This window comes from Indicator indicator, chromosome 18 (genome assembly GCF_027791375.1).
Source record: "Indicator indicator isolate 239-I01 chromosome 18, UM_Iind_1.1, whole genome shotgun sequence".
NCBI lineage: Eukaryota > Metazoa > Chordata > Aves > Piciformes > Indicatoridae > Indicator > Indicator indicator.
The window spans coordinates 11,317,623-11,537,500 of record NC_072027.1 but is presented as its reverse complement, the minus strand read 5'-3'; the positions used below and the strand labels follow the sequence as shown (position 1 = coordinate 11,537,500).

Sequence of the window (219,878 nt, the reverse complement as noted above, 5' to 3'; positions counted from 1 at the left end):
GAGAGATAACAGCGAGAGCCGCCGTCACCTCTGCAGCCGCGGTACAGATCCAAACCGCCGCCACCCCTCAGGACACAAGACCGGCTTTTCCAGCCAAAGCTATACTCGCTCCCTGGGTCCTCGGAAGCAGCTTTTGAACTGGAGCCACCGCTCGCCTTCTTGATTACGGGAGCCACCGCTCACCTCCCGCTGCGGCCAGCCCCCACCGCCGCGGGACAATCCGACCCTGGTCTGCTTCCGACTGTCCCTCCCCCTTCCTCAGCTCCATGCCATTCTGCTCGCCGCTGGTGCTGCGGGGAACAGAAAGGAAAGAGACAGGCACCGCATTCTTAAGCTTTCCCCCCGAAGTAAATGGCTACAAAATCACCGCTGCCGCGTGGAAGGGCAGACGGGATTCTACGCCACCTCTATGCACCAGGGTGTCCCCTCGGAACCCACAAAACACCCACACAATCGCGCCAGCACAAAGCCCCGAGCCCAGCCACCAAAACCAACAACGCCCAGATACCCATTTCAACTTTTCCACCTCTGCACCTCTCCAATCCAACTTGCAGAGTTCCGCAGGAACCATCATTCTGCTACCAAAAAAATCTGTGCTGGTTTGAGGCCATCCAGAACATCTCTTGCCCTGAAAGGGACAAAAGAATGACACACACAAACGGATTGGAGAGTGATGGAAAGTTTAAATGGAAAAAAAAAAAGCAATTGGTGAAACTACAGAAAAACTACACAGCATAGTGGCAAAGAACATCCTAAAGCATACAGAGTTCCTTACATAGTACCCAGAGGTTTCCCAATCCTTCCCTCCTCCCACCTGAGGGTCTGCCCAAAACCCCCAGGGCTCTTCCTTCCCCCCCTCCCACTACTAGGCAAGTCTCAGGCTGGCCAGGTCTGAGACTGCGCCCCCCTCTGCATTCTCCTCCTGGCATTAGGCCTAGTCAGGCCTAAGAGGCCTGAGATACCCCCCCGGCATTACCCGATAAGAGAGGACATCTCCCATGGGAGCAGAGAGGGAAGAAAGAGGAAGAGAATGACTCTGCAGATGGCTTTATAGGGCGCAGGATTTATGGGTAGAAATACGCCGTTTCCTGTGTCCAGCCCTATTGCGCGGGCACCCGGGACACCAGAGGTGTATCTCATGCAGCAGTGGCAGTGGGCACCCAGCCCAAACTGCCACAGGGTTTAGGGTTAGGGTTAGGATTAGGGTTAGGTTTAGCTTCGCACCAAACTCCTTCACACCCAACCCCTTCACACCAAACTCCCATCACACCAAACTCCTTCACACCTAAGCACTTCACACCAAACACCCTTCACACCATACTCTCTTCATGTGGTAGCCCCCAAGGATTTTGTTTGGGCTGGTGTGAAGGGAGTTTGGGGTGAAGCTAACCCTAACACTAATCCTAACCCTAACCCAAACCCCTAACCCTAACCGTAACCTCTAAACCCTAACCCTAAACTTAATCCTAACCCCTAACCCACCTAACCCTAATCCTAACCCCTAAAATCTAACCTTAACCCCTAACCCCCTAATCCTCAACCCTAATCCCTAACCCTGACTCCTAATCCTAACCCTAACCCCAAAACCAACCCTAACCCCTAAACCTAACCATAACCCTAACCCCAAACCCTAACCCCACCCTATCCCCTAACCCCTAAAACTAACCCTTACCCACCCCTAACCCTAACACCTAACCCTACCCCCTAAATCTAACCCTAAACCTAACCCCTAACCCTACCTTAACCCTAACGCTAAACACTAACCCCCTAACCCTACCCTAACCCAAACCCCAACCCCCTAACACTAACTCTACACCTAATCCCTAACACTAACCCCTAACTCTAACCCCTAACCCTAACCATAGCCTCTAACCCTAAACCTAACCCTAACCACTAACCCTAACCCGAACCCCTAACCATAGCCTCTAACCTTAAACCTAACCCTAACCACTAACCCTAACCTAACCCTACCCCTAACCCGAACCCCTAACCCTAACCCTACCCCCCTAACCGTAACACTAACACTAACCCTAACCCCAACTCTTAACCCAAACCCTAACCCACCTAACCCTAACCACAATGAAACCCTAACCCTTATCTCTCACCCCTAACCCAAACACTAACCCTAACCCTTACCCTATCCATAACCATAACCCTAACCCCCTAACCATAACCCTAACCCCTAACCCCCAAGCCTACCCTAACCCTAACACCTAACCCCAACCCTAACTCTAACCCTAACGCTAACCCCTAACCCTAACCTAACCCTACCCCCAACCATAAAACTAACACTAACCCTAAACCCAACCCTACCCTACCCCAATCCCAAACCCACTAACGCTAACCCCTAAACCTAACCCTAACCCCTAACCGTAATGAAACCCTAACCCTCACCCTAACCCCTAACCCCAACCCCTAAACCTAACCCCTAACCCTAACAAAACCCTAACTCTCACCCTAATCCCTAACCCTAACGGAACCCTAACCCTCACCCTATCAATAACCATAACCCTAACCCAAACCCAACCCTAACCAGAACTCCTAACCCTAACCCAAACCAAACCCTAACCCTAAGCCTAACCCTAACCCCCTAACACTGACCCCAACTAACCCTAACCCTACCCTAACCCTAACACCTAACCCCAACCCTAACCCAAACCCTAACCCCCTAACCCAAACCCCTAACCCTAAACCTAACCCTAAACCTAACCCTAACCACTAACCCTAATCCTAACGAAACACTAACCCTAACCCTAAACCTAACCCCTAACCCCTACCCTAACACTAATCCTAACCCTTACCCTATCCATAACCATAACCTTAACCCCCTAAACCTAACCCCTAACTCTAACCCCAACCCCTAAACCTGACCCTAAACCCTAGCCCCTAACCATAACCCTAACCCTACCCTAACCCCCTAAGCCTAACCCTAACCACCTAATCCTAACGCAACCCTAACCCCCTAACCCTAAACCCTAACCCTAAATCCTAACCCCCTAAACCTAACCTTAACTGCTAACCCTAACCCCTAAAACCTTAACCCTAACCCACCCTAACCATAACCCTAACCCTAACCTAACCCCAACCGAACCCTAACCCCGGATGGAAAAAAGTTGCTTTACAAGCCGCACAGAGACAAAGAAAACCCTTGGGGCCTATCACATGAAGGGAACCTCCTAGCACCAAATTTCTTTTTCCATTTGCTCTCTTTTGAGGAGACAGTCTAAATGGAGCTTGCAATTCTGGGCTAGCTCTTCCCTGTCACCAGTTACAGCCATGTCTAAGCATGTGGAAGAAAGGTGCTTTACAAGCCGCACAGAGACAAAGAAAATCATTGGGGCCTATAACCCAGAGTTGGAAGGAACCTCTGGAGATCATCTAGGACCAATGCCTCTGCCAAACCAGGGCACCCACAGTGGGTTGCCCAGGATCTCAATAGCCAGGTGGGGCTGGAATCTCTCCAGAGAAGGAGACTCCACCAACTCTCTGGGCAGCCTGCTCCAGGACTCTGTCACCAAATTAAAGCTTCCACCCAGCCAGCAGGTGACGAGGGCTGCTTGAGACTTGACTAACAACTTGCCTTCCAGCTACTCCTTTATCCCACCTGCTAGGTGGAGCAGAAGAGATGGCTTTGGCATGCCTTGAAGCAAATGAATAACCAGCATGGACCCTAGTTGTGTCTTCAAAGTTTAATACAATTTGATGCAAGGCTGAGCTGCATCAAGAGAGCTAAAAATATCTGCTCCTGTTAGCTGAATTGTTCCCTAATTTAGATGCAAGTCAACATCTGTTTTTATTAGGAGCTCACAGGAATAATTTATCTAAATGAAATTGCAACACCAAATGAGCACAATGCAGCTGGGCCTGCTGCCTTTGCTCTCCTGAATCCCTACACAGCTTTCAAAGCCAGAGAAGGAAATGCCAAGCACACCCTGAATTCTCCTGCTGTCACCTGCTGAACATGTTGAACTTCATCACAAGATCAGAGCCTGCCTGTCCAGGCAGAGGAGGAAGGACAAGCAGCTCCTGGCCCTCTGTAACCCTTGGTAGCTGGATATGCACTACATCAGGCATGCCCTGACTGGTGAAACCCACCACAAAAGGCAGGGTGTAGAATTGTTTTAGTTGGAAAAGCCCTCCAAGATCATCCAGTCCAACCATCAACCCAATACCACTGTGCCCATCAAATCATGGCCCCAGGTGCCATTTCCACAGGTTTCTTGCATACCTCCAGGGACAGTGACTCCACCACCTCCCAGGACAGCCTGTTTCAATGCTTGACAACTATTGTAGCAAAGAAATCGTTCCTCATATCCAACCTAAACTTCCCTTGGCACAATTTCAGGCCGTTTCCTCACCTGATACTAGGGAGAAGAGATCAACCTCCACCTCACTGCAACCTCCTGTCAGGGATTTGCAGAGGCATCTTCCCAAAGCCAGCACAATAGTTCACACAGTTCAAACAACCAGTACCCAAAGAGATGTAAAAAGCCCAGGTGAAAGGCTTGGAGAGAAGGGTTTTCCCACACAGAAAGTTTTACAGAAGCAATCACCTCACCTCTCCCTTTCCCAAGGAAATATTTGTGTGCCAGCAGTGTCACAGCACCTTTGTGTGGGTTAGGTGGCAGGCCTGAGGTTCTATCTGAGTGGCTCCCTACAGCACAAGCCATCCATGGGGCAGATCAGGGGTGACTTAAATCCCAGCACCATGTTCAGCTTTGCCACAGACATTCCTGCCATACCCTTTGTAGGAAGCACTGCTGGGGTGAAGGTGGGTCCCCCTCATCATTTCATGGAGGGGAGGTTTGGAGAGATGTCCCCTGGATTAAAGGGGGGGGAGGGGTGCACTGTGAAATGAGCACAAACACTTCATACCTTGGCACACTGGGTAGCTTGTACTCTACTTCCCAAGCCAGCACCATCAGCCACTCTGTGGCACAGAACAGAATCTTCCTTCTTTCATCTCCAGCTTCTCTCCTCACTCTTCCTATCCCTCCTCCAGCTTCACCGCTGAAGTCACTCCACTGCTTTCTGCTTCATACTCAAGTGACTGCTCAGCCAGGAACAGATGTGCAGCTGCTGGAGAGAACAAAGCACACACAGAGGTTGCAGGGGAGATTGTTTATTCAGTCAGAAACATCCCCAGCAGCACCCTGGGGAAGGCAGCAACAACTAAAATCACTTTTCCTCTGCAGGGGGGGTGGAGGCAGCCGAGGCAGCGCTAGCACCGTGGGGACCGAGCAGCTTCCTCTGCAGGTTCCTTGGCACAAAGTCCCTTCTTCAAATGGCATCACACCTGTCATGTGGCTTTCCTGCACTATCGATCACAGACTGCAGTCTGTCTTTTTGAGACAGCATGTCCAGGTCACCTGCCTGCCACCAGATCCATCACCCTGGCTGACATCACCTCTCCAGAGGCACGAGCAGCTCGCCCAGCAGTGGTGGTGCCACAGCTGCTGGTGAGAGTGCAGAGAGGGAATATGTCTCAGGAGGGTGCTGAGTTCTTTAATCTTGTGAGCATGCACCCTCCTACCTGCCCTTTGGAGGAAACCAGCTGTGACCACAGGCTCCATCTGTCCCATGACTATGCTGCCCAAGCAGCTTTTATGGAATGCTCATGGAAAAAAAAAAAAAAACTAACTTGAAGTGTCCTTTCCTGCTGCTAGGTCTGGTGTGTCACCCACACACAATGTTAACATAACAGAGCTGCTCTCAAAGGTCCCTGGGGCTGGTGACATTGGTCTGCACTATGCAGGTGCCCACCAAGCTCAGGCTTACCTCTGGGTCTGAAGTTCTCCTCAAACCTCAGCACATCCATAAGTCAAAGGCTCTGCTATCAGGGAGTATTTAAATCTCTCTGCTCTCAGGCAAGAACTGAAGCATCACTCACATTTTCCATACCTGCTGATATCCTGGGGGAAGAACAACTTTGCATTCACCTTCCATTGAAGCCTGACCTCACTTTGCATGCTTTTCATGGCAAGTTAAGTTGGGGCAGGTTTAGGAGTTTTGCCTAACCAAGACCTGTAAAAGTTCAGTCCCTCAGCCCCAAAGCACCCCAGAACCTCAACTCGACTCATTTGCTGCACTGCTCAGAGCAGCCTGAAAGCTGTTGCCAACCCCAGGGTGGGTGACAGAGCCCCTGAACACCCCAGGCGTCAATGGAATGCCCAGCAGCCATGCACACATACCCCTCCATCCCAAACACCAGCACCCAGTAGGTGCACACCCCAAACCTCTACAGCTGAAGGTTGTCATCTCCAGCAGGCTCTTGACCTGCTCCAGGAGGGTTCAGGGGACAGGCTGCAGCTTTCTGCTGAAGGACAGGAAGCGAACAAGCATCATTTATCTGCTTCAGGTACTGGCACAGGGGCTTCTCCTCACCTGTCCCAAAGCACAAGAGTGACTTGGGTATCATTTAATTAAATTAATCCATCTGAAACATTCACCTTGCACCAATTACACAAACCAACCAATAAAGCCTCCTGCAAGCAAGGCAGTTTTGCTGTTCCAGGTCAGAATGATGTTGGGTTGAGTGACTCCAACAGGTACACCAGGGACGTGTGAAGGGATTTTAATTGCCTGGAGCTCCACTCCTGTCATACTGTAGAACAGGGAGGGAGAAGCCTTCCCAGTTACCTCACTGGTCTGGATGAGTGGGGTGTTGGAGCTTGAAATGCTTCTCCAGAAGGGACTTAAAATAGTAATCAACTTCCCTGAGTCAAGGAGAGAGCTGCTTTTCCCTCCCTTGGCTTTCTGCATGCACTCCAAGTCAGAAAGTAGGTCAGGGAGATGGGAGAAACCGTGGGAGGAAAAGAACTTTAGTGTTCTGGGGATAATTCATGCAGCCACTTTGTGCTGTGAGGCAGCACGTGGCTGGGGGCTCCTGAACACCAAGGCTCCTCCAGCAGCAGGCACTGGCTGCCCATGTCTTGGCTGATGTGCACCAAAGACAGCAGCTGTCACCCAGAAATATCCCCTGAGCTGCACCCACCCTCCATGCACCACCACTCTGGTTCTGCCCTCAGTGTCCAGTTTCTGATAAGGTGGGTCAAGGCTGTGTCCATCAGAAAGCAATCACTGCCAGGAGAACTGCAATACCAAGCATCACCACCTGCTCATGCTCCTGTGGGATCCATCAGCCCTCTGCAGGATCAGGCTTCTGAGGGCAGGTGATGGGGAGGAGCAGAGGTGCAAATGTGCTTTGTAGAATCATGGCATCATTTAGGTTAGATCTTTCAGATCATCGCATCCAACCCTTCAGCCAGCACTGCCAGGTCACCACTAAACCATGGCCCTCAGCACCACATCTCCACAGCTTTGAAACCCCTTCAAGGATGGGGACTCCATACTGCCCTAGGCAGCCTGGGCTAAGCCTTGACAGCCCTTCTGGGGATTAAAAAAAAAAAAAAAAAAAAAATGTTCCTCATGTCCAACCTAAATCTCCCCTGGCACAATTTCAGGTCTGCTCATCATCCATGTGGTCATTCACACCAGTGCATGGATCCAGGGTTTCATCTCTCAGCTGAAGTTGCCAGGGGCAAGCAGAAGACACCTCAAAGCCTTTTGCTTTCTGAAAATGAGTTTTGAACCATGTCACCAAGGATCAATTCTAGAGAGATGTGTTTTAGTTTATGGGGATAATCCTGATAGACTTGGAAATGCTTTCACTAAATAATGGGTGCCTGCAGACAAACATCTCCTAGAGCTGACCATGTGTGAGCATCCTGGACATACCAATCAGAGAATAGTTTTGGCTGGAAAAGCCCTCCAAGATCATCAACTCCAACCACCAACCCAACACTACCATGACCATCTAGGATCATAGAATTGGTTTGGTCTCTTCTTGTTCTGCTCCTCTCTCACCAATCATCTGGGAACACCCACCCTGCACACAGCAGGCACTGGGATTTACCCACCCCAGCACCAGCAACCCAGGGGTGATGAGCCAGGCTTTCCTAGCTGGCAGAATGCTCTCCCAGTCCTCTCTGGAGTATCTCCCCTTCTTGAGAGCAGGTCTCTGCTTCCCATGGCTGAAACCCAGAGGCTCAGCTCCTCCAAGCTGAAATACACCTGACACCTTTGGAAAGCAACAAAATGAAGATGCTAATTATGGAGAGGGATGCTGCCAGGATTATTAGGGATGTGTTGAGCCAATTAGAAGCTGATATTCATGCAGAGAAGAATTTAGCATATCCTTGGGATTTCTGTCACCTCTTCAAAGCCAGGCATTGCACTGCTCTTTGTGTCCCCATGCTCCCAACTGTGGCAGGCATGGCACAGTGAATCCCCACACTGCAAATTTATTGCTGCCTCCCAAAGGCACTTTTTTTGGCACAGTAATGCCCTGAACTGCTGCTCTTCATTCCCTCCAGCATATGGTGAGGACTGGGCTGTGGCTCTGCAAGGTCTACAGATGGGTCCTTCAGCTCAGGTCATCACCCCCTCACTGCTGGCTGACTGCACCAGATTGGGGCTTAATTACTGGCAGTCTTCTCTGGAACTGATTCATTAAAGCAAAGGAAACAAAAGCTGAGCAAAGTGTGGCAGCTCCTCAGCTGCACAATAACCCCAGATGGTACCAGTCACACTCCTGCTAAAGAACAGAGGATTTAAAACGTGCAGATGGTGGGATTGTTACTTCAGAACCAGAAACAACCAAGAGAGATTTCCCTCACCAGTTCTCCCAGAGCTGACCAGGTGGGCTCTGGATGTGGAAGGGCAAGGGATCATACAATTGTTAGGGTTGGAAGGGACCTCAAGGATCATCTAGCTCCAACCCCCCTGCCATGGGCAGGGACACCTCACACTAGAGCAGGTTGCCCAGAGCCACATCCAGCCTGGTCTTAAAAACCTCCAGGAATGGATGAGGCTTCTACCACCTCCCTGAGCAACATGTTCCAATGCCTCACCACCCTCATGGTGAAGAATTTCTTCCTAACATCCAATCTGAATCTACCCATTGCTAATTTTGCTCCATTCCTCCTAGTCCTATCACTACCTGACACCCTAAAAAGTCCCTCCCCAGCTTTCTTGTAGACCCCCTTGAGATACTGGAAGGCCACAAGAAGGTCTCCTCAGAGCTTCTCTTCTCCAGACTGAACAGCCCCAACTCTCAGTCTGTCTTCATAGTACCACACAGGGACTCCTTTCCTGCCTTCAGGCTGTAAAGCATTTTGAATTTTTACAGGCATTTGTAGACATTCTCAAACATTAATTTCCAGTTCATTCCTGAAACAAGCATGTGGCAGCTGTCACAAATGTGGCTTCACATGAACAATCAGTCTGCACACAGAACCAAGAAACTGAAGGTAAGTCCATGTGTAACACCATCAAGCTCACATCAGTCACATCAATGCCTATGCTTCTGCTATGATGTCCTGAATGATTTGCAATAAAGCTGAAAACTTAGGAAGTTTTGTTCTTCACAACGCCTACAGTGGGTTTAGTATGCTGATATTCATAGAGTCATAGAGTGGGTTGGGTTGGAAGAGACCCTAAAGATCATCTATTTCCAACCACCCCTGAAACTGGGAGGGACACCTTCCACTAGACCAGGTTGGTCAAGGCCTTCAGGTACCCTGAATATTGAATGCAGACATCTTACTAGGTGGCAAAAAGCCTGCTCCAAACTATGCTGGAGAAAGAGGCACTAGGAGAGTGACGAGAGACACATCCAGGCAGCAGAAGTTTATTAGGTCCAGAGAACCTGGCACTCTTGGATCTCCCCAGGAACCTGGCTGGCACCTGTTGAAGCACAAACAAATGGACCACTCCAGGAATGCTTTCCCAAGGCTGTGAAGCTTTCAGAGACAGGAGCTCAGCTCTGAAGCTCAGAATGCTTGTAAGGTTGGTGATGTGTCAGAGACATCCTACATGACATCACCTCCACCTGCAACCCAGTGCCTGGGAGCTGAGTGCTGATGTGATGCCAGCACTACAAGGAGGCACAAAAATTTGCTTCCCCAAGACCCAAGCAAAGCTTGAAACGCTTCAACCAGAAATGTCAGAGTCATGAAGAACACCAGAAGAAAAGGAGGTTGTCCTGAGGTAATTGTAGGCTTTTAATGAAAGGAGTCACGCTAGACTCCAAGCCATGTCACATCACACAGCTCTGTAAACAATCCTGACAGGCTGCTGCTGAATCCATGGGACTCAGGCTCACTCATTCTGAGGCTTTTAGCACACAGCTGGGGATGAACATTTGGTGCAGCACCTTTGGAGCAAAACAAGGCACGGATGGACTGCAGCGAGTGCGGCACTGACCTTGCAGGACATCACTGACCTTCACTGAGGTCACTTAACCTCTCCATAACTAAGTCCCTGTTCCCCACAGGACCAGAACTGGTGGTCAGCAGGAGCTTTCCACTAACTAGAGGTGGCAGGAGGACCAGCCCTACCAGTACAGGCACAGAGAGCAGCAGCAGAAGCTCATGGCTCTAGGTACAGAGGCAGCAAGAAGGGATCTTCATCCTTGCCTAGAGTATATTTAGGGGGCTTCACACAGAGGGAATTGGGATATTCTGTGATATTTGTTTGGTTTCTCCATGCCTGGGTTTCTTCACTCAACTAAACCCTGGGTGATAAGAAACCGTGCTGAAGGCGCAAATGTGTTCCTGGGTAGGAGCAGCCAACCTGACCCTGTGCACAGAGAAGCCTCTGGAGCAGATGGACAGATGAAATAATCACACCTGACAAGGAGACCAAGGAGGTGTCAGTCCCATGGAAAAAAAAAAAAATGCACTTTGAAAAACACATTGAAAACTTAAACCTGGAAACCCACAGGCACACTCAAACCCCACCCTGATTGTGTTGTGTTTGTTTTCCTTCCCTCTCCTGCTCTTCCCATTTTCCTGCACTCTGTCCTCCCAGTTCCTAATGAGATGCTGTCCAGAAATTAGTTATAAATGCTGAATATACAACCTTAGGGCTGCACCCAAATCTGTATTTTTCAATCAGGTGCCCCTCTGCCTTGGCAGGCCAAATAGAAAAACAAAACAGTTATTCCTCCAGCTTCCACTGCACATTCTTGCTTCTGTTAACGATTTGCCTGCATTAATTCAGCAGCAAGTTCTCAGAGCTCTGCCCTGAAGCTCTGGTGGTGGTTTCCATCTCTTTCCAACAACATACATCAACATTTCATAAAAGCTATAAAATATGTTGCAGCCTAGTTTTATCTTCTCTCTTTGAGCATGCAAATAATTTGATCCAAACACTCAATAACCAGCAAGAATAGGAAAATTTACTGCCTGGTGTTGGCAGAGGGAATGGCAGAAGGGGCATGGGGAGAGGGAAGGTGCTGCTGTGCTTGGGTCTGAGGCACTTTGCAGGAGCAGTGCTGCTGCTGCAGAAGCATCACTCCTCAGACTTTTATCACCATGCACCTATAATCTTTTCCATTTCTGAGAAAGAAACCTCTAAGATCCCTTCAACCCTAAGCCATTCTACAAGCTCCTTGCTCACCACCATGTTGCCATCCCCAGATCCTTTCCCTCAGCATCCCCCTCCCCTCTTTCATTCTCTCTGCAAGTTCAAAACTCATCCTAAACCACACATCTTGCTCAAGGAATTCTAGCAGCAACCCACACATGGAGAAGATGAAACTGAGGCTGCTGGTGGTGTGCAGTGCCAGAGCCAGCAGCCTTGGATTCTGCCCAGTGCCCTGGGGAAAGCCAGCTGAGTGGTTTGCTCACCTGAGTGAGCCTTTGAGCAGGACGCTCACCCAACCATGCACCAACCTCTGCAGCCCTACTTCGGAGCCATTGAGGTAAGCAAGGCACCCAAAAGTTTGGGGATGTGCAGAGCTCCCCAAGAGAGGGCTCAGCTGCACCCACCATGTCCGCCTGCAGTCTGACCAGTACAAGAGCTGAGCACTGTTTTCCAAAGCCAGCAGCAAGGCTGGGGAATTTGGCAGCCACAGGCAAAGCCAGAGTGTGCAGGGCTGGGGATGTTCTTCACTCAGCCTTCCTGCCTGTAACAGCAAGGATCAATTAGGGACTAATAACTGACTTGGCACTGCAAAAAGACTTTAAGAAGGAGTGGTACTGACTGCAGCCCAGTGTTAGAAGAGTGATTTGATTGGCAGAGCCTTCATCCAACAGATCTGAGTTCCATGGTAGTCAGAGGGCTGTTAGCATATATCCTCAGGGAATGACAGCAGCCACCCTATCCAGGTCTGCCCACAAGGAAGGTCATGCACCCCTGCAGAGCCCTTCACCAGCCAGCACGGTGCAGTGAGTTTCCTGGGAACTCCCCAGCCCAGCACTTTCTTGGGCTACACTCCATGGCATGTGCCCATGGGCAGCTTGTGGGTAACCAGAGAGACCAGGTTCAGCTACATCTTCACAGAATCACAGAATGCCAGGTTAGAAGGGACCCTAAGGATCATCTGGCCCAACCTTTCTAGCTAACAGGAAAATTAAAATGAGCTGGCCCAGCACCCTCTCAAGCTGAGTCTTAAAACTGTCCAGTGTAGGGTACTCCACCACTTCCCTTGGGACATGATTCCAAAGTCCAGCTGTTCTTATGGGAAAACATTTTCTCTTGGAACCCAGTAAGAATCCCCCCAGGAGTAACTTCACACAGAGCTATCCAGGAGTTAATTAACTTCTCGATGCTGGTGACCCCTGAGGGCCAGGCGAGGAAGCAATACACAGACAAGGAGGAGGCAGCTAGCAGGGCAGAGGACCAGGAGCAGATCCAGGCGTTCCATGGGCTTGCCTTTTCCAGAATTCCTTCCACTGCCTTTAATTAATCTCTCCCCAGACTCACCAGCTTGAGGAGATTAAAGCAGGAGAGCTCAGGCCAGAGAACTGGTGCACCACGAAGCTTTCCCTGTAAGCCTTTGCAGCTCCCTAATTGAATTCGCGCAGCACGGCCGTGCGCTGAGCCACGCTGACCTACTTTGGAGCCAATTTGTATGGACTCCATCCATGCTTTAAGTCACTCTATAAACAGGATCTCTTTTTTGCCTTTGTTAGACAAATGTAACCTTTATTGGCAGAATCTGAAATCCCTCTTGTGCTGCAAAGCATCCCTTCTGCAGAAACGCTGCACAGGGCTCGCTCTCTGGGAGCTCTCCTGTTGTTTCCATGTAGTCTTCAGCAGCCATGGTTACTGTGGACACAGCAGCTGGGGCTTAATTGCAGCTGAGTCCAGTGGACAGGCTTTGAGTGCTGCAGGATGGAGAGCTGCTGTGCTGCCCAGCGTCAGCTTCTCACTACAACTGGGGACCAGCAGGACCTACATTCTAGCCCTGCATGATGCCATGGGTGTCAGTGGCACAAGGAATGACAGCTGAGGGGCTCCCCTGCACCACCTTCTCACTTCAGTTCCAGTCATGACCTCCCCAAACCACATGCCTAACCAGCCTGAAACCCTATACCACCAGAGCTGGGAGAGCTTTTATAGAGATACTTAGTATTTGCTATTCAATCCCAAATGCCAGAATTCTGGCACCTGAGCCTCAGGGTTCCTTTTCCTAATGAAGGCTGCAGCTTCTGTAGCTGAAGGAACAGACAACCCTCCTTCCTCCCTTGTTAAATGCATCCTTTCCAAACCATCCACGCAGTGCACATACAGGAACAACCCAGTTTTGATAGCTTGAGACACAGGATTTAATGTTGTGACCAGGGAACGCTGCAAGTCCTCATGACCATGGGGAGGGGCATTATGAAGCTGCAGGAAGGACACAGCCACCCTGGGTAGGCAGAAGCAGGTGTAACAGGGCAGGAAGCAACAACCAGAGCCAGGAGAAAACATCCCAGTATTTTTCCATACAAGAATGACACCATGAGCTTAAACTGCCTGCAGAAATCTATTGTTTGGAGTCAATTACCCACACAAAGCTATTTACCCAGCACATCCAGAAGGACACAGAAAGAAACACACATTCTGGGGCAAACAAACAAGCAAGCAAACTCTTCAAGACCAAACCTTCCCTTTGAATGGGGTTTTCCCCACTTCCACGTTTCTGTTACCTTTCTAATTGCACTGTGTTTGGTTTCAGGCCCAGAGCTCTCTACCAGCACTTCCCATCCAGTCATTTCTCTGGTCTCTCTGCAGAAGGAGAGGTCAGAGACCAGGTCCTACCTTTCTTCTTCGAGTGTCTACAAGCAGTGGTGTGAGCAGAGGCACAATACAGGAAAAAGGATCTGAAGAGCTGGTCAGAGGCTGCTACAGCTAGGACAGCACCATCCTGCAGAGCTAAGCTGGGTGCTTGCAATCCACATCAGGACCCTTCAACAACACCCCCACTGCCAGCATCACCAGTAGAAACCAGGAGCTGCCTTTTATACTTAAACTGAAGAACCTGCCTAGAGCAGCTGGAGCTCATTTACAGATAACTAACCAATTAAAGTCACTTACATGTGGACCTTCCCCTCTCCTTCCTACCCCCCAACTCCCATTTTAGCAGGTGAGCTTTGTTATGGCATTTAAACAGTAGTGGTCTGCTGGCTCTTTAATCTGCTGCCTTAATTAAATCAAAGCAAATCATGGGGCTGTTACCAAATAAATAAAGTATCAAGAGAGGGGATCGTTCTGAGGACCCCAAGAACCACACTGCCTGTCAACAACTCGCAGAGCAGAGAAGCAACATCCTCAGCTCCTGGAAGGCTGAACAGATACACGACTCACTAGATACAGCCTTGTGTTTGGATGCTGCTCTGAGATGTGTGTGTGTCCTTCCAGAACAGCTAAGCCAGGAGAGAAAGCAGGGTCCTGCCACCCAGTCCTCACTGGGCTTCATTTCTTGCTCCACTTCACAAGCAGCAGTGGAGGAATGATAAGGATTTGCAAAACAAACAGAGCTGCACAGGGCTGCTGTTCAGGAGCTCCCAGCATAAAAATCCATTTCAGGGCCAGTGTGCCCCCTCAGCAAGATAAAGCCCTCCTGAGCACACTGCAGAAACAGCATAAACAACCCCAAAAACTTGTTATTTTCTTGGCACTTGGAGCACAGACCTGAGCACCCAGCCAGCCACAGCATTGCAGCTGAAGGAGGATGGGAATGGATGTTCCAGCCGGGCTGGGAGAGTTGGGGTTGTTCATCCCATCCTGGAGAAGAGAAAGCTCCAGGGAGCCTTAGAGCAGCCTTCCAGTACCTTAAAGGGGCTGCAGGAGAGCTGGGGAGGGACTTTTGATAAGGGCTTGTAGTGACAGGACAAGGAGCAACAGTTTTGAACTGCAAGAGGGAAGCTTTAAACTGGAGATTAGGAAGAAATTCTTTCCAGTCAGGGTGGTGAGATACTGGAACAGGTTGCCCAGGGAAGTTTTGAATGCCCCCTCCCTGGAGGTGTTCAAGGCCAGGCTGGATGCAGCCTTGAGCAACCTGGTCTGGTGGAAAGTGTTCCTGCCCATGGCAAATGATCTTTAAGGGCCTTTCCAACCCAAACCATTCTGTGATTCTATGTTGCCTTCCACAAAGGATAAAACCAAGCTGGTTCCATCACCAGCCTTTCCCAGTGGGTTGTCACAAAGGGATCCCACTTCCACCCTTCTCCTTTGCCCCCCTGTGAAGGAAAATCATCCCCATTGGGCTGAGCACGCTGACACTGGCATCACCTCCAGGCTGGGCTGAGGGTCCTGTGGGGTGTGGTGGGTACTGGACCTGTCACACTCTGCTCAGCTGCAGGGAGGAGCAGGGCTGGGCATGGGGCTGGGCACAAGGCAGGATGGAGAGCCCATCTCACTGCTCAGGCACAGGATGCCGTGGTGCTGGCCTTCGTTTCACTCAAAATGAAAAGCACTGTGTCAGAAGCAGAGACAATTTGGCATTTTTCAAAGGGGGGTTGGTCTTCACAGCAGGACAACTCCCCATGGGCAGTGGGAACCCATCAGCAGCACTTCCAGAGGGAGCAGATCTGTCTCTGGTAGGGATTCAGCAGCAGCAGTGTGTTTTGCTGTTTCCTTGAGCACTTTCCCTGGGGAGCACAGGCAGTGTCACATCTACATATGCTTTAGAAACATTTACCAGTAATATTGCTCACTATTTCCCCAACACTTTTCATGGCTGAGCAGAAGCACTGTTCTCTTTCATGAGCAAGGCAGAACAGCCTCTGTGCATCTAAAACTCTGCTGCTGGCCTTCTGCTGCCCTCTTCCTCCTCTGAGCCTGTGCAAGCCATGGCACAGCTTGCTTGCAGCCCCACCAAGCCAGCAAAAAAACCCACAACAAGTGGAACAGCACTTGCCAGCCACACAGCCTGGGGCTAAACCACTTTGTCATGGCCTGAGGTTGGCCACAGAATGGCTTAGGTTGGAAGGCACCTCAGAGATCATCTACTCCAACCTCTCCAGCATGGGCAGGGATGCTTCTCAACTAGACTCAATTGCCCAAGACCTCTTCCAGCCTGGCCCTGAACATCCCCAGGGAGGATGCATCCACAACTTCCCTGGATAGTCTTTTCCAGTGTCCCACCACCTTCATACTGAAGAACTTCCTCCTAATATCCAGTCTAAACCTGCTGTCCCTCAGCTTAAAACCATTCCCCCCTGTCCTATTGCTAGACATCCTTACGAAGAAGCAGAAGCAATCCTGCTCAGTGCTGTGACTTCTCAGCTCAGTCTTTGCTCAGTGAAACACTTTCTGCAGTTCAGGGCAGGTTTGCACAGCCAGGGGCTGCTTCTAGCAGTGACAACATGATGGGGAGAGCTCCTGCCAAGGGCTGGGCTGCAGAAAGGCTCTGACTTAGACTTGCTCCTCTGCAGACCAAGGGCATTGCCACAGCTTGTGCCACACCTTGGGGTGCAGGAAGTCAGAGGTGGCACCTGCAAGGGGGAGCAACCAGGAGAGGTGACCTTCAACTGCCCAGCTGAACTCTCTCCAGTAGCTCCCTGTCTCTCTTGAACTGGGGAGCCCAGAACTGGACCCACTACTCCAGATGGTGGACATCCTAGAACCCAAGCCACCTCCACCTCCATGTTCTTACACCTCATTCAGCAGAGAGAAGAACAAAGCAGTTTGCCTTGAAAAACTTCAACTCCCTATTTTATTTCCAGCACAATGAAGCCCCAAAGGAGGAAGCAGCAATTTTGTTAACATGAAATTACCCATTTTGCTCCAAGTCTTTACAATTCTTTATAGAGCCCCTTGCTCTGCCTCTGCCCTGACAACTCCAGCTCTCCCTCTCTATTTCTAATGGGTCTCAACTAATTAAATTAATTTCCCAGAATAATAACCTCCCAGGGACACACAGCTAGATAATCCTTAACTTGTCATGGAGTTAGCTTCCTGGAGGGTTGGGGAGCAATTACAACTCATTAGTCACCTGTCCTGTGAGAAGACAATGGGGTTTGGGACTGATTGTTTCTCCTGGAGCACCAGGAGAGGAAGCAAGAGCTGTGGGTGTCCCTGTTAGCACAAATTTATGGGGAGAGAGCATCAAGTGAGATGGTTCACATGCAGGGTACTGCATTCACCCCGGCAAAGCCTCCCTCCCTGGCAGGAGCAGATAGGACAACATGCCTGTGAAGCAGCCACCAGCAACCCTTTGGGGCAGGAAGGATGGGGAGATGCCTCCAGACCAGCATGAGAGGCAGGTACACCCTAACCCAGAGGGCTGGGGGATCCCACAGCTCCAGATCCATGTGCATGCCATGGATCAGCTGCTGCTAAGCCTCCTGCTGCAGGAATAGCTGCTAAAACCAGAGGGCTGACTGTCACCAGCACAGCAGGGGAGCATCCTGGTGTGTAATGGCTACCCAGGAGTTTGCAGGAGCAGAGACCAGTGAGTGTCCTTGGGAAACTCCACAAAAGCTCTGGGGGAGACTGTGAAGACCAAAGCTGCTGCCACAGCTACCACCCCAGGAGCAGAGCATTGCTGGAGGGTCCTGCTGCTGGCTGGCTTGGGGTAACCATGGAATCACAGAGTCTTTTTTTGACTGGAAGAGACCTTTCAGATCCCTGGGACCAACTCTCCACCCAACACTCCCAAGGCCACCACTAAACCATGGCCCTCAGCATCACAGCTCCATGGCTTTGAAACCCCTCCAGGGATGGGAACTTCACCACTGTCTTGGGCAGCCTGAGCCAGGGCCTTGACACCCCTTTGGGGAAAGAAATTGTTCCTCATGTCCAGCCTAAATCTCCCCAGTAAGTCTCAGCATTAACACTGCTCTCAGGCAGCAGTGTCCCCCTATGTGTATCCCACATCTGTACCAACACCAGCACAATGTGTACCATACAGAATTCTCTAGAATCAATACCAAGTAAGCTGTTCCAGCTCCCTCTGTATCTCTGGAGCTTTGCTTTCCACAGAGCTGGGTGCAATGATTCAAATAAAATCCAAACTGGGCAGCAGTTGATCTTCTCTGGGCTCACACACAGTGACGAGAGAAGCAGAGGACAGACTTCTCCCCTGAGGGAAAGAGGATGGCTGTGTTTCCTCAGGCAGAGGTTCCAAATATTGATCCAGATGCCTGGGCAGGTGAGCACCCACCCAAGAAACTTCAAACTGTAGGAGAGATATGACCTGGGTTCTCCAAACCATGGCACTGCTTTTGCTCCAGCGTTATTGCAAGTTGTGTTCCTTGTGCCAGGTGTTGAATGAAACCTTTTGTAAAGCCCTTCCTGAGAGCACCAGCAGCAGTTCACAGAATCTCTGAATGGGAGGGGTTGGATGGGACCTCTGGAGATCACCCAGTCCAAACCCCTTGCAAAAGCAGGGGCACCTAAAGAAGGTCACACAGGAACACATCTAGGTGGGTTTGGAATGTCTGCAGAGATGGAGATGCCACCATGCCTCTGGGCTGCCTGGTCCAGTCAGACTTTGGGCTACAAGGAGCTTCCTGCTCCTGGCCAGCTTGGGCAGCTAGTGGGAAGCAAACCTGCTCCCCTGGGTTCACAGGCAGGTTCCAGCTGGAAAATACACCCAGAAAAACATCTGCCCAGGGTAGAGCAGGAGGCAGGTGCCACCAGTGACTTTTGCAGAGCTCAAAGTCCATTTGCAATAAAGTCCTTGTTTGGCTTTACCCAGATCAATGATTTTCCCTCTCTGATGTCCAGCTATCTTCACAATTTACATCTGCAGGCACGGTGGGAACCTTTCATGTTGGGGTTCTGAGCTGCGTGTTGCATATGTTACAGAGCAATAAATGTGACATTTCAAATGCCAACAAATGGCCACAAAATTGGCCCCTGGTGAATAGCAGCCCAGCAGCATTTACATCTAATTATTTTGCCTGGGAATTTAATTTGCTAGACATAAAAGTTCCTCTGGATGAAAGAGCCCTGGATAATGATCTGTGAGCAAAGCAGAGCCATGGCTGCTGCAACAGGCACTGAGACACAGTCCTCTTCCCAAGCCACAGAGCAAACTCCCTGCAGCCAGCAGCAGTTCTGCTGCAGGTCAGGTAATGCTGTGTGGTGAGCAGCAAGGGCTGTGGGTGTGTAAATCAGCAGCCACCTCACTAATCACTGCTTCCAGCCTGTCACAGGAGCCCAGCATGGTGGGGATGGAAAGGACCTCTGGAGATCACCCAGTCCAACTCCCCTGCTAAAGCAGGAGCACCCACAGCAGCTTGCCCAGGATCACAATGGCCAAGGGCCTTGGAATCTCTCTAGAGAAGGAGACTCCACAACCTCTATGGACAGCCTGCTGCAGGGCTGCCTTACACTAAAGAATTTTCTCCTCCTGTCCAGATGGAACCTCCTGGGTTGCAGTTCTTTCCCCTTGCCCCTTGTCCTGTCCCTGGGCACCATTTCCATCCCAAGGAACACAAAATCACAGAATACCTTTGCAGTTTGGAGAAGATGAAGGTCAAAATGCACTGCAGAAATACTGCAGGGGGAGAGGGTTGTCAGCACATGGACATGAAGCTGCACCAGGACAGGAGAAAGCTCATCACGGAAGGGAGATTCAGCAAAAAACAGGGTACAGCTCCTTGGTCCACTTCTGACACTAAAACACTGCCCTGAGGCCAGACTGGAGTGAGAATGTCCCAGATTCTAGGGCTAAAGAGATCATTTATAGCCCAGACATGTTCTGGAGGCTGTGACATAGACATGTAGATCCTGCACCACACTGTTGGGGTGTTCAGCCTGGAGGTTTAGGGGAGACATTCTGGCTCTATGCCACTCCCTGAAAAGAGGTAGGAGCCAGGTGGGCGCTGGTCTCTTCTGTCAAGGAACAAGTGATAGGATGAGAGGAAATGGACTCAAGCTGACCAAGGGGAGGTTTAGGTTGGACATGGGGAACAATTTCTTCCCCAAAAGGGTTGTCCAGGCCTGGCCCAGGCTGCCCAGGGCAGTGGTGGAGTCCTCATCCCTGGAGGGGTTTCAAAGCCATGGAGACTGATGCTGAGGGCCATGGTTAGTGGTGAGCTGGCAGTGCTGGGTGAAGGGTTGGACTTGATGATCTGAAAGCGGTGCCCAGTGGACTACGGAACCCCAGCCTATCCCTTCCAGCCTGGAACCCAGCTCCACTGAATAACAAACCAGGATGTTCTGGGCACCTGGGCTGCTCAGGATGATGTGCTGTGGATGGCTGTGAGCCCTGACTGCATTTAAAGCAGGTGGCATTTGAGAAATTCCCTGTCGTTGTCATCTTGTAATCTTATCTTCACCTCAGATAAAGTTCTTACCTAACTTTAACATTTAGTGGCTTCATCTAGGGAGACATTTCCCATTCCTTATCCTGCACATTTTCCTCTTATTTTCCCTTTTTTCCCCAGATTCACAGTTAAATTTTGCTCGTGTCACTGCTGAAATAGATTAGCTCTTCTAGTCAGTGGGGAAAAGTAATCCATGGAAATCCACAGAGCATGATGTGAGCTGCCTGATAACCACACTTCAGCTCAGCCCCTCCAGCAGGGAGGTTGGTTGGTTGTTCTGCTTGGATGCATGTTCATTACCCTGGAGCCCAGGACAAGCCAGAAGCAGCTGGGGACTGGCAGGCAGAGATATTTTAGCTAAGCAACAGAACCAAGTCGCTGGACATCTCCGAGATGCCTTTCATCTCCTAGGAGACCTGGGGATTGGGCAAGCTGCCTGCCCTCCATAGGTTTTTTTCTGCTTTTTTAAATTCACCCTGGGTGTTGCTTGCTGGGTTTGGACTTTTATGGGCTATTTGGTTCTTTATTTACCTGCTCCCTGCTTCAATGTCTCCCTTAATCACCCACACAAGGCAGTTGGAGTCTCAGTGGGCAGATAGAGCAAGGATGCCATGTAGCCAAGCAGCAGCTGCTTCTGCTTGCTCTGGTCCCAAATCATTCCAAACTCCTCAGCTGACAATGCAGTTCAGGTCATTCCACACAAAAGAAAAACCTGCTGGGAGCTAGAGTGTGAGTCTGTATGGAGTATGGTGTCCTGCACAGCTCCTGGGCTGGACTTTGCACAGATAAGGAACTTCAAAGGATTTGCTCAGAACTTAGAAAGGAGCTCAGGCTCCAGTTATTCTCAATCTCTCCTGAACTGGAGAGCCCAAAACTGGACCAGGTACTCCAGCTGTGATGTGCCCAGATGGCTACAAGATTCATATTGAAATGGGCTGGAAATTGTTCTAGAAGATTGTACTTTGCTTCTGTCCACTATGATGAAGTTCTAAGTGACACAACTCCATGTAACACCCAGCCAAGCCCTTAGCACTGCAGGTAGATGAATGCTGCTTAAAATCTGTTCACAGCTATTTGACCAAACAGAAAACCTCAGTTTGCTTTACTGCCATCTGACCTCTGATGTAGATTTTTTAAATTTGTTTTAATTTGTTTTTTAATTATTTCCATGTGAATTATGTTTTCTTTCCAACACTTTCAAGCCCAGCTCTCATGCTTCTGCAACATCCTTCCATTCCTGGAGCAGAAATACTCTGAGGTGGTATTTGGAGTGGCCACATGCCACAAATAATTTACAGTGAAGGTGAACTGGCTGTGAACAACTCACCTGAGATGAAATCTCATGAAATGTTCACAGGAAAGAATTAGGCAGAGCAATCAAATTCCATTAGTGGGTAATTTAAAAAGCAAGAAAAGGGGTTAAAATTACTTGAATAAATGGTTCACTGAGTAATTTGCATAAGATCTAATTGCCTCAGTGATCTCTTGCAGTATTACTGGGCACAATTCAGAGGATAATACATCAGAGATGAAAAGATGGTTGGATAGTGATTAAAATCTTCATCTATCTGCTTCCATCATGCTTTGTGTATATCCAAGGGAGGGAAGGGATGAGGAGCTGGGACTGGGACTGTGGCTGGAGCCAGGCTGTGTGCCCAGGCAGGGCTCCTGGAGCCATGTACAAGACACAGAATTATGGAATAGTTTGGGTTGGTAGGGACCTTAAAGATCATCTAGTTCCAACTCTCCTGCAATGGGCAGGACACCTTAAATGAATAGGGACACCTCCCACTAGCCCAGGTTGCTCAAGACCTCATCCAACCTGGCCTTGAACACCTCAGGGAGGGGGCATCCATGACCTCCCTGGGCAATGTGTTCCAGCATCTCACCACTCTCACTCTAAAGAATTTCTTCCTAATCTTCAGTCTAAATCTATCCTCTTCCAACTCAAAGCCATTGCTCCTTACCCTGTCACTACAAGCCCTTGCAAAAAGTTGCTCCCCAGCTCTCCTGTAACCCCCTTTCAGGTACTGAAAGGCAGCTGTAAGGTCTCCCCAGAGACTTCTCTTCTCCAGGCTGAACAGCCCCAACTCTCCCAGCCTGTTCCCATGGGGGAGGTGCTGCAGCCCTCTGATCATCTTAGTGGCCTCCTCTGAACCCACTCCACAGTTCTATGTCCTTCTTGTGCTGGGGTCTCAGCAGAGCAGAGCAGAGGGGCAGAATCACCTCCCTCGTGCTGCTGGCCACAAACATGTATTTCATATTTTCATTCCAATTAGCTCATGTTTTGTTCAGTACCCAGCTCTTACTGAAACAGGGCTGTGTTCTGTCCTTCTTGGTGTGATCCATGTACATAGTGGGGACCATCTGTCATTTCCACTAAGGGGTGAAACTCTCAACCTGTGATTTGCAGGTTGTGGATCACTCGCAGCAAACTACGAAGTGCCATGTGGAATCTGGATCCTCATCTCTCCCTTGGCCTCATTTTGCAGCCCCATACATGATGCTGCACGTGGATCCATTGGCTCCAGGCTGCTGAGGCATCCATGGAACACGGCATGCAGCCCACCAGTTGCGTGGGATCTCCTTGGACAAGGCTGCAGACGTGGCTTGGCAGCAAACGGAACAGAAGAGCTCCGGATCTCATGGAACCGCAGAAGGGTTTGGCTTGGAAAAGACCTTTCAGATCATTGAGTCCAACCATTAACCCAGCACTGCCAGCTCTGCTGTCACTGAGGTTTCAGGTCAGACACTTCTGCTTCCATTTGTGACAGCTCAGGATGCTAAAAATAGCATTCTCCAGCAGCCAGGCTGGAGCCACACAGCCTCCCACCCCAGCAACCAGGTGCAGCCAGGCTCCCTGTCTGCAGTGTTGGCCAACAGGTCCTGAACTCCTAAAAGCTAATGGGCTGTTCAATGATTCTATGATGGATTCTTACAACCCCCTGCAGGTGGGGCTCCACTGCTGGTCTGAGTTCACCCCTAGAATGTATTTTATAGGCAGTTGAAAACTAATTAGAGGAGAAAATAGATTGATATGAGGCAACAGAAGGCTCTCATTATCGCAAGGAATACGAAGCTGGCGAGGCAAGCACCTTCTATCCTCCCACAGTTTGTGCCTCACCATCTACTTTGGATGTGCTCCTGGCTCTGAGCTGTGGACGGGGCACTGAGCAGGGCTAACAAGAGCAGCCTGTTTGCTCCAGAGGACTGGAGAAGAAATAATCTTGGGCCACAACAAAATCACCAGCAGCTGCTACTGCTGCAGAGGCTGAGCTGGCATCTCCCAACCTGCCCTCAGCCCTTGGGTGAAACTTCTGAATCCTTCTCCTTCCCATCCTCCCCCCAAGGACCTCCACAGGACAGGACCCCTCATCTTCTGCATGGGTTTGTTGACATCTGCATTTCAATATCTGAAGGGGACCTACAGGAAGGCTGGGGAGGGGCTGTTTAAATGGGCCTGCAGTGATAGGACAAGGGGCAATGGTTTGAAACTAGGGCAGGGGAGATTTAGGTTGGACCTCAGGAAGAAGCTCTTTACAATTTGGATGGTGAGACACTGGATCAGCTTGTCCAGAGAGGGGTTGGAGCCCTGTCCCTGGAGACATTCAAGATGAGACTTGATGTAGCCCTGGGCAGCCTGATCTAGTTGGAGGTGTCCCTGTAGAGTGCAGGGGGGTTGGACAAGATGACCTTTGAGGGTCCCTTCCAACCTGATGCAATCTGTGAATCTGTGTTTGCATGAGCACACCCAGTGCTTCTGTTTAACAATTTTATCTGTTCCACTTCAAGCAGCAGTATGGTGATAGCAAAGATTAATTTAGGTTAAAAATAAGAAATAAAAAAGAGTGGTGTTTCTGCTGAAAAGATCTCATCTTTCCTTGAGACATTCCAGCAGCTGTGCTTTGGGCCAGAGCATGGAAATAGCAGTCTCCATGAAACTAGTTATGAGCTATTAGTTATTAGCTAATGGGCTGAATTAGTCTCCATGAAAAATTACCCCCATTTGACTCTCTCAGAAGCCCTTGGCCACAGGAGCAGCTCAGAGGAGATAGAGATCTATTAATTAATACTTGTTATTATTTCCTCAGGCGGCGTTCTTTTTGCCTGAGCTCAGACAGTTGCCTTTTGAGCTCAGACAGTTGGCTTTCCAGTGTAATTATTCTCCATGGAACAGGCATCCATCCATGCCCAGGGCTCCCAGAGGCACCCCAGTCCCCAGGCAGGTTTTCTTATCTCACCCAGTTGCCAGTCTGGGCATTTTTAGGGCCAAATCCATCATTTTGCTCACAGCTCTGCTGCCCATCACCCATGGGCTCTGTGCTGCTCACATCCCCCCTCCTATGTGTTTTGCTGATTGGTTCACAGAATCACAGAATTGTTTTGGTTGGAAAAGACTTCTAAGATCATCAAACCCAACCATCAATCCAACACCACCATGGCCATTAAACCCTGTCCCCAGGTGCCATGTCCACACATTTCTTGAACACCTCCAGGGACCATGAGAGATTCAGTACTGGCTTTCTGTTTCTGCTTACATTTCATATTTATAGACCTGTAGTCCCATCACAGGCCCTCACCACAATGTCTCCACTCCCCTGATGCCACCCACAGCAGTTGCATTTCTCTGGTGCTTGGGTGGGGAACACAAAAATAATGAAATTTAATCTGGAGATTAGGAAGAAATTCTTTGCAGTGAGGGTGGTGAGACACTGGAACAGGTTGCCCAGGGAGATCATTCATGACCCTGCCCTGGAGGTGTTCAAGGCCAGGTTGGATGAGACCTTGAGCAGCCTGGGCTAGGGGAAGGTGTCCCTGCCCCTGGCTGGAAGGTTGGAACTGGATGATCCTTAAGGTCCTTTCCAACCCAAACCATTCTATGATTCTATCAAATGCCTTTTAAAGTCCCTGTGCCACCAGCTAAAGCTGCTGGAGAAGGGAGTGAATCCTCAGGCTGGGCAATAAAAAAGTATCTTTGGAACTTCACTGATATTCTGAAGGGAAAAAATATGACTATTAATACTAAGCCATGAGCTAAAGAGCTATGCTGTATTGAAAAGGCTGCTCTGTTTATTCTAGGGCTTTTTTTTAATTATAAAATCAATGAAGTGTTAATGATTTTAGGCCTTACTTCAGCTCACTGGGAGCTCCAAAGCAACTTTTTCTAGTCTGTGGTGTAAATTCCTGAGTTGCTGGGTTTGACCAATTTGTCAAGACAATTTCCATTAGTAACCATGAATATTTAATGAAAGGGAAAACTGGCATGAGCAACTTCACTTAAGCAACTAATGACTTACTGGAAAACAAGTCAGATCCATTAATGTGCTACTTCTTTAAGTATTTGCAGAGCAAAACAACCCAAACATTTGACTAAACCACTTCCTTCACTCTCCTTATTTATCCACAGATCTACCACTGCAGAGAGATGTCAACAAAGCAGCTCAAAAAACAAACACTTTTGGTTTAAACTAATCCCTGCTCTTGTTTACACGTGGCTTCCAGCAGGAGACATCAAAGTGTCTTCACCTCTTCCACTGCTAAATTAGCTAATTTGTTTGTTCAAGGACAAACGCAAAAGCCTCGTGGCTACAAAGCGTTTGTTGATGTGCACGGGAGGAGAGGAATCACTGCAAGGCACTGCAAACCCAGCCCCAAGGCCCAGGAGCTGTTCCAGAAGGTCCGAAACCACAATAGGCTACCGAGAGATCCCAGCAGACAGCACCAAGCTCTCTGCACTCCAACTACCCTTTGGTGTGAGATTTCCCTATGAAAACAACATCCAAACCAGCCCTTCTAAGTACACCCTGGGGAATCTTAGAGACAAACCCCAGCAGAAACAGAAACAGGCTCTGAAGCAAGAGAACAGTGGAGCCCTTTATACAAGGAGAGGAGCAGTGAGTGGTGTTGGGCTTTCTGCACAGGTTGCTGCTTGCTATCAACCATGAACTTAACCAAAACCACATCAAAGATGCTTTGACTTTCCCCCTTACTCTTCTCTCACCACTGGATTCTTCGCTGGACCCCACTGCCAGCCTCAGTGCTGCAGGGAATTCCACTTTCCTTGGAATCATAGAATTGTCTTGGCTGGAAAATCCCTCTAAGATCATCCAGTCCAACCATCAACCTAACACCACCATGCCCATTAAACCATGTCCCAAACTGCCATATCTACACATTTCTTGAACACCTCCAGGGATGGTAACTCCACCACCTCTCTTGGGTAGCCTGTTCCAACGCCTGACCACTCTTACAACAAATAAATTGTTCCTCATGTCCAACCTAAGCCTCCCCTAGCACAATTTCAGACCATTTCCTCTCCTTCTATCACCTGATACTAGCAAGAAGAGATCATCCCCCACCCAGCTCCACCCTCCTTTCAGGGAGTTGCAGAAAGCAATGTAGAGAGCAATTCCCTTCCCCACAGCCTCTTCTGCCCTCACCTCCAAGGAAGCAGAAGAGCTGGGATGCAGATATCTGGTTCTGCAGGACCTGCTGATGCTCTGCCTCTCCTCAGAGAGGTCCGGGGCTTTGGTTTTAGGAGTTTTCAGTCTCAGATTGCAGTGCATGCTCCAAGAGAGCCAAGCCCATCCGTGCACATGGCAGCTGTGAGAAGTCACAATCCTGATGAGCACAAAGACATCCATCCCAGAAGGAAGTTGGTGCTTCTCCAGCAGCAGCTCTCTTCCCAGCTGACCTCCCTTTGACACAAATCTCTTCTGACAGGTGCTCACCATTCCTAACATGAAAAGCTGCTTCCTTTAGTCATTCTCCCCACAAAACACCCTGGCTCTCTTCATTACATCCTTACTTTCCCAGAGGCTCTACCCATGCATGTAGGCAATAACCCAAGCTCAGGAGCAAGGGACCATGTAATAGAGCAAGAACAGTACAGTTGGGTGGGAAATGAGCCACCCCAGAGCCCACAGGAGCTGGGGACACTGGTGAAGACTGGTGGGAACCTGAAATTGTGCCAGGGAGGTTTAGGTTGGAGATTAGGAACAATTTCTTTTCTTCAAGAGTGGTCAGGCATTGGAACAGGCTGCCCAGGGGAGGTGGCGGAGTCCCCATCCCTGGAGGTGTTCAAGAAATGTGTAGCCATGGCACCTGGGGACATGGTTTAGTGGCCATGGTGGTGTTGGATTGATGGGTGAACTCGATGACCTCAGAGGTCTTTTCCAACCCAAACAATTCCATGATTTTATAGGAACCACAGGGTTCCTGCTCCTACTGTCTTTGCTCCTGACAACTGTGGGGAAGAGCCCAGTGCAAGCACATGGGGACTGGGAATCCCTTGGTTTTGTGAGCCTCTGTGCCTACACTGAATATATCACACCCACCTCTGGGCATGGTCTCCTACATCACTACCCTAACTCAGTGCACATCTTATGCTGACCTCTGGGTGTCTCTGGACAATCTATTCCAATGCCTGACATGCCAGAAAAGTTATCAGAATCCCAGAGTCTCCATTCTCCCTTCAAAACACAGCAGCAGCAAACAACCCCACTCTCGTTGCTCTCCCTCTCAATCAAAGGATCAGCAAAAGCAGTCCAGATGCAGCTATCTGCATGGTGCCTTTACCTTGTCCTCTCCAGCAGCACCTCCACACCTCTCTGCTGCAAAGTGTAAAATTAATCCAGTGCATTTTACAGCCCCATGTGCTGAATCTGTACATCCTTGGCTCCACCAGAGGTGGAGGACTTGGTATAAGCCAAGCCACCTGCCCCACCACTCTCTGACAACACTCAAGGGCAGTGGCTGCAGCAGGAAGCTGGAGGTGCTCTGAGTGTTATTGACAAGAAAGGCTCCAATCAATCCCTTTGGTTTCAGAAGGAAGAGAGAGCTGTGATCAGCCAGGGCTGGCTGGAGGTGGAACATTCTTGTTTGTTTAAAGTAGTGCCTGACTGGACTGGAAATCTTATGAAATCATCTCTGCTGAGCATTTTTCTGTGCAGTAATTGAAGAACATCAAAAGCCTGTTAGCCAGCCCAATTTTCTGTGAATTTGATATGGATTTCCTCATGGCAGAGTTTGTTTGAAGTCTGCAACAAGACACCTTGATGTGCTCTTTCACCCCAAAGCAGCCTGCTGCCATATTTCAAGGTAGATTAACAACAAAATGCAAAAATAAAAAAAAAAATAAAAATCAAGCCAGTGAGCAAAACAAACCCAAAGCAAGTAAGAAAAACCTGGCAGCTACCAAAGAGCGTCCCCTTGGCAGGCATAAAGCAAAGAGAAGAGGGCTCATTGTCCATGTGCTGCCTCTGCTCTGCCCAAGCCATTGACAGACTCTGGTGAGTAACAGTTAAGGATGAAAGTCATCAGGAAACAGAGAAGAGAGCATTTGAAATGGCTGTGTTGGAACTGAAACGCTGCCTCTGGAGCCAAACCTCAGCTGGGACTGGCGCCGGTGCCAGCAGCCAGGGACAAAGTAAAGAGCAAAGGACGAGAGGACCACTGAAATATCAAAGCTATAAACTTTGATGGTGTTCCTGAAGAACTCCTGAAGGACAGCAGAGCAGGCTGCCTGCTTTCCAGCCTTTTGAGAGGAGCTTTGCAGCAAATGCTCTTTTTTTTTTTGTGGGGGAGGAGGGTAGATTGTTAAAACCTTTCCACTTCCAAGCACTTCTCCTGCCACACCTCAGCCCTGCTCATCAGCTCTGCACCACCCCTGGCAAAATCAGGGGGGTTGGACACAGAAAGCATTCCTCTGACAGGTGCAGAAGGTGGAAGTGAAGAACTCTTTTTCCTGTGCTATTGCACCAAGACCTGTGCCAATGTCACCTACAGATTCAGGGACAATCCAGAACATAACACCAGTGCTGCACTGGGCACTGCTGAGGCCACACCTTGAATCCTGGGTCCAGTTTTGGGCCCCTCACTCCAAGAGGGACATTGAGGGCCTGGAGCAGGTTCAGAGCTGGGCAACTGATGAAGGGTCTGGAGAACAGGGCTGGTGAGCAGCAGCTGAGGGAAACTGGGGTTGTTTGGTGTGGAGAAGAGAAGGCTAAGGGGAGACCTCATTGCTCTCTACAACTCCCTCAAAGGAGGTTGGAACCAGGTGGGGGTTGGTCTCTTCTATCAAGTGATAGAAGGAGAGGAAATGTCCTGAAATTGTGCCAGGGGAGGTTTATGTTGGAGATTAGGAACAATTTCTTTGCTGCAAGAGTGGTCAGGCATTGGAACAGGCTGCCCAGGGAGGTGGAGTCAACATCCATGGAGTTGTTCAAGAACCTTTGGACATGGCACTTGGGGACATGGAATAATGGCCATGGTGGTGTTGGGTTGAAGGTTAGACTGGATGATCTTAGAGGGCTTTTCCAACCCAAACCATTCTATGATTTTCTCCCTTGTCACCCAACATGGAAAGGGTTAATATCTACATAGGCTGCACTGAGATCAGCTCAAACACTTCATCCTCTGAAGGCACAGCCTGGATGAAGGAAACACAGACACCCACATATTTACAGAGAGAAAACTCACAACTGCTGCTGCTGCCAATGCAGCTCCAGAGTCTTAATGTTGTTCTCCTGTCACTGCCAAATTAATTGGAGGATTGGTGGGGAGGTAGTGAGGGAAGAATCAAAAGCAGATTCCCTGGAGCACAGAATCAACTCCTCTGGTTGGTGATCACAGGTCACCAATATGATCAACCTCTTGAGAGCAACGTGGGCAGTTTGGGATTGTCTTGGGGTGGGTGACCTGCCTGGCAGCCTGTATGTCCTCTGGGTAAGGAGGGCTTGCTGTCAGACCTGGCTTCTCCAAAGAGCAATTTCTAGTCCTCCTCATAAAACCTCTCCCTAGAAGTCAATAAAGCAAAAAAAACCCTTCTCACAAGTCAATGCTGATCACTTTGGCGAGGCCAGAAAACCCCTCAGAAAAGGCAGACTCCCTGACTTTCACCAGGGTTTGCTGGGGAAGGTTCTGCTGAGCAATCAGAATAAAAGAATCCTTCAGCCAAACCACCTCAGAATGACACTCCTCATCAAGCACTTTTTGGTGCTTCCAGCAAGATGCCACCATTCATGTCTCCACTGCCTGCCCTGCTCCTCATGTGGAGGAAGACCTGCCACCACAAGGAGAAGAACTTCGTGGACTCCAGGTGTTGAGTAGATGTTAGGTGATGGTAACATCCTTAATGGGAGGTGTTTGGTTATTTTTACCAAAGAGCAGGAGATTCACAACATCAAATTCCTCTTTTCTTGAGGTTTTGTGTTGTGATGGTGGCACAGGGACAATGGAGGAAGGGGACACTGTCAGACCAATGCTCTACCAGCCCCCATAATCCCCAAACCCAACCTCTGGGCACAAACCCAGACTCCCAGTGTTTTAGTCTGATCACCTGAAGTTCAATCAACATTGTGTGGAACTATTAATGGACTGAACTTCAAATAAATTCAAACCTTTCTGTATTGACTCATGGCTGGGAATTAGGGACCTGATTTTGTTCTTCAGCCTGGAAAGAAATCAGCTCATCCCAGGGTGAAAGAGAGGGAAGGGTAAACATCATTTCCATGTCTTTGCCCTGGGCAGTGAGAGGTAACAGAACAGCTAAGGGAGGCAGGCAGCACCTCCTCATCATTATCCTCACCCTCACCACTCTGCCTGTGATGTTGGGGAGAACCAGGCAGCCCAAGCCCCCTGTTCCCCAGAAACCTCCTCATCCCAGTGAGCCCCAGAGACACCTCACAAAGCCACCCCAACCCCTGGCCCTGCAGATCAATGTCCACTTCTAACAGCAGCTCTTCACTCTCACAGTGTTTCACCAAGGGACATCAGGCAACCCGAGTGAACTTCAGCTTTGCTCCTCTGAGGATTCAGAATGAGCCTATTTTAGCAGTGCTAGAAATAAAGACACTTCACAGCTCTCCCAAGACCACTTCCTGGCACATCAGAGGACCTTATGCAGGGCCACCAGCCCTCATCAACTGCACTGTCCAATTCCTTCATTAACCCAGGTGTGTTTAAATCCTGGGTCTAACTGGGAGGACACAACTCTGTACCACAAAGCAAGGTCTTCATTAATTAACCTCTTTGCAGAGTATTTTTTTTTAATGTCAGTTCTTGCTTCCTTCATAGCAAGATGGGGATAAGAGAGATGGGGAAAAGGAAAAAAATCAGCATCCTCAGAACTGCACTCAGGTGGAGGAGGACTGAGATGTCTAAGGAGGAGAAGGAAGGAAGGAAGGAAGGAAGGAAAAGGATCAGTGGGAAGCTGGACTAATAATTTTAGAATTCAGTGCCTAAGTCTGCCCAAAGGTTTTTCAGTTATTTATCTAACTCCACCATCATGTTTTCCTCCAACTCCATTCTCCCTAGAATCAACAGAAATAGCTATGTCCTTCCAACTTTTCAGACAGTTCCCTGCACTTCTCTGAGTCACAGCCAAACTCCTGCTTGGAGCAGTTATTTTGGGTATAATTTGATTACCAGGGAGTGACAGAATTAACAAATCACTTCTTTTCTGGTCAGAGAGTTTATTGCTGTTTCTCTCCCATCTCATTCTGAATGTCAAGTTTGCAGTACATTCTTTTTCTGGAGCAATCCTTCACAGTGATGATATAAGCAGGGGGCTTGGACAACAGCATCCCAGCACAGGGACTTTATTTGGAAGTGCAAAAAGCCCTAAGAACTAATCAAATATTCTGGATTCCCCAAGGCAATGTGTGTGCAAGATAAAGGGTCACCCCTGAGTGTATTCTAAACACAACCCCTGCATCAGGCTGCTCCCAGTTCCCTTCCCTCACCCCACCCACTTTGCAACACAAAATAGGAAAACACAGAATTAGCTCTGAGCTTGGGAGGTTCACCCAGCAATGGAGGAGCTGAAGAGCTGCTCTGCCCTCAGCCAGCACAGGCCAGAGGATTCCCTGGCACTGAGCACATCACAGCTGCACCAGGGGTCACAGAATCCCAGCATGGTGGGATTGAAAGGGAGCTCTGGAGATCATCCGGACATTCCCCTGCTCAAACAGGAGCACCCACAGCAGCTTGCCCAGGATCACAGTGACCAGGGGGGTTTGGAATCTCTCCAGAAAAGGAGACTCCACAACCTCTCTGGGCAGCCTGCTCCAGGGCTCCAGCACCCTCACACCAAACAAATTTCCCCTCCTGTTTCCACGTCCCCTCCTGGGTTCCAGTTTGTGCCTGTTGCTCCTTGTCCTGTCCCTGGGCACCACTGACAAGATTCTGGGTCCATCCTCTTGCCCTCCACAGGTCCTTTAGCACTTGCATTGAGCAGATCCCCTCTCAGGCTGCTCTTTTCCAGGCTCAACAGCCCCAGGGCTCTCAGCCTTTCCTCCAGCCCCCTCAACATCTCTGTAGCCTCTACTGGACTCTCTCCAGTAGTTTCCTGTCTCTCTTGAAGTGAGGAGCCCAGAATTGGACCTGGTACTGCAGCTGTGGCCTCCATAGAGCAGAATAAAGGGGAAGGAGAACCTCCCTTGACCTGCTGGCCACACTCTTCTTCATACAGCCCAGGAGACCACTGGCTTCCTTGGCCATGAGGGCACATTGCTGGCTCCTGGTGAGCTGCTCGAGGATGTGCCCATCCCACGGTGAGCTGAGCAGGTGGGAAGCAGGTTAGAACAAATGCTGTGAGGAGAAGAGGGAGACACAAATGAGCCTGGTGGGATGCAGAGCAGGACTGTGATCACAATGCCACCAGAAAACAGCTGCTGGATCTTCTAAGGCTATTTCAGCACAGCCACAACGAGCTCCAAGCACACATCAACATTGGAAGGGTGTGCTCTGACTGCAGGGCAGGCAGGAGAAGTGCTGGGATTCACTGCACATCCACAGCCACTCCAGTTTCATGTGCAGGAGTAAAGCTTTTACTGCCATCCATTTGCACAACAAACTTCTTCACCAGTTACGCACCAGGGCCACACTAATCACCTGCCTGCAGTCAGCAGAGCTTGGGGGGCAGGGGAGGGGTCCTGTCAGATCTCATAACCCAGGCAGGGCTGGATCAGGTGTTTGGCTGAAGCCTCCTCAGGATACAGCCTGCTGCTAAAATAGAGCAATTGGCTGCAGTTCCTTCTCCTAAACGTGCAGAACAGCAGCTAGCTCTCAGCTGAGGCTGCCTCTGGTGCTGCCCACTCCTTGTCTTCTCGGATCCCACCAAAAGGCTTTTGGGTTTTCCTCATTATTTTGCCATTGGGATGCTTATTTTTGCTGTCTGCCAGAATTCCAGTTCCCTGCTGGTTTCATCCTTCCCACTCCTGTCCTGAGATGCTTTCTCATTCAGAAGCAGCCACATTTCAAGAGTTCCTTCTCTGCTTTTTACGTAAGTTGGAGAGAGAACAAATACAAACCCTCTGAGGTAAAGTGCCTCCACTGGAACTCCAGGTTATTGTGCATAGCCACAAAAGCGACAACCAAAGAGGGTTTCGTGGGCCAGCCAGAGCACCCAGCAGCATCTTTTCCCTCTTGTCCCTCTCTTTCCCCACTGCCTGACCTGCAGCAGCACACCTGGGGTTCAAAAGTTGTTCAAAAACACAGCCAGTGTTCAAGGATGCCCCACCAGAGAGTCACTAAACCAGCACTCTGCCCACCACTCCTCCTGGCTTCGCTCATGGACCTTGAGAGCATCAGTCCCATAAAAATCACTGCCTCACAGGGCATGGTCCCTCCAGCCCCACTGCAGTGGCCAGGCTGGGCCAGTTCAACCCTGTGGTACCTCAGATGCAGCTCTGTCCATCTGTCTGTCCATGGGAAGACAGGGAATGGGGCTTCAGGTGGAGCCATGGGCAACCTGAGGTTCATCTTAGCCAGCCCTCCTCTCCAGAGTGGTGCTGAGCCCTCCCTTAGCAGCTGACTGGGATGCAGGGACATGGCCAGGGCTCCAACCTGCCTGTGAGTTTCCTGTTTCATTTGTAGACAGAAGAGGGAAGCCAAAAGAAAGAAGAACCAAACCTGACAAGACTTTGTCCTACTGATTTATTTTGGTGTGCTGAGAGAAACTGGCCAGCACCTGGCTACTTGCCCACGTCCCCAGCACGACGTCCACACGAGGTACACCACGTATCTACCACAAGAACAGGCTCCCCAAAGCCCAGTGCCTCCTTCTCCCCTCACTCTGAAACCCCCCTGAAGCAGCTCTTTCTTTCCTTATGATTCCCTTTCTGCCACAGCAGCAGGCCAGGATGCTCTGTGCAAATGGATTTTTTGTTAATGAAATTAACCACCAGAGAGAGGCTGTCAGGATGAGGGGACATCCTGAGCTCCTCCCCACCCCCAGCCTGGTAGATCATGAGCAGCACCCAGAACAAGAGTTGTGAGGCTTTAATAAAAACCTCAGCTGCTTTTTGCATTCCCAGGCTCTGATCCAATGAGGTTCAGACCAGTAGCTCATTAGAATTAATTAGAAGTGCTGAACTCTTTCATGATGAATTCATTTCATGCTTGCACATGCCTAAAAACAGCCTGGCTGGAATGACCTCAAGCCATCAAACAAGAAAACAAAAAATCTGATTTTTTTTTTCTGGAAACATATGGAATGAGATTATTTTTATCACTGACTATCACTTGTGGTGAACTCAGATATCTTAAAATTCAACATGGAACAGCTCTGAAGGGGATGCAGACAGCAGCAATGAACCCTTCAGCTTTACAGTTCTGGAGGAGTTTGGTTTATTTCCTAATAGCCAGAGCACAAAACAGAGAAAAGCACAAAACACCTTTTAGTTTTGATATTTGGGTTTTAAAGCTTTCCCCCCTGATTTAAACAGCTTCTCTCTAAGTACCTTTTTGGGGGGGAGAAGAGGGATAACAATTTTATTTCTTTTTTTTTTTTTTTTTTTTACTCCTCATGGAAATAAATCAAAGCAGAGAAGCAAAATAGATTTGTTCTGGAGTTTCTGAAATGGACTTGAACAAATGGGCTGTAAAACCTTCACAGCATGCTGCAGAATCAGCATCTGGAGGTGGAATTTGCTTTTCCAATGCTGACCACCTGTGAAGATCAGCCCAGCAGCAGCCAAAGCAGTTATCTTTGTTTTCAGGGCAGGTCATTTGTCACCAGACCACAGAAGAAGAAAAAACAGGCACTAAGATCTGGGCAAAAAAAGTCACCTTTTTAGTTCATCTCAAAGCTCCTTTGCCTGGTCCCAAACGTTCAGCCAAAGGCCCACCTTACACAAAGCCTTGGCTGCAGACCATTGGTGTTCTTCCTTGGACCCAGGAGGGTTCACATATTTTAAACACCTTCTAAAGCAGCAGCACCAGGATTTAGAGATGTGGCCCCTACAGCTCAGCTGCATGGAAAGAAACCAAGGTGAGGGCAGGAACCTCAGACATCTGCACTGGCATTGCTGACAGCGAAGAGCGAGATCAAAAGCTGTTGGTCCATTGCTCAAACACACTCCTGGAGGGGTCCACCCCTTGATGGGCTCAGCATCACTTCCCTGTGGAGACTGTGGCTTCACTGAGGGCACAGCTCCCCAGGAAGACTCATTGGAGTGGAGAAGGTTCAGAGATGAAGATCTGACACCATTGCCATCCTCCCACAGGAGGTCCAAGGCAGCCCTGTGTCTTCCCCACTGCTGGGAGAAGTCCAGAAGCTGCTCTCTGAGCTCACAAAAAGGCTCAGCCATTACCAGACACAGCCTGCAGCAGGCTGGAGGAGAATATGGCCAGAGAAGAAAGTCCTGGAGAAGGAGAGGAGGGCAGAGAACCAGAGAGGGTCTCTGAGGCACTGTTAAATGAGGACAACTAAGTGTGACAGTAAGACTTTTGCTGCTTCAGGGTTTGCCCACAGCAGGAGATCTCCTGGGTTTGCTTGTGATGGTAAATTCCTTCTCCAAAGGCAGAACTATCATCAAAAGCCTCCAAACTCCATCTTGCAGGAGATATCACACAGCTCCAGTCTGAACATTGCCTAAGACATAAATGGGATTTCACTTCTGAGACAGAGCTTCCCACAGCCACCTATCTCACTGCCCTTTACCTTCCCCAGAGCTCAACAGACAAGCACAAAGGGTTAGATGCTCCTTGTCTTTAAGAGATGCCAGGATTTGCACACAGGATGAGCTGCAGGAGCTCTCCCTGGCCAGGGACACACCAGCATGTCCTCTGCTCTGGACATGATTTGGCAGCAGGTACCAACCACCTTCCTCTGCCCCATCAGAAGTGTGGCACCATGCCAAGACAGCTTCTGTGACACCAGCCCTGGAGCAAGGTCAGGGTGCTCAGCACCCACTCAGCTCTGCTCTCCCCCACGACCTTTTCTCCCCAGCAGGAGGTTCCCCTTCTCCTAGGGCTGCTGTGCACTGGCAGCATGTGCAGTGATGTTTAACACCCAGAGCAGCTTCTGCACAGACCACAGAATTCAACCAGCCCAAATCAGAGCCCTGCAAGTGGCTCAGAGAAGCTGGGTGCACCCTGGAGACCTGGCCCCAGGTTTATTAGGCTTTCAGAGTCTTCTCAAAAGCCCAGCCTCCTCACCTCTGAGTTCATGTCAGTCTCCTTGGAAATTTGCCTAATTTGCAGTGAAATCCATGAGAAGTTCCACAAAAAAAAAATATTTAACAGGGCACAACTCCCCTCCTGGATGGATCTGCTCTGGATCTGGTCCAGAACAGCCCACTTTAATTGCAAGGTTGTACCTCACTCCAGATCTCTTTCCAGGCAGCCTTAACAAGCACACTGCTGGCAGTCAGAATTCACCTTCGCCCCACAGCCATGGGCCAAGGAGCTGAAGGCAGCCAAGGAGCAGGGTAGACCTCAGCTGCAAAAACTGCAGGAGCCAGGGCACCTCAGCTACCTGCTGCAGCAGAGGAGGAGCAGAGGACTTCTCTACACAAGAGTTGGTCTCTCATCTCTGGAAGAGGCAAGAGCTGCTCTCAGGCAGCTTGATTCTCTGCCACGGTGCTGACAATGCACAGGCCGTGGCCAAGGGTAAGAAAGAGACCTGCAAAATCTGTGACAAGAGAAACAGCAGTGATGGGTTTCAGCTGAAGGTCTATATCCAACCAGAACATATGGTATGGAGGTGTAGGAACAGGACCATGCTATTCTTCGAGGATGGCTGCTGTCTAAAGCCTTCTGCTCACACACAGAAAAGGAAGCAAACAGCTCTGGTGAGGATGACATATCCACTGGGGTCTTCCTCCACCACAGAGGAGTCCACCTCCCTCTGCAGCCATCTGGAGAGCCTCAGCATCAAACCCCAGAAGCAGCAGCAGGATGGGAGATGTCATGGGATGGGGACCTGCTCCCTACCCCAGCATGGAGACTGTCCTATGTGGAAGAACCTGGGACTCTTGCTGCTAATGCTTCCCATGCCAGACTATTTGAAATACAGCCTGAAAAGACAAACCAGTGTTCAGAAATGGTTTAACAGATGTGGAGAAGGGATTTAACAGGACAAAGGTCCTCAGAGTTACAGAAAAAACATTTTCTGGAGTGCACAATCCTGCAGGTGAACATCGTGTGGTGGTAAAACCTCCTGAGGAGCAGGACATCCTGTGCCTCAGGTGGAGCTGAGATTCACTCTCTTCCCCAGACAGCAGGTGAGGTTCTTCAGAGGAGGTGACACACACACCACAAAGGACCAGCAGAACAGAGGATAAGTGGCATGGAGCAAAGCTAATGATTTCTGCAAACCCTAAATCTTCACCCAAACAAAAGAAATCCCAAACCAAACACAAGCACGGCTGGGGCTCTGCATGGGCATCTGCAAACCATAGGGACTGAAAGCTACTGCTGCAGGGATAAACATGGTCATCATCATACCAAACACGGCCATCACTCCAAACATGGGTATCACACCAAAGCCTGGCTCTTGGCACACTCATGGGTCCCTCTTTCATTACACCTGCACCACTGAGACGTTCACCAAAGGCTGCGTTTTCAGAAGAGAGTTCATTTCCCTTTTTCCCATTGAAAGCGACGTGTCCCTCCTCCCCTTCTGAAAAACAAAAGATTAATTAAAGCAGCACTGATTTTCCATCCCCTGTGTTAGCTCCTGCTTGATCTGAAAGCTTAATAAACTCTTTCTGGCACGCAGTGAAGGAGCAGCAGCTAAATTCAGATGAAGGTTTGCAAGCGGTGTCCTTCTTAATTAGAATCAAAATGCTTACGTGGGAAAACTTTGGAGCCAGCACTGGGGAAGAGTCTGTTGGAATAAAGGAGGCTGGCCTCAGTGCAAGGCCATCAACCCACTTGTCCAGCAGTGTTTCTGCATCAGGGTGGACATGCCATCACTACACACAGCCTTTCAACAACATGATGTCCTGCATCGACTATTTTCTTTGCTACAAGCGTGGTCAGACATTGGAACAGGCTGCCCAGGGAGGTGGTGGAGTCACCATGCCTGGAGGTGTTCAAGAAACATGTGGCCATGGCACTCAGGGACATGGTTTAGTGGACATGGTGGTTTGAGGTTGATGGTTGGACTCAATGATCTTAGAGGGCTTTTCCAACCCAGACAGTTCTATGGTTCTGCTTTAACCAGCTGCCTCCTAAGATGAGGCATCTCTTTCCCTCTGAGATTCCCTGGTTTCACCTCACATTCCCTGCATTTCACCTTTTCTACCAAGGGCCAACAACAGCAGATCTGAAAGAACATGGTACAAAGTGCTGGGATCTCTCACCTCAGGCTCCTTCATGTTCTCCTCCTGCTGTCCCCATCACCACCAAAGCCCTCAGGGGGCTTTTTGATGGTGTTATGACTAATCACTGCAGTTAGTCAGTATGGATTGGTTCCAGAATAAAAAAGAATCTAAAGATTTCTACCTCATCATAATGCTCAGATTCAGCTGTTATCCAGGTTGTTACCTGAAAACCACCAATGCAGGAAGAAATCCCTCTCAGGAAAGCCTCAGAAACCCAACACAAACCTCAATGTGTGCATGGAAAAAATAAAACATTAAAAAAAAAAAAAAAACAGAAAAATTCCAGTTTGGGATATATTTATCACTCATTTTCAGTGGGAAAACGAAATGCCAATTTTTGAATCTAGAGCTGAGCCCAAGATGAGTTTTGAAAATGAGCACAAAAGCAGCAGGAACAGAGAGAAGCTGAAGCTTCATTTTCAATTTGAAGGCACTTGAGGGACCAATCTTCCTGCGATCTGCAGCAGCTTTGGGCGTGTTATTTTGTTATTAGCCCAGGAACTTCTTTTCTGGTTTTAATGCATGAGATTGTTCAGCAAATTACAGCATTCTGAGCTGCCAGCCTGAGCTGCTGGGATGCTGAGCCCTGCCAGGCTCATCCCAAGCTTCTCTCCTGCACCACAGCCCTGTTCTGCAGCTGCTCTGAGGGGCAGGAGGAATGTGTCCAGCTACCCAGGGGTGGGTGCAAGTGCCCCACAGCCCTCAGGCCACAGACCCCCCCCCCCACAATAGGCTCTGCTCAGGCAGTGAGCCATGATGGATGCCCTGGAACCTTGAATCCTGCTGGGAGTAGCTGGAGAAGAACTAGGGGTGCCCTGGGAGGTGAGTGATGCCTGCAGAAAGGCAGCTCCTGGGGCTGAAGACGTGTCCCTGCTCTACCAGCCTTGTGTCCCTTCTGGATTGTTCCATTTCCCTTCTTCACGAGTCCCTTCACTTCTCCACCTTCAAGATAGGGTCTCTAGTCTTGCTTTCCACCCTGCCCTCAGAGTCATGAGAGCTTCTGAAACCTTGTAAAGAATGCTAGATGGACAACAGAACGTGGCCTCAACTTGCAACAGGCGAGGTTTGGGTTGGACATTAGGAACAACTCCTTTCCTGGAAGGAGGGTGGTACCAGGTAGGGGTTGATCTCTTCTCCATAGTATCCAGGTGATAGAACAAGAGGAAATGGCCTGAAATTGTGCCAGGGGAGGTTTAGGTTGGACATGAGGAACAATGTCCTTGCTGCAAGAGTGGTCAGACATTGGAACAGGCTGCCTGGGGAGGTGGTGGACTCACCTGGAGGTGTTCAAGAAACCTGTGGAGATGGCACTTGGGGACATTGTTTAATGGCCATGGTGGTGCTGGGTTGATGGCTGGGCTCAACGACCTCAGAGGGCTTTTCCAACCTTACTGATTCAATGATTCTATTCTATGATCTCACCTTTTTTATTCTTGCTGCATATTTAAAGGTTTTTAGCTCCCTTAAAATAAATCTTTTCCAACTGGCAGGACAGAGGGCTACTGTTTCCATAACAACCACCCTCAAAAGACTTTCTTTTGGTAAATACAGCAGAATTAACTGCTTAGTTTAAATGTTTAATCATATCAAATGTTAGACAAGTATGAAAGAGAAAAAAAAAAAATAAAAGGTAAACTTTAGTTCACCTTGCCTCCCTGCCAGCTCACTGACCAAAGCACAGCTCCCTGCAAACAACCCAAAAGACAGGGAAAGAGGTACCCATGGGAGCTCATTCATTATGCAGCTGGGGAAGCTGAGAGGCACCACTGGAAAAGAACCAGGACTGAAAACTGCTGATGCATCTCCCAGCCCTGCAATTTCCACAGGGTTAGGAAAAGTCACATCGGATAAGATCCTGGGAGTGCTGAGGCAACAGCCTGGGTAACAAATGCAGGAAGACATCCTGCATTCTGAGTGAGGTGTGGAGAAACCCAGGCTGAGTGCTGCTGGCAGCCAACCTCACACCATGGTATGATGTCCCTCAGTTGGCTAAGAAAGGAGAGAGGCAGCCCAAGGGGCTTCACACACACCACAGTCCTTCCAGTGGCTGTGAGAAACACAGGGGTGCTCCTCACAGACACATGGAACAGCCTGGGGGAGGATGGCTGAAGGAGTGAGGACATCTTGCTTGACGTTCACAGGAGATGAAACCTGTACCATGCAGCAGGCTGGTGAAGCTTGGACAGACATCAGCTCTCTACAGCTCCCTGGAAAGAGGCTGGAATGAGGCAGGAGTTGGTCTCTTCTTCCAAGTAACCAGCAACAGAACAAGACAAAATGGCCTCAAGTTGCACCAGGGGACGCTTAGGTTGGAGATTAGCAACAATTTCTTTGCTGCAAGAGTGGGGTCAGGCTTCCCAGGGGAGGTGGTGGAGTCACCATCCCTGAGGGTGTTCAATAAGCCTGTGGACATGGCACTTGGGGACATGGTTTAATGGCCCTGGTGGTGCTGGGTTGATGGCTGAACTCAATGATCTTAGAGGGCTTTTCCAACCCAAACAATTTCACAATTCTATGAAATGTGTGGAGCAGATAATTTTCCATATGTAAATGCATTTTTACGAGCTTTTAATAAAATTCACTTCAGTGCCATGCTGATTTTGCTGCTGCAAAAAAAGCCTTTGGCTTTCACCTCAGAACAGGTGAAAATGCATCTCTCCTTCACAGAGTGCTGCATGATGACCTGAGAAGAGAGAATACTACCATTCATCTACTTTTTTAACCTCTCAGAATAATAAATCTGAAGTTCTGACCTGCAGCCTCAACTAAAAACCGTCTTTGATGCTCGTGATAAAGAAAACATCTCACAGAGGCCGTTTCTGTCTCAGCACCACTTACACAACCTGAGAGGCAATTCAGGTTGTGCCAGAACCACTCTGAACATCATCCTGGGCCACTCAACCTGAGTGGAGCCAGATGATTTTAATCTCTGCAGAGATGCCTCTTCTGCTGCATTATCATGGAGTGAAGGGAGCAGAGGAAAAAAAAAAATGAAATTAAGAGGCAGGTGCCTCCCCAACAAAATGCATTGAAGCAATTAGGGCCTCTGAAGTTAAAAGCTACAGAAATATTGTTGTGGCAAACACTGATAAACTATAAAAGAAGATCAAAGGCTGCTGCTCATCATGCTGGAAGAAGCCAAAAGGAAGAGCAAAACCTGCTGTAAGAGTAGGTTCCTCCATGCTATGTTTGGAGGACATCGCTCACCTCTAACCAACTTGCTTTGGGAGGGGGTTAAAGCCTGGTGGGCAGGACCTGACCTCACCCAGTGCTTGCTTCATGAAACTCAGCTCACATAGCTGAAGGCATTTCTTTTCCTAGAAGTTCCCACTGAGAAACATCTCACCAGGAGGTCTGTCTTTGATGCCAACAGGTCCCCATGATGCTTGGAGGCAGCTCTACCAAGGGCAGGCACCAAAGGCCACAGCAGAGATTTTGGCATCCAGGAAATGGGCTCCTGAGAAGGAGGAGACCTTGGGCATCTTCCAGCCATGTCCCCTCAGAGGGATCTCAGCAGCTAATTAAGCTATCAGTGCTTCAGCACTGGAATGAGCTCATGCATCTCTGTGCAGCATGGCCATATGTTGTTTAGACAGCCCATTACTGTTGCTGCAGTCAGGGCCAAAAACCTGAAATTAAAAGATATCCCTCTGGAAACAAGCAATTTGCTTCCCTTGAAAACATGGACAGGTTGTCTCAAGGCCAGCAAGTTTCAGGAACTTTCCACTCCCTGAGAAAAGCAGCTCTCCTGCTGACCATCTCCCAAGGGGCTCAGCACCGTGCCCGTCCCTGCTTCCCACGTGAGCAATGCTCAGCACCCAGGCAGAAAACAGATGTTTGACCTCACACAGCTTAGACCACTGCAGCAGACACTGGTCCCACTCTGATGACAGCATGTGCATCTGTAGGGCATCAAACAACTCCCACAACATCTGCTGACTGAGGTTTTCCTTCCTCCACCCTGACTCCATCAGAGGTGCTCCCAAATCACTATGCATCAGAAGCCTTATTCCTGCCTGGCTTTTCCATAGCCTTGTGTGATCACCTCATATCCGCATTCCAGACATGGATCTTCTATCCTCCACATACCTTTTACCAAAGATCACTCCTGCACCACCCACAGCATGATCCACCCCATCACCCACCACCACCAAGGCAGTTCCTTCAAACTTGACACCTCCAAGCTCTGGCATCAGCATAAGTTACTCTGTACCATGGGTAGGGACTGGGATGCTTTTCCTTTTCTCCTTGAAATCTTTCCTGCCTGTGTAGTGTGCTGACAGACCACATCTTCAGAAGGAGTTCATCTATGCCTTGGCCACACATCCCAACCAGGGTCGTTGAGCCAAGTGCCAGCCCCATCTGCAGGCAGTGATGGGACAGAGCCAGCTTCCAGTGCAGCAAGGAAGATGTCACAACTGACCAAGGCATAGCTTGAGTTGGTCACACAAGACTTTCCCACAGCAACAGCAACCCCCTGGGCTTTCTGCCATATCCTGTGACATGGCTTGTCTGTTGGTATTGGCACTAGAAGGAATCATTTCTGCAGCTGGGTTGGATGGGCACAGACAGGGGATGATGAAGGTGGGCATTGTAATGGCTTCTCACATGAGCTTGTACCAAATTTTGCAAGGAATGATGGATGTCCCTAGGAATGGGCTGCAGTAAACCAAAGAAAGAAGGTAGGTACCCTGGGAAGTGTCAGAAGAGAGCAGCTCGAGCAGCTCTACAAGTCAGCTGGTGCCATTTACCCTGAGCTTTCTGCATCAGGAAACTTCCAGTTTCCAAGATGAGGAAGAATTGGGCTGTGAGGAGATCTGCCTAGAGGGCTTTTTCTGTGACTCACTCACTCCACTTTCTGACAAGCTCACCAAAGGCTGGCAGATGTCACATCTGAAGAATTCAAAACAATGTTGAAAAAGGCTCCAAGCTGGGGGGAGTGGAAGCATGAGCCAGGCAGCAGTTCTGCAATGCCAGCACCTCAGCACCACAGTGGTTCACTAAAACCACTCACAGAGGACTTGAGAAGCTAAAATGTTCTCCTGGCATTGCAGTTCATGTTCTCATTCTCTCCCAGAGACTCAGAGAGAAAGAGGCAATGCACATCATGGAGGAAAACCCTGCAGCACAAACCAGTGGTTCTTCAGAGAGCCCACAGAAGATGGGTCATGCTAAGCAGCTCCTGCGTGGTGTTGGTAACCAAATTAAACCCCACTTTGTCATGATCTGGTCTACACTGGGACTGTTGGCCCATGGGAGAGTCTGGGAATCTGGCTAAATGTCCATCTAGGTTCTGGTGCTCAGGTGCTTCCAAGACTTTGCTTTGGGAAAATGTTTCCCGAGGAACTTATTGACAATTAAAGAGCTTCCAGAGAATTTGTGGAGGCTCTAAGCCTGGAAGCATTCAGAGGCAGGTTTTTGATGGGGCCTTGAACAACCTGGTCTGGTAAGTGTCCTTGCCCACAGCAGTGGGCTTAGAACTAGATGATTTTTAAAGTCCATTCTGACCCAAACCAAGCCATGATTCTATGATTTATGAAATCCCAGGACAGAGATGTGGTAGAGGCCCCACCCCTGGAGACATTCAGGGTCAAACTTGATGGGGCCCTGAGCAACCTGATCAAGTTGGAGGTGTCCCTGTTGACTGCAGGAGGGTTGGACAAGATGACCTTTGAGGGTCCCTTCCAACCTGATGCAGTCTGTGAAAATGAAGACAGATTTAATGTCACACTGTGCAGCCACTTGCAGTGTTTGCTGCTCAACAAGTGTGAGCCTTCACAACCTTCCTTTGGGCTGTTTGCAAGCTTTAGCATTCACTAAGTTCAAGGGATTTCTGTCAAAGTCCATTCCAAATTCCTTGCCTTTATGTCCTGCATGCTGCAGCCCCTGAGAGAGGCTCCTTGTTGGGGTTGAAAAATCATTAGCTGCTCTTGTCCATGGCTGCAGTCTTCAGCAGCAGGAACACAGCCACCAGCTGCTTCTCAATGATTCCTGGTCATGTTTAAGGTGTAAACAGGGCTATGCTTGAATTAAACTCCAAATTATGATTCCATTATTACGGCAGGGAAATCATGCAGATGATATCACACTGCATTAAGCAGCTCAGGTCACACTGATGGCAAGAGCTTCTGTCACAGGGGTCAGGGAACACTTGGATACAGAAGAAAACGATCTGGAGAGAAGAGATTGTGCCTATGGATGTGGGAAACCACAGACTCCTGATATCATGCTATGCCTTTGTTATTTGTTCTTCTTTCTGGGAGGATTTTGCAAGCTGCTGTTGCTTGCCTGGTGAGTCTGGATGCAGAGTTAACCTTCTCATTAGTTCAACATCTCCTTGGGGAAGGCTCCAATCCCCCAGTAATGACCTGCTGCATGCTTCCTAATACACTTGATGGGGTTTGCCTTAAGAAAGGCTCAGGGCTAAAATGAGCTCAAGGAGTATATTCCTTAGCAATCCTCCTCTGCTTTACTAGCACAGACTTAATGAAATTTTTAGTGAGCTCAGACTTAACCCTCTCACTGCCAGCAATGGGCATGTTGGCTGTGATATCCTCAGTGGTGAACAGCTGAATACTGCACACTACAAACACCAGTACATGATGTTTTTAGAATCACAGAATTGTTCCAATTGGAAAAGACCTCTGAGATCATCTAGTCCAACCATTAATCCATCACCACCATGGCCATTAAACCATACCCCCAAATGCCACATCCACACATTTCCTGAACACCTCCAGGGATGACTGCCACCTCCCTGGGCTGCCTGTTCCAATGCCTGGCCACTTTTGCAGGAAAGGCATTGCTCCTAACCTCCAACCTAAACCTCCCCAGCACAATTCCAGGCCATTTCCTCTTGTTCTATCATCTGATGCTAGGGAGAAGAGACCAACCCCCACCTCACTGCAACTTCACAGAATGGTAGGGGTTGGAAGGGACATCTGAAAACATCCCTGCCAGAGGACAATCCTCTAAAGCAGATCACATAGGATCCTTTCAGAGAGTTGTAGAGAGCAGTGAAGGTGCCCCTCAGCCTCCTCTTCTCCACACTGAACAACCCCAGTTCCTTCAGCTGCTCCTCACCAGCCCTGCTCTCTCTTAAGTACTCTAAGCCATTAGGATTTCCTAAGTCACAAACATGCCATCAGGTGAAAACTGTTTGATAACACATCTCAGATACCCTCAGAGTACAGTTTCCAGATCTCATTTTCCAACAAATGAAGACAACACAAGGCAGTGAGGTTTGGAGATCACACATCTCAAATTGTAATGGGAAATGAGGCCATTCTTCCAGGGATCACCAAGGTGACTCTCAGGAAAACTTCAAAACACACTATTCAGAAAACAGCCTCCAGCACACATCTTTTGTATCTGATTTTCATTGCTCTTCATTATAAAAATCACCTTGACTGGAAACAGAGGACCAGGCTTGAGCCTTGGGACTCAACATCAAGAAAGAGATGCACCAAGCATTGCTTAACACATATTTAAGTGTCTGTCAAAACCAAGTGAAGACAAAATATGTTGACCAAAGATAGAGAAACCAACCATCGTTTTGATCTAAGCTGAAAAGTTATGAGAGAGCTTTAATCTTGTTCTCTGGGAAAAATCTGTTCATATTACTGTAGAGGGGATAAAGGATGGAATTTTGCTATGTGAAGTGGGAATCTCTCTAGTTTGTGACTGTGATCCCACAAGCAAAGGTGCTGTTCCAGGTGAGGAATCAGTACAAAATGATGCTTTGGCAGAGGGGTTGGACTTGATGATCTCCAGAGGTCCTTTCTAATCCCTATCATTCCCTGGATGGGAGATCTATGAAGGGGTCAGGAAAATACCTGTCAGGGAGAGGGCCACAAAACTGGTAAGGGGACTGGAACACTTCTCCTATCAGGATAGGCTGAGGGAGCTGATGTTATTCAACCTGGAGATGAGAAGGCTCTGGGGAAGCCTGAGAGCAGCCTTTCAGTACCTGAGGGGGGCTACAGGAAGGCTGCAGAGGGACTGTTTACAAAGGCCTGCAGTGATAGGACAAGGGGCAATGGTTTGAAATTAGAGGAGATTAAGATTGGGTGTTAGGGACAAGTTCTTTATCATGAAGGTGGTGGAACACTGGAACAGGTTGTCCAGAGAGGTAGTTGAGGCACCATCCCACCAGGTATTCAAGGTTAGCCTCATCAAGGCTCTAAGCAACTTGATCTAATGGAGGGTGTCCCTGCTGACTGCAGGGGGGTTGGAACTAGATGACTTTTGGAAGGTGCCTTCCAACACAAACCCTTGTATGATTCCATGATTTATCAAACAGACTGAGCCAAGACTTCACAGCCCTTTCCCTCAGCACACACAAGGGCTGCTGTCTCTGGCTGATGCACACAGCCACTCCCTCATCTGAGCTCAAGTGGCTCACATCCAAGTTGAAGAGCTGTGTTTAACCTGCAGGTTGTTTACCCCTGTCACAGACAGTAGGATAAAAGACAGTTACATCCAGAAGGAAAGGAGAAGATGACAGGGGTAGTTCAGGTGATGCCCAACTCTGTCACCCAGCACTGGGAATAGAAGACAGATGGATCAGTGACAGGTCTCTACACCACGGGAGCAAAGGGTTTTTCCAGTCTGACTACCAAAGACACACTGGGGGTTGCTGCATGCTGTAGAATATACAAGAGAGGGGGGAAAGTGGAGGTTACACAACTGGCCTCAAGCACACAAGAAACTACTTCAGTTTTGCAATCTCATGTAGATCAATCTGAGCTCCAAGATGCAGTAAGAAAATGACACTTGCCAACAGCAGCACCTAAGAAAATGAAAAGCTCTCCCTCTCCATCCTTTTAGGAGGATATAAGAATTGGTTTTCTTCAATTAATTGCACTGTGCTGTGCTTATATTTACAGCCCATCTGGGAGGAAAAATGTTGAGAAGAAGGAAGGTGTCTTTGACCTTCACCTTCTGAGAAGGATGGAGATGGCACAGCTGTCTATTCCCTGTCCATCCAAATTCCCATGGCATTGCACTGCTCATTTAGGAAACTTGACAAATATGGTTGAGTCAAAGCCTCTCAGTTATTCTGGAAGAGTCAGGCTCTTGGTGAGATGGAAGGTGATTGAAATTCTATGGCTCCACTTCTTAAGCTATTGCAAACAAAAAGCTGTCCACTGCAGAGCACTGGGAAGAGTGCAGGAAACACCAGAGTCCTGTGGCTGCTACTGTGATTTATTGTGCATCTTTAACCCTTCATATTAACACAGGAGATGGTTCCACAGTCACAGCTCACTCAAGCACACACACTCAAGGCCACCCTACCCCTCCACCAGCACCACCCTCACCCCATTTCACTTCCACTTGCTGTTCTGCCAAACCAAAACTTCGGGAGCTCCGGGCATTCAGCCCTCCAGATGTCATCAGAGTTGCCAAGCTGCCTTGGTGACCTCTCCCAGGCAGTCTGGTTTCAGGTATTTCACAGCCTACACAGCTCCCCTCCAGAAGGAAAAGCCAGTCAGAGGAAGGTCTCAGTTCTCCATACTCGACAAAAAGTTTCAAACCACACAATTCCTAGGGGGTAGTTCTGAGTCAGGAGCAACACCCATCTCTGCTCTACTCAGTGGCCCCTTTGCCACCCCGAAAGCTCCATTCCCTGCCCTCTCCAAGCCATACACCATTAATAGCCAACAGCCAAAGCTTTAAAACTTTGGGGTTTGTGTTTCCTATGAACTTTTTTCTGCTCTCACAGCCAGGACTGTAAACCTCAGGATGAAAACACCCCAAGTGCTCATCAACTTCCTTTCAATTTCCTTTCAGTCCAAGCCTTGCCTTGTCTTGTTCTTGAGGACAGTCAGGGAGCTTAAGCTGCTGCAGCTGGAAGCAAGTGAAATTTGATTACATTTCCAGCTGCAGAATGGATTTCTGTTCCTCCAACTAATTTCAGTTAGGAAATCAATAGTCATAATGTAGTAATACAAAAACCCAACAGTATTTTATAACACCAAGTCCAAAAGAGACCATGTTAGGGCATCAGCCTCAGACCTGAGAAAGCTGTGGTCAAATCTGAGCTCTCCCACAGTCCTTCATAAGCCTGTGCAAGTCACTTCACCTCTCTATGCCTCAGTTTTCCATCCACAGGATGGAGATAAGAGGTCCACCCTCCTTGGGCATGTTGTGGGAGCCTGCAGGAGGAGTTCTGTGTGAAGTATTTACAGCCACCCACTCAGCTATCACAGTGCATTAGAGGTTGGAAGGGACCTCCAGAGATCATCGAGTCTGCTATGGCAGAACAAAATTATCCTTCAGCAAGCAGAGGAGGCAGCAAGACATTTTGTCAGGTTTCCAGCCTATTTGAAGTTCACAGATTTAAAACATGTGGCATTTGTTCTCCTTAAATGAACATGGAGACTTGATCCTGCCTCTGATCATGGCTCTCACATTGAGTCATTTCACAACTTGCTCCTGAAGGCAAAGAGCAGCTCCGGTGGCGGGGCCCTCACTTTGTAATGGAAGATGTTTTGCAAGCTCCTCACACAGAGGCATCCAGACTTCACACTGGAAACAACTCAAGCTCCATCTCTCACACTCTTCCTTCAGGGCTGATGGGTAAGAGACAGACTTGTCATTGTCTTCCCTCAAGCTAGGCAGTCAATCAGCTCCCAAGGAGCTGGCCAAGTAGCCATGCAGCTGGGAAAGCATTGATGCTGTCAGAGGTAGCAGCTGACAGCTTTTAACTACCCTCTGCCAGTTTCATCTAGCACCAAAACCTCTTACCCAGTGCCTGGGAAAGCCTTGGTGTGCTGCTCAGAGTTCTTCAGGACAAGATCTCCTTCAGTGTTCACCACCAAGACCCCTATGAGGAGACCAGGAGAAGCAATAGTCCTGCTGCAGCCTTTACAGGTACTTATTAATTAACTATATCTAGGGGCACATCCAAACTCATTTTTCAGTCTGTGCTGAGCCCAGTTTACCCACCCAACCTGCCTAGCTTTCCACCCTGTCCTAATTTCTGAGCCAGGACCAAAACTGCCCATTTTGTGCTTCCCATCTCCTAAACCTGGTGCTGCATCCTGTGCCAGCATGGTTGGAAACTACCCAGAAATTGCTCTGAGTGACTTGGCCTTCTCTGGCTTGGACTTCACTTTTGAGAAGACCATGTACAGGAGTAAAAGGACAAGATCCCTAAGTCAGGAATGAGAAATGTGGGGAATAGTGTTGGAGCTCCAAAGCCTTCAGTGTCACAACAGCTCCCAAACATTGCAGGAATTAGCTTGGAAAAAGGTTTGATCCCCACCAAAGTTCAGACAAGTATCAGTGGATGCCATGGAGGGTGACTTGGTGCTGAAAAATTCAAACCTGCCCCAGTTTCACAACTACATCCTGTCAGGACAGATAACCCACACCACAGATTTCAATCATTTCCCTAGATTTAGAAGGAGCTTCTTGTCCTCTCCATGACACCAGCCAGCAGACAAAGCCATTAGAGATGCAGTGAGGTCAGAGAGGACACTGATCAAAAGAGACAAATCAACGAGCTGCGTGTTAGAGCTAAGATAAGCTTTTTAACATATCCTTCAGGAGCAAATTTGCTAAGGGTTATGCTGAAGAAATCCTCCCCAACTCCGTAGCTCCTGCAGCCCACTTCAGCAACGTGCTCCTGAAGATGCTCACCTGGCAGTGCACACACCTCCTGCCTGCAGCTTCCTTGTTCCCCACACAGCCTCTCACTGTTTGTGCAACTAAAACCCAAACCTGACCTTGAAAAACTGCAGGCAAAAGGGAAATGTTGCATAAGCACTGACAGCTACAATTAAACAAATATCACAGAGGTAGGAGCACAACAGGCACCAGGAGAGGAAGGTAAGGTCTGCTACCAGGGTGGGCTGAAGGCAGCACTCACTGCCCAGGTGGGGTCAGCTGTTGACTGCAGGGATTTGCAACTACAAACAGCAATGATGTTAACAGTGAGGGGATTAAAAACCTGTTTACTTTGTTGCTGGGCTGCCCAGACCTCATTCAGCCAAACAAGGCAATGTTCAAACACCAGGAACCAAACTTAGGCCAACAGGGTAATTAAAATGGCAGGGCTGCAAGGAGAGCATTTGTTTAGATGCGATAGGATCACAGAATTGTTTCAGTTTGAAAAGACCTCTAAGCTTATCCAGTCCAACCATCAGCCTAAGAAATCCATGTCCCCAGGTGCCATGGCCACACATTTCTCAAACACCTCCAAGGATGGGGAGTCCATCCGTCCCTGGGCAGCCTGTTCCAATGCCTGACCACTCTTACAGGAAAGAAATTGTTCCTAATCTTCAACCTAAGCCTCCCCTGGCACAATTTCAGGCCATTTCCTCTCCTTCTATCACCTGATACTAGGGAGAAGAAACCACCCCATCTGGCTCCAACCTCCTTAAATGGAGTTGTAGAGAGCAATGAGGTCTCCCCTCGGCCTCCTCTTCTCCAGACTAAAGAACCCCAGTTCCCTCAGCTGCTCCTCACCAGACCTGTATTCCCTCACCAGCTTCATTGCCATTCTCTGTACACCCTCTAACCCCTCAACATCCTTATTGGGGAGAGGGCCCCAAACCTGAACCCAGTACTCAAGGTGTGGCCTCAGCAGTTCCCAGCACAGGGGGACAATCCCTGCCCTCAGTGCTGCTGCAAGGGCTGAGCACTGCTGTGAGTTGTCACCCATAGCTGCACAGGGACAGCAACGTGAGCACCAGCGTGTTTAGGATGCTTCTGGGGAGGGGGAGGAGCTGTTTTTGGAAGTCAGCAGTTTTCCTGGAGATGGCAAGATCCTGTTTACTACCACCCTGCTTCAGAGAGCTCGCCACACTGCTCTGACTCACACATAATGATGGGGCCCTGGGAACACCAACGTTGGTGACAGCCAGCTGGGTTTATTTATGAGCAGTTCAGTCTCTGCATGCAACCTGAAATGAGCTCCTCACTGCAAGGAGGCAGCCAGCTCCTAGGGACAGCAGAGGAAAATGTGCTTACCACCCGGGTGGTGGTCCTTACCACCTCATCTGGCACTTGTTATACCCCTGCCACCAGAAAACCAGCAGGCACACCACAGCCCCATGGCCTCTCATGAGAATGTCTTTTGGTACTACATTTGCAGACACATGGAGCTCAGTTGTAATGGAGGAGGAGGAGGAGGAAGCTCTCTGCAGGGGAGGCTGCTCTGCTGGGCTGGCATCACACAGCATCACTCCCTACCGAGTCCCATGGTGAATCGCAGCAGGGATGGGTGAGGGGAGAGAGGAGGGGAAAGCAATGGCACAAAAAGCTGCTGCTGCTGAACAGCCTCTGCTTCAAGCACTGTGCTGCAAGCAGGGCTGGCCTCTGCAAGTGCTTCACCTTCTGACCTGTCCCTTAGCAGAGTTTACTAATAAAGGAAATGAGGTTTTTTTGCTTGCAAACACTCACACAGTTTGAGGGTTGGCTTGTTTGGGGGAAATTGAAGTGCATTAAAAGTTCTGCTCTGTGAAGAGAAGCAGCCCTGGGTGCCCAGCCTCACCCATCCACATCCAGATGCCTTCTGACCACAGCTGTGATGCAGTTTATACAACTGCAGTAACTCCTGAAAATGAAACCCCTGTGGGGTTTAGGTGACCCAGACATTGTATCTTGGGAGTCATCTCCAGAAGAAGCATTTACAAGGTAGGAGATCAAGCCACCCAGAGTAAACAGCTCTGTTTCCAGGCATGAAGCACTCCATGGCCTGAGATCCTGAGACCATAACCAGGCATGGTGCCATCCAGGAGGGACCAGGGACCATGGGCCAGGACACAGGACATCCCTCAGACCAACACTGCTCCAGCTCCTTGTGCTGTTCTCTGTAGAATGGCTCTTTTCATCCCTGGTGACACTGTGGCTTTCTGCTACACACATCCCAGCCATAACTCTGTCACTTCAGCCAGCTCTGACCTGCTTTGTGGACAAGGCTTGATGACAATCAACCTTCCTGTCCTACCACCTGAGAGCTTCCACCTGCATTCCAGTATCTTGGGGATGATCATAGAGAGGAGCAGCAAACACGCTGTGAGGTTGAACATCACTTCCTGCAGCTGCTTTGTCTGAAGGCAGAGTCCTGTCTCGATATTTCAGAGTGACTCAAAGTGTCCAGACACATTCACAAACCCAGACAAATTCATGCAAAATGAAAGAGCAGCAAACTGCAGCTCTTCAAGTGGAGAGAGGCATTTTCTGAACGCTCTGAAGAGCAGCATGTATTTACGGCAGGTGAAATAACAGACTCCAGCCAAAGCTGCTTTATGCCTCTGCTTCGTGGAGGGTGGCATAAATATTCATGAAGCATCCCATGACCTGTACAATGTGCCATGAACATCAGCAGAACTAATTGTGTCAGTAATTAAAGGTGTGTTTTATTGCACCTACATCAGAGAACCTTCAGAGCCACTGATCATGCTGTGATAGGACCCTGCTGCCCGCAGAGGATGCCACAGCCAGACTACAAAAAGCCTCACAGGTTTTGATATTCATCATCATCACTGCACATTAAAGCTGCCAGGCCCAGTGCTATTAAAATTAGTAAAGCTCTACAGGATACTCTTGAAATTTCCATGCTGCCACCCTCATTTGAACATCACCCAAATTGGATATTGCATTTCAGAACATAAACCAGACTTGAAATCCTTCAAGCACATGATAGGTATTCAGGTTCTCTGTCCAGACAGAACAGCCAGCCATGGGGAGAATTATTTTTATACCTACTCAGAGGTGTCATTTACTTCAAGCCATGCAACAGGATGAGACATAAACCTTATATATGAGGAGCTACCTTAATGATATTAGTGTTTAAATTCCCAAGGAAAAGAAATGTTTCCAAGAAAAATGCTAACAGGAGCTCGTGACCCACCAGCAGCTCAAACCTAAAGATATTTTACAAGTAAAACCACTCGAAAAATAGTATTTAGACACTCACTTTCTTTCACTCTAGAATAAAAACCTCAAAAGTGTCCCTGGGTCAGGACACCAAGGAGAACAAAACCACAAGTGTAAGCCTCACTTAATGCATGCAGCAATGATTCCAGGTGTGACTGACTCAGCTTCACCTGCTGCAAACCAACCAGCAGCATCCAGAGAGCCCAGGGAGCCCAAGTCACTTCAGAACTATCTCAGGTCACCCAACCAAACTGAGCAGCCCTTTCTGGAATGGAGCAACTGATTGAAGTGGCCACCAGCAGCTCAAGAGCTCGGTGTCAGGACTCTGATGTATTGAAACAAGAGCTCAGCCCACAAGAGGACAATCAGGAGAGAGCAAGAGAGCACAACCAGCTTTAGACAGAAAGAAATAAAAGGGAACATCTGGAGCAGAAGCAACATAAAGAAACTCAGATAAGTACCAGGCCAAGCCACTCTTTCACTGCTTGTTTGAATTCTGCAGGTGCTTTTGTACCACAACTGGACTGGGTCATGCTCAGCAGTGGAAGGTAGACAGGCTCAGACCCTAAATGGGGCATTTACATTAAAAATGCAAATTTAAATGATTTCCAGTTGTTGGCACCCAAGAGAAGTGGTGTGAGAAAACCTCTATCTGTATCAGGTTCTGAAGGCATGAAACACACATCTAGAGCAGTGACCAATATCAAAGGAACTGGGGTTGGCTGCCAAGGAGGAAAAGAGCCCAGTTTCACTGGGAAATTGTTAACTTGCAGGCTACTTAAGTGAAATGAAGAGACCCCCCCCGATTTTCTCCATCTGAACATCTGATATTTTGCCTCACAGCACACATTCTGGAAGGCTGCTGGTGTAGATGGCAGTCAGAGACAAGGCTCTTCTGCAAGCCTTGCAGAAGACCCAAACAGAACAAAGCTCACATGAAAACCATTTGGAGATCATGGCTTGTACTAGACAAGCCTCCTGGGATCCTCCATGGCACCCAGATGCTCCACAGCAGTCACAGCCTCCTGGCACCCATGTGCCAGCCTGGCTAAGGGAAAACATTAACAGAAAGTTTACACCAAACCCATTTCCCACTGGGAAGTGTCACTGGATTAAAACCACTTTTAAATTACCAACTGGCAACATGTCACTAAATGCTGTCACAAATGTCAAAACAAGGCATTTTGGTATTAATTTTCAATTTCCATGTTTGTTGTTGTTTTTAATACAACACAGATCCAGCACAGAAAAAGATTGATTCATCTTAGATGTTCAAAATGGCTCTTCAATTGTGCATGGAAATCTAAAGCCAAAACACCAGGTTCATGGCCCTGTTTCAGACCCTTTTTGGAAGCATGAATGAATGAGAATGAACCAGAAACAGGACTTTGAGTAACACCTTCACCCTTCCCTGCTCAGTGCCATCTGGGGCCAAGCAGCAAATCACCCTGCATGATCTACTCTGGGTGACCCTTCTTTATAGAATCACAGAATTGTCTGTATTGGAAAAGCCCTCTAAGATCATCCAATCCAACCATCAACCTAACACCATCATGGCCACTAAACCATGTCCCCAAACTGCCATGGCCACACATTTCATGAACACTTCCAGGAATGGTAACTCCACCACCTCCCTGGGCAGCCTGACCACTCTTGCAGCAAAGAAATTGTTCCTAATCCCCAATTTAAACCTCCCTGGCACAATTTCAGGCAGGAGTCTTGGACTAGGTGATTTTCAGATGTCCCTTCCAACCCCACCGTGCTGGGATTCTGGGATATGCAATTGCCACAACCTGCCCCAAGCAGAAAATTCTCACCTCATGCAGAGCCCCAGGGTGCCTACAGACCCCCTATAGATCATCACATAGCAAGTGACACCTGGAGCAGGGATTATCCCCATCTTAGAAACAGAGATGGACCTGGTTAGGTTTTGGACAGCCATAAAATGGAATGGAAACAAATACCCCAAACCTATATTGCCACCAGCTCTCCCCATCCTGCTCCCTGAGCTGTGCAGGTGATGGTTTTGGTCAGAGAGCCCATGGAGATGTGAATAAAGCTCATTATATGATGAAGATCAACTGCTGCTTCAGGTAGAGCTCAGCATTTAGAAACTCAAATAAAATAAGAAAAAAATCCAAGTCTTCCTTGGAGAACTACCTCAAGGATTGCATTCCTCTGGCCTGCCCTGAATTAAAGGCTTTTTTTTTTTTTTTTTTTTTTTACCAAGGGACTGGTGGCACAAATTAAAAGATCATTTGAAGTATAAACTTTTCTTCCACACCACAAAAGCCAGGCAGAAAGAAATCCAATTCTGTTCCTTCCCAGTAATTGCAGCAGAGCTCAATATGAACCTGGTCGGTGGCACTCAATCAGCTGGTGATGGCAGGTAGCACCCAGCAGAGCAGGTCATCATTACTTGGGGACATTTTCCTGCAGGAAACAAAGGTGCATTTAGCTTGTGTCCCTCTCTGACACCTGGTGGCTGCCAGGATTCTGAAGGATCACCTGGCCCAAAGCACAGCCCTGCTGCACAAAGCCTCTTCTCAGAGGGGAGCTGAGCCCCCTGCTCATTAGCAAGGAAGTTTAGGGAAGGGAAATGGAAACCCAGAGAGAAGAAATGCTGTTTAATTCATGACCTTCTGGGTCCTCCCTCAGAGATGTTAGAAAGCAGAATAATCAATCAATCATGGAATCACACAATCATTTGGGCTGGAAAAGACCTTTGGGATCATTGAGTACAGTCATTAACCCAGCACTGCCAGGACATTACTAAACCATGGCCCTCAGGCACCACATCTCCAAGGCTCTGAAAACCCTCCAAGGATAGAGACTCCACCACTGCCCTGGGCAAGGCCTTGGAAATCCTTTTGGGGAAGAAATTGTTCCTCCTGTCCAACCCAAACCTCTCCTGGGGCAACTTGAGGCCATTTCCTCTCATCCTATCACTTGTTCCCTCTCTCACTCCAGCCTCTTTTCAGGGAGTTGTAGAGAGCCAGAAGGTCACCTCAGAACCCCCTTTTCTCCAGACTGAACATCCCCACTTCCCTCAGCTGTTCCTCACAAGACCCTTCACTCTGAGGCCACAATGTTAGCAGAGCACGTTTCCTGGTGCAGGATATGCCGTGGTGAGGAGCAGAGCTGCTGGATGGGATCACAGCACCATAGCCCCAATGGCAAAACACAACCAAGCTGGCCCTCAGCACGTCACAGAAGCACAGCTCCTGTTCTCCTGGGGTGCTGGAGCAAATTGCACTCTGATCAGAAATCGCAGCAGCAAAGGGCTAACAAGAAATGTGCATGTTTTATTTTTACCCACAGGAAGGAGCCCACTTGCTGAGGAAGCAGCTGCATCATCCTCCTCACCGTGGCACAAAGCACCAGCAGCTCCCAGTGCGTCAGCACCACACGGAACCCGCGGAACTGACACTGCAGGAGAGGTTTGCTGCTGGTCTCAGGCTGTGGGGAGGATGGTGGGGATAAGAATAAGATGGTTTGTCCTGGCTTGCTCTTAAGGTGCCACTCCCCGAGCTCAGAGCCTTGCTTCCCAGAGATAGTTGCAGGGTTGGGATTTGCTGGTTTGCAGCCGGATGTTCAGCAACAGTGCTGGGAGGCAGCAGAGGGTAAAGCTGGGCTTGGCCTTTTTCAAATCCTCCCTTTATTCACCTTGAGTTTATCTATGGCTCCAGCACAACCCAAATCCCAAGCAGCACAGCAGCAGTGGCATCTGGGTGACATCTGAGGAAGACATCTCACAGCACCTAGCACAGCCCACGGCTGGCAACGGCCCCGCACAGCAGGAGCTGCGGCAGCATCACCAGGGACCAGTTCTTGATTTCTCAAGTGAGGAGAATCATGCACAAGTGCTCTCCATCACCTTCAAATCAAGGCTGAGCCTAGCCTCTGAGCAGTGAATGCCACCAGGGTTCAGCCTCCTGTCATTAAGCCAGAAGTGCTGCTCCTTCCCTTCAGCGTGGTGGGAAGAGGAAGTTCTCCAACCCCATTTGTCTGAAGGACAAAGCACTGAGCAGACACTGCCATGCTCAGAGCACTGGCATGGGGGTGACTGATCACCTCACAGCCAGCTGAAGTGGGGCAAGTCTGTGGTGGGGCCTCTGAGCCTTGGCTCCCTATGCCATGGCTAGAAAAGAGGATGGAGGGAGCAGCAACAAACACATCTGACCCCCAGCTGAGGGCATCACATCCACCCTGTTCCCAACAGTATCATTTTGGTTGGAAAAGCCCTCTAAAATCATCCAGTCCAACCATCAACATAATGCCACCATAGCCATGAAACCATGTCCCTAAGTTCCATGTCCTCATACTTCTTGAGCACCTCCAGGGAGGGTGACTACACCACCTCCCTGACCACCTCCCTGTCCAATGCCTGGACACTCTTGCAGGAAACAAATTGTTCCTCATGTCCAACCTAAACAGCCCCTGGCACAATTTCAGGCCATTTCCTCTTCTTCTATCACCTGATACTAGGGAGAAGAGACCAACCCCCACCTCACTGCAACTTCCTTTCAGGAAGCTGTAGAGCCTCCTCTTCTCCAGGCTGACTAACCCCAGTGCCCTCAGTTGCTCCTCATCAGACCTGTCCTCCAGACCCTTCACCAGGGTCTGCCCATCATCCCCCTCCAAGATGAGGCCATCCCATCCACCTGAGATGAGCTGCAGCTTAGGTGCCCATGCCAGGCAAAATGTTATCTGAATCTATAACCTGGAGATGGCAAAGCAGTAGAAGCTGCATCCAGGGCTGCAGTCAAGGTGGGTTTTGCTCCTGAGTCTCATGTAAATCCTTTATTGATTTTTTTTTCCCTCCTCCAGATGGTGCAATTCAGAAAAATTGTTTTTAAATTATGCCTTGCAGAAACACAGAGCAGTGCAGCTAACAACAGGCATATTTCAGGCGAATGCTGACCTCCTTCTCTTCCCATCCAGCTGGAGCATCCAGAGAACTGCCAGCCCTTGGTGTAAATCACCTGCAGCACATGAACCCGAGCAGAAAACACTCTAATTGGAAGTGCAGCACTGCAGCCTCTACCCACTTGCTCCTCTGTGTTTCAGAGGACCTAGAGATGGCTACAGAAAACAGCTCAGATTAATTGCACTCTTCAGTAAAACTCTGCTCCTTCCTTTTAAGGCCAAATAACAAAACACACTCAGGAAAAGTTCATTTGACTGATGAGCCCAACTTCTGCCTGCTCTAAAATGGTCAGAGAAGCTCCAGCAAAGCCTGGGGCAAAGCAGCTAGGAGCCACCAGCCAGCTCCTGAGGGTGCCCATCAGGGAGAGGCACCCAGCAGGACCTGTGGGGCTCAGCTCCAGCATCCTCCCACCCAGAGGGTCCCTGGTACCTAACAGGGATTTCAAAGAGCTGTTCTGACTTTTGTTACCAGAAGTTGACTTAACACCAAGAGGTGGAAAAGCTGGGAAGGCCCCACAGAGCCACTGGTGCGTGGTGGGTGGTCTCTGGCAGGACTGGAAATTGGAAAAGAAAATAAAAAGAACCATGTCAGCATTTCCATGTTGTGGGAGACTGCAGAAACTTTTCTGCCCCTCCCACTAGAAGTGATGGAATGATCCCAGCTCCTCCAGTAGAGCCTGGAATTCAATTTTCCCCAGCAAAACAAAGTGCAGACGTTCAAACTGCTCTCCCCAGCCATCTGCTGCCCACTTATGATTGACACCAGCTCAACCATTGTAACCAGCATTGCTACCAACAGCCACTGCAGCACACTTGGCTCCCTGGGGACACTGAAGTAGGTCACAGCAGGTTCTGTGCTCAGTTTGATGCTAACTTTGTGTGTGTACCAGGGAGAAAGCTCCAGTTTTTGGCCAGCTGAATTTTTTCCCAACTGCATCACTCCCATCAGAAGTGCTGACATTCAGCCTGGCCAGAAAATGGGGACTCAAGCCTCTGTTATCTTTAAAGATGAAGCTTTCCCAGAAGATAAATGCCACCAGAGACAGAAAACCTGAGCATCCCAGTGAGCCTGAGAAGGTTACAAGCACACAGTGCCTGCTGGGCACAGAGAGGGAAACACTAAACACAGGGTTCAGGTGTATAAAGGACACCTCATCTTCATCAAAGTAGCTCCCATGTTTCAAGAGCCATCATCTGAGGTCACTGAGGAGTCCATCTCCAGGCAGGCTCACACTCCCATCACCAGCATAGAATCACAGCATCATAGAATGATAGGGGCTGGAAGGGACCTCTAGAGATCATCAAGTCCAACCTCTCTGCCAGAGCAGGATCACATCCAGGCAGGTTTTGAAAGCCTCCAGGGAAGGTGACTCCACAAACTCTCTGGGCAAACTGCTCCAGGGCTCCACCCCCACAGTAAAGCAGTTGCTCCTGTTAAGGTAGAACTTCCAGTGCTCCAGCTGGTACCCACTGTTCCTTGGCCTTTCACTGGGCACCACTAGAAAGAGATTGGCACCTTCTTCTTTACACACCCCCCCCCCCCCCTCAGACATTTGCACATGCTGGGGTGTTGCATCTAGATGATCTTCAAGGTCCCTTCCAACCTAAACTGAGGGAGCAAAATCAGTTTTATCCCTGCAGCTCCTTAACACAACACCTCCATGGCACCACACTGCTCCCCTGGGGAAGCAAAGCTTCAGCTGCACACTCACCTTCTGCTTCCTCTCCTGTAAGGACAGGCAGGAGCTAATGGGCCAGCTGCAGAAAAATTAAGACTTCACTTTTTTGGCTGTTTTCCCAGGACTTTAACCAGGTGCTGCAAAGTAGGACGCTGTACAGCATGGAATTTCCCAGAGATTTGCACCTTCTAGTAGAAGGCTAAACACTGGAAGGGACCAATGGATGCTATGGGTGAAAATGGGCTTGGGGTCATCCTAAAATATGAGCTGCAATTTCATAGCATCACAGAATGGTTTGGGTGGGAAGAGACCTTTCAAGGTCATCCAGTCCAACCACTGCAACTAGAGCAGGTTGCTCAGAGTCCCAAACAACCTAACCTGCAATGGTTCCAGGGGCAGGCCATCTCCCACCTCTCTGGGCAACCTGGGCCAGGGTCTCACCACCTTCATCATAATAAATGTCTTCTTTATATCCAGTCTGAACCTCCTTCTTTTAGTTCAGATCATCACCTCTTGCTCTGTTACCAAAAAAAAAAAGCCCTGCCAAAAAGTCTGTCCCCATCTTTCTGCTCAGCCCCTTGAAGTCCTGAAAAGCCACCAGAAGGTCTCAGTGCAGCTTTCTCTTCTCCAGGCTGAAAACCTTCAGGCTTCCACCCTTGGAAGACCACAACAACCTGTGGTCTCCCCTGGCCCCACTCCAACAGGTCCATGCTGAGGACTCCAGAGGTGGCCTCAGCACTCCAAGTAGGGTCTTTGGACAGGGCTGGAGAGCCAAGAGCTGCTCTCAGCTACCTCAGCACTTGCAGCTGGTGGTCACAGCCCTAAATAAACCCCATCAGATCTTCCCAACCCCCTTCTTAGGCTGTTCTTGACATGTATGTCTATGACCCTGCTTCCTTTATTTTTATAAATTAAGAGAAACTGGGAGGGGGAGAGCAAACAAAGACAAAAATCCTCCATTAGGTCAGTATCTAAAGAATAACTTCAATCAAATCCACACTACTGTTTTTAAGCAGCAATTATCAGTCATTTGCTGCTGTGCTTTTGAGTATAACCAAGGAACTCTTAAGTGGTTTGACCTCGGCTCATGTTGTAGGAAGAAATATTCATTTTTGGACACTTCTCTGCCTGGTAGAAGAGTTTTAGCCATGCTGGGTTGTTATTAATGACTGCCCTGCTTTCCTCCATGGGTCCTCTCAGTGAAGGGCAACTTGGGGGTCTCTGCTGCAGAGGAAGGCAGCTGCAGCTTCACTCTTGACAAGGAGGGGAATTTATGGGCTTGCAAATTCAGATGGATTATCTTTACTTGTTAACAAGATTTATTCCAAGTATTTTGTTTTATTTATAGTGCACTGACTCACACAACAGCTTTTATCTGACCAGCTTTAAATATTTAAAAACTCCTTTCAAAAGCATTGAGGCAAAAACTAAACAGGGAGAAAGAGAGGGGAGAAGAAGTTTGTTTGGAAGCCTCACACAAAAAGTTGTGCTTTATTTTAAGCTCAGTTTCTCTCCTCTCCAGAGGAACACTGCCCTGGATAATCCACGTCAGCACATGCTGGGGGCATGCACAGACTTTTGATAAGCTCAGTCAAGACTTGATTCAGAACAGCTCTATGTTGCTCCTCTGATGAAAGGGCTTCAGAAGCTTGAGCCCAACTCACCCCCAGCATAGGGAGCTGGCAGCTGTCCTCCCAGGTGGGTGGCAACCATCAATTCCCATGGGCTAGAACAACTGGCTTGTACCAGGGTCAGAGCTGTAACTCTGCTTGTTTCTCCTGCTCCTTTCCCCTTCCACCAAAACAGAGCAGGGCTCCAGCCCTCTGACCCCCAAGGCATGTTGCCTTCATTACCAGGGTCCCTGCAGGCTCTGGTGAAGCCCCCCCAGGACTGGCCTGCAGAGACCACTCACAAGATAACCCCAGAGTTCAGCCACCCCCTTCACTATGAAATACCTAAAAGCAGAGATCCTACCTGAGGCAGCAGCAATGGCCAGGAGCAGGTGAGAAGGATGGGCAAGCAGAGCCCCAGCACCCTCCTGCCAGGACAGGATCAAACCCAGAGAAGGGCACAGAGCATCTGCTTCCTGCCAGCCTGAAAAAACTTCCTGCATCAGTTGAGAGGATTAAACAGAACCAGTGGGTGGGTGCAGAGAGCTGCTTTCAGGTGCTTTTATCACACCCATCAGCACCAGCCTGAGCTGATGAACCCACCCAGCATCATCACTTCCCCAGGGAGCCCCAGGGCTGTACCGGGGCAGGGAGAACAGCACAAAATCCTCTCCCTTCAGCCTCTGCCCAAGCAGATCAATGGGGAACCCCTCAACCAACTCTGACAAACAGCTGCCCCTTCTGGATCCAGCTGCAGGAGCTACAACCACACAAACAGGTGTAACTCCTGTGTAAATGAGACTCATTCCCAGCTGATAGACTCCTGGTGCATAAATATTTGCAGAAGCTCTTCATCTTCTTTCTCAGAGCTGCATCTCTCTCCCCAAACACTCAGCAGGTTGATTCATACTAACCATGAAGAAAATGCTGCAGGCTGAGAAATTCAACCCAAAGTGTAATGGGGTGAGGTGCTCTCAGCCAAGCATCACACCCAGCAATGCCTCCCCTTGGACACTTGGGCTCTGCCCAGCTGAGAAGGGGAAGTTTCACAGGAGATTCCATATCACAGCCCCATTTGGCCCAAAGAAATCAGCAGTGGTGTCATTGAATCATTTCTTTGTGTCAGGGCTGGGGCTTACAGCAAATGTAAGACTTCAAAGATGCAGCCACACTGCTGGGTATTTGGCTGGCAATTGGATTTCTGGAGGGGTGCAATTTTTAGGGGTAAAACCTGGGGAATATTCAGACTTTCCCCTCCCAGTTTGGCTGATACTCTGCTTACCTAAGGGTGCATTGGAGATGTTACTGAGAAGCTTCACCAGCGCCATCCCATGTGTGTTAGCAGTACTTGGAGTGTCTGAGACTGGAGCAGGGCTGCACACCAAACCCTGTCTGACCAAAATCCCTTTTCTGTTAGCAAAGGGCTAGAAAAGAAGAATTAGCATTGAGTCTGATGATGAAAACTGGTTTTCCACATCCCCATAAATGCTTTTTCCTCCCCTTGTGTCCTACAAGGGTAGCAGGGAGTTGTTAGTTGCCTGGTATAGAGTAATACAAGGCTAGCATTATTTTTAATCCTGAAGGAGCTCAGTGCCCTGTGACCATCCAGAAGGGATGTTCTTGGTGACAGCCAAAGCAGCCCCAGGGCAGGACACGGCTGCCTGCCAGAGACCAGATCTCCAGCACTCCAGTCCTGGGGCTGTCCTGCTGATCAATCCCTAGGGACAGCACGGGAAGCCCAAATCAACACCCAACCTTACATAAAGGCAACCCAGGAAGAGTGTTTGTTCAGCCCTTACAGAGAAATAACAAGGTGAAAAGCCCCTTCTCTGTAAAAGCACATTTTGTTCAAAGCCCTGGTTTTGTGAGGCAGTGCCACAATAGAACTGAGTCATCTCATGGCTTTATACCACCATTTGATCTAATTTTCCTAATATTCCCCCATCTGTTCCATCCCTGCAGGACAAATTCCCACCCTGGCAGTGAAGGACAGGAAGCAGTGTGATAGGGACAGGTTGTTAGAATTTAAAGTTCAGCTTGTTATGTAAAAGCAGCAGCCACAGCAGATGGAACAGCCAGGAGAGAGATGCAGCTGTTCGATGGCTGAGCTCAGAGAGGAATGGGCAACAGCTCTGCAACTGTGGTGAGGAATCCCCCAGGAAGGGGCAGGGGACACCCAGGAAGCTCAGCTACCTGCATGCATGGGGGTTCTGATGTGGCTCTGGTTCTGTCCCATCCCTGGAGAAAACCAGCAGCAGGATTGCTCCAGAGGTGGATTTGCAGTGAGGAAGTGAAGTGCTGCTTCACTGCTGACTTGCTGGTTGGGTGCTGAGCAGGGATAGGTGCTGGGTGGCCATTGTCTCTGCAGGGACATGTCCCCAGCCAGCCTAGTGCTGGCACATCAGGGAGGGCTGCAGCCTGGCAACAGCTCAGGAACAGGCTTCCATCAGGAGCTGAGGAGCCTGTCTGCACTCAAGGCAAGTCTGCTTGACTATCAGAATGGGCTGAAAAATGCTCTGGCCATAACCTGAAAGCACCAACAGATAGAACCTGGAGACCATGAGCCCTGCAGGCTGTGGATGGAGAGGTCTGAAAAGGAAGGGAAACCTTAGAGCAGCACTGGCCCCGATGCAGGAGCATCAGGGTGAGCAGGATGCTCTCCTCATCTCGGGATGCTTCAAAACACACATGTCTCTGTGTGGAATCACCTCCAGCCCAACCTGGCCTTGCAGCAGCAGCTCATCCAGGAAGGTGCCCAGCCCACAGTACTGGGACACTCTGCTCCCTTGGCTGTGGACATTGCAAAGCCCAAAACTGGGGACAAGGAAAATGCATTTTTCAGGACTTGGAAAATTAAATCTTCAGCTTTATTTGTGCTTTAAACAAAAAATATCATAGACTGCTTTGGGTTGGAAAAGACCTTAAAGATTGTCTAGTTTCAAGCCCCTGCCATGGATAGGGACACCTCCTACTAAATTAGGTTGCTCCTCAATCCCCAGGTCCCTCCTCATCCCCTGACATTGGTACCACCACAGCCAGGAGCTGCCCAGGGTGGGTGGGTAGGCAGTGTGGCTCTGTACCAGGGGTAGCAACTGAGATCCATTCACTCTGTTCATGCCCTGCAGCAATATTTACTCCTGTATCCCTGTGAATCCATGTGGTTCTCAACTTGTCATGGAGCTCATCCAGCACCATCCTTCCAGCTTCCTGGGCTCCCTGGAAACCCATCAGCAGAACCAGGATGTGGAGGTTAAGTGTCCCTGCCTCTGGAGCAGGGTTTGCCCTTTCTATTTGCTTTAATTTTTGAAGCAATTTCTCTCTGTTGCTGGGTGCCAGTCACCTTGGGATGTCTGTTAAATCTCCCCATGGCCCAAGGGAGGACTCCAAGGCAGCAGCAGGGTTTGCTGCAGCAGCAGGCAGCTCCACGTGTCCCACACTCACCCCAACGGCCATGGATCACCTTCTGCCTCAGGAGGTTAAAAGCTTTTTCCATTAGCAACATTTGGTGAAAAGATAAAGCAGTGTGAGAAAACAAAGCCCTGTCATCTACCTCTGCAAATAATTCAGGGCTAATAATGAGAAGGAATCAATCAAGGCAGAGCAATTGGATGGCAAGGTCCTCCTGAGCCGTGGCAATGGGAGAAGCATAAAAATCCCTGGCACCTTAATGGCCTCACAAGGAACTGAGGCTGCCACAGGGAGCCCAGGCTGCTGCTCTGGCTGAGGACTGGCTGGGCTGTAAAACAGCTGAGAATTGAAGCACAGGCCACTGAAAAATGAGCGTGAGAGGATTCTGCAGAGAAAGCAGCACCGAGAAGAAGGTTTGTGCAGAGAGCCCCAGGCTAGGTGGCAGGGCTGTCACCTCTGATGTGTGGGGGACCAGCTGCCAGGCTCTGAACTGGGCAAGGGGATTTGGGCAGAACCTGAGCAAGGGCTGACAGAGAAGCTGAGAAGTGCTTGTGGGGAAGGAGCCTGAAATCGGGAGCAGCTTCTCTGCACCCAGTGGGTGTCAAGGGGCTGCCACAGTCAGTTGTCCTTCAGCCCCAGCTGCAAACCCCAGTGAGGGCATGGGTCAGGGATGGTCAGTTCACCTGCCAGAGCAAAGAGGAGTGACACTGAGCCCTTCCATGCCCCAAAATTTAGCCTTTGCAGCTTTACAGATGCTCTTGAGCATGTCCTTCCCAACCAAGGAACTAGCACTCCAGCAGGGAGGAGGAGAAGATGGGGAGACTCTGCAGCGTCCTGGCCCCCCAGGAGCACCCATTTGGCTCCCATTTGCTGCTCTCCTGCACTGAAAGCCCAACCCATGTTCCAATCCAGCTTCAGATCCATAAATACTTTCCCAAAGCTTTCCTTGCGCAGCAGCAGCATGGGTACAGAGGCACCCATGGGAGGAAAGCAATTCCTCAACCTCCTCATGCAGCGCACCCAGGGTCATGGCAGTGGCACACGGGGCTGATCTGCAGGGAGAGCCAAGAGCTCCACACCTGGACACATGCCTGTGCTTCTGGTGCCTGCAGAAAGCAGAACCACTTCCTGAATTTGGGACCAATTTAGATTGCCCACGATGATGCCTGGCAGTTAAAACCTGAAAATATCAGTGGCAATGCTCAAACGTCCTGTTCTCCTCCCTGACAGACAGTGTCAGTGACCTGAGATTACAGTGGTGGCCCTTCAAACGTCAGAAGCAGTTAACAGCACTCTCTGTTTACAAGGCAGCTGGTTTGTCAGCGTGCTGCTCCAAACCTCACCCTGCCTCCTGCCGGCAGCATCCCCTTCCACCAGCCTGCCCTGGGAGCACATGGAATTGTTTTCTCTTTGAAAGGATCCCATCGTGGGTATCCTTTATGGCCTCTGAAAATAGCTTTGTTCTGTTTGTTTGTCGTTTGGGTTTGTGGGGTTTTTTTTTTTCAGGACAATACCATCCACCAGGTATTCAGTACTTCAAAGCCTTGATTTCTGAAAAGTGCAGAAGGTCAGTGCCAGTCTGCCAAGCCAGTTTGTCTGGGCACTTTGTTTCTCCAGCTGATGCCACTAAAGTGTGATGGCATCAGATGGATTTAGTGCTCTCAGTTTAATTGGCATCTTCTCTGTGCCTGGCTCTTGATGGTTGGGTTAGGCTCCTGGCCAAACCAGGTTTCCAGCCAGTAGCTAAGGGGAGCCACTTATTAACTGGAAGAGCAACCCAAAATAAATCATAGAATCACATAGATTGGAAAAGACCTTTAGGATCATCCACGCCAAGACATCCAAGCTTCAGTCAGATTCAGCAACAAGATTTTGACTGCACGAACAGCCACAAGGTAAGATAAATACTTGGAAGCATGGCCGCAGGTGACCAGCCTCCCCCTCACCAGGGTGTCCTAGCCTGAGTGGGAGATGCACTGGGCACCCCTGGCCCCATGCTTCTGGGTACAGGAGGGTCTGACCCAAACCTGGCTACTCTGGGGTCTTCTGTGACCATCTGTGCAGTCTAGAACCAAGAGCTCACCCAGGAGAACACCCCTCGTGCTGTAGATCAACAGCTGCCACGTCCTGCATGAGCAGAGCAGAGGATGCAGCAGCATGTTGGGAGCTTCTCCATAGAAGGGCAACAAAGCTGGTGAAGGGTCTGGAGAACAGGGCTGGTGAGGATCAGGTTGTTTAGACTGGAGGAGAAAAGGCTGAGGGGAGACCTCACTGCTCTCTACAATTCCCTCAAAGGAGGTTGGAACCAGGTGGGGGTTGGTCTCTTCTCCCTAGTATCAGGTGATAGAATGAAACAGCCTGAAATTGTGCCAGGGGAGGCTTACATTGGAGATTAGGAACAATTTCTTTGCTGCAGGAGTGGTCAGGCATTGGAACAGACTGCCCAGGGAGGTGGTGGAGTCATTGTCCCTGAAGGTGTTCAAGAGACTTGTGGACATGGCACTTGGGGACATAGTTTAATGGCCATGGTGGTGTTGGGTTGATGGTTGGACTCCATGATCCTGGAGGGCTTTTCCAACCAAAACAATTCCGTGATGCTATGATCTCTGTCCCTAAGCCCAGGGACTGTGTGATGCAAGAATTCCCACCTCTGTACCCCAAGGATGCCCACTAGCTGTGTCCCCACTGGGTGCAGATATCAAAGGAAGCTGTGGGTGCTACCCCAGGCTCCTCTCCCCAAGGGCAAGCAGCTTCAGCTGCAGAGGTAACCAGAGAGCCTTTTTCCCCAAGGCCTCATTAGTGCTCCAAGAAGGCAGCTGATTAATATTAAAGCAGATAAGTGCTCTAAATCTTGCCACTCTTACTAAAATGTTTGTCCCATTAGTGAGACAAACATGAAACAGAATCCACAGAACAAGAAATAAACACAGCAGAAGTGAAGGCAGGCCTGGAGCTGGGAACAGAGGTTTTAAAAGATGGGTTTAGGTCGTGCAGAGCTCTCCTGAATTTAATGAAATTGTGTTCCCAGAAATTGTGTTCTGTCCTGTGTTAAGACAGAAACAGGCATTGGCTCTGGGGAGGGCAGATTTCCAGATACCAGCCACAGAGTCCCAGCATCCTTTTGGTTGAAAGAGATCTTGAAGATCATGGAGTCCATCCCCTTTAGTGGGCATGTTTAGAGACCAGCTTTACTGGGACACCTCAACACAATTCACAGAATGATAGAGGGTGATAGTTTTAGGCTGTACTTTGAGAATTTTCCACAGACCTTGAACAGAAAGTAGTAGAATGTAAATAGATTGCCATTGGGTGTAAAAGGGAAAATAATGATAAATTCTAAATAATCCCATTGGACAGACTACTAACAAAGTTGGTTTGTATAGACTAACTTGCTCTCTTTTCAGCTTCCTCACTGGCAGATGCTAACTGCTGGCTTCTGCTGGCTTTGCTGGCCTTGAATGTATTCTTGTTGTGGTTAAGTAACTAACAGCAACTCTCTGCTCTTTCTCTTGTCCCATGTACAGGGGGGAGGGAAGGGAGCTGGGAAAGCTATTAGTAGCCCCCTGGTTTGTTCAGGGAGGTTCTTGTGCTGTCTATACATTGTACATATATGTAAGTATTGTATATGTGTCCATATTCATTGCATTCCATCTTTAGATTCTACTTTTGCTTGTAAATGCAACTTCATTTGCTTTTTAACTGAGCTGGTCTGGCAATTTTACATTGAGGGGAATTTTTAACCCACCACATAGAGTCATTAAGGGTGGAAAAGACCTTTGAGATCATCAAGTCCAACATTCTAAGAGAATGAAATACTGGTTGATTTCTAGATGTAATTTTGCTGCCACTAACCAAGTGTGCATTAACTGGTTTTGCAAAACAATCAGAAAAATGGTATTTCCTTTTTGTTCAGCACCCTGGTGTTCAGAAGAGAGAACAAACCACGCCAAATGCAAGTCATTTCTGAAGGAGATGAGATGGGTGAATTGCCCACTGGGACAGACCTAGATGTCTGACATCCAGCACAGCCCCATACCCCTGGTCACTCACTTCACAGTGTCTTGAGGGTCTCCACCCACCCTGCCAACAAGAGCTCCTCAGACCTCCCTGTGACCAGTGACTGCTCCCAGGGAGATGCAAGGACACCTTTTAGCAGCCAGGTGACTTAAGCTCCAGCACAGGACACAGCTCTTCAAAGTAAAGCTCCTGTGGGCTTGCAGCTGGAGCAGGGCCACTACCCAGCCCAGCAGGGCTGTTCTCCACCAGCCCAGGGCAGAGTCAAGCCTCAGGGGATGAGCCAAGATGGTCCTGCTCAAAGGCCAGGCAATTCCACCACCCTGACCACAGGCCCTGGCCTTACCAAAAGCACCCTGCTCCCAGGAGAAGTCCTAACCATTCTCTTTCCAGCACCCAGCAGTAAGCAGGTGGGCAGCTCAGGCTCAGAAGAAGATTTTATTGGACTTTCATTATTCACAGGCTGCTTCTGCTTTGCAAGTGGAGGAGAACCCAAACACCTCCTATCCTATTTCAAAGATCCAGAGTGGGATAAAGGAAATACTGGTTCTGAAATGTGCACAGCAGCTCAGACAGAAGTAATTTGACCATTTCCTCAGGCACACAAAGCAGCAGCTCAATAAAAACAAACACACTAATGAATGTATTTGGTCTTGGCCACCCCATCTCATACACATTTATTCATACATTCATAGAATGGTTTGGGTTGGATTTGACTTTGAACGTCATCCAATTCCAACTCCCCTGGCATTGTCAGGGACACCTTCCACTAGACCAGGTTGCTCAAGATTCCTGAGCAAGATTTACTGTTCAAGATTTACTGTTCAAGGTTCCAAGCCCACATGCACAAGAAGCCCTTAACAACTGACCTTCTCCTTCTCTGGAGAGATTCCAAACCCACCTGGACATTGTGATCCTGAGCAACCTGCTGTGTGTGCCCCTGCTTTAGCAGGGGGGTTGGACTGGGTGATCTCCAAAGGTCCCTTCTAACCCCACTAATGATGGGATTCTGGGATCCTGAGAGGAGGTAAAAAAAAAGAGTCATAGAATGGCCCTGGTTGGAAAGGGCCTTAGAGATTGTCTACTCCAATCCACCTGCTAAGGGCAGGGACACCTCTCAACTAGACTCAGCTGCTCAAGTCCTCATCCAGCCTGGCACTGAACACCTCCGGGGAGGGAGCATCCACAACCTCTTTGGGCAACCTACTACAGAGTCTCGCCATCCTTGTACTGACAAAGACAAATCACTTCACCAAGACAATTTCTTTTCACAGCACTGCAAACCAAAGAAAGGGACAAGATCTTTTCTATGCCTGAAAGCCAGTTCATCCCCCAGGCCTGCTCCTTGCAGAAGGCAATGAGCTGGCTAGCTGAGCCCATCAGTGGGGATGGGACATGCCACTGTTTGCAGGATGAGGCACTAATTGACAGAAGTGAAGATTCTGAGGTCTGCCTGGGGAATTTAATAGTGGTGTTTATTGAACCAATGATGTTCCCAGCATGACAACTCCTTTTTCTTCCCTTTTTTTCCTCACAGCTCTGCAGACTCCTCAGTAAAACGGTGTGGAGGAAGAAAAGGGGAGTGAGAAGGGACTCCATTAAATGAATAAAATACTAAAGGGCAGGTACAAGTCATTACCCAGTAGCTTTTCAGCAAGGAGCAACTAAATCAAAGCCTAATCAATATATTCCATTCAACTAAAGTTCAAGCACTTAAATCTCAGCCCTGGGAGATCGGGCTTAAAGCAGCTAAATTTACACTGCTTAGCGTGCGGTGATGCACTTGAGATGCAGAACAAACACTGCCTGCCATTAAACCCTGCACCTCCTCAGTGCAGCTTAAAAGCTTCTGATGGCCAAGCCATGGAACAGTTTGCTCTGCTCCTGCCACACGTGTCCACACAGCCCTCAGCACTGTGACACCCCTGAGCGCTCCCAGAAGATTCCCAGGTCAGCAACCTCCACCAAGGGTCACTTTGTCACTGCAAGCAGCACACTGAAGCCACAGAGGGGTGACAGAAGAATGAGGGGGACACATGAAATGGCAACCTGAGGACCCTTCTGCACCACAGACTCGTTGAGTAGCCTAGGTGTGTATCTGGAGTGTCTGCCAGGAGCCAGAATGGGCTGCCAGCCCTGTCACATCTGTACCACAACACACATCTGGGACAGGACAGAGAATCTGTCACGTCTGTACCACAACACACATCTGGGACAGGACAGAGAATCTATCACATCTGTACCAAGTACTGCAAGTTCCATAAGGGAGGGTAAGGGGTGCACAGGGCCTGTCTGAATGTGAGACAACCAAGCTGCTGAAGGGTCTGGAGAACAGGGCTGGGGAAGAGCAGCTAAAGGAACTGAGGTTGTTCAGTCTGGTGAAGAAAAGGGGAGATCTCACTGCTCTCTATAACTCCCTCAAAGGAGGCTGGAATGAGGTGGGAGTTGGTCTCTTGCCCCTAGTATCAGGTGATAGAATGAGAGAAAATGGCCTGAAATTGTGCCAGGGGAGGCTTACACTGGAGATTAGGAACAATTTCTGTGCTGCAGGAGTGGTCAGACATTGGAACAGGCTGCCCAGGGAGGTGGTGAAGTCACCAGCCCTGGGAGGTGTTCAAGAAATGTGTGGATATGGCACTTGGGGATGTGGTTTAGTGGCCATGGTGGTGTTGGGCTGATGGTTGGACTCAATGATCCTGGAGGGCTTTTCCAACCCAAATGATTCTATGATTCTGTGATTCTATAATGAGACATTGGGAAGAAGTAGCGTTTCAGTGCCTGGGGGAAAGCAGGAATGAAAATGAATTAAGAAGCTGATATAGTCATAAATGCTGTGGTTTAAAATCTGTTTGAATGAAACTATTACCATAATCAAACTAAAGCCATTTCTGTTCTGCTTATTCTCAGCATACAAAAGAAAAGGTCAAACATTTTTTCAACAATTTAAAGATGCAAAGAAACCAGGCTTAAAACAATTTCATTTTGAGCCCAGGTGATCTGATTTGAAAATTAATTTAAAAAAAAATTAAAAAATAGACTATCATTTGGGGAAGAAATTCAAGCAATAAATGACTTACCTTCTTCACCCCTTGTCTTAAAAGGGATTGCGCAAAAGCTTCCAACATGCAGCTGAGCAAACCTGCTCCTGAAACACACATTCTGCCTTTGTGGGTGAAGTCTGTCCTGAGAAACAGGAGCACAACACACATTTTTCTGTCAGTAACCAGTAAAGTCTGTGTTGGAAAGTTAGTGTTTGACACCTGATAACGAGATAGAGGAACAGCAGTGTGAGGAGAGGCTTGTAACAACCACCTCCTGTGGTCAGCAATGCCAAGGTCCTGCTTGGACTCTGCTTCAGGCAAGACCTGAAGGCTGAAAGAGCAGCACCGTGGAGAGAGCTCCTGAGTGACACAACCCTGTCCACAGAATCTTGAAAGCCAAGAGCAAACCCCCCAGATGCAGCCCTCAGGACACCATCCCATCATGCTAGGCAGAGACAGTGATAGTAGAGAGGAGAGGACCCCCCAAATCCTGTCCTCCAACACACAGAACCCAGCCACACCAAAGCCCACAGTGGGCCACAACCATCCATTAATTATTTCTGTGGACAAACAGGTGGAGTTCAACTGAAGGAGATGAGGAACATGAAAAGTTCCCCCCACCCATTCACAGGATGGACATCACCAGTGAAGATCTACCACTGAGCTCAGCTGCTCTGGCTGGGATTTATTTACTCATTTTACAGTTTCACCATTGCAGGGGACACCAAAAAAAGGGGAAATATTGACCTGGGGCTGATTTCCATAGCCTGCAGCTGGCACCACTGCACTACAGTTGCAGGAAGAAGTCTATTAATGAGACCCAACCACTCCATTATTGACTGGTTAAGTACAGCAGATCTGGTCTAATTGTTTTCATGATGGGAGCTTAATTAAAGTGTCTTTAGTATAAAAAGTCTCACAATATCCTTGTTCAGATAGCGTCAGGGAGAGGCTCCAAAGCCTGCTTGGCTTTCAAAACTAAATTAAAAGTTACACCCAATGCAATGCTCTTCAAAAGAGGAGATCCTTGCAGCACCCATCTCCAGCACAGGAGCACCTCACATGCAGCTCCCCACACCAGGACACATCTTCTCATCCTGCACCCACTGTGCTGCAAGGCTGTGGCTCCCTTGGGCTGCCTGGAATGAGGAAGTGCAGAGGAATAATCATAGAATTGTTTGGGTTGGAAAAGCCCTCTAGGATCATCCAGTCCAACCATCAACCCAACCCCACCAGGGCCATCAAACCATGTCCCCAGGTGCAATGTCCACAGGTTTCTTGAACACCTCCAGGGCTGGTGACTCCACCAGCTCCCCTGGGCAGCCTGTTCCAGTGCCTGCCCACCATGCCTGGAGGTGCTCAAGGGATGTGTGAACATGGCACTCTGGGGACATGGTTTAATGGACATGGTGGTGGTGGGACCTATCAGAGGTCTGTTCCAGCCAAAATAATTCTGTTGTTCTATGGTACCACTGCACTGGAGACAAATGCTGCCCATGTTCTGCCAGGCAGTGCCATGGCAGCCCTGGGGCACAGCAGATCAAACACCAGAGAAAGAAAACTGTTTGAGAACAAGTCTGCTCCATACCGATGCTGGCAAGCAGGAGGGAGCTGGTAATTTTTAAACTGCTGTCCAAGCATCTGCTGGTGGACACGAGAGCAAAGGCAGGCTGTGGCTCTGCCCGCTGTGCAGGAACAGCAGGCAGCCTGCTACCACTGCTGAGCAGCACACAGAAAATTAATTCCCAGCAATTATTTGTGTTCTGGTCAGAGAGCCCAACCTTGTGTCTGAACCAGCCAGAGGAAAGCTATGGGACAGCTACAGCTTCTGCTTCAAACGCATCCAGGACAGACTAGGGAAATTATTACTCAGACCCCTCTCATTCAAAAGGCAACAGAAAACCCATTTTCAGGGACCAGCACAGGAGCACTGCTACACCCAGACTCACCAGCACTCACCAGCCTGGTGAGGTCTCTCTCTTGGACTAGATGTCCCTCAGAGGTCCCTTCCAAGTCCTCTGTGACTCTGTGATTCTCTGGCCAGACTCCTCACTCAGGGACACAGTGTCCACATAGGAGAGTAGGGTTTCACAGCCGTGTTTATTTTCTGCATGCTAAGCCAAGCTTCCTCCTCCAAGTAGATCTGGGCACTTTTTGGACACTGACCTGGGAAATTGAAGGATATTATTATTATTATTATTATTATTATTATTATTATTATTATTATTATTAAACAAAAAGGGTAGAATCACTTCTCAATATTTTGAAGGTACTCCCAGCCTCTGAGGGCAGGAGTGAGGATTGAGGAGCAGCTGTGGACAGCCCAGCTGAGAACACTCCACATCCTCAGCATCTACTTAAGGCCATGCAAATGCTCCAAGGCACCACTGGGGTGGGGGCAATGGCTGCACTTTCACTGTGGCCCAGGTAACATTTTCAAACAGCTGGATTTTTTTTTCCAGGTACAAAAGTTAAAAGCCCATCACTGCGTGTAAAACAGCCACCACCAGCAGTTACATCTGGGTATGCTCAAGGCTACAATTTTGTCCATTCCAGTTAAATATAAAAGCAGTTCCTGGAGAATTCTTTTCTCTTAACCTCTCTTTAAAAGTAAGTCATAAAATATTTTTTTTTAATCATTAGGAAATGTGATCCTTTCACACAAGATAAACCACAGTGAAGCATTAAGGTTTTACAACCTGACTGAATTTCTCCAAGAGGTCACCTCTCTGAAATGTCAGGAATTAGCTTCTGGCACGTGGCAGTTCTCCCCCAGTAAATAATCCCTGCAGACAAGTCTGATGAGGAAAGAAAACCAGAGGGAAGAGTTCCAGCAGCAAACATCACCATTGCTGTAATAAAAGCAAAGGAGTTGGAAGAGTTCTCAGCATAGCAAAGGAGCAGGCAGAAATGTTGCCAAATTAACAGAGCACTGCGGGGTAGGCTTTGCTTTTAGGATTGGTTTTTAAGCAGTTCTGCTGCTTTGCCATCCACAGGGCTGGGAAAAGCCTGCCACAGGCATTTGGCTCTACCTCAGGAGAAAGGCACCTGCACACATCCCTGCTGCCCAGACCCCCTCACCCAGCATGTGGTACCAACCATTTCACCTGGATCAGCAATGGTGCGGCCAGCAGGAGTAGGGCAGGGATTGTCCCCAAGTACTGGGCATTGGTGAGGCTGCAACTCAAATCCTGGGTTCAGTTTTGGGCCACTCACTCCAAAAAGGACTTTGAGGGGCTGGAGCAGGTCCAGAGAAGAGCAACAAAGCTGGTGAAAGGTCTAGAGAACAAGGCTGGTGAGGAGCAGCTGAAGGAATTAGGGGAGACCTCACTTCTCTCTGCAACTTCCTGAAAGGAGGTTGGAGTGAGGTAGGAATTGGTCTCTTCTCCCTAGTATCAGGCAATAGAACAAGTGGAAATAGCCTGAAATTGTGCCAAGGGAGGCTTAGGTTGGAAATTAGGAACAATTTCTGTCCTGCAATGTTGGAACAGGCTGCCCAGGGAGGTGGTGGAGTCTCTATCCCTGGGGGAGTTCAAGAAATGTGCAGGCATGGCACCTGGGGACATGATCTAATGGCCATGGTAGTGTTGGGCTGACAGTTGGACTGGATGATCCTGGAGGGCTTTTCCAACCCAAATCATTCTATGATTTACAGTGGTGCTACTGGGTAACAAAGCCTTGAAGTACCTGGTCCCAGAGGAACCAGGTGGACAATGACTGGGGTGAGAAAAGCTGGGGCAGCTGAGCTACCAGCCCAACACACAGCCCTGAGCTTTAGTTCATTTCCATCCTCATCCCAATTGCTATTCCCAGGCTCATTCCCTGGGCAAACACAGAGGTTTACAGAGCAGTCCTGTCCCATCACATGTTTATTTTTGTGTTGAGTGGACCCAGTGACAAGGACAAAACTATCTATTAGGAAACAAATGACAGTTATTTAGTGTCTCCAAAAAATGGCTGGCTTTTAGAATCATTTTGCCTTTTAATATTTAATGACCCAGATCAAGAACAGAATGCTACCAAACGAGAAGCCAGCTGGCAGGCAGCCCAGGTTACAGACTTCTCCAGGATAAAGAAGCACCTTCTGGAACAGCTGCACTGGGGGGATCTGTGAAATGAGAACTTCATGAAGTTTGGGTTGTGGAACTCTAACAAACACATCACAATAACATGAAGCACCTCCCTGCATCACAGAGCAAAAGAAAAAGGCACTGCCAGCACTACTGCTTGGCTTCCTTGAGGTCCAGGCCAACCTCACCACCACCTTGGTTACAGAGCACAAGCCTAGAATTAGGAGTCACATTAAACCTAAGCTGCAGGTGAGAAGTCATCTCTAAATGCACAATAGAGAATTTAGGGACTAAAATTTTGGGGATTAAAGCATTTGGATTAAAGATTAAAAGTTTGTAAATTCTTATTTCATCCCAAATGAGTGCTTGCTCCCAGTTCTCATCTCAGGAAGGGAGGTGGTTATTGCCACACAAAGTCCTCTGGTACTTGTGCCCTGGAACTGTTTATACAGCACATCCAAGTGCAGTACTGCCAGCATCTCCTGCAGGCTCAGCAGCTGCAAATCAAAACTCCAGGTGGTATCAACAGCCCTGACCTGACAACTGTGCTCTCAGCCCAGCATATTTATTATGATTGGGAGATGGTAGCATCTCATTTTCAGTATTTCAGAAACTCTGGCTGACAGAAGATCTGTGATTGCTTTCAGCACCCTACAAGGCCACCTCCCAAGTCTCTGGTTTCTGGAAGTCTCTCCTCATTTGGGAAGTGAAGCAGCCAGCTTCCCTTGGCAGGCAGGGATGCTGCAAGCCCAGTGGTATGATGCTGTGCTTCCTGCCAGAGGACTTATATCTGATCTGTAGAGCACTGCGGATGAAAACCACCACAGGAACACCAAGGGACCATATAACGAAACAAGATCCTCCAGTGTCTCACCACCCTCACTATAAAGAATTTCCTCAAAGCAAAAAAGCTGGAGAGGTACAGTGCAGCCTCTGGGATGTGACATTTGCCTGTCCTGCAGAAGCTGCTGAAGGGTGTGAGAGCAGGAGGTCACTCTGGATGGCAGCGTGGGTCCAGCACGCTCTTCTGCTCAGGGGCAGCCTGCAGCAAGGGTAGAGCTTGTCACTGCCTGCTCACGCTCAGGGTCACTTCATTGTCCTAAGGCTATACAGAGTCACTTCAAGGTTGGAAGAAACAGATTGTTGCTTCACAACCACCACTGAGAAGGGAGGATGTGAACAGTGTGCAGGGTGCCTGTAGGGCAAAAGTCTTGCGTAAGAAATGTACCACAAGAACAGGACTTCAGGGGATGAACAGTTCTGGAGCTTACCTCCTGTGGCTGCAAGTGAGGCACAGAGGCTACAAGGACCTTACTCTCCATTGTACAAAGAAATCAACATCCACCTGAACAACAAGCTCTAAATTGTAAAGAACAAGGAGTTTATTGAGCTCAGAGTGACCCTGACCTCCGTGTTCAGAGGTATGCCAGCCTGAAGCAGCATTGACCACCAGCCTGACATTAAACACAATTCACAGCTTTAGGAAAGGTGAGAAAATTGCATTTGGAGGCTAACTTGGGCTAGGCAAGGTGATTAGTACCTGAAGGTGGCCTACAAGAAAAATAGGAAGAGACTTTTTACAAGGGCTTGTAGTGACAGGATGAGTGGCAATGGCTTTGAGCTGGAAGAGGGAAGATTTAGACTGGAGATGAGGAAAAAATTCTTTAGAGTGAGGGTCATGAGACACTGGAACAGGTTGCCCAGGGAAGTTGTGGATGCCCAGGGAGGTTGTGGATGTTCAAGGCCAGGTTGGATCAAGCCTTGAGCAACCTGGTCTAGTGGAAGGTGTCCCTGCCCATGGCAGGGGGCTGGAACTAGATGATCTTTGAGGTCCCTTCTGGCTAAAACCATTCTATGAATCTATGATTATGCTGTGCAGTGATGGGTGCTCCACAACCCTGATCTAAAAGAAATCTTGGGTTCTAAGCTGAAGAGGCCAGCAGCTCCACAACAGGCAGTTCTGTAACCCTGCTCTACTGCTTTTTCCTACTGCAGAATAAAAGTTGATTTTAAAAGTGCAGGGTTTCCCAGCCCTAGCATACAGAGAAATTGGAGGGTTCTCCAGGACCTGGCAGCAGTGGCACAATCACATTATGGATGTGAGTGAGGCTCTGCAAGGCCCAATGGTGTGAAACAAAGAGCCAGTTACATCAATCTTTCCCTAAGCAGCAGGCTCTATTACCCCAGTATTTAAACAGAAATAGACTCAATTTCCTCCACAGCACAGGAAAAGAAATAACATTACAAGGCTACAAGCAGCTGTAATGGCTGGGAGCATCTAATAGCCACAAAAGAGCACTGCCAGCATCCCTGCAAGGCTCTGCTCCCTGGGGATGCCCCAGCTAAGAGCAGCAGAGCTCAGAGCTCAGCCTGGCTGGCACTGCAGCCCTGCAGCTCCTCAACCTCAGCCTTCTGCCCAGCACCAGGGGCAGAGGAGCACCAGCCCTGTCTGAAGGGCTCCCAGCAGCCTGAGGGCCCCAGCCCTGCCCTGTGCTCTCCTTGCCCAGATTCTGGTGCCCTTCATCACCTGTGCTGCTCAGCATGGGCACAGGGCCAGCACTGCAATCCCTTCAAGTAATCACAGGGGACATTGGCTCCAGCATCCCCAGCTGCCTGTGCTGGGCTACAGGACACACCAAAGACTTCCAAAATTTTTGATTGCCTGCAGATGTGGCTACCGTTGTGCTGCTGACCCACAGGCGACCCCAGACATTGCAGCTCCCACCACACAACTGCCAGCCATGCCACAAAGGGCAGCCCTGTGCCTGAAGAGAGAGTACTGAGACAGGCATGGGCTGGCAGTCTGCTCTGATACATCCCTGGAGCTCCCAAGGCACTGCCCCTCAGCCTGTGCTCAGGAACCAGCACCACAGAGGGTGCTGGGGCTGAGGGCAGAGAGCAGGGTTGCCTGCTGAGAAGATGGGAAGCAGCTGGGGTGCCAGGGCAGCAGGACCGGTAGGCAGTGAGCCCTGCCCGTGGAGCTGGGGGCACAGGAAGCATCCCCAACTCCCAGAGCCCATCCCACACCACGGGCAGCTCCTGGCAAGGAGGGAATGCCACCTCGTGGTGCTGCCTGCCAGCGCAGGGCACCAGCACGGGTGGGCACAGCCGGGCTGGGTAAAGCCAGAGAGGGCAGCAGGTGGGGCACAGCCCCGGGAAGCTCTGCCTGTCCCCCAGCTGAGGCAGAGCACAGGCAATGCTCCCCAGCACAGCCCCTGACCTGCTCTGTGCCAACCTGCTGAAGGAGGGGACAGACATGAACCCCTCATCACTCTAGAAATGCAGAAGCAGAGGGGACCCCCAAAGCCTGGCCACTTCCCTGCAGCAGGAGCAAATCCCACCCCTCAGCCTGCTTAGGGCTCATCTGTTGTCACCCCCTCCCGGGCTGTGGCAAGGAGCTTCCCACATACCAGACTACACCTGGAGAAGCACCATCCCAGCTGCTGCCACTCCAAAACTGTGCTCTCATGGCAAAGCAGCAGTTCCCCAGGTGACATGTCCCCTGCTTTTCTTTCAAAACAAGCAGTCCCAGGGAGTTCCTGCAGGAAAGTTCTTTCCAGGTTGACTTGTTTTAAAGACATTCTCCTCTGTCACACTAAGAGGACCCCAGACAAATCAGAGACAGCAACAAAGCCTCTCAGCTCTCCAGAGTTTTGGAATGAGGTTTTGCTACCCTGGCTGCTGGTCATGAGTGATTCCTGAAGATGCTGTGATGCCTGAGGTTGTGGAGTCTCCTTCTCTGGAGACTTTCAAGACCCATCTGGATGCATTCCTGTGTGACCTGCCCTAGGTGATCCTGCTTTGGCAGGGGGGTTAGGCTTGATGATCTCTGGAATTCCCTTCCAACCCCTAGCATTCCATGATTCCGTGCTTGACAAATGCAGAACTGCCAGTGTGTCACCAGCAGACAGCAGTTTGGAGGCACCAAGACCTCTACCCAGAAACCCCTCAGCACCCCAGCAGAGGGAGGCTCGAGCAGTGAGAGGGTTAATCCCTCATTTCATGCCTCCACTCTCTGCTTGCAAAAACCTGACAATTAAAATTAGCCCAAGAGTTCCTGTGCTCTCTCATTCAAGCCTGCAGAGGTATTGATTGTTTTCCCCAAACAACAACAAGCAGAATTGATTGCATTGATCACTACATTGAGCCCAGGGAATGGAGACCCCTGCCTGCCTTTCCTAACTGGGACCTGTGCCATCAGTTACCAAAAGCAGCAGCTCCTAAGCACTGTTTCTGAGGAGTTCTTTGAGGGGATGGAAGGTCTGGAGAAGCAGCAATGTGTTTAACAACAGAGAGAAACCACTGCAGGTTACAGGGAGTGATTTGTGTAAAAAGGAAACATTTCCAGGCACTGAAGGGCTGGTTTCACATGCAAGATCAAATGGAGCCCAGAGAAATCAAAATGACAGCTTCAAAGACTTGCACAAAGTAATAATATTTAAATTCAAAAATATTCTGATTCTTTCTTTATTTGACTGCAAGGGAGTGAGGCAGTGACACCACAAAAATCAGCTAAACCTCTTCAGACTCCTCCACTTTGCTGCTGGTTTGGACAGGTGGCTGCTGAGACTAGAAGTAAATAAGAGAAGCAGCCCAAATCCCCTGCCCAGCTCGCTGGCTGTGCTCAGGATCAATACACACACCACCCCCCAGACACACTGCTGCCAGGTACAAATCAATTGGTCACACTCCACCTTTGATTTATCATTGAGGGCTCACTTTAAATAACACCTGAAGTCACCTAAAGGCCACCACCCAGCACAAACTGCTCTGCTTCTGCAGGCTGGGCTCCTGGGCATGGGGCAGAGCTTCCCTGGACACTGCCTAAACCAGCCTGGTTTTCCTGCAGCCTCAGAGACACCACAGCTCTGCCTGGCTCCAACCACACCAGCCAGGCACATCATAAAATCATAGAAGCACAAAACTGTCTTGGCTGGAAAGACCCTCTAAAATCATTGAGTCCAACCATCAACCCAGCACTACCACGACCATTAAACCATGACCCAGGTGACATGTCCACAGGTTTCTTGAACACCTCCAGGGGTGATGACTCCACCACCTCCCTGGGCAGTCTGTTCCAACGTCTGATCACTCTTGCAGCAAAGAAATTGTTCCTTATCTCCAACATAAACCTCCCCAGCATGATTTCAGGCCATTTCCTCTCCTTCTATCACCTGATAATAAGGAGAAGAGACCAAGCCCCACCAGGCTCCAAGCTCCTTTCAGGGAGCTATAGAGAGCCAGATCATCTCCCCTCAGCCTCCTCTTCTTCAGACAGATGAGACAGAAAGTAATGTCCCCACTTCCAGTAGGATCTTTCCTTGTCCACCTCACAGCAATGCAAAAGGTGACCTTGACCCTTGCAGACCACCACCCACCCAACACATCCCTCCAGATGATGCTCTACCAGCACCTATCCTCCCACACTGCCCACAGAGGGAACATTTGCTCCAGAAACACACTGCAAAGGCTGAATACTTCTCAGCACATCTCTGAACTGACACACAAGAACATATCCAGACATGTCCAGAGGAAGCCACAAAGACGGTCCAAGGGCTGGAACTCCTCTGCTCTGGTCCCGCTCTGGACTCGATCTCCAGAGGTCCCTTCCAACCCTTAACATCCTGTGATCCTGTGACAGGCTGAGAAGGCTGGGGTTGTTCAGCCTGGAGAAGAAAAGGCTCCTGGGAGACCTTATAATGGCCTTCCCAGTATTTGAAGGAGATAAAAGAGAGCTGGGGAGGGACATTTTACAAAGGCTTGAGATGACATTTTGATGGCTTCAAAATGAAACAAGCTGGATTTGGACTGGCCGTCAGGAAGAGGTGTTGTGAGGCACCAGAGTTGTGAGTTGCCCAGAGACTTTGTGGAGGATCTAAGCCTGGAAGTGTTCCAAGCCAGGTTGGACAGGGTCTTGAGCAACCTGGTCTAGTAGGAAGTGTCTCTGCCTATGGTAAGGGATTGGAACTAGATGATCTTTAAGGTCCCTTCCAACCCAACCCATTCTATGACTCTCTGCACCCCAACACCTGAGGTAGCAGCTCCAGTCAAGGCAAGGCGTGGGATTGATGTGAGCCAGGAGGTGCCTTGGCACAAACATGCCCTTGAAGAACCCCGACTGCTTTGGCTTTGGTCTCCTCTGAGAGCATGTCTGGTTGTGCCTTCCCACCCTATTTTGCAACATAACAACATTCCAAGGTTCAGCTTGCAGAGTGGCAGCGGAAAGGAGAGGAGCAGGAGCCCTCAAGTCAGCTTTAACTGTGGCTTTTCTGAGTAACTATGGCAATTATTGTTTCAATCATATCAAGCTCCTGGTTAAAAGCCTGTGATGCACTTTGCTGCCACATACAAATGAGGATTATTTTAACCTTTCTGCTCCCTGCTGCTGGCTGTCATAATTAGCCTCCCGGCTCACCTCCAACTGCCCTTCTCCCAACAGATGGAGGCGCACGACAGAAGACAATTCCCATTTGCATTTCCACTCTGCTGCAAACTTCTCACAATGAACAGCACCAACTCTGCTTCTCCTCTCACTTCGAATTGCCAAGCACTCCAGAAAATCAGCAGAAGGTGGCTCTGCCTTTTCCAAGCCTGCTCAGAGTTTCCAAAGCAGCCCTTCAGAGCACATCCCAGCTTAGCCATAGTGTGGCAGTCTAAACTGCAGTTAGCAAACTGGCCTGCCCAAGCCTGCCTCAGACAGAGCTCAGGACTTCTGCAGCAGCCAGAGAGGAAAATAGGTTTGCTTTTCTGCCCTTTTTTGATTTCCTCCCCCACAACCCCATTTATGTAAAAAAAAAAAAAAAAAAAAAAAAAAAGAATCTCTGGAGATGCCTAACAGAGAGGAGAAGCTAAGAGACTCCAGACAAAGCATCTTTGCCTGCATTTGCTGTTCAAAGTCCTGGCACTTTAGCTTGTGAAGATATTTTGTGGTGTTTTTCCTTCATAAAAAGAACTTCAGACACATGACAGTTTGGGTCTCAGTACAGAGCATGACACTACAGAGCTCATTATGTACCAAACCAGGGAGGGGGGAAACAACAACAAAAAAACCCCCAACCAGGCAGTCAATGAAAACAAACCCATGCCACCACACCTTTCAGAAATTCACATCTCATCAGTCATTTCCTCATGAGATGGACACTGGGCATGCGAGGCTGACCCCACAGAGACCAGGTGCAGTAGCCTGATGACTTCAGCAAGCACAATGCCATCCTTACCAGGCTTTCAGCAAACAGGAAAAACTTGTTATTTCTTGGTAGAAGTGCAACACATCATCATCCACTCCTACCCTAACTCATAAAACCAAGCCAGGTTTTGGGGATCTGACAGTTTTTAATACCAGGTTATTCAGCACAAGACTTTCTCTGCCTCCCAGCACCTGGCAGCAGAGGGAGGGAGCCAGGCTGGACACCACAGGAGCACACTGGGCAGGCTCTGCCATGGGACACAGCCCCATGTTCAGCCCAGTTCTCTCTGCATCAGCTGCCTGGGTGTGTCCCCCACAAACTGAGACGCTTTGAGTTCTTTCTGATCCTGTTTTTGCCAGAGCCAGACCCCCAATACCAGGAGAACTGGCAGCTGGCTGAAAACAACAACAACAACAAAAAAAAAATCTTGCTGGTGTTTGGAATTAGTTGCACCAAGGCTGAATGTAGCCTAAAGTTAACATTTGTTTAAACATGTTGTCCTGCTGAGAACCTTCAGGAACCCAGAGGGGTTGTGCAAGGAAAACCTCTGCACCATACAGATGCTCACTTCTGTTCCTAATGTTTAAAGACAAGCACATCAGAGGCTGCTCTACCCTCCACCTTGGTGCTCACAAAACCCAGCCACAGACAGAGGACAAAAGCACCACATCAGCTTGCAATGAAGATTAGAATTCATCCCTCTTTCAGAGGAAAACACCAACAAAAAAGCACAGTTTTGATGCAGACCTTGAAGCTTGGGTCTGAAAGACAGCAGGGCTCAGAAGGAAAATGCAGCAGGATGCTGTTTTGCTGGGAGAAGATGAAACAGAAACACTGCCACCTGAAATTAGCACAGCCTCTGCCACTGCAAACCATTTCCATTTTAATGTCTACTGAGAAGTTTGATGATTGTTGCACTATAACACCAAAAGCTGTGCTGCACCCAGCAGTAGCGCAGAGGTCAGGACCCTGCAAGGACAGAAAACCAGAATTCATTTCTACTGACTTGACCTTTCCTTCAAGCTGATCTGAGCCTCCATGGCAGAGCCCCTGGAGGGCACACCCTTGTGTGGTGCCCCTGCACAGCCCATCATGGCTCACTGACCTGCACATAGCCCCTGAGGGACCAGAGCCTGTGGCAGAAACAGGATTTGATGGCTTTGTTCACTACATCAGAATCCCTCTCACGTGTTTCAATCACATCACACTCTGCAAGCAGCAATGAGGCTGTTTCTGGACAAGAAGAGCCATAGAATTGTTTGGGTTGGCAAAACCTTCTAAGATCATTGAGTCCAACCATCAAGCCAACACCACCATGGCCATTAAACCATGTCCCCAGGTGCCATGGCCACACATTTCTTGAACACCTCCAGGAACCCATGGAGGTGGTGAAGTCACCACCCCTGGAGGTGTTCAAGAAATGGTGGCTAATGGCACCTGGGGACATGGTTTAATGGCCATGGTGGTGTTTAGTCAATGGTTGGACTCAATGGTCCTAGAGAGCTTTTCTGACCAAAACAATTCTATGATTCTAAGATATTTTTTCCACTGAGGGTGGTGGGACCCTGACCTAGGTTTCCCTGAGAGGTGGAAGGTGCCCCATCTCTGGAACCATTCCAGATCATGTTGTGTGGGGCTCTGAGCAACCTGCTCTAGTTGCAGATGTCCCTGATGACTGCAAGGGGGGTTGAACTAACTTTAGATGTCCCTTCCACCCCCACACCAGTCTGCAAGGTCAGTGCTGGCTGCTCTGGCCAGGTTACACCTCAGGCCATGCCTGGCTGTGCAGGCTGGGCTCAGAAAGGATGGAGCAGGAGCCTTTGGCTGACACTGAATAAGAGCAGTAACGTGGTTAAGAGTAACCCTTGCCCCAACAGCAGCCTCAGCTTTAGGAAAGCCCAAACCTCTTTTCCATGTGAAACAAGCCAGTGTTTATTGGGTTAATCAAGCCAGTGCATTGCCAAGAACACAGTGAGTGCATCTAAAGGGGGGAGCAAACCCAACCATCCTTGCCCTGAGCATGGCCCTCAGAAGCCACCCCTAACGCTGGTGTGTGGACAAGCCCCACAGTACCCAGACCTCTGAGCTCCAGACTGAGAGAACACAGCCCCTCACTGTGCCACTGTGGGAGGAACAGAAACAGCTGGCACAGCCAGCAGCAGCAAGAGTGGCTGAGAACCATGATAATTACCCAAACCCAATAAATATTGATTTTATAAATGCATCTTTGCCTCTAGTTTTATCATAAACAAGAAACTACCAGGGCAGGGGGAGGGGGGAAGAAATCCACCTGACCACAAGTTCTGATTTGTGAGGGCTCATCTCCCACCCAGTGAATACTCCAAGGACTTACTTTGTTTGTTTGTATCACAGATCCTGAGTGGATAAATGAAGCCAATAAAGTATCTCCTAGAGATTTTTGTGCTTGGGCTTTGGGGTTTTTTTGGGGTTTTTTTTGTTGTTGCTCGTGTTTAAAAAAGAGCAACACCAAAACCAACCTGAATGCAGTACCCACTGAATGCTTCAATAGGAGACATCTCTAACCATTTAAGCAGTGCAGAGAAATCTCACAACCTATCACAGGGAAACAGAAACTCAGCCATAAATTACTCAGTCCAGGCTTGCAGCCTCAGCATGAGGCACTCCTGAGCAGCCTCTTCCCTCAGTCTCAGAGGCAACATGCAGATGAAGACTCGTGAATATTAAATGCAATAAGTTAATGCTTTGGGGGAAAAAAAACATAAAATTTGCCATCTGCCTCCACCTCTGGAAGCCCCTCCACATTCTGTGCCACCAGAGGCAGCCTGCAAAGATCCCACATTGTTGCTTCACCTCAGCTAATTAGAGTTTACCTCCTGCAGATTACAACATGGGATTAATATTAGGCAACAAAAGTTCTGCTCAGCACCAGCCTGATTCTGAAAAGTGCTGAGTGTGGGACAGGGGAATTTTAGTTCAGCACTTCCTCATAAGTAGGCTGAAAACTTAATAACTTCTGTTTGTAATAATGAATTGTTGTGCATTTTTATAGCTCCAGGTTTGGGAAAGGTTTTCAATTTCTTCTCCTAAATCAGACCCCAAAGGGGTGACTGTGTCCACAAGAGCAGGTGCCAGAGTCTGTGTAGTCTCCAGGAGATGCCTGTGACACTGCAGGGCCAGCACAGAGTTAACTGCAGAAGACAGAGTCAGTTAAAAATCATCAGCAAGTTCAGACCTAGGGGAGGCACCTGTCGTACAGACAGACTTTACACCCACAGGTTACCAATGTGACCCAACAGCACCAATTTTTGCTGCTTTTAGTGATGTTACTCAAGTGCCCAGTGTGGCAGGACCTGGCTGTGCCAGGCACCGAGGTGCTGACTGAGGGACAGCGCCAGCAGATTCCAGCTGAGACTTTCGTTGCAGGTCCTTCACTTCTGAATGCTGATACTTCCCCAGGAGGTCTCTGGTGACAGGAGATCTCTGCAGCTAGCTGGGTCTGGGTGATCCAAAGGGAGACTGGTGCATGCAGCAGACAAGGGGACAGCTGCAGTGTTCACATCTGGGTGCCTTTCCCCTCTTTTAAACACTTGTCCTGACGTCCAGGCTGCTCAAAAGTTGAATAACTCCACGTTTTCAACAAGACATCCCGATGATGCCTGTAGCCTGCAACAGGCAGCTGGTCAGGCAGCACAGATCTGGCAGGGCTGCAGCCCACTTTCATTGCAAGCTGGACACCTCAGAGCCCTGTAGGACTCTCTGAACCTGTTTGCCAGCATTGAAAACTTGCTGCCATGGCACAGCGAGCACGGGGCACAGCCTGACCCCTGACACTGGGAGCAGTCACCTCCAGCAGCTATGGCCTGAAAGAGATCATGAAAGCAGACCTGTTAGTGGGTATCAGACACCAAAGGCAGGAACACACCTGAAAGTGGGAAATTCAGGTCTTTTGACTAGTTATTGCTCCTGACATGTCCCTTTGGCCCTGATATGCCCCTCTGCCAATATCCCATTCTCTACAGAAAGATAATTAAGAAACAAAGCTCCTCTGTATTTGGGGACAATTTGTGGATCCTTCTACAAAATAAGAATTTCATAAATTCATAGAGAGGTTTGGGTTGGAAGAGACCTCAAAGATCAACCACTTCCAATCTCATGCCATGGGCAGGAACACCTTCCACTAGAGCACATGGCTCAAGGCCTCATCCAACCTGACCTTGAACCTCCAGGGAGGGAGCATCCACAACCTCCCTGGGCAACTTGCTCTGGCATCTCCCCACCCTCACTGGAAAGATGCCTTCCTAATATCCAGTCTGAATCTACCCTCCTCCAGCTTCAAGAGGTTAATGTGACTGAGCTTGTAACACACCACTTTCAGCTTTTCTCCTCCTGCAAGGGTCTGCACAGCTCCACCCATCCATCTTCTCAGCTCTGAAGCCCGTTGGGAGCCACGCTTCATTTCTTCAAGCATTTCTCCTCACTCTCCTCCTCTCATCCCTCATCACCAACACAAACAGCTTCTTTCAAGCTGTCCCCTTGTGCCTGCAACTCCCTTCCAGGGTGCCAGACAGCCTCTTTCAAATCCCATCTTAAAATTCAGTGCTTCCACAGAGCCCAGAAATGATTCCATATGTCCACCTGGAAGCACAGAGCACAGCGTAGGTGTCAGGTTGAGCACTGCATCATTCCCACACAGTGATCAGTGCTTTACATGGCACCATGGAAGAGGGGTTAACTGAGACGTGGGGAGCTGGTGCCAGATGTGCTCCATGTTGGTGCCTGCTGATGAATTTGATGGTGCAAATTAACTGACATCTCAGAAGAATAACTGTCCTGAGGTCGTTCACCTTTAGATGAGTGTTCCCAACTGGACAGAAAAGTCCAAAATCATTCCACAAATGTCATTGGTTTAAGACCTTCATGGTTTACTTTTAGTTCCCAAGCATCAAGGAGAACAGAACTTTGCTGAGTTCTTCCAGGATTAACAAATGTCACTGGAGCAATGCCTTGCAGGAGCTGTTCTCCAAAGGTTGCTCCTCCAGTGAAGGTGGCCAGAGGAAGGCACTCAGTTACCTGACAGAGGTCCTTTTCCACATCTGTCTCCTCAAAGGCCAAGACTAAGTTTTTGGTGACTCAGGTAGGTGTCTGCTGGAGTTGGGATGAATCTTGGCTTCTGTCTTAAAGCTGTCTTTATGAAAATGAAGTTTAGTTCAAAACTGCTAAAGGCCAAAATCCCTCCTCTATTTCTTAGGGCTGTTTTCAGGTCCTTGTGCAAGGCAGCCATCAAGCTGTTGCTGCAGAAGGACCTGCACTCAACATGGGTCGGTCTCAGAGCTGCAAAACTGTCATGCTTTGTGTTTACCCTGCACACAAGGCTCTGTCTGTGGAATCAAATTATGGTCAGAGTAATTGGGATTCTGACCAACAAAGACTAACCCCTGAGAAAACAAGTGGAAGGCACAGCCTCATTCCAGCTGATATTGAGACTGGAGCCTGGGGCAGTCTCAGCCACAGAGCAGCTGTGTTTAGCCTCTTCAGGCTGGAGAAACCTAAGCTACTCCTACTCCCCTGCGACATGGAGACAACAGGTGGACCAAAGCCAAGATACAGAAACATCACTGATCTCCAGGGGAGGAATGAAGTAGGAGACATGAGCATCTGGAAGGAGGAGAGCTGTCCCCAGAGCGCCAACTGCAGAGCAGCCTTGAGAGACTTTCTCCCTAGAGGAAAGTGTAACAAAGTGATGCTTTTAAGCCGAGTTTAGTTAAGTGTCAGACACAGACATGGATGAGGACTAGGTGGGAACATTCAGAGGTCTGACCAGGACTGTGAGATTCAAAAGCTTCAGTGGGGGGAAAAAAAAAGTAGTTTCCATTTTCTCTTACCTGCACATATTGGTTGCAGGCAGCCTTCATTTCCACCTCTTTTTTATGCCCACCACCAAGCCTCTCTTTCTTTTCCCGGTACACAAAGGCCCAGTCACTCACTCCCTCAGTCTGGATGACTCTCCTCATGAGCTCTTTCTGGTCCATTGGTGCACGGATGATTTTCAGGTTGTTGGTGTAGATGATGATCTTGCCAAAATCTAGAATTGGGGAAAGCTGCAGAAGGATCTCATCAGTTCCTTGCCTCTATAAATACACTCTACAAACACTGATCATCCCTAGGCTTCCAGAAGAACATCTCTTCTACCTGGTCATCTGCTCATCTGCAGCTCAAGCCATCTCACCACCACTACCCAGAGCACTGAGCAGAATGGGATGGAGAAACAGCCCTACCATGAGATCAGACCAAGACTTTGAGTCAAAGCTTAGGAACCTCATTGTCATGGCCTGCATAGGGAAAGCTTTCTGGGGTGTAAATTCTCACTCCCACCCATGTGCAAGAAAAGGCATAATTCTAAGAGCAGTGGTGCTGGCATATGTGGAAAAGCACCCTCTGCTGTAGGGACTCACCTACAGTTCTTTGAAGGTTGAGTAGTTGGAAGATGGGAAGTTAGAGAGGGATTTTCATGGCTTTGTCCATCAGTTCCCCATGCTGGTGACCTGTGCAGCCTGTGCTGGGTTTTTTCAAGAAGACCGTCCCTTGCAATTTATTGATGCTGCCAAAAGGCTCAGATGATAAAGACTCCTCATGCTCTAATCTAAACTGTCCCTAGCACTGAGGAGCCAGCCCATGTAACCATCTCTGGGCACACCTGCATTTGTGTTCCTTTCTAACAACTTTAAAGCCAAGTTTAACATGGTCAAACATCTCTGAGAACAGCATTTTGCTCCCCTGGTCCCTCTTTCCCTTGGCAGCAGGTATCACATGGCAGTCACCACAACCTATTGTCTTACACACTCTGCATAATTCACTCCCTTTAAGTATCTGTGTCAAGAAGTGATGCAAGAGGAGACTTTCTCCTAGGGAAATACCCTGCCAGAGCTACAGCAACTGAGGGGAGGTGGCTGATGGCTCTCCTGGGAATTGGGCACCTGATTTTCCATGGGGAGACTCACAGAGGGGAAGGCAGGGGAGAACAGGTCCTTACTCTCTGCAGAAGGCTTTAAAAGTCTCATGTTTGTGGCAGGGTTGTGGTGTCTCCAAACACTAAATGTGAGTTGATACAGCACAGTGCTGGTACTGGACAGGTAATTACTCAAGATATTTATGGTTGGGGGGAAGCAGGGAACAGATGAGTCTTACCCAAGAGCACAGAACAAATTAACAGTGTGGACAAAATCCCATCAGTGCTGTCTGCAGCAGAGGTTCAGCATGGTTTGATGTTTTCAGTTGCAATGGATGTCCAGAGATGTAGAGCTCGACTGTCAGCATCCTGCACAGCTTTGATTGGCACCAAGAATTCATAGATTTCAATGCACTCAAATCAAGGCCATAAAGAGCATTTTATATTTCAAAGAACTTCAGCCTCTCTGAGCACCAGAGGGACCTTCCTTATCTACCAAAGGCCACAATGGATGACATCACAACTTGACATGGCAATGGTTGGTGTAGTTGAGTGACCTCACATCTCCCTGGAGATACTCTCTGCTCTTGACCTTTCTGCCAGAAGCTGGGACACCACCACCAAGCAGAGCTGTGGGACTGAGGTAGGGGCTGGACAAGAGGCAACTAACACAAACTGCTTATCATCCAGTCTTAACTGGGCTGGAAGGAGCTGTATCCCAGGGAAGGCCTCAGAATCAAGTCAGCAAAGCAGCTGGCCTCACACCGTCTTCCTTTCTATCATCTTTGAGCAGACTCATCTTGAGTTTCACAAGTCTGCTGGCTCTATCATGTCACATAGGATCATGGAGTCTTAGAATACTCCACTTAGAGCTTGGGTATCAGTGTTATCAACAGAGCCCTGGTGTCATCACTGTTATGAGCTGTTCAGTTGGTTGATAAAACTTACCTGCAGTAAAAGAGACATAAATCTAATCTGGCAGGTGTGGTGGTTTGAAACTGTCTTTTTAATTTTTCCTTGCAAAGTTCAGAACAGAGAAAGTGAAAGAATGTAAATAAGTCACTATTGGGTGTAAGAAAGCAAAATAACGATTGTTCTAAACACTTCCATTGGATAGATAGAAATGTTTAATAACTATTACCCAAAACAAAGTAGGCATTCTGCACATTCTGCGTTCTGCAGTGGGGGCAGTTGCTGGGCTGTCTGGCTGCTGTTTCTTCTTCTCTTCTGGCTGAAGATAACACACTGACCTTGGCAGCTAAGTTAACAACTTTCTGCTTAACTAACTCTGCTTCTCTGTCCAGGGGGGTCTGGGAGGGGAACCTCCTGGGAGAGGGAGGCCCCTTTGGGAGGGTCCCCTTGGGGGGAAGCAAAGGGAGATCGATTGTGCTCTTTCCTGTTGATTGTATATATTTGTGAATGTTGTGAATTTTGTATATTTGTACATATTCATTGCATTTCATTGTAGATTTTAGACTTTGCTTGTAAATACAGCTTTTCATTTGCTTCCAGACTGGGCTAGCCTGGTTATTGTCGGTGGGGGGGGAATTTCAGCTCACACCGACACAGCAGGGTAAGAAATAAGCAGAACTTGAGTTGATCAATTTATCAGCTATCACACATGCACTGGCTTTTTATTGGCATTAAAGAGACATTTCTATCAATGACATTGATTGTATATTAACAAACCAAGCTGAGTGTGGCCACAGAGGGATTCTGACCTGCCAGAGGATGAGGATGCCCCACTCCAAGGCTCACTGGTACACTGCTGGTGGCACAAACCTTTCTGCTAGCTGAAGTCATGCAACTTTAGTGTTTAGCTAGAACTAACAAAATATCCACCCTCCATTAGGCTGCTTTAGATGGGATAGGATTATCTATAGTCATAATATAGATGATATATATAATGTGTGTAGATAATGATGTAGATAGGAAGCCTTGTCTACAAGACTATCTTAGTCTACAAGATCTGCAGATGCAAATGAACTAGTGAGAATCATCTTAGAATGGATGGAAAGGATCCTTGAAGAGCATCCAGTCCAGTGCCTCTGGCAAAGCAGGATCACCTAGGGCAGGTCACACAGGAGTGCATCCAGGTGGGTTTGGAGTCTCCCCAGAGAAGGAGGCTCCACAGCCTCTCTGGGCAGCCTGCTCCAGGGCTCCAGCACCCTCACAGTAAAGAAATTTCTCATGTGTCCTCTGCCCCTCATCCTACAACTGGGCACTAACAAAAAGAGTCTAGCACCTTCTTCTTGACACCCACCCCTCAGATATTTATAGACATTAATAAGATCCCCTCTCAGCCTTCTCTTCTCAGGACTAAACAGCCATGAAGAAGAGGAAGCTCAGCAAGCAGGTGCTCTCCACTTGCTGACCACACTGCTGCAGGACCTGCCAGAGTCAGAGCACAGAACTGGTGGGATGCAGGCTGAAGAGTTACAACCACCCTCTTAAAATCCTGGGCTGACAAAACTGGGCTTGATCTCCACTGTGAGACTCCTGTTACTACACTAGTACAAAAATTCTTTGGCCTGAAGTTGGCTTCCAGCTGGTTTGAGAGCCCCAGGCTGGAGGTTACTCACCCTGCAGTGACTGCCCCCTGCCTGGCAGTCACCGAGGAGAGGGGAGCTGCTGGCCAGGCTGTACTTCTTATCCTCCTTGAAGATGCTGATGCGCTGGGCAGTCATCTTGGCTGGTGGGTAGAACCTGCTGCTCTCTGCCATCTCCCCAGCCCCGCAGACACGCTCCCCTGGCTCGAAGCTGTGGCGGAGGAAGCGCCGAGTGCGTTCCTTGGCCGGGGGCTCCAGCTCCTGCCCGTCCTCGAAGACCTGCTTCAGCACCCGGCCACTGTAGGAGGAGGAGATTTTGAATCTCACTTTGCGGGGCCGCCCCTCCTGCCGCTGATTGAGTTTCTTCTGATGCTCATCCATTATTAGGATTTCAAGCTGCAAGTCCTGGAGATCAGCTCCAAGAGCTCCTGCGTCCAAAAGAACTCTCCCCAGCCTCCCCCAGCCACACAATGCATAATTCAAGGTGTCTAAGTAGTTCCTCTCATCTTACAGCAACTGTGACACCACCGTGTTAAATATTGATAAGTCTTCACAAAGAAAAGGTCCTGCTTGTGAAACTCGAGGCAGGGGGACAAGCTGGAGGAGAGGGGGACAAGGGGATGTGTGGACAGGCTGGAGGAGAGGGGGACAAGGGGATGTGTGGACAGGCTGGAGGAGAGGGGGACAAGGGGATGTGTGGACTGGCTGGAGGAGAGGGGGACAAGGGGATGTGTGGACTGGCTGGAGGAGAGGGGGACAAGGGGATGTGTGGACTGGCTGGAGGAGAGGGGGACAAGGGGATGTGTGGACTGGCTGGAGGAGAGGGGGACAAGGGGATGTGTGGACTGGCTGGAGGAGAGGGGGACAAGGGGATGTGTGGACTGGCTGGAGGAGAGGGGGACAAGGGGATGTGTGGACTGGCTGGAGGAGAGGGGGACAAGGGGATGTGTGGACTGGCTGGCTCAGCACAAGAGGAAAGGAAAGGACTTAATTTGGGGAGAGTAGAATTACATAGGAAAAACTCTGCCCATGTTCTGAAACCACATACATGTTTCTCCTCTCTGCAGTGACAAGAGTTAGCTCAACTACACCATCCCAGCAGCTCTTCAATTATCTGACAAGGTGAGAAGTTAAAAGGACAAGTTCACAGAAAAGTAATCCTGCTTCACAAACAACAAATGTGAATAATTCCTCTTCCATTTCACGTTGAAACCCTGCCAGCACAAAGCTCCTTTTCATTTTTATCCAAATGTCTTCCTCTACAGGTTGAAGGAGATCTAATTAAGATTTTCTTTTGAGCTTCCAATCCCCATTTGTAATTCTTGCTGCCTTTCAGGTCCTTTTGACCATCTGGGGTTTGCTTTTTTAGTTTTAAGAGACAGTCACTTACTGAGAGCCATGAAACCCAAGCCTCTGCTCATCTGCAGCTCTTCACATGTGCCCAAGAGGCTCCATGTAATAAAAATGTACATTTCATGTATTTTATAATTAATATTTCCTGGCAGTGGTATCTTCAAACACCACCACAACTTATGTACAAACTGTATTCACAGGTTCAATTATTCGGTTGTGGGTTTTACACTCCACACAAAGACAGTTGAATGATTTAAGCACAGATCTAACCTTTCCAATACAGCAATTCATATTGGAAATACAGGGGCTGTGATCTGTGGGTTTCCCACAAATGGAATTCCATGGCAAATCAGCCAGGGACTCAGGACTTGTTCCTCTGTCTGGTGTCTTCCCAGATGCTGTGGCTATGATTCAAGCAGTCCTTGGCTCAGAGAGGGTCAGGGGGGTCTCTCTCTTGCCATGCCCAGTCACTGGGCTGTAGCCTCTTCTGGGATTCAATTCCCTTGGAGCTTTTCCCCTTTCTGGCTTGGTCCAGGTGCAAGGCCTGGGTGAAGCTGTGGGTCTGCTACAGCAGATCCTCAGCTGCCATTCGGGCAGCATTTGGCTCCAGTTGCTTGCTGGGTGAGAACAAGGCAAGTCGCCTGACTTCTCAGCTGTCCTGAGGCAATTAGTGCCCTTTGGTAACACAGAACCCTGATAACTGGACCTATAGGATGGGGCGTATCCAACCATGGCCAGGGGCACACACAGTTCACAGCTGTGTCACAAGGTTAATTACACATGGTACATGTTTATCTGGACCCAGGAAGTGTCCAGGTTTGCACATTCAGGGGTGCTTACAAGGTTAATCGCATGCACTAGACGTTTACCTTACCATCTGGACCCCAGGAAGTGTCCAGGTTAGCACATTTGCAGGTGCTCAGCCACTGTCTGGGCTAGGGCATGTCTGGGGGTTTGACCCTTCAGCACACTCCAAAAGCACAGCTCTCCTGCTTTGGTCATTTTCTGTTCTGGGAGGCAAAGCAGAGGTTTGCAGAGGTGTAGAGCAGAAGTGCACAGGGCACCAGGCTTCCCTGAGCAAGAACAAACACAAGCATTTAGCAGGTCTCTGCTTTGCACAGCAGCAGCTCTGCAAGGTGCTGGTCATAGCCAGCCCAGCTCTGCATTCAAGGGGCTTCAGTTCCTGAACACACACAAACCTCCATCCGTCCCATCAGCAGCGAGTAGCGATCCTGCTACCTCCACATGACAGCCTGTCAAAGACAAGGGGTGATGGGGACAAGTTACTGCTGGGGGGATTCCCATTGGACTCCAAAAGAAAATGTTTCCCCATGAGAACAGTTGGACCTTAGAATCATCTTCCAAAGGAAATGGTGGAGTCCCCTACATTGGACAGTTTTAAGGCTCAGCTTTGCAGGGTGCTGGGCCAGCACATTTCAACTCTGCTATTACCTAGAAAGGTTGGACCAGATGATCCTTGGGGTCCCTTCCAACCTAGCATTCTCCAGTCCTTCACAGTTATCCCCAAGCCAGTACCATTCAGGTTTGTTCATGGTGTCCATCCCTGCTGCACACACCTGGAGCTTCTCCTTCCTGGGGAGAGCCAAAAAAAAAAAAAAAAAAAAAAAAAAAAAAAAAAAAAAAAAAAAAAAAAAAAAGTCTGTTTGGCAAAGGCATCACCAAGGTAACTGCTCTCTGGGGTTTAAACCTCTCCCAGTACTGACCTGTATCCAGCACATGCAACAGGAGCTCCAACCTCTCTGCTTCCAAGTTCCAGTATTTCAATTGATTTCCACCATTAAGTGCAGTGAAGATTCAGCTGTGCTGGCTGTCTCCATCCTGCCAAGGTCATCTTCTTTCAGTTCAAAGCCTGAACTTTTCATGTTCTCAATAGATTAATTTATTATGCTTATTAAAAGTTTGTTCCTGAAATCATAGTCATAGAATCACAGAATGGCTTGGGTAGCAAGAGATCTAGAAGATCATTGAGTTCCATCCCTCCTGCCATGGGCAGGGACAGCTTCCACTAGCCCACGTTGCTCAAGGCCTCATCCAGCCTGGTCCTGAACACCTCCAGGGAGGGGGCATCCATAACTTCCCTGGGTAACCTGCTCCAGCATCTCACCACCCTCACTGTAAAGAATTTCTTTCTAACATCCAGTCTAAGGCTTCTTTCTACTATCTACATACCAAGATGACATCTAAGGAGATACACACATAGCACAGACTTCCCAACCCAACAGCCCTCCTGTGCCCAAAGCAGTTGCTCTTGCAACTTCCTTGTGCTGCTGGATGCCTTAGCACAGGCAGAAGGTGGCTGCTCCACCAAGAGAGCATGCATGGACATGCCTGGGTAAGCCCAGCCACAGAGACGCCCTTTGCATTCCCCAAACAGCACCACAGTGCCAATGCCAGGCTCCTGGCCTATCTCCAGCAGCAGGATCTCACTTTATAAAAACACTCTGATTTGCATGAACAGAGCTCAGCTCTTGCTGCCTTTACCCAAGGAGCCTGATCCACCCCTTTGTGTGAGTCAGGCCTCGGTGTCACTGCTTCTGCAGAGGCACAGCAGCAGTCTTGTTTGACACAAATCACACTCTGTAAGATACCTTAATTGGAGTTCTTTTTCTTTTGATTAAGGGAACAATGAAACAGGAAACAAAGTTCAAAGAAGCAATGAGAGAACAGGGCACAAGCACAGCTGCCACCATCTGTGCTTGAGAGGAGCAACCTCTTATCCTTACAGTTACTTAGAGCTGCTGCCAAAGCACATCTACCCCAGCCCTGCAATTTCCACCTTAAAGCAACCACTTCCTCTATAGCTATCAGTTGGAGTTGATGTTTGGGTGCACAGCTCACGGCTGCCATCAGGGTGAAGTTCAAAGTGTTCCTACAGCCACATGTTTTCCCTGTGAGAACCCCAGATCAGCACTCAGAGGCTGCTGACCAGGCTCACTGGAGAGGGGTTCCTCACTAGGCTATGTACTTCATATTCCTGTACAGAGAAACCTTGCAAAGACAAGATTTCTGAGCAGCCCTTCTGCACTCCTCAGTGCTTCTGAACAACTCAGACCAACCTCTTCATATTAAACATCCCAACAGGGACTGTCCAGGATGTGCTTGATGAAGGCATCTCCAAAGCAGTACCAGTTTCACTCCAGTTGAGGAGCATCACTGTGCTGGGGACTGGGAGATGGAAGGGCTGTGAGGCTCTCCAGCCCTGACAGCACAGGACAGCAGCATCCACACTGCTCTGGTGTCAGTGTGGGGATGTTTCCCACTGCTAATAACCCAACAATAATCATGTTGCATACAACAGTGAAATCGTTTGCTTTCATGATCTCAGCTATCACTGCACTGTACTTTACTCCAGCTGTATTTCAATGCACCTGTCCCTCAAGCATGGGGCCTCTCTTCACCCTCCTCCCTGTGTCAGGAGCCATGCAGAGATTGCTGGAGCAAGGTGGAGGAGGTACAGAGCAGACAGCCCTTGCCCTAAGGAGTGCAACACGTTGGGTTAGGTCCAGTGCAACAAAGCAGGGTATGTACAAAGAAGGGCAGAAGGAAGAGCTGTAGTGAGCTGCACTCCAAGGCTTTGAAGACATGTTTCCACCTGCAGGTTTTGCTGGAAAATGTTTTGTTGTGCTTTGCTTCCTTATAACAAGCACTCCAGTCCTCCTCCTCATGGAAGTAGTGTGGGCAGGGAACCAGGATGGGGAAGAGTTACAGCTTCAGCAATGTTCAAATGCCTTAGTCCTGCCCCACTGCTCACAGTATTCTGAGCACATCTCAGAGGCAGGTCTGTGGGTGGCTGCTGGAGAAGAGATAAGAAAGGTGTCTGAGCCAGTATTAGAGGCCACAGAGAAGGGCTGAAGGTCATGAATAAGAAGGCAGGTCAGATATGAAGGAAGCAAAAGAGCAAGGGAGAAGATTGAAAGCAAAGGCACCAGTGTTAAACTTGCCTCAGTGTGGGAATAGCAAGCAGAAAGGTTCAGAGCAGAAGGTCAAGAAGATAATTTTAGATGATCATTTAAAAAGAGTTGGAGCAAGCTCTGTTCCTGCTGAACAGGCCAACCAGGAGCAAAAGATTGCACATGGAGTCAAACAGAGCTGCTGGCCTAAGGAAGAAGTCCTCTTTTGGAGATGTGTTAGGAAATGCTCACCAGCAGTTAGACACCTCTTAGACATCTCTGGATGCACAGAGAGAAGGGAAGGAGTCACAAGGCACAAGACTTAATGGTGGAGAAGATAGTGGCATCACTATGGCCAGTGTGGGAGCTCTCAGTCCTCCACATGGTGCTCAGTGTAATGCTCATTCTCTGACTTATGGTCACCAGAGCGGAAGTGACCTCCAGAGGTATCTAACCCAGCCTCCTGCTCAGAGCAGTCCATTCAGCCTCTGCTGCTACAGATTTTCCTAGCAGTGAACTTGTTTAACATCATTAAGCAGCAAACAGGCACAAAAGAACAGCACAGAGGAACTGCAATGGGTGGAACCAGTGCAGGCAGCACTGAAATCAGTTACCCCAACAGCGCGAGCTCAAAGTCACAGCCAGCCATGGACACAAGTGCAAGCTCTGGTGTTCAGAGCAGCAGGCACTATGCCTTGTCTCCCTTCAGTGATGGGAAGCAGCCTGGCCTGCTCTGAGCATTATTGAAGCCCACAGACACCTCTACCCTCCACCAGAGGTGGACATAAAAAATCCCTGCAGCACTGGGAAGGCAGCTTCTTCCTGCTGTGAACACAGGAGCAAGCATGGGTCCAGCTGAAACTCTGTGGAGGTGAAGCAAGAGTTTCACAGCCAAGGGACCCCTGCTGCTCCTGCATTTGTAGAATGGTTTGGATAGGAAGGGACCATCCAGTTCCAACCCTCATGCCATGGGCAGGAACACCTTCCACAAGACCAGGCTGCTCAAGACCTCATCCAACCTGGCCATGAGGGGGCATCCACAACCTCCCTGGGCAACCTGTTCCAGTGTCTCACCACCCTCACTGTTGTTTGGCAGGTGTAGTCCCAGTGCCCTCCTCCCTTCTGGGATGGGGCTGCCCAGGGGTCACCTGCCTCCCCCTCCCTCCCAAGGAGTTCCTTGGTTCACTAGTGAGCATGGACAGTCACTGGCAACCACACGCTGGTCATTCACCATCAGCACTTGCTGAGCACCCTCAACTGTGAGGTTCCTTAAGTATCTCTCATCCTGCATCCCAACTTTTCCTTACCAAGAAGGCTAAGATCTGCTGCCAGCACATCCCAGCACAGGCTGAGGAGCTGGGACAGAGCAGGAATGAAGCTGTTGGGATCAGAGCAACACCCAGGAGACCTAGTGCAGAGCAGACAAGGGAAGCCTGGTCTGAAAGGGACTTAGCTCATGGCTGGATTCTCTGATATCTGTTAGGATGCAAACCTTCTCTCCTATGGAGCACATTTAACATCTCCTGTGGGGAGTCCTCAGCATCTAATTAGATGTGAAATGAGCTGTGAAGTCCTGTTGCATCATCTCCTGTCACAAAGGGTCTAACAGAGTTTCCCTCGTGTTCAGGCTGTTTCCAGACTCAGAGGATGTCTGTAGTTCTGGATGTTTTTCCTCTCCCCTGAGCAGGATTCACAAGATATGATTGCTCAGGCAGAGCTCCACACACCCTTTCATGTACACCATGAGCTCCCAAGCCTCTGCTGTTCTAGGAAACCAAGCTGAGAAGGTTTCATTCCCCCAGCTGTCTCCTGCACAAGGCAGGGCCCGCTGTGCATTCCTGGAGGCTGAGGTCAGTGGGAGTGGAGGACGCCCAGCACTGCTCCCTGATGAAAGCAGCTCACCCAGCACCCACCTCAGCCCTGGAGACTCTTACATGGGCAGGGAAGAGTCCTAAGTAAGCACAAAAATCTTCAAGTCACAAAGAAACAAAAACCAGGAAAAAAGGGCTTCAAAGAGGGAAATTCCCAAGGGTTGAGTTTTACCTATGGAGGCAAATCTCCCCCAGCTCCTCCCAAGAGCAGCAGCACAGCCTGGACCTGGAGTTCAGAAGAACACCTGTGCCCTGGCTACAGAACAGCAACAGCAGCCAAGGCATGAGGGTGGCACTGCCCAGCAAGCACCTCCAGAAACACACAGTGGTTCCAGCTCCAAACAGGAGCCAAATAAGGACAACAGACAGCTCCCAGACAAACACCACCTCCCATCAGAGGGGAGCACATGAGGACACTGCTCTGTGCTACTGCTGAGAGCCCTGCAAACATGGAACATCCATGATTGCAGGGCTCTGAGCCACCTGCTCTAGTTACAGATGTCCCTGCTGACTGCAGGAGGGCTGGACTAGACAAGCTTTAAAGGTTCTTTCCAACCCAAAGCAGTCTGTGATTCTATGGCAACTGGTCTGCCAGCACAGAGTAACCCTACCACAAGAGTTCCAGCACCACTGTGCCTTTCCATGACACTCTTCTTTGCTAGGCTTCACACACAGCCTGGATCCTGCTCTCCAGACATCCTTTCACCATCTTCTGTTGGAGAAGCAAACTCAAGCTTCCAGCTCACAAAGCACCATATGATCAAAAAAAAAAGGCAGCAGCAAACAGCTGAGCCAGTCACTCTCTAACACCACAAAACAAAAAGACACACACTTACCCCCTCCACACCTAAAGGTGGAGCAGCAGGATTTATAAGATGGTTGGTTTGGCCAGATGAGCTATGGGCACTCACTGCTGACCAGGAGCAGCTGGAAACCCTCAGAAGTGATGCCTCCTTGCAGCAGGGTTGGTATTTGCTTCTCTGTTAATTAGCTAACTCTGATTAGCTGATGTTTTCTCTGGTCAGATGTGGGTAAAAAACAGCTGAGAAGCCTCAAAGCAGCTTTCAAAGGCCTGTGAGGTGGTGCTCAGATCTACTGCTATTTGGGAACTCATTTCTTGTCTTAATGAAAGTGACATCCCTGCAGTGCCCATGCTGGGCAGAGCCCAGTGGAGCAGGGTTTGGTGCTCTGTGGCTCTTCACTGTACTGCAGAAAGGAGAGAAAGCCAGGCAGAGGCTGGCAGCAGTGACATCTCTGACCAGCTTTAGTGCTGGGGCACTATCTGCTGGAGGGGCCACAGTGCCACAGGAGTAAGATCCAAACTGGGGTTACTTGAGCAGGGGCTGCCCAGTGCCCTTCCCCTCTCCCTGAGGAATCTCTATGGCTATGCAGCAGCCTGAGAATGACTCTTGTCATCTCCAGCCTTCAGGGGGTCTCTCCTCAGAGGAGTGACAACGTCACCCTGTCACCTGCCAACAACACCCATTCTGGACCTGGTACAAGAGCTCAGACATTGGAGGTGCTAACTCAGAGGTGTCAAGGGTCTCAGAGGTAACTCAGAGGTTCTGGGTCTGGCTCAAAGTGTCACAAGCCTGGTGTCAGTTCTGATCCTCTCCAGCCCCTTCTTGGGCTGCCACCACAGCCCTCAGTGCAAGACCAGGTGGCAGGAGCAGGAGGAGAAGGAGATCTGGGTGACCTCGGGTGCAGTGTCTATGGTGTCCATCCACTCACTGCTGCACAGCCCAGCTCCACCACCAGCTGCTGCTAATGACACTTCCACAAACACCCAACAATCTGTCTGAAGGAAAAACAGTGAATACATTTCATTTAAAAATACTTCTCTATTTCTGGCCAGGCACTACCCTGCTCCAGCTACTTCAGAGCTGGCTGAAGCCTCCACGTTACCCAACAGCAAGACTGCACAAGGCTGCTCTGGGCAAAACCCATCGTGCAGGTCTCCAGAAGATCAGTAAGCAGCTCTCTGAACCTCTCTCCTCATACCAGTGTCAATGGCTTCCCAATGCCTGACTTCTATCCAGCAGCTGATGTGTACCTTGCAAAGGGAAAGAGGTGAAAGAAAGACTCAACAGCTGCTGCTGGATTTGTCCCTGCTGTCCTTACTTCTGAAGGCTGAGAAGCAGGGTGTTGGTCACTCACTATCTGCCCAACCAGGACATAGCAGAAGGGTCCAGGCATTGGTTTGAGAGGTTTTTCAAGAGTCTTTAGCTGTGCTGGCTGCAGGTCCCCAAGGTCCACAATCTTGCAGATCCACACTGCCCTAATTACGTCCTGCAAGCAAACAGGGCGCAGCTCCTGAATGTGATGCTTCCCCTCTCTGGAGCAGCTCTGGAACATGGGCACAGAATCCACTGCTGGGTGGACAGCTGAGTAGCCTGGCAGTGCCCATATCATCCTTTGGGGGTCCAGAGGCACAGGCAGGTCCTGCCATTGGCCCCTCTTCAACAGGAACCCAGGTGCTGGGTCTGTGGGTGGGGAGGAGGACAAGCTGTTAGCTTCTGATCTATGATTTGTAGCAGCTTGCAAGAGGCACCCCCTCTCCCTGCCCTCCAGCAGCTAAAAACAGCCCAAAAGGTGCCTGCTGCCTGGAGGAGGAGAAGGAGGCGTGTGGCATCCACTGGTGAGATGCAGAGCAGCAGAGGTTGTTCATAGCCCTGGGAAGTGCTGCTGTGCCCATGCCCTGTCCTGGCACACAGCCCCTGCCTGCAGCAGCCATGCCCTGTCCACTGAACTGCAGCTGGGTGCCCCTGTTCTGCTGGCAGGGGGCACAGGGTCCCTGATGGCCACAGGGTTGGCTGGCTGGGCCCTGGCTGTGTACTCACATGAAGGAGAGGGCAAGGAACATGGGCCAGAGCATACGAGGAGATGGAAAGAGCCACTCCATCACCACTGCCAACAGGGGCTTCTCAGGTACCCATGGTCAGGACCATCTTGCATTTTTGACCCGCTGGAGCCATCTCACACAGCTTCAAGCAGGTAGACAGTCCTGGAGGACCCAGGGTTCTAGAGGTTCACAGTCACACCAGAGTGAGTTCCCAGAAGGAGCGGAGCACAGATGCCCTGATATCTCCATAGCTTCAGCCAGGAGACTGAAGGTCTCCTTGGACCTCTGGGTCCATGAGAGTTGTCAATACAATGGGCCAAACCTGTTTGGTTTGACAGAGGAGGTGCTTAACAGTGACTTTGGCCTCATAGCCCAGCTGGTTGTTTGCAGCAGCAGGGGTTTCACGAGCATCTTGCCCCTGTTTCATTGTCTCTCAGTAAAGAAACTGTGAAACCAGTGGAGTTCGTCATTTCTTGTCCCAGTGCTCTGCTTCCTGGGCATGCTCTCCAGGCAGCCTCAGGAGGAGCAAGGAGTTTACATGTTCTGAGGACACATCCTGTGTGCCAGGCCATCAGAGCTGATTGCAAGGGTCATTCCATGGAGGCTCTCTTCCCCACTCCACCACTGATTTATTTATGACCTTGAAGAGTCACCCCACCTCTATTTTTTCCCCCTCTTTAAACAGAAGCAATTGCATCCAACTTCATGGAGCTCCTTGTGATCTGCAGGGGCAGCTGCAAAGCTGCTTTGTGTGCTAGAGGCTCATAACCACCAGAACAGGCACCAGCCAACAACACAAAACCAAGTGAAATTCAAAGCTGGTGAAAGGTGATACTTCTGTCACCGATGTCTTCATGTGTTGGAAACTCACAGCCACAAGCTGGTGGCCAAAGTGCACACACTCAGGTGAACACTCAAATCTGTCCATTTTTCTCCAGGAGAAACCAGGGTTTGGAGCGAGGTGGTGGGAGAGACTGAGACTCTCACAAGACACCTGCTGTGACAGCCTGGAGAAAACAAACCTCATGCTTCTCACCATGGCACATCCCACCATGCCTCAGGAGAACACCTCGTGCTCTCAGGAGTGACAGGGATGGTTTCTGATCACACATTGTGCCTTCTCCCTGTGGAAGGATGTGGCTGAGTTCCTGCAAGGAATGCTGAGCCTGTCCCCAGTGCTGACCCTGTCTAGGTGGTCAGCAGTGCTCCCTGGGCAGTTCAGATCCTGTGTGACAAGAGGGACAAAGTCTAGTTGCTGTTTGGTATCAACCTGAGCTCTTTCCTGAGTCGATGCTGGAGGTGGGGGAAGCTGAAGGAGGCAGCTCCCTGAGGAGACACATGGATGCAGCCACCAGCACCAAGGTGAGGATGGGCACATCAGGGCAGAACAACTGTTCCTGCTCTTAGTGAAATTTTCCAGCTTCATGAGAAACCACTTTAATGAAATGACTCTCATAGCACAGGGGTTTCATCCCCACCAGTACAAGGCACCCCTCCACTGGTAAGCCAAGGAGAGCTCCTGCAGAGCAACAGGACCAATACAGCAACAGGCAACACTCAGCCATGCCCAGGCAGGAACCTCCTACTGCCTGAGGAGCTGCGTCCTCCAAAGACAGCAGCCTGCTGCATCCAGCCTGGCCCTAATTACAGCAGCAGCAAACAGAGACATCCCAAATGAGAGGGGAGGACCAGCAGCTCTCCAGCTCTGCATTTCTTTTTAACCCCAATTACGAGGCATGGTGCAGGGGCAGGCAGTGGCAGGCAATAAAAGTTCAGTTGGATGGCCTGAGTGTGGAGAACCAGGAAAGCCTCACATCCCACCCTAAAGCAGACATTGATACAGGATCATAGAATTGTTTTGGATGGAAAAGACCTCTAAGATCATTGACTCCAGCCATCAACCCAAAACCACCTTGGCTACTAAAGTATGTCCCCAGGTGCCGTGTCCACAGATTTCTTGAACACCTCCAGGGATGGGGACTCCACCACCTCCCCAGACAGCCTGTTCCAATGCCTGACCACCACCTTTGTGGCCTCATGTCCTGCTTTTCTCCATGTCACCTGAGGGTGATGCATAGTCACAGGGGTGTTCCACATGGATGAGCACTTGGGAAGTGCTTTGAAGGTTTAAGGTGTTACAGAAATGCTGAGTGTCAGCACCACCAGATTTATATTGCACAGAACCCAGAGCCTGCAATCAAAATCAGAGCTTGGCTGCACCAGCCAATTTAAGAACTCCTTAGTGGAAAGAGCCCCCCTGTCCCTGCTCTGGTGGCCCACAGCCTGCGTGGATCAGCTTCATGGGGAAGGTTGCCCAGAGATTTAGCACCTGGTGTTATTCTCAGCAGATGCCCAGCATGACAGGCTGCCCACAGCCATGTCACACCGAGACCCAGCCCCTCAGGCAGCCTGGAGAGTAACTGCTGCCTTGGCTGACTGGCCTGCAGGAACCCCAGATCTGCCCAGACTCCTCAGTGTGCTCAGTACCACCATGTTTTGCCTGGCTGGGTCCTTCTGAGGTGCCCCATGGGTGATCCAGCAGCATCCATGGGTTGGGTCCTCTCAAGGTGCTCCATGGGCGATCCAGCAGCAGCCATTGGAAATTCTCTTGGGAATTTGCAGGGAACTGTGCTGCAAAATGCATGAGCTGCTCCCCAGCAGTTTCAGTCCTGCTGTTATTTTGAGAGTACAACTAAAGCAAAGTGGCCTTGAAGTTCAGGAGAAGCTGAAGAAATCCCCACAACCCAGGTTCCTCGGGAGATCAGCGTTCCCTGGTGTGCACAAAACCAGGCAGTCAGCTTCACTTCCACTGCTTGGCCACTGCAAGACATTTCATCATTCTGTTTCCTTTCTAATCAGATGAAGATATAAGAGGAGTGTTAATCACAGAGCACAAATAGGGGAGAACATGCCCAAAGGAAAAGCAACCTTCCAGCCCTTTGTTTGCAGCCCAGGCTCTGTCATGCAGTGCGTTCACCAGAGCCAGCCGATGAGATGATGTTTGCAGCATCAGTCACTGATCAGAATGCATTTGGCCAGCCAAGCACAGACCAACACATGACAGACCACAAAGAAATCCCAAAGCCAAAGGGAACTTGAGATGAAACAGGGTGAGGTCATAGGTTTCTTGCAGTATCCTCAAGATAGAACCATAGAATTGTTTGGGTTGGAAAAGCCCTCGAAGATCATCGAGTCCAACCACCAACCCAACACCACCATGGCCATTAAACCATGTCCTCAGGTGCCATTAGTCATCATATAGAAAAAAACAGCCCTCAAAATAGGGAAAAAAAAAAAAAAGCCATCAAATAGGAAAAAAAAAAAAAAGATGATGATATTTGGACAGAATCATGGTCTGGAGAGAAGAACTTTTGAAACAACATATTAACCATTTCCACCCTGTGCTTTCAAAGGAATCCTGCTGAGAGAAGGGGTGTGTGTGAAGCCTGGTGGCATCACCTGTGTGAAGGCCAAGCCGAAATCATTCCCTCAGATTGAGTCTTCTCTGATGTTTGTGCTGCTTGTACGTTGGAAACAATGACTGAGGTATGACAGAGGCTATAAGGAAAACTGGCTGGGAGTTTCACTCCATCTCCTGCTCCCATTAGGCAGCACATGGGTATGTGTGAGTCAGGCAGAGCTCAAGGTAGGAATTCATCTGATCAAGTAAATGCATGTTAAAGACACCATAAGATGCCCCCTGGCCTCCAATGCCACCTTCAGAGCCTCAATGGGCTGAGAAGCTGCTGGTGTTGGGTTTCACTGCAGTACACAGAGCTGCTTCCCATGGGGAGTTGTAGTGGGAGCTGGATGTGCTTGGCACTCAGTTGTGGCCTTCTGACCCCATTGCCCCACCAACCTGGGAACAGTGGAGCTGCTGCAGCCTCTGGTGATGGCACTGGAAGCCACAATGAGAGCTAACAAACACAGGCCATTTGAGTTTTCCCTCTTGTCCCATGGAGCAGCTGAGTCCAGCATCTGTAGGGATGAGCAGCTGGAGCTGGAGCTGCCATTTGCAGTGCTGGGTGCAGAAAGCCAAGGCTGGGTCTGGCATGGAACCATCTGCCCGCCCCAGCAGCCACCGTGCCAGCTCCTCTTTGGCCCCTCGGGCATACAACGGGCACAGGTCTGGGCTTGAATCCCGACCTGGTGAGTGCTGAGTCTCAGCCAGCAGCGGGGAGCCGAACAGGCTGGGTGACTTCAGGCTGTGGGAGGAATAATCGTCTTGGGTTGCTTCAGAGAGCTGAGGCAGCCAAACCGGGCGAGGATGGCACCGCACAGCGCCGCGCCTCTGTGCCAGGGACCTCCCGAGTGCCCGCGTTTGGAGGGCTTTTTATAGAGCTGCTGTCAAAACGGGGAGAGAAGGAGCTAAACTGAGAGGCGGCTGAAACCCGGGGCGGTGCGGAGGTGTGCGAGGGCTGCGAGCAGCGAGGGCTGCTGCAGCTGGAGCTGAGCACGGACAGGGCCAGGCTGAGGCTTATCAGGGATCCATCTCCTGAGCTGGTGAATTCTGCAGCGGTGTCAGTCATGGGGAGCTTTAAAGACAACTCTGTGCAGGGCTGAGCTCACCCATCCTGCTGCAGCCAGGTGGCAGGGAGCCAGCTCACCCCACTGCAGCTGTGGGGACGGTGGCAGGGAGCCAGCTCACCCCACTGCAGCTGTGGGGACGGTGACAAGAGAGCCAGCTCACCCCACTGCAGCTGTGGGATTGGTGTGCCCAGGAGCAGGAGCGGGGCTCCTGACAGCATCCCCAGTGACACCCCTGGCGTGTACTGAGTCACGGGTGACTCACTGCCAGCCGGGCTGTGAGCGCAAAGTGTTCGCTTGCAAATGGGCTGGCGAGGCTCTGCCTGCCATGTAGGTGGGGGATGCATTACAAGTTCTGCTCCTCTCCTCCCTCCTCTCTCGGCGCAGGAGCTGCCGGAGCCCGGGCTGTGCTGTGGTTCTGGCGCGCACGGGAAGTCTCCTTAGCCTGCTCCAGTGGCTGTGGCATGTGGACGGCTTCGGCTCCGCTGGTGAAGGAGCTCTGCACTGAAGATGGATGATTTAGCTCTCCTCGACCTGTTGGAGTGTCCTGTGTGCTTTGAGAAGCTCGATGCCACCGCCAAGGTGCTACCTTGCCAGCACACTTTCTGCAAGCCCTGTTTGCAGAGGATCCTGAAGTCCCAGAAGGAGCTGAGGTGCCCCGAGTGCAGGACCCTCGTCCTCTGCAGCATCGAGCAGCTGCCCTCCAACCTGCTCCTCATTCGCCTCCTAGATGGAGTCAGGTGCGGACAAAACGTCACCAGATTTGGCTCAATCCAGAGGTCGGGAGTCCTGTCCTCCCCTGCCTCCATCAGGAGGGTCCCCAGGGGCTTGCAACTTCATCAGCACCGGCTAGCAACAAACCCCAGGATCCACATGGAAGGGGTAAGCAAGGTCCTCCTTCTTTACTCTGTCCATCAGCATAGAAAGCTTCCTTCTGGTGTGCCAAGAGCTGTGAAACTTTGCTGTCAGCAGTGCTGCAGAGATGTCTGGGGTGAGAGCCTTGTGTTTTGCTGCTGCTCCCTGTTACTGTTTGACTGGAGCAGCAGCTGCAGCAACTCACAGGCTGGGACAGAACCAGCCTGCCCTTCTGCACAGCAGGAGTGAGCTCCCAAGAGTCCCCAGGTGCCTCCTGATTTTTAGGGGGGACATTTCAGGCACTTTGGTTTTTGACAGCTAGCAATTAAATCAGTAACTGCAAAGCTGTAACTGTTATGGAAAGGTCTTTCCTGCACCTCAGCTTCCCCAGCCTCTGAAGGAGAAGAAGGGTCCCTGGCAAAGTACTTTGAGGTTCACTAATGGAAAATATTAAACTCAGCTTCCTTCCTAACTTTATCCAGGGGTGATTTAGTGAGCTAGTTTTAAGTTGTTTCTGCTGTTTTCTTTAACAGTACAAAAGTTTTTCTTAAATAACAAGGACATGATACTAGACCTGGTGAAGAGGTTTTGGGTACAGACTGACCTGTGGCTTCACCTTTTTCCCTTGCTCTGTTCCTGGATTTCCACTTCTCCCACCAGAACTTTCCTTCTGTTTAGTGTCTCTACAAACCTTCCCATAACATTCAAAGCTTGCCTCAAGTGGCTGCTCAGCCTCAGAGCACTGCTCAGAGCTGCAGAGCTCCAAGCTCACAGCAGACACAGGACAGGTTTTCTCACCCAGGTGCTATGGGATTGCATCCATGAGGGCATGGAGGACCCCCATGCCCTGTGTGCATGAGCTGGTGTCTGTATTCCAGGGAATCTCTGTGACACTGACAAGTCATACTGGATGGGTCACACATCAAACCCAACATCTCTCAGGAGCTCCTTTCTTAGTTTTCCCACTGGGATGTATGGCAGTATGGCCACGTGAAGTGGGTCCCTCTCCTAGGAGAAATTCCTGGCCCATGGCACGTCCAGCAGGCAAAGAGGCAGAGCCTGAGCAGTGGGCATGGAGGGAAAGCTGACTGAGACAAGAAGGTTGTAGGTTCTCCTGCTGGACTCCTTCAGCCCCAGATAAAAGCACAAATCTGTCTGCTTTGCTCCTCTCACCCCTTTCACATTTCTTTCACCAGTTCTTGGGACAGGCAGGAACTTATTATTGGTATTATGGTAGCATCCATCAGCTGGCAGCTCCCAAAAACATTTTAAGCCCAAACTGCTGGGAATGGGCAGGACCAGTGAACTTGGGCAAGAGGGCTGAGGCTGGAAACCACCTCTCCACAGAGCCCTGAGATAGCTTCTGACTTCCTTTGTTTCCTGACAGAGGGACATAAAGACACGTTCCACTGAAATGCTCTTAGACTTAATTGGTTAATTAATTCTAAAACACTTTGGAATCCTCAGCTGCAAGGTGAAAAAGAAAAGGTATTAGTCACGTTTGGGGTTTGGTGGTTTGAAATGCATGCGGATGGCAGCAGCCATCAGCTGCTCCAGTGGGATATTAATGTAAGTGGACCCTGCCCTGAACTGGTACCCAGTGAGACCAATATGTCACTTGTACAGCAGCAAGGACTCATTTGGAGGTGCCTGTGTGGTGCAAAGAGACAAGATAGCAGTAAGGGTGACTTGTCATCTCCCTGCCCCATCCAGAGCTTGAGTTTCAGGGTAGCCACCTGAAGTTATCTAAGTGCACAGAGGCCTCCAAGTGATTTGCATCACAGGGCAGATGCTTCTTGTCAAGAGTCACAGGGAGAACAGCAATTGTGCCATCTTGCCCCACCGTGGTGAGAACAGAACAGCTGTTGTGCCATCCTGCACCACCATAGTGAGAACAGCTATTGTGCCATCCTGCTCCACCACAGCCAATCCCACCATGGCTGCTTTCCTGGGTGCTCTTCAATGCAGGATCCATTTGCAGCTGCAGTGGAAGGTCGTGTGCTCCCCAAAGACAGCCTGCCCCAATCTGCATAGTCTGCTAATTACTGCTAATTCCATGCACCACTTGATGCTACAAAGCAAGGAAAATTACCGTGCACGGTGCTGCGCTGCAGCCAGCTCCACCATCAAAGGCAGGGTGCAGGATGGGGTTGTTTTTATCAAAGAGGCTGTTCTATAAATAAACTTCCTTTACTCCACTGAGCTCAGAAAATCACAACTTTGATCAAAGTTTCTCTTCTCAGCAGAGATGTTTCCTTGCCAGTTTTGCTCTTCGTCCCCCTGAGCATGCATGAAGGCAACAAAGTAAAACAAGCGGCCCTAGCACCCAGCAAGCCGAGATGTGGACATGGCACTTGGGGACACAGTTCACAGGCCATGGTGGTGTTGGGTTGATGGTTGGACTGGATGATCTTAGAGGTCTTTTCCAACCCAAACAATTCTTTGACTCTATCTCAAATCATTCCCAGGGGGAAGCATGAGCAGCCCCAGCAATGCTGCTGAGTGAGCACTGAGTGAGCACTCAGGTTTCACCCAGGGGTTCTGCAGAGCCAGCCCTAAAACCAGGGAATGTTCTGGTCACAGCCCATCCCAAACTGATGCCTCCCTGCAGGTGTTTAAATCACACACAGAATCTGCTGCCTGCATGCCAGCACGGGGTGGGCACGATCTAAGTTTGTGCACATGGGCACATATACGTATCTAGGCGTAACTGTGCCTAGGCTGTGCCCATGCCAGGACCAGACAGGCCTGGAGACACTACCGTGGGAGCAGCCACCTGGGCACAGAGGCCACTGGCACTGCCCGGTGGCGGCTCCCGAGGCGTCTGGCCATGTTTTAAGATCTTTAACATCTATGCAGAGAGGACAAGACTTTGGATTTCCAGGATCTCCACATAAGAAACTGTCTGGAATTTAAGAATAAAGGGATTTGCCAGGAGGTGAATGTGTAAGTGATCAAGGCTGGAGCCTTTGAACTCCCAGGAGCCGCCCCTGGCATGTGCCAGGTGTGGTCAGGGCTTGTGCTGAAGCGTCTCACCCGGCTCCAGCATGCGTATGCCACCACGGCCGAGGGAGGCTGCGTGCCAAGGTGTGCCCCAAACTGGAGCAGCAGACCTGGCTACACCCCACACGCTGCAAAAATCTGCCTAGGCCACCAAACAGCTATTTGGATGCTGAACTTTGTCATACAACAAACAGAGGGCAGTGAGCCAAAGGAGAAGAATTCCGGGCATGGTAGCCTGCCTCCAGCAAACCCGGACCACACGGATTTATCTGGGACTTGGGCTATTTTCTCCGTGCAGGAGCAGAGCTGTAGCAGCCCCCTCCAGCATTTCATGGAGATAGACAGATCACACCTCTATGGGGATAAAAATACCCTGCACTCCAACGTCGCCACCTTCACACGGCCGCCTAAATATAGAGCCTGCCTCTTGGTGTGTGCTGCTCCCCCAGAAACATCCCCAGCTCCATGCTGGATTTGACAGACAGCACTTGGATTGCTGGAGTTTTTAGAAACCTGATTCAAAGCAACCCCCATGTTTGCACCCAGTGGAGGCAAACAGGTTTCCTGACCCACTCATTGTGCAAACCACCCTCCCCAGCTAACCCAAAAACCCACCCCAGTAGTTCCCAGTGCAGTCCCAGCAATGACCTCATAATGTGTGTGGTATCACCCAGGGCTGGACAAGCACTGAGCAGACCTTCTACACCTGGAGACTCTGCATGGGCATGTTGGCTCTGCCTGAGGACGTGGCACCAAAGAGGAGGAATAGCCTCTTGCCCAGCAGCTGCTAGGGGTGGTGGCTGCTTGTGCCACAGGGTCCCTGAGCTAGAGATGGAGCTCCTTGATTTGGCTAGAAGTAAGTGAGTGGCCTCATGGCTTTCTGTAATCATAGAAATGTTTGGGTTGGAAGGAACTTTAAAGATCATCTAGTTCCAGCCCCCCGCCATGGACAGGGACACCATAAAGAAGGGGTTTGTCCCAATCCTCCTCCACAGCTACATCCCACCAGGGTTCATCCTGTTCTGAAAAACACTGAGTGTGACCTGCAGAATTGTCCCTGCAGTGCTGGCTTGCACCTCAAGCAGAATGTCACCATGGGCCTTTTCCTCCTTTGCATGGAGTTTCAGCACTTGCATCTACCACAGAGAGGGAGTGAGGTCACCTCAGTACAGATTTCCTGACACCACACATCCCAAAAGATCTGTGTGCACAACCAACAGATTCCAGAGCTCAGAGGCAGGAAGCTTGGCAGTGGCTGTAGCCATGAGGAAGAGCTGGTGGCCCACACCAGGACACCCAGCCTCCCATCCCTTTCTGTTGGGCAGTGGCCTGAGGTAGATCTCAGGATCACAGAGTGAGGGCTATGTCAGGTTCCCTACAGAAAGCTTACAGCAAAAATGCCTTTGTGATGGGATGAAGCCCCCAGTGGGGTGCACTGGTGGAGTCGGGTCAGGACGTGGGTCTGTGATGGGTGGCCTTGCAGAGGGCTGCAGTGGGTGCATGTTCCTCTCATGTTCAAGTCTGGGTTGCTGGCAAGTTCTCCTCTGCACTTCTGATGGGTGAGTGAGGCAGGGGACAACCAAAGGACCTCCATGGCCAACATCAGGATCCAGTTTCCCTGGTTTTACAAAATGAGGCAGCGAGCTGCAAGCAGAGTAGAGTTTGAATTTGTTTCCAAGGCAATGAGTCAGGCTCAGATGGCAAGTCAGGAATAGCACAGCAGGCTTCTCAGCACGCCTGCTCACCTGCTTAGTGTCGTGGTCAGCCAGGAGGCTGAAAGTCTGGGAGTCCTCCTCTTCTCAGAGAGTTTTCCTTTGGTGCCTGGCCACCATCCCTGCGCCCATGAAGTTGGTCATTGCCCTGAGTTTGCAATTTTCTCCTCCAGAGTGAAGGGAAAAGAGGAGAAACTTTCAGGTGCAGCTCTGGTGGTGTTCCAGGGCTAGAGCTAAAAGGTGTCCTGAGATAGGTGAGGCTGGACTTTGGCATGGAGAAGACCCATTCACTGCTGCCATCTACACCTTATGTTGCTGTCCTTCACCGTAGGAGAATGTGATGCTTGCACTCAAATAGGACTTTGTTCTGCTGCTCTTCAGGTGTTCAGAGTCTGTTCAGCATCAGCTCCCCTGGGTAGGGCTCAGGTCAAAGGAATCAAGAACCATGACCTGGAGTTTTAGGAAACTTCTCTAGGAGCCTACCCTGCTCTGGGGAACCTCATTTGTTTTGATGGAAGGAGAGGGGGCACGGTCCAGGATGCTGATTTGAGACAGATATGTGTTGTTGGCCCAATGTTTAAGAGGGTTTTCTTTGGGCCATGAACAAGCGATGAGCCCAGGATTTCTCCCTGACTTTGCAGGGAGGAAGGAGCCAGCCTTGTCTGTTGGGACCCCACACTGGCCTGTGTCTTTGTCACTGGGCTGCCCAGTCAGTTGGTCCTCCTCTAGGAAATGGAAATACAGGAATGGGAGAGCAGCTCTTTTGTCCAGCCCCAGGTCTGGGCAGGAGGAGGACACCCAAGGTCAAATCCACAGCATCCTCCCTATTCTTGTCCTGCAGCTGAAACAGGGCCTGGCTGGTGGCCATCACTTCATGAGGGTTATTGATTTCCCACCAAAGTGGCTACCAAGCAGAGTAGTGCAGAGCTGGTGAGGAGATGCACTGGCACCAGACAAGCACCCCCCTGAAACATGGGAACTGAACCCTGGCCTGTGAGCAACCATCAGGATCTGGCATCTTGGTGTGGTGGCAGGGACACAGCAGAGGTGACCAGTCCTGTCCCTTGTCCCCATCCCTGCCACCAGCACCATCCTTCATCCCCATCCATTGCCATCTCTTATCCTCTACCCTTGCCACCAGCACCATCCCAGTCTCTGCCACCAGTGCTGTCCCAGCTTGCAGAACACGCACCCCCATGCCCACTGGCAGTGGTGGCACCACTGCCCAGGCCTGTCAGAGCTGGGTGACAAGCAGTGCCAGCACTCCCTTTCCCAGCACAGGGAGGGCACTAGGCAGCATGGTGCTGAGGCAGGGCATCGTGACTGGGCACACCCAGGGCTGACACCGTTTGCTTTGCATGTGGCTCAAAGCAGGGACACAGTAGAGCCATTGCCCACAGCCACTGCCCACAGCAGGGACAGACATCTGTGAGGGTCCATGGGAGCAGTGACAGTGAAGAGTTTCTCCAGGACAGAAGCTGTTGTCTGGCCCCTGTGCAGGCTTGTCCCCATTTCCCTCTTACCCCAGCAGCACGGAGCAGGACGATAGCAAGCAGAGCTCAGAGGTGACGCAAGCCCTGGTGCGGTGGCACATCAAAGGGGTGGCAGCTGGCAGATGGTGTAAGTGGCATGGCCCCACCAGCAGATGTGCAGGTGTGGCAGCACAGAACCCAGCCCCACTGACAGGCTCTGGTACCTGCTCCTGCACACTCCTGGGCTGCTTCTCATCTTGGGCTGTGGATCACACCCACTGACACCAGCAGCTTCAGACAGAGTTCTCCAGACCCAGCTAAACGCCTACAATTTGCACCCCTGGCTTCCCTCTGTGAGATTCAGCTGGCTCACAGGGCAGTGTGCCCACCAGCTTTAGCTGTGACTAGCACTGGCCTTGTGTCCTGGTGACCCCAAGAGGGAGTCAGGTAGATCTGGTGAGCTCCAGCAGCAACGTGAGCAGGAGGGGATGGACTTTGCTGTCCCTGGTGCAGAGTCTGCTTGTGCTTGGAAGATGGGAGCAGTGCTCCTCAGGGGAGAAGCACTGCAGAAAGCACCCAGCTGTCTGAATGCTCAGAGCATGATTAGCTGAAGAGATGGAAGTGACAAATTCACTTCTGAGGGTTTTGTTCTCTGTGACAATGCTGAAGTTATCCGCAGGAAAACAGAACTGTGCTGGCAATTCATTTGCATTCAAATCACTCTTCTCATCCTCTGGATCCTGAAGAGCCCTGAAGCTGCTCCAGCTGAGCACTCAAGTGGATGAGCTCCTCCACCCATCCAGATATGGGCAGACTGTGGCAGGATGCTGAAGGCAGCTTGTAGAAGGGTGGCAGTCATCTTGGGTGGTGGCTGTTACTGTTGGCCTCTCACTGTGGAAAGCCGGCATGTCCTTTGGCCTCAGCATGTAGCTAATCATGGAATCACAGAATTGTTTGGGTTGGAAAAGCTCAGTCCAACCAACAACTCAACACCACCATGGTCATCAAACCATGTCCCCAAGTGCCACATCCATGAATTTCTTGAACACCTCCAGGGATGATGACTTCACCACCTCCCTGGGCAACCTACCCTGTGTAAATCAGCAGCAGAGTGGCCTCAGTCATGTTCTCAGATCTGTCCTGGAGTCACTGCCTGTCTCTCAGCCACACCCCTGGTACTGTCCCCACAGGTAGAGCAGGGACAGCATTGCCACCATCAACCCACCCTTCACCTGCTCTGTCTCCTTGGATCCTCCACTTCCCAGGACAGGAATTGTTACTGTACAATGTCTGGCACAGCAGCAGCCTCTGGCAGCATGGACCATTCCTGAGAGTGGGGACCATGAATGGGGACCAGCCCTGCCCTCACCAACCCCCGCTGAGGTCAGGACACCAGCCTCCATCAGACATTTCCCCTCTCCACTACACTCCCAACTTTGCTTCTCTCCCTTCTGGGCAATTTGTGATGGCTCTCCCTGGTGACCCCCACCCCAGCCAGCCTCACACACTTCTGCTCTTTCTTCTCTAAGTAGCAGTGCTGTGGGGGTGTGGCCTCAGATTAATCCTCTGGCGATAGTGAGGAAGTTCTAACGAGCCTGTCTGAGATAATTACAGTGCACACTTCTCCCAGGAGATGCTCTGAATTGCTTCCACACAAGCACAGATTTGTCATCTGCTGCTGTTGAGTACAGAGGGAGCCTCAGATATGTTGGGTGACTGTCCCAGCACAGCTGATGCCATATGCCTAAAATAGTAAGAAACCAGCATCTTTATCAATCTTTTTGGCCTCAGATCCACTAAGAATGGGGACAAGCTGTTGAGGTGCATCTGCCACAACCATCCAGTGCTGGTGGAGTGGCCAAGGAGAGGAAGGATCTTGCTTAGAGACCGCAGGCTGTGTTGCAGTGGTTGGAGAGAGTTTCTGCTTCCACACCCTGGAGTTTCCCTGCTGTGTTGTCTCACCCAGGCTCTCCCAACCACTCTAAAGCCCCACAGTGTGGAGCACCTCCAGTCTCCAGCTGCTCAGAGAGCCTGAAATCAGGATCCTGTCCTGCTCAGGCACAATAGAGGGGGAAAATATCTGGGAAAAAAAAATGAGGCATCATCAAAACAAAAGTTAGAACCACCCCGAAAATAGAGAGGAAAAGGCTTCTCTGGGAGAGGGTGTAGGCAGCAGCCAGAGCACTACAGACAGGATGAAAGAGTTCTCTCAGCACCAGAACCCACATGGGCCTGGTTTCAGCAACACTGCCCTTGGCCCAAAGGGCTCAGCAAAATATCCCCTTGTCTGCTTGACAGCCTGAGAAGTCATAGAATCACAGAATTGTTGGGGTTGGAAAAGATCTTTAAGATCATTCAGTCCAACCATCAACCCAACCCCACCATGGCCATCAAACCATGTCCCCAAGTGCCATGTCCACACATTTCTTAAGCAGCTCCAGGGATGGTGACTCCACCACCTCCCTGGGCAGCCTGTTCCAATGTCTGACTACTCTTGCAGCAAAGAATTTGTTCCTCATGTCCAACCTAGATATCCTTTGGCACAATTTCAGGCCATTTCCTCTTGTTCTATCACCTGATATAAGGAGAAGAGACCAACTCCCACCTCACTCCAACCTCCTTTCAGGGAGTTGTAGAGAGCAACGAGGTCTCTCCTCAACCTTCTCTTCTCCAGCTTAGCTGCTCCTCACCAGACCTGTTCTCCAGACTCTTAACCACCTTTGTTGCCCTCCTCTGGGCCTGCTCCAGCCCTCAATGTCTTTCCTGAAGTGGGGGTTGGAGGAGTGCCAGTGGGCAGTTTAATGTGTTATGTCGTTGTCCTCTTCTGCTCAGGGGTCTCACCTGGGAGAGCAGGAAGGACTCTGCTCTCTAATTAGGTGGAGCATTGGGTGGCATCATGAATTAAATCCTTTTCTGCTCACCAGTGACCTTCCTGCTCTGTAGCTGATGCCTCCCTGCTCCTGGGCAGCCAACACCCTACCCAGGTGTTCACCCTGAGTTGAGTTCTCCCAGGATTCTCACAGCATTTCCCCACTGAAGCCAAAGGCAGAGGCTGAACCCTGCAGTGTGCCAGGATCTGCAATAATTCAGCTGAGCATCTTCCTGCCACTGCCACCCCGCTGCAGAAAACACTGACTGGGATCAGCACAGAGCATCTGGGCAGGTAACTGGAGGAGAACCCAGCAGAGCACAGCACATCTGTCCTCATCCCATGTCCAGGACCACATCCTGCCCTGGGAAAGCTTCTCCTCTGCCCTCAGCCCCAAGCAGCCTCCCCCAGGCACACCCACTTCTATCACAGGGTTAATTAGCACCCCAGTTTCTGCCTCTGCAATTAACCTGCTTTTAACAGGGTAAAGTAGATGACTTGCAGAGGATCCTACACTTCCAAGAGTGGACAGAAACCAGCCAAGGCCTGAGACAGAAATCAGATGAGAGATGTGGCCACAGGTCCTGGGATTTGGCAGCAGAAGGAACCATAAATGATGGGATCAGCTGCCCAGGGAGGGTTCTGCTGCTTCCCAGCCTCCCTGGGGAATGGTTGCAGGGCAGTTTAGCTGCTTTTCTTTGTCCTTCCCACATCTTATGAACACATTAAGAAACAGTGACCCTGATGTACATCTTCCTAAAAACTCCAGCTTGGAGATGTATTTTGTGAAGCAGGATTGCTCCTTGTAGAGCAAAACCACACTGGTTGCTCCGTGTGGGTAGATAAAGGCTCTGCTTATGTCCTAAATAAAGCTGGGGAATCAATGGGGTATTTTTGGCTCAGTGTCTGAAGAGACAACAATTTTTTTTTTTTTTTTTAAGCACCAAAGACTTTGGAAAAATGGAAAAATGTCTTAAAAATTACTTGGGTTTTTTTTTTTAATGAAGCAGAGATCTTGAAAAACTCAATTTCAGGTTAATTTCAGCTGACCCCCAAACAAGATGCTCTGTACTGCTACAGTTCTCTCAATCCTTCTCCTCTCTCTTTCAGTCACATTGATTTTTGCCATTAACAGAGGATAAAACACTAGGGAAAAAAATATGTTGGCATTTCAAAGAGCATAGGGTTGGGAAAGTGTTGCTCATCCCATGCTGAGCCAGTCTAGAGTGTGTCCACTTCTCCCTGCTGTACCACCAGAAACCTGCATCCAGCCCAACGTCTCTCTACCACCACCTGTCCCTTGGAAGCACTTTGATGTGGGGGGGCTTTAATTGAGGCTTGTGGAGAACAGGAACAAGCCCTTGTCCATGCCTGGGGAGTCCTGTGCTCTCTGCTGCACCCAGGCTGGAGTCAGGAGCTGCAGAGCCCTCAGAACCTTTCCCTGGAGCACAGGGAGCTTTAGCAGGGAATAAAGTACAGATCAAAGGGCCATCATCATAATTCCTTGACATAACATCTGTGAAGTGGGGCAATGTTACCTTGTGAGTGCTCAAAAAGCCCTAAAAGACCAAAGTTCTGAGTGGTTTTTGGTTGGGAAAGCAATGCCTGAGACTTTCATTCACTTAGATCCAGTCTTGTAACCAACTTCAGGAAGTGAGCACAAGTGTCTGCTTGATAACATGTAGGGTGAGGTTAGGTCAGTGGCCCCTGCCAGCTCCAGGAGATAGCAATGGGGAAGTAAACCAGGCTCAGAGGAAAACAGAACAGGCTGTGAGACCTGAAAGGGCTGAAAGTGGGAGAAAAGGGTTAAAGAGGAGGTGAGGAAATGAAGGTTATGGCCAGGATTAGAGGAAGAAACAGCCCATTCATCCATCCATCCATTCATCCATCTATCCATTCATCCATCCATCCATTCATCCATCTATCTATTCATCCATCTATCCATTCATCCATCTATCCATTCATCCATCTATCCACCCATCCATCCATCCATCCATCCATCCATCCATCTATCCATCCATCCATCCATCCGTTCATCCATCCATTCATCCATCCATCCATCCATTCATCCACCCATCAGGGGTGAGTCTCTGCCAGCCCACTGTCACAACCTCACCTGTCACAGAACCATAGAACTGTTTTGATTGGAAGAGACCTCCAAGATCAGCAAGTCCACCCATCAACCTAAGACCACCATGGCCACTAAACCATGTGTCATGTCCACACATTTCTCAAATAACTCCAGGGATGGTGACTCCAGTGCCTCCCTGGACAGCCTGTTCCAATGCCTGACCACTCTTGCAGCAGAGAAATTGTTCCTAATATTCAACCCAAACCTCCCCTGGCACATTTTGGGTATTTGTCCATCCTGCCCTCCCTTCTCATCCCTTTTCTTGCTGAAGAAAGCCTGTTCCAGACTCTTTCCCCATGCTGGCTCACCCTGCCCAGGCAGTGGCAGGCATCCATCTCATTGCAGAGTTTCTCTTACTTTTCATACATTTCCATAACTTGTTTTTGGGCCTTTTATGTTCTGCTTCATTTTGCCATGCAACCAGGCTCTCATTGCCCTGTGCATTTCTGCTCCTCCTTCCTGAGTCCTGTTCTTCTGCTTGCTCCCAAGACCATCAAAGGTCTCTTTCTGTGCTCTTTGTCCTCATTTCACACCAGTGAGGCTGCCACTGAGCCTTGCCAAAGCAGGACTGGCCCTCCTGTAACCCTCTGTTCCCTCAGTCTGGTTCTCTGCACAAGGAGGTGTGAGCACCCACATGGATCTGCAGCAAAGGTCTCCGTGGTCCCAGCACTGCCATGGTCCCTGTTTCCCATATAAGATCTGATGGAGGCTGAAGCTGGCCCCAGCCCCACTTCCATCATTTCCTTTTTTCCCTCAGCCGTGTACTTTGAGCCTTACTAAGCCAAGTGCTTGTGTTTGCTGTTAGCACAAACAGACAAAATGAACTAATTAGGACTAAACACTGAACTAATTGCTCCCTGCTCAGACACTTTAAGGCAAACACAGCACATAACATTTTTCTCTTCTTGGGTCTCTTCCTGCCCAACATCCTTGTCTAGGAGTGATGGATGAGGTCCTCTTCCCAAAACCTAAGTCATCTGCATGGAAAATCTGATCTTCTCAGCCCTTCAGGACTCTCACATAGAGTTTCTCTCTTCCACCTTCCTGACCTCCCAAAGTGGCTGATGGGGGAACTCGGCAGAAATCCTTCCAGAGCCCTGGGCACTGGCATGGGTGGGTTGGGGAAATGGGTGCACCTCCTTTCATACAAAGGCAGGAAAAGCCTGAATGGGCCACTGGTACAAAAGAATCTTCTCCCATGAGGTCAGTAGGGGTTGGTGTCTATGGCTTGGAAAAACTCTACTGGGGATCTAACTCATAAGACTGCAGCACTTGGCAGCTGACAGACAAAAATCCACATTTTGTCCATAGGAGAGGCAGAACCAGCAGCCACAGATCCCACTGCCCCACCAGCAAGCTTCCCTCACACCTGAGCTCTCAAGTGTGGGACCATGCTCTGCTTGGTGGTCCACACATCTTGGCCAGTGGGCCAGAGCTGATGATGTGCTGGATTTGAAGCACTTGGTCATGGATGGAGCTCTTCTGCCAATCACAAATGTTCTTCCTGTAGCACAAAAAGAAGGTTGATTAAAATGAACCACAATGTAAGATATCATTGAACCTGGTACAAGTCAAAAGGAGAGGAGAAGAAGAGAGAAGACTTAGTTAGGAAGGGGCCTATAGTAATCGTCTAGTCCAATCTCCTAACCACTTCAGGGCTGACCAGAAGCTGAAGGAGCATTTTTGTTCCAGCTAAAGGTCCAACAGAAGGACAGAGGTCAACACTCAGTTGTGCATTTCATATACAACTGCATGTCACAAGTGGCAACAAACAGGTTGATTCTAGAATGCACAGATCTCTAGTCCAACAGACATGCTGAAGGTATCTCCATCTTGTCTTTAACACCAGTGTGTAAAGATGGAGCCTCTTAGTATTGCTGATTTCCAGTGTATGGTAGCTGCCAGGACAAGAACTGTTACCTGGAGGATAGAAAACACCAACATATCTCCGCTTCTCCCAGGAAAAGCATCTCCCAGGCTGCCCTCAAGTCTACTGGGTTCAAAGGACCAAGCCCAGGGACAGCTGTGGGCTTATTGAGGCATCTAAATGTTCTGCTGCCTTGGGTTTGAAATGGAGTTTTCTAGTGTAGCTGAGGGTTCTTTTCAGTGAACTTTGCAGTTTCATTTTGCTGAGAGTCAGGAGGGCAAAGTTCCCTCATTTCTGGTCCCACTGGGCCTCTTCTTTCTTGTGCTATGCTCCAATGCAAGAGCATGAAGAGCCTCTCTCCCTGTGACCCAGAGTATAGACAGGAATAAAGCATCAGTCACATGATGGTAAAGCAGGAGGCAGCCACGGGAGAGCAGTGACCTCCACTCACCTTGCTCTTGTTGTGTCCTCTGAGACATGAACAGCTGTCCACTGCAGGTGACAGCCACCAAGTCAGCTGGACAATGCCTGTGAGCTTGGACATTCTGGACTACAAATACCTGGGTTGACAAAAACAGACATTGCATTACAGGAGAACTTACAGCAGGCAGGAAGATCCCATGGGAAGACTAGTTTAAGGCATTAGTTGTTTCTTAATACTCTCAAACAAGTCCAACCTGCTTTTCATCTTGATAGAACTTTAGCATAAGTATTTTGGAGCTCATCTTCATTAGCAAAAGACATCAAGAGAGGATGTGGGCAGCTAATCCCAACAAACGCCTGCTTAAACCTTAGGCCTCCACTTTTCCCAGTAATTCCAAATGCTTTGGGGGAATTCTGTCCAGGTGAAGGATTGCTGCCATGGATGAACTACAAGGGCTGTTTCTGGTCCCACAGGTCCCACGAGCCAAGGCCCTGTACACCTACCGAGGACACAACCCTGGGGAGCTGAGGTTCAACAAGGGGGACATCATCGTCCTGCACCGGCAGCTGGACGAGAACTGGTACCTGGGGGAGGCCAATGGCATCAGCGGCGTCTTCCCAGCCAGCTCTGTGCAAGTCATCAAGCACCTCCCCCTGCCTCCACCCCTCGGCAGAGCACTCTACAGCCTTGACCTGAGAAACAGGGACAAGCTGGAGAGCAGGGACTCCCTCACCTTCCACAAGGTACCGCCACCAGACAGGGGCTGGGTGGTTTGCTTCTTTAGACTGTTGGGTATTCTGCAGCTCCCTTTTGGAAGTCAGTGAGGTTGCCAAGCCCCCCCACCCCCCGATGCTGCTGCCAGCAATTAACCCCCCCACACATCCAGAGGGATACGGATGCCCACAACAAGCAGTGCCTCACCTCAGCTTCTCCCCCATGCTGCTGTCACTGATGAGGAACAGGTGGTGCTAGTGGTGCTCCAAGTCAGGACCAAATCACCCCAAGGAGATCCCTAAAATCTGACATAGTGAAGGAAATTGCTTCCAAGTCTGGAGGTACATCTCTTATGCAACTGGCATATACCCAGCCCAGGAGAGGCACAAACCTGCAGAGCCACACCTGAACTTCCACCCCATGTCCCTTTGTTCCCTGAAGGCTGCAGCACTGGTACTCAGTCAGAGGACACGAACCTCTGAGCAGCTTCATGCACCTCCCAGCGAAGCCAGCTGGCCCTGTAGTGTCTGAAGGAGGTGAGGCACAGCAGAGCAGAAAGCCCTGCCCAGGGGCATCAGTGTCCTCACAGGGAAGTCATCTCTGTGTCCAGCTGGCAGCGCAGTTGCAGTGCTCTCCTGACTCTCTCCCATAGGAAGAGGGGAAGCAAAGGGCAGCTGTAGTCCAGGCTGGGGGTCACCAAGGACCTGGGGGAAAGAGAATTCAAAGGGCCAAGAGACAGCAGTGGTTTGTGAGGAAGAGGAGGAACAAGAAGAGAAACATGGATTCCAAGGAGCATCAGCCACACAGAGTAGGTGCTCTGAGCAGGCACAGAAGCCATCCCCTTCCACCACCAGGATCCATTAGCAGTAGGAGGCACTTGCCTTCACTGGGCTTTTCTCTTTCTAGTTCCTTTTGTCTCACTCATGGAGTGTTTGTGTTGGGAGGCTGCACTCAGCTCCTCTCCTGCAGCAAAGCTGGGCAGTTAGTGGGCATCTCAGACTAGCAGAGGCTTCTGCAGAGACAAGGGCATCCTCCTGTCCCCAGCTGTGACAGTGCCAGCTCTTACTCTACCAAATGGCACAGGTTGGAGCAGTCACTTCAGTGACTCCCTTCTGCAGGAAACCTGAGGCCATGCCAGAGCTGTGTCCTCCTCTAGCCAGGCACAGCACAGGGCGATTGGAGAGTGCCACCTCTCCACCAGCCACCCTAAGGAGATGATTTATCCTCCAGGAGCCCTGGCAGGCAGGAGAACCTCCCCATAGGGATGTTGGAGCCTTGAGTGGATGACACAGGAGCTACATTTGCCCAGCACTGCTTGGCTTCAGACTAAAGCTCTGAGCTCCCCTCAGCTGCTTTTCTGGGACTGCAGGTGGATGTCACAGTGGCCATCAGCCACCCCAGCCTGGCCACCGCCAGCCCAGCATCTCTCAGGCAGCATTACCAGTGCTTCCAGCATTCCTGGTGTTAGAAATAAACCTAATCCTGGTGATCCCCACAATTCCAGCAGCGCTGCTCTGCAGCTGCTCTGCGGGAGGGCACCACAAAAAACCCTGTTTGAAGTTCTGATACATTTTGCCAAATGTCTTCTCACTTAATGAAGTCATTTTAGCTTCAATAATTACTTATTTGAGTCTGGGGCTGGCAGAAATAAGTTACTTAGGGTCACCTGCAGCCACCAAGCAATGAGAAATTAATTCTGGAGCAGGTACAGCTGGATCTGCTCTGGGAGATGCAAGGCTTGGCTTGGGCTCTCAGGTTTGGCCCCAGTTCATAGTGGCTCCTGCTCTTTAGAGAAGAAAGAGGAATATTTCTGGTTTAGGCTAAAGCTGAATTCCATCTAGAAAGGGCAGCACTGGCAGTGTGTGTTTGTACACACAGTTTGGTCCTCAAAGCTCGTCCAAGAAGGGAGGAGAGGTCAATGTGAAACCAATCCTTGCTTGAAAGTGAGAAGTCTTGAGAGACCTCCACCTCCCTGCTGTCCTGGGCCAGTCTGGAGCTGGGCACACTGCCTCACAGGAGTGGGTGAGACTGCCAAAGTTCTGCAATTGGTTGGTGTCAGCAGTAACTCATGGTTAACGCCCCGGGCAGCCATGGTGGTGAGCAGCATGGCCACCACATGCCCTGTGCCATGAGCACTGTGATCAGCAGTTCCCAAGAAGCGCTGTTTGAACGCTGCCCACATGCAAACACAGGGCTGACTCTGCCCTCATTAGACCCTGGGGTTAACCAGCCAGGCTGTTTCTGGTGGGCAGGATCAAGCCGTGAATGTCTGGTCCTAGAGATATAATTGGGTTGTTCTAACTCTGCTCTGAAAGCCACCACCACAGAGGGTTTCTCCAAGCTCATGCCTTGAAGTCAGCTGCAGGGCTTTGACGTCCTGCTGCAAGACGCACCCAGGTGTGCCAGCATGGCGTGGAAAAGGAAAGAGAGCCCAAACCTCCCTTCTAATTTAGAGTTCAATTGATGATGACGCTGCCAGGGAGGTGGCCAGCTCCCCTCAAACCTCTGCAAGCCACAGGCTTTGACAAGAGGCGAAACTCTCTGTGAAGTCCTTGGGAGGAGCCCTCAACCACATGTGTCTAAGCAGCAAGGTTTGCAAACCCATCCGAGTTTTGCTGCGAGCTCCACAGCAGCTGAGTTGCACGCAGGGTCTGCCACCAGGAGCAAGTCAGGGGAACGGCTGAGCCAAAGTTCTCCAGGGTCACTTGTAACCTCATCTGGCCTGCTGCCAGTGGGGAAAGGGAGGGAAAAGGGAACCCACCTGCAGTACTGCATCCAGATCCGGTGACCCCAGCATAAGAGGGACACGGAACTGTTGGAGTGCGTCCAGAGGAGGCCATGAAGATGATTAGGGGGCTGGAGCACCTGTCCTACGGGGACAGGCTGAGAGAGTTGGGAATGTTCAGCCTAGAGAAAAGAAGGTTCCAGGGAGACCTTAGAGCAGCCTTAAAGTACCTGAAGGAAGTTACCTGAGAGTTGGGAAGGGACTATTTACAAGGGCTTGCAGTGATAGGATGAGGAAGGTTGGGTTGAAGCTTGAGGAAAGGAGATTTAGACTGGAGATTAGGAAGGAATTCTTCTCAGTGAGGGTGGTGAGACACTGGAACAGGTTGCCCAGGAAGGCTGTGGATGCCTCCTCCCTGGAGGTATTCAAAGCCAAGTTGGATGAGGCCTTGAGCAACCTGGTCCAGTGGAAGGTGTCCCTGCCCATGGCAGGGGCTTGGAACTGGATGATCTTTAAGGTTCCTTCCAACCCAAACCATTCTATAAATCTATGAAAACTGAGCAGTGAGGCACAGCTTCTGACACCTGCCTCCCCTTTGTCTCTTCCAGACGAACACCACTGCAAGGCAGCTCCTGCAGAGCAGCAAAGGCCACTGGTCCCCGCAGCTCAAGTCTGGGTCCCTGCGCACGGCGTCTCCCAAAGCCAAGGGCACAGACTCGCCGGCCTTCGCCAAGGTGCCTGACTCGCGGCGCAAGAGCCTGCGGCAGTTCTCCATCACCACTGCCCTCAACACCCTCAACCGCATGGTCCATGCGCCCAGCGAGCGGCAGGCCCTGGAGATCAGCTCCCCTGTGCTCATCAGCTCCAGCAACCCCACTGTGGCCACCCAGAGCAGCGAGAAGGCTGAGCTCCCTTACAGCACCCCGCTCCAGGTAAGAGGCTGAGGGCTGGGTGCCGTGGGAGGGAACCTTCCAGAGCTCCTGGGCACGAACCCTTACCGTGCAGGGCAGAGATCCCAGCAGCTAAGGCACCAACCTGCATGGACTGAAAACCTGTGGTGGCAGGGTCAGTGAGACATCATCCACATCATGCTGCCTGGGACTTTGCCCTCCTTTTGAACTGAAGGAAACAGAATCATAGATTGCCAGGTTGGAAGGGACCCCAAGGATCATCTGGTCCAACCTTTCCAGGTAACAAGAGAGTTGAGATGAGCTGGCCCAGCACCCTGTCATGCTGAGCCTTAAAACTGTCCAATATAGAAGAATCTACTGCTTCCCCTGAAGATGATTCCAATGTCCAACTGCTCTCACAGGGAGACAGTTCAACTTGCAAAATATTTTTCATTTTAGGTAGTGGCAAGGGAGGAGAATTCCCAGAGGAGCTCACTGAACCTCAGCCCATCCAGACACAAAGGTGTGTGCCTGGATTCACACTGCCAGCAAGCACCTGGTGTGCCACATAACTTGGACGTGTTTGGGTTGGAAGGGACCTTACAAATCATTCAGTTCCAACCCCCTTGCCATGGGTAGGGACAACTCCTACTAGAACAATTGCTCAAAGCCCCATCCAACTCACCTTGAACACTTAATAGTGTAGATCAAAACCAGACAGCTCTCAGCATTTGCAAAATTAAAGCTGGCCCTAGCCCTCAGTGATGTTCACCTGCAGAACATTGCTGATGGGCCTTCCTGAGCACCTTGCACAGAACCACACTGTGCCAGTACACCAGCACCTGCAGAGTCAGGCCCTGAATTGCAAGCAAATAAAATCCCAGTGGAAGCTGGGTTGTACTGGGCAAGGCTGCACTGCCAGGGATGGCTCTATCAGGCTTTTCATCCAACCCCCTGTCCCTTGCACTGTTCATTAACTGGTGTCCCAGTGTCTTTGGTAGGTCCCTAGCCCCCCTGCCGTGCTTATCCCCCATAGCAAGCCTTGGGCTTATTAAAACAACTGGATTAAGCCCCAAGTCTCTGTGCAGGAGATCACAGCTTTAGCCTTCTCTAAATACAACCTTTGCTGTACCTGCCAGGGGATACACAGGAGCCATGGAAACACAGGGCATAGGTGCTGCACCCTAATTCCCAAAGGCAGACTGCTTTCAGGACAGGCCTTCCAGCACCAGCTCAGCAAACTTAGGGCATATACAGAACAGCAAAGCAACCTCCTGCTGCTTCTACCCAGGGCTGTCAGCCCTTTTGAGAAGCAGTTGGGGTCTTTGCCCTGTGCCCACATCCATCCACATCCAGGTGGATGCTTCCTGCCAGGGAAGGGCAATTCTAGGAGTCCTCACCAACCTGCAATCTAAACCTGGAGACTGTGCTGAGAGCAGCTCAGTTTGGGGCTGAGATAACAAATGGAGACTGACCTTTTGGTCTCTATCCACTCTTTAGGAGGCAAAAGAATCTCATTCCTTCCTCACAGTGATGAAAGATCTGTGGATGTTCACAGGTGATCTGAAAAGGATTTTTTAGCCTGATACAACGTCCTTCATGCTGAAGGTTGCTCTAATGCTCTGTGAAGCACTAAGCCAGCCCTGGCAGCTCAGTGTCTGCAATAAAACCCAGCAGGCAGCTTGTACTTAGCAGGAGCCTACAAAGAGCCTTGGATGTTGGCTGCTGGTTTATGTGAGAGGAAATGAAGCCTTACAACAAAGCTATAATTCAGCTGCAGGGGTGTCATGTCTCACAGACCAAATATTGCACCCAAAACACCTCAGCATGAGCTGCTGTCCACAACAAAAGCACCAGAGCAGCTTTCTTCAAGTCCTGCCTTAGGACTGCTCTGTTCTGTGAAAGAGAAGTTTAGAAGTGGTTGTGTTTGCTGCCAGCCTGGAACAAGCATCAAGCTGGGGTCTTCTGCTATCAGCAGCACAGTGAAGAGCAGAGTGGGTTGCATCACATCCTGCATTGTCTCTGTGCATTACTGAGCCTGCAGAGGTTGAGTAGTCCAAATCTTTGTGGGTGGTCAGCAATACAGTGCAGCAGATGGAGCCAAGTCTGCAGCTCAACTCAGCCTTTCCGACTTCAGGCTGAAATCCTCACCAGGGTTCACCTGGGTGCTGAGCCTGGGCTCAACTCATGGCTCTGTGGGGTGAGGAGCAGCAGTGGCTGCCCCCAGCACTCCCAGCCAGCACAGTCTCTTGGGAGGAGCTCCTGAGGCCTGGTGGGCAAGATCAAACAATTCTTGAGAATGAAGTAAGTGAGAATGTAACCAGTTGAGTGGGAATTGTCTCAGGAGACCAAACCCAGGGTTGGATAACCTCAGCTGGCAGGCAAGGGTGAGGTGTAGGGGTAGGCTGGGCAAGGGGTAGAAGGTGATCCTGCCCAGCCCTGATGCTCTCCTCCACTGAGCAGAGGGATGGTGTGGGCCAGGAGTTGGAATCTGTCTACGATGGCAAGCAGCAGTCGATGTCTGAGCAGGGTTAGTAGTGAATCACTGGTAGAAGAGTTGTGCACAGCAACCTCCACCCTCTCTGGAGCCAGGGAACCTTCACAAACCATCCTATCCAGCTCTGAGAGGAGCTGTGACCCCTGAGCTCCACACCCAAACATCAGAGCTTTTCTCCTCCATGGAAGCAGCTGCCCCAGCAGCTGGGAGCACACCTTCCTTGCAGGTGCTTTTGTCCTTCCAGATAATGACCCAGTTTCATTTCCTGAGATATGGATGAAAGGCCCTGAAAGACCAGTTGGAAGGAAACGAGCTGTGCTGCAACCAACTTTGACACCAGCAAGGATTAGGGCCACAGGAGAGGGCTCTAACATTCAGGTGTCACTTGGGGTTGGGGAAAAGGGAGCAAGAGGGCTGCAGCGTGGTGCACACAGAGCAAAGCAGAGCTTCAAGGTGGCTGTAGGGCTTCCCAAAGCATGCTATGCCTGCCTGGCATTCCTAGGAGGAGCAGGTCAGACTCATTTCAGCCCATAAAAGGGAATACTGCAGCAGCTGGCACTCCTGCTCTTCCTTCCCCTTCCTGGTGCCAAGCTGGGCTCAGGCAGGAGCCAGAACCCATTTGCAAGCTGGTGGCACACCGTGCCTGTGCATGTGCTGGTTGTGCAACCAGGATAGCTGCCTCGCTGCACCCTCCTCCCCTCCTCCTACAGCTGCAGGAACCTCTTCCCAGTCCCATTCTTCCGGGCCTGGTAGTATCCAGGTCAGGAGACATCTGTCTAGGAGCTGCTGCTCATTAAACCAAACATTTGCCACCTAGCACACTTGGCTTGTCTGTGGAATAAATGGCCTGAAACTTGCAGGAAGCAAGTTCCAGCAGCACCAGGTGCCCCATGATGGAACAGGGACAATCCCCCTCCCCAGGAGGCATCTCATGAATGTTCTAACCAGGGAATGCCCATGTCGGCAGGTCTCTGCAAGAGGAGCTGGGCTAGGAGTGATGCTGGCAACAAGCTGGACAGGGAGATGGAGCAAGAGAGGGATTGAAAGAGAGGCAGGAAGTGAAACTCTTTGCACTCGCAGCAAAAGAACTGCTGTAGTCAGTTGCACAAAGCTTCATTCCATCTTTCTTCCTTCTGTTGAAAATGCAACACCAGCTTCAATGCCAGCTGTGAAAGGATCCCTGCTTCCCTGTAGAGGGGAACAGAGATGGAAAGCATTGGGATTTGCATCCTGGTGGGGACATCTCCACACAGGAAAACCAGCAAAAGGAATCATTTGCTCCACTGAAGGAAAAAGAAACATCAAATCCCCAAATGTCGAAGGTTTTGCTCATGAGAATTATTAAACCAGAATTATAATTTCTAATCAGCTCCACTTCCCTGAGAGCCTGGTCTGACCCTACCTGCACTAGAAAATGAGGAATGAAAAGGTGGGTTGAAGCTGACCTGCTGCTCCAGGTCCAGAGACAGAAGCTGCAGTTGCTGGGGTTTTTAATTAACTTCATTTACTGGAGAGCAGCAGAGCTGGTGAGTCATTTTTTTTCCCCTAGGTCCTTGCTAAGCCAGTGCCCCAGCACTGTGGTACAGACATGACCACAAGAAATTAGATGTGAAATGAAGAAGAGATTAAAGCCCTCACTTGCATCATTAAAGATCCTGTGGTCTTTGCTGGAGAGCAGGACTCCAGCCACAGCCCAGCCTGCTGCCTGCCTGCCTGAGGTTCCCCAGGGCTGCTGCTGCAGCCTCCTGGGCTTGCTGGGAAGCTTCTCACCGCCCAAAGTAGCTGGGCTCCAGCAGCAGCATGGAAGGGTGAAGTCCTTGCAACCTGCAGAGTATGCTGGAGATGGAGGTGCAGAGTTAATCAGCCTCAGAGGTCATTCTATTAACTTCTCCAGCTGCAGGGCAGGAGAGCAGGACAGCTTTTACTGGGGAAGTTGACACTTGTAGGAATCTCTTCTATTCTTTCTACTGGGTGGCCTTCACCCTTTGGACAAAAGGCTCAGGACCCAAATATAACTCTTGGATATCATGGCTGTGAGATTAAGCTCCTGTGCAATTGTCGTTCCAAGAGCCTCCTCACAAACCAGTTTACTTGTCCCAACAAGTTCCTTACTTACAGGATGAGATAATGACCACTGGTCCAACTGGACCATTCTCTGGAGAGCACCTTGGTATTGAAGGACCATGAGTCTTCCTCTCATTGCCTGTTTTTTTTTTTTTTTGTCTGTCAAATACTCCAAACTCTTCCCCAAATATCGGTTGGGTTGGGTTGGGTTGGGCTATTTTTACGGGTGGGTGAATCCTAGCAAATGCTTTTAGCTGCTCTTGCAGTGGCTAACAGAACCCAGTACTGTGACTGATGTGGATTTCTTTGCTGTTTCTCTCCCCACAGGTCAGTGCATCTTACTACCCCACACCAGGATCACTGGGGCACTCAGCAGCCATCGTTACCCTTCCCCACCTGCAGCACCACATGTCATCTTATATGTAAGTGAGGAAACCAAAAGACATCGAGGTGGGGAGGGGGGATGTGTGTCATTTCCTCTACCTTCTCCTGAGGCTTCTCCAGCCAAAGATTCTTTTGAGCTGGGAGGTAAAGGCAGACCAGAGCACAGCTTCCGAGAGCAGATCCACAGGAGAATGTCCTTGACTGGTCTTAGCAGGGGTCACAGAGACTTAGCACCACAGCTGAATGGAGCTGACCTTGCACCTTCTCCCTTACTCCAGTGTTTATAGACAGATAGATCTGCCTCTTTTTCAACAGTACATTTTAAAGTCTTTAAATATAAAAAACCTAATTGCTCCTTAATTGCCTCTAGTTATTTATCTCACAACACTGAGAGTCTCTGGTGTTTTGGAAGGTCTGATCCTTCCAAACTTTCCCAGAGTTACAGTTTGCAGATGATTCTGTGATGATTTGTTTTCCTCTAGCCAAGATTCCCCAGCCTGGCACTGTGGTAGCCACCTGACAACCCCAGAGCAGCAAAAGATGTCTGCAGGGCAATGGCAGCTCCACGGTGGTGAGACAAAGCTGGGGAAGCACTAGGACATGGAATCAGTAAATCTGGGCCAGGCTCTTGGTGTTGGCTGCTTCCATGCCTTACCACAGGTCATGCCAGACCATGGCACACATCAACTCTGAGCACTAGAGAAAGCCCAAGACCTTAAAATAAAGTGGAGAATGAGAATGGTGTGAGAGTTTTGGATCGGCTGCCTGCTTCACACAACTCCTTTTTCAGCCCTGCAACATCACACCAGGGTTTGCAGGTCCTGGCCTTCAGGGTGACTTCTGGATGAAGTGATTAACCACTGTAGAATTAGAACCCCCTAGCACAGAGCTCACCTGCTCTCTGCAAGGCACAGAAGGAGAAGTCACCTTATAAAGGCAGGTGTGTCAAGTCATAGTTCCACATGGTTGTTCTGAACAGCAGGACAGAGAAACCCTTCGAGAAGTTATGGAATAGTCCTTTACTGTCTACACAAATAGCCTGTGGTTTCTATTTTCTAAACAGTACCTGATAATTGCTATGTTGGTCTGTAGCTTGTTAATATTTGGGAGCAGATCCCATTCCCTTTGGAAAAAAAAAAAAAAAAAACAAACAACAATGCAGTTAAATTAGAAGTGCTAACCTGGAGACAATAATTACAGTTCTTACAAGAACAAATAGGAGAAAGTTTTGGCAAACATGCCATTTGCTCATATTTTGCTGCATGGTCACACATGATTCCCTATGAAGAAGAAGCTTCAGCACCTCAGCATAGTCCCAGAATCACAACAGAGAAGTGAAGAGGGGATCTCAAAGTAATTTCCAGTCTGGTTTCCTCACCAGCCCAGAGCTGAGCCATACACCTCCTCTCTGCCCACTTTGTTCTCAAAGGTCCTTGTGGCAGCAGCTGAAGCCTCATCATTAGTCTATGCAGGGAATCTGGTGGCAGAGAGGAGGAGAGGGAGGAAGATGGGGTTAGCACATGGGTTGCTGTATTAGCATTGCTCCTCCAATACCTCCTGGTGATGTCAGAGGCCAGCAGCTGCAGGGCCTCTGGCTCACCGTGTCCTTCAAAGGCAGAATGAAATCCTGCTGCTATCTCTTGGATGAAGCATCTGATTGCTCTTCTGCATGCTGTGCTGCCTGAGGACAGGGACACATCAAGCCCTCAACCAGCTCTGTCAATGAGGCACTCACCTTGGTAGGTAGAGAGCAGCAGCTTCCTCCTCCGCACCACTTGTCTTGTTGCCCTTGGCTGGCACTTCTGGGGCAGCCACCACTGACTGCTTTCTCTCCACTCCTCTTGGCTCTTCTTTTATTTGCATCCCCTCTGGCATAGAGTCACAGGCAGCCTCTCCCCACCCCACAGTAACAGCAGCACCCAGACGTTGGCTGATGGTGGAAGAGGCTGCAGGCGAGGAGCTCCCCCAGAGCCAGCAGCACCAGTTCCCAGCACAGCTGAGACAGGAGGTGCAGGACATGCCTCAGCTGCCTTCACTCACCTCTCTTTTCCCCAGGTGCGTGGCTCTGCACCCCTACCTGGCCCATGGCCCCGAGGAGCTGGAGCTGCAGAAGGGGGAAGGGGTCCGTGTCTTCGGGAAGGAGCAGGAGGGCTGGTTGCGGGGCATGTCCCTCGCCACCGGCAGAGTCGGCATCTTCCCCAGCAACTACGTCACTCCCCTCTTCAGGTCTGGCTGTTCTCACACCAAACAAAAGCATGTGGAGAGGGAACAGGGGGACTTGATGATCTTGGAGGTTTCTTCCGAGCAGGTTGATTCTGTGATTCTGTGACATGGGACAGTTGGGGTCTTCTTCCCACTGGGATTTCTGCAGTGCTAGCGAGGGCCATGAGTCCCTTGCCTGGGATGTAAAGGTCTCTTCCAACCCAAAAGGCTCTATGGCTGACAGCTGGCAGCTTCCACTCATTTTATTTCTCCAGATATTGATTCGCTGCATGCACCACCTGGGGGTCACATCTCCTCCAACAGCCCGGTGCCGCAGCAGGGAGAAGTCAGAGAGTGGAGGGGGCCTGCAGTGTTCCCCTTGGAGAGGGTACAGAGTCCAGATGAGTGAACAGCACAACATCAACCTTAGTCTGGGTGTTTTAAACCTGAGATGTCAACAGATGTCAGCAGCTTTTTTCCCAAGACTGTTGAATTCAGCCCCAGAGCCCTAGAGGTGACACAACCAGCACATTTTGATGAGTCTAGGACCAGGATGAGAGGCACCATGGTTGTGCTTGGACTCACCTTTATTTCTTTTGGATGACTTCAGTTGGGCTTTGTCCTGCCAGGAGGGAAACCACAAACTGAAGGCTCTTTGAGAGCAAGCATTTAAGCACTGGACACGATTGATCTAATGAAGCAAACAAGCATTAGAAAGAGCAATAATTAAAATACACAATTTAGGAGAGAGAAAAAAAAATTGCCTATGTCCTTGGTTGCCCTGCATATGCTCAGGAGTGAAGAGCAGCTTATAGTGTAGTGCTCTGCTTGCTCTGCTTCTGCAGAGGGGCAAAGTCAGAGCACTTCTCCCAGGACTGGGATATTGTTATTCCATGGCTAGAAACACATTATGATGAGAGCCCCAGGCCAAGGTGCCATCCAGCATGATCCTGTGCAGGGAAGGGGTAAGATGGGGTAGGAGGGAAGGTGTTTGGGAAAATTGCAAGGGGAGGGCTGGTGATGGGTGGTCCCTTTTGAAATGCCATGGGGTTACTGTCATGAATCTAACCCTGTTTGGAACAACTTCTCAGAAATCAGGTGAAGAGAAATGGAAGCTCTTGTTATAAAGGCATCAGAAACTTGGGGGTGACTGTAGCACCTGTAGCATTCCCCACCAGACCCTGCCCTGGCAGCTGTGCAGCTGCACTGAGCCATGGAGCTGCCTTTGGGGCAAACTCTTGCTTTCCTCACATGCTCAAGCCCAGCCTCACTGATTCTCTTTGCCCTTTCCCACAGGAAATCCAGTCTGTCTGACACAAAGGTGCCTTCCCTGTATGCCTCCTGGACGCTGTCCACCTCCTCACTCTCCTCCCAAGGCAGTATCTCAGAGAATGGCCCAAGGCAGAGCAGGCCCCTGAAGGCAGCACTGCTGCCTGTGCCCATCCCTTCGCCTGGCAGGAGCGCAGGCACAGGACAGGCATCGCTGCGGCGCAGCCGTGGCAGCACCAGGAAGAGTAAGTGCCTGGGGGCCCTGGGGAGGGAGAAGCCAGACTTGTCCCCCACCAAACCACACTGGCTCCCTGCAACCAGCACCAGAGCCCTAAAACTGAAGTGACCATAGCCAGGAGGGTGGAAGCTTTCCTGGGTGGTCCCCCTACAGGGCTGGGCTCCAACACAAGCAGAGACCAGCTGCACCCTGAGGCCCTCACAGCATCTCCTGTGACCCACAGGTGAGCTGGGGGGGCCACACCAGGTTTGCAGACATGGAGTGACCATGCTGTCACCCAGCTGCATGTCCCCTGTGAAACCACTTCCTGGTCTTTCCAAGGGGTCCTATGTCAGCCAGGCTGCAGTGCACAGGACAGGCAGCATTGCCATGCCAGGACAGGGGCTGCAGGTGAAGGAAAATGCCATCTCCTAGCTGAGTGAGGCAAAGCCTTCCCTGACTGCTGTGGATCAACACTTCAGGCTGGCAGGGGAGGAGGTGAAATGCCTTCGGGGATTAATTCCCTGCAAAAGTGGAATTGCAGAGCTGGGGGTGATGACAGCTGGCTCACCTGTACCAACCAGCACTGCCCCAAAGCCTGGCACATCTTGCTTCTGGGTAGCAGCTGATGGCCATGTCCTCAGCAAGAATGGGCACAGCACTCAACATGCACTGGTTAACCAAAAAAAAACTTTAAACAGAGTAAGAGAGGCCATTAGATGCAAAACTGCCCTCATGTAGCAAACAACACCAAACTCCAGCAAAGCAAACATGAACTGCACACAACCAAAAGGGGCTTGTGCCTTCGTCTTGGAGAACACAGACCAGAAAATCCAGCCCTAGAAATCCACAACACCCAGCACAGGGCACAACAGCTGCAGCTGAAACAGAAATGGGAAGAAATAATCCCAGTTATACACACACAGCCCTGCCCCCTAAATTAGCTTTTGTGGCTCTGGAGAAAGGTTTTGGAATTGTCACAGAGGGCTCCAATGCCATCCTCAGAAGTCATTAAAAAGAAAAAAAAAAAAAAAAAAAAAAAAAGGTTGATTTAGAGTCTTTTTAGGCACTAATAAGAAAAGAACCAGAGAACCAGAGGGTAAAAATTCAGTTGTGCCATTGGGGGAGTTCTGACGAACTTGCAACCTGAACACTTTGTGTATTTCTGGTACCTCAAAAAGAACAGAGTCATATCAGGAGAAGCAGGCAAGAGGATGATCAGAGACTAGAATAACTTCTATTTCAGGAGAAACAGAAATTTCAGCTTGGAAATATCTGAGATGCATAAAACAATGAATAGCCTACAGGGCAGAAAAGATACTTCACCAAATAAAGAGAAGCTGGAGTCACCCACTGAAATTGCAGAGTCAAAAGCCTTGATGTAGCAGAGAGTTAGGGGGGGGAAAGCTCCATATCTATCTTTCTTCTCCTCCTCCTCCTCCTCCACAAAGATCCAATCCATGTGTCTCACCTGCACAGCCTGGGGCTGCAGGAGACACTCCTGCCAAGGAGGAGAGGGAGCTCTTATGAACTCCCTTGCAAGGCTGGTGAGGAGTCCATCCCACCAGCTGTGCCCATCCATGGTCATTTGAGTAATTCCAGAGGGCTGACTCAGCACAGGAGCAGCCAGCTTTACTGGTTCCAGTTCATGGGGGCAGGCATGTGGTGGTCCCTGGGGAGCCCAGAGCATCCCTGAGAACGGGGCTATTAGGGGGGGCTGTGACCACTGCTCCCCTCTGGCCATGCCATGGGGATCCCTGCTGACTCTAGGGTGGCTCTCGCTCCACAGATGGGTCCCTGCAGAGGCCAGGGCAGACAGCGACCCCAGTGCTGGTGGCCGGCTCCCTGCGGCGTCCTGCCATGACTGCGCTGCGGCCTCAGCAGCTGCAGCTCTTCCACACCGTCCCTCCTGGAGTCGGCACGGCTGAGGCAGCAGCGAGGTCAAGCTTCTCCCAGGATGCTTCCCCAGCAGTGGGAGGCAGAGGAGGGGAGAGCAGAAGCCCCTCAGTGTGCAGCTCGGTGATCCTGGATGCCAAGGAGCCTCCAGCCAAGAGCGAGGCAGCCCCGAAGCCTCCAGCCTCTGCCCCTCCGTCCATCCTGGTGAAACCAGACACCTCCCGCAACAACGCCGAGAAGGTACGGCCGGGGGTCGCCTGCTGCTTCAGGGGTTTCCAGCCCCCCGGGGAGGTGTTCATGGCCGGCCGGGTAATGAGCAGCGCCAAATCCCTTCAGGGCTTCACTCCATTCTCAACAGGTTTTCTTCTTTCACTGGTACCCATGTTAAGGAGTCAGGTGTTTGTGTTGCTGATGCTGCTGCTTAGATGAAGCCCTTTGGAAAGGCAAGATGCTGGTTTAGGTGTTTCCATGCAAAGCGTGTTCAGTCGCGATCAAATCATGAGACTTTTCTGAGGTCTTGCACTGGGCAAGAGCCCCACTAAGGTCCCTGAGAGTCTGGGAGGGAAGGAGCAAATGCCACAGACATGGGTGTTAGCCCCAGTGTCAGGCTGGTCTGACAGAGTTCACCTCTCACTCCCACAGAGCTTTAGCTGAGCCACTTGGAACAGGAATCCCTGTCCCCTCTGTCAGCCAGAGGGAAATTTCACAAAGATAAAATCCTCCTGCAAACTGCCCTAGTGACAACTTTTTCTTCCTGTGGCACCCAGAGAGTAAGTTGCTCCACAAACCCGTGAAAGTCCAACCAGCCTCCAAGCTCCTAGGAGGAACGTCACCAGCTGGAGAGCAAACAGGGGGTTTCTGCAAAGGGCACAGCAGGACAAGCCAACCCCTCCTTGTGGCCACTGCCACCTGCTCTGCCCCCAGATTTTCTCCCCTTGATTTGGGTGGTGGCTCTCTAGACTACTCCCCCAAGTCTCTGCCCTAGCTGATGGCACTGCTGGACCACAACATGCCGGTCCCTGGTGTCTCTTTCCCCTGCCATCAAGCTGCACATTACACATGGACACCACATCACACACACATCCTCTGCCCCCAGGAATGAGTCAGCCCCCACTCAGCTCGCCCCTGCTTCTCCAGGGCAGATCACAGCTGGGAGGATGGGTGGCTGCTGTTCCCACCCTGACTCTGATCCCCTTCTCGTTGCAGCAAGTGAAGACGGTGAGGTTCCAGAACCACAGCCCCCCGCCACCCAAGCGGCACAGCCTGCAGCCCTCGCCCAGCCTGCCGCGGGGCAGGACAGAGCCGGTGGCCGTGCTGGAGGCCCTGCTGCCGGAGCCAGGCCCCGAGCTGGCCCTGCTCTATTCGCCCCGGCTCGGCTGCAGCCCCCTGCCCCAGCGGCGGGCACTGCACCCCAAGGTGCTGGCGCTGGAGCTCTCGGGGCCACTGACCTTCCCCGGCAAGAAGAGCTACAGCAGCATCTCTGCCAACTGAGGGGCCCTGCTCTGCTGGCCTCCTCAGCTCCTCTACTCCCTGCTGTGAGGGGCCAGCACCTCGGACCCCCACCAGCCTGCTGCCTCCACTGCTGCCCATCCCACGGCCAGGGGCAGCTGTTCCCCATGTCCCTACAAATCCATGCCACCAGCACCCACAGGACCTGCAAGCCTGAGGCTTGTGCAGAACTGGGAGAGCTTCTGAGGAAGCAGGATTGGGCAGAACAGCATCCAGCTCTGCAGAGAAGTGTCCTGGCCTGGCCCCAGCTGTGCTGAGCATGGCTAGAGGAGCCCCATGGCCCTAAGGAGACATGAAGCAGGTTTGTGGCATCCTCAGAACTGATGTTCTTTGGTGTCCTGCAAAGCTGCCTGTGAGGAGCAGCAGGAGGGGGAAGAAATCATTCAGGTATCAGATACAGCTGAGCTGGTTTTGATCTCCTCACTGCTGCAAGAAAGCCCCTAGAGATTAAAACCCAGGTGCATTACCTTGCTGCTTCTGCAGGGTAAAGAAACCATAAAGCAAACTCAGTAAGCTCCTGGCTGGTTCCTGTTGCCTTTTTTGGTTGTTTTTGTTTTTGTTTGCAGGGGCAGGGTGGGTGGTTTCACCCAGAATTTTTTGTTATTGTGTTAGGTTGGTTGCTTCCTTGCTTTTCTGTTTGGTTTTAGCCCAGAAGTTTTAACACGAAATACAGTTTAAAAGGTGACTTGGAGAGGAAAGATGCTGGAAAGGGACATGCCAGTGCCACAGGCACTTGGGCTCTGCAGGCTGACCTGCTTCTCCTCATTGCTTGCTTTCCTCTAAGTACCCACCAGCTACCTCCATGAGCTTGCTCCAGCTCCTTCCCACCACCCACCCCCTCAGACAGTGCTTTGTAAATATCCTGGGTTGGAGCTCAGGGGTCTGAGCCCACGTTAAGGCGCATGGGACATTCTCTGTGTGACAGAGCAGGACCTGGCACTGATCGTGCCACAGGCCACCCCCTGCCAGCACAGCACCAGCACCAGCCTGCAGCTGACCCCATTCCAAGAACCCTGCTGTGAATCCAGGGCAATGCAGGTCAGAGCTGTGCCCTGCTCTCTGGCAAACCCTGCATAATAGCTTCTGGTTTGCACGCTTGGTTTTTACTGCCGGTTTGGAGACCAGCAACTCCCATCCCAGCCACTAACACCAGATCTGCTAACAGCAGTGGCTGTGCTTCATCCAGGATGGCTGTGAAATCCCATCCTTAGCTAATTGCACACAAAAGCCATGAAATTAACTCCACTGGTCAACAGAAGCTCTCTGAGGCATGGGCACAGCCCCAGGGAAGGATGTTTTCTACTGGAACTAAGAAAAGGAATGAATAAAATCATTCCCTAGTTCTTTTACTCTCAGATGTTTTCTGTCCATGGAGCAGGAAGCTGGTGCCTGCCTGCAGAGATTTTCAGCAGCTGCAACAGCACAGAAGTTCCTCACATGCTGCCCATTGTTACCCCAGCCAGAGCCTGCTGACCAAGCATCCCAGGCCTTTCTAGACTGACCTCCCAAAGGCTGACGGTGGCACAGGTGGCTGGAGCTACATGAGGACTCATCATGCAGCTGGAAGTACTGGCAGAGAAGGAGCAGCAGGAAATGTGAATCCCAGAGGAGCACTTGGCAGGGATGTGCATGCAGGGAAGGAAGAGTTCCTGCCTCTCACTGCCCTCAAACCAGGGTCCTCATCTCATGCCCACGTAACAGAGCCCAGGTCTAACTTCAGTTTGATGAGCAGGGTTGACATGGCTGGCAGCAGCTGGGCTCTTCTCTGGTGAGAGGACAGAGTGATCTCAATCCTACTCTACAAAGAAGGGCAGCCACAATCTCCCCAGCTTCAGCAGAGCTCAGTGTCCCCAGAAAGCCATGAACAAGATGATGAGCTAAAGATCCTCCTTGTTATTGACAATCAACCCTATCCTGCAAGACTCTATGGAACAAAGCCACCCTCTCATCCCAGGATCAACAGCAATAAGGACTCACATGCCCACAGGGAAGCCTGCAAAATCCCTCATCCCACTACAGGACACCGAAGTCTTGAGAGAAATAACTCCCAAAGAACGAGAGATCTCTCCTGGACTTGGCACTTAACCTGCTGCGTTGTGCCAAGTGACAACATCAGGCTGGTGGGACAGAGGAAGCTCTGACACATCCACCGGCAGGCAGAGGAAGCACTGGCAGCTCTGGTACAAGAGCAGGCAGCTATTTTGGGGCAGATGTCTCAGTTTCTTGCACAGGATATTTCAGAGCTTTGATGCTATGGTGACAAGTGCCCTAAATATCTTCCAAATGTGTAGGGAGAGAGCTGCAAACAGGACCTCTTAAAGCAACAGCTCTAATCAGTGTCCTGCTCCCACAGGCACCCCTGCCCACTGGTTCCACACTGCAGCCACTGAGCAAAGCAGCTACATCCTCCACTCCTTCCTTGGTGCTCCTCACCTTCTCCAGTCCTCTCCTTGCAACACCTAGGAGGAGGCACCTGGACAGTGCTATTACACCAAGGAACAGCCCAGAGAAGAGGGAGCAGAGCTCTGAGGTTTTTCTTCCAAAAGCCCAGGATGGAGCAGAACCTGCTGGAGCTAGCATGGAGTTTTGACACAAGCCCTGAGCAAGGCAGTGCCCATCAAGTGATCCTTGTCTCCACAGAGAAGCTGACCATGGTGGGTCTGTCAGAGAGAAATTCTCTGACTGAACCAGACTAAGAACATCTGTTCTGGAACAGTGGCTCCAGCCACCTTTACTCCACAAGCAGAACCACCACACCACTGCCTTGGAGCGTGAGCAAACTCCATGTTTGTTGGTTCTGCTCTGGGCTGCTGGCCCAAAGCACCACTGCATCTTCCTTGAGGATCTGCTCCAAACCCCTGTCCCTCTCTGGCTGCTGTCATCCAATTTGTGTTTGTTTTAACTAGGTAGTGATGAAGAGGGAGGCATCACATGGATGTGGGCGAGCGCTTCAAGGGTTTCTGTTCTTTTCATAGATACATTTAACTTTCCTCCTGCCTTCCCACCTTCCAGGCTCCCTTCAGCCCATTTTCCCAGTGAAGAGTGGTTAGACCAGCAGCACTGGGGCCCTGCCTGCTCATTCCTGAGTTGGCCAGGAGGTCTCATGAGGGAAGGCCACCCCTTGCCCTTCAGGAACATCTCCCCTCTGCACTCTCAACAGCGTGGAGAAGGTGGTCCAAGCCCTGGCCCTGCTCATCCACCCAGTCTGCAGTCTCCTGTTTTACCACCAACCATCACCTGAGACACAGAGCACAAAGAAAGCAGCTTTAGGAAGGCAGGACACCACTGCAGGTATCTGCAGTCTCCTGAGCTTCTGGAATGAGGACATCCCTCCTGCTGGCCCAGCTGGTGGTGCTGGGGCTGATCCAGGCTCCCACCATCCAGAACATCGTGGCTGTCAGAAAAGGAGCTCTGGACAAGGGCACAAAGCAGCACAGAGGGACAGAGGGACCATCAGTGACCCTCTCTGAAGATCTTGAACTGGGCTGATTTTCTGTCTGCTCGTTTCTGCTGCCCAGTTAATGAGATAGAGCTGGATACACAGCACCCCTCAGCTCAGCTTTCATTGCTTGCTTGGCCTGGCAGAGACCTCCCTGTGCTCCACCAAGTGACTGCCCCCAGCCTCAGCTGCCCTTGTGTCTCCTGAAGAACGATGAGCAGAGGCAGCAGAGACAAGAAAACCAACATCAGCTGATGCTCTGCACATCCCTGATGCAGACACACACAGAGGAGCCTCCCAGGTTCCTTCCAACCTGTCATTCTGTGACTCTTTGCCCCACACAGGGTGTGGGGAAGGGATCCCAAAGCACTGCATGGGCTGGCACACAGGATTCCCAACAGCAGGCAGGCTGATGAAGACTGCACATGTAATAAAAGTACAAACCCCACCCATTTATACCAAAGCTCCACCCAAAATAAATCATAAGGGCAGCTGGGATCAGCCAGGGGTCGTTACCTTGATCCCTGTGGAACAGCCCAGGGGATTGTGCTGGCTCCTTCCTGCACAGAGCCCAGGGAAGAGCAGAGCCTTGCAGCCCCACTGCTCTAAACAAGCAACTGGAAGGGACCATTCCCACATGTATGTGCTCAGAGAGAGGAGGGTATCAAATCTTCCCTTCTTGGTGGTGGGTGGGAGGGGAAACTAAGCCCCATGCATTTAGTTTATTCTTCAGAGATTTGCACAAACTGGGTGATGCTCAATATTTTTTTCCATGATGTGAAAGTCTTTTTTTTTTTTTTTTTTAAAGGCTTTTCCAACTGAGCACTGCTGGGGAGAGGAGAGAAGGCAATAAACACAGATCTTAGTTTTCTGGTTTATATTAATCTTCAAGGTATTTATTTTGTATTTCTGTAGCCAAAACCCCCATGGTTTCAAAGTGTTCTCAGTCCTCAGAAGTTTACTCATCTAAGTTTCTAGCACTGATTTTTAGCTCTGTAGCTTGTAGGTTAATTAAATTAAATAGAGCTGAGCAGATCACAGCTCCTCACACCCTGCAGGGGCAGGATGCGGTTGCAGCATGTGTGCAGCACCAGCTCAGCTGGCCAGTGCTGGGGGTCACCAAGAGGAAATGTGGGTCCTGGTGATACTTTCAGCACCCAATACGTGTGGTTCTCCATCCCTGGGAAGCTCTGGTCTACCATTAAAACTTTTTTTGCATGAAAAAAACCCAGGAATGTTTATTTGCCCTTTATTTCGGGGTGCTCCTTCACTAGCTGGGAACAAACAGCAAGGAGGAGAAGAAAGAGGATTACCTGGGGTGGTGGTTGGGAATGAAGGCTCTGCTCTCCTGCTCTCCAGCCAGGCTCTGGCTCATGCTTCTGCTATTTTCAATGCTCTTTACCCCAGTAAGCACCTACAAGCACAGGATTGACAATGTCATGTCATCATAGGATGATGTGAGGCTACTCACTTCAAGAAGGACACTGAGCTGTTGGAGCAGGTCTAGAGAAGGGTAGAAAAGCTGGTGGTGAGGAGCACTTGAGGAACCTGGGGTTGTTTAATCTGGAGAAAAAGAGGCTGAGGGGAGACCTTCTGGCTCTGTACAACTCCCTGAAAGGAGGCTGGAGCCATTAGGGTGGGTGTTAGCATCTTCTCCCAAGGAAGAAGTCACAGGACAAGAGGAAATAGACTCAAGTTGCATCAGGGGAAGTTTAGGTTGGACATAAGGAACAACTTCTTCCCCAAAAGGCCTGGCCCAGGCCTCCCAGAGCAGTGATGGAGATCCCATCCCTGAAGGTGTTTCAAAGCCCTGGAGATGTGGTGCTGAAGGACATGGTTCAGTGGTGGGGTCCAACACTTGTTGGACTCAATCTTACAGGCCTTTTTCAACCAAAATGATTCCCTCCTCTAGTTCTGATTTATTTTTTTAATGTCCTTTTAAAGTGCAACAAAGTACAGCACTTTGCTCCCTTTAGGTGGCCAGAAGAAAATCCCAAAAGGCAGGGACAGGACCCTGGTCCTGCTTCCATCAGCCTGTACCAATGCCCTGCGGCACTTTCCCTGTGCTCTAAACTCTTCAGCTGCAGGAAGAGGAGGGCACTGCTGCTCTCCCAGCAACTGCAAATAGATCTGCACTCAACGTTCAGATCACAGGGGCCAGCTGAAGAGGGCAGCTTGGGCTCACCTCTCAGAGCCACCACTGGGTTGTGAAACTGCTGCGAGATGAGGAGCTGGCAGAAAGAGCAGGTTATGGCATGACACCCAGGTTTGACTTGCTGGGGTGCCTGGGCATCAGACCCAGGTTTAGCTGACTGGGGGCACTGGGCACGATACCCACCCAAGGGGAGGAGAAGCAGCAGAGACACTGCTGAGAGATCCTCACACGTTTTATTTTTGCAACCAAGGCATTCTGCATGGTGGGTGGTGAGGGAGAAGGGCTGGATGGGCAGAAGACTCATGACTCAGGCTCCCTCACTGGGAGGTTTAACTGGGACAGTCTCAGCTAAGCAGCAGCAGTGGTCCCATGGGCTCTGGTGGCAGCCCATGGCTTCAGCTCTTGGGCTACCCTCTCAGCAGCAGCCAGAAGTCCTGGCCCCTCTCCAGTGTCCCTGGGAAGGAGGAGGTCATGCCACACAAGTAGCATGATCAAGGACCAGCTTCTCCTCCTCATCCTGCATGTCCTGCTGAGGTCACTCCACTTCAACAGTGAACGCACAGGGCAGATCCAGACCTGATCTGGTGAATTTTCCTGCACTTTGGGGAGCTCATTTCAGCTGGTGACCTGGAACCTTCTGCCAGGGAAGACACATTCTGAGAGGTGCTGGACCTCCACAGCTTTCACTAAAAGGACAGGAGGATGCTTGGTGTGTGAAAGTCCTTGGCTGTGTCTCCCCGTGCCTTGGGAAGAGCTCCTTGGTGCCTGACTACACAGTGACATTTCCTGTACAGCCTCTGCTCCAGGCTGCACCATTCCACACAGCAGCTGCCCCACACAGCCCTGCTCCCACCCAGCACTTTAAGACCATGAGCATCTACTCAGAGCTGCTGCTCCATCATATAACACAAGCTGGGGGAACAAGGCAGTTCCTCAGGTGTACTGTGCTGGTTCTGCTTTGCAGCTGGGGCTGTGGGTAGGATCCACATATCTGAAGTGACCCTGTGGAGTAGCAGATCAAATTCCTGCTCTACCATTCTGCCTTACCTTACAGCAGTTCCCTCTCAAGGGTTTGCTTGCTTCTGTGTCTTCTAGCTACTGAGCTCCACACTCACCTCCACCACATCTACAGCAAGGCTCAAGTGCTTCCAGAGCAAATGATGACATTCAGAACAATCTCAGCAGCTCTCAGCTCTGCCACCACAAACTGCCTCTTGGGTGCCAAGAGCCATGCTGTGATCAGATCTCCAGTTCTTCTGGTAACAAACTACTCATGGCTTCACTGGAAGGGGCTTCAGAGGCCAATGCTGATTTCCCAGGGTGGAAGGGTTCTGTTGAGTGCTAGAGTCACTCTCACTGGGGTTCCCAGCCCCACTGCACAGCCTGGGAGACAGGAAAGGGTTACAGCTGCCACACACCAAGAACTGCCCAGCTTGAATGGTGACCCTCAAAAGTGGGGTAGAAATCTTTAAGAAGGCCATTCTGAACCAGTCTCAGCAGTTCCTGGGCAGCTCTCCCCAGCTCAGCACTGCTGTGCATCTCTAGCTCCTCACCACCACTTCTGCTGCTCCCCACTTCAGGCAAATCCTCCCAGCACAAGGTCCTGCTGGAGAGTAACATTTTCTGCTTTAAACCAAATCATGGATTCTGGATGCTCTGCTGGTGCCACAAGTCTGTCTGCACAGCCTGGAGGGCTTTAATAATTGAACCCCTGAGCAGGAAGAGCTGCCCCAGTCCCACTGCAGGCATTCCAGAGGAGCTCCAGCAACAAGCTCCCAAATCTCCACAGCTCCAGGGCTTCCACAGAGATTTGTTTTCTGTATATCAGATATTTGTAACATTGAGCATGGGGTTCCTAACTCGACTCCTCCTTTCCGACAGAGTAAGTCCTGTCCTCAGGGTCTATCCAAGGAACAATAGATGATGACAGAACCTCAGAGGGGTCAGTATGTTTTCTGTCCTGAGCTGCTTCCCCCACTGCTGCATGATGCAGCTGCTGTCACTTGGTGTTCCTCTGAACTCTTCCAAATCACTTTCATTCCCTTCTGTAAGAAATCATATCCATGTCTCAACATTTCAGAGACAAGTACCCACCTGTTCTCCTGAAGGGAGGACAACTGGAGGGCACAGAAAGCCAGGAACAAACCTGTGGTGCTACAGCAGGAAACTGGAAGAGCCAGGAAATAAAAGCAAGAGCCCTGTCTATGCCTGTCAACTTCTGCACTGCAAAGAACAGCTTAGTTAAAATTTAAAAAAAAAAAAAAAAAAAAAAAAAAGCCCACAAACACTTCTAAAGGCTCCCCTTGCAGATTTCTCTGACCAAAATCACAACATGAAGACTCCCAAGTAAGGCTACAGTTCTGTTAATGATGTGAGAAATCCAGCATGTATCCTGTGACTAGCTTCACTAGGAAGCCAAGCACAGGTCCAGCAGAGCAGTGACATCTCCTGGAAGCCAACAAACCAACCAGCACAGAAAACAAATCCAGCTTTTAACTCTGCCATGCTAATTCCCCCTCAGTTTGGCTACTTCACTTAACAGCTGAGGCTGTAACAAATCCCACCACTGTTTAACTTGCCTCTCATGGTATAAATGAGGGTTTTATTGTCATAATCTCTGCTTCTTGGAGCTAATAAAGGTGCTTTTGGAGAAGCAAATGAAGGAAACTTTTATGGTCAGCTGGCTTCTCCTGATCCATAGGTGCTCCTTGTGGAGCACTGGAGATGCAAACACATTTGCACTCCCTCTTACAGGACATTCACAACCAACTTCTCTACCCAGACCCCAGCTTCCTGAGGAGAGGAATTCCAAGTGTAGTCCTCCAGTTTGCTTTCAAAACCCCTGCCCACAGCTGAGAAGGGGTAACTGCTTCTGCTCAAGAAAAGCCAAAGGGCCAGAGGAAAATAATTTTATTATATCCATGTTGAAAAGAGTTGGGGTGAACTTACACGCAGAGTTGGGGTGGGGTGGGAAGCTTTCTTTTTTTTTTTAATAGAACAAATGCTCATCCTTTCTTGCTGCAGGTGCTTTCACAGTCACTCTCTGACCTTTCTTACAGCCAGGGACCAAGCCAGGCACCGAGCAGTTCAGTGGACCAGATAAACAATGGTGTCACCAATGTCCTTGGTCAGGCCATTCTCAGTGACACGGACGTGCTTCTCCTCCAGGTCAATGTGGAAGGTGGCCTGCTCCAGAATGGGAGTCTTCTCTGCTTCCTCTCTGCCAAGGACTGGGACACGGCGGGGCCCCAGCACAGGGTCATCAAACCTCATCAGCTTCACTTTGGAGAGGTCTGCAGGGAAAAGAGCAGCTGCTCAGGCCACAGGATCAGCATGCAAGCTACAGCAGCCAAGGACGTGATCAAACCACACTTCACACTTGGTGCTTCTCTATCTGCTCCAAGGAAACACTTTCTGGGAATTACAGTGGGGAGCTACCCATTGAACATCTGTCCAGTCACACAGGAACACACCAGCAGAGGTGAGGATAAACCACACAGAAATACCAGCTCTCAGTACCACGCTCCAAGTACCAAACTTTCCCCCTCTGGCTTTGGGACAGCTCTGAGTGACTGAATAGTCATGAGATCTTTTATTCAGGAGTTAATTTGGGAGCCTGGGAGGAAGGAGCAGGTGAAGGTTAATTTAAATACCACCCCCTATTAAAACACACACTAATAAAAGGCTGCTAAGCAGCCCACGAACAATCTCTAGGCAGCCTGGGATCATTCAGCCAAGCTTTCCTCCAAGCACCACTTTCGAGCCCTTGTGCACCAAGAGAACAGTGACACCTCCTGGAAAAGACAGTGAGGAACCCCTGTGTAAGCCAAACGGTCTTACTTCCAACTGCCCACCCAGCAGGAGGCCAGCAGATAGAGACACAGCTGCAGCGTGTGCAGTGCATCTCCCCCTGCCCGGGTTTGCTGCCTACTTGGTTAGACATTCCCGTGTGCACCAACATCAGCCTGCAACTGTCTTTGTTCCACAGATAAACATTAAACACAAGCTGCTGGAAGATGGAAAGGGTGAGGGGGAAGGGAAAAAAAAAAAAACAACAAACCACAAACAGCAAAACCCACTCTGCTGGCCCACAAGCTGTTGGATGAGGTCCAGTTTCCTTCTTACACCCAGCTCACAGCACTTCAAACTGGTTTGGTTCTTAACTCCTGCATTCTTCATCAGAAACACAGCTGGTGTTCCTTTAAGAAAGCTGTTTTCCTTCCTTACATGGGCCAGAAACCTCATGTCCAGCATGGAATTTTCTCATGCCTTACTGTGTTTTCCAGAGAAGTGGGTAAATGAGGAACGCTGCAACTATCAACACTGGTTATTGCCAAGAAGAATCATGGAGTTACAAGGAACCCACTCTGTAATAGTGCTACCTACAGAGAACCACCTGGGGACTACCAGGACACACCAACACAAACTGCCCACAGCACTTAGGGAACTAACTTCTCTGCTTGGAAGAAGTGAGGGGAAAGCACAAGGGGAAATATCATCTACAGTCATCTCTGGCTGAAGCTAGGTTTTGGGGTGCCAGTGACAGAGCAAGAGCCTAATGAGGAACCCTACAGCAGAGTGGCTTACCTGTGTGTTCCCTCTGCTCTTGTGCACTCCCACAAAATTTCTGGCTCCTTTCTAAGCACCTACTGCAGCAGCACAAACTTCAGCAGCTTTCTGTCCCTACTTGTCTCCTGGAAAGGTTCCTCAGCTCAGTCTGTGGCGGTGAGCTCTGTGCCAGCATCTTACCTTTGATTCCTCTGTCCATCTTCATCAGGCGCCTGATCACTGTCTCTCTGTTGTCTCCTTGCCTGATTTCAATTTTTGTAGAGAAGTGGCCATTGGATGGTTGAGGGTTCACCAAAAACACAGACACACTGGGCTGTGGGAAAGTCAGCACAAGGATTAAAGGAGAATCTGCATTTCTGACCCAAGCCTCAGAGGGAACATGAAACTCAACCTAATCGACATCTTCTACCAAAAAAAATTCTGGATGGAAGAACCTCACTTGGAAACCCAAAGGCAGAAGGCAAGCAAGCCCTCAACCCCTTACAACAGCACCAGAGCATGCACAACTTTTTAGGATGTATTTAGGGAAATCTGTGAGATGTTTCCTGCTAAGTGTTAGAGCTAGAAATACTCATATAGGATACCACTGCTGTAAAGCTTCACTCCTCTTACACATTCCTCACTAACTCCCCCATCACACAGCTGTAGAATACTTTCAAAAGATTTTATTTTGCTGCAACTGAACAGACTTTCTTCACCCATTATAAACTAACAGGCAGAGAAAGCATGAAGAAACACTTAAGGATTCAGCAAACAAAGCCTCACCTAGACACAGAGTTTTAAAGTGTAATAAGCAGCCCCAGGACTTCTAAGCAGCAGCAGTGAAGAGAGACTCAGCCACACTTGCATAGCCCCTCTCAATTCTCTTTTTGACCTGTTTGAGCCACCACACCATCTACCTTATATAAAATACCAGCAGTTGAGGCTGACAGAAATAAGGTTTTGTGAATGCTCAGCTCTCTGGTTTATAACAGTACTCAGGTCAAGTCACTGAATTGTACTGGCTGGAAGAGTCTCAAAGCTGAGGTACAATTCCAGCCACACTCAGTTGTGTACAGAGGAAAAGCAGGATTGCCTCAGGAAATGTTTCTTCTTCTGATGGGGTGATGGGTCAAAGAAAAAAATATCCAACCTCCATGTCTGATTAAGCTTTCAAATTGCATATTTGATCTGTTTTGTTGGGGGCTTTTGTTTGTTTGGGTGGGTTGGTTTGTTTTAAACAAAATTTCTAGAGTTTGAATTTCTGATTTTACCTCGGTTCTGAATGTGGAAAATGGTTTTCCAGGACAGCAGTCTTCTTTTATTTTATCTTCTGCTTCAGAAGCAAACTTCACTTCAATGTGATCCAGCTGGAAAACAGAAAGCAGCAGCAGGAGGGATAAACAAGATTTTTGTGGTTTTGGAGGGAACCACAGGAGTTCCCAGGCCTCCCAACCAACTGCTGGCATAATGAAGTGGGAAGAAAATGTGCACTGACTTAGAGCAACCAAAGCACACCTGAAATCACAGAATGTGCTTTGCAGGTGGCCTGTTACCTGCTCTCTGCTCAAGGTGGACTGGTGCCCATTAGTCAGCCTCCAAGGACAAAGATTCCCCAGCCTCTCAAGGGAGCCTGTTCAAGCCTACACCACTCCCCTCTCCTCATGAGCCATCTCAGCCTCACCAGCTGGAACTACCACAGCAACTCTCTCATTTCACTGCCAGCCCACTACCAAGAAAGAGACTTTGCCATCTTCAGCTCTCTCCCTGTAGGACACACTCTGGACTCTCCCCAGCCATTTTGATGGTCCTCTGCTCACCAGCCACCAGCCTCAAAGCCTTTTTAAATGGGAGGTGTGGAATAAAGGAGGATGAGAAGGGGCCAGCACACTGACATAGTGCCAGATTCAAGCTTGGAGAGCTGAGCATAGAGAGCTGACTTCAACTTGGTGTGCCAGATCATGTCCTAGACAGCTAACTCCTGAAGTAGGTCAGAAGGCAGCATGGCTCATTTGCAGTGACAGCACACTCACATGACATTGACATTCATCCTGACAATCCCACAGCAACCCCAGAGTCCTTGGGGCAGAGCTGATGGCCCCCAGCATCAACTTACTGAGAAATGGGGCAATTCTGCCCTGGCACAGACCCTGACAACTCCTGTTAAACTTCAGGAGATTTAATAGCCCAGTTCTCCAGATTCTCCATATGGAAGATCCACTCCAACTAACAGATCCCCTCCCTGATGGAGCTGGAAAAGAGAAGGCTCTGGGGAGACCTAACAGCAACCTTCTAGTACCTGAAGGAAGCCTCCAAGGCTGCAGAGGGACTATTTACAAAGGCCTGCAGTGATGGGAAGAGGGGCAATGGTTCGAAATTAAGAGAAGAGTAGGTTTGACTGGATGTTAGGAACAAGTTCTTTATCATGAGGGTGGTAGAACACTACAACAGGTTGCCTGGGGAGGTAGCTGAGGTCCTACGCCTGAAGATATTCAAGGTGAGGCTGGACAAGGCTCTGAGCAACCTGGTATAGTGATGAGTGCCCCTGCTGACTGCAGGGCAGTTGGACTAAATGACCTCTGGAGGTCACTTCCAACCCAAACCATTCTGTGACTGTGAAGAAGCCAGGCCTGCACTGACCTCCAGGGAATTGGTCAGGTAGACAATGTTCTCCATCAGCACCGCACGCTCATCGAACTCCAGCTCCAGATCTAGAACACGTGAGCCATTCTTCTCCAGATTTTCCTGTCAGAAAGGGGAAAAAAAAAAAAAAAAAACACAAAAAACACCAAAGAATTTAAACCCTCTAAAGACTGCAAGTAAAAAGATGCTTCAAAGTGGCAACTTCTCTCCATTAGTCATGAAGAGAGGAGGCTTTTAAACACAAGAGCACTCTGCTGGCACAACAGGCTCACAGAAGAGCAATCATTTTCTTCTAACAGGGCTTTTTCTACAGGGAGTTAGTGACACTGAGAGGAGGAGTATGAGCAATTAGACCCTGTTTTTAATAGGGAACCAGAAAGGTGTTTGACATTCCCAGTTATTTGTAATCCCTAGTTAATGTGCAGGTGGAGAATTCACAGAATCAGTCAGCATTTCAGTGGTGTTTCACAGCAGGAACTGCAGTCTGATGACCTAGTTTAACACCAAGGACAAGCACACCCCAACTGGACATGTTCACAGCAGCTGTAAAACAAGTTCTCTGCAGGGAAATAACTGCTTTATATATGAACATAAAACTCACTTAATTAGTCCAGAAAGCCAACAGCAACAAGCAACAAGAGACAAAGCATCAGAGGCAATATTGAAACCATGTGATTTTATTTTTTTTGTCTAAAACAGAACTTGCTCCTCAGGATGCAGTGGGTCCCCCCTTCCTGCTCTTGCACATTGAGCCAGCTGGCTCCTCTGAAGCTCTGCTTTGTCAGGCTCAGCATGGTTGTGGTTTCCTGGTTTCCTTGTCAGTTTAATGGAAAAAAATCCCTGCATTAGCACTGAATTGCTTCCCTTTGTAAATCACAGCTGCTTCTACATTTAAGCCCTGCTCTGACAAATATGAAGCACAGGCAGAAGTGCTCCTTCCATGCTAGAGTTGGGGAATAATTGGTTTGAGGCAAACACTGAGCTAGAGAGCCTGAGCTAAGGTAGTTCTACACATTTATGTGAAGCTGCTTACTGCTCTTTCAGAGTGAAAGGATCAACTCCTGGATAAGCCTCAACACCATGCTCCTCACTGCTGCTGGACTAAGGACATCAAAACCCAGGGATGCTCAGGCCTAGCACACTTGTAGGGTGAAGCCTTCCTGACCTTGTCCAATGTGTCAGCTGATCTAGCACATCACTGCAACTCTACAAACAGCAGCTCCACAGCAGCTGTGCGCTCTCTGTTCTTCCAAAGGCTTCTGAACTTCCCTCAAAAGGAGTAACCAGAATAACCCAGGAGAGAGGGCAGAAGAACACCCCCTGCTTATAAAAATCTGACAAAGCTTAAAAAGAGCAGCCATTGCTGCTCTCATTTTAAATCAAGCCTTAAGGAGAAAAAGTCACATTTGTGCACTCATTTTCTCCATTACTAACCCCTCTCAACTTCTACAGACCATGAGTAGAAATCAAAAGGTTTTAAATCCTACCTCTGCCTCCTCTTCTCCCCCCACCTTTTTTTTTTCTTATTTAATTTTTTTTTATTCTTTGCTTCTTGGACCTTCTATTGCTGTATTTTTTTTTATCTGCAAGGGCAGACACAAAAAAAGTTTCACATAAAAAAATGTAAGCCAAGATTTTCACAGGCTTGCCCAACTCTGGGAAAATAACAAGGAAATATCAGAAATATCAGTAATTAAAATGTGAGAATGATACAGAAAAACCTCAGTTCCATTCAGGGCTTACAACAGCTCCTTTTTTCCCCTCAGTCATACACAGTGCAATCAACGGTCTTCAGCCTTATTCTTAACTCTCAGATGTTATGTCATTGTTATGCCTCCAGAGCAGCACCTCACTGTCACCTCAGCATGAAGAACTGGAAGAGTCAAAGATGATGAGTTTCAAGTGCAGCAGGATCCAGGTGTATCTGAAGCACAGACCACACAGCTGCAAAATAAATCACCTAGCCTCAGCTACAACTTTACCTCACCTGGGCTAACTCACGGAGAGATGTTCTTATTTTATCTTCCTTCCAGGGATGTCAAAGAAGTTTATAAAACAAAGAGCTGAAGATGCCAAAAAAGCACAGGGCAGGACAGAGGCTGAAGTCAAATGTTAGTAAAAGAGCCAGGAACGAAGGAAACCACAACACCCACACATCAAGCTACAGATTATCGCTGCCTTTGTCTGAGCTGTTTCATGCACAAAGGCTTTCTCTGCAGGAGAGCTGTCCCTCTGACACTCACCTTGACCATGGCAACAAAAGGCATCACCTTCTTCATGTACTTCTTCAGCTCTGGCAAGGCATTAAGCTCATTGGCAATTACTTTATTATCTGGCAGCTGACCTCCACCGACCTGAACATTGATGGACACACATCAAAAACTGCAAGGATCATTAAAAAGCCCCTTGGCCCTTTAACATCTTACACCCTTTGTGCTATCCCAGAAACACCAGCAAGGTTTGTCACCACCACTGAGCCCACACACAAAGATATTCTCATCCCTTTGGAACATTTTAAAAGAAAAATTGTAAAGCTTTGACCAAAGCCTCAGATAACTACTGTATTTGGGCAGCTCAGGATTGTTCTGCATTGCCCTTCTTTATGGTGACTCTTGATTCATGTACTTGTATTTCCTAGCAAAAAGCATTTTAAATCTACATTTAAACCTTAACACCAGCACATTTTTAAGCACTGGTTCCCTGAATTGGTTGGGATTTACATTCAAACTTCAGACATTTGCAACAATCCTATTTAGCAGATCAGACCAAAGAGAAGATTTTCATGTTGATGCAGAAAAAAAGCTTACAGAATGATGAAGTTTAATCCCCCAACCCAAATTTCAGATGAGGACTATTGGTTTATCTCAGTACCACAAGCTGGAGCAGTCACCACTCTCTAATCCATCAGCTACAACACGGGTTTGCTCAAGGTGAGGATGGCTCCTCCAGGTGGTGAAAACCACTCTCAGTCTCCCCATGGCAGAAGCACCAATTCTGATCTCAGAAAAGCTAGGTTCTTCTACCTATGACTGATGCATTCCATCCCAATGTACTTCTTGTAGCATCACTGAATGATATGCAACTGTTGAAGGACCAGAACTCTGAGCCCACTTCAGAATAAGGCAGCATTCATCTGTCAGTCAACAATGTCTCCTCAGAAATACACTTGGGAAGAAGAGCATTCTAAAAGCTAACCACTTACAAATGTAAAAATAAACAGACAATGGGCCCCTTTTTGCTCACATTGTCAATAACCACCAAAGTCATACTGTCAAATCAATCACTAGATGATCTTTAAGGTCCCTTTCAACCTAAGCAGTTCTATGAACCTAAGAATTCCTTGGGACGTTTTCAATGAGCACCAAAATTTACCGCATACTCATAAAAACAAAGAAAATTTTCATTATCTTGCTTTATGTTTAAACAATCTGGTCACAAAATACACCTTCTATGCTTTTTACAGATAAAAGAAGATAGCAAAGAAAAAAAAAAAGAGCCCCAAAAAAGCAGGTGAGCAGCCCCAAGAGAGAGGAAAGGATGCCCACCTGATAGTGCTTGCGCAGAACTGATAAGGTGGTGTGCTGCCAAGGTGGGTAGCTCTTTGCCACGTAGATGGTGCAGTGAGAAGGCTTCTGCACAGGTTCTTTAGTATTTTTCTAAGGAAATAAAGACCAAAAAAAAAAAAATGAGGAAGGAGCCTGAGGTAACACAGGGTTCTCAAGTACACACACTTCCAAGGTGACCTAGAACACTTCACCTTTCCTTTCCCTGGTGCCGTGTAGTTCTTGAGCCGGAGACGCAGGTCATGAGCTGCTTCCATGAGGTACTGAGAAGAGCGGATCAGAACTTCATCCACAGGACCTGCTGCTGGCCATGAGGCTCTCATGATGGAATCAGGCTTTGAAGAAGGGAAGAAGTGATATGCACAGAGTTGAAAATGCAGCAGTATCTGGTGGGTTTTCAACCCAGTACAGCTCGAGTGGACACTGGAGTTCAGACAGTTTGAACCATGGGGAGCAGCCACCTCTAACCAGGCTGCAAAGCAATAAGGACACAGCCAAGAAACCCTGATTTGCACATGTGTGAAGGACTCTGTGTACAATGACACCTGCCACATAGCCACAGGACTGGGTGTTAGGGACTCTGTACACAGTGATACCTGCCACATAGCCACAGGTCTTCAGCTCCAAGCACAAGGCACTTAAAGAATCAAATTGTTTCATGCATGAGCATATGAATATTGCATTATTTGGGTTAATTTTAGATCTCTTGGTGAGCAGACAAGCAAAGTGGCTTGCATCAAAGCTGCAGATACCATCACAGCAACAAGCTAGCTCTGCAACTTCACAGCCCTGGGGAGAGGAAGCTGTTATGGCTCCTCATACTTTAAGACACGTTTCTTCTACTTGCATGTGAAAGCCATTCATAACCTGATAGGAGCCTTTCTAAAAACCAGCAAAAGCTCCAAACCAAGTGACAGAACTGAAGTGTTGATACCTTTCCCAGCAGGGCCCAGATGTGTTCACACAGGTGGGGACAGATGGGGGCCAGCAGCAGAGTCTGCACTTCGATGAAGTGAAACACCAGGTCCCTGTGCATCCCCTCTATTGCCAGCTCACGGTATTTGTCTTTGGCTGCCTGCAACACAGCCAGCACAGCACCATTAACACTCCAGCTGCCCTTGGCAGAAAAACACACACAATCCTTGCTCTGAAATGCCTTGAGAATGTCAGTTCCTTAGAACTCAGTAAGGGATTATTACCAGACCTGTATTCCCCTGAAGCAGCCAGTGTGGGTTGGCCATTTGATTCATGCATTAATAGGATACTTTAAAAAGTGTTTATTGGCACAGACATGAAAGGGAGAACTACCCACAGCTGTGTATCAGGTACTATCACCCCACACAGCTTGCACAAAGATACTAATAAGTCTTAAGAAAAAGGAACTGAATGTGATCTATCATTACACATGGCTCAGCCTAATTAATCATATTCCTGCATATCATAAAGAAGCCACATAAAGGAGTCTCCAATTCATTAAGTGAAGCAGCATGGTTCAGCAGACACTCTGGAGACACAGCTTATGGAGTATATCAAAAAGCACTCTGCTTCCAAACAGTTTTGTTGATCTATTAACTGGATTTCTTATGAAAAGTTCCTTTTTACAAAGGAGCTAAAGAAAGGAAATACTCTCTTTAATAGCAGCTTTTGTTAAGCAGCTTTTTGTTCATAGTAGTTATCAGGATCATTTGCAGCATCACAGGTGTCTTCCTTTGCAGAATGACACAAGCAGAACTTTGTAATTTCAGATTTATTCCATGAAAGCACTCGTTTCTTTACAAACTCTGGCCCAAATTCAGCTGTGTAATTAAGGATCAGAGACACCAGGATCAAAAGAAATCCACAAAGTAACAAATACCATGTGTTGGTTTCTTATACCTGAGAAGAGACCTCCTACCTGAAATTCAAAGAAGCCAGTTTTCAGAGCTTCCTTAAACATCATCTTCTCATAGTTCTGCTCTGTCTTCATTATGCCTGCACTCATTTCACTGGGGAGGGAAGGCAACACATCACTACTGCTCCATCTACCCCACAGAATGGCAACAGTGTGCAAAGCAACCCTACCCATAGCCCCAGTGAAGCACACCCCCATAACCTGCTCTGCAGTGGGGTTTGTTTTAAGGAATTCATTCATTTGTAGGATAAAAATAATTACAGAGATGCTCTTTGCCAGAAAAAAAATAATGGACCAAAGTGTATCAGCAGCCTGTACAGTACCTGGCAAAGACCCTGTCATTGAAGGTGTTGGCAGGACCACTTCTTAGGCTATCCCTGTTTGCAATCATCTCCTTTACCCACTCCACCCATGTGTAGAGACGAAGGATACCAGCATCTGCCATGGCTTCCACAAAGTTGGCATCTTCAACAGTGTCTCCAGCATCAGCCAGGGCTAAGCGCATGCCTGAAAGACACAGGGGCAGCTACCATGGCTGGAAGGAGCCAGCTGGCAGAGAGAGGTGCAGGAGCCTTGGCACTCAAACCTGCAGCTGACTGTGCATTACTGCATGCAAACTACATTGACAAGCTTCCTGCAGCTAGAGACAGAGGCCAGCACTCTACCCACTCTGCTCTCCAAACGGGGAGGCCAGACACCAAGAACCAGGAGAGCACCGCATGTCCAAAAGCATGCAAGATGTCCAGACAGCATGGACAGGCACGGCACATGTGGTGGTGTGATCTCTGAAGGGAGTGGGGAAAAATTTCAGGTTGCCCAAGGAGATTGTGGGTGCCCCCTCGCTAGAGGTGTTCAAGGCCAGGTTGGATGAGGCCTTGATCAACCTGGTCTGGGGGAAGGTGTTCCTGCCCATGGCAGGGGGGGTTGGAACTAGATGATCTTCATGGTCCCTTCCAACCCAAACCATTCTATCAATCCATGAGTAAGAACGAAACAGGACCTCTAGAAGATCCTGCCCCCATGAGCAGCTCCTGGCTGAAGCAAGAACAGTGGTGGGAAGTGGGAGATTTGTTGCAGTTGAACACTCCAAATCCAATGCTCCTCTGAGAGCAAGCCACTCACTGTAGTCATTCTGGCATTAACTGCAAGTCAGTTGCAGGCCAGGACACACTCACCATCTGCAGAAAATTTGTCCACAGCTTGAGTTAGGGTAAGAAAGTTGCCTGTAGATTTAGACATCTGAAAGAAATAAAAGAATGTGTTTTCTCCCACCTCCATTCTGTGGTTGGGGAAGCCAGAGAGATGCATGAAGGCTCTGGGCAGACATGGAAAAAGCTGTGCCATACATGAAGCCTCACTGTACCTTTTCAGAGTTGAGAAGGAGATGTCCATTTGCTCTCACAGCTACTGGCCACTTCTCTCTAAAGAGAAGATACAAAGCATTTGGCAAAGTAAGCACATTTTCTTTTTTACATAAAGAACAAACATTTTCTGTTCCAGTTTGGTATGAGCACCTTAAGTAGAGTCTTCAGAAAAATACCTACAGGGTGCCCTAAAAAAAAAAAAAAATAAGTAGTGTCTTTGAAGATGAAAAGACAGCAGTGTAAGGGCTGGGCATTATCACTGCTGCCAGGGAGCACTGCACCTGCAATTACATTGCATTTACCTCCCTCTATTCAGCCACATCCAGTTGAAAGGCCAGGGACTGGCACTTCCCCACAGCACTCAGGAGCTGGGAGAAAATCTGTGCAGTTAGATTGCAGTTTTGCTTTAAACAGTGTTTTAGATGTTGTAAGTACTAATCTTTAAGAGGCTCCAGGAAAGTAAAACAAAAAAAAACACACATGAAAAAAAAAGAACTATCACACAACACCACAGGAAATAATGGTTAAAAGCCTTCATTTTCAGTAACTTCTTGTGCAGACAACTGGACCAAAGCTGCACCATCCAAAAAAGCCAATAACAAATGGACCAGCACTCCAAATTCCCCAGCTTTACCAGCTGCACAGCAGCTTGGCTTCACCTCCAAACTCACCTTTGATCTGACCACATAGCCACATGGTTGTAGAGGTAGTAGGACAGATGATTTGGAACAAGATCTTTGCCAGAAACCCTGAGATCCACAGGATACCAGAACTCAAACTCCTCCTTTAGCTTGTTCAACTTTTCCTTTGGAATCTCTGTTTTAGGGAAGGGAGCTGCCTTGAAGAAGATGTAATCCCAAACTTCTTTGCTCATTTGCTGTGCCCTGTGCAGAATGAATCCCACATTGAGATGACAGCAAAAGCTCCTCTTACACCCCACAGCATTTTGTGTAAGACAGCTTGGAACTGTTGCCTCACAACATTCTTCATTGAATGTGCTCAACCAGAGCAAAGAGCACACAGATAGATCACCTAAGAGCAGAAGAGTGAGTCCAAAACCAGAACTGGGAACTGCTCAAGCCATGCCCTTCCCAGACTGCCCTTTGCTATTTCCCAAAGACGCATGAAGGCTCCCATAAAGAACAGGTAACTAACAGCTAAAGCATACTCTTCAGTGCTCCTGAAGCCATGATCATTTCTTCTCCAGGTGCCACCCCTATGCCCCCAGCATCACTCATGACCTTACACTGAACATCTGGTCCTTAGAATCTCACTGGAGCCCACCAGACACCACCTGAACACATCTCAAATTGAATCATTTCAAATCAAACTTTTTTTTTTGTTAACATCTCCTGAGGTGCTTTGGCCTGTATTGTGCAGGGAGGAAAAGCACTCTGGGTCCAAAGAACCTTCAGGACTAGTTCAAATGACACTGAATCCCACCGGGCTGCAATAAGGTCCTACAAGCACCAGTTCTGTTTGGGATCAGCTAGTTACTGCTCTATCTTTAAATAACTGTGGGGTGCTGTGACTCTGCTTCTAGGTTTGGTACCAAACTTCACTGTAACTGAATGGAGGCTGACAAGGATGCACCATAAATTCCCTCATACCTTTTACTAAGACTTACTCCGAAATAAAGTGGTTTTAACTCTGTAGGAAATGAGTTATCTACTCACCTAGGAGTACACTGTAATTGTATGTACTTAATAACACCAAATCTACCATGCTCAGCATGCTCACTTCAAAGTTTGTTTGCAGACATGACTCCTGTGGAGCCTCTCTCTAATTACAGAGGTTGGAACCAAACTGGACGCCTGGCCATGTCTCTCAGCATTATTCCTGTTTGGAGAATCTTTGCTTTGAAATTGTTTTTCAGATTAGTTACAACACTGAATAAGGCAAGTTCCAGTGTGTGAACTACTCCAGAAAATAGTTCAGTCATGCAAAATTACAGCATAAGACTGAAGGCAAGGCTGGAAGTGGTTTTCATTCAGTTCCAGACCAGCTGTACTGTCTCAGCTGTCTGATCTCTAGCACTGGAAGTTCACAACTCTCCAAGAGGTCACAGGACAGTCACTGGAGGTATTTTAGTACAAGTGCCTTCATCCTCTTACTTTGAAGGCTCCCACACAGGAGCTGTGGATAAAAGAGGGCTCAAATCTAAAGAAGTCCCCATTTTTTCACACTGTGACAAAAGCCAAATGCTGATCCTGCTCACTTTGTACACCAAAGCACACAATTTTTATAGGTGCAAAGCAGTCTCAATAAACAGAGACACTTCAGCAGCCCCTGAAACCAGTCACTCCAAACCACCTGGTAAGGACCATGTCATGGCAAGACAAACAAATATTCAAAAAGGAGATTTCCTCTGCAGACAGCTCTGCTTCTGGGGATGTTGACCCTCTCTCTCTGGCCACCATACTCCTTTCTCTTTCCTTATTTCCCTTCTGCAGATCTGCTCTAACTTACCTAGCAGCAGTTTAAGTTTTAACAAGGATGCTTTTTAAGACCAAAACCAAAGAATCAGCTTCCTTGGCAATTCTGTCAAGAACGATTTAGGAGATAAGCACAAGGAATAGATCAAGCAAACCTCATGAGCCACTCACCTGATGCCCAGAGGAGATTCTCCCTGGCCCCTCAGGTTCCCTCCCTGGAGCAGATGGGCCACAGTGTAATAGGCCATGTAGATAGTGGAGTCAGAGAGAGACTCTATCAGCCACTGCTCGTCCCAGGGCAGCCGGGTACCTGCAGGAGATGGCAGCCCGGTCAGACACAGCCAGCAGGACACTCAGGCACACACAAGCAGCTCATGGCTCTCAGAGGAATACAGATGGAGACACACACACATGCAAGTACTCATGCTCATGGCTTTCAAAATATCCTTTCTTAAAAAAAAAAAAATCCAGCTTCAGCATTTGAAACTGTTATCAAAGAGAAAAGCCCTGCTGCTTTTGTAGTCAGCTTCTTAACACGACTGCCAAACAAATCGCAGCTCATGGACTCAGAGAATACTTTGGGTTGGAAGGGACCTTAAAGATCATCCACTTCCAACCCCTTGCCATGGGCAAGGACACTTTCCACTAGACCAGGTTGCTCAAGGCCTCATCCAGCCTGGCTTTGAACACCTCCAGGGAGGGGGCATCCATAACCTCCCTGGGCAACCTGTTCCAGTGTCTCACCACCCTCACTGTCAAGAATTTCTTCCTAATCTCCACTCTAAATCTTCCCTCTTCCAGCTTCAATCCATTCGCTCTTATCCTGTCACTACAAGCCCTTGTAAAAAGCATGACAGTGCAACAGCTGTCCCATGTCAAAAGCTACACAAGATGAAGGCTTGTCAGAATTTAAAAACACCCAAGAAGTGGTGGAGTTCCTTCTCCTAAGGTCACTACCAAATCAATGGCCCAGGCAAAAGGCTATGGGGATAATACATGGAATCACTGCAGCAAGGCAAAAATAAACCCTCCTCTAGCCACATGTGTAAATGCCAGTGTGCCCTCCCTGGCATGCCGGGTCAGGATAGATGTTGGTTGCTCTTACCCACACCACCTAGAGTCCTAGAGAGCACCAAAGCCTTCCAAACAGTGACAGTCCCACCCTCATGAAGCACTGAGTAGGAGAAGCAGCAATTTGCCTACCTAAGCCATATGTCCTGGAGCATGCATGCTCTTGTAGCCAGCCTAAAGTAGCTTCAAAATTTCTCCTAGTCTCTTCACAAAACCTGTAAGAAATAAGTAATTACTCCTCTCAGCCCTCCTAGATCACCACCAGCAATCACTCCCCTTCACAACTGTTTTCATAACTTACGTCTCTAGATGTTTCAAGCATTCTGATGTCTCCTTCTTCCAGTTCACTTCACCATAATCTAAATACCTATAGGCAGGAGAAGTTTATTGGAACAAAGCAATCCATAGGTAGGACATCACTGGGCAGGAACTTCAGAACTACAGCTTTACTTCACCTACCACTGGTCACAAAGGGCCACCACACACTCATCAGCAGACCTTGACATAACTTGTTTCTCAGGTTCCATATAAATCATGGCTTCATCCTAAGGGATGAAATGGCAATAAAAGTTAAGACTGAACTACTTAGTCTTAAAAGTCCTCACATTTCACTACAAAGCATCCTCTCCACTCTGCTCTGTTCTACAGCATTTGCTGCATGGCTTTCATCACAGCACAGGCTCTCTGCCTCAGTATTCACCTCAGTAAAACAAGGGCAATGCTCAGCTAGGCACTCTTTAGGCATCAGTTCAGATGATTTTGTGAAGAATGTCTCTGTGCATGACACAAAGGAGGAGAGAAGCACAAAATATTACTCACTGACTACACCCCTGCTGATCAAAACAGCTACCTGCCCAACTGTATTGACAATGAAACCAAACCACCAAAATATCTCCTGGAGAAGGTGATAGAATGAGCAGGCAATTAGAGGTCTCTAATCAAGCTCTTCATCCCAGAACACAAGGTCCTTCTTTTAGCAGCACTTTACACTCTATATTGATCTAGGAGGTGCAGAACCAGGCCTGAGAAGTTTCCTCAGGGACACAACTACTCCTAAAAGAACAGAAAGGATCACTCAAGATCAGCTGTGTGCACACCAGCACATACCTTATCCACCATCATCTTCTGAATCACTTTCTTGACATCTTGAACCTTCTGTCCTTTGAATCCATCCACCAACATTACCTGTGAAAGAAGGGCCACAGGAGCTGAGTTTAATTAACAAGAAACGGTTGCAGTAGTTTTTTAGGTCAGCATAAAGGAGTAGCATTTACTGCAGTCATTAATATACAGAAAATAGGAATGGAAGGGGTGTTGTTTTTATTAAAAACAATCATCTTTACCCACATAGCAAACTGAACACAGATAGTCAGGAATAAAAAAAACTGCTGCCAGCTACAAGAAAACAGCTCAGAAATACACCAAGGAAATCCCTACACAAGTAAAGACAGGAGGGGGAAAAAAAAAAAAAAAGAAATAACAAAACAAAACCACCAAGTCCTACCCCAACACACCGCTCTTTTCACAGCGGCTGCCAAATCAATACTTAAAACTGAGCAGCACCCCAGAGGGTGATCATTTGCTAGGAAATAGAATTCTAAATCCCAGTTTGCAGTCCTAGATTCTTCCATTCTCTTTCTTCAGTTGTACATAACTCCTGCAACAGCAGACCCTGACTGCAGGGGAAGTCCAAAGGAAAAGTGGGCTGGGAAAACAAAGCAAAAATATTCCTCTTTCTTGCAGTCTGTTGTTTGCTTTCTGATTTTTCATTCTTTATCACTTTTTTTTTACCTCCTGATCAAATTCAGCAAGAAAACACTTATCCAAATCTGTTATTACTTACTCCCTCATAAAATCCTTTCAGGTACACTCTCTCCTTGGCCTCAGCAAGCTTCTCTCTGTCATTCTGGCTCTGGATTTTGAGCTCATCACAGATAAATGGTGCACACAGGTTACCATAATCTGGAATTTCAATGATGGGCACCTGAGAATTAACAAAACTGTGTCAGATATTCAGTCTGAATTATCATCAAACCTACATGAAGATTTGCTTCCTGCATTTCACAAGCTCTACTGAAGTGCTGCACTGCATGCAGCAGACACAGGTATCTTTAACTTGGTTTGCAGGCCCAGGTTAGCATGGGAGCCTGAAGCACAGATTATGCAGGGGAAGAGGTAGCTGTTACTAGTTACCTGGCCAAAAGCAACAGAAACAGTAGCAGAAGCAGGAGCCAGGGCTATGTCAAACTCCTGCTGTGCTGTGCAACTGTCTGTGAAGTTACACAGGACTTACAGTATTCTCCAAACCAGTAACTCCCACAGAAATCAAAACATCCCTTTATCTCTGAAGTACAGCATCAAATAACAAATCTTGGTTATTACAACTACAGCAAAACAAAAACTTGAATCTGAACTTTTCAGCTCTTGCAGCTGAGGAGGACTTCATAGGGACACCCTGACAGTTTCTGTGAGTTTCCTACCAGTGAACACAAAGCCTGTGTCCTACAGAGGGCTTCACTCACCGGTTCGAATGGAAGGACCATTTCATCCCTGATGCCATACTTCATCCTCAAAGCCTTTGAAAGTTAGAAGAAAACAAAATGCAACATGGATAAAGAAACAATTTTCTAGATTTACAGGGGCTGACCCATTCATAGGGTCTTTTTTGTACATAATAATCTATTATAGAGCAGACAAAGCCACTTCCTCACCTTTCTACCATCCCTCACACCTGATTTTAATCCCTGCCCATTCCCCAAGTGATTCTTTGTCTGCATGGAACCATTCCAGGTCAGGCTGGACCTGGAACCTGCAACCTGCTCTAGTTGCAGATGTCCCTGCTCACTGCAGAGAGTTTGGAACAGGTGAGCTTTAAGCATCCCTTCCAAAACAAACTATTCCATGATTTGACTTTTAAGAGGGGAAAACCAGTACTGCTCTGCCCTTAAAGAAGACAAACATTCAATAGCCAGGGCTGTTCAGATGCTCTTGAAGCTGCAACAGAACAGCTACTTTAAGTCTCACTTGAAATTCACAGAGGTCTCAGTCTCACCTCTCAAACTCACTTCCACAACAGGGATTTATTTCTATTTCACTGGTTCTCTCCTCTACTTTAGTATGCAGCAGAAGCCACAGGATTCTTGTCCAAAACTTTTCTCAAAGTCTGAGAACAAACATCTCTATCTGTCCCAGCCCACCTGGTTTTAACTTCATTGATTTCAAGTTGGACACAGCAAAACTCCAACGAAAGGGTTTCATTTTTCCCCTTGGACACTCCCCACACTATGGAAAGCAAACACAGCCAGAAGCAGTTCTGTTAACACTGACCTGTTTTTTTTTCAGATCCCTAAGGGCTGCAATGTCATCTGGAGAATCTGAGGGAACACTTGTCACCACTCCAGTTCCTCAAAGGATAAGATACAGCAGGTTAAAAAATTAGCCAACAGGAACTGAATGCACAGTGTGCATCAACCAGGCTTCTGTCAAGTTACCTTTGTCTTCCTTGATAGTGAGCATGGGGAGGGCATAGATCACCTTGTAGATGGTGAGGGGTGCTGAAAGTGCAGCACCAAGGATCTCCTGCACAAGGCAAAGGAACATCATTACACTCAGTAACATAAATAACTCTTTGTCAGCCTAGCTCAGTATAAACTCTCCTGGGTGACATTCTTCACATTTGCTGACATTTCAAACAACTGTTGTAACAAACAAAAACACTGGGGGAAAAAAGAATCAGTGTACGTTAGAGAAGGAAGAAGTAGGTAGGAAAATCAAGTGGGCACCACTTGAGACAGTACACGGACTACTGACTAGTAGAAAAGTTAAAGAACAGAAAATAAAAGAAAAAGCAAAATCACTGAAGTGTAGAGCTGGCAAAAAAAAAGATAGTAAACAGCAGAGTTTGCCTTAAAGTATCTGAAGGGAAGAATGAATGAGGTTAATGAGGAAGCTGATGCCAAAAGCCAGATTAAATAGAGGCAGAGGAAAAGCACATCAAGACCATTTATCCACTGACAGGAGGTAGCTGCAGTCATCTTCTACCTCTCTAACTTGCTTGAAATCACATCATGACCCCTATCAAAAAAAAAAAAAAAGTGTATTTCCTACTTCATCCTTCCAAGCAGGCTCAAGAAAGATGGCGACAAGCTGTAGTGAGTGGAGATGGAGTGATGGGAGCAGCCTGAAGATGCTCTGCATTAGGATGAACAAATGCCACTAGCTTTAGTCAAAGCACAGAAGTTAAGGATAGCAAATATGAAAACATTCCACCACCAAGCTAAGAATACTTCACTCAAAGATGTGCTGAGAGCATCAGCACTGGCAAAAAGTACTTTCACATAACCTTTTCTAGCTCTTACTTCTTTGTGCCCCTTTCCATTCCTCCTAGAGCAGTCATCACTCTCTCCAGCACACAGAAAACTCATGCTTAAAGCCATTCATGAAGTAACACTCAGGTAATAGCAGTGCATCTGTCCACAGGTAAGTGCCTCAGGTTCAACTCCCAGAAGCAGCTGCAGCTGAACTGCCAAGGAAGCTGCCTTCCTGTTTTACCACTTAACACTCCAAGGTTTGTAGTAGCTTGTGTAGTAGTTCTTGTATTTTCTTTATAAGCAGAATTCTACAATCACCTCTGCAACACTAAGCCTCACAGGAACAGCCAAGCTTGAGCAGCACACTACAAGATGCTCACCTCTCCCATCAGCTCCTTGACAACAGGCACAACTCCATTGTCTTTGGTGAAGCCCTGGTAGGACATGTTCCTGGCAGCTCTCTGGGTGCAGATGAAGATGTCCCCACTGACAGTCTCAAAGCCAATGTACTTCATGTCTGGGCGCACCCAGCAGTTGGTCTGTCCAAACATGGTTTCTGGTCTGAGTGTGGCAGCCACCAAGAAGATATTTTTTCCTCTCAGGCCACTAGTGGGGAGGGGGAAAAAAGTACTTTAGAAATCATCAGAACAAAGCCATTCAGGGTAATGCAAAACATGCTTTTAAGCTAACGTGAACTTTTAGGTAGCATTTCCTAAGGGATAAAAACATGCCACCTTCTTGGTAGGATTTTTATTTTCTTCCTCTAAGTTCCAGTGTGAGTCCCACAGAGACCAAGTCTTTGAAGTGACAGAAGTGAGAGGGTGAAATTCAATCCTGCATTAGGTAAACTGGACTGTCTACTTCAATGGTCACTTCTGGTCACAAGGCAGAACCTATCTGCCATTACAAATTCAAGACCTACCTTAATTTTGCAGGATAAGGATCCAAGACCTTCATTTTTATTAGTGTGTACTCCTGAGGCCCCACACCCTGCAATTCACAAATATGCACCAGTCAACCCATGACATTGACCTGAGCAGTAAAGAAATCAGCTCGTGTTTTACAGTAACCCAGCCCAAATACCATGCAAGGCTGGTAAATGATGCTTCCATTGACAAAAAGAGCAGCTCACTACAATGTAGACTGGAGAGAGAGGTCATCCTTTAGCCCTCTGTCCAAAAATGGACTCACCACAGCCTCTACCTCTGCAATACATCAACTACTGACAACTGACTTGCTCTGATTGAACAGAGAACAATACCAGATAGTGATGCTGCTGACAAGCTGCCAAATAACCACAGCAAACAGCTGCAATGGAAACCAATGTCCACAGCTCGACAGAAATCTTCCCAGTAGAGAAGTTCACTCCAGTTCCACCTGCACTGAGCACTTTGAATCACTCTGGACATGCAAAACCCATTTTGTCCCAAGATGCAAGTTATTTTCCCATTCAGCATTCAAGATAAGCAACACATTGTTACCTCTCCTGTTTGCCTGTCATGATCCATGCAAGGCTGGCCATCCTTTGGAGAGTAAATGGTGTATCTAGAAAAAGGTCCAATGTCAGTTAACAGCAAACACAAGAACACAGCCAAGAGGAAAACAAAGACCTTTATGGAAGAGAGCTCTTGATGGAACTTTGGGATTTTGTGCAAATCTGTTCCCATCTATGCCACCAGTCAGTTTGAAAAGATGTCAGCATGGGCTGTGTTTTGCTTTGAGCTGTTACCCATGGAAACACCAAACCAAGACCACAAGCTCACACTCTGTGCTAGCACAACATACACAACTTTATCATGTCTAGTGCAGTGAAAGGATTCTGCTTTAATGTGAGTTGTAAGCATGTTCTAGAGACACCTTCTAGACTCCCTCTTTGCTTATCCAGATTCACAGTGACTCAGAGCTGAGGCAGGCTTTACCTTTTCCCAAACTTGATCTTATTTCTCTCCTTTAAGGTAAGGAACTGCCATCGTACAAAGGAATCATAGTAAGGGTTAACATCTGTAGTGACAAAGGAACGCCTCCAGTCCACCTGGAAATGGGAGAGTCTCCAGTAAGTGAATACCATCAGAAATGCAAGGAACCTCACAGCAGGAAACCTGTATCTTAAAAATCAAAAGTAGATAATGCAAGTGCATTATTGTGTTTGAAGGGGCTACAGGAGAGCTGGAGAGGGGCTCTTTACAAAGGCATGGAGTGAAGCCTTCAAACTGGAAGAAGCTGGACTGAGAAATCAGGAAGGAATTCTTCCCCATGAGGATGGTGAGGCACTAGAACAGGTTGCCTGGAGAAGTTGTAGAGGATCCAAGCCTGGAAGGGTTCCAAGAACAGGTTGTATGGGACCTTGAGCAACCTGGTCTAGTGAAAGGTGTCCCTGCCCATGGCAGAGTGTTGGAACTAGATGATCTTTAAGGCCCCTTCCAATCCAAACCAGTATCTAATTCTAGGATCACACAAAGAGTGCATGCTTAAAAACATATCCACACAGTCTCTGTGCGCTTCCAAGTCTTCCAGAGCTGAGATGTCAGATTCAAGGCCTTGCCTGCTGACTGAGGATTTTTAGATGTTCTGTGGCAGTTTTAAACAGCCACTCAAGCTACATTTCAGCACTTACCTGTTTCATCTTTAGTTTAAAAAAAAAATCACTTGTCAGTAGGACAAGTACCTTTACTTAACAGCACACCATCAGTCTCCCTCAAGCTACTGACAATGCTGCCTACAGAACTGATCTGATACAGATCTGATACAGAAACAAGAGGTCACAATTCCTTCATTCAGTTTTTGTTTCCAGCTGAGATCACTGCACATGGTATAAGCACTGTATAAAGAAGCACTTAATGATCACCTAGACTATTAGAAGGTGAAATTAATATGTCCACAAACCAGAAATATTTCTGATGTTCTGCAGATAACCTTCTCAAAGCAGCAGCACATTCAGAAAAACACCACCACAAGCTGGCTGCCCATATAACTGAGTTTTAAATCTCAGACTCACCTTCAATCCCATGCTCTTCAGATCCTGGACAGCAAGGGGAGGGAAATAATCCAGCCAGTGCTCAGCTTCAGAAAAATTGACTACTTCTGCATCAGAAAGACCCAAAGACTTCATGATTCCCCACTGGTATTTGGAAGAGCCAGTCTTGGCAGCAGCCTTACTCTGAAAGGACAATTGTGATCAGAAAAACGTGCACACCCTTGTGACAGCTTCATGAGCTCAGGAGTATTTCTCTGCATTGATGGCATGATTTCCATTCCCAGATAAACAAGTGAATACAAATATTCTAGTGGCCTTTCTCTAGCTATGAAGATTAATTAAGAGAATTTCTGACCTACACCATTTCCACGTTACTTTTTTTGCAGTGATTATCCTCCAAATATCTTATGTCTGTACACAACAGTAACTTGCTACCTGCAAGAGCAGGAAGATCACACCTTCTGCTGATGCAGAGCAGACAGAATCCCAATCCAGTTCTTCCAGTGTGACAATGTCATGAGCACACATGCACAATGTACATAACACCTCTGAATTTTGGCTGGACTTGAGTCATTTGCTTACTTTGTGATAATCCCAAAATCTGTCCGGTTGAAACACCTGATAAGCCAAAACAACAATTTGGATGTTTTTACTTGTTAGCATAACCAGTCAGGAGAGGCCAGACACTGATTCACAAGAAAAGAATCAGAACAGAGGTGTGTGTGTACATACAGACATAAATATACATCATCCCCTACCTCTGAGAAAGCAGGGCTACTTCCTACAACCTGTTTGTGAATGCTTTGTGAAGGGAAAAAAAAAAAAAAAAACAAGAAAAAAAAAGAGTGAGTGTTACTCTGGGTGGTCTCATTTTTTTTCAGGAAACTCTTAACCAGTGCACCAGCTCACCACTAAGATGTCACACATTAAAATGCTATCTCTGGAACCACACAGTTGTCTTTTTCAAGCCCACCTTAGAAGGCACCCAGCTGCCTTGGGAAAAGCAAGCAAAATGTGTATCTCAGGGTTCTCCAAATGCAAAGCAAGAAGACCCCCTAAGGCATACCTTGAAGCTTTGAAAGCACAGCTACCAATCCAGAAAGTTTGTTTGAAGTTTACCTTTTTGCCTTTTGCTTTGTCTTTGATGATAATTTCTTCTTCCTTTTTCCCAGAATTTTCTTCCTCCTCTTCCTCCTCATCAGGAAATTCAGGTGGGCAGCCATATAACTCCATTTCTCTCTTCAGCTTATCTGCACAAGCCTAAAGAGAGTCATTGGCAGTCGTTAGTACTTCTCTATGGCCATCACTTCAGTCATGGCTCAGGAGTGCTTGCTACTGACAGCACTTTGCATTTCACCACCCTTTAAACTTCCCTGGACACTGCATTAACCCCTAGGAGATCTTGCACCCTCAGGAACCCTGACATAACAGGAAGAGGGTCGCAGAGAGGATTTTATTAAAAAAATACAAGAAAACTTGGGTTTAAAGCTCTTTGTTTCCTGGAAAGTGATAATAGATAGTTTAAGCACATCTTTATGACAAATTTGGGTTCCAAATCACATCAATTTGATGAAATTTTGATAAAGTGATGTTTGGAATAGTCAGCAACCATGGTCTAAATAGCATTAGGTATAAAAAAACAGTACAAAAAGTCCTCAGCATCTCCCAACATCTTACCTTTATAGGCATCCCAGTGCAGTGCAGCCCAAATGGAAACAAGCAGCTCTTCCCCTTTAGCCTCTGGTACCCAACTGCAAACTGTGTAAGGGGAAAAATGAAAGAGAAGAAACCAAAATGGCACCAGGCTCATTGCTGGCCCCCTCCACATAACATAAGTGCAGTTCCTTCTTTAACATGAAGCTACTGAGAGAGAGATGAAGGCAGCTAACAGCACCCAGGAAGGTAATGAACAGAAAATGTGGTGAAACTAGATTTTGTAATCAGCACTGCCACTGCCTGGTTATGAAAGCACAAGTGCTCCTCACTTCCAGGAGGCTGGTTTGGGCTGGAGAAGAATGGGGTCAAAGAAGGGATTCATTCTGTGGAATCCTGTCCACTAACACCTGTTAGCACACCAGAGCACAGTGTTCATCACCAAAAGAGACAAGAAGACTTCCTGTGAAGTTTGTGCTATTTGACAGCACCTCCTAAAAACATTGGCAGACCTGGAAGACTGAATAAACAGCTGTGTTCTAGACTCCTAGGAAAAGCAGTGAGTGATGTTTCTCTTCAACCAAAAATACTGCCACTGAAAAGAGGGGATAAAAGGAAAGTTTGCCTAAGTCAGTGATCTAGAAAGTCATTAAGAAGGTGTTCTGTTAGCTCAAAATGTAGCTGCTACATCAGGATTGGTTCCAGAATAGCATTTAAAGCTATTAGAAAGGAAAATTTTTACCTCACATTTGGATAACGAAAACGTGTGTCCCAGGTGAAGGCGGCCATTCATGTAGGGGTAAGGAAAGGTGACAAAGTACTTCCCTGTGCTGAGAAGAAATTAAGAATTAAACCAGGTAATCAGCTTTTAAAATGGCCATCAGAAGACACACAAGTGCAGGTTAACAGACAGGTTCAGCTATCATCAGCCCACAGTGACATTAAAGTAATACTTTCCCTGCCAGTAACAGGAGTCTCTGATTTTAAAGAGCTGATACTGTAACAGGTTTTAGCATCTTGAAAAAACACACAAAAGAAAACACCCACATAGGCCTGAGAACACAAAGAACCTCTGAAACATATAAACATCTTCCCAAAGGTAACAAATTCTAATCCTGCCTCTCTATACTAATTACTGCAAAAGCTTGAAGTCATTTATTTGACCTCACTGTTTTTTTCAGTGTAAACTGTTTCTCAGTTCACAGGGATCTCTCATTGCAGGCTGTTTTGAGTACATGTTATGTTCTCTTCAACATTTCAAGCAGCCAGAGATAAAATCTGTGAGGAAACAAAAGCAGCTACCTCTTTTGGTTCCGTCTATCTGCAGCATTGACCTCAAAGACTCGCTCATTGTCCCATTTCTGCTGGATCTCTTTTTCAATTTTCTTCAGGAAATCGACTTTTGCTGTCCCTTTACGTTCCTGTCAAACACAAAGGGAAAGCCTGGCTGAAGGGGCTAAGAAATGCAAAATGCGTTACAGACCACCCTCTCACTAGGAATGAGCACTCCTCTGGGCTCTGTAACACTGCAGCATCATCTCACAGCTGAGCATCATTGACGTGAACTCCTTGGGATCCAGCCTTCTGAAGCAAGATCTAAAATCCCTTTTCTTCAAGGGGAAGGGCTCTGCAGTAGCCAGCACAACGCATAAAGAAACTCATCTTCCCAGGGCCTAATTTGAGGTTGCTGAACTTAGGAGATGAGAATGGATATAAACTGTAAGTTTAAAAAAAAAAAAAAAAAAACACACCCCACAACCTGGAATTCTGATTTTATTCCAGACTCTTCACAAACCCATGCAATGTCTCCTCATCTTGCTAATATTAGGTGGGAATAGAACTTCCTATGCCAGAAGACCCTGGCATTCAAGTCTATTCTAATGGCAGTTCTCAGAGAGCTCTTTCAATTCCATCAGTGTTCAAACACCACCACTAAGTGTTCAGTATTCCTTCTCCTTCTTCTTTTAGCACACCACATATCATGAGATGATTTATAAGAGTGTGTGGTGATAAGACAATGGGTAACAGTTACAAACTGAAAGAGCATAGATTTGAATTAGATGTAAGGAAGAAATTGTTCACTGTAAGGGTGCTGAGACACTGGAACAGGCTATCCAGAGAAACTGTAGCTGCCTCATCCCTGGAACCATTCCAGGTCAGGTTGTTTGGGGCTTTGACACCCTGCTTTAGCTGCAGGTGTCCCTGCTGTCTGCAGGGGGTTGGACTAGATGGTTTTTAAGGCCCTTTCAACCCAAAACAGTCTGTGGTTCTATGAGTCTAACCATTAAAGGAACCACAGCTGATACAGATACCGCAGCCATAAACTTGACACACACATCCCAAGGGCTTGGGGCCTTTTCCTGCAAGATGAAGGCATTACAAAGTGTCCTGTGCCTGCCTCACAGGAGCAAACACAAGCCTGATGGCAAGAAAAACACCACAGCAAACTGCAAAATACCTTCAAAGGAAAAGCAAAGAAACTACAAAAGCTTAATGGCAGGTTGTAACTCACAGCAGGAAGTTTCATCGCTGGCCCTCATTCCCCACGCCATTGAATCACCCCCCTCTACGTGGCTCTGACAGCTGCCAGTCCCACGTCCCCTACACCGCCACCAGCCCCGCTGCGGAGCCGCGCGGGCTCGCACGGCCTCGCCGGTCCCGGAAGCCGACCGAAACACACCGCCCGGCACCAGCGGAAGGGCTCCGAAACACCGCGGGGCAGCTACACCCAGCCCAGCGTCCGCGCCACCCTGGGCGGCCCTGGGCACCATCCGCGCATCACAACGCCGAGAACCGGGACCGCCACGCTGGCGCGGAGGGAAGCGCAGGGAGCCCGGCCACGGCCCCGAGAAGGAAACCCGGCGGACAACCCGCAGAAATCCCACCATAGCCCCAGAGCAGGGCCCCATGAGCCGGGCCCAAAGGTCTCACAAACCACGGCTGCCAGTAGCCACGACCCTCCCGCACTCACTTACCGCCATGGCTGCCGGGACACCGAGCGCCACGCCTGCCGGGACACCGAGAGCCCGCCCACGCCGCGCGGCGCCGGGCCACACCCCCAGCGGGGCCGAGCCCTAACAAGCGGCAGGACCAAGCGGGCCGGGCCCTACCAAACCAAGGAGATAGCCCAGCAAGGGCGGGCGCTGCCGGCGCGGGTCTTTTGTATTGTGAAAGCTGCTGGTTCTTGCCGCCGCCCGCAGCAGCCGCGACGGAGACGGTGCACCTGTTAGTCCCCTGTAGCTCTGCCGCTCACCCGTACCTGGTGCTGTCCCGGTACGCAGCGCCAGCATGGATAGAGCCCCGCTCCCAGGGCTAGCCAAGCGCAATAACAGGGTCTCATGAGTCTCACCGGTCTGACAGCCGGGGCCTCAGGGGTCTCACCGGTCCGACAGTCAGGGATACCTGCGTTGTGGTCGATCCTGACAGAGCCCCGGAGCGGGGCATCGGCACCAACCCAGGTCTAGGAGGCTAGAGCACATCACTGCTGTCCGGGGTGTCACCGCAGAGTCCCGAGTCCGCGGCCCAGGGGCACGGCCAGAGAGCATCTCCCGCTGCGAAAACCCCGAAAAAAAAACGAAAAATAAATCAAATCCGCCCACGCCGCGGAGATCCCGCCGGACCTCTAGGGGGTGCCACCGCGGCGCACCGCTCTGCGCTGAGACACGCTGCCGCTTTAAACGCTCCCCCCACAGACGTCACGCCGAGGTTCATGCGTGTGTGCCACCTACCTTGTTGGGTCTCCTTTGACCTTCGGGATAGGCTCTTCGCAGCTCTTATTGGCTCGAGCTGTGTAAGTTCTGCTGTCTGATTGGTGAGCCCTGTCTTGTTCCCGCCTCAGCTGTGCCCAGCACGTTCCGTTGCGCACTGGTAGCTAGTTCCTGTAGTAGGCCTCGGCGCAGAGAAGGGCCCGGGACGAGCGGCGGGAGCGGGCCAGGCGGGCGGCCATGGCGGCGGCGGTGTAGAGCTGAGCCGGGCGGAGCAGTGGGGCCACCATGATTATAGAGAACGTGGACGCTCTCAAGTCGTGGCTGGCCAAGTTGCTGGAGCCGATGTGAGTGCGGACTGGGGCAGGGCCGGGGCCGACGCGGCCCGGTCGGTGGTGTGGCGGTGGGGTAGGTGTAGGGGCAGGCCGGGCCCCATTGAGAGGGGAGGTGGTTCGGCGACGAGGGGTGAGCGCGGACGGAGGTCCGGGTGGGCAACGCTTGGCACTGGCCCTCTCGGAACGGGGTTGCGTGTGCGGCCAGGACCCGGGCGAAGTGGCGAGGCACCCAGGCCTCTCTCCTTCGTCCCACCGCTGCGTTCCATCGAGCACAGGCAACTCAGCGTCATGAAACTGTGCGAGGTGACAGGGCTCGGCCCGGACCCGCTCCGGTGGCCGGCGATTCAGAACTCACGCTGGGTTTATGCGAGAAGCCGGTTTAAATGGCTTGGGCTGTGAGCTGTGATTTCCAGAGGGCCGGTGCGCCGGGCCCGGCCTTTTGTCCCGACAGTTGCGTATCGGCCTTGGGCAGAGCCGGAGAACGGGCAGGGCCCGGGGCTGTGGCGATGTCAGAGCTTTATTCCCGCTGCGTAACATCGGTTTGTGGCGCAGGAGCGTGAGCCAAGAAGCCAGAGTCGGAGAGTAGCCAAGCACGCAGGCAGGCACTGCTGGAGGGGCTTCCCCGGGCAGAGAGACTGGGAGCTGGTTTGTTTCTGGTGCTGTGAGTGTTGGGTGAGGATTGTTCCGGGGGGATTGTTGTTGGCAATGAAAGGCACTGTGTTCATGAAAGGCAGCTTAGCATGCTGAGTGAGCGCTTGTGGCATGGGCACAGAGAGGTGTTGGTGGAATTTCTTCTATAGAAAGGGGCTCCTGGAGGAACCTAATTTGTCAGTAACTGGTTAATCTAGTAGTTTCTATGGTGTAAAAATAAGACCTGTTTGAAGCTGATATTTTTACAGATACGTTTCTGTTTTCCTATTTTAAACAGGCTTTAGAAATATTTAGCTGTAGTCATGGAGTAACAGGCCTTTGAAAATTCTTCATGACTTTCCTTTTTTCCATTTTTTAAGATAAAGAGTCTCTGATGCTTGATCAAATCCTCCCGAAAGTCTCTCTGGACTCAGCGTAACTTTTGTGCTCACATCTCCATTGCCATTTACCATTGGCCTTCTCTCTTGCTGTCTAACATTCCCTGCACTGTAGAGACACAAATCAGAGTTGAGGGTTCATGGCAGGGAATCAGAAATCCCTGTGGTGTGAAATTCAGGAGTGAAAATACAAAGTGGTTAACCTGGAGAAGTGTGGTTAACTTCGTGTGCTCTTGTGCATAATGTAGTGCCTAAAAGAAACTAATGTATGGAGAGAGGGGTGGGAATGGCTATAAAGCGATGATTCATCTCCTTTATTTTAAACTTGTTTTATAGTGGGTTCAGTGTGGACACTGGCTCCAATTCCATTACATACAGTTTATTTCTTGTTGTAAGTGTGTGTCTGAGAGTTGTAAAATGCAGAAGTTTGTGGTCTCTTTGTTGTTAATTGCTGCACTTAATTTGGCTCTCAGTGCGTGGTGAAAACAGCCAGCAAACTAATTTGGAGTGGAGCTGCTAGACTGGTGCTCACTGAGGATTTTTATTTTCTCTAGACAGTTGTCATCTGCCTAGCTTTGTGTTTAGCCTTATTTTTGTGTTATAGGGGTTGGTTAATTTATGTTGAGGTCTGTATACTTTGCACTATTTCCTTCTGTTTCCGTAGTTAATGTCTTAGAAAATACACAATCCCCTCTCTGTTAATCTTAACAAAGTAAAAAAAAATCATCTTTGAAAGTTCAAACTGTTTGAGGTTCCTGCCTAGCACCTGATAGCCTGCATCTGCATCTTTAGAGGCAAGATGAGGGGCTGTTGCTTAATCATTTGACGCTGTTCATGTGGTTCATGATTGGAGTGTTTCTATGGTAGCTGTCTAATGGGATCTAAAGCAATACCCCTTGTAAAGCTCTATGGCAGAGTGGTGCTGCACAGCTGGCTGGCTGTGGCCTTCATGAGGCTAGATAAGGGCTTAGGTAGTGCAGATAATGAATGGATGTTGACAGTTGCACCCCCCTGGACATTTTAACAGTGATTAAGGATTGCTGTAAAGTTTGTGGGCATGGAAATAGTCCTTGGGGGGTGAAAACCACAGTGTGTTGGACACGATAAGCTCGACTCTGCTGCAGGTTTCTGTGTGTATTTAAAATGGGCTTTTTTTGGTCTTTCTGAACTGCTGTTCATGGTAACAGTGTTTTGAGGCTTTAAAATCCCTGTAATGCTTTAGTCATGGGCAGTGACTTCCTGGTGATTGCTCTCCTGTTCTTGTGGAGTCCTACTTGGTGGTTGCTGTGCATGGAGAAAGCTGAGACATAGTGGCAGCTGTTCAGCTGACCTAGAATTGGCTCTTTCTGTGCAATAGGAGGGTGGCTTTTCTTGAACCAAGCTCAGGAAGGAGCAAGGGAAGGCTTTTGGGGGGGATCGGGACACCAAGCAACTAAAATACCGTGATGGACCCTTTTGCTGGCTCAGCCACTGCAGCACTTCCAGGGCAGTGCTGGGTGTCAGCAGCATCCTGCATGCACAGCCAGGTTTGCTTTGGTGGCTCTTCCCTGGCAGTGATTGTCCATCACAGGATTTTGGCAAACTTCAGCAGAGTCAAGACTGGTTCTTTCTCTCCATAGATGTGATGCAGACCCCTCTGCCTTAGCCAACTATGTTGTGGCACTAGTCAAGAAAGACAAGCCAGAGAAAGAGCTGAAAGCTTTCTGTGCTGATCAGCTGGATGTCTTTCTGCAAAAAGGTACGGCGCTATGCCCTATTCAGTGGGATTCTTGTCAACAAGGGGAGGAGGGAGGATGATGCACTGCTGTTGCCTTCAAAATAGTTCTTGTTATCCAGGAACTATTTCTAACAGAGCGTGAGGGAATAAAAATCATGTGATTTTAAAAAATAAGCTTCAGATGAAGGTGTGTAGCTTAGTCTTGTCCTCTGCAGTAAAAGCTAGCAATTTAATTTCTTGGTATGCCTCATAATGCTGGGAGTTCTGACAGGTGTTTGGTACCTTCTGACAACCTGGTCCCTAGTAACCTTTGAGGCTTCTGGTGAGCTTCTCACAGCAGTTTGATTCAAACCCAAGTTTTAAATGCTTGAACTTCTGTGAGTTTTTCTGTGAGCTGATGTGAAACGGGTGATTATGATTAGCTTTCTGCGAACCATTTGCTCTCAAAAGATGCTGTAAAGAGGCTGCTGACTGCAGCTGTTGGAGTAACTGGACTCACTCCTTGATCATAACTTTTGATCACACTTGCTCCTTAGAACATTTCAAAGTTGTGAATGTGATTGAAGGAACCTCTTTGATAAACCTGAAATAAACAAGTTCCACAAATGTCATTCCAGCTCCTTGAACAGAGCTAATGTTCACCAATTTAAGATGCTCCTGTCAGCAGTCTACCAGGATGACTTCTTTGAGGGACTTCTCTGGTGAATCTAACAGTGCCTTAAATCAATCAATATATTCTTGTGTTCTGTATCCTCAGAAACTTCAGGTTTTGTAGATAAACTTTTTGAAAGTCTGTACACAAAGAGTTACCTTCCCTCTCTGGAACCTCCGAAAGCAGAAGCCAAGACTGCAGGTCAGGAAAAAGAAGAAGTCAAGGAGGAGGTAACATTGTTTTTCTGTCTACCTGCCTCTAATTTTCCAATCAACCCTCCTGTAAGTGAAGTGAGAAAGAAAAGTCTGTGTTGTTGTGACCAATGAGTTTTGTGATCCCTGTGCGTCTGAGGAAAAATGGAACATAGTCCTTCAGATAAGACTTCAAAATCCCTCTGCAGAGCCTACCTTTGATCTAGATTAAGAGCACTCAGAAATCCTAGCCAGCTGTCACTGGCAGTAGGAGGTGATAATGGTTTGGAAGAGTTTGAGAGAAAAGCAGCAAAAGCATTTCAGATTTTGTGAGAAATATAAAGGATTTAAAATGTTTTCTGTAATATTTAAAAATCAGGGATATCTGGTGGCCTCCATATTGAGGGAGAATAACTCTTGAAGTGAGTTAGTGTTTATCTGCCAGCAGTTTTCTCTTACCTTGGTTTTAAGTTTTATTAACAAAATTACAAACAATCAAGTTTTTGAGAAAAGCAAAGTAATATTCCTGGAGTTGGCTAAGCCTCCTTGTAGGATCCTCTGCTATCACTTGTCTAAGACAGATGTTTTTTTCATCTAAATCATCTTAGTTTTCACTAAATCTGATCTTACTTTCTTCATTTTAAAAACATAACACCAAACCTGATCCTCATCCTTGCTTGGTAGTTGCCTCTGAAGCAGCATTTCCAAGAGGTAGTTGAAGAAGAGCGGGAGAGCAGGAAGAAGAAGTACTCCAGTCCACAGAGAAGCCGTACGGATTCCAGTGAGCAGCGGTTAGTTCTGACCCAAAATGTTCATGTTTTCTGCTGCATTTGCTAGCAGTCTCCAGCTGTGGATTTTTACCTTGTAGGTGATGATTTTTCACAGCAACAGTAACATCCTCCCTGCTGTTCTTTCTGCACTGCATTATCTCTGTGCTGAGCACTGCGTGAGAACCCTTCACCTGCAGTTGGGCTCTCCAGAACAGAAGGGCTGTTTTTCAGATGTGGATGCCTGGGAATAACATCAGCTCCATCCTTTCCCTTCCTACAGAATTGGAAAGCATTGCTGGGGGCTCTTGAAGGGTTGGGGGGATTGTTCACAGTGCCAGCATCACTTTTAACATATGCCCTGTTCTGCTCCTCAAACGTCTCATTTGCTGGCTCTCCTTGGTTGTGCCCTTGCTGGTTGCTGTAAGTTGGTGACCCAGCTTGGAGATTCTGTGCTTTTCTGGCTCATTTGGGAAACTGAGGACAAACTTCTTTAGTGTGAGGGTGTTAAAACTCTGGAGCAGGCTGCCCAGAAAGGTTGTGGAGTCTCCTCTGGAGAGATTCCAAACCCACCTAGCCATTGTGATCCTGGGCAAGCTGCTGTGGGTGCCTCTTCTTCAGCAGGGGTTTGGACTTGATCTCTAGAAGTCCCTTCCAATCCTTACCATTCTGTGATTCATTCTATCAAATTCTGACCCGAATATTTTGCTGGCCAAACTGGATGGAAGGGCTGCAGAGCATCTTGCTGCATGCTTGTTTCTTTGTTTGGTTTCTCTTTTCATAAACATGGTCCACATCTGTCTTTTCTAGATCCAGAGAGAAAAAGAGAGACGATGGGAAGTGGAGGGACTACGACAGGTACTATGACAGGAGTGAGCTGTACAGGGAGAAGTCGAGCTGGCGGCGCGGGCGCAGCAAGAGCCGCTCCAAGAGCAGGGGCCTGAGCCGGAGCCGCAGCCGCAGCCGGGGCAGGAGCAAAGACCGCGACTCAAGGAGTGCTGGTTAGTACCCAGAGCTTGGGGAGGGCATCTCATGGCAGTGATGTGTAGTGGCTTCTGCACACTGTGTGCTCTGGCAGGCTGTGCGTGTCCCAGAGTAGCTGGAGCAAATTTTAAGAGCTTTTGTCTTACTGCAATTATTAATTAAGATGCTGTCCTTCAGAGTAGAACAATTAAGGAGATTGTTTCTTTTTTGCTAACCTCTCAATTTACCCACTGATGTATAACAGTGAGTAGCAGCAGCTGATAGTTTTGTGCTCTCTGTGTTGACAAAGCTGTTGATTTTTATTTATTTTTTTTCCCCTCTCAAATATCTCTGTTTGTAAAATAGTGTTACCCTCTTTGTCACTTTGTTACTGTGTGTTTTAGAGAAGGTTTCTTTGTATTTGAAGGTGGTTACCATGTGTTCCATTGTTCTTTTAGGGCTAATTCAGGTCTGTTGGAAAAATAAGAGGCACAGATTACAACAGATTTCCACGCCTGTTGAGACCACGTTAGTTAAGGGCGGGGGTAGGTTTGTTGTTTCAGGCTTTTTCCCTCCTTTTTCTATTTTAAAAGACAAAGCTGTAATCTAGAATGGAATAAGGAGTAGAGGAATGAACATGCATTTTGCAAAGAAAACGTTTAGCTTTCTGAAATAAAAACCCTGTTTGCATTGTATTTAGTTCTTATTTCATTGACAAACTGTTCTCGAAGGAGTTTAGTCTTAAGTGCAGAATACTGAATATTTAAGGAAATATTTATGCTGTTGTGTACTTTTTTCAAGGCTCTGGTATGCAGAACAAAGCATGAAGGCTTTACCTAACTTCTTCTGTTTTTTAACAACAGAGCACAGAGAGAGATCAAAGTTCAAGAGCGAAAGGAACGATGTTGACGTCTCCTACAATCCGGTTGCCGTCTCTCCCAGTAAATCATCTGAGCAGTATTCCGCTGCACAATCTATCCCCAGTACTGTCACTGTCATTGCACCTGCACACCACCTTGAAAACACAACAGAGAGCTGGTCAAATTTCTATAACAATCACAGCAACCCCAGTTCCTTTGGCAGAAACCCTCCTCCTAAAAGAAGATGTCAAGATTATGATGGTGAGGTGTTTTAGTTTTCAGCTTCATGCCTTGTTTCATTTACTCTCTGAGCTTTGGTTAGTAGTTATTCACTGAATGTAGTCTGGGAGTCAAAATGCAGTAAGATGTGGAGTATTCCTTGTGTAAAAGATACATATACGGCCTGTATTTTTCTGGAGAAATAACTGTTCTTACTGGAGGCAGTTTACTTCTACTCTGACAGTGGCTGGATAAGAATACATGGAGATTGTTCAGAATTCTGTATGTGCATGGCAAATACTTCAGCTGCTGGCAATTCTGATGAAGACTGTAGTCTGTGTTCAGTGTAAATCACCTGAGGCTTCTGACTTTATTTTTCCACAGCTTTTATGCTGGCTGCATGTATGTTTGTGTGCTTTTCAGGAAGATTATTCTAATTTGAATAACTTTGAAGCCTCATGTGGCAGTGTAGGGTTGGATCGGTGATTACATGTTCTGTATCAGCAAAAACTGAAATACTACAGGTTGCTGACAATTAAATTTATTGTTTTTTTCTTAAAAAAAAAAAATCGTGAACTGTCCTGTTTTGCAGAGCGAGGATTCTGTGTATTTGGTGATCTTTGCCAGTTTGATCATGGAAGTGATCCTTTAGTAGTAGATGAAGTTTCTTTGCCAAGTATGATTCCTTTTCCTCCACCACCTCCGGGACTTCCTCCTCCTCCTGGTATGCTTCTGCCCCCTCTGCCAGGTCCAGCTCGGAATATGAGGCTACCGGTTCCACAAGCTCACCCACAGGCACCACCTCCTGTTGTCCTTCCTGTACCAAGTGAGTCAGAACTTTGTTCTGTGTTTCTCTGTCACCAAGTGACAGTGGTGATGGCTTTCTGGAAAATCTCCATGTGAGGTAGCAAGTTCTAGCTGCTTTGCTAGTAACGTGCTGTTCAAAGCATTGCCAAAATAATTCTGGAGAATCAGCTTTTAAATGTGGATGTTCCTAGCTCTTCATGTGGAATTGGATAAGTTGGGCAGGGAGGTGAGGGGGGATTCTTTCAGCTTACCTCATAACCCTCCTTTCCTCCTCCGTTATTTTTTCTTGAAGCCTTGTGCTTCCCAGGGCAGAGCAGCTGGTGGAGTCAGTAACTTACCTAAAGGGGGCTTCTCAATGCACTTTTACTGTACTGGGCTAAATCTCTCTGCTGCTGAGCATGTCTAGAGCAAGGCATAAGCAGAGAACACTGAACCATGTGCATGTTTTATCTGTGAACTTAGAAGCCCTGGTGACCTGCTCTGTGGTGTCATTGCAGGACCCCCATTAACACAGTCCAGTTTGATCAACAATCGTGAGCAGCCCGGGACAAGTGCTGTGCCCAACCTGGCACCTGTGGGAGCGAGGCTGCCTCCTCCTCTACCCCAGAACCTGCTGTACACAGTCTCAGAACGTAAGCAAACGCCTGTCTTTGAAACCTATGTGAGACAGAAGTTGTGATGTTCCTCTGTTGCTGTGTGATGAGAAACAGCCTCTGTCTTCCTTCAGTGCATACAAATCTAAAAAGTCTGGAGGCTATCTCCGTGCTCAGTGCAGCAGCAGGGGCTGCTGCTGTGGGAAGCAGCAGTGGTGCTCTGCCCTGGCTGAGGAAAAGTCACTTGTGGGGAGCTTCCTGTGGGGTACATGTACACCAAGCAAAAGGTAGTAGGGAGAAGATGGATCTGCAAACCTGTAATTGCCATCTAACCTGGTCTTTATTCCCTTCTGGTTTGGGCTACTACAGATGAGAGATTTGATTTCATCTTCTTTCCAAAGTCGACTTAGTTCTAGCTTTATGGATTAAAAAATGTCTGGCTTTCAGTGGTTTATCCTGTTCCCATCTGGGCTGTTTTTACATATCCAGAGGGGAAAGGTCTAGTTCATGGTCCATGTCATTTCCTTTGTGGCTTCTTCCATGCTTCTCAGAACTTCAGTCACTCAGCTGTCTTGTTGGATAATCCATACAGTGATCTCAGAATGCTGTCAGGCACTCAGATGTTCTCATCCTATTCTTTCAGCTTCAGAACTTCTCCTAGTAGGTGATTCCATCAGTGTGAGCTCACAGGGTATCACTAAATTCAGCTGTTCTGCATGAGTCTGTTCTCCACAACATCTGTGTTGATTCTCATCTCCTTTTCTTGGACTGTTGTGGGAACTTCTGCTGGTTGCCTTCTTGCAGTTGGTCACACGCCAGATCATGGAGGAGGAACTTGCGGGTCACATTGTGCAAGGGTAATGAAGGATCTTGGCAGAACAAAACTCAGCTGTAGAACATCAATATTGACATTCTGGAGCTTCTGCTTTAAGTTGTGCAGTCTTTATTTTATTGTTTCTGTGGGATAAGGAGCTGAAATTTAGAGTGCTTCAAGCCTGCCATGTCCCCCTGTGTAGGCATTGATTTCTAGTCCAGGACATGTTGTATTTCTGAGAAGGCTTTCCATGGACTTCGTTTATTCTAGTCCTTGTATAGCTTTTCCTGTTTGTGGCTGGAAAAAAGCATCATCCTTGCTGTGGGTTTTGGGCTTGAGGAACAATGAATCAGTTCTATCATCTTGTTCCCCTTTTACTTAGAATAATCCTTAGTATGTTGCTGGAGCTAGGCAACTGGTCTCACTCTTAGCATCATTTAATAGGTAAGTATTGGTCAAATTACCCAATTTCTGTGACTGGAATCACTTTAAGTTTGTTCTTCCCAAAAACCCCTTTTCTGCAATAAAGTAGCCTGCTGGGCAGCAAAGACTGGAAGTCTCTTTGCATCTTGGGCCACACAGCAGAAATGCTCACAGTAAATCTTCTGGTGCTGCCCTTGAAATGCTGTCAGAGGTTGTGACACAGACACTGGGCTCCTTTCCCAGGCAGCCCATCAGGACTCAGTTGCTGCAACCTGTGTGTTTCTGACAGACAGCAGCAGTCATTCAAAGCCAGAGGAGAACATGCCCAACCAGCCCTGGGTGTAAAGCTCAGTTGAGGGGTTGAGTGGCTGCACACTTTGGCTGTACAACCTCTGTTCCCTCTTCTCTTCATCCAAACCAACTTCTGAGTCTTGGACATCTGTGCATTTCCCTAAGGGAACATTAACCCTGAGTCTCCAGCTCGTTTGAAAAATTCTTTCATTTCTCTCCTTTTTTTATAGATACATATGAGCCAGATGGCTATAACCCTGAAGCTCCCAGCATTACCAGTGCTGGGAGATCCCAGTACCGACAGTTCTTTACGAGAGCACAAACGCAGCGTCCCAATCTAATTGGCCTAACATCTGGGGAGATGGATACAAATCCAAGAGGTAGGAAGGGTTTCTAGTCATTGCTGTTGCTGTTTCTGTCCAAGACATCAACACTTGTTTTCCCCTTTTTCAGGCTGAAAACAGTAGTTTGTTTCACTGATCTAGTGTTCCAGATGGGTTTTCAGACATCTTTTTGCCTTTTTAATGCTAATCTGACCCTACTGCAGTCACAGCAGATTTTTGGGATTGAACATAGCCACTGGCTTGGGAACATTACAAGGGGTTTGCAGCTGCTTGGTTGGTTGGGGTTTATTTCTCTTTAGCCTGTGAAGGCACTTTTTGGGTGCTGGAAGAAGGAAACGTAGTACAGAAAGATGGCTTGAAGCAGGACAATCCGAAGATTGCCTTGTATTTGCCAAGGGTGTGTTTAGGAGGTGGCCATGATCTCCAATGCTTACCTCAGCTGCTGTGGTGGTAGTGAAGAGACAAACTACCATGGCATGTTTTTGTGCTTGATAGTCTGTCAGCCAGATACTCTCTTTCAAGTGAACATTGCAGCATTCCAGTTCTCCCTGCCTGTGGAGATCCAAGCTGTCATTGCAGTAATTCTGAGTCCTTAACTGGCTGTGTGTGGATGTAGTCTCTTAGTGGCAGCACACACACAGCATCTTCTAGGGGACAGAACAAGTCGAGGCTCTTTAAAGGGTTTTTTGCTCTGTTAGCATAACTTTCTTTGTCCCTTCTGTATTCCTTGCCTCAGCGCTTAAAAGCTGTGAAATTTCAGTGTTCACTGCCACACTTCACTGTTCATTATTCAGTAGATAAAGGTGGTTTGTTTTTTTTTTTCACTATTTCCTTCTAGTGACTCATCCTATACAGAACATGATTAAGTAATCATAGAATCAAGAAGGCTGGAAGAGACCTCAAAGATCATCGCGTCCAACCTGTCACCCTAAACCTCATGACTATCTAAACCATGGCACCAAGTGCCATGTCCAATCCCCTCTTGAACACCTCTAGGGATGGTGACTCCACCACCTCCCTGGGCAGCCCATTCCAATGGCCAACCACTCTCTCTGTGAAGAACTTTCTCCTCACCTCCAGCCTAAACCTCCCCTGGTGCAGCTTGAGACTGTGTCCTCTTGTTCTGGTGCTGGTTGCCTGGGAGAAGAGACCAAACCCCTCCTGGCTACAATCTCCCTTCAGGTAGTTGTAGACAGCAATGAGGTCACCCCTGAGCCTCCTCTTCTCCAGGCTAAAGAGTCCCAGCTCCCTCAGCCTCTCCTCATAGGGCTTGTGCTCAAGGCCTCTCCCCAGCCTCGTTGCCCTTCTCTGGACATGCTCCAGCAATTGAACATCTAGTATTGCTGCAGAGATTGCTGTTTTCATCTCAATGAACATCCCAAAAACAGATTTAGGGCTTTGTAGCTAGCCTTCAGGTTCTCTCTGAGAGCCCATTCCATTTGTAAGGGCTGGGCTTCAGATCACTTGTTTTACTGTCTTTGCCACATGTGTGGCATGTTTACTCAAATCATCCCCCAGAGATTAAAACTGTGCCCAAAAGTGCCCAGTCTGTGTCCTTACCACTGTAACCAGCAGAGCTCTGGCACATCTAAATGCCTTAGAAAAATGACTTCTAACTCAGACTTCTTTTCAGGAGCTGACTGTTTGGCATACACAGGAGACTAACAGGAACAGCTTAATCTTGAAAAGCCTGTAAATAAATCCTTGCCAAACTGAGACGGTGCTTCAGCTTTGTCTTTGGGGAAGTTGCTTCAAACGCTAATGTTTCAGAGTATAACTCCGTGGCAAAGTTGTGCTTAATTAACAGTTTGTTGCTAAAAACTGGGTGGAGGGATGACAAGGGGATAGCAGGGGGAGGAATGGGTTCTTGGTTGCTTTTTCACTGTCAGGGGTTAATACAGGGAAAGCTGGTTGTTTGTTCAGCCTGTGCCCCACACTGCCACACTCTGACTTGTAGCCTGGGAACCCAGACACCTTCTTTTCCTCCTTTTTTTATTTTTTTTTTCTTTTCCTATAGAATTTGAATTTTCAGAACCTGAAAGATGGAGTTTCATCTTTTCTTTAAACTAATACCAGTCTTACAGGTAAAAGCCTCCTTTCTGCTGGCAGGACTAAATATTTGCTTTCTTCTCTTCAGTTAGACCAGCAAGTCCTCTCCAAATCACTTCATAAACCAAACTGACCAACTTTATAAAGTCTTCCACCGTTTTCTGTTGTTAAACTCAATCCTACTTGCTGTTTAAGTGAAAGCTCTCCTAATGTCTCCTTGGGTGTATGGTGACTAACACAGGCCTTTTTCCTTCTCCCCAGCTGCCAATATTATCATCCAGACTGAGCCTCCCATTCCTATCACAAATAACAGCAGCAATGTCACTCGAGTTGTTCTGGAACCAGATAGCAGGAAAAGATCTCCAAGTAGCATGGAGTGTCCACCATTAAAGAAGCCCTGGCTGGGAAAGTAAGAATTGTTGTTGACTAATTGGGATGCAGTTGATTGGTGTCAGTGCTGGGAGTGTCACTGTTCAGCAGTCCCTGTAGTTTGAGCTGATTGGGTCAGAAAATCCATAACCCCACAATGTGGAGATTAAATATCTGGCAGTGGGAGGACTCTTGCCCATGTCTAGAGAAAAATGGAAGTTAAATGTGCATTAATATTTGCTTTCCTCAAGTGTATGTGTGTCTGAGTTACCACCTTTTTCTCATTTTCTCTAGGCAAGCAAATAACAACCAGAACAAGCCAGGATTCTTGAAGAAGAACCAATACACGAATACCAAACTGGAAGTGAGGAAAATTCCCCCAGACCTAAACAACATCACACAGCTCAATGAGCACTTCAGCAAGTTTGGAACTATTGTGAACATTCAGGTAAAAACCAAAGACCACTTTTCTGCCTCCGTGGAGGTATTTTATTTTTCTTGAAGCCTTCCTAAATATTGTGACTGAGCTACATGTATCCTTGAGAAATCTTGGTGGAAGCAAACCAGGAGAGCAGCTGATCAAATTGGGAGGAAACTTTCATTGCTCTGATTGGTGTTAAATCTGTGCAAGTCTGTTGGCTTCTGCCTTCCTCAGACCTTATTAAACTTTAGAGGCTTGCAGGTTTAGCAACATTAAACCAACTCAGGATCTTGAGCAACTCATGAAAGAGATCCTCTAACCATTCCTGTCCTGGATGGTAACCTGCAGTATTTCATAGTCAGGACTTTGCCCATGATGCCCCAGGAGAGTCTTTACAGGCACCAGTTCATCTGTGCTTTGCACCCTAGCACGGGCTGCAGTGCAGTACTGTTGCTTGCACTGTATGAGATGAGGGAACACCATATACACAAAGAACAGGTAGTTAGGTGGCTTAAATGGTGTAATATCCCTTTTTTTTTTTTTTTTTGAGAAAACAGTTGCTTAGGGCTACAGAGGTCTGAATTAAAGACAGATACGTGGGAAGCTTCTGTATTTATTGAATTAATGATTTCATGTCTTGGCTTAGCATGTTGTAAATGCTTTGTTTCATCATCAAGGTGCTTTCTGCACCTCAACAGTGAAATAAAGGTTTTAAAACACGTTCAGTCATTTAATAGGAAGTCCAAAGTGTGTTTTTATTCCTGTGATTAATATTTGGAGAAAAATAGTGACATTGTCATGCTGCTTTGGGAATATGGGGAGCCTTTGCATTCTCCACCCTCGACAGCAGTCTGCTCTTGGGAGGGCAGAATAAAGAGCTTCCAGTCTGCGCTGGGATCTCTTCAGTCATATTCTGGAGGGAGCTCACACTGCTCTGTGTGTGATGCTGTTTGATGGAGTCTGTTTCATTTTCCTGTGTTTAGGCTTTGCTGCAAGTCTGTGCAGTATCTGCCAGAAGGTTCCTGGATTTAATCACACAGAATGTGTGACCTGTGTTTTGAGCTGTTACTGTCCTTGGATAGCCCACTGTTAGTTCAGGTTATTTGCAGTTTGCTCCTGGCTGAGATGTTCTCTTCCTTGAGAAATCATGCCTTCTACTGAACTTTTGCTCTAGGTTGCTTTCCAGAATGACCCTGAGGCTGCTCTAATTCAGTACTTGACTAATGACGAGGCCAGGAAGGCCATTTCCAGCACAGAGGCCGTTCTCAACAACCGCTTTATCCGAGTGCTGTGGCACAGGGACAGTGAGCAGCAGCCCCCTGTGCTGCAGCAGCAGCAGACACCCACTCAGCCTCTCCACCACCAGCTTCACCTTCAGCAGCAAGCCCTGACCACGACAGCTGCTGTGACCATGCACAGCAATCTCTCAAAGGTACTGTGCTGCCCTGACCCATAACTGAGCATCACCAGCAGTCCTCAGTGCCTGGTGCTCCAGGACATGGTGGATAACTTTTCCTTGTTGATATCTTCTGGTGCACAGGTGATGAACAAACCCCTGGCATCTGGTGCCTATGTCCTTAATAAAGTCCCTGTGAAACGTCGCCTTGGAGCAGCAGGTGGAAACCAGTCTGACCTGAGCCAGACTGGGGCTGTGGTGGAGGATTCTCAGGTACATTAGTGAAGCTCTGACCAGCTTCATGCTTTGGGTTAAGGCTCTGGCCTGTTATCTAAGGAGAAACTAGCAAGCAGAACTTGAGTTGTTCCCAGCTGGCCATTTGTCTTCACTTAGGCTCCATGCAACCATCATCAGTTACTTTCCAGTTTCATGACCTGTGTCTGTAAAACAGGGACAGCAACTCCAGAAACAGTCAATATTTTAAAGAGCATGAAATAGTCTTTGGCAGTGCTTCATAGTAAACCAGCTTGGCAGCCTCAGTGTGATGCCAGCTTTCTCTGGGTGAACGTCACTGCTTTCCTGGTGCTTGCCATGCTTATGCTGTGCTTTAACAGTAGTGCTGGAAGCTTGTAGAAGGACCCAAAAGCAAATCAGATTCTAGGCTCATCAAGAAGAGTGTGGCCAGCAGGGCAGGAGAGGTGATTCTGCCCCTTTACTCTGCCCTTCTAAGACTCCTCCTTGAATACTGTGTCTAATTCTGGTGTCCCCCATCATAAGAGGGACACAGAGCTGTTGGAGTGAGTTCAGAGGAGGGCCACAAGGGCTGGAACACCTCTGCTGTAAGGACAGACTGAAGGAGCTGGGGTTGTTCAGCCTGGAGAAGAGATGGCCCCAGGGGGACGTTAGAGCTGCCTTCCAATACCTGAAGGGATCCTACAGGAAGGCTGGAGAGGGACTCGTCATAAGGGTGTCAAGCAAGAGGACAAGGGGGAATGGTTTTAAGCTGAAGGAGAGCAGGCTTAGACTGGATCTTTGGAAGAAGCTCTTCAGTACGAGGGTAGTGAGACCCTGGAATAGGCTTGCCACAGAGACTGTGGATGCCCCCTCCCCGGGGGTGTTCAAGCCCAGGTTGGATGAGGCATTCCTCAGAAATTCACTGCTGGTCTCTCACACTTGTTTTAAGCTGTTCTACTTTTGTGTTTTTACTATTTCAGACGTTTCCAACTCCCACAAGCCACTCAAAAATGGTTTACAGTGCTTCACACCTGAAGGCACCTGGGAAGCCTGGTGCAGGGTCTAAACCTCATGATGTGCAAGAAGCCCTTAAAAAAAAACAGGTACTTCACTGTTTTTGGCTGCTTGACAGTGTAGTGATCAAAGGATTTGATAAAGAAAGGATGGAAGGCCACTGAAACCTCAGAGATTGCTGCTTAGCTTCCTAATTTTGTGCAGGTTTTGTCGTTATCAGGCTGTCTTGCAAGCTCCCACTGAGGTTAGTCATAGTGGATATTCCTTCCTTTGGGGTGTCTCAACTGGCATTCATGGGTCATGTATGGGGTTTCTGGGTTTTCCTGAGGTGTTTCCCTGATGATAATCCTTGCAGGTATGAGACACCTAAATGATAACGCAGGATCCATTTCTTTGGATCTGTTTGAAGGAGGCAAAAATGTACTTGGAATACTTCCCAGCAGGAAGTTAGAAACTTGTTGTTTTGCAGACCAGATACACCTCATCATTTTGCATGTTGCAGACCAGCAGTTTGCATTGTGGCCCTTGCTTTTATAACCAAAGAGGGAAATGGGATCTGTGTGAGTACATCTAATGCTTTCTACTGGCTAAAAGAGTTTTCTTCTCTTGCAGGAGGCAATGAAACTCCAACAAGACATGAGGAAAAAGAAGCAGGAGATGTTAGAAAAACAAATCGAATGCCAGAAGGTAACTCTGAAGTGTCTTCTGGAAGATGCATTCTGGATTTGTAGATAGCTGTCTGTTCAGTGGTGGAATTTTATATTTCTGTTCTTTTGTTAATATGTAGATGTTGATATCCAAGTTGGAGAAAAACAAGGCCATGAAACCAGAAGAAAGAGCAGAAATAATGAAGACTTTAAAAGAATTAACAGGCAAAATATCTCAGTTAAAGGATGAATTAAAAACTTCATCTACAACCTCTACAATATCAAAATTAAAGTCCAAGACAGAGGTATGTATGGCACAAGACGCTTGTCCAGATGCATTTTGTAACTGTTTCCAATGCTATGCCTGAAAAATGCAGCAGCCTAACATCAAAACACTTCCAAGTGGTGTTTTGAATTTGAGGGTGATGGTCATAAACAAGCAGGTGATGGTTTTAAGGAAGTGGAATGACCTAGTTTTGCATGTAGCTAATTCAAGCTTCTTCCGGTTCTGAGGCAGAGAACTCTGGGCCCTTTGAAAAGTGGCCTGGGGGAGAGGCATAAAGGCAGTGAAAACAACTTAGAGAAAAGAGTGGTTATTGTGTGCTGCTCTGCCTGTATCATTTACATCACTGCATTGCTGAGGAATAACACATTAAAAGCATACCTTACACTTCTGATTTTCCCTTCCTTTTTCTCTTTCCACACCTCTTTTCCCCAAGGCACAAAAGGAACTTCTAGACGCAGAGCTGGACTTCCATAAGAGACTCTCTTCTGGAGAGGACACAACTGAGCTAAGAAAAAAGCTCAACCAGCTACAAGTCGAGGTGAGTTTGGACTGATGCTGTTCATGTGTTGATGATGTATAACCATTTCCAGTCCTCCCAAACTGAGAATGACATCATACCCTCTTTGCCTCCTTTCCCAGGCTGCACGCTTGGGGATCTTGCCGGCTGGCCGTGGGAAGGCGTCACCAGGCCAGGGGAGGGGCCGGGGCCGGGGCCGTGGTGGCAGAGGCAGGGGCATGTTGAACCACATGGTGGTGGATCATCGCCCCAAAGCACTGACAGTGGGAGGTTTCGTGGAAGAAGAGAAAGATGAATTGTTACAGCACTTCTCTGTAAGTACAAGGTCACATAAAAAAAAAAAAAAAAACCAAAACCTGAGAATTGTGGCTGAGCTGTAACTTGGAGATGAAGCAGAGAACCAGCGTCCTGGCTGTGTGCTCACTTGCAGAGGAGCACTAACAATTCTCTGCCAAAGTCTTGAAGATGCAAGTCTGTTTGTTTCTGTTAGTGCAGAAAAATCAAAGACTTCCTCCTGAACTCACGGAACATGCTGTGGATAAGCAAACAGCATCAAGGGTTACCAAGGGTATAAATGTAAAGTATCTGTAGCTGCTTTACAAAAGCTGCCCAGTGCTTTCTTTTAATGGGCAGAGCTAAGAAGCTTACTCATTAATTTTTCACTGAAGTAGCTTAAAATAGATGTCAGAACAATGGAAAATAACCATCAGCCTCTCTCTGTTCACAAGTTATCTTTCAGATCAGCACTTCACACCATTTCTCTTGTCTCTCTGGAGCTCCAGAGGCAAAGTGCTGCTTTGCTATGCAGGACCCTGGTTTCAGAGTAGTTGTGTTTGTTCCTGCATTCACGGTGGAGCAAGCAGCTTGCTAGTTTGCCAGCTAAGGTAGTATTGGCATCCTAACCAAGTTAGCAAAAGAAAACCTGATTTTCCATTCCCCTCAGTTGCCCTTTCCAGAAGGAAGTGTTTTGTTGTGCAAAGCTGGTAAACTTCGTGGAGAGACGATGTCATACTTCATAGACAGACCCAGCGTGACATCCAAGCTTGACCCAGTCACTTTGGCATGTCTGGAAGCTCTGTGCAAAGCAAGTGACTGATACTTCAGTAGCCCTCCCCTTCAGAGCTGGGTACAGAGCAGCTGTGGAGCTCTTGAGAGAGCTGCTAGTCTGGAAGCTGGTTTGTTTCTGGTTGGAGTGGGAACAGAATTTTCCAGTTCTTCATGCAGCAGGGTAGACTTTGCTCTTCAGGAGACTGTTCCTGCTTTGGCCTCACTGCTTGTCAAAAGGTTAGAGGCTACAACTACTGCTTTGAGGTAAATTCAGTAAAAAATGGTGATTTGATCAAAAAATCCAACCTGCTTTAGGGTAATGGTACCATGAACTCTGGAGGGAGATTTTAAAGTTTTAGCTGTCCTTAGCTACTAAAACCAGTAGTAGTTTTCACAAACAACGAGTGCTTTACACCAGCTATTATTTTACTGGCTTTTGAGCTACTTTTCTGCTTTGGCCAAAAACTACCAGTACAAATGCTGCAGTACCTGGGGGGTGATGCAGCTGAGCTCTCTCTGGCTGTCAGTTTTCTGTCAAAAAAAAAGTTTTCAGTGGCTGCAGTTGTAGCAAATGATGATCATGGTCTTGGAGGAGAATATCACAGCTGTTCCTAATTGATTTTCCTCTTCTAGAAATTTGGAGATATTGAAGACCTTCAAGAGGAGGATTCCCCATTAAGTGTTGTCCTGACTTTTAAATCTCGCTCAGAAGCTGAAAATGTGAGTAGAGTAAGGGAGGTTCTAAAATAGGAATATTGAACTTCTTGGGTGTCCCTTCTTTTAAAATGTAGCATGCTTTGGTCCTACTGGTTTGGGCTGGACACTGAAGGTGGTTTTGCTGCTGCAGGCAGTTTCACTAGAGGGGGACACAGCTCTTCCTTACCCTATTGGCAACACAGAGCTCTGCTAAGCTTTTCAGCTGCTGGTAGGTGAGCATTGTTCAGCAGATTCAGGTTTGAGTGAAGTTGCTTTCAGAAGACATTCAGAAGCAGATGATTGTGGCTTGTGTCTGAGATTTGATGTGTGCATTTCATAGAATCATAATGGAAGGGACCTTAAAAACGTCTAGTTCAAATCGTCGTACTAGATCAGGTTGCTCAAGGCCCCATCCAACCTGGCTTTGAACACTTCCAAGCTTGGAGACTCCGTAACTGCTCTGGGGAACCTATTTCAGTGCCTCACCACCATTTGTGTGGTGTTCCCAGGGCCTAGCACGTTGTTGGTGATCTTAGAAACTCTTTACCTGACCCAGGCTTTGAAAATCCGTTCATTTCAAATCCAATCCAGGCTGCTAACCAAGGGTCCCGCTTCAAAGACCGAAGGCTACAGATATCATGGTACAAACCCAAGGTACCTTCAGTGTCCACTGAGATCGAGGAAGAGGAATCCAAGGAAGAGGTATGAGAGTGTTTCATTCACCCAACCATTCTTGTAGAATGCATTGCCTCAGAGCTTTTACCACTTTCTGTTTAATGAAGAAATGTCACTTGTCTGGTTTGGAGTAGTCAGGGACGGGGTGGGGAAATGGAAAAGGAAACAGACTTTCTGGCTGGGATGTTGATTTGTCAGCCTCATGTTCTCTGAGGCTCACAGAATTTGTGCTCCAGGTAGGATAAGTCACTGCCTGGATTCTTCTCTGTAATGGAGCACACAAAGCTTTCAAAGATTTTTCCGACCAGGCACTGCCCAGAAAAGTTGCTTCGGAGAGGGTGAATGGTGGCTTATTGCCCCTTGCTCCTCCTTCCCTGGGTGTGCGAGGCAGCTGTTCTGTCCCTAACCCTTCTGGCATGGGACTGTTTCAGTGAGACCTGGTGAACAGGACCCCGATCTAAAGCAGAACTGGTGCTGTGTGGTGGAAGACCAAGGCTGTTCCCTAGGGTGCAGTGTGGATGTGGTTGGTTTAAGTCCATTTCTTCTTCCTCTAGGAAACTGAAACCTCAGACTTATTTTTGCATGAAGATGATGATGACGACGATGAAGATGAGGATGAATCACGTTCTTGGAGAAGATGAAACAATGTTGGAAATGTATAATTTTAGGAATATAGTTCAAGCTACAACTTTTAAACATTTATTTAAGGAAGTTGAGGAGCCAAAAAAAAAAGCTTTACTTTCTTTTCAAACCACAAGGTCTGAAGTAAGCGGAGTTGGTTACAAAACATTTTGGATCTAGAGCTGTGATACGAAGCTAGCCAAAGGCCCAGTGACTTTTTACATCTTTACCAAGCTCACCAGGCTGGTGATATTTTCTATTTAAGAAGGATAAAAAGAGAGAGGGGAGTAAGAAATAATTGGTATTTTCTTGTCCTCTTTGTGTCACCTGTATTACCTTGTTTGGGGGTTTTTATAACATTGATTTGTTGGGTTCTAATTGAAAAGCTACGCCAGGTTTTATTTAGCAATATTCTGGACTTAGGGGAAAGACACAAACTTTCATTAAATGTTATGAAAGAAAAAATGGCCTCATTTGCTAATTGAGAAGGGGGAACTTTGTATTTCAGGTGGAATCACTTGTCATAGGAATTATTTGTGGTTAGATCAATACATTTATTGCAGTGTGTGAAGGCCACCAGGTTTTATGCTTGACTGCTTTTTGGGAGCAGGAGGTGGAAGAAGCAATTTAAACAGGGTATTGTTGTGCCACTGTCCAGGTTGGTTTGTTTGTTCAAGTTCTGCTCCACAGAAGACCAGCAATGGCCCCTGCTGGAGTGAATTTTCACTTTTTCTTGGTTCTCTGCCATAGTTTCAGGGTAAGGTTCATGTTAGACCCTGTTTACTGTGTTTCAGTGTTGGTGAGCAGGAATGTAATGTTTCATACCGAAAAACAACTAAACTGTCAGCTGCCTGCCAGCTCTCCCTCCTTTCCCTGTCACCAGCCCTTTGATCTTCAACCCAAACCCATGAAGTGCTCAGAGCAAAATACTTTTTAGCCAAGGCAGTTTAGTCCTGCTCCAAGAGCAGTGTTAAACCTTCACTGGAAGTGACCAGTCCCTAGAGGGGTGTTAGAGCTGGGCTTGAGAGGTTCTGAGCTTACCTTCAAGATGAGCACCATTCCATTCTCCATTGCCTTACTGGTGTTCCACTGTAAGAACAGCTCCTGTGAATGGCGTGGCTCGATAGCAATGAGGATCACAGGGTCAGGTGCCTGAGCTGTGCAGCTCCACTGTGACAGCTCCTGCAGCTCCTGAGATCCTCAGGTAGCCTTTCCTTGCCTGCCCCTTTTACTCTGCAGGTTCACTACATTTCAGGTGCACTTCTACATAAGATAAACAGCTTCTGGGTGCAGAAATGCTCTCCTCCTGGGAATAATCAGCTTAGCAAGTTCCCAGCTGAGGAAAAATGCCCATCAAACCCTCTAAATGGCTCTGAGCTTGGCAGGTGGCCTGTAGCTGAGCATGATTTCAGGTTAGCAGTCCCCAAACTTTGTTATCCTTCTGCCATGGTGATGGATCAAAGCTCAAGCCAATATCACTTTGTTTCCCTGCCATCAAAGGGAATGTGTCTCAGTATTGTCTCCACATTCAACCTCTTTATAATTAGCCTCAACCAGCAGGAAAGTCCTAAGTTGCAGACAGGAGGAAACAAGGGGCAACCACTCCACATCCTTAAAAGTCTTGCTTTTCTCCCATCATCTCCAGTGTTTTATTTCAGTGTCTGTAGCTCACTCAGTGTATATTTTAAAAACTCCATTGCAGCAAACCCATCTGAGTACTGACAGTTTAAAAAGTGATAGAGGGAACAAAAGGATTTATATATTTTTTTGTACAGAGCTTTTTCTTAAACTGTATAATTTTGTAAATACTTTACTTTTTTGTGTACTAAAACTACCAGCCTATAGATTTCCATGAGAACTGTTGTATTTTTGTATTTGGAAAATGAAAACTGCAGTGAATGGATGAAAGCTGTAAGAGCAATGGCAGTAGCCTTGGCACAGGTAGAATGGGATTCCTTTTCATATGGTTTTTCATTTGGGGTGGCCCTGCCTGGCTGGCACCCTGTTCAGGGGCACTTTGGGCCAGAGGGAGGCAAGTGGTGGCTTCAGCTGGTAAATCTGTGAGAGCTTCATCTGATTTCTGGGTTGGGTTTATTCCCCTTTACAGCATACACTGGCAGGCTTCCATAAATCCTCTGGTGACATCCCAAATGTGATGATTTCTAGGTGGTGAGGCACAGAGTTGTGCCCCTGAACCTGGCTTGTGTGTGGATAGTGAGCTGTGGGGTGGTTGAGGAGTGCAGGAGGTGGGCAGGGCAGCAATGCCTGACTTGGGGATGTAGGGAGCAGGAAAGCTTTTGGAAGTTACCTTTTTGCCACAGCTTAGGGACGTCCCTGGATTTTAGGCTCTGTTGTGCTGCTTGGGGATTTCTGTTCAACAGGTCACACAACAGCACTGCTTGCATGCTATGGCAACACTTCCCTGGAAAATTCACCTGTATTTTCAAGGGGTACCCTAGGCAAACTCAGAGCCAGCATCCTCACTCCTGTGCCCAGCCAGGGCCTTCACCAGCAGTGTGTGGGTTAGATGTCACCAGCCTGAACTGGGGGTGCAAACGCTGCAAGAGGGTTTGGTAAAGTAATGAAAGAAAGTCCCTGTCAGGAAGGATTCTCCTTCTTTGAGTTCACCTGAGCAAAAAAAAGAGCAAAGCAAGAGTTGAACTGATCAGTATGGAACCAGCTGCTGCTGCTTTGTGCTGCCAAATCATGTGAAAAGGAACAGAGCCCTTGCTGTACAGTGACCCTGTACCATAGTTTTTACAGATGTGAACTTGTGTAATAGCACCCTAGGAGATATTGTTGGATTTCTAACTGTTTATACATTAAATTCTTATCTGTAATGTTTTGTTTTATTGATTACAAGATGGATTTCTAAGATGCATGTTGACTTTTTTTTTTTTTTTTGCAATAAAGATATACAGTGGAATGGTTCAAGATCTAGAAAAGACAAAGTAAATTCTAACTGCAATTGGAGAGCAGAACCATTCCAAACCATTACAACCATCACCAAAAGAGCCTGATCACTTCTTTGGGGGGGGCAGTCTGTGTGTGTGAGGGTGGCTTTAGTTTTGGGGGGGGGGGGTGTGCAAGTTTTTAAGTGCCTTGGTGCTCTGAAATGGCACTAAAGGAGGGGAGGGAGGTGCAGCATAGTGGGAGGGGTTCCAGGAGAGGCAGTGTTATTTTGGGGGGAAGGTTCAGAGCTTAACAGCAAAGAAAAATGTTTTGAAGGCCATGGTGGGTTCTGGTCTCTCACAGGTTTGCAGTACTGCTGGGGGAGTTGAAAAATCCTCTCTGCATAAAGGCAGGGAGTGACAGGACTAGGAGTGATGGCTTCCATCTGGAATAAGCTGGGTTGAGATGAAACATTAGGAAGGAATTTTTGCCTGTGGGAGGTAGAATGGGTTCTCCAGAGAGGTTGTGGAGGCTCCAAGCCTGGAAATGTTCCAAGCCAGGGTGGATGGGGCCTTGGTCTAGTTGGCAAGGGTTTGGAACTACTAGGGTCTTTAAGGCCCCTTCCAACCCAAACCAGTCTGGGATTGTATGAAAATTGAGCACCAAGCATAAAACTGCAAATCCCAACCCCTTTGCCATCTGCTCTAACACTGATTTGTTCTGTTGTTCACTCTGCTCTTGGGCTGTGCTGCTCCCTCCAGATGTCGTTTCTCCCTTCTCTTCCCTGCATTGCTTTCATGAATGTGAATGTTTGCTGGTGACCTGAGTTCTTAAAGCCTGTCCTCTATTGCCTTTCCTTACTGATGTTCCTGTGCTCTTGAGGAGGTTTTTCTGAAGCCAGCCCAGGGCTGGGAGTTGTTCCTTCCTTCCCTGCACTCATCTTGAGGAACAGGAGAGGAGGGGAAGGCACTTGCTGAGCTATGTAGCCATGTCTGTCACAGTCTCCTTCCCTGCTTCTGTGTGGCCCTGCAGACCATCAACTGGCTGCTCTCTTGCTGAAAAGCCTCTTGAAGACAAACCTGCAGCTTTGGGACATTTCCTCACTGCCAGCAACTGAACTTCAGAGTCTTCCCACAGTCCCTTTTCCTGTCCATAACTAACTGATTCTCATCCTGCAGGATGTAGCAAAGGAGATGGAGCCTTGATACTTTGGTATTTAGTTCAGCGTCCCACTGTGTGACCAGAAGGGAACTTGAGCTCTCTGGTGTTTTCCTTTCTATGTGGCTTTGGATTTCTTTCCCACAGATGTTTCCAGTGTCCCCTGAGGGTTCCTGCTGGAATGCTGTTTGTGGGGGTGGCAGCATTTCCTGCAGCTGATCCTAGTCCTGTTGAATGGCAGATGGAGGAAGGAAGGTGTGTCAGCAACTGAGCAAAGAGATGAAGGCAAATTGCTGTTTTGATTGTTAGGCCAAGAGTCTCTTCAGCAGCTACAGCCAGAGCTGTGAGACATCTCAGTAGAATTGTACATGGAGGGGTTTCCTGAGGGTGGGAATGGAATTGTAACTTCTCCTGAAGTGTGGGGGACAAATCTGTGGAGCCCCTGGAGCAGGTTGTGTGATGTCTGCCTGGGTCCTTGTGGATGAGATCATGGACATGAATGTGGCTGGGAAGGGAGAGGGGCGTCTGACATTCCTCTGAAGTTCTGCGGGTGCTTCCACTGCCTGTCTCCATGGGAGATCTACAGCTGTGATATCCAAACTGTAAATGGTCTCACTGACCTTTCCCTTTCTCCCCAGCATTGTTCCAGGGACCATTTCCAGTTGTTAATTTTGGGGTAGGTTGGTCTGTGATGAACCGTGGACATGTGGAGCCAGCCATGGAGAATTGATATAGGGCTGGCAGTAAGGTGAGAATGAGGTCTGGCAGAGGGCTTGGGAACCACTGGGATACAGCTGCTCCTGAGGAGACCTGGGGAGATGTGAGGTGGGTGAAGGTGGTGAGAGCAATGTCCAGGATGGAAGGACGAAACAAGTCCTGAAAGGGTGGCTAAAGCTCTGCTGGGAGAGCGTCTGTGAGTGGCAGGAGCTCAGTGGGAGAACTGAGGAGAAGTCAGGCTGGAGAAGCTGATGCAGCGTTTTAAAGGAGATCCTTCAGCACACATGGAGGATACCAGGAGTCTTCCTGGCCAGGCTCTCCACACCTCTGCTTCTTGGTCACCAACACCACTCAGGTGTCATCGCTGTTTGGAGGCAGGTTGAATGGAAAGGTAAAAGCGTTGGAACCCAATGGTTATCTGGAATCATTTGAAATCTGCTTCTTGAGGACCTGAATATTTTCAGGTTTTAGTGTGCAGTGCCTTGAGGGAAGGCTCCCACAGCTCTCAGCTCAAAGGCAAGGCTGGGCGAGGTGACAGAGCACTGCCTTTTATCCTCTACCCTGCTGCCTGGGAGCAACAGGCACACCCCGTGCCACCCAGCTTCTTGGCACCTTCTTGGTGTGGCAATGACTTCACAACAGGACCTGCAGCCCAGGACCTGCTTCTCAGAAACCTGGGGGCAGCTGAAGCTGACACTGAGGCTGAGCACTTGACGCTTTCACTCACCAGCTGACAGCTGGTACCATGATGCCCGGGGAACTGCCTTGCAGCCCGTGTTTGCAGGAAGCATCCCTGCTCTCCCAAGCTTCCTCTGGGGGAGGAGATGGAGATGGAGCTCTTTGTGGGGAAAAGCAGCAGTAATAGTCCCCAAAAATAGCAATGAGAGAGAGGTGAGCATCCAAACAGGCTGAATACACAAACCACTCACTTGCCAGATCAAAGAAAGATTATTTTCTCTGCAATAAGAATTTCTCATCAGGAGAGGTTGTAATGGAACACTACAGAGGAGAGTGTGACAGCTGGAGCTGTGGGGTGCAGAGATGGCCCAGTGCAGGTGCACAAGAACAATCTGGGTCTTTCCCCTACTTACCACAAAAGTAAACCCAAGTTTTTTACTGCTGCTCTGTGGCAAATGCACTTCTTGTCAGAATCAGCTTTTGGACTGGAAACCAAAGACGTTTTCTCTGCTCAGAAAGCTGGGGACAGACTTTTGAGGAGGGCCTGTTGTGATAGGACAAGGGGTGATGGTTTGAACTAAAAGAGGGAGATTCGGACTGAAGAGAAGGAAGAAATGTTTGGCACTGAGGGTGGTGAGAGTCTGATTTAAGCTTCCTAGAGGTTGTTTGGGGCTCTAACACCCTGCTCCAGTTGCAGATGTCCCTGCTGAATGCAGCGCAGTTGGACTAGTTGAGCTTTAAAGGTCCCTTCCAACACAAACCATTTGGTGATTCTATGAACCTGAGATTTTTCTCTTCTCATCACAGCCAGGTCTCTTGGTGTGCCTGATAGCTGAAGAACTGAAAGAAGCAAAGAGATGCTACATTGAAGACTCCATAGGGACAAAGAGCAGGGAGGGCTGTCCAGCAGCTGGCACTGCAGGGCCCGATGTCCTCACACACAGAACCCCAGGAAATGTGACCGTGGAAGGGATGAGTTTAACATTGGGTGACAAGACTCCTTCTCATCCTCTTCCATTGTTACAGTTTAATTTCAAACTTTAATGAGGATTTCAGGGAGCATTAAGGTGATAGGGTGGTGAAGGCAGCTCAGAGCTGGGTCACTTTACAGAGCCATGGGTCACACCAGCACCCACCAGCTCCCCAGCATCCCTGCTCCCCACAGAGCCCAGCCCAGGGGACAGCTTCCTCGCCAGAGTTTGGTGCAGGCTGCAGGTGCCATTTTATCCCTGTTCAACAATGGAACAAGGGATGGTGTTAAAAGGCAGCAGGAACCCGGGATGACTTCCCAGTAGAGAAATGTGCAAAGCCTTGGGGGCTGCAGGGTGGAGCCTACCAGCCTTGTTCTTCCCCCACCTTCCCAAGGTGGCCCTGACCAAGATGCAGCTGTTTGACTTGTTGATTAGCAAAAACATTAGCAGCCCTGCTGCTTCAGGAGGTGAATAATTAATGTTTGCTCCTCATTAATCTCTCGCAGAACAGAGGTTCTTAGGCTACATGCAGATGCATTTCTAGAGTGGGGAGCAAATATAACAAGAAAGAGAAGCCTGACAGAGAAGTGCTGGGTTCCACCTCCCCTGGAAATGTTGTGTTGCTGCTGTCATCTCCACCAGGAGCAGGTTGGATTTATTTTTAACAAGCCCAGATCTGTCCTTTGTTACAATTTTAATTTCAGGCAAGGATACAAGAAACAAGCTCCATAATTCATGCACTTTACAAGCGAGTACAAGGGAGACCTCCCTGTCAGCATGAACTGTCTGGCATCTGGCATTCCTGGACCTCAAATCAAAGCCTTCCTTACTGGAAACTTCAAAACCAGGACTGCCACAGCATCCTGGGTGCTGCTGAGGAGGACAGGTGGGTGGCTGTGCCCCATGGAGCGTGACCCTCAGCCATGCCCCTGTTTGCATGAGGAGGTGTCTCAGGAGCGGTGGGAAACATGCTTTTGTTTGAAACCACCTGTAGGACCTCCCTGCTGCAGGGCCTGGCTGAGGGTCTCTGCTGAGCAGCACCTCTGTGGAGATGCCACTGGCAGCTTGTCTCTCTGGAAGCTTCCATTCCACTCTCTGCACTGCAAACTTCCCAGAAAGATGATGGTCCTTTCCTGCCCCCTTGCTTTAATGCTTCAACTTCTTCTTCACACTACTTCTCTGTTTCTCCAGCCTTCTCCTTGGGGTCAGCCTGACCCCTCCTAGTACCACCCCAAGGTGCAGTTCTGACCCTAAGTGTTTAACTCCATTGCTGCCAACCCTGTGGAGGAACAGACAGCTCCCAAGCCCCAGTGTACTGGGTGACACCTGAGCAGCCTGGAGACCTCATGGCTGCAAGACCCCTCCCCACTGAGCACCTGACATGCTGTGGCCCCACCGCTGAGCCAAGCAGCTCCTGTGACAGCAACTTTCTCTTTGCTTTGTTAAGTTGCGCTCTTCAATCTCCTTAATGAAGAAGAGAATCAAGCCGGGTAATTGATGCTTGGGCATTTAGCTGCTGAATAATTGAGTGTCTGGGTAACCCTAGACACCTCCTCCATCAGATTGTGCCATGGAACACACACAGCAGCCAGGTGCTGAGGGGACTGCAGAGGTGCTGTGCAGACTCTGTGGGCACTCCCTGCAGGCAGTGTTCGCTGGCCTCCTCACCCTAGTCAAGACCTCCTGATGAGAGGCTACACCCCAGCAGCAGAACTTCCCATCACATGCATCTTCGCTTAGGGCTGGGGTGAGCAGGGGAGTGAAGGATCCAGCAAATGGGGCAGAAAGGGCATGCAGGTGGCTGTGCTCCCCAGCAAGGAGTGGGTACCTACCTCTGAGTAAGGGGAGGATCATGGTGCTCTGCTAGAGAAGAGCCCCGAGGGCAGGGGGTTAGGTGGTTGTTTGAAGCAGCAAGTGAAGGATGGGATCTGCTGGCTTTGAGCCTGCAACAGCCAGCCCAGTGCAGGGGGTGTCAGTGCAAGCTGTGTGTTAAAACCAGTTTGTATTTTTCAGCCCTGTGTGGGCATTTCACTGCATCGCCAGTCCACTAAATCACAATGATACAACAAAACCAAGAGCCCAGCACCAGCGCTCTGGGGTAGCCTGGAATCAAATGCTAAATAAGAACAGAAAATGTTGCTATATTGGAGAAATGGATGGCAAGTTTTGAATGATGGCAAAGAACGAAGAGCACGGGCTTCTGATCTGGCTTTTGGCTTCAGATTCCAGTAAGTTACTGGTGATGCTTCACCAGGGTATGGGCTCGATTTTTTTTTTTTCTTCCAGAAATACCATTAAATATTTACCAGTAGGTGAGTGATCTCTGAAATACACTGCAGTGACACCTCCAAGTCTGAAGATAGTTTCTGATGGCAAACCATCTGGGCACCTTTAACTCGTTATTGTTCCTCCTTTGGGCTCCCCTCCCCTGTCTGTGAGGTGTAACAGCAGGAGGCAGGGCCAGGAGCATCAATATTTTACAGCTTTAATTAAAGGCAGCTCAGCAGCTCTATTACCCAGCCCGGGCTCTCTCGGAGCAGCTGCTTTCAGGAGGGAGGGTAGATCCTGGACACTCAACAGGACATCATGAGTGGTAGTCCTGGGGTGGGCTGTGACAGAGGACAGCTATGCGCTGTGACATCAGCCCCACTCCCAGCTCTGTACTCCAACCGAGCATGTCCTCCACACAGCACGTGGGGCAGGATGGGAGCGAGGTCTCCAACATCTCTTCCTCACTCTAGAGGGAAGGAGGCTACAGCAGAGAGCTGGAAAAACACTGAGCCCGTGCAGCTGCCCTTTGTGCATGGCTGGGCAGAGGGGCTCTGAGGAGTGGGCACACCCTCGGGCTCTGTACCCAGCCTGCTGTAGGCATCTCTCTGTTTGTGTCCCTTAGCCCCACAGCGCTAAGTAATGGGGAAGGACGGGGGGACGGGGGGGTAAGGGGGAAAGAGTGAGGGGAGGAGAGCCAGACAAAGGCCTGAAATTTATCCTTCTATTAATTACCTGCACCGCAGCAGGGCTGCCGATAAATATGGTGCCACTTCAGATAAAACTTTCATGCAGCTCTTTAGGCCCTCTGAAATATAAATGATTTCCTTTAAATTTTTTATCATAAATCAGAACACGGAGCTGGGCGGTGGCGCACCGATTCCCCCCAGCCCTGGAGACAGGAGGCTGCTCCGCCCGCTCCCTCCTCGCACCAGGGCCCCGGCTCAGCCCGTCGGGTGGCACCGACGGGACGGGGCACCCCCGGCAGCGGCTCCGTGTCCCTCGCACCCGCCCTGCGGGCCTTGCGCGCCCCCGAACCGGGTGCTGTCCGTGGTGCTGAGCCCGCCCGTCCCTGCTGCCGTCTGCCCGGCTGCGGTGCACAGGGAGGCTCCGGGCGGGGAGCGAGGCGCGACTGGCGGCTGAATGCTCCTGTAGCCCGTTACTGGGGCCGGGCGTTGCTCCTAGCTCCCGCATCCAGATTCTCCTCTCTGCAGCCTGGTCCCACCAGCCCCATCTGCTCCCCTGCGTGTTTCGGGGAGAGAACACTCAAAGGAGGTGCACCAGATTGGATCATTCTCCCCGGGTGAGTTACTAACAGACCACTTCTTGGCGTTCATCACCCATTTTCACCTTCTTCGGGATCCGGAGGCAAGGTGCCCAGCCTCGGTGTGTGTCTGTTTGCCCAGTGTCCCACATTTTAGCCCGCCAGCACCTTCTCTTTCCTCTGGCCACCACTTCAAACAGACACAGCAGCTCCTTCAGGTCCTGCTCTGTATTTATTAAGGCTCATAAAATTCTTGGGAGCTTCAAGTCCATTTTAGTTTTAAGGCGTTCCTATTTCACACTTGCAAAATACTTCTGTCCCTGGGCCATCAAACTCGAGTGGTGTCTGAACGCTTGTGAAGATGAGAAAGGGAAATCAAACCAACCACTCCACAGCAGCTCTGTGCCTGCTGCTTTTCTCAGGGAGGGTAGGCTGTCTTCTCAAGGATCTGATGTTTCCAGCCCATAGCAGGGCTGTGAGCACAGCACAGCTCACGGGGCATCTCTCAGTTTACTCTCCTCTACCTGAGAATGTATTTCACAGGGCTTGTGAAGGCTCCAGCAGGGAGTAGGGGGTGGGGGACCCCGCCACTCTGCTATCATTGGGACATCTGCTGGAGCAGGAAGCGCAGGATGGACCCTCGAGTGACGGTCACCAGGCTGTGTGACAGGCTGGGGGCCAGCCGTGGGGTGCTGGACAGTTTGAACCTGAGCTCCGTGATTCAGCAGAACCGGGCAGAGCAGGGCCAGGTCCTGCGGCACTGAGGTGGTGTTGGAGGGGCCCTGCCAGTGATGCAGAGACCACAGCAGTGTTTTCCCTTGGATGTGCCGAGGCTTAGTGGTTTTGTCCTTTTGGCTGCACCATCCCATGGCCGAGGGCTGAGGAGCTGTTTTGTGGGGCTGAGCGAGGGGGCAGATTTTTGGGGTGATGAGTGAGTGGCTGGTGCCAGCAGCTGTGGGTGCAGGCAACAGCAGATCTGTGGGCAAGGATGGTCCTGCTGGTCCAAACACCAGCACATGGGCTTCACCCGCGGGGAAATGTGCCCTGCCCCGGGACGTGCCCGCCTTTCTCGGCCCTTCTTCCGGCCCACGGTCTGGCAGGGAAGGGCAGGAAATCTGCACCGGGACCCAAGCAGGTGGACACAGCTGGGACTGTCCAGGGAGCCGATGCCAGCCCGGCCCGGAGCTGCCAGTCCCTCCCGACCTCGACGGCGCGTCCCGCTGCTCCAAGCAGAGTGCTGGGGTGCGGCGGAGGGGTGGGGATGCCGGGGAGTCCTTGGGCGTCCTGGGGCGTCCCGCTGCCCCCGCGCTGCCCCTGCGCTGCCCTCGACTCCCCGCAATCAGCACGCCTGCGCGGGCCCGCTCCTGGCACGCAGCTGTAAGATGAGGCAACGGGTGCGGGGGGGCAGCGGCGCGCAGGGGCTGTTCTGCCACCGAGCATCCCGCACTCGGGCAGTGGCGAGGCAGAGCCCAGCCCGAGCCGATGCCAGGGCTGCCCGCCCGCCAGCTGAGCCGGGATGATGGCCATGAACGCCAAGCAGGCCTTCGCCGTGCCCGCCGCGCTGCACGAGCCCAAGTTCCCCGGGCTGCACCCCCCCGCCGAGGCGATGCGCAGGGTTTGCCTGCCGGCCCCCCAGGTATGTAGCCGAGGCGCGGCTGCCGCTTTAGGGCACATTTTCTGACAGGCTTCGCTTCATGTTTTTTTGATGCCGCCTCACAAGGGGCGCTTCGCGGCACCTCTCTCCCCCCGCTCCGCTGCCTGCCCCGCACACGGCTGTGCCATGGGGCTGCCGCCGCCCCATTAATTTTTATGACCTGAGCCGGGAGCGCCGGCGGAGCCGGGCAGGAGCCGCTATTCCCCGCTGACCCCCCGCGCTTTCGCCCGCAGCTGCAGGCCAATATATTCGGCAGCTTCGATGAAAGCTTGCTGGCCCGCGCCGAGGCTCTGGCCGCCGTCGACATCGTTCCCCACGCCAAAGGCCACCACCACCACCCCCCCTTCAAGCCGGACGCCCCCTTCCCCGCCATGAGCGGCGTCCCCTGCGCTGCTGCAGCCCTCCCGCACCCCGCCGCGCTCCCGCACCCGCTTCCGCACCCGACGCTGGACGGCGCCGACCTCCTGGAGCACCTCTCGCCCTCGCTGGCTGTCGGGGGGCTGCCCGAGCCCCCCGCCCTGCCCGCCCCGCTGCCGCCGCCCCCGCTGCCCGCCGCCGGACCCCTGCCCGTGGGCGTGGGCCCCCCCCCGCCTCCTCCCCCCGCCGTCGAGGCCGATTCAGACCCGCGGGAGCTGGAGGCGTTCGCGGAGCGGTTCAAGCAGCGGCGGGTGCGGCTGGGGGTGACCCAGGCTGACGTGGGGGCGGCGCTGGCCGCGCTGAAGCTGCCGGGGGTGGGTTCGCTGAGCCAGAGCACGATCTGCCGCTTCGAGTCGCTGACGCTGTCGCACAACAACATGTCGGCGCTGCGGCCGGTGCTGCAGGCATGGTTGGAGGGGGCCGAAGCCGCCCACCGCGACCGCGCCAGCGGCGCCGGGCCGCTTCCCGGCTCGGCCGAGCGCAAGCGCAAGCGGACCTCGATCGCCGCGCCCGAGAAGCGCTCGCTGGAGGCTTACTTCGCGCTGCAGCCGCGGCCCTCGGCCGAGAAGATCGCGGCCATCGCCGAGAAGCTGGACCTGAAGAAGAATGTGGTGCGTGTCTGGTTCTGCAACCAGCGCCAGAAGCAGAAGCGCATGAAGTACTCGGCCGTGCACTGACGGCGTCCGCCGCACCGGCGACACCGACGGCGCGGCCCCCGCCGAATTCCCGCGGCGGGACGGGGCGGCCCCGCGGCTCTCACCATATCCCTGCCCAGCCGGACATCGCCGCCGGACCGGCACCGGAGCGGGGCGCGGGGGCTCCCCCGCATCCCGGGCTCCACTCCGCGACGGGAGGGACGAGCATCTCGGCCTGACGCTCCTCCCCCCTCTCCCCCATCTCCCCTCCGCCCCATGAAGCCGCGGAGAACCCCGAGATGCCTGGTCCCCTTCTCCGGAATAAAGCTTTATTTTTCAACCCGAAGAGACGCGCCCTTCCTCGCCGCCCCGCGCCCGCTACGCCGAAGGAAGCTCTCGCAACGCGAATCCAACGAACGCCCTCCCGCTGGGCGGCCTCCCCGGGAAACGGGACCAGGCTTTGCCCCACTGGGTTCAGCGCTGCCATCGGCGCTCGGCCCCGGCCCCACTCCGCGCCCGCGGACCGCCGCGGAGGATCCCCGGAGCCAACCCTGTCCCTCAGCACCAGCATCCGCCTCCACATCGCATCCCGCCCGTCGGGTGGGAACCGAAACATCCCCCTCCCCCCGACCCTATGGCGAGTCCACCTCTAAGGCCGTTTAGAAGGGAAGGGCTTTTGTTTGTCATTAATGATTACAAATTAACCTGATTAACCTATTAACCGTAACGATTTACAAATTCACGCGGAACGCTCCGCTTCAGCACTTCAATGAGTGACCGACATCAGCCCCCTGAGCCTGGTCTCAGCCTCTCCCACGGCGGGGAAGGACCCCCCCGAGTTCAGCCCCTCAACGGCAGCTCCCGGCAGCCCCGCGTTCTCCCAGATACCCCCGGGGATTTCCCCAGTCCTGCGCCTAACAGTAACTGATCCCGGTGCCGCTGCACCGTTATTCGCCGGCCACGAGACATGAGGGGCAGGAAAGGGCTCTGGCGGCATCCTCCCGCCGCAGCCCGGCAGCACTTCGCAGAGCGCCCCACCCCCGCACGTTTCCCGGTGCCGCTGGGCGCGGGGCTGCACAAAGAGCCCAGGTAAGAGGCAGGGTCTTTGCCCCGTCGGGGGCTGTCGCCGTCCCTGCCGCTCCGCGATCCTCCGCCCGCACCCGCCTCGGGCTGGGCACCGGCACTGGCAGCTGTCGGGGGTCCCGGCGAGCGGGTGCGACCGGGCTGCGGCTGGATGGGGGTGGTGGGAGCGGGGCTCGCTGCGGGGGTGTCCAGCGGAGGGGCCGTGCCCGGGGCAATGCTGCTCGCTCGGCCGCCACGGAGCGCGGTCCCAGGACCCTGTCTCCCGCTCCGTTCCCATCCCGGTCCCCGCCGCCCCCTCAGTTTCCTGTCCCAAGGCCCCGAAGTCAGGGGGGTTGTCAGTCCCGTCGTAAGGGACGGAGAGACCCAGGCCGGGCCGGTGACGCAGCGGGTGGGAGCCAGCATGGAACAGAAACAATTCAAGCCTCATAAAGCTGTACTCAGACGGGGTCATTATCCTGCCTCCTTTGCTTTAAACCCAGCATAAGCCTCACCTAGTCCGTGTCTCTGCTCTGCAGGGTAGGACAAACTCCTGGCTGGGGTGACCACATCTTATTTTCTGCTCCCTGCAGAGCAGGAAATCGGATCAGGATTGTTCTGATGGTGGCAGAGGGACCACTGCTGGTTTACTTCATGTGTCTGTTCTGGATTTTCATCAATCTGTTTTTCTGACAGTTTTGCATTTGTCCCTTTTGCATAGGTCCAGAGAGCAGTTTAAAGACATCTAACAAGTCCAAAATGACCTTTGCTAAACATGAAATTACTGCCCCAGACACGAACTCCTTCACACTCCTCTCCCTCAGACATGCTGACCAGGGTAGTCTGAAGCTCCTGTTCTTTCTCGCTCACCCCCACTCTTCTCTGCATGGGGACAGCACTGCAGAAACTCTTTGCCCAGATTTCCCTCTCTGCAAATCACAGGGTTGTTTCCACTCCAGGTTTGTGGCTTGCTCTGCCCAGCTCTCACACACAGGATCTGACCACTTCACTTGGGAGTTACTTTGGAGGTCAGGTAGGTGCTGGTTTAGCCATCATTGGTGCCTTATCCTTTCCCTGGTGCCAAATAAACACCATGATACAGGAAACTCATCTGACCCTCCTGGAGTTGGGGGCTGAGTACCTTCCTCTTCACTGGGAGTAGTTCAGAAGGGGCACTTGCTGAGGAGGCACAAAACAATGACCTACATGTTTTCCTTGTGCCCTAAAGCCAGAAGGCCTTGCCAGGCCACCCATGCCAGGTGGTGGAGGGAAGGCAGGAGGAGGTAGTGCTCAATGGAATCCCTGACTAGCAGCAGAGCCAGGCCCATGTGTGCAACCCTCCTTCCTCTGCTGCCACAAACATGATCACCTCCAGCTTCTCTGCTCCACATGACCCTACAAAGCCAAGGCTATGCCAGGCTGGTTTGTCCACAGCTGGGACTTGCAAAGACAGTTTTACTGGCTGTAAATGATTTGCATTTCTGATCCTGGGACTCTGTGCCCTGGGTCACAGATGAAGGCACCACTCACTTGTTGGGATCTGTAGTGCTGCTAAAAGGCTTTGTGAGGATGAGGAGCTGTGTCCTGTCAAACTTCTGAACAAACCCAGTGAGAAGCAGCACCTGGGTAAGCCTTGCAGGGAATACAGCTCCTCAGGCTCCATCCCACACAGCTTTCATCCATCCTACACTCCAGGACCTCCAGCCCTGTCTTGGGTTCAGGTCCTAGACAAGGGCTGTGCCAGGGTCACCCTCACCCTCTCAGGCCTCGTTTTTGTGAGGAGCGCCCCCAGTGCCCTTGCTCCCCTGAGTCCTGTCGATGTGCCCAGGTGCAGGAGGATCAGGACTCTCAGCTTCTTGGAGGGCTGGTGCTCTCATCCTGGCCATCAGATCTGTGTATCCCACTCTGGAACACTTCATTCTTCAACATCTCCACACACACAAACCCACCTCCTGTAGGTGCAGCAAAACCTGCAAATCTGCAGCCAAAGCTGCTGAGACAGGATTCCCTTCCAGTGATAGTGAGGGGAAGGCAAAGCAGAACCCACTGAGCAGGGTGGTGGGCAGGGAGATGCTCAGCAAAGCCTCTGTGCACCAGACAAGGGTTCAGTGGGCAAACCCTTCTCAGCTGGCTCTGAACCACTCACAATTGATTGATTATTTCTGCCCCATTCCATGCTTGTTCTGTAATATCCTGCTCTGTGTCTCCCGGGGGCTGTGCGCAGGAGATGAAAGCACAGAGAAGCCAAACAAGCCACCAGCGCTGCTCAGGCAATTGATTTTTACACAAAATCTGCCTCCCCAAGCCAAGGATGGAAAAGTCATCCCATTAATAATGAATAACAAAAACAAATGGAGGGAGGAAATCAATAGAAATACATCTGATATCCTGGGAGCTGCGGGGAGGGGGAGCCCCCAGAACTACAAAAGCACACAGGGAGAGGAGTGGGGACAGAGGGGAAAGGGAGAGGAGTGGGGAGATGAGGGACTTGGGACAAGGGGCAGACACTTGACATTGGAGAGTCTAGGGCTGTGGGCCTTCAGGGCAGGGGTTTGGGATATGCAGGGGATTTGGGGAATGTGGGGTGGTTTGAGATATGTAGGGGGATTTGGGGCATTTGTGGGAGTTTGGGGTGTGCAGGAGGGGAGGGGTGTGTGTGTCTGTTCATCATCTGTCTGTCCATCAGGACAGGATTCAACCCCTGTGTCCCATGGGAGCTGCAGGCCACCCCCCCTACCACCCCCCCCCCCCCCCCCCCCGCCCCCCCGATGGTTCTTGCTCCCAGCTGCAAACTGTGGAGCACAGCAGTTCCCACACAGCTGGGGCTGGTTGAAGGAGGCAACTGCTGGTGAGGGGAGCACAAGCTCGAGCCGGGGCCATGTTTATTTCCAAGAGAGAGTTGTGAATTTCAGCTGCAAAGTCCTTCCTGTCTCTTTTGTCTCCACACTTTTCCCCACTTCAGGTTTGTGAGAAGGGGGTTTGCCCTCCCTGGGAGACACATCCAGTTTGGGAAGAAAAATGTTTCTCAAGAAAGCAGTTTCTGCTGGAACTGATCTGTGCCAAGATCCCAGCCTCTGATCCAAGCCCCCACTCTCAGGGATGGTCCACACAGATGAGGTGAGGGTTGGCAACCTGCTTTGAGAGGTGTGGGACTGCAGGGTGAGGAATCACCAGTGTTGGGACCAGAGGACCAGGAGTTCCAGAACCCAGGGCAGCCCAGCCTGGCCCAGTACCCACCAGCTCAGCTGGAACAGCACAGGGATGATACAAGTCTGTGGCTTTAGGCTTTGGATGGGAACTCCCAGCAGAGACAGGAGCTTTGCAGAGACCCACTAAGGACTGACAATCCCACTCCACATCAACAGAGAGCAGGAATTCATGCCAGTCCTACAGCTCCAGCAGTTCTTGTCAGAAGAGAGTTTTAGAGCAATTAGGCAAATTTGTCCCTAAAGACATCAGTTGTGCTTTGCAGTTTGCCTGGAAATATTAGATATAAATTTATTCTGTCACCAAGATGTGGTTCAGACTTTGTTTCTCTAAGCAAATGCAGATGCTTGTCACAGGATTTTATACAGAGCAGCAAAACAATCTGCAAAACTTTGGCTGGTTTTAAACCCAAAGAGCTTTAACAACATCCAATAATGCCACGCAAACCTACATCAGTGAGTCTCTCATCTCTCCATTTGTTCACTGCCACATCAGAAAAGCTGGGGGGAACTGAGCCATCATCCACTGAAAGAGCAAAATGTTTGGGCAGAGTGAGGGCTCTGAATAATTCAGCACCCGTTTAAAAGTGGAGGGTTTTGTTATTTCAGCAGAACCACCTTGGTTTGGCTCCCTACATCCTTGCACCTGAAGGAGATACTCCCACCAGGCAGGTGAGCTGAGCTGCTGTCTCCAGGAGGGAAGAAGCATGGAGCAGGTGGGGAGGTTAATCACACTGTCAGCATTTACCTGCTTTTTAAACTTGCATGAGTTTGGAGATGAGGGAGGAGAGGAGATGTAGAACAGACGGATTCACAGGGAAATCTTTGATTTTCCTCTTCCTGAGGCTTGTGTCTAGCACGTGGCTTCTGAGGGTTTGCTGGGGCTGCTGCTCACCCAGGGTGAGCCTTGCTTCTGGACCCTCGTAGCACTGCCTCAGGACCCTGCCAGCCAGCTTGACTCCGTTCAGCCCCGTGGCACAGGGTGCTGAGCTAGCTCCTGAGCTCACCAGCCTGCTCCCCCATGCTGACACTTGCGTGTCCCTTCAGCAGCTCTGCGAGCAGGGACAAAAGCTGTCAAGGATCCGAGTCAGAGCAGATGGTTAAAGTTTGATGTCGCGGTTGTTCCTGACGCCGCCTGGTTTTCCCCAAATGCCAAGCCGGATCAGGCTGCAGCCGTCACCACCCAGCGGCCTGAGGACAGCTTTCTGCCTACAGAAATAACAGCAAAGCTTGGGGCTCAAGTGAAGCAGCGAGAACTTAGAAAAGCATCTGGAAAATCATCTGATCTTCTGCTGACTGCTTGGCTGGTTTCAGGCTTTGGGACTCCCCAGTCGCAGCTGTGGCTGAGGGGACACACAAAGGGACAGAAGGATGCAGGGGTTTCTTCTGCAGCTAGTGTCCAGCCTGCTCCAGCCTTAGCTGAAACCAGACTGGTTGCCTGAGGGGAGGATCCAGCCACCATGAGCATGACACCTCCCATCTCTGCACCCTTCATGGTGCCCTGCACTGCAGGTCCCTCCTCAATGGCCTCTCCTCATGTCCCCATGGAGCAGAGCAATGACTGTGTAGGTCTTCTTGGGGCAGCAACAGGATGGGAGGGTAAGAATGGTCATTCGGGGTGTGCAACAATGATGAGCTCCCTCAGACCCCTTTTCTAGAAGAGGATCTTCAGAGTCCATTGCAGATGGGATGGAGATGGAGGGGCTGAGCTCTGCAGAGAGTACTGGAGGGTGATTTGACCAAGCACCGATGCTGCCAGTGGGGTTGAAGTCCCTCACAACTCAAAATTACTCCAGTACAAAGATAGAAGCAAGTTTAGGAAAAATCTGGAGGTTTCTTTGAATGATAAACTTCTCAAAGAGACATTTTGTGTCTTTTTCCAGTAGGCTTTGTGGGGAGACTGAAGGAACCTGAAATATTTTGGACAGAGCATTTCCCTTCTCCGAGGCACTGGGGTGGGAGGAGCCATTGGCTTCTTCCCTTAACCTGACACACTGCACATCTGGGGTCAGCCCAGGCCAAGGCAGCCTAGAGGCACAGGGTGGGGGCGACATGTAACCCCCATCCCCCACAAGGGGCACATGAGCTGGTCACAGGCATTGGCAGTGCCACGTTGCAGGCGGGCTGGGTGCCACGTGCAGGCACAGTAACATGGAAAACACATTAGCCCCCGCCGAGGAAACCTGAGCAAATCGGCCACGAGATGCAGTGCCATGGGACTGCACGGTGATGCTGCTCCCCGTGACGGGTAGTGGGGCCAAGGGGTGGGTCTGCTCCACTTCAGCACAGCCCCAGGCAGCAGAACCCCAGATCAGGGGCACCCCTCCAGACAAACAGACCCTCTGCCACCCTGCTGCAGCACCCCTGTCCCTGTGCTTCACCCTGTGAGCAGGGGCTGCTGTGGATGGCTGCAGGTACCATGGTCCCTGGGCCACTATGGCTTCCACCCCGCTGCCTTATCACCAAGAAGCAGCCCCACAGACACTGTCCCAGTGTCACTGTGACCCTCCATGAGCTGCATGAGCAGGAGAGCACGTCTGCCATCCCTCAGCAGGCAGCTCCTGTCCTAAAACCACCTCATGAAATATTAACCCCAGCGACAGAGCACTTCTGGTCTCTCTGGGAAAGAGGCACATTTTCAGTGCTCCTGGAAGATCTCCTTGTCCAGATACCCTGTCACATGTACGTGCACAAGGCTGGCACATGGCCACCACAGCCCCCATCTCCCACCAGGAATGGATGCAGAGCAGTCCCCTGAGCTGACCCTACAGCCATTCCTGATGGTCACCCAACACTGCTGTCCTGGGGTGATACTGGTGTGGGGCTTCCTGAGGATAATTCTGGGGTCAGGCAGCCTCTGGTCTGTGCTCTCTGCCAAACTGTGATTGCACCATGTGCCCTGCATCCTGCACTATGTGCTCTGAGGGAGGGAGCTGAGACAACCCTGAGGAGAATCCCCCAACAACATGGACTGCAGACAGGACCTAGGGATGAGCAGTTGTGGTCAGGAGCTGGAGGAGAAGAGCCTTGCATGAGTGGAGAAACACACCAGCCATCTCTATGTCCATATCAAGCTCCGACCCATGCCAGCCAGGAGCCCAAGTCTGTGCCCCAGCACTAGGATGGAGCTGCTCAGTGGTTCAGCTCTGCCATGGGGACACACCAGGGACTGAGCCTTCCTGTCACCCCCTGATGGCAGCAGGTCCCCGGGATGATGTGGGTCCGGCTGTGGCAGTGGGAGCTGCAGTGGAGGAAACGGGAGAGCAGCAGCACCTAGGCACATGAATAATTTATAAAATGCCAGCAGCAACAAAGGGAGAGAGGGACCAGCAGCAGGAGAGCAGAGTAGCACAGAGCTCTTTAGTGGTCGTTTCCTATTAGCGTCAGCTCTGGCTGGTTGCAGGCAGCAGGAGCTGCCCTGGAGGCCCCCAGAATTTTGGGGCAGGGGCTGAGCCTTCTCTCCTCACCCAAGGCTGGCTCCTTGGCCCTGTGGCCAGTGCTTATGGCGGTCACAGATCTCCAACACTTTCAGAAAGACTTGCAGAGTGGGATGGCATGGTCCTACCTGGCCAAGCTGCAAGAGATGCTGGTGCTGCAGACAGCAAGCAGAGAAGCTGGGCTAGCTTCACTGGCTCTGCTCCACCTCTAACCTCCAAACAAGTCCCACTGTGAACAAAACACTCTGCTCAGGCTGATGGGCACCTCCAGGGATCCCACACCCACCTCTGAAGGACTCTTCCCATGTCAGGGGGGAATCTACAGGCTCCCCATGAGCAGAACAGGGAAAGCATGAGGCCAGTTGGGGTGTCCCACACCTGGCAGCTGAGGTGCTGGACGGGGCTGTGCCCTCCTGCAGCCATTTGGCAGCACCCAGACCTGTCTGCTCCCCATCAATGACCAGCCAGTGCCTCACCATGGCTGTTGGCACAGGCTGGCTCCAGCCTCACTTCTGAGCCAAAGCACAGCACACATGGAGCTCATAGCCAGCAAAGAGATGAGTGAGTGGCCAGCCCCTTGATTTCAGCCCCCAAATCCACCTTTGGAACCCCACCACAGGATTACTGAAGGGTCTAAGTAAGGTTATACCTTCTCAGGCTGCAGGAGCAGAGAGGTGAGTGGTGAGTGGTGAGTGGTGAGTGGTGTGGTGCAGCATGATGCCATGTGGCATGGCATGGTGGGTGCCACCACTGCAGTGTGCATGCTGAGGTGCTGGGCTCCCCATTGCTGGCTCCCTGAGTTTCCTCCAACAGCTCCTCCTTCTGCAATTCCAAGCTCTATTTCCCAAACCAAATAATTATTTAAACCTCACAGGAAAGCACAACTACAAACCCTGCTTCTGCCCTCAGTTTAACAGCCTGGCAGCTGGAAAGAGTTGTTCTACAGACAAGATTGCTGTGAAATGAAATTAGCCAGACTGAAGCCAATTACTGTTTTAATTGTTGCTGTTCTGTGTGAAAAAATACATCAGAAGAGCTGTTACCAAAACAGTGAGGCCTGGACCCCATCAGAACCACACTCCAAGACAAGCCCCAGGAGAGCCCTGTTAACCCCCACAGGGCTGCAGGACACATCCAGGGGACCACTCAGATGGAGGTGGTGTGGAGATGGAGATGGCTGGGGATGGAGGTGGTGTCAGAATGGAGCTGGCTGGGGATGGATGGCTGCTCCCTTCTGCCTCTGTGGACATCTCCCAGCCCTGTCAGCCCAGCTGATGATGCACACAAACCCAGTCTCTGGTTTGCCAAGGGCTGAGCTGTAGCTGCCCAGAGCTGCTCTTTTCAGGGATGAGCATCTCCAAGAGATGCCCAGATCCAGCGTGGTGGTGCCCAGACCTTTCCCCTTTGCCAAAGTCATGCTCTGCTTTTGCTAACCAACTGCTGGCAGTCAGAACAGGTTGGAGGCAGCCTGATCCCTGGGTCAGGTCTCTGTAGGGACCTTCTCTTCCCACAGACCTGACCCATCCACCATTTTGGCCGTGGATGAAATGTGAAGGTGAGGAGGGAGCTGGGAACGCTGCCTGGTGCCAGCTTGGGGCTGCCACCCTCCGGCACAGGAGCTGGGGGTCTCCCTGGCAGATGTTGGTACTGCAGCAGCTGAGAGGCCCTGCAGAAAGCCCAGGGCAAGATTTTTAATTCAACATCACACTTCAACCTGAAATCTGAAGGAAAAAAAAAAAAAAAAGAAAAAAAGAATGACAAGATGTCAGCATCTCAGAGCCTGCAGAACTCAAGGGCTGATCACAGCTCCACTGCTGCGGTCAGCACTCAGCAGGGCTGCAGGACATCTACCCTCATGTGAGCCCACCAGGGCTGTGGCACTCACAGCCAGAGGAAACCAAAGTGCCCAAAGTCAGTTCATGTCACATAGAGGAAAGAAAAGGCCTATTGCCTTGGACCCAGAGAACTTGGGAACCTGGGCAGATTTGAGAGTATCCCAAAGGCAGAATTTCAAGCACTTTCTTGCACATCTGGCAGAGAAGTAGGACCATGTGAGGCATGGTCCTTTGAAACTTACTGAGACCTGAACATTTACGGTGGTTTTCAGTTTAAAGGTCTCCATGGAGAACGAGCAGTGGCAGCACCCTGTGTCATTCTGTGGCAGAGTGAAGTTGGCAGCTTCCATGCCAGCCTGGAGCAAGGAGCCTGGGGGAGATCTGGGAGATGGGAAGCTGAGCTGCAGTGGGCACCCTGGCTATGGGATTCCCTAAAAACCCACCTGGATACCCAGCTGACCCAGAAGACATCACATTGCACAGCCATCTCAGGCAGGTCCAGGACCACTGCAGCTGGTTCAGATCTTGGTTCCCCTGGGTTTTCTTCCATGCTCCTCACAGGTGCTGTCTCAGCCCTGTTCCTCCCAGGAACAAGGGGGGCCCAGTGCTCTCTCAGCTTGGGGAGCAGTGCTGAGCCCTTTGGAGGAAGTCAATGAGCCATGGCTGGTGAGGTCCTGCTCTGCAGCAGCCTCAGTGCAGACTCCAGTGTGTTCAGGGGCTGTGGCTCCTTGGTCCCCTCTCATACCTGAGCTCCAGCAGCCTGGTCTGCTGGTAATTCAGTGAGGGGTCCCTGCAACAGGGGACCCCTCTTGCATTGCTAGAGTTGAGGCTTTTAATGAAACCCAGGAGAGCAATGTGGTGAACACAGTAATGCTGCTATTTCTAACATCCATATCCTGCCAATCAGGTAACTGCCAGTGGGTTCACCAACACTGCTCACAATTAATTGCTCCTGAAAGAGCTGCAGCCTGAGAGTCACTGCCTGAAATGTTCTGAGAAGACAGAGCTGAACTGGGGGGGCAGCTTGGGGCTCTGGTGGAACTGGGCCAGCTCTCCCACAGCATGGGCATGGGCCCTGCAAAGGCTCCTGTCTGCCAGTCTGCAATTAATGAATTATTGAGACAATCCTGAAGCAAGCAGATGAAAAGGGGGATGAAAGCTGCTCCTGGAAGTCAGACAGCCCCCCTCTTTGGGGAGGATCTCAGCTACTGTGCCCAAAACCCTTTTCAATCTCCTGCCATCAGCAAGCATTCAGCACTTTCAGCACTGGTGAGGGGGATGTGGGGTGGGGGCTCCCAGCCCCACCGCCCCTCTGAGTGCAAACAGGCTCTCTGCACCTTGTTGTTGGGGCAGAGTTGGTGGAAGTCAGCCCCCACTCCTTCCCATAGCATCTTAAGGGGCCAAAATGACAGGGAGGATCCCCAGCCCCCCAAGCTGCTTGGGACCAGGACTGGCTGGGGACACAGGGACATGGAGTGAGGCATGCAGGCAGCCAGGGAGCCCCAGCCAGTCCTGAGCTGTCAAAAACCTCACAGCAGCAGCAACTTCAAGAAAACACATCAATAGAGAAACTGAGCAGAGAAATCAAAGTGTGAGAGCCTCGTTAGCACAGCACCAACAAAAGGTCCCTCAGCAATTCCATTACTTTATTATTTAAGAAGACAGCTCTTTTTTTTTTTTTTTTTTGACAGGAAGAGGGGAATGGGAAAAGTGGGACCAGAGAATCAAAGCAGTGAGAGATGCGGAGATGCGATGGCTCAGCAAGGCTCCTGACATCCTGCCCACAGCAGGAGGAATGGAGATGTCCCCTGCAACACAACACATGGCTTTGCAGGGGGACATATGCCCCTCCTTGTTGTGAGCTTTTTCTTCTGAAACACCATTCAGAAGCAGGAGGCTTTTCAGCAGGATAGTTTATATCTCACTGCATCTCAGACACAGCTGAGCTGTCTCTGCAGTGGGTTCTGGAAGCATTAACCATAAAATGAGTTTTCTGAGTCCCCACCTGACAGGCCAGGGCTGCCTGGTGGCTTACAGCAGTAGCCAAACCACATCCACAAAATAAACCCAGGAATGGGCGTTGGAACTGGAGGCGAGTTCCCTTTGCTCCCTGACTGCACAATTTCCCATGTTTGCTGCTCATCTGTAACAAGCCCTCAGCTAGTAACCTGCCTGATGGGCTCCCTGGGCAGTCCTGAGGGTCACATCTCCAGGGAACCCACAGGTGCTGCTGGCTGCAGACCTGGTCCCAACACAGCCACTTCCCCAGGGGTCTTCTAATGTCCCAGTGGGGCTCCATGTCTCCCCACAGCAGCAAAACCCACTTGAGTCCCACAGTAAGCATTGTGCAGCTTCTCTCATTTACATGTGCATGAGGCACTTTGAGGTGTTCTACCGTGGTCATACCCTCCCATGTCATGTCCCCTCCATTTGCCCACAGCTTGATCTGTCTCAGCCCCTCAGCTGGATGCTGGGACAGATGGCCCAGACCAGCAGCCCCCCACAGGGGCTCTAAACACACCAGGCCAGCCCCTGCAGCACACTGGTGGAGATACACAGGTGGGTTCAGGCCAGGGCAGGGCCTGGGCACAGTCGTGCAGACCTGTGTCTGCCCCAGCCAGGGAGCCCTGGCAGACATACTGAGCACACTGGTGGGGTTTTATTACAAATGCAGCCACCATGGTAAATCAAACCCCTGCAGCAGAGCCTTTACTGGTGTTGCTGCCTCTTCAAGCAACTCCTGCCGGAGCAGCCTGGGAGCTCTGGGACTGCGTGGGGAGCAGGTGCAGTGGCACCACCTTGTATCAGACTCGTGATGACGGGGACAGAGAAACCCAGCCACAGCCTCTGCTCCTCGGCCTCCTGCTGCAGGTCCCTGCTCCAGATGGTGATGAGGGGGCAGGCCCCAGACCCAGCCTGGGGAGAAGAGCTTGTGGTGCGGAGAGAGGGCATATAGCCGCCCGAGATTCTCAGGTATCTCGCTGCGGGACCCCAGCACAAGGGACAGAAGGGACTGCCCAAAGACATCCCCACAACCCTCCCAGAACCCCGAGGCCTTCGGACCAGCTCCCTCCCCTCGGATCCCCCTGGGCCTCTCCCACCTAGATTCGCTGATGACTTCCACCCCGGGAACCCTGCGGCCTCTCTGGTGACCCTGATCAGGTCTGGATGAGGCCCAGGCCCGCCCGGCAGACAGCGGCCCCCAGCGGCGGGGGCAGAGCTTGCCCCGCCATGCCCGCTGCTTAGCTGCTCCCAGGTTTCCCGGCGGTTGCCCCACCCTCGCGCCC

General features: G+C 49.6%; 5 protein-coding genes across 7 annotated transcripts; 3 read left to right on the top strand and 2 right to left on the bottom strand.

Annotated features, from left to right (window-relative positions):
* Window positions 1-87,655: 87,655 nt before the first annotated feature.
* Window positions 87,656-93,851, bottom strand: GRXCR2 (glutaredoxin and cysteine rich domain containing 2). Its single transcript, XM_054389344.1, has 3 exons — window positions 93,504-93,851; window positions 89,858-90,073; window positions 87,656-87,835 (listed from the first exon to the last, which is right to left on the bottom strand). The coding sequence occupies exons 1-3, from the start codon at window positions 93,849-93,851 to the stop codon at window positions 87,656-87,658; spliced, it is 744 nt and encodes a 247-aa protein (XP_054245319.1).
* Window positions 93,852-108,484: 14,633 nt separating this feature from the next.
* Window positions 108,485-138,656, top strand: SH3RF2 (SH3 domain containing ring finger 2). Its single transcript, XM_054389399.1, has 8 exons — window positions 108,485-108,856; window positions 122,781-123,050; window positions 126,355-126,678; window positions 131,525-131,619; window positions 133,637-133,834; window positions 135,080-135,297; window positions 137,059-137,405; window positions 138,372-138,656. The coding sequence occupies exons 1-8, from the start codon at window positions 108,485-108,487 to the stop codon at window positions 138,654-138,656; spliced, it is 2,109 nt and encodes a 702-aa protein (XP_054245374.1).
* Window positions 138,657-147,254: 8,598 nt separating this feature from the next.
* Window positions 147,255-171,528, bottom strand: LARS1 (leucyl-tRNA synthetase 1). 3 transcript variants are annotated; one of them, XM_054389467.1, is made up of 30 exons: window positions 171,463-171,528; window positions 170,745-170,825; window positions 170,187-170,327; window positions 169,089-169,250; window positions 168,013-168,125; window positions 167,575-167,638; window positions 167,016-167,083; window positions 166,474-166,699; window positions 165,275-165,362; window positions 165,111-165,187; window positions 164,306-164,359; window positions 163,627-163,767; window positions 162,891-162,968; window positions 162,243-162,328; window positions 162,085-162,150; window positions 161,916-161,998; window positions 160,884-161,022; window positions 158,949-159,161; window positions 158,277-158,334; window positions 158,089-158,152; window positions 157,237-157,420; window positions 156,917-157,007; window positions 155,957-156,097; window positions 155,217-155,357; window positions 155,005-155,115; window positions 153,703-153,813; window positions 151,457-151,561; window positions 150,091-150,186; window positions 149,018-149,150; window positions 147,255-147,561 (listed from the first exon to the last, which is right to left on the bottom strand). In XM_054389467.1, exons 1-30 carry the CDS (start codon window positions 171,511-171,513, stop codon window positions 147,356-147,358), a joined length of 3,372 nt encoding a protein of 1,123 aa, XP_054245442.1. In that variant the 5' UTR covers window positions 171,514-171,528; the 3' UTR covers window positions 147,255-147,355. The 3 variants fall into 3 exon arrangements, with proteins under 3 accessions (XP_054245442.1, XP_054245444.1, XP_054245443.1); XM_054389469.1 differs by lacking the exon at window positions 170,187-170,327; XM_054389468.1 differs by lacking the exon at window positions 170,745-170,825.
* Window positions 171,529-174,712: 3,184 nt separating this feature from the next.
* Window positions 174,713-195,459, top strand: RBM27 (RNA binding motif protein 27). The gene is made up of 21 exons (XM_054389398.1): window positions 174,713-174,771; window positions 177,407-177,525; window positions 178,262-178,386; window positions 179,047-179,138; window positions 179,925-180,115; window positions 180,941-181,198; window positions 181,749-181,982; window positions 182,461-182,624; window positions 183,361-183,397; window positions 184,315-184,464; window positions 186,739-186,886; window positions 187,141-187,294; window positions 188,442-188,699; window positions 188,808-188,936; window positions 189,878-190,000; window positions 190,524-190,598; window positions 190,699-190,863; window positions 191,278-191,382; window positions 191,484-191,675; window positions 193,696-193,806; window positions 194,334-195,459. The coding sequence occupies exons 1-21, from the start codon at window positions 174,713-174,715 to the stop codon at window positions 194,418-194,420; spliced, it is 2,976 nt and encodes a 991-aa protein (XP_054245373.1). The 3' UTR covers window positions 194,421-195,459.
* A 10,405-nt stretch (window positions 195,460-205,864) lies between these two features.
* Window positions 205,865-207,096, top strand: POU4F3 (POU class 4 homeobox 3). Its single transcript, XM_054389187.1, has 2 exons — window positions 205,865-205,984; window positions 206,236-207,096. Exons 1-2 carry the CDS (start codon window positions 205,865-205,867, stop codon window positions 207,094-207,096), a joined length of 981 nt encoding a protein of 326 aa, XP_054245162.1.
* The last annotated feature ends 12,782 nt before the right edge of the window (window positions 207,097-219,878 follow it).

What these genes read in the sequence shown, in the direction of transcription:
- RBM27 (XM_054389398.1), top strand. Translation starts at nt 174,713, where the DNA reads ATGATTATAGAGAACGTGGACGCTCTCAAGTCGTGGCTGGCCAAGTTG. An exon ending in AAGAAGAAGTCAAGGAGGAG is followed by an intron (nt 178,387 to 179,046) that starts GTAACATTGTTT and finishes CCTCTGAAGCAG; the next exon opens with CATTTCCAAGAGGTAGTTGA. An exon ending in CATGGAGGAGGAACTTGCGG is followed by an intron (nt 183,398 to 184,314) that starts GTCACATTGTGC and finishes CTTTTTTTATAG; the next exon opens with ATACATATGAGCCAGATGGC.
- POU4F3 (XM_054389187.1), top strand. Translation starts at nt 205,865, where the DNA reads ATGATGGCCATGAACGCCAAGCAGGCCTTCGCCGTGCCCGCCGCGCTG. An exon ending in TTTGCCTGCCGGCCCCCCAG is followed by an intron (nt 205,985 to 206,235) that starts GTATGTAGCCGA and finishes TTTCGCCCGCAG; the next exon opens with CTGCAGGCCAATATATTCGG.
- SH3RF2 (XM_054389399.1), top strand. Translation starts at nt 108,485, where the DNA reads ATGGATGATTTAGCTCTCCTCGACCTGTTGGAGTGTCCTGTGTGCTTT. An exon ending in CCAGGATCCACATGGAAGGG is followed by an intron (nt 108,857 to 122,780) that starts GTAAGCAAGGTC and finishes CTGGTCCCACAG; the next exon opens with GTCCCACGAGCCAAGGCCCT. An exon ending in TGTTCTCACACCAAACAAAA is followed by an intron (nt 133,835 to 135,079) that starts GCATGTGGAGAG and finishes CCTTTCCCACAG; the next exon opens with GAAATCCAGTCTGTCTGACA.
- GRXCR2 (XM_054389344.1), bottom strand. Translation starts at nt 93,851, where the DNA reads ATGGATGAGCATCAGAAGAAACTCAATCAGCGGCAGGAGGGGCGGCCC. An exon ending in CAGGGGGCAGTCACTGCAGG is followed by an intron (nt 90,074 to 93,503) that starts GTGAGTAACCTC and finishes ATCCTTCTGCAG; the next exon opens with CTTTCCCCAATTCTAGATTT. An exon ending in CCTGCAACCAATATGTGCAG is followed by an intron (nt 87,836 to 89,857) that starts GTAAGAGAAAAT and finishes GATCTCTTTCAG; the next exon opens with GCCATAGCTGCTGGAGGTGA.
- LARS1 (XM_054389467.1), bottom strand. Translation starts at nt 171,513, where the DNA reads ATGAATGGCCGCCTTCACCTGGGACACACGTTTTCGTTATCCAAATGT. An exon ending in CACTATCAAGGAAGACAAAG is followed by an intron (nt 165,188 to 165,274) that starts GTAACTTGACAG and finishes TTATCCTTTGAG; the next exon opens with GAACTGGAGTGGTGACAAGT. An exon ending in GATGGACAGAGGAATCAAAG is followed by an intron (nt 147,562 to 149,017) that starts GTAAGATGCTGG and finishes TTTTCCCTGCAG; the next exon opens with ACCTCTCCAAAGTGAAGCTG.